The following is a 288,358-nucleotide window of genomic DNA, read 5'->3' on the forward strand; positions in this document are numbered from 1 at the left end:
TTTCACATGAAGAAGCAGGAAAAACCTATTACAATGGAAGGAAAGATGGGAGGTGGGTGATAAACATCTCATTCTCATCAGTATTGGCTCAAAGAACAAATAACATATACAATCAATTGAATACAGAAATCTATCTTACCCAACAGTAAAGTAGTAGGGGAGGAGGTTAAGTAAAAACTGCAGTGGTAGGGAGAGGGACGTTAGATGACACAAGAGGCAGACCAGAAGAGGCAGTCAAAAGAAGGAAAACACTGCTGAGGAGGGAAAGGATGAAAGGAGTGAGAGGACAAAGAGGAGGAAAAATAGGATGGAGGAAAACACAAGTGTGAGTGTGAATGGGATGAACTCTCTCATAAAACAGAAGCAGATAGCAGAGTGGATCGAAAATCAGAATCCTGCAATATGCTGTTTACAAGAAATACATTTGAGGGGCAGCTAGGTGGTGCAGTGGATAGAGCACCGGACCTGGATTCAGGAGGACTTGAGTTCAAATCCGGCCTCAGACACATAACACTAACTAGCTGTGTGACCCTGGGCAAGTCACTTAACCCCAATTACCTAGCCAAAAAAAAAAATAACAACACATTTGAAGCAGAGAGACACACACAGAAAAATAGACCCAATTAAAAGAGATGAGGAAAGAAACTACATCTTGCTAAAAGGTACCATAGACAATGAAGTAATATCAATACTAAATATGTAGGAACCAAGTGGTATAGCATTTAAATTCTTAGAGGGGAAGCTAAGTGAGTTACAAGTTTATGACCAAACAAGAGATAGAGAGCCTTATAAAGTATAAAATAGATAATTTTTATTATATTAAATTAAAAAGCTTTTGTAAAAATGAAACAAATGCAACCATGATTAAAAGGAGAGAAGAAAGCTAGGAAACAATCTTTACGGCAAGAATCCTTGATAAAGGCCACATTTCTCAAGTATATAAGGAACTGAGTCAAATTTATAAGAATATAAGCCATTCCCCAATTGATAAATGGTCAAAGGATATGAACACGTGGTTTTCAGATGAAGAAATCAAAGCTATCTATAGGCATATGAAGAAGTGCTCTGAATCACTTTTGAGTTGAGAAATCCAAGTAAAATCAACTCTGAGACACCACCTAATGCCTATTAGATTGGCTAATATGACAAAAAAAGGAAAATGATCAATATTGAAGAAGATATAGGAAAATTAGGACACTAATACATCGTTGGTGTAATTGTAAACTGAACCAACCATTCTGGAGAACAATTTGGAACTAAGCCCAAATGCAACCAAACTGTGCATACTCTTTGATCTAGCAATACTGCTACTGGATATGTAGACCAAAGAGATCATAAAAAAGAGAAAAGGACCCATGTGTACAAAAATATTTATAGCAACCCTCTTTGTGATGACAAAGAATTTGAAATTGAGGGGATGCCCATCAATTGGTGAATGGCTGAACAAGTTGTGGTACATGAATGAAATGGAATACTGTTGTTCTATAAGAAATGATGAGCAGGTAGACTTCAGAAAAACCTGGAAAGACTTGCATAAACTGGTGCCGAGTGAAGTGAGGAGAACCAGGACAACACTGTTCTTGTTACACAGTAACAGCAACATAATGTGATGACCAACTTTGACAGACTTAGCTCTTCTCAGCATAACAATGATCTAAGACAGTTCCAAAAGACTCTCCAGAGAAAGAAATATGGAGTCTGAATGCAGATGGAAACATACTATTTTTTTCTTTCTTATGATTTTTTCCCTTTTGTTCTGATTCTCATTCGCAAAATGACTAATGTGGAATATGTTTAATAAAATTGTACATGTATAGCCTGTATCAGATTGCATGCCATATTGGGGGAGGGAAGGGAAAGAGGGAGAAAAAAATGGAACTCAAAATCTTATAAAAATAAATGTTGAAAATTCATAAACAAACAAACAGACAAACAAAATACACACACACACACACACACACACACACACACACACACATATATATATATATATATGTATGTATGTATATGTATATGAAATCTCCACACGGTTGCCCTCTGGTGAGCCCATGCCATTTTACAAAAACAGAAGCCAGTTATGATGAAGAAAGAAGCAAACCCGTCCACCAAAGAGAATCTAAGTTGTGGTTAGTAAAATAAATTGTCTGGCCTGGGAGGGAGAGGAAAAGGGAGAGGGAAAGCTACCCATGAGACCCTAATCTTATAAATAGACCAGGAATGTAAAATGAAGAAAAATACACAACACAATCTATAAAGCTCCAAATGAGAAAGGCACATGCAAACTTATAATTTAAAAACTCTGCAACAAGATGAACTCTTTTGTGAAATATAGCTTAAAATTGCGCTTGTTTTTATACATAATATGTGTACATGTTTGTATCAATGTTTCTGAAAAGTTGGGTGGTTGATTACAAATTCCAGATGCATCAGTCAAACTATTCGTTTATTCTTTTGGGAGTTAAATTAATTTCGTAAATCATATTTTCCATGCATTAGAAGAATGAACTATTTAAAAGAACAGGGCACAAAACAAGCTATAGAACAAGGTACAGAATTCCTTTATAAAGGGAACAATTTTTTTTAAAGCATGAATAACTCATGTTCTGATTTTGCAAATTTTTGTTTTCAATATTGGCCCCCTTTAAAAGAACTTCCTGTTACATAGGATTTTATAAATTTCATTGTCATTGCAGAATTTTCAAATGTGTAAGACAAAAATACTTATTTTATATAATGACTGCAAAATACATTATGTAAATAACACATTTATAAAATATTATTTGCATAACATCCAATTTATATGGCTTGTCTTTCAATTTTAGAAAAATTAAATGGAGTATCTAAACTAGTGGCAAAACCTTTGACATGTAAATTAAAAAGTAATATATACCTTTTCTAATGATGAGATTACTTATTATTAGTCCGTGTGGAATGTATATAGGATTTAAAAGGCACAACTATTTTATATCTGATCAAAGAGATTTGATATAAAAATTGTAAAGGGATTAGCCTACTAAATACGTAGTCCTTATTTGCATATCAGAAATATATTACCTGGCCACCAGACAATGAGTTATCCCATATCTTAAAAAAAAAACTTAAATTAAAAGGTTAATTAATACTACAATTCTGAGTTTTATGTTCTAAATTGGAATTGTTAGCTGACTTATTTATTTATTTGGTTGATTGGTTCGCTACTTTTTCATTTATCTACTTAATCATTATTTCATTTGTTTAAAATGCTTAAATAATGAGCTATTTCTCTCTCCAGTGATAGAAGCGAAAGTGAATCACAGTCAATCCTCAAATTTGTGGGGATAACATTCCTAGAAAATGGCACAAAGGTACCATACAAACAAACAAAGAAAACAACACATGAATGTTGACAACTTGAACCTATGGGAAATAGGGGATTAGTTTCCCACAACCACCAAAACTGTAATCTTTCACTAGAGATTGCTGAAAACACGTTTTTACGCACACAATTCTTTAAAACAAAATATTAATTCTGGCAGCGTGTACTTTTCCTAACACAGTAACCATGAAATAATCTATAAAATGTCATACACAAAATAAAACTGGTAACATACAAAACATTTTCTCCCAAGTAAATTTCTAGGATTCTGGGACCATTTGTGCTGTCACAAAAACAAATAAAAAGTATTAATTTCAGGGGGCAGCTAGGTGGCAGTGGATAGAGCACCGGCCCTGGATTCAGAAGGAGCTGAGTTCAAATCTGGCCTCAGACACATAACACTTGCTAGCTGTGTGACCCTGGGCAAGTCACTTAACCCCATTGCCTAACTAAAAAAAAAAATTAATTTCAGAATAATTTCAATACATTTCAATAATTTCAAATAAATTCAAAAATAAATTTCAATAATTTCAAAAATGATTTCAAATATTAAAAATTTCAAATATTAAAATAATTAAAATATTAATTTCAAACAATAGTCACTTTTTATCACATGAAATCCATAATGCCACAAATACTGTGCAGCAAATAAAATGCTTAATACTGAAACCTTTTTTAACCTGAATCTTACCTTCCACTGTATCAGATGGTGGTGTGAGTGTGTCATACTGTATACTGTACTGTTGTAAATCTCTCTAAGCCACTGTCAAACCCAGAAAATAAATGACCAAAGAGCCTCAGAGGTTATACAACAACTGTTAAGTATGAAAATACCAAAGGGTTCACAGAGGTTTTTAGACTCTATATAACTATTCTATATAATGACTACAAACTATAATGAGCCTCTATACCTAGGAAATTGGCAACTATTAGACTCTGAAAAACTAAATTAAATTAAAGCAGAGAGCTAACAATGGTTATAAGCAAAAAAGTTTTCTTTATTCCATTAGAAAAGGGAAACTAGACACATGTTCCAGGGTCTGCTCTGGTATTCAGAAGACCTATTGCAGCAAAGCTAGGCCTTGATACATGTAGTAGTGGCTAGACAAAGAAATACACAGTGAGCTGTAGCCATTGCAATGAGAGGGTAACAGCAACAACGAGGTAAGTTTGCTTCATAGAAGAGCTTTATGACCAGACCTTGATTTCTGTGGGTTCTTGTCCAAACTCAGGGACCACCTGGGGCTGGTGTGAAACAATTCTGCAGCTTAGCTGTAGCAGTTTATCCAGAGAGTAAGCACAAAGGATTGTTGTTATGTCAAGCTCAAGGCCCAACTTGCTTGCTGGACCTTAGCTCTGGAAAATGGAGTGTCTCCTTATAGTAAAAAGAGAGGTGTAAAAAGAAGAGTGGTCTTGGCACGGACATCCTGACAGCCACTGCCTGAAAACCAAGGGAAAGGTTGCTGGCACTTTAGTCATTGCAGTCAGAAGATGTAGACTGTAAGGGCCTCAATTTTACCTCCAACATTTTGTCTTTCATGTCTGGTAAATGGTGTTGGAGATCATGAAAGATACAACAACTTTGTCAGTGAAACACTGAATATCAGACAGTCGATAGAATTGCATATATCATACCTCTCATTTTTTTTTTCTCCACTACACAAAGCCACAAATGTGTGTGGCTGCCAATGTGAAAGTGAAAATAAGGTTACTAATAAAATCACAAGAATGCTTAAAGTCAGAAAGTTAAACCTGCAAATGTTAAGTACTGACTGCATTTTTTCTTAGAAATGTCAAATGTGCTTTTGGAGAGAAAAAAATAAAGTTATTATTCTATATCAAGTTTAAACAGAGGAAAGCATCCTCATCAATCTCAACAAGCAAACCTATAGCACTAAGCCCAGCAGCCTAAAGGATAGAAGTTACAATAGACTGATTCAGCAGAACACTATGGGTATTGAACCAACAACTGATTACAATGGTGGTGAAATGAAGGGCAAATGAAAGTTATATCTCAGAGGAAGAAACATAGGTGTTTGAAGAATACATTTGAAAAAGAAATTTGTACCAACCATGCATAACAGGAAAAAAAATAACAAATATCTCAAGGAAATCATGAGTAAAATTTTTAAAACCTTGAGATCATAGATTTAGACAGGAGAATCATAGTCTTAGCATTAAAAATTAGCTTTCAAATTGTCTAATTCAACTTCCTACCTCTTTCAGGTCTCTCAGCTATAGCATTCCTGAGATGCTATTATAGTAACATATAAGAAAAAATAGTAGACCATTGCATTATAGATTCTGAGTTGGTGAGAGGCCATCAAATCCAGTCCCCTCATTGTATAGATGTGGTGCTGAGTCCCAAAGAAGTAACTAACTCAATGTCACATAGCTAGTCAGTATCTGATTTTATGGTTAGCATTTTGTCTGCTATTTGTAATGAAATCACAACTTAGAAGCAAAAATATTAAAATTTAAAGTTGTTTAATCTTAACAAATATATTTAAATTTTAAAATTTTAACTTAAAATTGATTTTAAAATTATAATTAAAATTCATTTAAATTTTAATATTTTATTTAAAACATATTTCCATGTGCAAAATATGAATGATTTCATAGGAAAAATCAGCACAATTATAGGATAGTGTGGGTGGTTGTCACAGAATAAAGCAGGTACCTCTTTTGCACCAACAATTTAAAAAAGAGAATAACATTTCCATATCTTCCAATCTGGTGTGACTGTTTCACTAAAAGAAAGAGTCAAATTTAGATGCTCTGGTAAATTTTAACAATTGGTTCTGTGAAAGATACACTTTTTCAGTTTAAACCACATTATTAATATTTTCTCCATCACTTTTTAAAGTCTAGACAACCAAGAAAACAATAAACCAAGCCCTGATTTATAGTGTATGCCAATTTCCTAGGTGTAAATGCTCATGCCGAAAATTAAACAAATTGGATTTACTGAGCCTCATGGGAACTAACTCCAATATATCCCCAAAACAGATCTTATCATTCCAAAGTAGCAAACTCATATTTCAAGTTGTAGAAAAATGAGTAATAGTAAGGCCTTAGAGTCAGAAAGACCTGAATTCATATTCTACTTCAGATGTTTATTATCTATGTAACCATCGGCAAGTGACAACAGCCTTAGCAACTTTGTAGTACTCTCTAATTTTACAAAGAATTGTTGATTTGCATCAGTTGACTTCTACACCAGAGGTTTTTTTTTTATTGTATTTCAGCCAATGTGTAATGAAAAGAACAGATTAATAAATTGAGTATGCAACTAAGAATAAGTCAGATAATCAACATTAAAAAACTGATTACAAACCAAAATTTTATTTTAATGATTTAAGCAAAATAATTAAAGTAAAAAAGAGACTAATCCATCATCTTGCTATTTACATGATACCTTAATGTTTTTTCGAGGACAAGACTTTAATCCAGGTCTTCTTTACACCAATGGAAAACTTGGATACATCATGCCATTTAACCTCTTACTCAAGGATATTACAAAAGACTATCACATGCCTCACTAAAATCCAAGGAAGATCTATGGCCTTTCTCTGATTCACCAATTTAGCAATTCAATCAAAACAGGAAATTTGCCAGTGAATCATTAAGCATTTAGTAAGCAGCGTTCTGTGCCAGGCATTTTGCTAAGCATTGGCAATACAAAAAGGGACAAATGACAGTCTCTGCCCTCTAGAAGGTCACAATCCAAAAGACAACTACCAGATCTACAGATCTACTTACCAAAGAAATCCAAGGAAAAGGAAAAAGTGTGTGTGTGTATACCACCACACACACACACACACACACACACACATACACACACACACACATACTTTTTTCTTTTTCATTGATTGTATTTTATTTTGTGTATACATATGTGTGTGTATACCAAATATTTATAGCGGCTTTTTTTGCCTAGCCTTATTTTTCCTTATTAAACTTATTCTTAGTGACCACAGCTTCCCTTTTTAAGTGCTCTCAAACCACCTCCTTAATAATCCAACATAAACTCACTGATCTATACTTTTTTTTGGTTTGTTTATGTAAGACTGAATTTCCCTATCCTGTCCAGTATGGAGTAGAGAGGCCACTAATAGGCCTGATTCCAATACTGATTGGCATAGAAGCTTTAATTTTCTCTGTTTTTCTGACCTAGACCAATTCTCCCCCTTAGGTAGTCTGATGGTCATTTGCTCCAGGGATTAGCATATTCTGGACTTTTTGTAGACAATCAATCAGCTTTATCCATACTAGAACTCAAAACTATACTCAAAAAGTCCACCCGCCTCATCCTCCTCCAATAGCAAAGATAATAGGCAACTGACATCAAGCCTGCTTCACTGACCTTTTTACTTTGAAGAGTATTTTATTTTTGAATGAAAGAATGAGTAAATGAATGAATGAATGAAAGCATTTCTTAAGCACTTATTATAGTCTAAATATTAGAGTAAAAACTGAAAATACAAATGCAAAAATAAAATAGCCCCAGAATTCAAGGAGGTTAAGTCTTAATTGAGGAAACAACATACTGAAGGAAATATTGAGCAGTTAGGGGGAAAAGAGTTTTAGATTATGAGTCACAGAGATGCTGTGTTAATCCATAAAACACCTGCCTGATATCTTTTTAAAAGCAATAGTAGTATTCATTTGATTACTGCATCCAGAGTAGGAAAGAGAAAGCAAGAGGGCAGGGGGTGAGTATATGCTCAGCAGCTGGGAATATAGTAGAAAGGCCAAATGGATGGGATTTGAAACATGGCATGATGTGAGACCAGCTAGATATGGTAGTCCAAGTGAGTTTGTACTTTTTTCTTCACCAATCAGGGCACCTCTTCCAAATATATGAAGGACATAATTTCTGGAAGACTAGTGTGGTGAGTATAATTCTGATTGAAGAGAAACAAGATAGTAGCAGGGCAGATTGAAAAGTAGTCCAAATTGTTAGATGGCATGTGAAGCATCCTATTATTTATCAATTCATTGATTTACTTTCTTATTTATATCTATTCATTTATGCATTTATTTATTCATTTATGTATATACCTATTCACTATTTGTTTATTTTTTTCAATCAGTTTTATATCTTTTCCATCATGAACCAGGCTTCCATCATGTATTCTACTCCCCACAGTTCCTTCAAGTTAAGTGCTATTTTGGCATCTCATTTTCCTTGGATGTTAGTTTTCCACTAAATAATTTTGTTCACATCTTTTTGGTAGCAACATCATGCTACTTAATAGGAAAAACACAAACAAAATAGAATTATTCTGCCCTCTCCTCGGGATCTATTATCATTGTATCATTCTCTTTCAGTACTGGCCAACTCCTATTTGTTCCTTCTGTTGCTCCTGCTTCTGAAAATAAAGTTTGCTGATTTTTCCTTTGGATTTATTATATGCCTGAGCTCATACTGGGGTTTCTCCCTGATAACTATTCTTACAGTAGTTCTTCATTTCTATTTATTCTTCCTCATTTCCATCTCTTGCACATGTCATTTTAAGGCCTGAGCTCATCACTAAAGCTGCTTATTAATAATAATAATAATTAATATTTATATAGTGCTTTAAAACTAGCAAAGCCGTTTACAAATATCTCATTTGATCTTCACAGCAGCCTGGGAGGTAGATGCTATTATTCCTCTTTTACACATAAAGAAACCAAGGTAGACCATGATTAAAACTTACTCAGGGACCCACAATTAGTAAGTTTCTGAAGCAGGATTTGAATTCTGGTGTTTTTAACTCTAGGTCCTGTGCTCTATCTTCTATACTACCTAACTGTATGAGCCTGCATTTATCTCATTAGGTATCACTTACTATTCTTCCTAAATAAGAATAATTTCCACCTAAGTCTGTAGAATTTTGTGCCATTCCTCTTCAGCCAACTTCACTTCTCAGATTATGAGGTTCTATCTATATTTTCTTTAAATTCTCTGAAATACCTCCTAAAATCTTAGGTACACATTAGGCTATAACTAATATTTCCTTGCTTATATCTTTGAATTGCTCAGTTTATCCTAAGTAGCACCCATTATATCTGTTATACCTGTGAAGATCATCATTTATCTTTAAGATCTGAAGTTTCAAAAACCATATTTAATATCAAAACATATCTGCCTTTCTTTTCTATCACAAAATTTAAGATATCATGATTACCTCATACCAAAGTACTTGTAATTTCTATGTTGTAAACGGTTCCTCTGTATTAGTCAGATTAAGGTACAGAATACAGTCTTCTCATTGCTTTCCGTATCTTCTAAAAGATACAATCTAAGAGATGATAAGTTATTGGGAATTATCAAGGCATAAATTTATCATTTGCTACATTTTTTTATAAAAGGAAATATTTGAAGAGATATCCAGGTACTTAAAAGACTTCTATGACAATTGTTTTTTCATCTATTCCAAATGTGTAATCTATATCAATACTTCATCTTCTCTTTCCTCTATCTAGCTGCCAAATCTGTAATATAGGATGAGGGACTGGACCTACAATTTCACTGGTATATAGAACTCTCAGAGAAGGGAAATTCCTTCTATCAATAAAGGTTGGCACCTTCTCTGTAACTTATACTCTAAAAGGTTTGTCTAGAGCAGAGAGGGAAAATTCCAGACACAAAACTCTGATATGGTGGGAAAAAGAACAAAATATAATTAGGAGTGGAGCCAAGCTGGCAGAAGAGAGGCAGCTAATCATCTGAACTCTCCCAACATTCTCCTCCAAACAACTTTAAAATAATGCCTCAAATCAAATTCTGGAGCAGCAGAGCTAACAAAAGGTCAAGGTGAGACATTTTTCCAGACTAAGACAAGTTGGAGTTTGGCAGGAGAGGTCTGAGTGGGGTGAAAGTTGCTCCAGAGCACACAGATTAGCACCAGCTGCATTGCCTGGAGGCAGCAGTGGCAGCAACTTTGTGTGGTCTCAGCCTAGAGACAGTAAAGGTATCAGAAAACTGGTCCGAGAGAGATTAAAGGGGACCATTGTTGGCATTGAGTGCAGTTAGTGCTGATCATCAACGCTATTGCCCAAATGCATTTCTGGGTCTCAGTCCAAGGTTATAGAGGAGCACTTGTGTTTGATCATAATGGAACAGGAGCACTAGTTGTAGTTCCAAGGCAGAGATCATTAGGGCTTGCTACTATAGGAAAACAGTGAAACTGGTCATAGTCCCAGAGTTGAAAGGATTTGAAATCTGCCTTTGTTATTTATTAATTTTGTTTCTGAGCAAGTCACTTCATTTTATGAGCCCCACTTTCATCTGTAAAAAGAAGAGATTGGACTTGATGGCTTCTAAGGCCCCTTCCAGCTAAATTTATTATCATATATTATTATGATCTGTATTCTCTTCCGAATGAATAGAAAGGCCTGAGAAACTTTCGCTGCATGACATAGACTAAGATTGAGCCATTAGTCTTGATCAACTGTCCATATGGAAAATAGAGAATAGTCCCTCAGTTTCTGGTGGGGACTATTAGCTTGTTTCTATTTTTGCATCATTTCCCACAAGCATTGGCCAAATGTTATAGTAGTATTGGCCTAACGGGGTGTGACAAAAAGCCCTACAAAGAAAAGCAAATCTTTTGTTTGAACACAGCAATATGTGATGTGGGATTTGAGAGTAAACCTTATTCATTTTTGGCAAATCAACAAGTGAAGCAGGGAAAAGAACCCAAGGAACAATATTTTCTCTATATTTACTGGTTTTTTTCTTTACTGTTAAAACTATTTTAAAGTTATTTTGTAAGGAAAACTTTGGGAAAGAAAGAAAAACCAAGTCAGATTAAAACATTTTGTAATACAGGGAGCTAGTTCTGTTTTGAAACACTATTTCTTTCTCTGTTTTTTGTAGTTTTCCATACCCTCCATATTTTCTTTTTTAAGCTTAGATGAAAAATGTTAAAGTCTTCATCTGTCAATATGCCAAAACAATACAAATGACTCATATAAAACTTTCAAGTACAATCTCAAAGGCCTACATGAAAGTGTTTTAACTAAAGGGCATGTGTATGTAAGGTCAACAAGTGTATATGTGTGTATACATATGTGTGTATGTGTGTATGTAAATAGATAGTTTTGATTAAATCATCATAAAAATTCAGATGGCTATAAAAATTACACGTATTTTGTTGTCTTAAGTGCAGTAGTCCTGTGCACACTCATAAAGCAAATGGTTCTCAATGAGAAAATTAAAGTAACCTCTCTCAATCATTTGACCTTCTAGTGTTTTTGTATTACACCTCTCTGCCCCTTTCTTTCAACAGCACCTTCATTATTTGTAGGGCTTTTCACAAAGACTCTCAAAGTGCTTCATATCATGACACTAAAAACATTAAAAAGAGGAAACAAATCAATAAAAAAGGTTAAGAACAAAGGATAACCTTTTCTGAGTACATGAAACAAATGAACCAAGAAAAAAAGCAGAACAAATTTAAGCATGACTTTAATTCAACATATATATGCCAGATAATCATACTTAAAAAAAACCAAATCAATAATGTATATGAAGAATAAGATTGTATGGGGGCAATAAAAAAATGACATAAATTTGGATTGAAATGACTTTTGCATTGAAATGACTTGTCCTCTGTCATTTACTACCTGGGCAAGCTGAGGAAAGTCACTTATCTAGACCTCAGTTTCCACATCTGCAAAAAGATGGCATTGAAACAAGGCAATATAATCTTTAACCTCTTAATCTATAATCACATGCAATATATACTTTGCTTTCCTACTGATCTTGTAGGAAATGCCTCTAGTCTTTGATCATTATAGAAAATGTTATTTATTAAATTTATGTAGACCATATTAAGGATATTCATTTACTCCTACACACCGTATTACTACACACCATATTGAGGATATTCATTTACTCCTAATTTTTCAAGAGTTTTTATTTTAATAGAAATAGGCATTGCATTTTTTTATAAGTCTTTTTTAATATCTATTGATATAATCATGTGTTTATTTTGTTATCTGTTTGATCTATTAGGGAAGGGGAAATATTTATATAGCACCTACTATGTGCAAGGCATTGTGCTAGGTGTTACTTTGCAAATATTATCTCACTTGATAATTGGACGCTATCCTTACAACTTCCCTTCTAGTGAATCAACCATTTATTCTTGGTATAAATCCAAGCTGTTTATGATTCATAATTATTTCATATATTGTTATAACTTCTTTGCTCATATTTCACTGAATATTTTTCCATAAAAATTGTTAAGGGTATTTGTTTATTTTTTCTTTTCTTTGCCTTTCCATGGTTTAAACATCTAGATCATATGTGTGTCATAGAAATAATTTGGAAGAATTTTAATTTTTTTTTTACTCTGGCAAAAAAATAGAATTCACTTATAAATCCATCTGGCACTATAATACCCCCCTGCCCCTGCAACTAATACCTGTTTGGATTATAGTATGTCAATTATAGTATGTCAAATTTCTTCACTTATAGGTCATTATTTAATATGAATATTTTACATTTTTGTAAATATTCATCTATTTAGTCTGCTATGAGTTTCAATTACAGATAATTTGGATAAAATTGTTTTTGAAATTCTTTTTTATTCCATTTCCACTGCTGCAAAGTCTTTGTTTTGCTTTTTTAAAAATAAAAGGAAAGCAGGAAAATATATGCTTTATTAAATTTTTTAAAAGTACAAAAAAAAATCTCCTAGTTTTATGTATCATTTCAACGAATGCTTTTTGTCTTCAATTTTTTCCTTTGATTTTTGTGATTTCTGTTCTGGTGTTTAATTGTGCTTTTTCGGATTTGCTGTTTTCTAGGATTTTTTGTTACGCTCTCAATTTGTTTATCTGTTCTGTTTTCTTTTCTTTTTTGAGGTTTCAATATTTATTCAAGTTGTATTTTTAAGTGGTGGTAAATACGGCATTTGGAGGAGAAGGCATCTAATTCCACACAATATGAAAGACTCTATGAAAGACTCTAAAATGTATACATTGATTGCTAAAAACAATTGCATGAAAATACAAGAAAAGTCCAATTTTGATTCCAAGTGATGTTATGTGAGTACAGTTGCATATACTCTTCCCTGCTTATGGGTCTGTGTCCTAGCAGCCTCTTTTTATGTAACAGCCAAATTGAATGGAACCACAATGACAGAATTAAGTGCTGCATTACTGACTTAATCACATCAAACTAGCTCCACAACAAAATGGTACAAAGTGGACACCTAAAGGACTCTATAGACAACTTTTGGCAGAGGCAACTAATCAAGGACAGAACAATTCATCAGTATTTGACTTAAAAAGGGTCCCCTTTTTGGGAAAGTTTTTGCTCCATCAAGGAATGAGCCTCTTTCTACCCACTTAGGATAGATATGTAGCCAAGTTGACTGCAATGGACCATGCACTCTCAGTAATCTCAGGAAATCAAAACGTCATTCATTTAATCACTCCACATTTACTAACTGCCTACATATCATTGCCTTCCACTAGCAGCTATCTCTAGATAAAAAGGTGGCTCAATGTACCCTTTTAATTCTTAGAGAATTCTGAAACCTGTTGGGGGAATCATCACACATCCCCTCAAAAGCCTGGACCTTAAAGGACTTTTCTCTGAGTCAGGTTTCTTCTGTATCTCTGAGAGGATAACATTTAAAGCTGTGTCATCTTTAACCTAGAGGTCTAATGTGATTGATATAGAGCAATACTTGCATCTCAGACATACAACATGAAAAGATACACTAATTTCTGAAAGTAGCTATCCTGAAATATTTTTTTTAATTAAATGATTGTACAATTTTTTTATGCTTGATATTCCAGTCCTAGACCAAACTTGTGGCCACCAGCATAGACATTCTTACCATCCAGAGAAGCTGATAATGTCAGTTTGATACCTCCTTTTAGAGTCTGGGTGTATGTAACCTAATCCTACCAGGCTATAACTTTTCAGTTTAGCAGAAAAAGAGGCATCAGGATCAATCTCATATTTGGCTGCTATCCCAAAATGAGTGTTGCTATTTCCAGCTGTCTAGGCTAGGTTGACAGCAGCGTCCAACTTCTTGTTCACCTTCTGATAAATAGAGCACCCAAACTCTGTGCCATCATTCACCTTCATGTGCAACTGGAATTTATCAGTCTAGCCAACAGGAAAGTTGCTCTGGATCACGCAAGATTTAGAAGTTTCAAAATTCATCTGGTAGCCTGCCAACCAGCCATCAAGGCCAACTACCACAGCAACTCATGTTGAAGGTCTAGAAATATTGAAATCCACCTCACAGCCAAGATCGGTATGTTCCTGTTTATATCCTCACTTAATCTTAACATTTTTTCCCTGAGTTAGGTGAGAATGATGAACCAAAGGTCAGCTTCAGTCCACGTACAAGCTGATCCTCAGCAGTAACTTCCTTGTCCAATGTATTGTCTGTTACATTTTTCCATGAATGTCAAGCCATATTCAGACCATTTGTATTTTGTTTCCAAACTGCCCAAAACTTTTCTGGTCTCAGTGAACTTGTAAATTCCAGTCCATTCTTAAGTTTTGTTTTCAGAACCAATTTTATTAAGCCAAATCCATAGCCTTTAGTTAACACATCCCTAGCAGATTTTCCAAGGTCAGCATAAGTAGGTGGCACACCCATTTTCTTCCTCTCCCAGTAGACACAGTGGGAACAGTAGCAGGTGGCAGACACAGAGGCAGCCTCTTTTTCTCTTTTCTTGGTGAATGTGTTTAAAGAAATAAATTTTCTCCTAAAATTTGTTTAACCACATCACTGTAGGTTTGGTATATTGTCTCCCTTATTGTAATTTTTCATGGTTTCTATTATGTGTTATAGGTTATCTTTATTATTAAATTATTTAATCTTCAATGATTTTAATCACTTATTCATATAACCATTATCATATATGGTTTTATTTCATGGTAGGCAACAAAGGGTATGTTTAATTTTTCTTCTTTTCTTCATTTGTTTGTGAGATTTTTGTGCCAAGAAAGTTAATTTTTTTAAAAAAAATTCCATACGCAGAAGAGAAATATGTAATCTGCTATCTTTTCTAATTCATTAATTATCAAATATCCATAATAGATAACTTTTCTAAATTTCTATTCAGATCCCAGACTCCTGCATTGGTACCCTTCTGTTTACATTCTGTTTTCAACCTACACTGACTCATTTCCACTAAAATTCTCCATAGGATTCCAGTAATATTTTTCAGCCAGTTTTGACCTGATAGCTTTTCTTTTCTTTGGTTTTCTTTTACATTTCTTCTGGTTCACTTTTAGAACTTTAATGTAATGTTTATGGATAATCCAGACTCTCCTAGGCACTAACATGCCCTTATCTTCCCACAATACTGTAACTTATGTTTCCAATTTTGTTGTATGTTATTTCCCTTCTTATACTCTGAAATTCAGAATTTATTTCTGTTTTCTTTATGCCACTTCATCTCCTCTCTACAAGCCTTTGCACGAGTTATTCCCATACCTGGAATGTACTTCCTCCTCACCTCCATTTAGTAAAATATTTCTCTTCCTTCAAGATGCAGCTCAAATATGTATTTATAGGGCACATTTCCTGATCCATCAAATGTTGGCCCCACTCTCTCTAACTACATTGTATTTATTTGTATTTATTCTGCATATATCTATATATGTCCTTGTATCCCTCATAAGGATTGTTTCATTCTTTGCATTTGTATTTCAAACACTGAACATGGTGCTTGGCACACAGAAGTTATTAATTTCTTGTTGATTATTTATTAATTTTTGAAAAGAAGATGATAATATACCTTTCCTTAGCTAGACTGAGCTTACCTTGGCACAAGATCACAGAGATTTCCCAAATCTCCTACTAGAGAGAAGAGAAAAGAAAGAAAAAAGAAAAAAAATACTTTTAGCTTGCTTAGGTGCTCATTTGCATTAATATAGATTCATTCATTAGTCAAAACTGGGGGCTCAGAAAATTCTGATGTCTTTAGAACTTAATTTAACAACAACAACAACTTACCAAGCTCAGCCTGTTATCCATATTGGATGGGAGAGAGGGTAGCAACATTAATACAATGAAATGCCAAGTAGAAAGAAAATTTTTGTTCCTTGAGGCCATTATCATAATTAAGATACGGAAGGAATACAGAAATGTTAACTAATTAGGCTCTGAGAAAACCATAAATGAGACTAGAACCTCAAATATGAATGTACTGTCTCTACAAATATGAGAAATAGTGCAGGGTAGGGTTGCAAAGCCATCTTGATGATCAGAATGGCATGGGAAACAGTGAAATGAATGGATCTGTTTTGTTTTGTTTTGTTTTGTTTTCAGTGTAACAATAAGGTAGGATGCATCAGAAAAAAAACAGAAGTATCCTTACCCCAAACACTGGAAATAAGTCAGTACAGATGACACTACCCAGTAATGTTGGGAAACCAAAAGTGTATAGGAAATAGGCACACATATGTATACACAGACAAAAAAAATCTTAAGGAAACAATATATTGCAATGCATTGCCTATGTAGTAAAAAGGCTACACAACAATTCCACTGGCATAACAATCAACTTATTATATACATAGTCATTATTAACCAAGCTTCCCCCAAATACTGTAATGTTAATACTGCCTAGGCTGATTGTCAGAAAGCCTGTAACTCAGTTCCATACCCAAGACTTACTTTTATATTTATTTTATTTTTAATTTATAAAATAAAGCAAGCATTTTCATATCATAATAGAAAAATACTGCACATGAAACTGCAAATTTATTATGTATAACTTGCTATTCCTTTCAAAATATTATGAAGTTATTATATAAATTTCTTTTTTTCTTTTTTCCTCCACCCTACAGATGACTACTATTAAAAATAAATATGTATATAGATGTAAAATAAAAATAAAATAAAATAAAGGAATTTGAGTTTAAAGCAAAAGTTCTGCAGAAATCTAAAGACAGTCTTCAAACACCAAAGAACCACAATTCAGATCACACAAGACTATGCCTCAATTATTACACAGTACAGAAAATCTTGGCATATATCTCAAAACACAAAAGAAAAAGGCTTGCAACCAACCTTAAGTTATGCAGTAAGACTAAGTAAAACCTCATAAAGACAAAAATGAAACAATGATAGAGCATTCAAACACTCTCAATAAAAAGATCAGAGATTAGTCAAATCTGAGAAATGAAAACAAAAGATAACTAGAAATATAAATGCAAAAGAGATATGACACATGAGTTTAAAGGAGGTAGCCATACATGGATACTAAGATAAAGAAATACGAAACAAAAGAAAATCAGAATAGAAACCAGATTAAAAATAAAACCAAACTACAGGCAACAAGAGAACCTAAATTCGATAAAGAGGAAACCAAATTGTATTTCCAATGGGGAGAAAAACACAATAAAAATTATAAAACTTAAGAAATAACTTTCTCAATAGTATCAAAACTTTGATATGTATTCAAATTCAAACCCAAAGTGGCAAAAAAAAAAGTGAAATATATAGAATGTTAAAATTATTCTTTTAAATCAAAACTTAAATTTCTGTAATAGAGGTATCTCCAATAATTTTATCAAGAATCCTAGTTAAAAGAACCAGGAAGAAAGAAAGAAAAGTTCAAACATTAAAAAAGAATATTCCCAATCTAACTCTCACTTGAAGCAGTAATTAATGATTGAAGTGTTTGCTGAGTAGGAACACTAACTTGTGCTTTGTCCTCTTTCCACTTTTGTCTTAGCTTTTCCTTTCTGGTTTCCACATTGACATAAATTCCTCATAAGCCAATGGCCTCACTCTGCCATTCAGGGGATGAAAGTTTTTTTTAAAAACCTTCTGTGGGAAAGAAAATGAGAAGTTGCCTGAGTCAACTGCTCCAGACAGGGCTGATTTCTACTCACTTACAAACCTCCTCACACCAGAAATTGCTGGTTTATCCTACGATCAGAATGATCAGAATTCACTTACTTTTTTTTTTTTGCTTTGTGGGAGCAGTAACATTATGTATCAGTATAATCTCTTTTATTCAATTCAAACCCCAAGCCAACATTTTCAGCAATTTGAAAGACAATCTATTTCTCTCTCCTTCTTATGTACTGGTCATCTGTAATCTTCCTCTCATTTGTACCTAATCCCCTACCCTATCCCACCCTATCCCACCCTATCCCACCCCACCTCACAATGAATGACATGTCAGATAAACAAGTTTGTTTTGAAAACGTATGACAAATACAGAAAGTGAGCAAACTCTCAAATAAATAACAGCTGGGAACATAGGATTTGTGTAGGAGACAGATTAATGTAAAGGCCAGGGAAATGGGAATGTCACCTTGCTAGACAAGAGAGGCAAATATGGTCAACTCCTGTAGATATCGCTTCTGCAGAGGTAAGCTATAAGTTGTTTTATAGACTCTCACTCTCTAATAGGGAAGCAGCACAGCAGCAGCAAGATGTAGCAGCAGCATTGGAAGAGATGGCAACACTAAAAGACCTTTTTGCATGGTAGTATTTGCGCTCCCCCCCCTTTCTGGTTATACCTCTGAAGAAATAATCTCTTCCCTTCAGGGCACTTACTTACTTCTTGACTTTAGGGAAATTTCAGCTCTACCCTTCCTTTAGGATGAAAAGAGAGAAACATTGTTTTCAGATGTAGCCAAAACCCCTATCATAAGTGAATTAAGATACTCTGAGGAATTCTATGAAGTCCTGCAGGCATACATATCAGCTGTAATCTAATTCCTTGGGTGAAAGGGTGCAACACTACCCAAGTTAATGTACATATTAAGTACTATATTGATCAATGTGCCAAGGAGATACTTTAGAACACTTGGCCAAACGATCACAAAATTCATTTGGAAGTACATAACATCTACAACCTCAAGGGAAATGATGGGGGAACATGTAGTAATGAAAGGGGAATAGGACTTCCAGGCTTCAAATTATACCCCCCAAAAAAGCACTAATCATAAAGAAAAACTACTTGATACTAGTTTTTAAAAAATAGAAAAGTAAAACAATAGAACAGATTAGATAAGGAGGAATCAAAAGTAATTGAACTCATAAGTAAGTGTTAAATAAGCCTGAGAACACAAATTACTAAGGTGGAAAACTATTTATTTCACAAGAATTATTGGAAAAACTTGAAAGCTAAGGCAGAAATTAATTTAAAATAACATCTTACATCAGATACTCAACATTGTCAAAATGGATATGAGACCTGAATATTAAAGGTGACACCATTAGAACAAATAGAAGAGAAACAGATCAGATTCTTTTCAAACTATTAGCAGTAGGGAAACAACAAACCAATAAATATGGGATGAAGGCATTCAAAAAAAAAGTAAAGGAATATTTTGATTTTATCAAATTGAAAAGATTTTCTGAAAACTAAGTTAATACAACTATGATAAGAAGGTAATAGGTCTATTGGGGAAATTCTCTTTCTCTCTGTACGTGTGTGTGTGTGTGTGTGTGTGTGTGTGTATTCGATTATCTCTGACTAGGGATATTCACAATATTGGCACTAGTACAAATAGATTAAGAGACATTCTGAAATAGTCAAAGGATAACAAACCATTTTCAGAATACAAATTGCAAAGTATTAATAATTATATTGAAGCTTGGTCCAAATTATATATGAGAAACGCAAAGCAAAACAAATCTGAAGTTTTATCTCATACTTGGAAAATTGGAAAAGATCACAAAAATTGGAACTGTCATTTTGGAGAAGTTAGATAAAACAGTCAAACTAATGGTGAAGTTGTGAATTGATATAAACATGAAAAGCTAGAAAAAAATAGTAAATTAAGTAGTTGTACAATGACCAAACAAATAGTATTACAGGAAGGTAATGAAATTGAATTTTACTGAATTATAAGAAATTATAAATATGACTAGTATAGGTAAACAAGGGAAGATTTGGATGAATTGATGCAAAGTGAAATGAAAAGGACCGATAAAAATTATTTTTATAATGACTATGATAATGAAAATAGAAACAAGAAAATCACACTGAGTCCTATAGAAGTATAATGACTGCTGTTGCTGTTTGTCATTCATTTTTGAAGATTACCAGTGACATCACAGGTGGTATCTTGGCTGTAGCAAGAATATTTAAGTGAGGCAATTTCACAAGGTCTTCTGTCTCATTCAATTTTCTTGAGTCATTGAAGTTTAATGGCATGACAAAAGTCAAAAAAAAAGCTAGGGGTGATCTGGGATGCAGTGGATAACCTTGGCACCTTCAGCGTCTGACCAAGCTTTACTCACTGCACAGTGCCTGCTTCAGCTGCCATCATGGCCATTGGAACAAATTGTTCTTGTCTGCCCATTATGGCATGAAAGTTTTCACATGCTTGAGGCAGACATCCCCCTAACTCACTAACAGGGTTACATTCATCCTATTTTAGCCCATCTGCTAAGATGGTTTTACTGGGGTGTAACCACTATGCATGAAAAATAGCATGCTTCAGTCCGCATCAAGCAATATATTTTTTTTTCTCTTGAGGGAGATAATATGTTTCATCATTAGTCCTTTGGGATAGTCTTAGATCATTGTATTGCTGAGAATAGCTAAGTCATTAACAATTCTTCCTCAAACAATAATGTTGTTACACTGTTCTGGTTCTGCTCGTTTCACTATGCATCAATTTATGTAAGTCTTTCCAGCTTTTTCTGAAATCATCTTGTCTTTTTTTTAGCATAATAATATTATATTACAATCATATTCCACAAATTGTTTATTCTCCAATTGATCAGCATCCCTTTGATTTCCAGTTCTTAGCCACCACAAAAAGAGCTGCTATATTTTTGTACAAATATCTTCTTTTATATTTTTTAGATGTCTTTGGGATATAGACCTAGAAATGGTATTGCTGGATCAAAGAGTATACAGAGTCTTGAAGCCCTTTGGGCAGAATTCCAAATTGTTCTCCAAAATGGTTGGACCAGTTCACAACTCCACAAACACTGCATTATTATCCCAATTTTCCCACATTCCCTCTAATATCCAACATTTTTCTTTTTTGTCACATTAACCAATCTAATTTGTGTTATGTGGTACTTCAAAGTTATTTTAATTTGTATTTCTCTAATAAATAGCAACAGATCATTTTTACATGACTATAGATAGCTTGATTTCTTTGTCTGAAAACTGGCTGTTCATATCCTTTGGCTATTTATCAATTGGAGAATGAACCATATTTTTTTTAATAAATTTGACTCCATTTTCTATATATTTGAGAAAGGAGGCCTTTATCAGAAATGCTTATTGCAAATTTTTTCCCCCAGTTTTCTGTTTTCCTTATGGTTTTGATTGCATAGCTTTTGTTTGTGCAAAATCTTTTTAATTTCATAAAATCAAAATTATCTATTTTCCATTTTGTAATGCTCTCTATATCTTCTTTGGTTTTAAATTTTTCCCTAATACATAAATCTGACAGATAAACTATTCCATGCTCTGCTAATTTGCTTATGGTATCACCTTTTATGCATAATTATTGAACCTATTTTGATCTTATCTTGGTATATGGTGTGAGATGTTGGTCTATACCTTGTTTATGCCTTACTGTTTTCCAATTTTCCCAGCAGTTTGTTTTTTCAAATAATGATTTTTTTATTCCAAAAGCTTGGATCTTTGGGTTTATCATATACTAGATTACTATAGTCATATACTATAATGTAATTTGTACCTGATCTATTCCACTTATCCACCACTATAATTCTTAACAAGTACAAGATTGTTTTTATAATTACCACTTTATAATACAGTTTGAGATGTGGTATGACTAGACCACTTTCTTTCACACTTTTTCATTGATTTCCTTGATATCCTTGATCTTTTGTTCTTCTGAATGAATTTTGTTATTTTTTTCTAGCTCTATAAAATAAAGGTCCACTTTTTAAAACTACAATATTCTTCAGCTAATACTAAATGGCTGCAAGTCATGAAATATGGCAATTTCTAAAGAATTAAAATGGGGTGATACAATGGGAAATGGAGATGGATATAATGGGCCTGAATAGGCTGTGATATTTTATCAATGAAAATGTGAACTCAAGTAGAGGAATGAAAAGATGAACAACTTGACAAAAGGTTAGCTGATCAGGTAGTATGAATGCAGCATGATGGATAATTCCCACGCACAAATGTTACTCGTGGTCCTTAGAAGAATACTCCCAATATGTTGAATGGGCCCATCTGTGGCAGATTTACAAGAAGCCATAAACAAGAGACATCTATGAAGTGAAGGTATGGATGGGATGTGATCTATATGATCAAAGAGAATATTCATTTTGATGAGAAACTGCATCCAGATACCAGATGGTATAGTAGATAGAATATTAGGCTTGAAGTAAGGATAGTAAGAGTTCAAATTCTTCCTTACAAATTTGTTAAAGTCACTAAATCTCTTCTAGCCTAAGTTTCCTCATTCCCTCATTCCTCAAAAAGGAGATAATACCATCTACCTAACAGGGTTCTCATTATGATCAAATGAGATAACAGTAATAATATATGGAAAACACTTTTAAACCTCAAAGTCACATAAATGCTAGTTATTATTGTTAATATTATATGAACACAAATCCATTGGATATCAAAGGCAAGTGACTGAGGTTACATACAAAATAGTAGCATGTATCTTGAGAATATTTAAGCATACTAAGTCAACAAAAATGGGAGCTGTTTCTCCCCCTCCCACCCATATGTTGGGGTATAGAAAAGAATCTATTCTTGGGATGGATTGTGATAATTATAATAGAAGGTGGTACCAAGATTGATCTACTTAACCTGCATTTTGATTTTGTTTTCTAAGAAGAAGTGGTATTCCTATTTTAATTTAAAAGACAAAATACAAATATCCAGCAAAAACTGACTAGTCAAGGTAAGTGAGCAGATGAGTAAATAAGGTAGCATCCAACTGGTCTCAACAACTTCAAGTCAACCAACCCAGGTGGACTTCATCCTAGGGAAATGAAAAGGCTGGTAGATTTCATCACTGAGCTATTGTGTATATTCTTTGAAAGATGTTAGAGAATGGGAGAAGAGCTAAAGGTCTAGAGAAAGGTCAATAGTGTCTCAGTTTTTTTTTTAAGTGAACCTGATGAATAGAGTCTGAAAACTGTAGGTCAGTGAGTTTAACTTCTATTTCTTTTCCTTCAAAATTACACATGAATTTGATGCAAATCAAAACAATTGACCAGTAAAACAGCATACATAGAAATAGCTTAAAGACTATGTCTCCTACAACATAATGGCAAATTAAAAAAACACAAAAAACAAAAAAAAAACCCCACCATTTTATCCATTAATATAAGAAAAATACCCAGTAGGTTGAATAAAGAAAGCCAAGTACTGATCTACCAAATTCAAAAATTGCCCTAAGAGGAAAAATCCCATACAATTGTTTCTGTCAAGTAGGGGTTACATTTTACAGTTTCAATATCAAATAACAATTTATTAATGTCAAAAAAGATGCTTTCAGCCAATTTAATAACCTAAATTTCAATAGCTCAGGATTATTCTGTAGTCATGAGAAATCAAAGAAGAGAATGAAATAGTACAAACCAAAAAACAAAAGAATCACACTACAATTGAAAACAGCATCTTTCAAAGCCAAATTTAGTTTAATCTTGAACCAAAGAGAGAAGTTTGAGGCATTTCTATTTTTTCAAAAGCAAAGAAGCAAATCAGAGGTGAGCAGAATATTCTACTTGCAAAGATTCCAAGCAAGAGAATACAAGAAATTTAAATGAGTAAATTATTAAGAAAAGACTACATAATTTAATCTCTTTTTTCATGGGTAGGTACCTCAGGGCAACTATCTTACTACATAATCACATAGAATGGGTGAGTTGTTACTCTAGGGGTCTAGATGTATGGATTTTATCTATTATCTTTACAACTCGTGAGTCTCCATTAGCCTATTTCCCATTAGCAGTCAGGTAGTAAATAAAATTGGCTCAAAGCAATGGCATTTACCTAAATATTGTAATAAGAGTAGTAGTTCTAGAATACCACCACCAATTAAAAAAAAAATACCTGTATACAACAGACCAAAAATATACCCAACATTCTTTGGGAAAGTAAACTTAGAGTACAATTGCAGTGAGATGAACATATAGAGAATAAATATAATTAAAGAAACTCATATCTGGTACAATGGGATTTCAAAGTGTTTTCTCCACTTACAAGCAAATCAAATAAGGAATCACAAAAGCAATTAATAACTATATGGAAGAGAATGACAATAATGAGTCAATATACCAAAATTCTGGAATGTATCTAAAATTGTCCTCATATCATTGAAAACATGCATTAAAAATAGAAAAGGTGGCTAATGAAATAGGAAAGAGGTTCAATATTTCAATTATAATTACTGAAAAATTAAAAGTAGGCAAATAAAATAAATAGAACAAAGGAAATATTGAAAATTAGGTAAGAAATAATTAAGATGAGTTGGACATGGAATTTGAAGAGTGATCTAAAAAGTAGATTTAATAGGAACTCAATCAAATAAAAGGAGAAAGGAGAGTACACTGTGACAAAAACTCAGAAGGAGATACTATCTGGAAAGAGAGGGTACTCAACACTGTAGGGAGATTTTTAAAAAAGGACTAAGAAAAAGCCACAAGATTTAGCAATTTAGAAAACTTAGGCAAGTTTGAAAAGAGTAGTCTCAATTGAATAGTAAGAGCAGAAGTTACACTGCAAAGTTTTTAGAATAATGAGAAGAAAGACAATAAGGACAATGAGAATAGACAGGTTGTATGTTTGTTTCTTCCTAGGCCCTTGTCTGAGAAAGGAAGAAGAGATTTCTTTGTAGGAAGCAGGTAGGGAACTTTGAGGATGAGGGAGAAAGAGGGTAGGATTATGGGAGCAATTTTCTGGGGAAGATAGGGGTAGAGGAGATCAAAGGTACATTTAGAGGAATTGGCTTTGGTAAGGGAAAAGGCTGTTACTATAGGAGATGAGTAAAAGTGGAAAGATTGTGGAACGATTTGAATGGGGTTATGTGACGAGAAAGATATTAGCAAATTGATTCTTTACTTTATATAGTACAAAGCTAGGTCCTCCGAGATTAGGGAATTGAGCACAGAAGCTAAGATTTAGAACAGCTTCTATGGAGAGTGGGATAGAAAATCAATTAAAGAGGAATAAAAGGATACTATAAATATTTAGTACACTTTGTCACCAAGGTTGTGAGACTTTCTTACTTCTTTGCCACAGAATATAAGGAGGGGGCTAAAGAAGAAAAAGTTGTGAATGATGCAGGATTTGGATTTAGCAAGGCATGACAGATCATAGGACAGCAGAGAAAGTGATTTGAGAAAAAAAGAAAAAAATGTACAATTGAATTGATTGTTTAGAGATTCAAGAATGGAAAGGATAGAACAAAAACCTAGACATAAGGCCTTAGAAAGGACTAAGCGACAGGAGAATTGGAGGTCACTCTGAAAACTAATAATAAATTTAGGAGGAATAAGACTTCAGTTGAGATAAAAATGATAGGAGATTATTTTTGGATAAGGGAATTTTAAAACTTGATCCTAGAAGTCAAACAGGTGCAGGAGATGGCAAAACAAATTATGTTACTAGCCTTCTGTATAGGTGTCTTGGGGTGAAGTAAGTCAGTTGAGGAAGTGGGAGACTAGAACATGTAAGGGGACGTTAACATTCATTTTAATGTTTTCTAGCATAAGAACAGAGAGAAAGATCATAAACCATATCCTGGATTCCTTGAAAAAGGAGAGCTAAATATATAATAGCCACTACGATTTTGAAAAAAAATTCCCTGATTTTTTTCTTTTTTTAAATTTTATTAATTTATTTTGATTTATCAACAATCACTTCCCTATGCTTTTGAGTTGAGAATTTTTCTCCCCCTTCATCCCACCCACCTTCCCCAAGACAGCCCACAATCTGATATAGCCTTTACATTTACATACCCATTAAACATATTTTCACATTAGTGAAGTTGTAAGTCAAAATTAAAACCAATGGGAGGAACCATGAGAAAGATGAAACAAAACTCAACAGAAGGTAAAAAAAAGTGATACCTATTTGATTTCCATAGTTCTTTCTTTGGATTTGGACAGCATTTTCCATCCTGAGGCTTCTGGAGATATCTTAGATCCTTGTAATGCTGAGAAGGGTTTAGTTTACAGTATCAGTCATTGCATAACGTAGCTGTTGTGTACAAAGTCCTCTTGGTTCTGCTCACTTCAACATATACCTCTTTCCAGGTTTTTCGGAAGTCAGCCTGTTCTTCATGTCTTATAGCACAATAGTATTCCATTACATTCATATACCACAACTTGCTCAGCCAGTCCCCAATTGATGGGCATCCTCTCAATTTCCAATTATTTGCCACCACAAAAAGAGCTGCTATGAATATTTTTATACATGTGGGTCCTTTTCCCACTTGTTTGATCTCTTTGGGATATAGCCCTAGAAGTGCTATTGCTGAGTCAAAGGGTATGCACATTTTTGTACCCCTTTGGGAATAGTTCCAAATTGTTCTCCAAAAGGGTTGGATCAATTCCCAAGTCCACCAACAATGCACTAGTGTCCAAATTTTTCCACATCTTCTCCAACATTTATCATTTTCCTGTTTTGTCATGTTGGCCAATCTGATAGGTGTGATGTGGTACCTCAGAGTTGTTTTGATTTGCATTTCTCTAATCAATAGTGATTTAGAGCATTTTTTCATAAGACTATAGATGGCTTTAATTTCTTCATCTGAGAACTGTCTGTTCATATCCTTTGACCATTTATCAATTGGGGAATGGCTTGTGTTCTTATAAATTTGTCTTAATTCTCTATATATTTTAGAAATGAGGCCTTTATCAGAGAGACTGGTTGTAAAAATTCTTTCCCATTTTTCTACCTTCCTTCTAATCTTAGTTGCATTGGCTTTGTTTGTGCAAAACATTTTCAATTTAATGTAATCAAAATTAACCATTTTGCTTTTCATAATGTTCTCTATCTCCTGTTTGGTCATGAATTCTTCTGTTCTCCATAGATCTGATAGGTAAACTATTCCTTGTTCTCCCAGTTTACTTATGGTATCAGCCTTTATATCTAAGTCCTGAACCCATTTTGACTTTATTTTGGTATATGGTGTGAGATTTGGGTCTATGCCTAGTTTCTGCCATACTCTTTTCCAGTTTTCCCAGCAGTTTTTTTCAAAGAGTGGGTTCTTATCCCAGAAGCTGGGGTCTTTGGGTTTATCAAATAATAGATTACTATAGTCATTGACTACTGTGTCTTGCATATTTAACCTATTCCACTGATCCACCTCCCTATTTCTTAGCCAGTACCAAGCAGTTTTGATGATTGCTGCTTTATAATACAATTTAAGATCTGGAATTGCTAGGCCACCTTCCCCTGCATTTCTTTTCATTAGTTCCTTTGATATTCTGGACCTTTTGTTTTTCCAAATGAATCTTGTTATTATTTTTTCTAACTCTATAAAATACTTTCTTGGTAGTTTCATGGGTATGGCACTGAATAAGTAAATTAGCTTAGGTAGGATTGTCATTTTTATTATATTAGCTCAGCCTACCCATGAGCAACTGATATTTTTCCAGATCTGATTTTATTTGTGCGAAAAGTGTTTTGTAATTGTGTTCATAAAATTTCTGGGTTTCTTTCAGGAAGTAGACTTCTAAATCTTTTATAATATCTATAGTAAGTTTAAATGGGGTTTCTTTTTCAATCTCTTGCTTTTGGGCTTTGTTGGTAATATATAGAAATGCTGATGATTTATGTGGGTTTATTTTATAGCCTGCAACTTTGCTAACGTCATTTATTATTTCAAGTAGTTTTTTACTTGATTCTCTAGGATTCTCTAAGCATATCATTATGTCATCTACAAAGAGTGATAGCTTTGTTTCTTCTTTGCCTATTCTAATGTCTTCTATTTCTTTTTCTTCTCTTATTGCTAAAGCTAAGGTTTCCAGTATGATATGCTCAATTATGCTGATAGTTTTCCTAATATTGAAGCAACCATGCATTCCTGGTATAAATCCTACCTGGTCATAGTGTGTTATTCTTGTGATAAGTTGCTGTAATCTATTTGCTAGTGTTTTGTTTAAAATTTGTGCATCTAAATTCTTTAGATAAATTAGTCTATAATTTTCTTTCTGTGTTTTGACTCTTCCAGTTTGGGTATCAGCACCATATTTGTATCATAAAAAGAATTTGGTAAGACTCCTTCTTCACCTATTTTCCCAAACAGTCTACATACTATTGCAATTAACTGTTCTTTAAATGTTTGATAGAATTTGCATGTAAATCCATCTGGCCCAGGAGATTTTTTCCTAGGGAGTTCATCAATGGCTTCTTCAATTTCTTTTTCTGAGATGGGGTTATTTAAGTATTTTACTTCCTCTTTGGTTAATCTGGGCAATTTATATTTTTGTAGCTATGTATCCATTTCACTAAGATTGTCAAATTTGTTGGCATATAGTTGGGCAAAATAATTCCTAATTATTGTTTTAATTTCCTCTTCCTTGGTGGCAGCTTCACCTTTTCATTCTTGATACTAGTAATTTGGTTTTCTTCTTTCTTTTTTTTAATTAAATTAACCAAAGGTTTATCTATTTTATTGTTTTTTTCATAAAACCAGCTCTTAGTTTTATTTATTAGTTCAATAGTTTTCTTAATTTCAATTTTCTTAATTTTTCCTTTGGTTTTCAATATTTCTAATTTGGTGTTTAGTTGAGAATTTTTAATTGTTCTTTTTCTAGTTTTTTTAGTTGTATGCCCAATTCATTAATCTCCTCTTTTTCTATTTTATTTATGTAAGCATTTAGAGATATAAAACTTCCCCTAAGAACTGCTTTCACTGCATCCCATAGGTTTTGGTATGTTGTCTCATTATTGTCATTCTCTTGAATGAAATTATTGATTGTTTCTATGATTTGTTGTTTGACCCAATCATTTTTTAGGATTAGATTATTTAGTTTCCAATTATTTTTTAGTCTATCTTTCCATGGCCCTTTATTACATATAATTTTTATTGTCATGATCTGAAAAGGATGCATTTAATATTTCTGCCTTTCTGCATTGGATTGTGAGGTTTTTATGCCCTAGTACATGGTCAATTTTTGTGTATGTGCCATGTACTGCGAGAAAAAAGTATATTCCTTTCTATCCCCATTCAGTTTTCTCCAGAGGTCTATCATACCTAACTTTTCTAATGTTCTATTCACCTCCTTAACTTCTTTCTTGTTTATTTTGTGGTTAGATTTATCTAGTGCCAAGAGGGGAGGTTCAGGTCCCCCAATAGTATAGTTTTGCTGTCTATTTCTTCCTGTAACTCCCTGAACTTCTCCTCTAAGAATTTGGATGCTATACCATTTGGTGCATATATGTTTAGTAATGATATTACTTCATTGTCTATGGTGCCTTTTAGCAGGATGTAGTTTCCTTCCTTATCTCTTTTGATTAGATCTATTTTTTCTTTTGCTTTGTCTGAGATCAGGATTGCTACCCCTGCTTTTTTTACTTCAGCTGACGCATAATATATTCTGCTCCAGCCTTTTACCTTTACCCTGTATGTGTCACTCTTTTTCAAATGTGTTTCCTGTAAACAACATATTGTAGGATTATGGTTTTTAATCCATTCTGCAATCCATTTCCATTTTATGGGAGAGTTCATCCCATTCACATTCACAGTTATGATTACTATCTGTGTGTTTTTCTCCATCCTTTTTCCCCCATTTATGCTTTTCTTTCTCCTTTTTCCTTCCCCCCTTCACTAGTGTTTTGCTTTTGACCACCACCTCCTTCAGTCCCTCCCCCCTTTTATTATCCCTTTCCCTTTTCTTCCCCTTTACTCTTACTGCTTCTTCCCTCCCTTCTTCCCCCCCTTCCTTTCCTCCCTCCCTTTTCTTTCCCCTTTTCCCTCCTACTGCCTATAGGGCAAGTTAGATTTCTATACCTAACTGATTATGTTATGCCCTTCTTGAGCCAAATCTGATGAGAGTAAGGTTCAAACAATGCTCCCCCCTCCCTTCTTTCCCTCTGCTGTAATAGGATTTTGTATCTTTTCCTGTAATGTAATTTACCCTTGTCTGCCTCCTCCTTTTTCAGTACATTTTGTAAGATCAGATTGATCCACTTATTTGAATCCATTTAACCCACTTGATTAGATTTTTTTTCATTACATCAAAGTCAACTAATATCCACCCTCTTTATGTATACTCCTTTAACATGGTGTAATAACAATACAGTTCTCAAGGGCTGCAAGTGTCATATTCCCTTGTAGAGGTTTAAACAGCTCCCCCCTTATTAACAACTTGTATCTTTCTTTCCCATTCACCTTTTTAAGTCCTTCTGGAGTCCTGTACTTGGTCTTTTTATCAGGAAAGTTTGGAAGTCTCCTATTTCATTGAATATCCACCTCCTGCCTTGAAAAATGATGCTCATTTTTGCTGGATAATTGACCCTTGGCTGCATTCCAATCTCCTTTACCTTACACAATATCATGTTCCATGCCCTGCGGTCTTTTAATGTAGAAGCTGCAAGGTCCCGTGTAATCCTGACTCTGGTTCCATGATATTTAAATTGTTTCTTTCTGGCTGCTTGCAGCACCTTCTCTTTCATCTGGTAATTTTGGAATTTTGCTATTATATTCCTTAGTGTTGTCAATTTGGGATCTCTTTTAGGTGGTGAGCAGTGGATTCTTTCTATAGTTATTTTCCCTTCTGGTTCTAGGACTTCCGGGCAGTTTTTTCTTTACGATTTCCTGAAAGATACTGTCCAGGCTCTTTTTTTTCATCATGATTGTCGGGTAGTCCAATAACTTTTATGAAATTTCCAATATCTTCTTATCTAGACGTCTCATTGTTAGCGGTAGCCCCCAAGAAGTTCTAAGAGAGATAAGATCTCACCCAATACATAAACAAATTAATTTTAGCACTTTTTATAGTGGTAAGTACTACAATTGGAAAATGGATAAACAAACTACAGTACATGAATAAAGTAAAATATTACCATAGCAGATGATGAAGGAAGTACAGAGGAAAATGGATGCAGATGACATATGAATTGGTACAATAATCAGAATCAGATATGTCTGTAGGAGGAGAGGGAGAGGGAGAGGGAAATGGAGAAGGAGAGGAAGAGGGGGAGAGAGAGAGAGAGAGAAAGAGAGAGAGAGAGAGAGAAGAGAGAGAGAGAGAGAGAGAGAGAGAGAGAAAGAGAGAGAGAGAGAGAGAGAAATTGAAAAATAAATCACAAAACAATTTTTAAAAACCCTGTATGATTATAATGACCAAGCTTGGTTCCAGGGAAGAACTAAAAAAAATTGTCTATGTCTTCTACCCTTCCTTTATTTCAGAGGACATGGATGTGAAATATTTCATCTACTTCAGACACAAATGTTATGTCCTTTGTCTTGGCTGAACTTATTTTCTTTTATTTCCTCTTAAAATTTTTGTTACAAATAAAAGACTTAAAGGACAGTATGAGGGGAGAGATTTACTCAGAAATGAGTGTTACATAAAAATAAAAGAAATAAACAAAAGTATTTTTAAAAAGAAAAAAATAGAGGGTTTTAGATGTCCTTGATCAAGATGAGACAATTGTGTAACACAGTAGCCCTAAATGATAATATGATAGTGTGGTATTAGAATTATGTCCAGAATGAAGGATAGATGTTGTGGTCTAAGATCACATCTGAAGTACTCTGTGCAGCTTTGGGCACTAAATTCAGGAAAGAGAGAAAAATGGAAATGATTTCAGTCTTGTGAAACCAGGATTGTGAGAGGCATGGAGAGCATACCATACAAAAATTGATTAAAGAAATTGGGAATGCTTAGCCTAGTGATGAGATTACTTAGGGGAAATGAAATAGTCATCTTAAAAATTTTTATATGCTATAATGTGGAAGAAGGTCTGGACTTTTTCTACTTGGCCCTTCAGGGCAGAGTAGTGGGTAAAGATTGCAAAGAGAAATACTTAGGCTTAATATAATTTTAAAAAATTTCCAATTATTAGAGTTTGCCTTAATATAGACTTAGGAAGATTTGGAATACTGAAGTAGAAAGCACTGCAAGCCAACTTTACTAAGGGGAAATGTTAAAACAAAAGCAAGAATGATGAAAATAGAACTAATCAGCTCCTGTTAGGAATTGAGCACCCTGCTGTGACTCTGAGGGCAACCTCTTCCAAACCTGTAAAATCTGGTAGGTCCTTTTCTGTATCTAACAGAACCAAACATTCAGGGAAGGGTATAAGAGTCTATAACTACAAACTGGTGCCAATTCATGCTAGTAGGAGAAATGCAGTAGGACCCTGGTGACTAGATGATATTCAAACTCTCTACTAGTGGGAAAAGGGCTTTAGGCCCATATATTCTGGTCTTACTTTGAATCATGGCTGAACTTACTTGTCAGGAGATTTTGATCTTCCATAGGGCTTCTTTGTTTAGCAGATCAGGAAGGTTGCAGAGCTGTACAAAAATGGCTGCCTATAGAGATATTCGTATGTCCATAATGAGAGGCATTCAAACTGACATCTGAGGATCATTTATTAAGCATGTTGTAGAAAGGATTCTTGCTCAGATATGGATTGAACTTATGCTCTCTGCAATCCATTCCAACTTTTGGATTCTATTCTTTTGAGACATAAATATCAAAAACATTAAAAATCCAGATATAAAAGACTCCAGTTTCTAAGGAATATAACTCTACTAGTTAACTAAATATTACTTTTCTACTAAAGATTACATCAACAAAACTGTGAAGAATGATTATATTTCACATCTTCAAAAATTTTAATTTTAAGTGTAAAATGAATTCAGTTAACGAGAGGAAAAGATGAAAATTATAATATTATGATAACACATTAAATATTCATAAATATGTATCAATTTAGGTCAGAAAAGCATTTCCCACTCAGTCAATATAGCTGGGGTCAATTGTACTTCTACTATTGGAATGAGAACAACAAAAACTCACTAACCAGTAAATATTATAAGATTACCACCTGGATTCACAGAAGTCAGAGTATCAGGCTTAGCAAAAGCAGTGGTCAGAAAATGAGGTCAGAAACTTAGAATGATTTAATCAGGTTGGAAAGCCAAGGTTAGGAACATAAAATTACAGAACCAGAAATAGGTGTCAGGGGAGGTACAAAGCTTCTTGCCTTGCTTTGGTCTGAAATATGATAAGGATCAAAAGGAAGACCATCACAAAAAGAGAAAATTTGAGAACTTTAGCTAACTAACTACAAGCAGTGTTGTTTTCTCTGGTTGTTAGGCCTAGCCCACTTAATTTAGGACAATGTGATTTAATCTTTAATTGTCAAGAAGTACTGCTATCAAAGGAGAGCCAAGATGGTAGAGTAGAGGGAGAATTTTAACTGAACTCTCCCAAATTTACCTCCAAACAACTTTAAAATAGTGTGCCAAATCAAATTCTAAAGGTTGGGGAGATACATTTTTTTGAACACAGGACAACTTAGTATGTCAAGAGGAGAGGTACATAGCACTAGGGTGGGTACTGGCTAGATGTGCAATACAGTGGTGAAACCAGTTTATGGGCCTTGGCAGTAACCGCAACAGCAGTAAAATACCAGAAGCTCTCACTACCCGGAGATGGTAACTGGATTGGACACTCAGTCAGAAAGGGATTAAAGGGCACCCCAGTGCTGGAACTGGGCACAGAACCAGATGCCATTTGGCAACTCCACTTTCAATTACTCAGATTCAGGTCATGATCCAGGGAAGGGAGGAGCATTTGTGGTCACAGAGGAGTGAGGACCTAGTTCCTGTTAAAGATCCAAGAAAGAAAGGAGCACTAGCACTTGCGGTTGTAAGAGAGCCGGGGCTCTACTTGGGTAAGGAGCAGAACACAGACAAGGAGAGCAGTAACCACACATATCCCTAGATCACACACCTTTGTTGTTAAAACAAGGCAACACAGCCTGAAGTTTCAAGAAATAGGATGGAAAAAAAAAAAGAAAACAAAGAAGAACCTGAACATGAAAATCTGCTATAGTGACACAGAAGCTCAAGACATGAACTCAGAAGACAATGACTTGAAAACAGCTCAAATAAAACCCTTAAAGAATAATGCAGATTGAACATAAGCCAAATAATGGTTTCAAGGAGACCTACAGAAAGAGATCAAATGTAATTTTTTTTCAAAATTAAATAAGCATAATAGAGGAAAAATTGTAAACAAAAATGAGAGTAACACAAGAAAATTATGAAAAATGAATTACTATTAGCTTGGTGAAAGAGGCATAAAAATGCTAAAGAAAAAATACTCCTTAAAAATTTGTCAAATGGTAAAAGAGTACAAAACCTAACTAAAGAAAATAATTCCTAAAATGTTAGAATTGGTTAAAAAGAAGTTAAGAACTCCATAAGACATGAAGAAAAAAAATAAAAACTAAATGAAGAGAATGCAAAAGAATGGAAGAAAGATGTGAAATTTCTCTTTGGAAAAACAATTGACCTGAAAGGTAGATTGAGATGTGATCATTTCAGTGTTATTTGAATACCTGAAAACAGTGATAAAAAAAAAAACCACAATACAACATATTTCAGGAGAAAATACAGGAGGGGGGAGTCGAAGATGGTATGTTAAGGCATCAAAAAGCCAAACTCTCCCAACATTCTCCTTCAAACAACATTAAAATAATATTTTAAATAAAATTTTGGAGCAGTAAAGAAAAAAAGTTCATGATAGATGATACTTTTTTTTTTCCAGACTAAGATAACTTAAAATGTAGGCAAGCTATGTCTGTGACACTAAGGTTAGGGCAAACATGGAACACTTACCACAAGCCATGACAGCAACAGCAACTATGGGAGCTCTCAGCCCAGAACTTGTAAGGGTGTCAGACAAGTGATCAGAAAGATAATATACTTTTTTGCCCTATTTTCACCTGTACATGGCACTTTCACAAAAATTTATCATATATTAGGGAATAAAAACCTAACAATTACAGAAAAGCAAAATAATACATGCACTCTTTTTGGATAATAATGCAACAAAAATTACATTCAATAAAAAGCTTTTAAAGTATAAATTTATATTTAACTAGAAACTAAATAATCTTAAAGAATGAATCAAAAAACAAATTGTAGAAACAATAAATAATTCTGTTAAAGATAATGACAGCAAAAAGACAACATGACAAAATTTGTAAGATGAAAACAAAGTAGCACTTAGGGGAAATTTTATGTATTTAGACACATATCAATAAAAGAAAGAGGAGATCTGTGAATTGGGCATGCAACTAAAACAAGAAACTATAAAAAAAGGACAAATTTTAAATCTACATTTAAAATACAAAATAGAAAAGCTTAAAATCAAAGGAGAGATTAATAAAATTTAAAATTAAAAAGACTGGCTTTATTAAAAAGGCAATAAAATAGGCAAACTATTGGTTAATTATATGTAAAAAAAGGAAACCAAATTATCAAATGAAAAGGGTTAATGCATCACCAATAAAAAGAAATTAAAGTTATTTTAGAAATTATATGTTAATAAAGCCAAAAATTTAAATAAAATGGACAAATATTCAGAAAAACTAAATTACTCAGATTTACAGAATATGAAAGGAATATTTAAATAAACATATATTAGGGGAAAAAATTGAACAAACTCCCTAATTTTAAAGAATGAGCTTCCTAAAAAAAATTTCCCAGTACCAAATTAATTTGCAAGTAAATACTGTCAAATATTTAAAGAACAATGAATTCTGATACAATATAAACTATTTGGAAAAAGTGGATAAAGAAACATTCTTATCAAATTAATTTTAGGATGCAAATGTCATTGTGATACTTAAACCAGGGAGAACAAAAACAAAGAAAATAATATTCAAATTTCCTTAATAAATATCAATAAAATTTTTTAAAAATAAAATACTAGCAAGGAGACAATAGCAATATATGACAAAGATCATACTGTATGACTAGGTAGGATATATATCAGGAATGCAGAGCTGGCTAGTTATTCAGAAAACTCAAAGCATAATTGACCATATCAATATAAAAACAACAAAAATCACACAATTGTATCAATAGATGAAGAAAATCTTTTGACAAAGTATAATGCCCATTCCTTTAATAACACTAGAAGGCACAGGACTAAATATTGCTTTCCTTAAAATGATAAATAGTATCTATCTAAAATCAAGACCATGCATTATGTGTAATGGAGATAAACTGCCAGCCTTCCCAATCAGTTGTGAAACAAAGAAATTCATTATCACAATTGTTATTCAACATTATACTAGAAATGTTAGCTGAAATAATAAGAGATGAAAAAGGAATTGAAGGAAGAAGAATAGGCAATGAGGAAATAAAACATCACTCTTTGCAGATGATATGATGGTATACATAAAGAACAGGGAATTAATAAAAAAAAATCTAATTGAAGTAGTTAAAAATTTTGCCAAAGGTGTAGAATATAAAATGAACTCATATGAATCATTAACATTTCTATATATTACCAAGAAAACCCAGCAGGAGAAGATAGAAAGAGAAATTTCATTTAAAATAGTTGCAAAGTGTATAACATAATTTGTAGTCTACTTGCCAAAACAGACTCAAGAACAATATGAACACAATTACAAGAATATTTCTCACAAAAGAGATAGATTTAAATAATTAGCACTTTAGATATAAAGAGTGTAATCAGTTGGATCAACTTCCAGGAGCCAAGATAGCAAAGCAAGAATTAAATCACCATAACTCTTTCATATTCATCTCCTAACAACCTTAAAATAGTGTACCAAAACAAATCCTGGAAGAGCAGAAGCAGAAAAGAGATGTGGTAAAACATCTTTGAGCCCAAGAAACTTGGAAGATCAGCAAGAAAGGTCTGTCTCACTTTGGTAAAGGGGGAACACAGTCCAGGATAGAAAGCATCTCAGCAAGACAGCAACAAGAAACATCTCAGCAAACCAATGATAGAGCCTGAGCCCCAGTGCAGTAGAACAGGCAAACACCAACACCAGGACCCCCACATATGCCTCAGCATATCAAAGGGAATGGCAAACTCCAGCAATGAGAACTAGCAAGTGCTTCAGCAGAGCCATGGGTAGACAGGTAGATGCCAAACTACCAGTGCTTTAGCTAACAGGCAGCCATCAGCAGCCAGATTTCCAAGTGCTTCAGCATAGCCCAGGGAAATGCAGAAACACCCCACTAGCCTCAACACATCCCCAGAAACCAGGACTAGGACCTAGGCTCAGCACCAGGAAAACTGCTAGACCCCTACAGCCTCCAGCAATACAAGCCACAGCCCACCTCACCCCCTCAGTGCAGCTCCAAACATGAGGGTCCCCCATGGGCCTCAGAGCAAACTAAATGTAGCACCAGATAAATAACCAGAGGCTATCGCCCCTGACACAAGAAGCCTGAGACAGTACCCTTTCCATCTCCTGAGCAGAGCTCAAATTTAAAAGAATGGAAAAGGGGGAGTGGGGAAGGATGAGCAAAAAACAAACAAACAACAACAAAAACAGAATCTAACCATAGAAAGTTAATATAATGGCAGGGAGGATCAAGACACAAACTCAGAAGAGGACAACAATGGCAAAACACTTCTAAGCAAACCCCCCCCCCAAAAAAAACCCCAAACAAACATGAAGTGGTCTCAAATCAGAAAGAACTCATGGAACAGCTCAAAAAGGAGCTTAAAATCATGTAAGAAAGATAGAAGAAAAATTTGGGAAAAAATGAGTGATGCAAGAGAGTTATACATAGACAGAGTGTATGATATAAAATGAATTGGAGGGAATGACAAAATAATTAAGGGATGAGAAAAAAGAGTACAATGGATGCAGGAGAAGTAGGTAGAATGGGGTAAATTATTTCACATGAAGATGTGTGAAAAAAGACCTATTATAGTTGGCAGGAAAAGGGAGGGTGGGCGATGGGCATCACTTGAACCTTACTTTCATCAGTCTTGACTCAAAGACGGAATAATATACACAATCAGTTTAACATTGAAATCTATCTTACCTGACAGAAAAGTAGGAGGGAAGGAAAGTAATTAAATAAAGGGAGCTGGGATGACAGAAGAGAGAGGGCAGACCTAGGAGATAGTTGACAGAAGCAAAACACTGTTGACTAGGGAAAAGGTGAAAGGAGAGAGAGAGGACAAACAGGAGGGAAAATGGGATGGAGGGAAATACACAGTTAGTACTCATAACTGTGAATATTAATGGGATTGGACTCTCCCATAAAACGTTAAGTAGATAGCAGAGTGAATCAAAAACCAGAAGTAACATATCTGAAGCAGAAAGACATACAGAGAATAAAGGTAAGGGGCTGAAGCAGAATTTATTACACTTCAGCTGAAGCAGAAAAAAAAATAAAGCAGGAGGAGCAATCCCCATCTCAAACAAAGAAAAAGCAAGAACAGACCCAATTAAAAGAGATAAGAAAGAAAACTACATCTTGCTAAAAGGTACCATAGACTATGAAGTAATATCAGCACTGAACATATATACACTAATGCTATAATATCCAAATTCTTGAGGGAAAAGTAAAGTGATTTATAGGTTCATGACCAACTTAGAGATAGAGAGCATTACAAAATGCAAAATAGATATTTTGATGATATTAAATTAAAAAGCTTTTACAAAAACAACACTGATGAAGCCAAGATTACAAGGAAAGCGGAAAGCTGGGAAACAATTTTTACAACCAGTGTTTCTGGTAAAGCCTTCATTTCTGAAATATATAGAAACTGAATCAAATTTATAAGAATGCAAGTCATTCTCCAATTGATAAATAGTCAAAGGCTATGAATAGGTAGTTTTCAGATGAAGATATCAAAGCTTTCTACAGGCATATGAAGAAGTGCTCTAAATCACTTTAGAGAAAAGCAAATTAAAACAACTCTGAGCTACCACCTCACACCAATCAACTCTGCTAATATGACAAAAAAATAAAAGGATAATAATAAATGTTGGAGGGGATGTGGAAAAATTGGGACACTAAGCACTGTTGTTGAAGTTGTGAACTGATCTAACCATTCTGGAGAGTAATTTAAAACCAAAGGGCAACCAAACTGTGCACTCCCTTAAATCCACCAGTACCACTACTAGATCTGTATTCCAAAGTGATCAATAAAAAGGAGAAAGGACCTACATGTGAAAAAAAATTAATAGCAGCCCTTTTCATGATAGCAAAATATTGGAAATTGAGGAATGTTCATCAGTTTGGGAATGGTATGGTATATGAATATAATGGAATACTATTGAGCAATAAGAAATAATGAATGAGCAGATTTCAGAAAAACCTTGAAAGACTTTTATGAAGTGATGCAAAGTGAAATGAGCAGAATCAGGAAAACACTGTACACAGGAAAAGCAACACTGTGTGATAATCAACTATGAATGGCTCAGCTCTTCTGAGCAACACAATGATCCAAGATAAGTACAAAGGACTCACAAAAGAAAATGCTATCCACATCCAGATAAAGAACTGATGGACTCTGAATACAGATTGAAGTATATTTTCTTTTTCACTTTGTTCTTATTCATGATTTTTTTTTCTTTTGATCTGTTTCTTCTTTCACAACTGTGACTAATATAGAAATATGTTTTACATGATAGCACATGTATAACTTATATTGAAATGCCTACCGTTTTTGGAAGAGGGGAAGTAAGAGAGGAAGGGAAAAAATTGGGAATCAAAATTTTGTAAAAAATGAATGCTAAAACTTACCTTGACATGTAATTGGGGAAAAATACTATTAAAAACAGTTAACTTAATCCAGTAAATTATTTATCCCATCTCCAACTATTACATCTCTTCTGTTGTGTGAGAATTACATATTTAACATTAGAAAGAGAACTATGAAAGTCTGAAATGCTTATTGCAGAAACTCATTCTGCAGGCGTAAAATTTTAATTTATTTAAGTCTTTATTTTTACCACTTGATATGGATGCATTCAAAGTCAACAGACAGTCACATGGAATACAAATTTATTTAATTTAATTTCAACATCATGTTATTAAGTACTTTCTATATGCCAGGCACTGTCCTAGACACTAACAGTTCTCAAAAAGCCTGATTCCATGTAATTAAAATAATTGTTATGCTAATATCTTTTGAATCATAAACCTACCTTATCGATGATGTGACCAAGAAACAATGACTGTGAACAATTTCCAAGTCATATTTTGAGTTATCATACCTATGAATATCTTTATAGAACAAAACACACAGAAAGGATATAAGTAAATATGGCAATTGAGGGTATAGATCAAATTAAAAATAGACTTATCCACTTTTATTATGTAGGAGAAAAAAAAAACTAAGTAGCTAGCAAATGGTCCATTAACACCAAAGAATGTTTGTGACTAAAAATAGAGTAGTATAAAATTCCTACACGCCTTTGAATTATCTTACATCGTTATTTGCTTTTTGGATTTGAACAGACTTCTCATTGTTCTGCTGCTGAAGGCTTTTTAAATGAATTCAAATAAATTCCATGATTTTCATAGACAATCCATCAGCACTGTTTTAATTAAAAACTATTATCTTTTTATTTGTTTTGCAATGAAAACTTTACTTCTAATAAAGATGAAGAAGGTCCATAGAAAATCATCTAGGGAGTTATTTGAACATAATTACCAATATGTAATTGAAATTTTTGTTAACTTTAAACAAAATCTCATATGATAGTAAAATGCAAAACACTACCACTCTTCCTAAACCCATCTCTATACCCAAGTTCACTATTGCTCTTGAAGGCATTGCCATCCTTCCAGTCACTCAGGTTCATAATCTCAGAATCATTCAATTCAGAAATTCTCGTGGTTCAGTGGATAGGGAACTGGATTTGGAGTAAGAAAAATCTGGGTTGAGATCCTACCTCAGGCAGTTACTGTGTAATCATGGGCAAGTAACTTAGCTTCTCTATGCTTGTTTTCCTCATCTATAAAATGAGAGTTGCCTAATGTCCCTTTCAGCTGTAAATCTCTATAGGATCCTATTAACCTACTCTATGACAGGCACAGTGATAGATACTGAGGATTTAAGGACAAAAATCATACCATCCATGCTCTCATGGAGTTTATATCTTACTCCCTTTCTCTCACTCACCATAACCAATCAGTTGCAAAATGTTCCATTTCCACCATATCTTTGGCATCTAATTGCCCCTTTCTCTCTACTTACACAGACAGAATCCTAATTCAAACTGTTTTTACTTATTGTCTGGACTATTGTAGTAGTCTAGTTTTTCTCTAGTTTTTCACACAATTGCCAAACTAATATTCTGAAACCATGTCTAACTGACCTCATTCCTGGTTCAAAAACTTTAGTGCACCCTGTTGATGCTAGGATAAAATACAAATCCTCTGTTATTTATTAAGCATTTTGCAGTTTTCCTTCATTTTCTAAGAAATCAATGGCATCACAGGATGATGTCTTGACTTGCATATGAATTATATTTGTGAGGCAGAGTTTCACAAAGTCATCAGCTTCACTCTCTCTTCCAGAGTCATTGAAGTCCAGTGGCAAGACAAAAGTTAAGATGACTGGTGATTACCTGGGATTCAATGGATGACCTTGGTTTCTTTGCTATCTGACCAAGCTCTAAGCATTCCACAACACCTGCTTCATCAGCCTTTATGGCTGTTGAAACACATTATTCTCCTCTATCCATTTCACAAGGAGAAGTCTTCACATGCCTGGGGTAGACATCCATCTAACTCACCAATAGGTTTGAGGTCTGTTTGTTACCCTCATCCTGGTTGAGCCTGTCTAATGAGAAGATTTTTACTAGGGCATGGTCACTGTGCATGCTACACCTTCTTGGAGCTATAAGTGACAGTTAAGCACCTACTACAGTATTAAAAACCCTCCACAATCTTGTTCCTAACTACCTGTCCAGAAATTTCATATTACTTCTCTTAAATTACTCTATATTCCAGCCAAACTGACCCACTGGCCGATTCCTGAACTTTACATTTCATTTCCTATCTCTATGACTTTGCTTATATCCTCTGACCCAAGCCTGGAATACCTTCCATCATCTCCTCATCCTCTTGGAATCCATAACTTTATTCATGGCTCGGCTCAAACACCATCTTCTTCTTGAAGTCTTTCCTTAAATCCAACAGTTGTATTTAAATCTCTCCCTCTTTGAATTTGCTTATCTGCATGGTATTATCGTGGACTCTCCAACCATCACAGACACAGGACAGCGTTTTCAGATAGGTGTTCTATCAGAGACGTAGCCTAAATTATCTCAGGAAATTTATATCATCACAAAGTTATATGATTTCAAAGACTTGATCTCCCTTCTCCTCCAGTCAGCATGGAGGAACAAAATGGAGTCACATTATGCAAAACCCTTATAAGGAGAGAAAACACGCATGGCCATTTCTACAAAGATTGGAATTCTAGGAGAGAAACACAAAGACATGCCTATATATAGTAAGGCTCTGGAGATTGCATCATCTTCCCCGCAAAACCTCTAAAACCGTTAGAGTCTCAAATGAGACTGAGTTCCTCTTTCAGAAAAACTAAAGCTGCTATAAGACTCCATAATAGTTACTAGCCTATTGCTACTTGATTAACATCTACTCTTCTTTCTCCTTATATGCTCTATAACACATCCTCCATTCATTCACAATAATAGAGGTTCTACAGTAGTGGAACAATAGTCAATTCCACAGTAGATGGCCTGACATTGTTTTTTAAAAGTGTCAGCTTAACACACTGTGTTCAGATTTATAGTTGCTCGTGACCATCAGGTTGATAGTGTTGCTCTTGAGCAAGTTATTCAAGCTCTTGAAACCTTTTTCTTCATCTATAGATTAAAAGTCAACTGCATAGTCTAGTCAACCCAGTCTAATTACCACCCTCATGGTGATTTTGTGATTATAAATGTAACAGAAGCATGAAGTATATTCAAATGTGTTCTCCCTAGAGGAATATACAAAGCATGGTTAGACATTTTAGATATTCTCTGCCTGATTTCAGTCTAGCATGTAGATGGGGAGGGCAACAGAAAGTTCAGGTCTACTACTGACTGTCTATGACTGAGGGGTTTTGCTCTTAGGAATTACTGATCTGGAACTAAAAAAAAACATGTGTTCATTCCTCATTCACTTTGCTCTTCTAGGACTACTAGGAACTGGTCTGAAGAACTGAATGAATGGATAACTTTGATTACATTAAATTGAAAAGTTTTTGCACAAACAAAGCCAATGCAACCAAGATTAGAAGGAAAGTAAAAAAAATTGGAAGGAACTTTTACAACCAGAGTCTCTGATAAAGGCCTCATTTCTAAAATATATAGAGAATTAAGTCAAATTTCTAAGAATACAAGTCATTCCCCAATTGATAAATTGTCAAAGGATATGAACAGGCAGTTCTTAGATGAAGAAATTAAAGCCATCTATAGTCATATGAAAAAGTGTTCTAAATCACTATTGATTAGAGAAATGCAAATCACAACAACTCTAGATACCACATCACACGTATCAGATTGGCCAACATGACAAAAAAGGAAAATGATAAATATTGGAGAAGATGCGGGAAATTTGGAACACTGATACATTGTTGGTGGAGTTGTGAAATGATCCAACCATTTTGGAGAAGAATTTGCAACTATGCCCAAGGGGCTACAAAAATGTGCATACCTTTTGACCCAGTAATAGCACTTCTAGGGCTGTACCCCAAAGAGATCATACAAATGGGAAAAGGACTCATATGTACAAAAGTGTGTACAGCAGGTCTTTTCATGGTGGCAAAGAATTGGAAATTGAGAGGATGCCCATAAACTGGGGAATGGCTGAAGAAGTTGTGGTATATGAATATAATGGAATACTATGGTACTATAAGAAGTGATGAACAGGCAGACTTCAGAAAAACCTGGAAAGACTTGTATGGTCTGATGCTGAGTGAAGTGAGCAGAACCAGGAGAAGGTTATGCACAGTAGCAGCCACATTTTGTAATAGCTAATATTGATAGACTTAACCCTTCTCAGCAATACAAGGATCTAAGACATCTCTAAAGGCCTCATGATGAAAAATGCTATCCACATCCAAAGAAAGAACTATAGAGTTTGAATGCAGATCAAAGCATACTATTTGCTTTTTTTCCCTTCTGTTGTGTTTTGTTTCCTCTTTCTGGTGGTTCCTCCTATTAGTTCTAATTCTTACTTACAACATCACTAATATGAAAATATGTTTATTGGGAATATATATATGTATAACCGATATCAGATTGTGTGCCATTTTGGGGGAGGAAGGGGTTGAGGGAGGGGAAGAAAAATTTTAAACTCAAAAGCTTATGGAAGTGATTGTTGATAAATCAAAATAAATTAATAAAAAAAAATAACTGGATGGAGGAAGAGTAGCAGCCAAGTCTTTTATCTGTTCATGTCAACTATGAGCATAAGGCTACCATTTCCTCTTTGTGTTTATTCTTTCTGAATCTCAGGGGAAAGACTATTTTGAAATGGCAATCTTTAGCCAGCCATGGGAGTTCAAGAGATCCAAAGGTCCTACCAGAGGTCACATTTGTGGTGGAAACTGAATGATTACATTCAACAATAACATTGGACACACCAGATCATTAGTGCCTATCTCAAGGGTGGAGAAAATTATGGAAGACAAAAGAATACAAACTGATATTAATTTCTTGTGGTGGAAGTGATTTCTGGCTATGGATTCTAGAAAGACATGGATTCTGGGAGACTGAGTGAATAGCTTACTCAGCAGAAAACTACAAGTAAGGGGAATCTCATCAGTATTCCACCATACCTTCTCAGCAAAAACCTTTTTCATAAAAGCTAATTGAATATAAATGCATGGTTTTTAAAGAAGAATACACTAGTGGAGGGTCATAAGTAACAATAGTAGAAACTCAGTGTCTTGTGGTTACCCCTTGAACTCTAAGATAAATGATGGCCAACTGCTCTGAATTCCCCCAAACTGTGAGTGCAAGTTCAAATTATGCAGACATGCTGGATAAGGGATTTAAACCAGTGAATTCTGTAAGCTATATTGTGGTATATGCATTATAAGGAATACGTAATGGCATGGAGACATCAAATTCTCTCTACCATAGAGGTTGTCCCAAAATCTTAGTGCAATTTTAGCTATCAAAATTAAAATTGCATTAAGATTTTTTGAGACATCCCATATAATTTAGAAGGAAGTACTGATGGGAAGATTTGAAGGTATTACTAAAATACTTGAAGTTATAATATCCCTCCCAGATTGTAGTATCCATGAAGAGAGGTAGCATGAAAACCATAAATGCCAGGTAGGACAAAAAAAAAATGAGCTGGTGCCTACCTTAGAGATAAGTTCTTTTGAATGAGAAATAAAATGGGATTTCCTGCACTAGGGATGACATTCTGTGGGAAACACAGTGCTAGAAAGGAAGGGACATCACATAGAAAGTCCCACTGGACCAAATCTCTTCTGTATTGCAAAGAATTATATGTAGAATCACAGAATGTAAGAAAAGGAAGAATCTTTATAGGCTATCTTCTCCGACCTATGCCTATACTGAATTCCCTCTACAGTATCCCCAACAAATGGCTATTCTTTCTTAATAATAATAGTTCCTGCACACTTTCCCTCAAAGGTGTGTTTCAAGTTCGAATGAGATGATGTATGTAAAATGCTTTATAAATTGCTACTACAATGTGATTATTAAGGTCTTTATTTTTTGTAAAGCAGTAATTAAAAAAAAAACTGACAGCTAAACCATCTACACAAACATTGCGAAAGTTGTCTTCCTAGAAATGTTCCCAGTCCCTAGAGAATCTTCTTTTGATTCTTCATTGACTTAGAAAGAAAGTATTTCTGGGAAATGCACAATAAAAAATCAACTTCAGGACTTCTACAACTTGAAAAATAACTCCACACTTTGACAGGTTTGTGATCTCAGTAATGTTAACATTCCTTCCACTGAAGCAACTTGCAAGTTTTCCACATATGATCATGCTACTTGGTTCTTAACTAGATTTTTGGGAAAAAAAAATTATTATAGGAGATCTATTGAATTTACTGAACTTGGGTGTAGAGGTTGTCTCTTAATTATCTTTTGATCACAGAGATTTTGCAAATAATAAATGTTTAAGCATTTGATGGTTGAAAAAATGAGTGAATGAGTAAAATGATAAATGGATAGGCAAAAGGAAGGATATTGAATTATTAAAAAAAAAAAGGAAAAGATCATGTCCTCTAGCCTAACTTGTGGCCTTTAGATTAAACTATATAAATGATTTCCTTCACCTAACTTCATGTTAACATTTGATGACATTTTTTCTGAACTCACATAAATAAGAATATGTGTCTTATTTTTATATTATTCTCCTAAAAGACCATATCTGTTTCTTTGAATTTTATTAAATATATCATATTGCTTAATACAAACTTCCTTTTCTCCTCTTCATCTCTCATTCAATGCATCTTTGTCTAAAGAATACCACAGAAGAAACCTGCCCATGTTTCTAAGTTCTGGAAATAAGGATACACTTTCTGCTTCCTCATGTATATTTTCCTTTAGATCTATGCATATTTTGATGAACTGCAGTGGGATATTGGGCTTTCACACTGAGGTAAGACACTAGTCTTAAAGATTCCTTGCATCTTTCTGTTTTCTGTGACAGTGACACATTCTTTTCAGGGATAGTAAAGGAAGAAAAAAATTGGAATTATTTCATAAAGCAACTTTTGCTAGTGATAACTGGGTTAATGAGGGGCAAATAAAAAGTCACAGACTTTCTCTCTAAGCTCTAGAAACCTTTTATACTTCTCGCAAGTAAAACTTGGGCTAGTTACCTTGCTTTGGGGCCATAAATTGCTTGAGTTCCTGGGAATTATAGTTCTTTCCAGCTAGGAAAGAGAGAGAGCTAAAGAAGACTAGCACTGGAAGGTAGAATTTTTCTCCTACATCTGAAGTTTTAAGGATCATATAAGACAGAGGAAAAACATATAAAGAGGAGAAAGTTGTTAAGATTTTCCCCACACATTCATAGATGGCACATTCGTAGATTCCTCTTCTTGAGAGACTAGAGAGCCAAAAACAAAGTTGGAGGAATATTAAGCTGTGTTTGTTTGGGGTTTTATTTTTGATTATTGCAAAAAAAAATGAGGGAGAGGAAAAAACAGATTTTTAGGAACCTGTGATTCTTATTCTCCTTCCCTGGTTTTTCTTTAGGTGGGTGCAACTAGGTATGTTCTATAGATCATCTAAGCAGCACAGTGGATCAAGTGCTGGATGGACCCGGAGTCGGGAAGTTCTAATCCAGCCTAAGATACTAAGCAGTGTGAAATTGGGCAATTCACTTAACCTCTACCTCAGTTTCCTCAGTGGTAAAATGACGACATACATAGCAGCTACCTTCCAGCTTTGTTATGGAGACAAGATATTTGTAAAAATCCTAGTGTTATATAAAATCTAGCTATCGTCATCATCATCATCATCATCATCATCATCATTATTAGTGTTTAAAACTATATCTAACTGATCTAAACTTATTTCCCATAAACACCTGTGCTTTGCATTTCCTCGTGTCTCTTTGTTCACCTCATGACAGATACTGCAGGGCAGCTCTCAGAGTCACACAAGGTAGTGAGAGCTTTCCTACTTCAGGCCTGGGATCCCAATCCCCAAACCACTGTTAGAAAAAAAAAAATTCTTTCTAAGTGGGAGTGCCATTGCAAGTCATTCATACGTGTCCTAACTAGCTTATCAGACTACAAGACTAACCTCTTGCAATTCTCAAGTTATTCTATATAGAATATAGGACTGAGGATATACCTTAAATAATTTCTTATTCTTCTTGTTATATGTGTGTCAGGAAGAGATTATCCAATTCCAGAATCCAGTTGCACTTAAGATCAGGAATTCTCAACAAGAGCTCTCAGTATAAAAGAAAAAAATGTGAAGTAGGCTTTGTCGCCCAAGCTGCCCTTTCCATAATTTAGTATTATATGTGAACGGTCCTTTGCAAGTAACAAGTAACCTCATTTTCTTCCTCTTCCCTCAATTCCAAAAAATTACTTTTATACATAATCTGTCATATTAAGGATATATATTAAACCATTGTATTACCCTTCCATGGTGGATATATACTGCATGCATTATATAGCTATGCATATATATTTGAATTACCTGATCATCATGACCAAAATAAGAGCCAAGTAAATCTTCAAAAAAAAAATCTTAAAAGAAAACTCTCCAGATCTCTTAGAACAAGGAAATTAAAATGTAATCTTTAAATTTTTCATTTAAATGTTTAAAGCAATTCTTGCTTTAGGAGAAGGTTTTATGATGAGATCATTCTCTGGCCATCTCTCTGCTTTTCTGTTCTACTTCATTCTCTTAATTCTAGTTCCTTAAGTCAGTCAGAAATGAGAGCTATGGAAGAAACCAGAAGATGGAAGAGTCTAAGTCAGTTGTTTTGTTATAAGATACTTTATACTTTCTCCTATTTTTTATCCTTTTGATTTATTTTAATATATATTGTATCATGGAGTCATCAAATTTCATGGTTTAATGCTTGGGCAAGGTTTTATATCTCATGTGCCAACCTATTCATCCTGTTTCTAATTTCTTCTTGTAAAGCTCTCATTTCTTTTTCAATGGTTTTCTTTTAATAATCTCATTTCTTTTATTTTAAAAAAATAACTCTTTAAAATATCCTTGCTTCATTTCTTCTAGAAATTCAAGCTTTTTCGTATATGTAGATGTTTTAAAGTCATTCTGCCTCTTGTCCTTTGCCACCAACTCAGGAGAGTTCTGACCTCTCCAAAGTCCTGACCTGGGTTTGGGTCTGAGCAACAGTAGACAGATGCTTGCCTCAGTCATTGTCAGCCAGCTCTGAAGCTTGGTTGGTTCACAGTGACAGCACTCTAAACTTCCTTTCAGTCTGGGATTTAATCCTTATTCTTCTACAAGGCTTCAGACTGAGCCAGAAGTTGAAAATAAAACTGTTTTGCTCCTGAGACTTTAGCCACACAACCAGCAGACAGCTGACATTTGTTTCTTCACCCTCTACTTGGTTCTACCATGTGAGTTTGGTACTTTCATTTAACCTAATTCATAGGCTCTCCATGGCTGTTGGAGTACTCCATATGTTCTAGGATCATTGCCAAACACTGTCTTTGGTGTCCACAGACCTCTCAGTCTATATGCCTATACTGACCTGGCCCGGATAATGAATTATTGTGACTTCTTGAATTTCCCCGTAAGGATCCGGTCAAGAGCACTTTCTAGATCTCTTTAGGGAAGCTTATTGGTAAGTGTAGGGGAGAAAAGGGGAAAATCGGGAGATTGCCAAACTTCTTCCTGCTACTCTATCATTTTGCCCACCAATACACATGGCATGCTGTTAACAACATTTGCAACAGCTATTTTGTGCAGCAATATTTAATTTTTATTATATTAGAAAGTCTGCTAAGATACATTTCGCCCTCAATGACCTTATAAGCAAGTGCATATAGTGAGATGAAAAATTAATCTATTCTAATATTGATGGATGTATAGATAGATATATTTTGCTACTATTGTGTTACATGTTAAATTGTAATCATTGACATGGTGTCTTCTTATTAGACTAAAATGAACTGTTATTTTAAGTTCGTGTCATACTTCAAAATATATACCAAAGAACATAGAATATTAGAGGTGGAAGGGACCTTTGAGATCATCTAGTCCAATTCCATTCAGAAAAACAGTATAACACAGTAGATAGAATGCTACACTTTAATCAGGAGAAACTTGAGTTCCAGTCCTATCTTAGAACCCTACACGTTATGTGACCCTGAGGAAATCACGTAAAGTTTCCAAGCTATTTCCCTATCCGTTAAATGGTGATGGCACTATCTGTAGCACTTACAAGTTTATTAAGATCAAGTATAATATATGTGAAGCACTCTGGAAACCTTAAGTCATTATATAAATGTGAATTATTTTTATTTTATAAGTGAGGAACACATTAATAAAGGCTATACCACATAGTTAACAATATGATTGTGTTATGCTCTTAATGAAAAGCATTTTCTTTTCGTTTTTAAACATAGCTTTTCATTCTCAATGCTAAGCTTGAATTTTTGTTATGAAACTCAAAACAGTTCAGAGCTTGTGTGGTTTCTATTTTGTGGGTCACCAAGGAATCATAATGGCAGTTGTGAATACTTAAGAAAAATTCATCGTGAATTTTGCCACAACACTATAATTCTCTCTCAACCCAGAGGAAATTACCAAAGGAAAAGCAAAATTAGCTGATGCCTTTTTCCCCCTTCTAGTAGAGCAGTTGTTGACAGGTCTCTAAGGTAATTGTTTCTGGCACTTTTCCCTGTTTCACCATATGCACTAGTAGAGGGAAGAGATTGAAGAGTAGGAGGAGAGACAGGATGGAGTATAATTCTGGAAAAGATGAAGGGGCATTGGGATCAGGGGCACATGAAGAGAGGTTGTCCTTGGCAAGAAGAAAGGTTATGTTATTCTCAGAGACTGGGTTTAAATACTAGACGGTGAGGGATAATATCAAGGTATCTTAAAATAAAGAGAAAGGAATAAAAAGAACTTCACTGAAAATGGTCTTACTTTTCTCAGTAAAGTATAAAGCAAGATTCTTAGCTGAGTTGGTAGGAGTAAGGGAGAATTGAAAAAAGAAAATAAGGTTTCAGATAGTTTCTGTATGGAGTGGGAGAAAGAATCAATTAAGGAAATGGAAAAAAAAAAGATTGCTTTACTATAGTGAGGGCCCAGTTGAGAGAAGGTAACATAAGTTTATAGTATATGCCATTAGTTCTGAATGACTTCCTCCAGCTCTTTCTAGCAGCAAATGAGTTGGAGGACAATGATCATTGGAATGATCCAGGGTTGGGACTTGATCAGTGATAAGGGACGATAGGATAAAATGGTAAAAAATTTGATAGTACAAAACAGTATAGGGTGGAATTGGTTAATTTTAAAGGTAATATTGGGAGAAAATTGAAGTCAGAGTAGGGGTAAGGTCTGTAACATACTGAGGGATGGAGAGATTGAAAGTTATAAAATAAAATAAAAATAGATAGGCAGGGAGGCATGAGACAAAGGGAGAAATAGAATAATAGGTGAGAATGATCAAGGAAAGTCAGAGATTTTGATAAGGGAAGTGGAAAATTTATGGCTAATAGGGAGATCAAAGATTTGATCTTTTTTATGCATGGCTGAGATAGAGTGGATGAGAAGGCCATGGGATTTGAGGAAATTGAGGAACTGGGACAGCATGTTATTTGAGGGAGCATTAATAAGAATGCTGAAATCCCCTAAGATATGGGGAGCAGTTGATGAGGTGAGGAAAACAAAGTAATTCTGAATTCCTTGAAAAACAAAGGAGTTTAGAGGGTCCCAGTAGAAAATTGTAGCCAGGATGTGTACAGAATGAAAAAAAAATAGAAGTGTGAACTTCAAAGTAGGAGAGTGATGGGGCAAAGGGAGAATCAAGGAAATGACCATGGGAAGGAAAAAGTATTCTTATAAAATGGGAACTTTAAAGGTCATAGTATATTTCTGGGAGCAAAGTAAAGGTGACAAAGTACAGAATTACTCAGCCAAGCTCTCCAAACATTCCTCTCCAAACAACTTTAAAATGATGTTTCAAATCTAGTTCTGGAGTAGCAGAGTCAGCAAAAGGGCAGAGTGAGACATTCTTCCAGTCCAAGATGACATATGAATTTGGAAAGAGATCTATGACATGGGGAGAAAAGCAAGCTCAGAACCCAGTGAATGGAACACAAATGGTGGGACTAGGTGGTGGTGAAAGAAGCAGCAGTAGTTTTGGAAACTCTCAAGCCAGACGTGATCACACCACCTTGGATGCGCTGAAATCTTGCAAAATCCCTTGCAAAAACTTGCAAAAAAAAATTAAGAGAATTAGCTCTTAAAACAGCAGTGTGAAAAACATAAAGCTTGAAGCAGAGCTCCTTTACACACATGCGCATGCACACACACACACACACACACACACACACACACACCAACATTAACATAAAGTTCAAAATCAAGAAATAGAGTGGAAAAATGAGAAAACAACAACAAAAGAATGTGACTATAAGAAAAGCTATCATAGTGACAGGAAAGATCAAGACACAAATACAGAAAACAATGAAATCAAAACAGATAAAATCAAAGCCTCAAAGAAAATTATGAGTTGGAAGCAAGCTCAAAAGCATTCCTGAAAGACCTTAAAAATATTTTCAAAAGCAAATAAGAGTCATAGAGGAAAAAATAGGTAAAGAAACAAAAGGAAAGGAAGGAATACAATTGAAAATGAAAAGAAATTAGCTTGGTAAAAGAGGCACAAAAATATTGAAGAAAATAAGATCTTTAAAAAATGGCCAAATAAAATATTTACTGGACCAGAATCTCTTATGCTTCAGCTGAAATAAAAAGGCAGGGGTAGCAATCAAGATCTTGGACAAAGAAAAAGCAAGGAAAAAGAGAGAGAGAGAGAGAGAGAGAGAGAGAGAGAGAGAGAGAGAGAGAGAGAGAGAGCTAATTAAAAGGAATAAGGAGGGAAACTAAATGTTGCTAAAAGGAGCACTAGACAATGAAGTATTAGCAGTTCTAGCAGTACTAAACATATATGCAACAAAATGCATAGCATTCAAATTCTTAAAAGAAAAGTTAAGTGAATTACAGGAGGATATAGATAGCAAAAGCAGTAAATTAGTGGGGTACCTCAATTTTCCCCTATGAGAGTTAGATAAATCTCACAGAAAAATAGATAAGAAGGAAGTTAATGAGATGAATGGAATCTTAGAAAAGCTAGATATGATAGACCTCTCAAGAAAATCGAATCAGAATAGAAAGGAATATACCTTTTCTCAACTTTACATAGCACCTTCACAATAATTGACCATGTATTAAGGCATTAAAAACTTCAAAAGCAAATGTAGAAAAAACACAAATATTGAAAGCATCCTTTTTAGACCATAATGTAATAGAAATCACATTTAATAAAGATCAATAAAAGCATATATTAACAGCTAATTAAAAACTAAATAACAAAAGATAGAAACAATCAATATCATTAAAAAGAATGACAACAATAAGATAATATTTCAAATTTTATGAGATGCACCCAAAGTAGTACTTGGGGAAAATGTATATCTGTAAATATATACATTAATAAAAGAGAAAAAGAGAAGATCAATGTATTGGGCCTGCAATCAAAAAAAAAAACAGAGAAGAACAAATTAAAACTCATCAATTAAACACCCAAACAGAAATTCTAAAGTCTAAAGAGAGGTTAATAATATTGAAAGTTTTTTTATAATTAATACATAAAACTAGGAGCTGGTGGTATAAAACAACAGCAACAAAATAGATAAACCATTGGTTAATTTTATTTAAAAATAAAGAAAAAAAACAAAATTACTAATATCAAAAATTAAAAGTGTGAATGCACCACCAATTAAATATAACTAATGCAGTTAATAGTCAACATTTAGCCAATTTATATGCCAGTAAAGCTGATAATCTAAGTCAAACAGATAAATATTTGCAAATATATAAACTGCTCAGATTAACAGAGGTGGAAATAGAATACTTAAGTAATACTGTTTTAGAAAATGCAATTGAATAAGCCATCAATGAGCTCCGTAAGAAAAAATTCCCAAGATAAGATGGCATCACAACTGAACTCTACCAAGCACTCAAGGAAAAATTGATCTCAATACCCTATGAACTACTGAAAAATTAGGCAAAAAAAGGAGTCCTATCAGATTATTTGTGTGACTCAAATATGTTTTTGATATCAAAACCAGTCAGATCAAAAAGAGAAAGAAAACAATAGGCCAATTTCTTTAATGAATATCAATGCAATTTTTTAAAAATAAAATACTAGCAAGAAGACTATGGCAATATATAAAAAATGATCATATGTTATGACCAGGTAGGACTTATGCCAGGAATGCAAAATTGGTCCAATATTAGGAAAACTATCAACATAATTGACCATATCAATAACAATAACAATAAAAAACCACATGACTATACCAACAGATGCAAAAAAGGCATATATCATTTGTTACCAAAAATTTCTTCCTTAAAATAAGTAGTATCTATCTAAAACCAAGAGCAAGCATTATGTGAAAGACATATAAACTTGAAACTTTCCAATAAAATCAAGAGTGAAGCAAGTATGTCGATTTTCACCAGTGTTATTGAATAACTTAATAGAAATGCTACTATAGCATTAAGACAAGAAAAAAAAATTGAAAAAGGAATATTAGGCAATGAGGAAACAAAACTATCACTCTTTGTAGATGATGTGATTATAGAGTTAGAAAACCCAGAGATTCAACTAAAAAATAAGTTTAAACAATTTCAGCAAAGTTACAGGATATAAAATAAATCCACAGAATTTTCCCCATTTCTATAATTAGCAAAAAAAATCTAGCATGAAGAGGTAGAAGGAGAAATTCAATTTAAAATAACTGCAAAGTATGTGAAACAGGGGTTCTATCTGCCAAGAGAAATCCAGAAAAAAACACAATTACAAAACATTTCACACAAATGAATACGAATCTAAACAACTAGACAACTATTCATTGCTCATGGGTATGCTCTTTGAACACAATGACAATGATAGTTCTCTCTAACATAATTTACTTATTCAAGGCCATACTGATCAAACTAAGAAAGATTTATTTTGTAGAGCTAAAAAATTGTAAAAAAAAAATCTGAAAGAACAAAAGGTCAAGAATATCAAGGGAATCAATGGAAAAAATGTAAAGGAAGGTAGCATAGAGTTCCAGATTTCAAACTATATTACAAGTGATAATCATCAAAACCATAGTAATCTAGTGTTTGATAAGCCCAAAGATTCAGCCTTTAGGGTAAGAACTCAACACCTGATAAAAATTGACAGGAAAACTGGAAAGCAGTTTGGCAGATACATATATTTCATACTGCATACAAAGATAAGATCAAAACAGATTAAAGGTGATATTCCTAAGAAAACTAGGGGAGCACTGAAAAATGTATCTCCCTGATTTATGGATAAGAAAAGAATATATATAATCAAACAAAGGATAGATGAGATTATGGGAAGTAAAAAAATATAATTTTGATCACCTGAAATTAAAAATGCTTGCAAAAATAGAACTAATTCAGCCAAAATTTGAAGAAAAACAGGAAAGTATGGGAAAATTTTTATAAAAAGTGTCTCTGATAAAAGCTTCATTTCTCAGATATGTAAACAACTGAGTCAAATCTATCAGAATAGGGATAATTCCTCAATTGATAAGTGGTCAACAGAGATGAACAGTCAACTATTCAGTATTTTCTGTGCATGCTAATGTATGAAGTCTTTCAGCACTAAGCCAGCATACCTTGACCAATGGAAATGATCAGGACAAATGTTTCACTGGAGACAAACCAGCTCTAGGCAATCTACTAGGAACATATCCTTGACAGAGCTCATGGGTATATGTGTTGGAGTGGCAATGGGCATGACTTTTCTTATTTTTTTAAAATTTCTTTTAGCTTTCATTTAGTATTTTATTTTCCCCAGTTACATGTAAAAACATTTTTGACATTTGTTTTTTAAGACTTTGAGTTCCAAATTCTTTCCCTTCCTCCCTCCCACAGCTCTTCATTTAGAAGTTATTCAATTCAGTAAAGGTTATACATGTGTAGTCATGCAAAACAGATTCATAATACTGATGCTGTGAAAGAAAACATAGACAAAATAAAAACTCAGGAAAAATAAAAAAGTTTAAAAAGCATGCTTCAATCTATATTTAGACACTATCAGTTCTTTCCCTGGGGATGGATAACATTTTTCATCTTAAGTCCTACAGAGTTGTCTTGGATTTTGTGTTACTGAGAAAACCTAAGTCACGCATAGTTATTCATCTTACAATATTGCTGTTACTTTGTATACAGCACATTTCACTTTGCATTAGTCCATGCAAGTCTTTGAAGGTTTTTCTGAGAGCATCCTGCTCATCATTTCTTATAGTAGAATAGTATTCCATCACATAATCACATACCACAATTTGTTCAGCCATTCCCCAATTGATGAGTATTCCCTCAACTTCTAATTCTTTACCACCAGAAAAGAGTTGTTATAAATATTTTGTACATATAGGTCCTTTTCCTTTTTTGTTTTTTATCTCTTTTGGGATACAGACCTAGTAGGGGTATTGCTAGGTCAAAGGATATGTATGATTTTATATCCTTTGGACATGGTTCCAAATTGCTGAAGAATAGCTGAATCAGTTCACAACTCTACCAACAGCGCATTAAAGTCTCATTTTTCTCACATCCCTTCCAACACTTATCATATATCATTTCTGTCCTATTAGCCAATCTAATACGTATAATGTAGTAGCTCAAATTATTTTAATTTACGTGTCTTCAATGAAAAGTGAATGAGCATTCTTTCATATAGATATAGACAGCTTTGATTACTTCATCTGAATATTGAGATATCTTTTGATCATTTATCAATTGGGCAATGGCTTATTTTTAGAAATTTGACTCAGTTCTCCATACGTTTGAGAAAGGAGGACTTTATGAGCTTCATTTTTTTTAAATCATAAGTCCCTTATGATATGCCTTCCCTGTTTCCCTTTTTATGCTTCTCTTGAGTCTTGTATTTGAAAGTCAAATTTTCTATTCAGCTCTGGTCTTTTCATGAGGAATGCTTGAAAGTCTTCTATCTTATTGAATATCCATTTTTTCCCCCTTAAAGGATTATACTTAATTTTGCTGGGTAGGTGATTCTTGCTTATAAACCTATCTCCCTCACCCACTAGAATATCATATTCCACGCCCTCCAATCCTTTAATATAGAAGCTGCTAAATCTTGTGGTTCCATCATACTTGAATTTTTTTTTTCTGGCTGCTTGCAATATTTTCTAGGCTTTGGATTTTGACTTTGTTGTCTTCTTCTGTGAGTGTGTCTTGATCTTCCTTGTTTTTATCCGTTGTCCGCTCATTTTCCCAGCCTATTAGTTTCCTTTTGACTCTGTTAAAGTAGGCCTCTGCTTCCAGAGTTCAGGGTGCCTCATGGGTTTTATGCAGCTGTTTTCAAAGATACTTCTAAGGACTTGTAGATTCACTTCTTCCAAGGTAGTATGATCTAAGGAGGGGTGTTTACTACTCTCCTGGCCTTTGCTCTGTTCTTTGAGTGACCACAAGCACTCTTTTCTGTCCTGGAAACACGAGAATGGTACCTCTCCACTGTGGCTGCAAGCTTTCCTATGCTGGTGCTCTTCCTGTAGCACCAGGACTATAAATCCAGATCAGAGTATGAGCAAAACAATAAAGTCCTGCTTCAGTGCTTGCAAAAAGATCCCTGTATTCTCCTTCTGATCAGTTGTTGACCCCATTAGCATGTATGGACTAAGGGCTCTGGAAGCAGCTGCTGCTGCTACTGATTCAGTCACTCCCAAGGCCTGCTCCTGGTTTGCTCAGGCCGGAAGGTTGTGTTGGTGTGCACCCCACTCTCACCCATGTCCAACAGACCTTTCCTGCTGACCTTCTAAATTGTCTTTGGTATCTGTGGCAATAGCCACTGTTGCCACTGATTCATTTGTCCTGAGGCCTGCTCCTAGTTTGCTGTAGTAGGGTCTACACTGGCCCGTCTTTGATGGACTGTGCTCTTCACTCACCTTAGTGCAACAGACCTTTCTTGCCAACCTTCCAAGTTGCCTTGGGCTGGAAATTGGTTTCACTCCATCTTTTTGTGGGTTCTGCTACCCTATAATTTGTTTAGAGTCATTTTTAAAGGTATTTAGAAGAGTTAGCTGGCAAGCTCAGGTGAGTCCCTACCTTTACTCAGCCATCTTGGTTCCACCCCCAGAACTTCTGGGAGTGAGTTCTCTTGAGCACAATTCATTTATACTTGAACTATATGTAATCTTAATATTATATTAAAATATTGTTAACCAGCTCAGATTCTTACAATCTAGCCAAGGGCTCAGATTCTTAAGATCTTGCCCACTTGCATTAATGATACAAATGCTTAGATTCCTTAAGAGTCTCCCCTATATGGAGGATTCTTTAGATCTCGCCCACCCCTGATCAATGTTCTAATAAACTTTGTCTTTTGCTGGGCTGAAAGAAGTCTTGGGTCAAATTCATTCAGGCAGGTCCCATATGTCATGATTTTGGGATCCCAACACCCCTAAACTTCTGAACTTTAGCATTTTGACTCCTTGAGACCAGGAAAAACTGCCTAATCCCAAATTCTTCTCCAGCCAAGACTGGATGGTATCTAAGCCCTCCCCCCTTTTCTTGTCCTACACTTGGGGTCACTCTCCAAGCACTTAAGAAGGCTTAGAAATGCTTTTTGGGCAGGCAGTTACTAGTCTGTCTTGTACTTGGACTGACACTCTCAGGCTCTTGGTCCACTGGTTCAATTCGAGTTCATGGACCTGGGTACATCTTCCACAGCATGGATGACAAGTACAGGCTCCCTATCCAGAAGCATATGTCCAATTCTGTCAATTCTCTCAGCATTAGGGAATGGGGAAAACTGCAGGACTCTTTTTGGTTCCCCTGAGAATTATTTATTCCCTTCCCTTTCCACCTCTGGATCTTCCTTCACGTAGGCTACAAAGAAAAGTTAGAACAGTTAAAAATATCTTAAGAGATTCTGGAGGTTTTTGTGATCAATCATTTAAGGTTTTTGAAATACCTCCTTACAACCCTGGTCACTCCCTTCTCCCACTCCTTTCCTTTGAGTCAAGAGGGTATTTTTGTTAACCCCTCTCATAGGAGAAGAGAGTTTCACCCTTTGCCCCTCACCTTTAAATTCACCCTCCCACACCTGAGGACAAAAAGGAAAAGAGAGGGGCAGCAGCTACACCAAAGGCCCCACTGACAATGGCTTTGGGCCCTGGGGAAACTGTAGCCTGGAAACACTACCCAGGTTGGGCACATCCCTTTCACCCCCACCCCCACCTCAACTCCCAGCAGCCATGGGGAGAAAGGGAATGGGGATGAGTCAAGGTGAAAAAGCAAACCTCCAAACTTGAGTAAGCACACTCTTTTAAAGTTGTAGTCTTAATTGTTTATGACAAGATACTGATTCTGTGTACAGTAATTTGGAAATGCATTAACAAAATTGAAGTAACCTAATTGGTAATGGATTTGTTTCAAGTTTCAAATTGGTGAACGTTTTGTATCAGTTTTGTCAAGCAACTTTTCATAATTTGCTTATAGCTAAAAACAATTTGGCTATTGTTGGTTATTGTTTTAATGTGTAAACTTGCCAAAAAGCTTGTTTGGGTTATGGCTTGCTGATAATTTGCAAACATACAGAAATAATCTCTAACAATTGGCTTTTATACCAGACAAATTAAAATTTGAGATGTAAATCCTGGAAAAGTTTTTTTTTTTCCCCCTAAACTGTGATTAGTGAAACTGGCTGTTTGGGGTAAAAGCTCACAGTACCATAAATTATTTTATTTTGAGTTGTCTGATGGATCATAATAATCCATCAATAATTAATAATCCACCATCTCTGAAAGAAATGCCACAAGCTACTTAGAGAGTATGTGATACTGGTGGGAAGTCTACTCAGGAAAAGTTGAGAGGACAGTTTTAGCCTCTGTCTAAGACAGAATCCTCCTAATTCAGTTTCCCCTTCATGTTCCTTTAAAAAGGAATGTTGCCCAACTAGCTATTCTTGAGACTGGTTATGAGGTGGATTTGATACTGCATAGTTTGAAAATGTGAGTTATCTGAATCCAAACAGAGCTAAGGATATTTTATCCTGCCATATTTGGGCGTAAATCTTGTCCCTGTTTTATTCTTTTATAGCAAAATTCTATAATCAGAACAAATGATCAGTGAAAGATCATTGCAAGTGTGTGAGACCTTGCTGTTTTGACCTGAATGTGTAGTCATTCCATATCCCCAAACAACTGAAATTAAATAAAAAACATCTTAAGTTTGGTTTGGGTAGGAAAATTTCAGTGATAATTGAAGTGAAAGTTAGTCTCTTAGCAAATTCAATTGTGTAACTATTGAACCCAGGGTGGAAAACTTCTGCCTTCAAAAGTGTTACTTAAACTTTTGAAAAAGTAACAACATCAGATAATACTGCAGGTCAAATGTAAATGATTTTAATGGGACTCTTATACTTTTACTTCTCTCTATATCTGGGACCTGCAGTCTTTTCTGTCAGATTTGTGTCTTCCAGACTACAGGCCATTCACCTACAGTTAACAGCGAATACGGGGGTACCAGCCAATGTCATCCATTCCTCCCTTGGATGCAGCCTGTGCTCCATTCCAGCAAACCTCCTCTTTGGGAACTACTTGAGGCAGGGACGGCTCTATAACCCTTGCCAGCAGGAAGCAGTTTCAGGAGCCAGGACCTTTGCCCTTTACCCCAAAGAATTTGTGTCCATTTCTTTGAGGGGGAATGATAAGGATGGGATCCAAATCTCTAAAAGGAAAAGACCATGTCTTTTGGATCTGAACCCCAAAAAAGAAAATCCCTGGACTTTTCCCAAATCTCTGGCATTTGCCTGAGGCCATAATCCACTCAACTGGCCTTTCATTGTGGCTATGCTCAATCTCTCAATTTTTTTCTGTTACCTCCTGGCTACTTCCCACCCCTAATACTATCTAGACTCCATTCTCACTTAGACACATGGTGCAGAGACGTGGTGTTCACCCCAGTTTAATGGCCACTCCCATTCAGATCCTCCTTAGACCCCTCCTCCAGTCACCCCAAACTAATTGTCCACTCCTAGGTCCCTCCCACAGTCTTTCTGTATATAGGGTTCTTCTGCTCTCCATTAAGGTACTCAGATTCTTATAATCTAGCTTTTTTTTAATAGGTGAAGCATAATTTTAATAGGTTTTAATAGGTGAAGAATAAGTCACATTTGCCCCATGTAATTAAAAAATGGGTACTTTTAAGGCCACTCAAATATAATAATGCAGTCACCCATTCTAACAAGACACAAGTAAAAGCATTGAGGTCATAAAATGCTTAACTGTAACTGAGACTAATATTAAAATAATGAAGAAATAAACTCACACAAATTCCTGATGGAATACAACCTCCCCCTATCTCTATCCTATTCTTTTTTTAAATTTTATTAATTTATTTTTATTTATCAACAATGACTTCCATATGCTTTTAAGTTGAAAATTTTTCTCCCCCTTCCTCCCCCCCATCCCCAAAATGGCACATAATCTGATATAGGCTTTACATTTACATTCCTATTAAACATATTCTCACATTAGTGAAGTTGTAAGTAAAAATTAAAACCAATAGGAGGAACCATCAGAAAGATGAAACAAAACTCAACAGAAGGTAAAAATAAGTGATAGCGATTCGACTTCCATAGTCCTTTCCTTGGATGTGGACAGCATTTTCCATCCTGAGGCCTCTGTAGATGTCTTAGATGCTTGTAATGCTGAGAAGGGTTCAGCTTAACAATATTAGTCATCAAGTAACATGGCTGTTATTGTGTACAAAGTCCTCTTGATTCTACTCACTTCACTCAGCATCAGACCATATAAGTCTTTCCAGGTTTTTCTGAAGTCAGCCTGTTCATCATTTCTTATGGCACAATAGTATTCTATTACGTTCATGTACCACAACTTGCTCAGTCATTCCCCAAATGATGGGCATCCTCTCAATTTCCAATTCTTTGCCATCACAAAAAGAGCTGCTATGAATATTTTTTGTACCTGTGGGTCCTTTTCCCATTTGTTTGATCTCTTTGGGATATAGCCCTAGAAGTGCTATTGCTGGATCAAAGGATATGCACATTTTTGTACTGCTTTGGGCATAGTTCCAAATTGTTCTCCAGAATGGTTGGATCATTTGACAATTCCACAAACAATGTATCAGTGTTAAAATTTTCCCACATCTTCTCCAATATTTATCATTTTCCTGTTTTGTCATGTTGGCCAATCTGATAGGTGTGATGTGGTACTCAGAGTTGTTTTGATTTGCATTTCTCTAATCAATAACGATTTAGAGCATTTTTTCATATGACTATAGATGGCTTTAATTTCTTCATCTGAGAACTATCTGTTCATATCCTTTGACCATTTATCAATTGGGGAATGGCTTGTGTTCTTATAAATTTGTCTTAATTCTCTATATATTTTAGAAATGAGGCCTTTATCAGAAAAACTGGTTGTAAAATTTTTTCTCAATTTTCTACCTTTCTTCTAATCTTAGTTACATTGGCTTTGTTTGTGCAAAAACTTTTCAATTTAATGTAATCAAAATGATCCATTTTGCTTTCATAATGTTCTCTATCTCCTGTTTGGTCATGAATTCTTCTGTTCTCCATAGATCTGATAGGTAAACTATTCCTTGTTCTCCCAGTTTACTTATGGTATCAGCCTTTATATCTAAGTCCTGAACCCATTTTGACTTTATTTTGGTATATGGTGTGAGATTTGGGTCTATGCCTAGTTTCTGCCATACTCTTTTCCAGTTTTCCCAGCAGTTTTTTTTTTTTGAAAGAGTCAGTTCTTATCCCAGAAGCTGGGATCTTTGGGTTTATAAAATAATAGATGACTATAATCACTGACTACTGTGTCTTGCATATTTAACCTATTCCACTGATCCACCTCCTATTTCTTAGCCAGTACCAAGCAGTTCTGATGATTGCTGCTTTATAATGCAATTTAAGAACTGGAATTGCTAGGCCACCTTCCCTTGCATTTCTTTTCATTAGTTCCTTTGATATTCTGGACCTTTTGTTTCTCCAAATGAATCTTGTTATTATTTTTTCTAACTCTATAAAATAATTTTTTGGTAGTTTGATTGGTATGGCACTGAATAAGTAAATTAGCTTGGGTAGGATTGTCATTTTTATTATATTAGCTCGGCCTTCCCGTGAGCAACTGATGTTTTTCCAGATCTGATTTTATTTGTGCGAAAAGTGTTTTGTAATTGTGTTCATAGAGTTCCTGGGTTTTTCAGGAAGTAGACTCCTAAATATTTTATAATATCTATAGTAAGTTTAAATGGGGTTTCTTTTTCAATCTCTTGCTTTTGGGCTTTGTTGGTAATATATAGAAATGCTGATGTATGTGGGTTTATTTTATAGCCTGCAACTTTGCTAAAGCTGTTTATTATTTCAAGTAGTTTTTTACTTGATTCTCTAGGATTCTCTAAGTATATCATCATGTCATCTGCAAAGAGTGATAGCTTTGTTTCTTCTTTGCCTATTCTAATGCCTTCAATTTCTTTTTCTTCTCTTATTGCTAAAGCTAAGGTTTCCAGTACAATATTGAATAACAGTGGTGATAATGGACATCCTTGTTTCACCCCTATCTTATTGGAAATGCTTCTAGCCTGTCCCATTACATATAATGCTTGCTGAAGGTTTTAGATAGATGCTATTCATTATTTTAAGGAACTCCATTTATACCTATGTTTCTAGTGTTTTTAATAGGAATGGGTGTTGTATTTTATCAAAAGTTTTTTCTGCATCTATTGAGATGATCATGTGGTTTCTCTTGGTTTTGGTGTTGATATGCTCAATATGCTGATAGTTTTCCTAATATGAACCAACCCTGCATTCCTGTATAAACCTACCTGGTCATAGTGTATTATTCTTGTGATAAGTTGCTGCAATCTTTTGCTAGTATTTTGTTTAAAATTTTTGCATCTATATTCATTAGAGAAATTGGTCTATAATTTTCTTTCTCTATTTTGACTCTTCCTGGTTTAGGTATCAACACCATATTTGTCATAAAAAGAATTTGAAACTCCTTCACCTATTTTCAAAGTCTATATAGTATTGGAATTAATTGTTCTTTAAATGTTTGATAGAATTGCATGTAAATCCATCTGGCCCTGGAGATTTTTTCCTAGAGTTCATCAATGGCTTGTTCAATTTCTTTTTCTGAGATGGGGTTATTTAAGTATTTTACTTCTTTTCGGTTAATCTGGGCAATTTATATTTTTGTAAATATGTATCCATTTCACTAAGATTGTCAAATTTGTTGGCATATAGTTGGGCAAAATAATTCCTAATTATTGTTTTAATTTCCTCTTCCTTGGTGGTAGCTTCACCCTTTTCATTCTTGATACTAGTAATTTGGTTTTCTTCTTTCTTTTTTTAAATTAAATTAACCAAAGGTTTATCTATTTTATTGGTTTTTTTCATAAAACCAGCTCTTAGTTTTATTTATTAGTTCAATAGTTTTCTTAATTTCAATTTTATTAATTTTTCCTTTGGTTTTCAATATTTCTAATTTAGTGTTTAGTTGAGGATTTTTAAGTTGTTCTTTTTCTAGTTTTTTTTAGTTGTATGCCCAATTCATTAATCTCCTCTTTTTCTATTTTATTTATGTAAGCATTTAGAGATATAAAACTTCCCTAAGAACTGCTTTTGCTGCATCCCATAGTTTTGGTATGTTGTCTCATTATTGTCATTCTCTGAATGAAATTATTGATTGTTTCTATGATTTGTTGTTTGACCCAATCATTTTTTAGGATTAGATTATTTAGTTTCCAATTATTTTTTAATCTATCTTTCCACGGCCCTTTATTGCATATTTTTTATTGCATCATGATCTGAAACGGATGTATTTAATATTTCTGCCTTTCTGCATTGGATTGTGAGGTTTTTATGCCCTAGTACATGGTCAATTTTTTGTATGTGCCATGTACTGCTGAGAAAAAAGTATATTCCTTTCTATCCCCATTCAGTTTTCTCCAGAGGTCTATCATACCTAACTTTTCTAACGTTCTATTCACCTCCTTAGCTTCTTTCTTGTTTATTTTGTGGTTAGATTTATCTAGTGCAGACAGGGGGAGGTTCAGGTCCCGTACTAGTACAGTTTTGCTGTCTATTTCTTCCTGTAACTCCCTGAACTTCTCCTCTAAGAATTTGGGTGCTATATCATTTGTTGCATATGTGATTAGTAGTGATATTACTGCATTGTCTATGGTGCCTTTATAAGAATGTAGTTTCCGTCCTTATCTCTTTTGATTACATCTATTTTTTCTTTTGCTTTGTCTGAGATCAGGATTGCTACTACTGCTTTATTTACTTCAGCTGATGCATAATATATTCTGCTTTAGCCTTTTACCTTTACACTGTATGTGTCACTCTTTTTCAAATGTGTTTCCTGTAAACGACATATTGTAGGATTATGTTTTTTTAATTTCTGCAATCCATTTCCATTTTATCGGAGAGTTCATCTCATTCACGTGCACAGTTACGATTACTGGCTGTGTGTTTTTCTCCATCCTTTCCCCACTGTATTTATGCTTTTCTTTCTCCTTTTTCCTTTCCCCCCTTCACTAGATTTTTGCTTTTGACCACCGCCTCCTTCAGTCATTCCTCCCTTTTATTATCCCTTTCCCTTGTCTTCCCCTTTACTCTTACTCCTTCTTCTCTCCCTTCTTTCCACCCCTCCCTTTTCTTCCCCCCCAACCTTTTCTTTCCCCTGTTCCCTCCTACTGCCTGAAGGGCAAGTTAGATTTCTATACCTAACTGATTAAGTTATGCCCTTTTTGAGCCAAATCTGTTGAGAGTAAGGTTCAAAAATGCTCCCCGCTCCCTTCCTTCTCTGTGCTGTAATAGGATTTTCTGTCTTTTCCTGTAATGTAATTTACCCTTGTCTACCTCTTCCTTTCTCAGTACATTTTCTAAGATCAGATTGATCCACTTATTTGGATCCATTTAACCCACTTGATTAGATTTTTTTTATCATTACAACAAAGTCAATTAATATCCACCCTCTTTACGTATGCTCCTTTCTTTTAAATATAAATTTATTTATTTTTAATTTTCAACATTCATTTCCACAAGTTTTTGAGTTCCAAATTTTTGCCCTATCTCACCCCTCCCCCCACCCCATGATGGCATGCATTCTGAATATCCCTTCCCCTAGTCTGTCCTCTCTTCTACCTCCCCCCCTTTCTCTTATCCCTTTCCCCTTCTATTTTTCTTTAGGGCAGGATACACTTCTATACCCCATCTCCTGTATGTCTTATTTCCCAGTAGCATGTGAAAACACTTTTTTAAACGTGTTTTTAAAACTTTAGGTTTCAAATTTTACCTCTTCCTCCCTCCCCACCCACCCTCCTTGAAAAGGCAGACAACTCAATATAGGTGATACATGTGCAGTTATGCAAAATACTTCCATAGTATACATGTTGTGAAAAACTAACTCTATTTCCCTTAATCCTATCCTGCCCTCCCATTTATTCTATTCTTTCTTTGACCCTGTCCCTGCTCAGAATAATTTCTTTCTGATTACCCACTTTCCCAATCTGCCCTCCTCTCTATCATCCCACTGCTCTCTTGTCTCCTTCTCCCCCTATTTTCCTGTAGGGTAAGACAGATTTCCATAACCAATTGAAAGTGTATGTTATTCCCTCCTTAAGCCAAATCCTATGAGAATAAGATTCACTCATTCCCTCTCACCTTCCCCTGTTTCCCCTCCATTGTACGAGCTATTTCATTTCTGTTTTTTTTTTTTGGGGGAGATAATTTACCCCATTCTACCCTTCCCTTTCTTCTTCTCTGAATATCATCCTCTCTCATCCTTAAATACTATTCTCCAGACATGACCCCTTAATCTTCAACTCGCCCTGTGCCCTCTATCTATCTATCTATATATACATACATATAATTTTTTCCTCCAACTACCCTAATACTGACAAAGGTCTCATGAGTTACAAATAGCATCTTTCCATGCAGGAATATAAACATCAATATATAAATATATAATAAATCTCTTATGATTTCTCTTTCCTGTTTACCTCTTCATGTTCCACTTGAGTTGTGTATTTGAAAGTCAAATTTTCTATTCAGCTCTGGTCTTTTCATCAGGAATGCTTGAAAGTCCTCTATTTCACTGAATGACCATTTTTTCCCCTGAAGGATTATACTCACTTTTGCTGGGTAGGTGATTCTTGGTTGTAATCCTATCTCCTTTGCCCTCAGAATATAATATTCCATGCCCTGCAGTCCTTTAATGTAGAAGCTACTTAATCTTGTGTTATCCTGATTCTGTTTCCAGGGTACTTGAATTGTTTCTTTCTGGCAGCTTGTAATATTTTCTCCTTGACCCGGGAACTCTGGGATTTGGCTACAATATTCCTAGGAGTTTTCCTTTGGGGATCTCTTTCAGGAGGAGATCTGTGGATTCTTTCAATTTCTATTTTGCCCTCTGATTCTACTATATCAGGGCAGTTTTCCTTGATAATTTCTTGCAAGATAATGTCTAGGCTCTTTTTTTGATCATGGCTTTCAGATAGTCCAATAATTTTTAAATTCTCTCTCCCGGATCTATTTTCCAGGTCAGTTTTTTTTCCAATGAGATATTTCACATTGTTTTCTAATTTTTCATTCTTTTGGATTTGTTTTACAGTGTCTTGATTTCTCAATAAGTCACTAGCTTCCAATTACTCTATTCTAATTTTTAAGGAAGTATTTTCTTCAGTAATCTTTTGGACTTCCTCTTCCATTTGGCCAATTTTTCTTTTTAGGGTGTTTTTCTCCTCATTGGCTTTTTGTACCTCTTTTGCCATTTGGGTTAGTCTATTTTTTAAGGTGTTATTTTCTTCAGCATTTTTCTGGGTCTCCTTTAGCAAGCTGTTGACTTGTATTTTCTTGCATCACTCTCATTTCTCTTCTCAGTTTTTCCTCAACTTGTCTAACTTGCTTCTCAAAATCCCTTTTGAGCTCTTCCAAGACCTGAGACCGATTTATATTTTTCTTGGAGGCTTTAGATGTAGGAGCTTTGACTTTGTTGTCTTCTTCTAGTTGTATATTTTGATCTTATTTTTCACCAAAGTAAGATAATATAGTCTGACTCTTTGTGCTGCTTGCTCATGATCCTGGCCAATTACTTGAGTTTTAAACTCTTCTTAAGGTAAGATACTGCTTCCAGTGTGGAGAGTGTACTGTCCCAAGCTTCAGGGATTTGTATAGCTGTTTTCAGAGATACTTGTAGGGACCTGTAAATTTTCATTTCTTCCAAGGTGGTATGGTAAGGGGCGAGGTGTTTACTCCTTTCCATCCTGTAACTGTGAGGAGGGGCTCCTCTCCACAGCCACTACAAGCTCCTCCACATCAGCGCTCCTCCTCACCCCAGCATTGCTGCCCACAACTGTGACCCAGATCCAAACACCAGCAAAGTAAGAGATTCCTGCCTCAGCACTGCAAAGAGATCCTTGCAATACCTCTCTCATCAGTCACTGGATTACACCTCAGTCTGTGGGCCAGAAGCTCTGGAAGCAGCTGCCCCCCCAAGGCCATACTCTTGGGGAATGGAGATGAAACCCTGCCTTCCTCTCTGAGCACCACAGAAACAGTCTTTTCCCACTGACTTTCTAAGTTGTCTTTGGCATTTGTGGATTGGGAGTCTGGAAACTGCCACAGCTGCCCGTGATTCATTCCTCTTAGTTCTACTCCAGGTTTGCTGTGTCCTGCGTGCCCACACTACACTGTGCTGCGCTCCCAGCCCAGCGTGATACACCTTTCTGATTAATCATCCAGGTTGTCTTGGGCTGGAAATTTGTTTCACTCTGTCTTTTTGTGTGTTCTGCTGCTTCAGAGTTTGTTTAGAGGATTTTTTGTGAGTATTTGGTGGGGTTTGGGGGAGAGCTCAAGCAAGTCACTGCTTTCACTCTACCATCTTGGCTCCCATGTATACTCCTTTAACATGGTGTAATAACAATACAGTTCTCAAGGGTTGCAAGTGTCATATTCCCTTGTAAGGGTTTAAACCACCTCCCCCATTAACAACATATTGTATCTTTCTGTCACATTTACCTTTTTAAGTCCTTCTTGAGTCCCGTACTTGAAGATAAAATTTTTTGTTGAGCTCTGGTCTTTTTATCAGGAAAGTTTGAAGTCTCCTATTTTGTTGAATATCTATCTCCTCCCTTGAAAAATGATGCTCATTTTTGCTGGGTAATTGATCATTGGCTGCATTCTAAGCTGCTTTGCCTTATAGAATGTCATGTTCCATGCTCTGCAGTCTTTTAATGTAGAAGCTGCAAGGTCCTGTGTAATGGTGGCTGTGGTTCCATGATATTTAAATTGTTTCTTTCTGGCTGCTTGCTGCACCTTCTCCTTCATCTGGTAATTTTGGAATTTTGCTATCATATTCCTTGGCATTGTCAATTTGGGATCTCTTTCAGGTGGCGACTGGTGGATTCTTTCTGTAGTTATTTTACCTTCTGGTTCTAGGACTTCTGGGCAGTTTTCCTTTATGATTTCCTGAAAGATACTGTCTAAGCTCTTTTCTTCATTATAATTTTCAGGTAGTCCAATAATTTTTAAATTGTCTCTCCTGAATAGCTTTTCCAGGTAGGTTGTTCTACCAATGAGTTATTGTACATTTTCATCTATTTTTTCATTTTTTTGTTTCTGTTTGACTGATTTCTTGCTCTCTCATAGAGACATTAGTTTCCATTTGTCCAATTCTAGTTTTTAACAGATTGTTTTCTTCTGTTAGCTTTTGTACTTCCTTCTTCAATTGGCCAATTGTGTTTTTAAGGCCTTGTTTTCTTTAGTGTACCCTTCTTTTAGTTTTTGTCCTTCCTTCTTCAATTGGCCAATTGTGTTTTTTTAGGGACTTGTTTTCTTCAGTGTATTTTTTTTCCAATTGGTCAATTGTATTTTTGAAGGACTCTTCTACCTCTCTCATTTGACTATTAAAATCCTTCTTGAGCTCTTCTAAGAAGGCTTTTTGGGCTTCAGACCAGTTCATATTCCCTTTTGTTGTTGCAGATGTGGGTTTGTTGACAATGTTGTCCTCTTCAGAATTTCTGTCATGATCTTCACTCTTCTGTAATATGAATCTGTGGTACGTTTCTTTTTACTTATGGTGTTTCTTTATTCCCTGGCTTTTAAAGAGATTGAGCTCTTCTGCTGGGGAACAGAGGGCACTGACCCAAGCTTCTGGTGGGAGCCTAGGTCTTGGTCACTGGCTTTGTGTGCTGGGGCTTCTTATGTTGGCAATTGTAGGCTGTATGTTTGTGGCAGCTTATCTTGTGTTGGGCTGAAATCAGCAAGACTGGAACTTTCAGGCAATTCTAGGTTGCCTGTTTTTTTTCCTTTAGCTTTCTTCAGTCCTTTTAGATGGGTGCTGCAGGATGTTTATCTGCCTGGGGCTGCCTGCAATGTTGTCTCCCTTGTTTCTGCTAATGCACTGGTCGTTTTCTGAGCTGGTTTCCACCGGTTCCCACCCTCACTGAGTCACTGGGAGGTCCAGGTGCTGGTGTTTACCTGTTCTACCCCCTGGGCTTCAGGATTTCTTCACAATTGGAGACTGCAGGGCTCTGACAGCTCACCTGGTGTTGGGCTGGAACCAGCAAGGCTTGCACTTTAGGAAGCCTTTAGGTTGCTTTCTTCATCTCCTTTTAGCTGTCTGACACATGGTACTTATCAGCCTGGGGCCCCATGTAGTTCTGCCTCCCTTATTTTTGCTGGGTTACTAGGAGACCCATTTGCTGGGCTGCTGCACTGCTGCTCCCCATCTTTCTTCTAGTTCAGCTGTTCCATGGTTTTTTTCTGGGGTGATATTTTCCGGGTTTTCAGAGGTTGATAGGGGAGAGTGAGAGAACTACCTTTTAACTCCACCATCTTTACCTCTGGAAGTGTCTCAGGGCTCGTATTCTTAAGTTCTAGCCAGCTTGAATTAATGATACAAATGCTTAGATTCTTTAAGGGTCTGGTCTATATGGCAGATTCTTTAAATGTCACCCATCCCCACTCAATGTTCTAATAAACCTTGTCTTTGACTGGGAAAAAAAAAAGAATACTGTTAACCATTTTAACTTGGACCTCTAATATATAACTAAATCATGTCTGGTTTCATTCTTCCAAACAACTTTCTAAGAGGTTATTTGCAGTCAGGAATTTCAAATGAAAAATGATAACAGGTGCGCAATGCTATTTCTGTGTGTTTTTCCCAAATTTTCTAAACTAAAACAAAACAATTACATCTAGGACATTTTAGTTAAATGAATGAAGATCATTCAAGATTCTGACACATATTAGATGGCAGACAAAAATTTAGATCTGTTGCTTTCATGGTAGGCCTTCACCAAAAAAAAAAAAAAGATGGGAAAGTGTCTGTCACAGAAAAAGGTTATTTTGTATTCTTCATATCAAACACTTCTTGGAGGGATGATACTAACCACAAGCCATTTGGATCCCTATCTGAATGCTTTTTGAGAAGACACGTCCAAAACATTCATCATCCAGCAGCCAACTTTTAGAGAATGAGACCATCCCTGCCTGACTAGACTGGTTTTTGGCCAAAAGGCTCTCACTGGGACTATATTCAGAAACCTTCCAGCTTGATCAGGTTTGCCAGAGGTTGCAGATTACTAACACGATCTTCCAGAAACTGAGATCATTTGGATGCTATGATGAAGCCGAGTAGTAGCATTGTATGTGTTTGTGTGTGTGTGCGTGTGTGTGTGTGTGCATGTGTATTTGTGTGTAGATTATCTTGGAAATATTGGGGGAAACTTACTTAGCTATCTTTGATAGAAATGTTGAGTGAAAGAATTGTTACTTTGTATGTAATGTTTAAAAATAGTTGAAGAATACATTAGGTACTCAAGGAAATTTTTTTTTTTGGGGGGGAGCTTCTTTGTTTTATACATAACATGTCCTTTTTCTGTCCAGAAAATAGGCATGTGAAAGATTGGAATTTGCCGGCATTTTATAGAGAAAACTGTGATGTCTTATGTGGAAATATATCATACAGTTTCTTAACCTCTGGAAACACACACATACGCGCGCACACACACACACACACACACACACACACACACACACACACACGCATGCACACACATACATACATACAGTAGAGCCAGATTTTTTTTTTTGCCAGAACTGGTAGCATTTCTAGAAATAATGAAAATTGTCTACTGCCAGGGATAGAAATGACACTGATCATAATTTCTAAGATTCCATGAACTTTCCTGAACTTCCCTATTTTCAATTGGGAGCTCCAAAAAAGCCATTTGTCAATTGAAAGTCAGATAATGACTAGACTAAAAGCTGTAAAAAAAGGTCACTAGTGTTTCTGTCAAAGAGGGATCAGACTGGATTGGGATCTGGACATTTTGTCTTACTAACACTAGGGACTGAATTTTTATTGCCATTTTTTTATTTTCACATTTTAAGTGAATTTAGCCTTCACTAATAGCATTGAATTGACAACCTTAGAGACTGGTGACCTCTATTAATCCACAAAATAAATCTGTTGCTGAAATCTGAAGAAGAAAGTTTCATTCATGTCCCCTTCCCTGTCCATTCACCCTCCTGTCACACCAAACTATCTACAATGTACCCTATCTTCTTGCCTTTGGTACCCACCAAACTTTGTGAAATGAGAAATATAGCTATGACATAGCGTCTAATTATTATCTTACCCCAAAGTACAGAGTGAAAAGTGCCAAATGGGCTGATAGTGCCAGTTCATGTGGGAGATTATCACAGATAATTATTCCCTGTGCATATATAAAACCAAGAGATAAATGTGAAAGCTGATTTTTTTAAAAAAAGAGAATAGAAAGGGCACAGAAGGCCTAAAGGCTGGCCAAAAATCAAGAATCAAAGAAGTGTTAAATAGCTATTTTGAAAGAATTTCTGACTTTATTTCTATGATATGATGTTAGAAATGTTTCAAAATGGTTCTTGAGGTGTCTCAATGCCATTGGATGCACAGTAGGCAGTTTGAACATTTAATTTTAGTTGCAATTTTTTGAAGTCAAACATAGAATATAGGATGGAAATATAAACCTTTGAGACAGTTTTGAATAATTATTTAGAGACAACAGTAAAGGACTGAAAAAAAAGCAATACTGAATGAATAGTTACATTGTTTCACTTGGAGGCCATATTCCTATCTTCTTGAAAATAATAGATAGACCCCAAGAGACGTTTACACAAACCATGCTCCTGAGTGATAGGTTTTATTCATTTTAGAACCAAAGAGTTGTGGGGCCACAGGAAGAAATTTTAGAACATATGATTGATGACATTGTACTATGTTTGGAGTACATGTCTATATCCCTTGACTACCCAAAAACCCCAGCTAAATACTTTTGTAAATGAGAGTTTTAAAAAGAAATGTTTAGGTGAACTGAAGGAAAAATTTGTCTGGAATGAAAATATTGGCAAATTTGTGAAAATAATTCATGTGAAATGACAATGTTTTGGGGTAGCTAGGTAGTGCAGTGGATAGAGCACCGGCCCTGGATTCAGGAGGACCTGACTTCAAATCCAGCCTCAGACACATGTGTGACCCTGGGCAAGTCACTTAACCCCATTGCCTAGCAAAAACAAAAAAACAAACAAACAAAAAAGAAATGACAATGTTTTATAATGGCTACTGTATATTTAATGTGTAAACACTGGCCCTATCAGATAGTAAGTACTTAATATGAAGAAGAAACTGTAAATTTAAGCTCTGAGTTATAATTATGAAAAGCATTTTAAAATAGTTGGACATTTGGAGGACAGCTATGGCCTTTAGAGAAAAAAGTAATCTTCATCAGAAGGGGCTATAAAGTAAATTATCATATTAATTTTAACACCATAATCTGGCAGGTATTAACCATGTGGGAAAAATTTGTTTTCTTCTATCAGTTTATTTGCATTACTGTTAATAATAATTTAAGTGTTCATTTTAAAAATATTTCAAAATACTTATGCTTCAAATCCATCAGCTAATTAACATGCCTTCCTACATGGAATGCAGATGAAGACTCTTTACTGATTAATTATTGGCTAAGTTTTTAGGGTCTATTTCTGCACATTCTGCATTCTTTTACCTCAAAGATTTGTGATGAATTGGTTTTATTTTATATCGTTTTAATGACCCTCTTTTTTTACTTCCATCACTTTCAATTCCAATTCTTGGCATAGATACTGGAGTACTTTATTATTTCCTTCTCCAGGAAGAGCCTGGGACAAACAGAGTTAAGTGAGTTGCCCAGGGTCACACACTAGTAAAGATTATGGGGCCAGTTTTGAACTCAGGAAGATGAGTTCTCCTGACTCCAGGCCCAGCATTTTACCCACCATGTGACCTAGCTTCCCTAACAAACATTATATTATACAAAGAACACAAAAAGAGGGTTGAATATAAAACCATATGAAAGCATGAATTTCCATTTTTAGCATACTTTGTTTAAAAAAAACTTATAGTTATGCAGTAACATGGTGGTAACAAAATTGCCTTATTTTTATCCCTACTGAATTGTTTTTAAATTTTTTCTTTTGTCTACTTATAATGTTTTATTCAGCTGCTTTCTTTCTTTTTCTATCTTTATTGCCATCCCCTAATTCACTCTCCTTCTCCCCACCAGCTAGAAAACCTACCTCATTACAAAGAAGTACAAAGAAATACATCAATATATTAAATGTGTCTGAAAATGAATTTTCCCATTCTGCAACTCTAGTCCATCTGTTAAGAAGGGGCAACCATGGTTCATCATCTGTCCTCTGAAGTCATGATTGGTCATTGCATTGATTAGAGTTTTGGCGTCTTCCAAATTTATTTTCCTCTACTTTGTGATTTTCCTGCATCAGATCAATTCACTCCAGACCATTTCACACAAATCCTTCCCAGATTTCCCAGAAAGTCACATTTTTCATTTCTTATGAAAAGATAATATGCCATTACATTCATATAACAGAAAGTATTGAGCTATTTCCCAGTTGATCAACAATTGTTTGGTTTCCAATTCTGTGCTACAATAATAACAAAAATAGTGTCATGAATATGTCCCCCTATTTGGGTCCTATTGGTATCTGCTCTGTTTTTGTTTTTTTATCTTTATTCTAAGTTCCAAGCAATCTCCTTCCTGCCAGCCCCACCCACCCACCCATTGAGAAAGTAAGCAATATGATACCTGACATAAAAATGAAGTCATGGCAAACATATTTTCCTATTAAGCAAGTTGCAAATAAGAAAGAAAGAGAAAGAGAGAGAGAGAGAGAGAGAGAGAGAGAGAGAGAGAGAGAGAGAGAGAGAGAGAAGAGAGGAGGGAGGAGAGAGGAAGAAGGAGGGAGGAGGAGGAGGAAGGAAGAGGAAGGAAGGAAGGAAGGAAGGAAGGAAGGAAGGAAGGAAGGAATAAAGGAAGGAAGGAAGGAAGGAAGATACGAAGGAAGGAAGGAAGACAGAAGGAAGGAAAGAAGGAAGATTTTTTTCCAATTTAGGTAACTGCTGATAACGTTAGAATATATTCTACTGCTGTTGAACCTAAGGAGAAAGAATGAATAAAGATTAAGAAATGAATCAGTAGTGGAAAAGAGTTGACTTTGGTTTGGTTGAACCTACAAGAAATAAAGACTGTGTCAAATACCTACACCTCACAAAAGCTAGTAATCAACTAAACTTCCTATAAGTAATGATAATTGTCTAATGTCAGTGTCTGTTTTTTTAAGTTGTGTGACACAGTGGATGGAATGCTGGTCACACAACCAGAAAGACTTGTGTTTGAATTCTGCCTCTTATATAGACTAGCTTCATGACCTTGGGAATTAATTTAAACTCTAAGAGACTCACTTTCCACATTTTTAAAATGAGATTTTTGGATAAGATAGCTTTTAAGTAACCTTACAGTTCTAAATCTATCACCTGATGATCCCTTTCCCTTTTCCAGTGTCTAATCCAATCTCATCTAATAAGAATTAATTAATCACAAGAGGTAGGATGATATAGAGGTTAGGAAGCTGGCTTTGGATTGGAAGATTTGATTTTCAGTCTTGCCTCTAACACATTCAAATGATGTGACCAAGAGCAATTCATTTAACATACACACATGCTATCATAATGAAATCAGGAAAGAATTCACTAAGGAAAAAACAAATGAGCTAAAACTTGGAGGAAACTAGAGATTCTAGGTTGTCAATTCTAAGGGAAAAAAAGTACATTTTAGGCTTGGTGAATAATGAGGGCTGAGTTCAGAAAATATCAAGGAGACTAATTTAAACAGAACATAGAATATGTGAGAGAGAAAAATGTAAAATAAGACTTGAAAGAAGGTTTATAGATTGCAAATGACTTTAAATGTGAAATTAAGGAATTTGTATTTTACTTGAAAAGAAATAGCTAGTCACTGAAGTATCTTGAGTAAAATGACATGGTCAGGTTGCTGCTTTAGGAAAACTATTTTTTTCAGCTGTGGAAAGGATGAATTGAAGAAGATAGAAACTGGAAGCTTAAAATCTGATTAGAAGGTTATTGCAATAGACCAGAGATAATAATGGTCTGGAATACAATGGCAACATGTGAAAATTAAGAAGAGCACACATGTAAAGAGGTTGTCGAGGTAGAATTAACAAGACTTGGCAGCTGAGTGGATATAAAAGCCAAGGGAAGAGTAGAGGATGACTAAGCTTGTGAATTTGTGTGACTGCTAGGATTATAAAAAATGTCTATAGAAATGGGGAAGTTTAGAGGAAGGGCATGTTTAAGTGAGAAAAGTAGTTCAAGCAAAAGAACACTATAGAAGAAGTTACTGGATTTCAATTCAAGCCCCAGCTCTTCAACTTACTATATACATGACTTTGGATAAGACACAGAAATTCTCTGGCCCCAATTTCCTTATCTGTAAAATGAAGGTTAGGCTAGATGATCTCTAAGATCCCATCCAGTTCTACATAAGGAGTCTTGCTGGAGACATTTATTAGGCTATGAGGACGTGGGACTGATGCTCAGGAGAGAGAATGGTGGTGGATATACTGGTTTGGGTGTATGCTCATAAATGTGGTATTGAAATGCTGGAAAGTGATGCAAACATGAAGTGTATAGAGGAAAGAATTCTCAAAACAGAGGCTTAGAGTATATTTACAACTGGAGAGTGAGACTGGATGATGATACAACAGAGGAACTGAAAAAACAGACAAAAAAGGAAGGGAACAATGTCACAAAACTCATGTAAAAAGAGAAGAGGACCCAGGATTGAGCTCCAGGTTATGGCCATGCATGACAGGAGGGCATGATAGATGTAGGAGCATATCATCAAGAGAAAGGTTATTATTATTATTATTATTATTATTATTATTATTATTATTATTTATTATTATTATTTAGTAAAGGGGGAGTTCTGATCACATTTCTGGTCATGAATATACAGTAGACTGGGTAAAAGTAGGGACTGGAAAGAGAACATTATTCAAGGGTAAGTTGCTTATTAAACTAAGTCAGTTTGAATAATTTTAATTGTACAACATGTCATTTTTTCATTTATATCCTATCTGTAGCCATGATCCATGCATGATATATTTTTTATTTGAATTGTTGTTATTTGCACCTTGAGTCTAGTGGAGAGTAAAAATGATTTAGTGAACAAATAGCAAAGTAGGCTCTGAAGAATTCTAAACTCGCTCCACTGACCTCCAAATCAGTCCAGTGTCTGACTTCCATCTCTTCATTTCATTGTCTCTGAGGTAAGCCATGGGGAAAAACAAGGCAAAAAGTGGGGTGTATGAAATGGTGTAACAGTGGGCAATAGAACTCTGGAGGAGACAGAATCCTGAACCTAACATATGGCTATCCTAATTGAATTTGTTTGTTTCTCCTCTCTGACCTCTAGATTTAAATCCTTCCTGAGGTATCTAGTCATGTGGAAAGTGCATTGGTTGCTTTCTTTGTGGGGTTTTAGATCACACATATACACACATACTTACAAACTATGCAGCTTTTTGGCTCATTTTTTTTTGCAAGCTTTTGTGTATGATCAGAACATGTGTGCACTACCAAAAAATTGTTATTCATAGGAAAAACTCTTTCATTGGCTTTGCCCACACATACACACACACAACCTACACTAAGAAAACAAACCTCTTCCTGTTGAGTTTGTGTATTCCTAGTCAAACAAACATTTCAAAATTAGCAACTCCAAACAGCATAGAAGCAAGAATAAGCAATTAAAGGAATACAATTTCCAAATGCTAACTGCTTTAACTGTAACTAAGAGGAGATAAATGGCTTTCCCTACATACAGACCCAGGGGTGTGGTAGAGCTGGTTTGGGACAGCAAATTGTTAAATTTTCAGTATTAAGCAATTACACTTCAGAAATCAGCCAATCCTACAAATCAGCACTTGACTTTTTGTTTTGTTGATTGTCTAGAGTTAAGAAAGTAGTGAAGAGGATTGACTTCTAGTAGCCAAGATGGCAGAGTCAGCAGTACATCACTGTAGCTGTTCCATATTCACCTCAAACAACCATAAAATAGCACCCCTGAACAAATCCTAGAACAGTAGAGCCAGTGGAAAGACAAGGTGGAGCAGTCTTTTAGCCTAGGACACTTGGAGGATCAGTAAGAAAGGTCCATTTCACTCAAGTAAAAGGGGAACACATTCCAGGACAGGAAGCATCCCAGAAAGCCAAAAGCAAGCCCAACCTCAGCAAACCAGAAGGAGATCCTGAGCCTCAGTGTGGTAGAGCAGGCAAACACCAACACCAGGACCTCCTAGATATCTTAGCATAGACAAGGAAACCAGCAGATTCCAGCTCCAAGAATCACCATGTGTTTCAGTGTAGCACAGGACAAGCAGGCTTCCTGTGGCCATGGGACCTCCATGTACTTCAATACAGTTCAAAGTGGATGGGCATCCTCCAGGAGCAAGACCTCTATGTGCTTCAATGTAGCCCTAGAGCAATGCAGAAAAAAACCCACCTGACTTCAGGACATGCTCAGTACCAGGTAAACTGTCAGACCCTTCCAGTCTCCAGCAGCACAAGCCACAGATACCCCACCCTCAATACAGAACCAGACATGAGGGCCCCCATGGATCTCAGGGAAACATCAGCGTGGCACCAGGTAAACAGCCAGGGCTAAAGTCCCTGGTATGAGAATCCTGAGATACAGCCTCTTTCACCCTGGGAGCAGCAATCAAATCTGAAAGAAAGGAAAAAAAGTCCCTCACAAAAAAAGATGAACAAAAACAAAAGCAACAACAAAAAGAAACTGACCATAGCACATTATTATGATAACAGGGAAAACCAAGACAAAAACTCAGAAGAAGACAACAATGTTAAGGCGCCTATGGGAAAAGCCCCAAAGAAAAATGGGAAATGGTCTCAGGCCCAGGAAAAAAAGCATGGAAGAGCTCAAAATGGAGCTTAAAAATCATATGAGAGAGGTAGAAGAAAAGGTGGTAAAGAAAGGAGAGTGATGCAAGAGAATTTTGAAAAAAGACTCAACAGTTTGGAAAAGTGCTTAAAAAGTAGAATTGGCCAAATGGAAAAGGAAATACAAAAATCCACTGAAGAAAACAACTTCTTAGAAAGTACAATTGGACATATGGAAAAGGAAGTACCAAAACTAATTGAGGGAAGCAACACCTTAAAAGTTAGAATTGGGCAAGTGGAAGCTAATGACCCTGCAAGACGTCATGAATCAAACAATTGATTGTATAGAAATCTATCTTACCTGTCAGGGAAGTAGGAGAGGAGGAGATTAAGTAAAGGAGGTGGTAAAGGAAGCAAAACACAGGTAGATGGGTGAGAGTGAAGAGAACAAACAGGAGGAAGAACAGGATGGAGGTAAATAAACAGGTAGTAATCACTGCTGCGAATGTAAATGGAATGAAATCTACCATAAAACTTAATTGGATAGCAGAGTAGATTCTACAACATTTTGTTTACAAGAAACACACTTGAAGCAGAGAGACACAAACAGAGTAAAGGTAAGGGGCTGGAGCAGGATCTATTATGCTTCAGTTGAAGTTAGGGAAAAAAGCAGAGGTAGCAATCCAGATCTTACACAAAGCTAAAAGCTAAAATAGACCTAATTAAAAGATATAAGGAAAGAAACTACATCTTGCTAAAAGATGCCATATACAATGAAGCAATGAAATTAGAAGAGCAAGCAATAGTCTACCTATCATTTATATGGGGAACTGTGAGGAAGAATTCATGACCAAACAAGAGACAGAGAGTATTATGAAATATAAAGTAGATAATTTTGATTATATTAAATTGAAAAGCTTTTGTACAAGCAAAACCAATGCAATCACAAATAAGAGGAAAGCAGAAATTTTCAGCAAGTGTGTCTGATAACGTCCTCATTTCTCAAATATGTAAAGAACTGAGTGAAATTTACAAGAAGACAAGTCATTCCCCAATTGATAGGTGGTCAAAGGCTGTGAACAGGCAGTTTTCAGATGAAGAAAGACATATGAAGAAGTGGGCTAAATCACTTTTCACTAGAGAAATGCAAATTAAAACAATTCTCAAATACCAATTCATACCAATCAGATTGACTAATATGACTAAAAAGGAAAATGATAAATATTGGAGAGAATATGGGAAAATCAGACACATGTATTGTTGGTGGAGTCAAGAACTGAACCAACCATTCTGGAGAGCAATTTGGAACTATGCCCAAAGTACAACAAAATTGTGCGTGCCCTTTGATCCAGCAATACCACTACTAGCTCTGTATCCCAAAGAGATATTTAAAAAGAGAAAAGGGCCTAGATGTGCAAAAATATTTATAGCATCCCTATTCATGGTGGCAAAATATTAGAAACTGAGCAAATGCCCATCAATTGGGGGATGGCTGAACAAGCTGTGGTATATGAATGTGATGGAATACTGTCATGGAATAAGAAATGATGAACAGACAGATTTCAGAAAAACCTGGAAAGATTTGTACAAACTGATACACAGTGAAATGAGCTGAACTGGGAAAACACTGTACAACATATCAGCAACATTATATGATAACCAACTATGAATGACTCAGATTTTCTCAGTGAGACAATGACCCAAGACAAGTACAAAAGATTCACAAAGGAAAATACTATCCATATCCAGATAAAGAACTTATGGAATCTGAATGCAGATCAAAGTACATTTTTTCACTTACTTTATTCTTTCTCATGTTATTTTCCTTTTGATCTGTTTTTTTCTTCCACAACTTTCTTCCACAGAAATGGAAATGTGTTATATGATAGCATATGTATAAACTATATCAAATTGCCTACCATTTTCAGAACAGGGGAGAGGAAGAAAAGAGAGAGAAAAACTTGGAATTCAAAATCTTGCAAAAATGGATGCTTAAAATTTTCTTGATACTTAATTACGGGAAAATAAAATACTATTTAAAGCAAAAATAAAAGAAATTAATGAAGAAAATGTTAATAATATAGATTAAATTAAAATATATTGTGAATTTTTTTACAAGGAGCGAATTGTTAAACATTTATCAGCACATATCTGTCTACATATCTCCTCTTACCAGGTTAGAGGAGAAACATGTAATGTGTAGGGAACAGGTAGGCATGAAGTAGAAGCCTTACTCTAAGGTCAAAGGGGAAAGTAAGATGCTATGAATTGTATTTGTGCACTTCATCTGCCCTGTGTATTTATGACTGATATGCTCTTAATCCCTTGCTCTGGCTCATCTCAGTCTTCTTATCTCAGTCCAATCTGTCCTCCATTCATCTCTTCAATGTAAGTGTTAACTTCCAGGCATTATTCAGCTATGTGCTTGGATGTCCAAAATTTAACCCCCCTCCCCAAAGCATTCTCTACTCTTCTTTCATCAACCACATGTGACATCTCCAACTTCATGCTTCTCTGTTCCATTTCTTTGTGAAAGTGTCTCAGAGATAAATATACACAGGAACTTCTGTCTGACCAACAACAGGCAGATAGTCCCACTTCATTACCGCTCCATTGAACATCTCTAAGGAATGGGTCATGTATTCTGAGTCAAGAGCAATAGTTCTCCCTGTGGCCCAAATTTTTTCATTACTTTACAAAATCTGTAGAGTTAAATCTTAAATCTGCAAATATATGTAACAGGCATGTGATAAACATGAAAATATCAAGGATATAGTATCCTAACATCACAGAGAATAATTCTATGTTACTATTTACATGAAATCCACATTATTTCATGCAATAAACATAACACTATATCAAAGCATTGACATGGGTTCTTTCAGTGGACAAAAATTTAATTTACTTCTAGAACATATTGTATATTGCAATGTAAGATCTTTGAGAAGAGATAATATTTCATTCTTTGTATTTGTATTCCCAGTCTCAAGCACAGTGCCTAGCATATATTAGGCACTTAATAGATGTTTATTTATGATTCTTTTCTTGCATATATCATGATAATACATGTGTTGTCATAGCATACAATCACAAATAGCAAAATAAAATCAACCAATCAACTTGTATTTATTAAGCTTCTATGATGGGTCAGGATTGTGCATAGTTCTGGGGACAAAAGACAAAAAAAGAAGCCAAGGTTCCTTATAAATTTGTATTCTTATTGGGGAAAATATGTCATATACAAGTATATGTAAAGTAAAAACAAAATGGATATGTGGAATTTATGGAAAGAAAGCAGGAAATAATGAAGAATGAAATAAGCAGAACCAAGAGAACATTGTATACAGTAACAGCAATATGTTTTAAGAACTTTGAATAAATAAGTTATTTTGACTATTATAAATACCCCCAGGACATATGAAGGACAATGCTATCTGCACCCAGAGAAAGAACTGTTAAATAGAAATATGCATTGAATGATTTCACACACATATATGTATGTATTCATATGTGTATATGTGTATGTATGTATATATATACACATATGCATATACATTTACATGTGTGTGTGTGTGTGTGTGTCTAATGGTAATCTGTAAGGCAGGGGTAGGGAAGAAGAAAAAAGTTACATGAGAATTTTATTATATATTTGAAAGGAATAGCAAGTAGTGCATAGCAGATTTGTAGCTTCATGTGCAATCACTTTTGTGTTGTACAATGTTATGGAAATTCTTGTTTTATGTTACACATTAAAAATAAAATTTTTAAAAAATGAAAGAAAGCCCTAGCAAATAGGAGAATAAGAAAATGCTTTGAGTGAAAGGTGGGAATAGTCAATGCAAAGAACAAAGGAAAATTGGTTTGGATCATGGATTGAAAGAAAATGAGAAACACATAACGAGGACGAAATGATAAGTTGAAATCAAGCTATGAAGGCCTTCAAAAACAACAGTGTTCTAACTTTAACCTATAGACAATAGAGAGCCACTAGAATTTATTGATTAGGGGAATGGCATGGTCAGGTCTATACTTAAATCTAGCAGCAACGATGTTAGCAATTGTAAATAGTAACACATTTGCAAAAAAAATGCAAAAAATGCAAAAAATTACAGATAAGCAAGCTAAACAATTAATTACTATCAGATACAGCCATAGTAAATGTGTGCACTAGCACATACACAAATAGAGTAAGATATTAGCACATTTCCCCACTTTATAGATAAGCATTAAGTTATAGAGGGATAATGGAGCTTATAAGGAGCTTATAAGAAATCAATGAACTTGTAGCAGTTCTGTTAAACTTGAATGACTTTGATGCCTTCATGATATCCAACTACTTCTTCAAAACCATTTTCTTCTTTTTTTTAATAGTATGACTTTTAAAATTTAGATCACCAATCAATTTAAAATTAAAGTATAATCTATAAATAGTGACTAAAGTTATTTGTTCCCAAACTGTTTTCCATTTTTCCCATCAGTTAATATTGAATAAGTCCACCCTAAGTAGATTGGTTTTCTTATGCAAAATGTCTGACTGATTAACTTTTTAATTTTTATTCAATACCAGATAATATTTGATAAGTTCTGATTTCTAGTATAATTTGAGATCAGGCAGTACCAAAGCTTTATTTTCCTTACATTTTGAAATCTTACTAGTGACTTTTGGTATTAGTTGGTTTAATTCTATAAAGTACTATTTCACTTGATACCATACCAAATATTCAAAGTAGTTAGGTTCTATCATCATTTTTTTTTATTATACTGGGATAAGCCAGGCAATTAATTGGAATTTCTCTTCAGTAGTTTATATTTTCTTTATTTGCATAAAAAATGTTTCATACTTGTAGTTAGAGAAGACCTGCCTCTCCTTGTTGGTGAAGATTGAGATATTTAATGACTTTTATTGTTATCTTAAATGTATTTCTCTTTCTATATCTGATTCCTAATTTTTGTTAGTATTATTATAGAAAATCAGATAATTTTATGGATTTATTTCATATTCTATATTTGTTTCTGTTTGCTTAGATCTCTTGATTCCTGCTTTGTTAATCTAGGTATGCAATCTTTTTATAAGTAAATGTCCATTTCATGGGAGTTTTCTGTTGTAATAGCATATAAATTGCATAGAAAAGATCTTGAAAAATACTAATTGTCTTATGGATTCTTCACATTTTTATTATTATTTTTTCTTTAAGGGGATCAGATTAATGATTAATTTTACTGATCTTCAAAAACAACTTTTAGTTCTGTTTCTCAGCTCATTACCTTTTTTGTTTTTCTCTTTTCTGATGTTAAAAATTCTTATTTTCATATATGTTTGGGGTTATTAATGTGTCAGTTTTCTAGGCTTTTTTTCAGTTTCATGTTTAATTCATTGGTCTCATTTTCTTCTGTTAATTAGTTCAGAGTTATCAAATTTCTTTTAGAATTACTTTAGCTAAATCCCGTTTTTGTGTGTTTTCATATTATTGTTTATTGTATGTAATTATTTGAAAGTTAAATGAGGCTTATTTCTTTTTAACAATTTTTTTTTCAGCAAAGATCCTCCTTCTCATTTTCCTATAACCAATATTGAGAACTAAAGTAAAACAAAACCCATTACAATCATATGTAGTCAGTAAAAGTGAATTTCCTCATTGACCTTGTCCCCCCTCCCAAAAAGAAAAAAGTTTCATTCTGCATTCTGAGTCCTTTACTTCTCAATCAGGAGGTCAGGAACATATTTCATCATTAATTCTCTGGAATCCTGGTTCAAAATAATGCTCATTAAGTATTTAGCACAATACCATTTGATCCAGCGATACTACTACTAGTTCTATATCCCAAAGAGATCATAAAAAAGAGAAAAGGACTTGCATGTACAAAAATATTTATAGAAGCTCTTTTGTGGTACCAATGAATTGGAAACTGAGGGGATGCCCATCAATTGGATAATGGCTGAACAAGTTATGGTATATGAATGTAAGGAATGCCATTGCTCCATAAGAAATATTTCAGAAGAACCTAGAAAGACTTGCATGAACTGATGCTGAGTGAAGTGAGCAGAACCAGGAGACACTGTACACTGTAACAGCAACATTGTGCAGTGATTGACTCTGCTAGACTTAGCTCTTCTGAGCAATACAATGATCTAAGACAAATCCAAAAGACTTATGATGGAAAATGCTATCCACATTCAAAGAAAGAACTAATGGAGTCTGAATGCAGAATGAAGCATATTATTTTCCCTTTCTTTTGTTATTTTTTTGTTTTTCATTCTTCATGGTTTTTCCTTTTTGTTCTGATTCTTCTTTAGGAGCATGACTAATGTGCAAATATAATCACGCATGGATAGCCTATATCAGATTACGTACTGTCCTGGGAAGGGGGGACTGGAGGAGGGGGGAAAGTTTAGAACTCGAAATTTTATGAAATGAATGTTGAAAACTAAAAATAAATAAATAAAATTTTAAAATGTTGAATAATAAAATTAAAAATAAAAATATTTTGGTACAAAAGTATTCCATCACCTTTATGTATCATAACTTATTCATCCGTTCCACAATTTATGGGCACTTCCTCAAATTCCCATTCTTTGCCACCTTAAAAAGTGCTACAAATCATTTTCATACAGTCTTAGAGTTTGTTTTGCTTATGACTAACCCCTCTACTAATCTTTCCTCTCACTACTTTCTCTAGCCCCTCTTTCTCATTTCTCCCCATTACCCTATTGAGTGAAATGTATTTCTGTACCCAACTGTGTGTATGTATTCTTCTTTTTTTAGCTATCTCAGATGAGAGGGAAGTTCAAATGTCAGACACTGCCTTTACCCCTTCATCCTTCTTTATGTACATATCTATTTGTGTACCCTGCTTATGTGAGATAATTTTCCTTATCTTTCCTTTTCCTTCCCTCCCAGTGTATTTCTCTTCCTTTTTCACTTCTATCAAGATGTTTGTTTCACTGTTGCCATATTTTACTCTATTATTTCTTGTTTTATCATTGAAGGTTAGAGGTAAGTTAACAACCATTCTTCTTCTTCCTCCAGGGTATTTACTGTTTTTCTAAGGTTTTCTAGTCTCCATTAAAAGTCATATACTCTCAGGGGCAGCTAGGTGCCTCAGGCCCTGGATTCAGAAGGACCTGAGTTCAAATTCGGCCTCAGACACGTAACACTTACTAGCTGTGTGACCCCGGGCAACTCACTTAACCCTATTGCCTAGCCCCCCCCCCAAAAAAAGTCATGTACTCTCAAGATTTCCATTAAAAACAATTGAATTTTGATCTTCATGTTTTTCATTTCTTTCAGGTATTTCTGACTTTCTCATTACCATTCCTTTCTTTTGCTTCCCCTTTCTTCTGAATTCTAGTTATAGTTATTACAGGATTATCCTTTCATTTTTACTAACCAGAATCAAATGAAATAATGTTTGTAACTCATTTAATACTGTGCATGGCACAGTAGTGAATGTTTAATGAATGCTTACTACCTTCTCCTCTTTTCTTCTGCCATTCTCTTATTCAGTACTAGTTTTCATTATAACTAGAGCTTGTTTTTGCTTGCTCAATTCTTCAGTGTCTGTGCTATTTCCCTTTCTCCTCCTCTCCTCTGATAGAGGTTCTCATAGTGGATTTCTTTCATTTCCTACTTTTAAGTTGTTATTGGTGATTTCTTTGGTCCAATTCTAGTAGTTTCCAGGTAATGGGTGAGCTCAGTTCTACAGTCATATTCAGAACCTCTCATTCCACCATCTTGATGAGATTAAACTTCTTTTGTCTTCCATAAAGATTGCTGGAAGAGAGGACAGAAGGGGGAATTCATAAAATTTTTATTAAGGGAAGAAGATTGCAGGAAAACTTTTTTGAGGGGAAGATTTGTGATAAGATACACTTCACAAAGGATTAGAGTACTTACTTCCAAAGAAATTATGTGTTAAGAACTGTGATTTTAATTCATTTAGGATTATCTCAAATGACACATTCAGATCTCAATAGGTGAAGTGTTGTATTTTGGTTTCAATTTAAGAGAGAAAATGGATTTATTTTAGAGTCTGTACAAAGAGATAAAATATCAGGAGCACTCTGAGAGCCTTGTGGTTATTAGACTTAAGGTAAAACTAATGTCTTTTTAAAAAAATCTTTGTAATTAAAAAAAAGACAATGGATATAGATATGGTGACATGTTAACAATTCTAATAAAAGGAATAGATTGGTTTGGGTTGAAGAAATCAAGTATTTGACATTTAGCTCCTACCATGTCCTTTTCCTTTCAGGCAAAAGAAGGGTTATAACTGGTATATAGGACAATAAAAAACTTGTACATGTTTTTTTTAATTATTAGATATAATACAACACATATGTTTTACCTATAACCCATATATGTATATAGTGTTTTATATAACTATATACATATACATATGGCTCAAGGATGTATCCAAGTGCAATGCATCAGTAGGAAACATAATGGTTTTAGAAAGAGAAAATAAGGACAGAGTACTGACTATCAAAAGTGAATTGAATATAATTTTTAGGTTGAAAAATAACATGTTTCTCAAACTGTACCAGAACATGTTATATTGAAACTGACTTAGTTGTTTCCATGCTTTAAAGACTTAGAATTAAAGGGAAAGAATGATTATATTGTTGATGTTGGCCCAAGCTAATAAAGAAAGGTAAAGAGACACCTTCTGAAGGAGATGGAGGGGGAAGGGGAAGAAATGAAAATAAAATGAAAAAAAGTTTCAGTTTTTATTTGATAGAAAATTGGTATGAAAGACAGCAAAATTTGCTGATAAATAAACAAGTGCTACATTAGCAAAGAAGAAATCAACGTGTCTTTTTAAATATAGTAAGTCCTACTAAATGTTTGTGGAAATGAATGAGCCCATGACTATGAGTCTAGTCATTTCAGAAAACATAACTTTGACATGTACACAGAATACAAACAAAGGGAGAACATTTGAAAAAAAATAAATAAAAAAAGATGTTTTAAAATAGGATAAAGCTCGGAAGTTCTAGGGAAAGAGAAGTACCATTTACCCAAGAGAAGGAAATGAGATAGGAGACAACTGCAACTTAGCCAAAGACTTTTGAAACTAGCCCAAATTTATCAAACAATAAACAGTCAGGTAAGTCTGATTTACAAAAACAACAGAGCCTTTGAGATCAGTCATTGAAAAGGAAAAGATTATGTAGAAGAACAATGAACTGTGATTGCAGGCTGAAGACTTTGGGATAGTAGAAATATACATGCCAAAAAAATGAGCAGAAAAGCAGAGAAGACGGCCAGAAGAGATGTGTTATAGAAAAGATAAGAAGAAATAACAAAAATTTAAGAGCTTTGAATATCAAAAGAAGTAATATGAAATATATGTGAAGATGCTGTTTCCTTTGGGTTGAGGAGAGGGTGGCAAATACATAAATGTATGCCATAAGAACACTTTTTTGTGACAGTGTAGTCCGGACTTGGAGTGTACAGAGCATGCAGGGAAAACTGGCATCTCTGGGGTGATGGCTTGTTGAGCCATTTCCAGGGCTGTTCATCCACCACTGATTTCCACCTTTCACCCAACCCTCACCTGTGGCTCTAAGAAGATATAGCATGCACAGTGGCCACACTCCAGTAGAACTGTCTCAGCAGATGGGCTAAATCAGGTTAAGGGTAACCAAGAGGCCTCAAGCCTTTGGCAAGTTAGAGAGATGTCTATGCCAAGCATATGAAGACTTCCTCTGACAAAAATGGGCAAATGAGAATAGTTTGTTCCAGTGGCCATGAAGGTGGCTGAAGCAGGCACTATGGAGCACTTAGAGCTTGGGCAGACATCAAAGACACTAAGGTCATCCACTGAATCTTAGGACAACAGCAGTTGTCTCGACTTTTGTCTCACCACTGGACTTCCACGATTCTGGAAGAGAGAGTGAGGCTGATGACTTTGTGCAATTCTGCCTTACTTAAATCCAATTCACACACAAGTCAGGATATCATCCTGATATCAGGATATCATTGGTCCTCTTCAAAAACAAAAAAATGAAAAACAGACAAACAACAATAACTAGTTCAGACTCCAATGTCATTGGTGTAAGGACCTACCAGTGAGAAAACCACTAATGTAGATGAAAGCTCATCTACAATTTCTAAAGACTTAGAGCTACTTTATGCACCTGGGGCATTGAGTGATTAACTTACTTACACAGGGTCACATAACTTATATGTATCAGAGGAATTATGCCAAGGTCTTCTTGATTCCAAGGCCAGCTGTCTAGACACCACAGTGCTTCTCCAACAAAACATATGGGGAATAAATTTTAAAATGTAAAGTCATTATGGAAATTATAGAGTAAATGGGAAAAGGATTGGTACCATCCCTATTGCCATAGTTATTGAAACTCAGAAGATATGAGGAAAAGTTCCCTAAAAATTAGAATCATGAAAAAACTGAATCAGTTGCCTAAGGAGACAATGTGTGCTCCTTTCCTCTCCTCATCCCATCCCCATCATTAAACAAAAGCTGTATGACCACTTGTTGGTGATGCTGAAGAAGGTATCCATGAAGAGATAATTCTTGAACTAAATGACTTTTAAGGGGCTTTTAATTTTACAAATATTTGATTCTAAGACAACCTTTCTTGGAAGTAGAATTTACATTAGAGACAAATAAGATTTAATTCTGGGGCAGGAAATAATATTTGGAGGTGTAAAAAAAGGCAATGTTTAAAAGTCATGATGAAGGGGCTTTAACTTATGAATGTAACTAGAATATAGTTTTCTTCTAACTTAAAGGAGACCAAAGAAATCCAAATGACTATATGCTATGGAACAGAGGTGGGCATTAATGGAATAAAATACAAAAAGGAGTGGTGGTGGCAGTGTGTGACAGTACCTTTGTCAAGTTATCTCCCATTTAAAGTAATCGTATAAGTGAAAACAATCTTTGAAACAAAGAAGGAATGGAACATCTCTCTAATCCTCAGAACTTCGCATATCATACCAGTGCTAGTCATCTTTCAGAAACAAAGCCTTGACAAGCCTTGATAGGGGATAAATGAGAGCCAGTTCTACAATGAGGCTTTCTGCTAAGTCATCCCGCAATTTTAAAGAAACAATCCTTCAATTGTTCTGAAGCTGGCATAATCCTTTTGAAGTTTCAATCTACCCTCCATCAGACTGACAGCTCTTTGCAAAAGGAGAAAATTCAAAATATATGGGAATAAAACGTGGGCTGGTAAGACAAACAGGGCTATTAATAATGGCTATAACATATTCAGAGAAAAAACATCTGTTGCAAAGAACTTATGTTAAAAAATTTTAGAATTCATTAATAATATTTCAAGTTTAACACTTTATATTAGAGTCTTACAAATACTCTGAGTATTAGTTAAACTTCTCTGCCTCCCAACACGTCATATCTCTCCATTTTCTTCCTAAAACACTGTGGAAGGTAACACAAATTGCACCAACAATCTACAAGTAATCAGTGGGCCTATACATATTCTGTTAGATCTATATGATTTGTATGCATTTCCTGAGACCACTCTTCTATAATTCTGAATCACTCTTTCATCTATTATCCCTTATAATCCCTAGCCAGAGAAATTACCAGATTTCTTTTCCATCAGAAAATGCATTCAAAGTTTCCAACCAAACTTTAGATTAAAAAATGACCCCAAAAAATGGTAAAACCTAGAAAGAATTGAGAGAATGCTTTAGATTTTCATTTAGCCACAAATGGATTATCTAGAGGTGTAGTTTCACAACAATGAGAAACATTTTCATTTATAAAAAAAAGGAAATGATAATGGTAAGCAAGGGGATAGAGACAAGGAGAAAATTCTACATTTCTAAAAGAACTTTCTTCTCTCCACCTACCCCTCATCCTTTTGTCTTTCATTATGCTACAAAAAGGATTGGAGATTAATATTTGGAAACAGAGGGATTGCTTAGTTTATTTAACAAAAACCTTCAGAAATGAGGTTACCTACAAGAAGATTGATTATGAACTGACATTCCCATTCCACAATTAAGTGACAAGTCAAGGTCTCACAAGGGAATATCATTAGTGATGAGCTCCAGCCTCATTTTTCAAGAAGCTTGTGTTCCTATAAGTCATTGAAAAATCATGGAGAGGTATGTTGTAAAAATATTAGTATTTGACACTTCTATAATACCATTCATATGCAGGCCTTCAAGTAATTTTGCATGATTAATTTTTACTGCTGCTAATTCATTCATCCATCACTCTTTCTAGGGCATACACACACAAAATACCAATGCAGTAAACATTATATATATATACATATATATGTATATATGTGTGTGTGTGTGTGTGCGAATACACATATATATAGTCAGAATAATACATCCAAGAAACCAAAAGCTAAAATTCATAAATATTTATACAGAGGAAGATTCTCTATCAGGCCCTTCCCCTCCATTCATTCATTACTTAACAACAATTTATTGGGTGTATAATATATGATAGTCACTGTGCTAGGCCCTCAGGGAACTAAAAACAAAAAAATAGACCCTGTCCTCTACTAGGAGAAAATTTCATGGTCACAAAAGAAGCTAATACAAAATGTTTATGAAGTAACGGTATGTGTATTATGTGTGTGTTGGAGTAGGGGGGTTGATAAGACAAGTCAAACATTTCAAGTTAATTTTCATTTTTTTTTAATTTTAAACTATTGTTTATGTATTTTTAACAAATTTTTTTGAAATGTTGAGTTCCAATTATCTCCCTCACTCTAGCCCCTCCCATACCCACTGAGAAGACAAACCATATGTTATCAATTATACACAGGAAATCATATGAAATATATTTCCATATTAACTATATCACAAAAAAGCAAAAAAAAAAACTTCAAAAAATTTTACTTCAATTTGCACTGAGTTCATTAGTTCTCTTACTACTGAGGAACCCACTGAAATTGATGAGACATAGGAACTGGCCTGATGCAAATACAATGCTGTTGGCTAGGATGGTCCTCAGATGGGAATTTACCTTTTGAGATTTACTAAAGCAATCACTAATTCAATGAAATAAATGATACTACCGGGAGATCACTGACCAGCATATAAAGGGAAGTACTTTGGGTGTAGTCCCAGAAAAAAGCTGAGGACTTTGAGTTTACTTGCACAAAGTTTTGGACTTGCAGCTTTCATTATCATGAATCTCAGAGGATGATGATATCTACCTAGAAAGAGAGGAAGAATAGCATTTCTTTTTTCAATTTATTTATTTTTAGTTTTCAACATTGACTTCCATAAGATTTTGAATGTTAAATTTTCTACCCCTCCTATTCCTTTCCCTCCATCCCCAGCAAGACAGTGTATAATCTGATATAAAAATAGTATTTTTCTTTTGCTTTGACCTGCTGTTACTGTTTAAATAAACTTGGTTTTGTTTAATGTTTTCATAAGCTTCACTGCCAGCAAGATTAGCAGACAAACAGGAGGAAAGTATCATTAGAGAGAGAGGAGTCAAAATTTTATGTTATGGATTTACCTTGGGTGGAAGTTATATAATGAGGAATAGGAATTTGTGTGAAATTTGTTTGAAGTCAGAGGTGACTTCTTAAGCCATGGTTTGCATTTATCTTGATGCTCCAACACCACATGATATTCAGAATCAATTAAAACTACAGAACGAATGACTGAAGTTACATTAGTGAAATATCTCCTTGCTAAATGTTAATTGCACTGGGGAAGATTTGATATTGAAAGAGGAAAAAAGTTAAACCATCTCAAACAATAACTATGGGTCTTAACTGTTAGCTTTATTCAACAATAACAACAACAAAAAATCAACCCTCAAAAAATACAGGGAGAGTAAAGGATTAGAAGTGGTCTTTATTATAATTCCCTCCAGACTATATACTCATACATGGCAAAATACATCTTGTACACAAAATGCTTTTGTATTGTATGCCAAGATATTTCTGAATCCATCACTGAAAAACTGTTTTATTCACCACAGGCCTGTCATACAGTCTCCTCTCCCCCTTGCCACAATAGGTGCAGAGAAAGCAATTGATTCTCATTTAGCTTTCTGTATTCTCTCTCCTTTCAAGAGACCTCAACATCATAAATTGGGATGACTGTATGCTGTGGGGAGAGGGGAGGAGGATGCTCCTAATTCTTTGTTGATTTGGATACTCTATGAGTACTTTGCATTTCTTTTTTTTTTTTGAGGTTACACAAAATTTTTTTATCTACAACTGTGCAGAAGTCTATCAAATGGTGAGGCACTATGGGTAAGGGGAAAACACAGTCAGAGGACTAGAGGTTTGAATTGTGGCTCAGTGATTTACTAGCTATGTTGCCTTAGAGAAGTCACCTCACTTTTCTGGGCTTCAGTTTCCTCACGTGTGATGCTAGACTAGATGACCTCAGACATTTATTCCAGATCTAAACCTGAGTTTATTTCCTGAGTTAATTCTTAGGAGACAGATGGAGGATGAAAAAGTTTATCTACTGGAGATGAAAGAAGTTAAATTGCAGGAAAAAATCCATATTTAGGAAGCAAATTTATCAAAAAATAAAAGGGTAATCATGAAATCTCTTACTGGATAAACTGGGATTTAAAAAAAAAAACTCATTCTAGAAATATATTTTGCTCCAGTGTGGAAGCAATGGTGGTAAGTAATGAATACTTAATAATTCTTGGTTGGTTAGTCATGGAATCCATTAGATTCTATAAATAATAATGCCTCTTTTGATACTGGCCAGTGCTTGTGAATGGGCTAGTTGATGGACAATTCAAATGGAGACTTTTTTTCCCTGAAGTTTCTGGTGGGGTTTCAAGCCAATAAGAGTTTGATACTACTAAAGGGTAACCCAGTCCTTTGTTTCATCAGTGTCTCTGATATTAAAGTTCCCTCTATGTCAAACTGTTTTCATCATCAAGCCACATTAATTGAGTGTTTTGCCATATGCCAAAGAGGGGTAGCATGCATAGTGGTTAAATAGAGTGCTGGACAGGAAAACCAAGTTTCGAATCTTACTTCTGACATTAGATGTCCATGGGCAAGTCACTTAAACTCCCTCAACCATAGTTTCCTCATCTTTAAAATGGTTATAATTTATGCACACTTATTTTATGGTTTGTTATGAAACTTCAATGAAATAACATATTTAATGAATTTAAAAGTACTCTGTCTTTAAAGTGATTTGTAAATGCCAGTTATTATAATATGCCTAGCACTGCTATAAAGTTGTTGTTCAGTTGTTTCAGTTGCATCTAACTCTTTGTGACCCCATTTGGGTTTTCTTGATAAAGATACCAGAGTGGTTTTGACAAGGTGCAAGGTCACCAAAATGTTGAGGTATGCAAGGTATGTGTGTGTCTTGGTAGTGTCTCAAAAGAATTCGATCCATCTGTCTCCAAATCAAGTAAAGATATTCATTCTGGGTAACACACCAAGCATGCTCCTCCTTAACATAGGTAGCCCTCAAGCCAGAATAAGCTAGAGAGTTTATAGAGGAAAACCTGCTGTGAGTGGGGAGATTAGTAATCAGGGAAAGAAAGGTGGGATAATCAAGGACAGGAAGGTGAGGTAACCATGGGCATGTAGGCAAAGGAGTAGTAGCTCAGAGTTTTGCACATATCTAGGCACATCAGTATTCTATTTTTCAACCCATTTTTTCTCTTTTTTTAATATAAATCTGTTTATTTTTAGTTTTCAACATTTACTTCCACAAGATTTTGAATTCCAAATTTTCATCCCATCTTGCCCCTCTCCCCACCCCAAGATGGCATGCATTCTGAATACCCCTTCCCCTAGTCTGCCCTCTCTATGATCTCTCCCTCCCTTCTCTTATCCCCTTCCGCTTCTATTTTCCTGTAGGGCAGGATAGATTTCTGTACCGCATTTCCTGTATTTCTTATTTCCCAGTTGCATGTGAAAACTTTTTTTAAACATGTGTTTTTAAAACTTTAGGTTCCAAATTTTCTCCCTTCCTTCCTCCCTCCCCACCCACCTTCACTGAAAAGGAAAGCAACTCAATATAGGTTATACATGTGCAGTTATGCAAAACACTTCCTTAGTAGACATGTTGTGAAAAACTAACTCTATTTCCCTCAATCCTACCCCCCCCCATTTATTCTATTTTCCTTTTGACCCTGGCCCTCTTCAGAAGTATTTGCTTCTGATTACCCCCTTTCCCAATCTGTCCTCCTCTCTATCATCCCCCTGATCTCTTGTCCCCTTCCCCTCTATTTTCCTGTAGGGTAGGACAGATTTCCATACCCAGTTGAATGTGTATATTATTCCCTTATTAAGCCAAATCCTATGAGAATAAGATTCACTCATTCCCTCTCACCTTCCCTTGTTTCCCCTCCACTGTAAGAGCCATTTCTTTTCTGGTTTTTTTGTGAGATAATTTACCCTGTTCTACCTCTCCCTTTCTTCTTCTTCTAGTATAATCTTCTCTCATCCCTTAATTTTATTCCCCACATATGACCCCTTAATCTCAACTCACCCTGTGCCCTCTATCTATCTATCTCTCTCTATCTCTATCTATCTATTTACATACATATAATTTTCCCCCCTCCAACTATCCTAATACTGACAAAGGTCTCATGGGTTATAAATATCATCTTTCCATGCAGGAATGTGAGCAGTTCAACCTTACTAAGTCTCTTATGATTTCTCTTTCTTGTTTACCTCTTCATGTTCCACTTGAGTCTTGGGTTTGAAAGTCAAATTTTCTATTCAGCTCTGGTCTTTTCATCAGGAATGCTTGAAAGTCCTCTGTTTCACTGAATGACCATTTTTCCCCCTGAAGTATTATACTCAGTTTTGCTGACTAGGTGATTTTGGTTGTAATCCTATGTCCTTTGCCCACCAGAATATTATATTCCATTCCCTGTGGTCCTTTAACGTAGAAGCTGCTAAATCTTGTGTTATCCTGATTCTGTTTCCACAGTGCTTGAATTGTTTCTTTCTGGCAGCTTGTAATATTTTCTCCTTGACCTGGGAACTCTGGAATTTGGCTACAGTATTCCTAGGAGTTTTCCTTTGGGGATCTCTTTCAGGAGGAGATCTGTGAATTTTTTCAATTTCTATTTTGCCCTCTGGTTCTAAAATATCAGGGCACTTTTCCTTGATAATTTCTTGAAAGATGATGTCTAGGCTCTTTTTTTGATCATGGCTTTCAGATAGTCCAATAATTTTAAAATTCTCTCTCCTGGATCCATTTTCCAGATCAGTTGTTTTTCCAATGAGGTATTTCACATTCTCTTCTATTTTTTCATTCTTTTGGATTTGTTTTACAGTGTCTTGACTTCTCATAAAGTCACTAGCTTCCAATTGCTCTATTCTAATTTTTAAGGAAGTAGTTTCTTCAGTAATCTTTTGGACTTCCTCTTCCATTTGGCCAATTCTGCTTTTGAAGGCACTCTTCTCCTCATTTCCTTTTTGGACCTCTTTTGCCATTTCGGTTAGGTTATTTTTTAAGGTGTTATTTTCTTCAGCATTTTTTTGGGTCTCCTTTAGTAAGCTATTGACTTGTTTTTCATGATTTTCTTGCATCACTCTCATTTCTCTTCTCAGTTTTTCCTCTACTTCTCTAACTTGCTTCTCAAAATCCCTTTTAAACTCTTCCAAGGCCTGGGACTGATTCATATTTTTCTTGGAGGCTTTGGATGTAGGAGATTTGACTTTGTTGTCTTCTTTTGGTTGTATGTTTTGATCTTCTTTTTCACCAAAGTAAGATAGTATAGTCTGACTCTTTTTGCACTGCTTGCTTGTGATCCCAGCCAATTACTTGAGTTTTAAACTCTTTGTTAAGTTAAGAGTCTGCTTCTAATGTGGAGAATGTACTTTCCCAATCTTTGGGGTTTTATACAGCTGTTTTCAGAGATACTTGTAGGGACCTGTAAATTTTCAGTTCTTGCAAGGTGGTATGATAAGGGGCGAGGTGTTTACTCCTTTCCTGGCCTGTGCTCTGGTCTATTAGTGACCACAAGCACTACTTTCTGTCCTGGCACTGTGAAGAATGTTTTCTCTGCGCTGCCATTACAAGCTCCACCCACCAGCACTCCTCCTAGCCCCAGGACTGCCACCCTGAATTGTGACCCAGATCCAAGCATGAGTAAAGCAAGAGATTCGTGCCTCAGCACTGGCAAATTGATCCCAGAAATCCCCCTCTGATCAGCAACTCGATTCCCCCCTTAGTCTGTGGTCCGGAGGCTCAGAATCAACCACCACCCGGGCGCCCACACTCTGGAGCTAGCTCTGACCTAGCTCCTCTCTCAACACAGAAACAGACTTTTTCCACTGACCTTCTAAGTTGTCTTTGGTGTTTGTGGATTCAGAGGTCTGGAAGCTGTCACAGCTGCCTGAGATTCAGTCCTCTGAGGCTTGCTCCAGGTTCGCTGCAGACTGCGCGCCCATACTACAGTGAGCTCCACTACCCGCCCAGCAAGATATACCTTTCTGGTCAGCCCTCCAGGTTGTCTTGGGCTGGAAATTTGCTTCACTCTGTCTTTTTGTGGGTTCTGCTCCTTTCGAATTTGTTTAGAGCTACTTTTTATAGGTATTTGGAGGGGTTTGGGGGAGAGCTCAAGCAAGTCACTGCTTTCACTCTGCCGTCTTGGCTCCGCCCAGTGCTTTGCATTTCTGTAAGATTAAATAATGTCTGCAAAAGGTGCACTGTTATAATGCATTCGTGGCAGCTGAAGGTCGTATTCCTTTTGTTGTAGAGCTCTATGCATGACCTAAATTCTAGCGTTTCCCCTAGAGAAGAAAAGCTAAGGGGGGCCAGAATGGATTAGAAATCAGAATCCAGCAATACGCTATTTACAAAAGTTACACTTGTGGGGCAGCTAGGTGGCATAGTGAATAGAGCTCCGGTCTTAGAATCAGGAGGACCTGAGTTCAAATCCAGCCTCAGACACTTAACACTTATTAGCTGTGTGACTCTGAGCAAGTCACTTAACCCTGATTGCCTCACCAAAAAGAAAAGCAAAAAAAAAAAAGTTGCACTTGAAGAGGAAAGAGATCCAGAGTAAAATAAGGGTCTGGAACAGAATCTATTATGCATAGCAATCATGATTTCAGACAAAGCAAAAGCAAAATTTGACTTAATTAAAAGTAATAACCAAGGAAACTACATTTTCCTAAAACATACCATACACAGTGAAGTAATATAAACATTTTTACAGAAAGTTTGTCTAATAAAGGTATCGTTTCTCAAATAAATAGGAAACAGTAATTTTAATAAAAATAACCATTCCACAATGAAGTAATGGTCAAAAGATGTGAACACACAGTTTTCAGAAAAGAAATCAAAGCTATCTATAGTCATATGAAAAATTTCTCTAAATCATTATTGATTAGAGAAATACTAATTAAAACAACTGAGATATCACCTTGCACCAAGCAGAAATGATACACGTTGAAGGGGATGAGAAAAAATAGATACACCAATGCACTATTGGTGTAGCTGTCAACTGGTCTGACCAGACTGGAAAACAATTTGCAACTATGCCAAAAGGCCTACAAAACTGCATAACCTTTTGATCAAGCAATCAGCACTAAGTCTACCCCAAAGAGATCAAATGAAAAGGAACAGGACGTATGCGTATAAAAGCATTCATAGCAGTTTTTATGGCAGCAAAGTGTTAAAAATTGAGGGGATGTTAATCCATTGGGGAATGACTGAGTAAGTTGTGGAATGTGTGTAACGGAGTAGTGTTGTGCTATAAGAAATGGAAGGGTAGTTTTAGAAAAAAAAAACATGGCAAGAGCCATATTAAGTTATTCAAAGTGAAGTGAGATTATTGTGGGACTGAAGTGAAGGGAGACTATAAGGGGGAGGCTATTGTGATAGTAATAGCAATGATGTAATGATGATCAACTCTGAAAGATTTGGCTCTTTTGGTCAATATAATGATCCACGATAGTTCCAAAAGACTTATATTTTAAAAACTGCTTTACACCTCCAGAGAGAGAACTGAGGAACTCAGAGTACAAACTGAAGTATAATTTTCTCACTTAATTAATTAGCTTATTTATTTATTGCAATATGACTAATATGGAAATATTTTTGCATGGTTTCACATATACAGTTATATACTTTGTATCATTTCGTTTACCTTAGTGGGTGTGGGAGGGCTCAGAGGTAGGGAGAGAATTTGGAATTCAAAATTTCAGAAGAAATTAATGTTGAAAATGAATTATAAATTTTAAAATAAACAGTATCGGAAATAGAGAATTATCAAAGATAGAGTTGAGGCACACAATCTCCCAGGTGGATGAGTACAGGGGGAAGGGAGAGAAAAGGATGATAAGGTGATAGATTTAGAATTTGAAAGACGTAAAGTCCATATGAGAACATGAAGGAACAAAGATATTGAGACTTTTCCAGAATCACAGTTACTGTGTGAGATAGGATTTCAAAAAGAGGTCCTTCTGCCTCCAAACCCAATGCCCTATCCACTATGCCATACTCTCTCTCAAACATAACATTGATCTTGAGAAATTTGATAAAATATTTTAAAATTAATACCACCATATCAAATACTTAAAATTTCTAAGTTGTGTACAATGAAATGTTTCAACAATATTGATGCAGAGGAAGAAACGAAAATCATATAGGAACAGTTTGAGAATGCATGCCATCCACATTTTCCTGTCTAGTAATGGAATTGTCCCAAACATGTATTCAGTAAGCCTATAGAAAATGAGTCAACACTCTGAAACTTTTACAAAAGGTATTATTTTATCCACTTTTACAGTAGTCTATAGAATAATAAATGGAAAAGTTATAGAAGGAAAGTGATTTATCCCAGAATCACCTCTATTTGAATTCCATCAAAAAGATAGTGATATTAATGTTGATGCATGACATTTATGTAGCACTTTGTTTTAAAATAGTCTTATTGTACAGATATAATATGTGGAAGGAGTGGAATGGATCAGTAATTAATTTATAGAACACTGACTAATTAGGTACACCTTCCTTGAGGCAAGTTTCTCATTGGAATTTGTCTTATAGTTTTATCCCACAATTATGCTTCTTTATAGAGGGAAAGAAAAAGTGGCTGACCACCTAAAGAAGATGAGTCAAGATAAAATATATGCATAAATTTGCAAATATATGAATATGTATGTATTTATATGTATGTGCACACAAACATAAATTAGCTGCATAACATGCAAAATAGTTCATGTCCTTTAACAAAATCATATTTTCATATTTTTGTGTACTGATGGGTATAAATCAAGCACTGGCATATATGAAGAAGGCTTATTAAAAAGTGAATGGAAATATCCCTTTGACTCTGCAAGGTAAATACATGTATTAGACATAACTGTGCTGGGCCCATCCTGAATTTTACATTAAAATGTACACCATAGTTCATAAGGTAACTAGATTCTTCTCATCTTAAATGGGCTCAGAATGAATTTTAGGAATCAGTCAAGCTTCTGAAGTCATCCTGAGAATGAGTTTAAAATTACTTCTCCATTTTAATAAAATCATTTATGATTCCATTTTGTCTAGGGAACTCCTAGTGTAACATTTCTTCTAACAGTATTTTCTCCACACAACACTATATTCCATTTGAGGTTTTTTTTTTCCCCTCTTCCTTACACCCTTGTTTTCTTTTATACTAAATTTAGAAGTATTTACTAAGTGCTAGCCATGTGATGATATGCTTCTGGTTTCTGGGGATACAAGATAAAAATAAAATGATCCCAACTCTAAAGAAGCTTAGATTGTATTGACTGTGACAACATATACACATATGTATACAAAATATATGCCAAATAAATACAGATAATTTAGTTAAGGCTGACACTATCAATTGAGTGCTTCAGGAGAGGCTTTATGTAGTTGGTGGTTATTGAGTGAGTTTTGAAAAAAGTGGGGAATTCAACAAGGCAGAACTGAGGTACAAATATATGCCAGAAATGGAAGATTGAACAGTACAAAGGCATGGGTAGAAAGAGGAGATGGAGTTCTATCTGAGAAAAATGAAAGGTGGTTTGGTTAGTCTTTAGAGTAAAGGAAGGGGAGTAATGAATAATGAGGCTGAAAAGATTTATTTGAGTGTGACTATGAAGAACTTTAAAAGTCAAACAGAGAAGTTTATGCTTTGTTCTAGAGATAAAAGGGAGCCACTGTAGTTTACTGAATAGGAGAGCTTCTTGTTGATTCCTCACTTACTGAAAATATCTCCAGTAGCTATGTGGATGAAGGATTGAGGGGGATGCTCTGAAGTAAATATCTAACATAGTTGCCATGGGAATGACTTGACCGATTACAATTTCTAATCAACATTCATTTAAGAGGTTACATTTCTTTAAAAATAATATTTTATAACTTTTTAAGTTATATTAAGTTATGGATTTTTAATCCACATTTTTACATGAAGAATTTGACCCTTTTGTGTACATGTCATTTTTTAATTAGTTTTTCATTTTCATATGCCTTCTTTACATTATGTGATTGGCTTTGAAAACCTATTGTTTTCCAAAGTAAAAATTAGATTATGGGCTGAATAGTTGCTATCATAGTATGTTGTTCATTTTATTTCAAATTTTTAAACATGTTTTATTTATAGAAAAGAACTGATAAAACATGGGTAAATAAAATTACTTGAATATAGCATCATTTAGTATTTGCTCCAAGTATAGAATTCAGTTTTATACTGAAAGTCAAAAATAACTCAATGTCTTGATATTATAAACATAGTTTGTATTTCCAAGGTAAAGTTGGCATAAGAATACACTGAAATCAATTTTAATAAATACTAATGCCTTACATATGCACTGATATATGGTTCAGTATCATGTTCAAATATATCTTAATAAACAATTACTATTTATTCAGAAAATATTCAGTATTTGAAGATACCTAGAATAGCACAATGAAAAAATATTTCAAAGTAAAATTATATTTGTGCATATTTACATGTATTTAAAGTACATTTGCCCAGATAAAAGTTACAGTAAAATTATTTATCAAAAACTTTTAAATCCTTATATTTATTGACATAATTGATGCTCCTGGCCCTTCCAGTATTAACCTGTGTAAGACTCTAGAAGATAGAGAGTGAAAAATCAAGAATTTTGAATTCTACAAACACTACAAAATTGCTATGAACAATCACGTATAGTACACTGACACTTTCAGGTTTTAATAACAGGATAAAATATAAAATTGGTCCTAGTGAATTATTCATGACAGGATTATATTTGCTTGCCATTGCCATTGTAAAAGGTATTTTTAACATAGTTGCCATTTTTAATACATTGATAACTGAAAGGGGAAAATGATAAAAAAAAATCCTAACCCTGTTCTGTAAAACCACTTTTTCTTATGCCACTTCTCTGGTGCTGTTTTAGGAAAAACACAACTGTCATTAAAAGAACTGACACAGACTCACATATTAATTCTACTTCCAATTAAATGTATGCACACTTTAACCTAAGGGCAAAAGCATTCTCATTTTCATTGGTAAGAGTTGCTGAGGGAAAAAAAAGTCCACAATTAATTAACTCTGTTATTTAATCCCATTTATTTCCCCCCCCGCCCCGATTTGCTGCTTTGGGTGCCTTTAGAGTGGAGGAAAAGCATCTTGCACATATTAAAGGGAGAGAAGGAAGTGTTGGAGGTTGCTACTAGCCAATCTGACTGTCAGGCTACGTTTGACCTGTTTCCAAAACCATTTCTAATTAGAATTGTTTAACAAATGAAACTTGTGTAAATACTTTTGTGAGGTTAGGTATATACAACCAAAGCCAAGTCTCTCTGGAACCATTCCCCTCTCAAGCAAGTTGTTGCTCATCCGGATTTTTCTGGAATGCTCTACTGTGGAAAGTTGCAAGCCCAGTCACAAAGACCACTAACATAGGATTATCTTCTCTTGGGGGAAATGAATGCCCTGCCCTATGTAAGGGAACAAGGCAGAGTTGGTGACATTGGTAGCAATCCCACTTTATTCAGTCTTCTTTGAATTCTCATAGAGCTTCCAGTTACTTCTGGCTCTGCAATCACTCTGAATGTTTCTGACTTGCAAGCTTCTAGAGGGAAGATCAATGAGGCCAACACAAATTCAAGTTGTTGAAGGAAAAATTTCTGGGAATACATGAGAGGAGCTGCTGGTGACCATAATGTCTTTATTCTTAGCTTGTTACACTAGAGATCTCAGGGATCTTGAGATCTCTCTCTCTCTCTCTCTCTCTCTCTCTCTCTCTCTCTCTCTCTCTCTCTCTCTTTCTCTCTCCCTCTCTCCCCCTACCCTCTTTCTTTTTCTGTTGAGCTACATGACCTCCCTCTCACTCCCAATGGGAGAGCTCCTCCACTCTGCTATATTTCCCCATGAATATTTTCTCTGATATATATTAACTGTGACTTGGATAAAAGGGTATCTTGGCTAAGTGTTATACATGTTCAGTGTGGAACTGGTAATTGGAGGGAAATGCATCAAGCCTTCAATATAAAGCTTGTGATACTCCTCCCTAATAATTATATAGAAATAAAAAGTTAGCTTGTACCTGATCACGTCTCCTATATTAACATTTAAAAGAGCAAATATATTTTTATTCCAGTACTCCCTCTCTATGAGGATAGCAGAGTGACCAAATTTCTGACTCCAATCTCTTATTGCACTTCTGAGCAGGACATGAAATCTTCCTTGAAAGTAAGGGGGGGGGGGGAAGAGTCTACCTTCTACCTTCATTCAAGCCACACATTGATACCCACATGAGATATACAGAAGGATGATCCTATGGTACACACAGGGCATTGCCACACAAAGCAAAATAGTATAGAATGAAAAGAGAGGAGATCCCAAGAAAGAGCTTTAGGAGACACCTACAACCAATAGACATAGCACGGATAGAGATTCAGTAAGGGAAATAGAGGACTAGCACAGTAGTTAAGAGAAGTACCAAAAAGGAACAATATCACAAAAACCTAGATGGTAAAAAGTATTCACGAGGGGATGATTAACAGTATCAAATGCTACAGAGAGATTAATAAGGATGAGAATTGGGAGAAGCCTATTTAGATTTGTTAATTAGAAAACCATTTGTTAACTTCGAAAAAGGTAGTTTCAGTTAAATAATGAGGTCAGCAACCAGATTGCAGAGAATAAAAGAGAGAGTAAGAGAAGAAGAAATGAAGGCATCTGGTGTAGACAGCTTTCTCAAAGTAAGCCAAGAAGAGGAACTGTGATGTAGGATGATGTATCCTACATCAGGAGTAGGGATGAGTGAGAGCAAACTATCAGAGAAGAAAGGAGGGTATCTAATCAAAGACAAAGGTAATGGAATTATCCTTTGCAAGGAAAAGGGCTAAAATAATTATCTATGGTAAAATATGAACTCATTTATGTTTAGCAACACAGGCTAACTCATTTTTTCAATAATAAAAGTAAAATAGTTATGGAAAAAGAATTATGTCTTTCCATTTACATGAATATATGAATAGCAAAAACAAAACTATCCTTAGACTACTTGTCAGGATTCATTTAACAATCTAGTATGAACATTATGCACAAACCCGAGGATAAGAATCATTTGCCCAAAGGAGGTATATTTAATAATTTTATGGAGCCAGAGTATGGCTTGTGAACAAGGAAACATTTTGAGAAATGTTGCTTTCTTTAAAGACAAAAAAGTAAAAAAAAAAAGAAATAATCTAAAAGATGCTGCTCTGATTAAGAAAAGTAAAATACATCTTCAGCTAAAACCTGGGTTAATTGCTTGGGGAAATTAATACTCATTATGCAGAGCTAAAGAGAAGGAAACAAAGGACTGAATAATTCAGATTAGTAGACAGCTGCAAACTTTAAGTGTTTATTAGCTTTGCGAAGATGTTAATATTTACTCACATTTCTATTGATTAAATTTGCCTAAAATTTAAATTAGTTGTGTTAGAATACTTAGGAATGATGCAAAGAAACTATATGCAAATACCATTAAAAAGTAATGGATTCATAGTGTCATGTCTCGAAAAATAAAGGCTCTCTCTGAAATCCAATTGTGGAGCTTCACAGTGGGGATTAAATGATAAACTATCCCAAATGGAAGAATGTATTTGGAAAATTTTTGTACTTTGCATCCAAAATAATCACCACCTTTGTTAATTTTAGGAGGAAATTATTCATTGTTCATGTATGGACTACCATTCACTGATACATAATAAATGATGTGTACCTTAGAATGCAATTTTGGAATGCTAGTGTAAATTATACATAAAAACAGTTGTAACTAGATTTGGTTAAAATGTTTTTTCCTTCAACCTATCCTTAAGCATGTTAGTTTGTATAAATTCTAATTATTAATGGGCATTTCAGCTTAGCTTTCAAGGGTTTTTTTTTTAAATTCTTGTTTATTTTTTGCTGAAGATTATTCTTTCTGATGATCATTTAGAACTCAAATGTCTATTTCTTTCTATCTTCCCTCAACCTTTGCTTTCCTAGCAGACAAATAAGTAGACTCCAAGAAAGTATTTTATAAGTACTTCAGATATCAATGAATTTCATTAAATTAGACAGTAAGCCTTTGAATCAAAATGTTGATTAAGGCTATATATCATAAAATGAAAAACATCACATTCAGTATAAGTTTTGCTCATAAGTTCACTTTTTAAACAAAAGTTGCATATTAACAACACAGAAACCTCCAAACAAAAAATACAATAAAAATATAAAAAGTACATTTCCAGAAAAACAATTTTGGAAAATAACCTTAGTGATGATTATGTTATAATAGAATACCTTTTATTTTTTTAAATTTATTATCCCAATTGACCAATTCATATCTTTCTTGGAGGCTTTGAACGTAGGAGCTTTGACTTTGTTGTCTTGATATGGTTGTATGTTTTGATCTTCTTTGTCACCAAAGAAAGATTCTATGGTCTGACTTTTTTTGCATAGTTTGTTCATGATCCTAGCCAATTAGTTGAGTTATAAACTCTTTGTTAGGGTAGAAGTCTGCTTCCAGTGTAGAAAATGTACTGTCCCAAGCTTCAGGGGTTTTGTGCAGCTGTTTTCAGAGATACTTCTAGGGACCTAGAGAAGGACTTTTCCATTCTTCCAAGGTGGTGTGGAAAGGGGTGAGGTGTTTATTCCATTCCTTGCCTGTGTTCTGGTCTATGAGTGACCACAAGCACTCTTTTCTGCCTTGGAGCTAAGAGGAAGATTCTCTCTTCACCACCATGACAAGCTCCACCATGCCAGCACTCCTCCTTGTCCCAGGATCACCACCCAGAACTGTGGCCCAGATCCAAACATGGGCAAAGGAAGAGATTCCTGCCTCAGCACCAGCAAAGAGATCCCTGCAATCCCCCTCTGATCAGCCACTTGATTCTCATTCAATTTGTGGGCTGAAAGCTCCAGAAAGCAGCTTCCTCCCTGGGGCTCTGCCAGGACTGGGGCTGGGACAGAGCTTCTCTCTCACCACAGTCACAAAGTTTTCCTACTGACCTAAATTGTCTTTGGCATTCGTGGATTAAGAAGTCTGGAAACCACCACAGCTGCCCCTGATTCGGTGCTCTGAGGGCTTCTCCAGGTTTGCTGAGGCTTGTTTTGCCTGTGTGCCCAGGCTGAACTCTGTTCCTCTGCCCTTCCAGCATGATATACCTTTCTGATCAACCATCGAGGTTGTCATGGGCTGGAAATTTGTTTCCCTCTGTCTTTTTGTGGGTTCTGCTGCTTTAGAATTTGTTTAGAGTCATTTTATAGGCATTTGGAGGGGTTTGGGGGAAAGCTTCAGCAAGTCACCACTTTTACTCTGCCGTCTTGGCTCTGCCCCCGTATATTTCCCATTATTTGCTGAGCAAAAATTGTCCATTATATTCATATAGCACAATGTCCAATTTTGTGACTATTTTATAGAAAAACTTTTAATGTTCATATTGTGTGTGTGTGTGTGTGTGTGTGTGTGTGTGTGTGTGTGTGTGTGTGTGGTGGGAAGGAGTATAGCAAAAGGTACTGGTCTTAAATCATGTTTACCAAAGTGCTTTCCAGTTTCACTTAATTCTTCATGAGCATAAAGCATTTGAATTTCTTATTGAGTTTAAACTAGTTGAGCATTGTTATCTCATTACCTTTGTAGATCTTACCCTATCCTCTCTATTTTCAGCTGGTCCTCATTCTTAGAATGATCAATTCTTGCACTTTCCTCTTCCTTAACAGAAATAGGTAGTGAGTGATTAATATAGAATAATGGATATAAGTTGGATAGTTAAAGTGTTGATATGTTTTGCTGAACTTAATTACCCTTTTTAAAAATAAAAAAATTATTTGTTATAAGAAATGGTTTTATGAAAGCAGAGATATATTGGCAAAGGTAGGAGATGAAAAAACATAAAATACTTTAAAAATAAGTATCAATTTTTGAAGTAAGTGATGTTAATTGGAAACAGTGCTGTATAATGGGAGTCATTTTGTTTCTCAAGTCACAAGGCCCAGTTTTACCTACCTCCTTCATACCTTTACTATGATGTCTGCATTTAGGTCACATTATGTTATATTTGGCTCTATTTCTCTCCATTATTTTGGTATATTAGATTTCCTTGGTGAATCACGCGTTCCCACTCCAAGGTGGGGAGTGGTTGAGGTCCTAAGGGCTTACCATGCTTTTTAAGAGAAAATGCATTCCCAGTGTGAAAATGCCACACACCTGTAATAGCAATGATGATGATGATGATGATGATATTAAATCTCTATCTCTTTTCTTAGACATAGACACTTTGAACCATGGGGATTTTCTTTAGTGTCACCTTTTCCTTGCCCTTTTGTAATGGTATACATCCTCCCCAATTGTAGGTAGCTAGAAATTGGGGAATACACAAATAAACTGTGGCATACTAATGTAATAGATCGTTGCTGATTTGTAGAAAAATTTAACTTGAATTCAGTGTAAAATGGGAAGACAGATGAAATGATGCATAGTGAATTAGGTATGACCTGAAAATACCATCCACAATGAATCCTACAATATTAATATGAAGAACAATTTAAACAGTGAAATAATTATCAAACTTGCTGCTGGAGGAGAATTGGGAAAAAAACTCACCTTCTTCCCTTCTTTTCAGAGGTGCATTATTATGGGTATGGAATTGGCCTATATTATCAGACATAGATGATATTTATGGTGCTTTGGCAGAATTGTTTTTAACCTTTTTTTTTCTTCTTGATATGAGGGATTCCTTTGTGATTTGAGAAGGGGAATGGATGTGTTTTTAAATAAATGTAATAAAAAAATTAGTTATATCAACAAAATATTAAAAATAATAAACTGAAGTCCATTAGCCTTTAGGAATGCAAACATTCTATCCTTATTAAGTCCCTTATGATTCCTCTTTCCTGTTTATCTTGTTATATTTCTCTTGAGCCTTGTATTTGAAACTCAAATTTTCTATTCAGCTCTGGTCTTTTCATCAAGAATCCTTCAAAGTCCTCTATTTCATTAAATATCCATTTTCCTCTAGAATACTATATTTCTCTGTGATACTATATTTCAGGCCCTCCAATCCTTCAGTGTAGAAGCTGCTAAATCTTGTGTTATCCTGACTGTGGCTCCACCATACTTGAATTGTTTCTTTCTGGCTGCTTGAATATTTTCTAGGCTTTGGATATAGTGGCTTTAACTTTGTTGTTTTCTTCTGAGAGTGTGTCTTGATCTTCCTTGTTTTCATCCATTGTTTGCACATTTTCTACTCTGCTTCCAGGGTGTAGGGCACACCATCCCAAGCTTCATGAGTTTTGTGCAGTTGCTTCCAGAGATATTTCTAGGGAACTGTAAGTTTTCAGTTCTTCTAAGGTGGTACAATCTAAGGAGAGGTGTTTACTACTCTCCTAACCTGTGCTCTGATTTGTGAGTGACCACAAGCACTCTTTTGTACCCTGGAACTGTGAAGAGGGTTCCCCATCCACTGTGGCCACAAGCTCTGCTATGGTAGCTCTCTTCTTCACCCCAGAACTGCCACCCAGGACTGTGACCCAGATCCAGTTATGGACAAAGCAACAGAGTCATGTCTCAGTGCTAACAAAAACACCCCTGTAATCTTTTTCTGACCAGTTGTTTGACTCCCTTACCATTTGTGGATTGAGAGTTCTATAAGCAGCCACTGCCACTCCCAAGGCCTGCCCCTGGTTTGCTACGGCTAGGGCTGTGCAGGTGCAGCCTGTACTGGACTATGCTCCACTCTCACCTCGGTGCATCAGACCTTTGCTGCTGACCTTCCAAGTGGTCTTTGGAATCTGTGGGCTGAGAGGTCTGGAAACCACCACTGCTGCCACTGATTGAGTCACCCCAAGGCCTGCTCCTTGTTCACGTGGGCCTGATCTGAGCTGGTGTGGCCTATGCTGGACTGCATTTCTCTCTTATTCTGGTGTAACAGACCTTTCCTGCTGACCTTCTAAATTGTCTTTGGCTGGAAAATTGTTTCTCTCTATCTTTTTTGTGGGCTCTGCTGATCTAGAATTGTTTAGAGTCATTATTAAAAGGTGTTTGGAAGGATTTGGGGGACAGCTCAGGCAAATCCCTTCCTTTACTCTGCCGTCCTATCTCTACCTCTTTACTAGTCTTTTCTTTCGTGTCTAATCACTGTTATGCAATTCTACTTCATTTGAATTTGTGATTCTTATCAAATTAACTTCCTTCTGCTATCTGCTTTAAGACATTCTTTGATAACAAAGCTCCAGAGCTTGGTTACTTACAGTTTGGTTTCCTTTCTCTCCTCCCAATAATATTTTATCAGTCTGTATCTTTCCTTCTTTCTGGGTTATATTCTTACAAGGACAGGGAATGGATCTATGGTTTCATTTTTATGAGAAATGCTCAATAGGAAGCTTTCTGCACTGGTACAGAATATCTCTTCTGCTATTTCAGTCTTAGAATTGCCTAGAATACTGAAAAGTTAAGTGACATGCCCAAAGTCACAGAAACAGGATTTTTGCCAGTGTCTTCCATTTTCCAAGGCTAGTTCTCTATCTCTTCACTATTTACCATTGCTTTATTCTTAAATGATTTATTGGAATATTATACTTGGGCTTTATGTTTTATCTTTTTTTTTCTGGTAAATTTCTTTGCCAAACGCTGTCTTCATTGCCAATTACTTTGGCTTCTGGAAGCCTAAAGCTTTGTTCTATTTTTGCTGACTTGGTTTTTTGGGGGTTTTTTGCATTTATATCACCTTGTCTTTAATGTCCACTATTCTATTAAGATATCATATTCAATTTTATTTGCTAGATCTTCTTATGTCACTGAGCAGTTTATGTTTTTTGTTCCATTTCATACATGATAAAACACAACCTTGGGAAATGAAATCACTTGAGATTTTACAAGTAATCAATAGTTGTATTTATTAGACACTTCCTAGCTCCATGTTAACTTGACTATTGACAATGTGAATTAGAAGTTGTCTGTACCTTTTGTGGTCCTAGGGAACATCTAAGAATTTTTTGAATAAAGCATCTTTAGAACCAGTTGTCACATGATAAAAAAAAATTTCTCTACTTTCATTTTAAGTTGGCATAGTTACTAACTTTGCCTTAGCAAAAGGCAAGTGTGAGAAGGAAGAAATAACTGAGATTATATCTATACACATAATTCTTTTAATTTGTAGAATGTTCTTCCAAAAAGAAACATTCCTTTGCAATTTCAAATGAATTTTAGTTTCAAAGTTATATTTTCAGCCTGCTCACTCAGGTAGACTAACTCAATCACTTGAAATATTCACATACACAATTTTGATTTTTCAATTAATGCAGCAGCCCTGCATTGCTACAATATTCACTCAACAATTTATCTATATCTTTGCCTAAAAATCTTTAAGAGATGCATCTCCAGGGGTCTATTCCCTGAGGAACCATCTCACAGCAAAAGTTTTTTTTTTTTTCCTACAGGTCCATTAAAATGATTTTACCATGAAGCTTCTTGGTTTCAATCAGCTATTCATGGCCACAGAAAAAGATAATAATTTGGCCTATTGTTTCCAGAAGACATTATTTTGCTTTCTTTCTGTTAAAAAAAATACCTCAGTGACTTTTAAGAATCACAAAACAAGTGACCTAATCTAACTAAGGGCATGGAAGCTCACAATATATATCGACTTAGCTCCTAAGAAGCATCTTATGTTAAACTCAAGGTCTGTGATGACTTTTCTACAATAATACCTATTCCCCTTCACAAAATACCTTGTTTCTATGCCAGTTCAGAATAGTAAATTAAAAGAGGGAGAGGGAAAAAACATCTTTGAGGTTTTGTCTCTGCTAATATTTATGACATTGTATGTTAGATAATGAAGATTAAAACTAAACAAGAAAAGACCCCTTCTCTTAAGGAAATTATAATCTAGTAGGAGAGGTAAAACCAATGCATAAACGAGCACATAACACTATTATAAAATTCCATTGAAAAATTTTCCAACTGATAGAGGCCAACCCAACTTTTAGCTCAACCTAGCCCAGTGAGTACCTCCCTGCTGCCCCAAACCTTCCAGTTACCCTTCCCAGGTCAGCATTGCCATATGTTTACTGCCTGCTTATCTCCTTACTCAATTTAGACTTAGGAGTTGGAAAATTCTATTTAAAACTCTAATAGTTGGATTTTCTGACCACCAGCCATTTGTTAAATGAGACAAAATATATAAAGTATGTTGCAAAACATAAGTACTACATGTAAGTTAGTAGTTATTATGCTTTTTGTTAATTCTCATTTGTATTGGATGTTGATAGAAAAAAAGTGCTGAGAGAAGTGACTATCCTATCATTAGTCCTTTTTATTCAGTCTTATAAGGAATATTTCAAAAGTGGATAGTTGCCATTCTTCAGTCATGTTTAACTCTTAATGACCCTCATTTGTGGTTTTCTTGGCAAAAATAATGGAGTGATTTTTCATTCCCTTCTCCAGCTCATTTTACAGATGAGGAGACCGAGGCAAACAGGGTTACGTGACTTTCCTAGGGTCACACAGCTAGTAAATATCTGAGGCCAGATTTGAACACAGGTTTTCCTTGTTCCAGGCCCAGCAATCCATTCACTGTGCCACCTAGGTGCCCCAATAAGACAACTGATTTTTGCCTGGTAAATAATAATCTCAAAATAAATGTTTGTTGACTTGAATTGACTCACTGAAAACAACTTCAGTATGATTCTTATGGTAGACAGAACAAGAGATAATGTGTAGTACATCTTGTTCTCATACAATTTAAAATCAAAAAGGAATTTTGAAAGTCCAGTTTAAGTTTGTCTATTTCCTTTTCAAAATATTTTGAAACTTTTGTTATCATTTCATTACTAGTAATTATTGGAGTTAGGGTTAAATGAAAATTTCAATGGCCTTGGAGTCTTCAACTTTTCTCTCAGAGTTTAGAAATGAAGTTTTTTTTTTTTTAATGTCTTCATTGAACAGCAATACAATGTGTGATTTGAAGCTAAAGATACTATTTATTTTAAAAATAATATAAAGTCTCTATAAACAATGAGATTTCTTTACAACTTTCTTAATGATAATATATGGATGTATAATGAAAGTATTCATATCTTCACTTTATATGTATGCTGAGTCTGCATACTACAGTGGTCAGTGCTACCTGAATTGAAGCGTTTCTAATAGGTAAGGTATGAGTATTTCTGTTTTGTTCCAATATATCTTGCTTTCTTATAGTATGAATCTCAGACTTCCACTTGCTCCACTGTTCTCCATACCCAATTGACTATCAATCTATGACTAAAATAAGTTTCTATTAAGAAATTAAAATGCATCAAGAACTCCTCTTATTGATAGAGATGCAAATACAATGAATAAAACAAGCTCTACTCAAAGTAACTTTATATTCTAATAGGAGAGATAAGTATTTTTTAAAATGTGCAATATGAAGTTAACAAATACAAATACATAAAAGTAGTTAATTTCCAGCAGTTAAAGGGGTTCAGAGTAGGTTTTGTGCAGAAAACTATGCCTGAGATGTATTTTAAAGGAATAGAGAGACTCTATTAAAGCAGAGTTAAGCAGAAATTCCTTCTGGGCAAGTGCAAAGCCTTAGAAATGGAAGGTGCCATGTTATGTGTGAGGAAGAAAGAGAAGGCCAGCTTGATCATTGTGATTGGAAAGACAGGTTGTATTCAGGTTGTGTAGGACTTTAAAATAGTAAAAAAAAAATAGCTTTACATTTTATCTTATAGGCAATGGGAGGCTATTAGAATTGGTTTATGGAATTGGTGTACATATGGAATTGTGACAGTTCATGCAAGATCAGTTTTCATATGTATGCCATACTTTAATTTTTTAGATTCAGGTGTAGTTTTATCACAGTTCTAAGGGTAAAATATCAATGAGCGGTTTAAGGGCTCCTTCTGGACCTTCAGAGATATGATAGTGGTCAGAAAAAGCCCTTGCTGTACATCAGCCAGGAGGCTACTACTTTATTTTGCCATTGTCTTTCTTCCTCTCCCCAACATAGATGATGAGTTGAGCTTTGAGATGTCCATTATTACTGTAGTTACTATTGCTTATAACATTGTTTCTTTACAGTTAGTTGGCCCTGTTATTTTGTTTCATATAACATTATATTTCTCTAAAATAAATGAATGATTTTAGTCAAAATATGCCTGTTGGGAAAAGAATATTCTTACTGTTATAGGTGATATTCAAACAAATTCCATACTGGAGAGATAATTTATTATTAGCTGGGAAGGATAAAGGAAGGATCCAGGGAGTGTTGTCATTTCAACTAGACCTTGAAAGATTGGCAGGGCTTTAACAAGCAGAGATGGGAGGGAGCATGGGGAGTGCATTCCATGTACAGAAAGCAAATCAGAATTACAAAGTAGGTTCACAAAACAGGAAATTGTCTTTTTTTTCCAGAAAACAAGATACATGAAAGGGAATTGTGAGAAATAGCATCCAAAATGTAGATTTGTGGTAGAAGATAAAACAGTCAATACAGTCCTTGAAGTGCAAGTAACAGTGCGACATGATTAGATCTATTTCAAGGAAAGATAGTAAGGCAAAATATATAGAATGGAATGGAGATCAGTGACATGGATGCCAACTAGGAAACCATTTTCCAGCTGAGAGGAAGTGAAGAGACTGAACTAGGATAGTGAAAATGGAGATGGGAAGGGAAGAGTGGTTCAAGAGATGTTTGGATGGAAAATGATGATTTGGCAATTTAAAAAAAAGACACAGTCAGGCACTGAGACTTATTTTCTGGTCTCTTCTAAATATCAAAAGTTTAAATACAGTGAAACAAGTTATTTCTAGTTAATTTATTACTGCTGAGATTTTTTTTATATTTGGTCCATCACTATCATTTTATAAAGTTTAAGGTGTATTGTTCAATAGAATTTTTTAAAACAGTACTCATTACCAAAAGACTTCATTGTCCACATATTGTGTAGAGTGTGCATTTTTAAAGGAAAGCATACAAAGACATATACGTTTTCTAGACATACATAACTAGTTTTTAATTATGTATGAAATTCACACTTTTGGGTTCAAGTTTATGACTAGGAAGGAAAATGTTCACCAGATTCCTTACCTCATGTAAACAATTTGGGGGGGATTTTGAAAAGCTTCATCTATTTCACCTAAAATTTTTATATCCTGCTAGTTCATATACCATAAAATATTGGTCCCATTAATCATCAATTAAATTTATGTGCAGATACTATGCTTCAAAATAACTTTAAAGTAGAGGTGTTTTCTATGAAATCATATGTGCTGCCTGTGTTTTAGAATATTCAGAGAATTAGTCACTAATTGACAGTGGGATTGCTTCTATTCATTCTTTCAAGAAATTCTGAAAGGGGTGGGGAATGAATAATGACTTAGGCACCTTTGCAGTAAGGAAATAGTAAAATCATTTTTTTTCCTGTAGGCAAAATCCTCAGTTACTACTTGATTTTAGCCCAAAGAACTACAGGGAAAAGCCTCCATGCTTCATTACCCATTAGTGAGTCATCTTGGGCCCCCAGTTACATGTCACTATATTATTGCTTTTCTATTTATATTCTCAGTGATATATCTTTGTAGTTATCCTGTAACAGAAATTATGCTATTTGGACTGAAGACAAGGAATGCATGGTAAAGAAGAGGGTATTTTTCAATGTTCCAGCCAATTTTAAAATTACCTTTAGAAGAAAAGGAATGAAATATTTTATAACACTAGAGTAAGAAGGAAGAACTGTCACCTATCCTATACTCTAAACATATAGTATCAGGCTTTTATCTTATATAATTTTTATTTGTACACTGCCTCATATCAAACTGGAAATAATAAACTGAACTTCCCTGTAAACAGTTCTCTTTCCAAATAACTCAGTCATCTAAAGCTTTCAAACTTGTATCATCCTCCCAATTTACAATGCTCATAACTTTAATATCGACCTTAACTACTTTTTCTTCTTCTCCTTGTACATCTATGCAGTCACCATATTCTATCATATCACCTTCTCAATGATTCCTGATTCTTCCTTTTCTTTTTTATTACCAGCATCAGATCATAATTTAGATAATCATGCTACCTACACTATTGCTATAATTTTTAACCTGCATTCTCTGTAGATTCTCTATCAATCCATCTTTCTAAAACACCACTTTGACCATTTGACCATTTTATACCCCTGCCACAAATTATTAATGACTTTATATTGTCTACACGTATACACACATGTAAAGACACATAAGGCTACAAAGCACAGCCTTACGTTTCATTAATACATAGAAGAATCAATCATAATGCAAAGCAGTGTGATCTACATGATTAATCAATGAAATAGATAATAGGTACTACAGGAGTTCAGAGGAGGTAGTGATAAGTCAGGGTTGAGATGGTCAAATAAATCTTCAGAGAAGAAATAAAGCTTCAACTGGAACTTGGATGTATAGAATTTCAAAACATAGAGATGACTAGGGGTAACACTCCATGAGTAGAGAGAAGAAGCATAACAAGGACAAGGAGTTGGGAAATTATAGGTTGTGACTTACATATCAGTGTATTATCAAAATTGACTGGAACATAGCATAGAAATAAGAGAGTAATAGGAAATGGGTTGAAAAATTATGCACAGGCTAAATTATGTACACTCTTTAATGTTAGACATAAATATATATATATATGTATATATATATATGTGTGTGTGTGTGTGTACACACATTATATATACATATACATATATATGTGTGTGTGTGTAGTATGTTTATATATAAACAACAAATGTTTATATGGCTATGGGACACTCTAAACTTTGAGACTTTGGTCAAATATTACTCCCTGTGCATATTTCCTCATCGGTAAAATGAAATGAAGTGAATGACCAGTATTGGCCTTTCCCTTTTCAAAAGTGTGTCATATATACTAGTTAAAGTTTTTGAACCAATGGGCATTCCTAGATAATGAGCTTTCCTCCCTGGATACTCAAGTTGAAGCTATAGAACTATACCTCAAAGATGTGCAGAAAGAGTGCTTGCAAGAAGAATGAAGTTAGAATAACTCTATAATCCCTCATATTTGCAAATTTATATAAAAGAATACAGTCACCATGAAAACCTGAGTACATATACAATTTCTTCTGTACGTGTACTTCCTTCATTGATACATATTTCAGCTCCTCCACAACTTATAAGTCTTTCTGATTTTCTATGGTCAGAGTTCCATCACTAGTGAGCAGTAAGGGGATAAGCCTAATGAAATTTAGCTATGTTGGACCTTCAATGACAAACTATAAAAAAAAAAATTACTTTGTGTATCCTGTGAATTCTTTTAAGCTGGTAAGGACCTATCAACAGAGTGTTTGAGACTCCACAGTAATCTCTATGATATGATATGATGAAAAATCAAAAATATAGTGAAAATTATATATGCATATATTATATATTTGTATATATGCTTTGTATTTGTTATATATGAATTATCCTAAGTTATCTTGGGCTTAAAAAATGTCTAACTCCAATCTTTTGTTGGATTTTCCACTCCAGAATTTGACTTGAAGTGCTCTTTTAAAGTTTTTTGGAGGATAATCATGGTAGAGATAGACGTAGTGCTTCCTCTATTCTGCCATCTTGCTCCACACAGTTCCCAATGTGATCAAGATTTGCTGCAAAATCTTGATGTTGATGGGGCACACAATTATTTTTAGGCAGTTGGGGTTAAGTGACTTGTCCAGGGTCACACAGCTAGTAAGTGTCAAGTGTTTGGTCTGAGGCCGGATTCGAACTCAGGTACTCAGAGAGTGGCAGGGCCTCATAAAGACATTTTGTAAGGGCCAGTATTTGCTTATAGGATTCCCATGAGATTTTTAATTTCATTATTTGAAAAAGGAAAGCATATTTTCTTTTATTTATAGGATTATCCTTAGTTATATTTTATTTTATTTATTTACTTATTTTTAGGCAATTGGGGTTAAGTGACTTGCCCAGGGTCACACAGCTAGTAAGTATCAAGTGTTTGGTCTGAGGCCAGATTTGAACTCAGGTCCTCCTCACTTCAAGGCCGGTGCTCTAACCACTGTGCAAACTAGCTGCCCCAGATTATCCTTATTTAATTATTTTAATCTGAAATATTTTTCCTAGTAAATTAATAGGAAAAATATTGTCAGAGAAACATACTTATGATATGGAGCAATTATGTTTTTTTTGTTTTTAAACTAAAAGTTGTTGCTAACACTATTTTTGGTGTTCTCAACCTTATAATAGGTTAGTGGGCTATTAAGACTATCTCCTGCTTTATTTTTGTCCAGAGAAAAAATGAATCATATAAAGGTCATACATTACCCAAGGCAACAGAGAAAGTCACCATAATAGGTAGCCTAACTTAAGTTCATTGTTCCCCTCTCTTAGACAGATGCCCAAATGTATTGTATTGTTGAAAATGTCACCGTGAGAGTTTTTAGGAACTAAACTCTTTGTATAAAGCATCTTTATCTCCTCTTTCTTAAATTTCCAAATATATAGGAAAAGCTCATTGCACAGTACTTTGTATAGTAAGCACTTAATAATGTTAGCTAAATGTAATTGCTAAAGTGAAGCACAATGCATTTCATAGTTTCTTAAACAAAGTTGAACTTACAAATTGTTAGGCCTAGGTCAATAGTGAAATAGGAGTCCTGCTGGCAAAGGAGCCATATAAATGGTTGTTGGGGAAAGAACTGTAAAATCTAGTGTTCACCAGAAAAGATGCATACAATGGGCTGGAAGCTTTCTTTGCTTTCTACAAACATGATAAGAGTTCCAGTATAGCACTGTAGTTATTCATCTGCCATTCATCAGTCTTACTATATGATCAGTTCATCTTTTTCTGTCATAAAGTTCTCTGATGACATCCTTCACTATTGTTTCTCCTCTGCCTTATTGTTTATATATTACAACCTCCTTGTACACATTATATGCCTTTCCATTGCCTTTTGCGTGAAGCTCATTGTTCTCTAATGACAGTGGTGTTACAGGTCTCACTAATACACCAGAGGACCAGTAAAATTATTGATTATAAATGAGACCTTTTGTTTTATGGGAAGATTGGGATTAGTAAAAGTGCTTTGCAGTACTTCAAAAGCAAGTGATCCTATTCTCTTCCTCCTTTCAAACTCTGGGCAGAATTCATTGTCTATCTGTATTGTCCATTCCAGGTACATTCTCGTTAATCAATTTTTATAGTGTATTCATTCAAATACATGTTAAAATTTAGACAATGGTATTGATCATATATTTGGCCTTTCTTATGTGGAAAGATAGGACAAACTCCTCTAACTGATCACTGATCTCTTCCAGGAGGCTTCACAATATTTTGGAATTTGATGCAATCAGTATGATGTCCAATAAAAAGGAGCACCTGGAGGATCTTCCTGAATTGAACTCTAAGTGGATCTTCTCCATCACAGTGGCAACACTTTTAGTGAACATAAACCTACTTGTTTTATGCTTTGTTTAGTATTTACAATCAGATAATCATAGCAAAGGGTTATTTCTGCTGTATCTTCTAAGGAATCTTGAATGATTAGTATGGTGGACAAATTGTTGTAAAAAAAATTTGAGACATTATTTGGTTCCACAGTATTTAATGTTTTTTTTTTTTGCATAGGTAACAAACAGTAAGCATGATGACATCATATATTCTTTATACCTTTCACCGAATTATGAAGTGGTAAAAATGTGGTTCATTACTGAATATCAGTTGGAAAAGCTTCTTCATTCTTTATTTTTATTATCATTGTTATTATTTTTAACATTTTTTCCTTTTTTTAAATTTTGATTTCCAACTTATTTTCCTTCCTTCAATCCCTCCTAAAATTGCAGAGGAGGCAAGCAGTATATCAATTATACATGTGAAGTAATTCAAAATATATTTTTGGACTAGCCTTGTCTCAAAAAATCAAGATAAAACAAATAAATATACTTCAAATTGTACTCAGAATTCATTAATTCTCTCTCTGATAAGTGTGATGTGATACCTCAGAGTTATTTTAATTTGCATTTCTCTAATCAATATTGATTTAGAGCATTGTTTCATGTGATTATAGATTGAATATTATATATTTCCCTATATCTTGTTTTTTTCTGTTTATCCGTTCTCTTTTGAACTCTACTTCTCTTTAAAAGTATATCTTGCTTTTGACCACTGCTTTCTTTAATCCATCTTCCCTTTTATCAACTACATCTCTTTCTCTTAAATACACACACACACACACACACACACACACAAACACACACACACACACGATCCCTTTTTCTAACAATTCAGATGAGAATGATGTTCAAGCATTACCCTACCACCACCATATCATTTTCTCTCTAATTTAAAAGGGTTTTTTTTTTATGTTTTGCACGATTTCACAAGTGTATTTGATATATTGGTTGTCTTCCCAGTGTGTGGGGGAGGGACTGGAGAGAGGAAGAGAAGTTGGAAATCAAAATTAAAAGCTTTTCCTTCCTTGCCCTTTCATGTGAGATTATTTTCCCCATTTTCCTCTCCCTTCCCCCTTCTCCCAGTGTATCCTTTTTCTCATTCCTTCATTTTTTGAGATGATCCCAACATAATCAGTTCACACGTATACCCTTTGTCTATTTAGCCTCCTAACTGTTCTAGTAGTGATAAAGTTCTTAGGAGTTACAAATATTGTATTCCCATATAAGAATGTAAAGAGTTTAACCTTATTTAGTCCCTTATGATTTCCCTTTCATGTTTATCTTTTTATGCTTCTCTTGCGTCTTATTTTTGAATGTCATGTTTTTTATTCAACTTTGGTCTTTTTATCAGGAAGTCTTGAAAATCCTCTATTTCATCAAATAATCTATTGGGGTTTTTTTTCCAAATGAAGGATTATATTCAGCTTTTCTGGGTAGGTTATTCTTGATTGTAGTTCTACCTTCTTTCCCTTCTGAAATATCATTTTCACAGCTCTCAATTAATTTTACATGGAAGTTGCTAAATCCTGAGTTATTCTAACTGTGGCATTATGATATTTGAATTTTTTCTTTTTGATTGTTTACATTGTTTTCAACTTGACCTGGTTGTTTACTAATTTAGCTAAAATATTTCTGGGAGTTTTCATTTTGGAATCCTTTTCAGCAAATGATTAAGTGGATTCTTTTAATTTCTATTTGACCCTCTAGATCTAGTATATCAGGGCAGCTTACATGGATAATTTCTTGAAATATGATGTCTAGGCCTTTTTTTTTTAATCATGGCTTTTAGGTAGTCCAAATAATTTTTACATTATCTCTCCTTGATCTATTTTCCACATCAGGTGTTTTTCCAATGAGATATCACACATATTCTTTTTTTTATTTCCAATTCTTTTGACTTTGTTTTATTGTTTCATGATGTTTCATGGAGTCATTAGCATCCATTTACCCAATTCTAATTTTTAAGGAATAATTTTTTTCAGTGAAATTTTATACCTCTTTGTTTAAAGAGTAAATTCTGCTTTTTAAAGAGTCACTTACATCAGTCAATTTCTGTGCCTTTTTACCATTTGGCAAATTCTATTTTTGAGGTGTTGTTTCGTTCAATATTTTGAATTTAGCTCTTTTGCCAAACTGTTAATTCTCTTTTTGTAATTTTCTTGCATCACTCTCATTTCTTTTCCCATTTTTCTCTACCACTGTCATCTCTTTCTTTTTTATTAATTAATTTATTTTTAGTTTTCAACATTTACTTCCACAAGATTTTGAGTTCCAAATTTTGCCCCATCTTGCACCTCCCCCACCCCAAGACAATGTGCATTCTGAATACCCGTTACCCCAATCTGACCTCCCTTCTATCACTTTCTTCCCATTGCTTATCCCCTTCCCCTTCTTTTTTCCTATATGGCAGGATAGAGTTCTATATACCATTGCTTGTATATCTTATTTCCTAGTTGCACATAAAAACAATTTTTGATATTTGTTTTTGAAAATTTGAGTTCCAAATTTTCTCCCTTCTTCCCTCCCCACCCACCCTCATTGAGAAGACAAGCAATTTGATATGGGTTATACATGTGTAGTCATGCAAAACTCTTCCATAATAGCCATGTTGCGAAAGACAATTTTTCTCCATCTTTTCCTATCCCCACATTTATTCTGTTCTCTCCTTTGACCCTGTTACTCTCCTAAGATTTTGCTTCTGTTTACCCTCTCCCCCAATCTGTCCTCCCTATCATCCCCTCTTCTTACCCCCTTTCTCCCTATTTCCCTATAGAGTAAGATGGATTTCCATACCCAATTGAATGGGTATGTTATTCCCTCCTTGGGCCAAATCCAATGAGAGTAAGATTGACTCATTCCCTCTCACCTCCTCCTATTCCCCTCCATTGTAAAAGTTTTTTCTTTCTTCTTTTATGTGAGATAATTCACCCCATTCTACCTCTCCATTTCTCCTCCCAGTACAATCCTCTCTCACACTCCTTAATTTCATTTTGTAGATATCATCCATTCACATTCAACTCATTCTGTCTATATGTGTATACATGTATATATGCATGTGTGTATATATGTATATATACATATGTATGTATGTGTGATTGTGTATGTATGTATGTATATATATATATATATATATATATATATATATATATATTCCTTCCAAATATCCTAATTCTGAGAAAGGTCTCATATCATCTTTCCATGTAGGAATGTAAGCAGTTCAACTTTAATAAGTCCCTTGTTATTTCTCTCTCCTGTTTACCTTTTCACGCTTCCCTTGACTCTTGTATTTGAAAGTCATTTTCTATTCAGCTCTGATCTTTTCATCAAGAATGCTTTAAAGTACTCTATTTCATTGAATATTCATTTTTCCCCTGAAGGATTATACTCAGTTTTGCTGGGGAGGTGAGTTTTGGTTTTAATCCTAGCTCCTCTGAGCTCCAGAATATCATATTCCAAGCCCTATGATCCCTTAATGTAGAAACCACTAAATCTTGTATTATCTTGATTGTGTTTCCACAATACTTGAATTGTTTCTTTCTGGTTGCTTGTACTATTTTCTCCTTGACCTGGGAACTCTGGACTTTGGATATGATATTCCTGAAAGATTTCCTTTTGGGATCTCTTTCAGAAGGTGATCAGAGGATTCTTTCAATTTCTATTTTATCCTATGATTTTGGAATATCAGGGCAATTTTCCTTGATGATTTTTTGAAAGATGATATCTAGGCTCTCTTTTTGATCATGGCTTTCAGGTAGTCCAATAATTTTTAAATTATCTTTCCTGGATCTGTTTTCCAAGTCAGTTGTTTCTCCAATGAGATATTTCACATTGTCTTCTATTTTTTTTTCATTGTTTTGGTTTTGTTTTACAATTTCTTGATTTCTCATAGAGTCATTAGCTTCCATTTGCTCCATTCTAATTTTTAAGAAATTATTTTCTTCAGTGAGCTTTTGGACCTCCTTTTCCATTTAGCCAATTTTCCAGGCATTCTTCTCCTCATTGGCTTTTTGGGCCTCTTTTGTCATTGAAGTTAGGCTATTTTTAAGGTGTTATTTTCTTCAATATTTTGGGGTCTCCTTTAGCAAGATGTTGACTTATTTTTCATTATTTTCTTGCATCACTCTCATTTCTCTTCCTAACTTTTCCTCTAGCAAGATGTTGACTTATTTTTCATTATTTTCTTGCATCACTCTCATTTCTCTTCCTAACTTTTCCTCTACTTTTCTTACTTGCTTTTCAAAATCCTTTTTGAGCTCTTCCATGGTCTGGAACCAATTCATATTTTTCTTGGAGGCTTTGAATGTAGGAGCCTTGACTTTGTTGTCTTCTTCTGGTTGTATGTTTTGCTCTTTGTCACCAAAGTAATATTCTATAGTGAGTATTTTTTCCACTTTTTGCTCATGTTCCCAGCCAATTACTTGACTTTTTAACTCTTTGTGAAGGTAGGACTTTGTTTCCAGTGTGGATGGTGTACTGTCCTGAGCTTCAGGGGTTTTGTGCAGCTGCTTTCAGAGATACTTCTGGGGAGCTGTAAATTTTCAGTTCTTCCAAAGTGGTATGATCAAAGGAGAGGTGTTTACTTCTTTCCTGACCTGTGACCTGGTCTATGAGAGACCACAGGCACTCTTTTCTACTTGGAACTGTGAGGAAGATTCCTTCTCCACCACTACCACAATCTCTGCCATGCCAGAACTCCTCCTCTCCCTGGGACTGCCACCTAGACTGCAACCCAGATCCAAGCACAAAGTAAAGGAATCCTGCCTCAGCACCAGCGAAAAGATCTCTCTAATCCCCCTCTGATCAGATGCTCAATCCTCCCACTGTCTATGTCTTTCCTTCACTCTTCCAAGAATTGTTGTTGGGCTTTTCTATAATTAATTTTTGTTTGTGTTTTTTCCTTAGAGATTTTGCTTGTTTCTATTTTCATGTTGTTGTCTTCTTCTGAGTTTGTACCTTGTTCTTCCCAGTTACCATAGTGGCTTTCTACACTCAAGTTCTTTTTATTCTTATTCTTTGCTCATTTTTCCAGTTTATTTCTTGACTTTGAACTGTTTGTTTAAGTTGGGCCCTCAATACCTGTGCCTGTGGAAGCATTGTCCCAAGCTTTAGATTTTGTTTTGTTTTGTTTTTTCACGCTGCTATTTTCAGAGTCAGTTTTGGAAGTCTGTTAGTTTTCAGTAATTCCAAGGTGAGATGATTCAGAGAGAGTTATGTTCATTGTTCTCCTTGTCTATGCTCTGGTATTTAACAGGAAGGGGAAAACTACTTCACTGTTCCCATGCAGCTGCAAATACAAATGCTCCTCTTGGGCATGAAACTTTTTTCCAGTTCCCTTGCTCTCCTGCAGGCATAATCATTAGTGTAAATCTTGAGCATGGAACTGTGACCAGTTCCTATGCTCTCTTGCTGCCACAAATACTAGTGCTCCTCTCTGCCTTGGCACTGTGACAAGGACCTTTTTGACTGACCACAACATAAGTGTTTCTCTCCACTCTGCAGCTATGACCCAGAACTGTGGATGTGCAATAGAGTTGAGAATCAGTGCCAGGTTTGGCACCCAGTGACAGCAAATGTTCCTCTGTAATTTCTTTCTGATCAATTTTTCAACCCACCTTATCATACCTGGGGTAAGGGTTCCTAAAGCTGTTGTTGCTGCCACAGCAGTCTTCAAAGAGCACAACTACTGTTCCTGCATGTGCATTCCAGGTTGGGCCCCACCCAATGTCACAGACTTCTCCTACCACCCTTAATTGTCCTAGGGTGGAAAAATTTCTCAGCCTGACCTTTGTTGACACTACCAATCCTCAATTAGATTTGGGATGGGGTTTTTTTAATTGCTTGTAGGGAAACTGGCAGAGTTCAACTGAGTTGCTACCTCTACTCTGCCACCTTGTCTTTGTTTCTTGCATGTGACTTTCCCAAAAGAATCTACCAATGACTCATGGGGAAGGGGAAGTACTCTTACTCCAGATTCAACTCTGCTCTTAGCTCTTCTAGGCTCTCAGAAATACTTCAGAAGTAAGACAAAAGGAGAAAAAAGTCAAAGAAGACTATTTTTTCCCTTTAATAATCCAGTGAGAGGTATAGCCAAAATACTGGAATAAAGGCAGGGACTCACTGCAGCTATCCCCCAAACCCCTCCAAATACCATTAAAAATGACTCTAAACAAATTCTAGAGCAGCAGAAAACACAAAAAAAAGGCAGAGTGGAACAAATTTCCAGCCCAAGACAACTTGGAAGATCAGCAGGCAAGGTCTGTTGGACCAGGGTGAGCAAGAAGCTCAGCACACACCAGGACCTGGAGCAAGCCTTGAGGTGATTGAATCACTGGCAGTCATGGCCGTTTCCAGACTTCTCAGCCCTCAGATGCCAGATACAACTTAGAAAGTCAACAGGAAAGGTCTGTCAGACCTGGGTGAGAGTGGAGCACAGTACAGTGTGGGATATCCCAGTTCCAGCAAACCAAGAGCAGACCTGAGAGTGGCTGAATCAGCAGTGGCTCCTTTCTGAACTCTCAGTCCACAGACAATAAGAGGGTCAAATAATTGCTCAGAAGAAGATAACAAAAGTTTTTGTTTGTTTGTTTGATTTTTGCTAGCACTGAGGCAGGACTCTGTTACTGTGCCCATACCTCCTGAGTAGCAATCCAGGGAGAGGAGGAGCACTTAGCACACCACAGCTTGTGGCCACAGTGGAGGGGGAACCCTCCTCACAGTTCTAGGGCAGAAAAGACTGCTTATGGTCACTCACAGATGAGAGCACAGGCCAGGAGAGTAGTAAACACCTCTCCTTAGATCATACCTCCTTGGAAGAACAAAAACTTACAGTTACATAGAAATATCTCTGGAAACAGCTGTTAAAAAAAAAACCCTTGAAGTATAGTGTACTCCATACCCTGGAAAAAGAGACCTACTTTAACAATGAGTTAAAAGTCGGATAACAGGCTAGAAAAACGAACAAACAATAGGAAAAAACTCGACTATAGAAAGTTGCTATTGTGACGAGAAAGATCAAAACACACACTCAGAAGAAGACAACAAAGTCAAATTTCCTATATCCAAAGCCTCCACAAAAAAATAGGAGTTGGTCTCAACCATGGAAGAGCTCAAAAAATGATTTTAAAAAGCAAGTAAGAGGGGTAGAGGAAAAAATTGGGAAAAGAAATAAGTGATGCAAGAAAATCATGGGAAATGAGTTAACAGCTTGTAAAACAGGCACACACACAAAAAAATACTGAAGAAAATAACCCCTTAAAAACAGACTTGTCCAAATGGTAAAGGAGGTCCGAAAAGCCAATAAGCAGAAGGCTGCCTTTAAAAGCATATTTTTTGCTTGTTTGTTTTTTAACATATGTTTTTAAAACTTTGGGTTACAAATTTTCTTCCTTCCTCCCTCCCCAATCACCCTCATTGAAACGGCAAGCATCTTGATACAGGTTATAGACGTGTAGTCATGCAAAATACTTCCATAGTAGTCCTGTCATGAAAAACTAAGTATATTTCCCTTCATCCTATCCTACCCCCCCCATTTATTCTATTCTCTCTTTTGACCCTGTCCCTCCTCAGAAGTGTATGCTTTTGATTATTCCCTCCCCCAATCTGTCCTCCCCTCTATCAACCACCTGCTCTCTTGCCCCCTTCCCTCCTTATTTTCCTGTAGGGTAAGATAGATTTACATAACCCATTGTGTATGTTATTCCCTCCTTAAGCCAAATCCTATGAGAATAAGATTCACCCATTCCCTCTCACCTTCCCCATTTCCCCTCCTCTTTTCTCATCTGTTTCATGTGAGATAATTTACCTCATTCTACTTCTACCTTTTTCCTTCTCCCAGTATAATCCCGTCTCACCCTTTAATTTTATTTTCTGGACATCACCCCTTCATCTTCAACTAACCCTCTGCCCTCTATCTATCTATATATACATACATATCTTTTTTCCCTTCCACTACTCTAATCCTGAAAAAGGACTCATGAGTTATAAATATCATCTTTCCCTGCAGGAATATAAACAGTTCAACTTTAATAAGTCTCTGATGATTTCTCTTTCCTGTTTACCTCTTCCATGTTTCATTTGAGTCTAGTATTTGAAAGTCCAATTTTATATTCATCTCTGGTCTTTTCCTCAGGAATGCTTTGAAAGTCCCCTATTTCACTGAATAACCATTTTTTACCCTAAATGATTATGCTCAGTTTTGCTGGGTAGGTGATTCTTTGCTGTAGTCCTGTCTCCTTTGCCCTCCGGAATATCATACTCCATGCCCTCTGGACCTTAATGTAGAAGCTGCTAAATCTAGCATTATCGTGACTGTGTTTCCACAATAATTGAATCGTTTCTTTCTGGATGCTTGCAATATTTTCTCCTTGACCTGGGAATTCTGGAATTTAGCTACAATATTCCTAGGAGTTTTCCTTTGGGGATCTCTCCCAAGAGGCGATTGGTAGATTCTCTCAATTTTTATTTTGCACTCTGGTTCTAAAATATGAGGGCAGTTTTCCTTGATAATTTCTTGAAAAAATGATGTCTAGGCTCTTTTTTTGATCATGGCTTTCCAATAGTCCAAGAATTTTTATGTGATCTCTCCTGGATCTATTTTCCAGGTCAGTTGTTTTTCCAATGAGACATTTTACATTCTCTTCTATTTTTTTTTTCATTCTTTTGGAGTAGTATTACAGAACCTTGATTTCTCAAATTGTTGCTAGATTCCAATTTCTCTATTCTAATTTTTAAGGAAGCATTTTCTTCAGTAAGCTTTTGGACTTCCTTTTCCATTTGGCCAATTTTTCTTTGTAGGGAATTTTTCTCCTCATTGGCTTTTTGGACCTCTTTTCCCATTTGGGTTAGGTTATTTATTAAGGGGTTATTTTCTTCAGCATTTTTGGGGGTCTGTTATAGCATCACTCTCAATTTTTCCTCTACTTCTCTTACTTGCTTCTCAAAATCCTTTTTGAGCTCTTCCATGGCCTGGGACCAATTCATATTTTTCTTGGAGGTTTTGGTTGTAGAAGCTTTGGCTTTGCTGTCTTCTTCTGGTTGCATGTTTTGATCTTCTTTGTCATCAAAGTAAGATAATATAGTCTGACTCTTTTTGCGCTGCTTGCTCATGGTCCCAGCCAATTACTTGAGTTACAAACTCTTTGTTAAGGTAGGAGTCTGTTTCCAGTGTGGAGAATTTACTGTCCCAAGCTTCAGGGCTTTTGTGCAGCTGTTTTCAGAGATAATTCTAGAGACCTATAAATTTTCAGTTCTTCCAAGGTGCTATGATCAAGGGTGAGGTGTTACTCCTTGCCTGTGCTCTGGTCTATGAGCACTCTTTTCTTTCTTGGAACTGTGAGGTGTTTTCTCTCTACAGCCACTACAAGCTCTATCATGCCAACACTCCTCCTTACTCCAGGACCACCACTCAGAATTGTGACCCAGATCCAAGCATTGGCAAAGCAAGAGAATCCTTAACCAGCAGAGAGATCCCTGTGATTCTCCTCTGATCAGCCACTAGATTCCCCCTCAGTCTGTGGCCCAGAAGCTCAGGAGGCAGCTGCCACACAGGGGCCAAGCTCAGGGTATGGAGCTGAGACCACCATGCTTCTCTCTCAGCCCTGCAGAAATAGACTTTTCCCACTCACCTTCTAAGTTGTCTTTGGCATTCGTGGATTGAGAAGTCTGGAAACCACCACAGCTGCCTGTGATTCAGTCCTCTGAGCCTGCTCCAGGTTTGCTGCGACCTGCGTGCCCATGCCACACTGTGCTCCTCTTCCAGCCAGTGTGATATACCTTTCTGATTAACCATTCAGGTTGTCTTGGGCTATAAATTTGTTTCACTCTGTCTTTTGTGGGTTCTGCTGCTTTAGAATTTGTTTAGAGCTGCTTTTTAATAGGTATTTGGAGGGGTTTGGGGGAGAGCTCAAGCAAGTCACTGCTTTTACTCTGCCATCTTGGCTCCACCAAAAAAGCTTATTTGGCCAAATGGAAAAGGAAGTCAAAAGTTCACTGAAAATGATAACTTTTTAAAAAGTGGAATCAAGCAAATGGAAATTAATGACTTTATAATAAATCAAGAAACAATAAAACAAAACCAAAAGAATGAAAAAATAGAAGACAATGTGAAATGTCTCATTGAAAAAAAAATGGACCTGGAAAATAGATCCAAGAGAGAAATTATTTGACTACCTGAAAGCCATGATGAAAAACAGCCTAGACATCATATTTGAAGACATTATAAAGGAAAATTGCTCTGATATTCTAGAACCAGAGTGTAAAATAGAAATTAAAAAAGAATCCACTGATTACCTCCTGAAAGAGATCCCAAAGTGAAAACTTTCAGGAATATTATAGCCAAAGTCCAGAGTTCTCAGGTCAAGGAAAAAATAGTGCAATCAGCCAGAAAGAAACAATTCAAGTATTGTGGAAACACAATCAAGATAACACAAGATTGAGCGGCTTCTACATGAAGAGACCATTGAGCTTAGCATATGATATTCTGGAGCTCAAAGGAGCTAAGATTAAAACCAAAACTCATCTACCCAGCAAAACTGAGTGTAACCTTTCAAGGTAAAAATTATCATTCAACAAGGTAGAGAACTTTTAAGCATTTTTGATGAAAAGACCAGAGATGAATAGAAATTTTGACTTTCAAATACAAGATTGAAGAGAAGCATAAAAAGGTAAACAGGAAAAAGAAACCATAAAGGCTTGAGAAGTTTTAAATGTTTACATTCCTACATGGGAAGATAATAATTGTAACTCATAAGACCTCAGTCATTATTAGCGTAGTTAGAAGGAGTATATGTAAAGAGAGGGCACTGGTGTGAGTTGAATATAAAGAGATGATATCTAAAAAATAAAATTAAGGGGTGAGAGAGAATGTACTGGGAGAAAGACAAAGGGAGAGATAGAATGGGGTAAATTCCCTCACATAAAAGAGGCAAGAAGGAAGCAGAGCCAAGATGGTGGAGTAAAAGCAGTGACATTCTTGAGCTCTCTCCCCAAACCCCTCCAAATACCTATAAAAATGTCTCTAAACAAATTCTAAAGCAGCAGAACCCACAAAAAGACAGTGAAACAAATTTACAGCCCAAAATAGGCTGGATGGTTGATCAGAAATGTATACTGCATCAAGCAGGGAGAGGAGTGCAGTTCGGCATGGGCACGTAGGCAATGTAGATCTCAGCAAACCTGGAGCAGGCCTCAGGGTACTGAATTGCAGGCAGTTGTGGTGGATTCCAGACTTCTCAACTCACTAATGCCAAAGATAACTTAGAAGGTCAGTGGGAAAAGTCTGTGACTGTGGTGAGAGGGAGAAGCACAGAGCTAGCCCCAGTACCTGAGAGTGGCCCTAGGGCACCAGCTGCCTTGTGAGCTTCAGGCCCACAGAGTGAAGGGAATTGAGTGGCTGATGAGAGGTGGATTGCAGGGATATCTTTGCTGGTGCAGGATTCTCTTGCTTTGCCCATGCTTGGATCTGGTCACAGTTCTGGGTGGTGGAACTGAGGTGAGGAGGAGTGCTGGCATGGTGGAGCTTGTAGTGGCAGTGAGGAGGAAATCCTCCTCATGGTTCCAAGACAGAAAAGAATGCTTTTGGTGACTCATAGACCAGAACACAGGCCAGGAAAAGAGTAAACACCTCACCCTTGATCATAGCACCTTGGAAGAACTGAAAATTTACAGGTCTTTAGAAGTATCTCTGAAAACAGCTGCATAAAACCCCTGAAGCTTGGGACAGTACATTCTCCACACTGGAAGCAGACACCTACCTTAACAAAGACTTTATAACTCAAGTGATTGGCTGGGATCATGAGCAAGCAGCACAAAAAAAGTCAGACAATAAAATCTTACTTTGATGACAAGGAAGATCAAAACATACAACCAGAAGAAGACAACAAAGTCAAAGCACCTATGTCCAAACCCTCCAAGAAAAATATGAATTGATCCCAGGCCATAGAAGAGCGCAAAAAAGATTTTGAGAAGCAAGTAAGAGAAGTAGAAGAAAAACTGAGAGTGATGCAAGAAAATCAGGAAAAATAAATCAATAGCTTGCTAAAGGAGACCCCAAAAATGCTGAAGAAAATAACACCTTCAAAAATAGACTAACCCACAGGACAAAAGAGGTCCAAAAAGCCAATGAGGAGAAGAATGTCTTTAAAAGCATAATTGGCATAGTGGAAAAGGAAGTCCAAAAGCTCATTGAAGAAAGTACTTCCTTGAAAATTAGAATGGAGCAGTTGGAAGCTGGTGCCTTCATGAGAAATAAAGACACTGTAAAACAAATTCAAAAGAATGAAAAAATAGAAAACAATGTGACAAACAACTGACTTGGAAAATAGATCCAGGAGAGATAATTTTAAAAGTATTGGACTATCTGAAAGCCATGATCAAAGAAAGAGCCTAGACATCATCTTTGAAGAAATTATGAAGGAAACCTGACCTGATATTTTAGAATGAGAGGGCAAAATAAAAATTGAAAGAATCCACCAATCTCCTCCTGAAAGAGATCCCCAAGGAAAACTCCTAGGAATATTGTAGCTAAATTCCTGAGTTCCTAGGTCAAGGAGAAAATATTGCAAGGAGCCAGAAAGAAACAGTTCGAGTATTGTGGAAAGCTAATCAGGATAACACAAGATTTAGTAGCTTTTACACTAAGGGACCACAGGGCTTGGAATATAATATTCTTGAGGTCAAAGGAGATATGATTACAACCTAGAATCACCTACTTAGCAAAACTGAGTATAATCCTTCAGGGGGGGAAATGGATATTCAGTGCAATAGAGGACATTCAAGCATTCTTGATGAAAAGACCAGAACTGAATAAAAAATTTGACTTTCAGATAAAAGAGTCAAGAGAAACAGGAAGAGGTAAACAGGAAAGAAAAATCATAGATTTATTAATGTTGAAATGTTTACATTCTGCGTGGAAAGATGATATTTGAAACACATGAGTCCTTTGTCAGTATTAGGGTAGTGGGAGGGAAAAAATGATGTGTATGTATATATAGAGAGATATCTGGAAAATAAAATTAAGGGGTGAGAGAGAATCCTTTGTCAGTGTTAGAGTAGTTGGAGGGAAAAAATGATATGTCTGTGTGTGTGTGTGTGTGTGTGTGTGTGTGTATAGATAGATAGATAATTAGACAGATTGATTGAAGGCACCGGGTGTGTTGAAGATGAAGGGGTGATATCTGGAGAATAAAATTAAGGGATGAGAGAGGATTACATGGAGAGAAGGAGAAAAGAAAGGTAGAATAGGGTAAATTATCTTACAAAACAGAGAAGTAAAGGCTTTTGAAGTGAAGGGGAAATGGGAGAATTTGAGAGGGAATGAGTGAATCTTATTCTCATCAGATTTGGCTTAAAGAAAGAATTATATACACACTCAATTGGGTATGGAAATCTATCCTACCCTACAGGAAAATAGGGAAGGAAGGGGACAAGACAGTAGGAGGATGATACAGGGGAGGGCAGATTGAGGGAGGGGTAATCAGAAGCCAACACTTCTAAGGAGGGACAGGGTCAAAAGAGAGAATAGAATAAATGGGGGATGGGATAGGATTAAGGGAAATGTACTTAGTTTTTCACAACATGATTACTATGGAAGTATTTTGCATGACTACACATGTATATCCTGTGTCAAGTTGCTTGCCTTCTCAGCGAGGGTGGGTGGGGAGGGAGGAAGGGAGAAAATTTGGAACCCAAAATTTTTAAAATACATGTTAAAAAATTGTTTTCACATGCAACTGGGAAATTAGAAATATAAGAAATGGGGTATACAAATCTATCCTGCCCTATAGGAATATAGAAGTAGAAGGGGATAAGAGAAGGGGGGGAGAGATAGAAGGGAGGGCAGATTAGGGGAAGGGGTATACAGAATGCATGCCATCTTGGGGTGGGGAAAGGGATGAGATGGGGAGAAAATTTGGAACTAAAAATCTTGTGGAAGTGAATGTTGAAAACTAAAAATATTTAAAAGAAAAAGGTGGCAAGAAAAAGCTTTTACAGTGGAGGGGAAGTGGGGATGTAAATAAAGGAGAGTGTGTGAACCTTACTATAATCAGAGTTAGCTTAAAGTGGAAATAACATATACACTCAATTGGGCATCAGAATCTATCTTACCCTGCAGGAAAATAGGAAGGAAGGAGTTAAGAGAAAAGGAGGGTGATAGAAGGAAGGGGAGATAGGGGGAGGGAGTAGTCAGAAGGCAAACACTTTTGAGGGAATACAGGGTGAAAAGAGAGAGAATAGAATAAATGGGGAAGGAGGAATAGGATGGAGAGACATACAGTTAGCAATAGTAACTGTGAAAAGAATTTTGAAACAAGTTTCTCTGATAAAGACCTCATTTCTCAAACATATAGAGAACTGCTTCACATTTATAAAAATGAAAGCCATTCCTCACCTGATAAAATGATCAAAATATATCATCAGTCTTCAGATGAAGTAATCAAAGCTATCTGTAGCCATATTGAAAAAAAAATACTCTAACTCACTATTGATTGGAGAAATTCTGAGGTGCTACCTCATACCTATTAGATTGGCTAATAGGACAGAAAAGAAGAATAACAAATGTTGGAGGGAATGTGGGAAAAAAGGAGACATTGATGTTGGTGATGTGAACTAATTCAACTATTCTGTAGTGAAATTTGGAACTTTGCCCACAGGGCTATAAAGCCATGTGTGCCCTTTGAGCTAGCCATACCACTACTAGTTCTGTATCCCAAAAGAGACAAAAAACAAAAAGGAAAAGGACCTTTATGTACAAAAATATTTATAGCAGCTCTTTTCTGGTGGTGAAGAATTGGCAATTGAGTGGATGCCCATCAACTGCGGAATGGCTGAGCAACTTGTGGTATGCAATTATCATGGAATGCTATTGTACTTCAAGAAATGATGAGTACGATGCTCTCAGAAAAACATGGAAAGACTTGCATGGGCTGATGTAAAGTGAAGGTTATTGTGTACAAAGTAACAGTAATACTGTAAAATGATCAGCTGTGAGTGACTTAGCTATTGTCAGCAATACAACGATCCAAGAAAACTCCGAAGTACTGTAGATGAAATACGCTTTCCATCCCCAGAGAAAGAACTGATAGTGTCTGAACAGACTGAAACAGTCTTTTTTAAACTTTCTTTATTTTTCTTGAATTTTTGTTTGTCTATATTTTCATTCACAACATGACTATTATGGATATGTTTTGCATGACTACACATGTATAATCTATGGCAAATTGCTTGCCTTCTCAATGAGGGTGTGTGGGAAGGGAAGAGGGAAGAGAATTTGGAACTCAATGTTTTATAAATCAATATTAAAATACTAAAAATAATTTTTACATATAACCTGGGAATGTAAAATACTAAAAAAAAAAAAATTCAGCAAAAAGATGTTGACCCCTTTCATAAGAGTTTGTCCCACAATAATAGCAGCCAAGTTAATTTCATTTTGTTCTCAGCCCCTAAGACTCATCAAACATGAGGTGCCACAGGATATGGCCATATCTGCCACTGGAAGATATAATAAAATAACCCTGAAAAATGTCACAATTCTTTTAAATTATCTCTTACCCTTTATATATTCTTTATATTTACTTGTTGATATGCTGTAACCCTCTTCTCCCAGTAAAATTTTTATTCCTTGACATTTGTTGTTTGTCAGTCATGTGTGACTCTGTGACCTCTTGGACCATACTGCCCATAGTATTTTCCTGCCAAAGATCCTGGAGTGTTTTGTCACTTCCTCCTCCAGTAATTTAAGGCAAAGAGGGGTTAAATGATTTTTCCAGGGTCACACAGCTAAGAAAGTGTCTGAGGCTGGATTTGAACTCAGGTCTTCCTAACTCCAGGTCCACTTCTCTGTTCACTGAGCCATCTAACTGCCCTATCCTTGAGAGTAGGGAAGTTTAACTTTTGCACTTGTATCCTCAGGACTTAGCTCAAAGGAGTTTATTGAATTTAATATGATAGTAAAGGTAAGTGATGAGATTTGGACTCCAGTCTTCCTAACTTAAATAGTAAGAAAATGCAGCCTGTTACTAACCATGTAGGGAATTCTAGTAATACAGATAGGCTGTAGGGAATTATAACACTTTACCTCATAAACAGAGCAATGAAGTTGGAGTCAGTGATAACCAGAGTTTAAATATCTTTTTTTTACACTTACTAACTGTGTGACTCTGCCATAGAGATATTCTGAAAGGGTCCTATATTTAAGCCTTTTCTCCTCCCTTCCAAGGCCTCTTTTCTTTTTTTCTTTTTTTTAAATTAATTTATTTTGAGTTATCAACATACTTCCACAAGCTTCTGAGCTTCAAATTTTTCTCCCTTCCCAACACGGCACATAATCTGATATAGGCTATACATATACATTCCTTTAAACATACTTTCACATCAGTGATGTTGTAAGTAAGAATTAGAGCCAATAGGAGGAGCCACCAGAAAGAGGAAACAAAACACAACAACAAAAGAAAAAAAATAGCAAATAGTATGCTTCGATCTGCATTCAAACTCCATAGTTCTTTCTTCTTTGTGGATAGCATTTTCCATCATGAGGCCTTTGGTGATGTCTTAGATCCTTGCATTGCTGAGAAAGGTTAAGTTTATCAATATTAGTCATCACACAACATGGGTGTTATTGTGTACGATGTTCTCCTGGTTCTGCTCACTTCACTCAGCATCATACCACACAAGACTTTCCAAGTTTTTCTGAAACTGGCTTGTTCATCATTTATGTCACAATAGTATTCCATTACATTCATATACCATAGTTTGTTCAGCCATTCCCCAATTGATGGGCATCCTCTCAAATTCCAATTCTTTGCCACCACAAAAAGAGCTGCTATAAATATTTTTGTACATGTGTGTCCTTTTCCCATTTGTATAATCTCTCTGGGATAGGAGTGCTGTTTCTAGGTGAAAGGTTATGCACATTTTTATAACCCTTTGGGCATAAAAATTGGTCTCCAAAATGGTTTGATCATTTCACAACTCCACCAACAATGCAGTAGTGTTCCAATTTTCCCACATCTTCTCCAACACTTATCATTTCCAGACCTCTTTCCTGACATCTGTGATTTCTGTGTTCTTTTTCTTTTGTTTGTTGGTTTTGTTTTGTTTAACATGCAAATCAAGTCCTACCTACTTCAATAAACTTTTCCTCATATCCTCTCCTGTAAACACCATCCAGATCCTTTCTCCTCAGTTGTTTTATATACACTTTTTAAAGTCTATTTTGTACCAAGAAATATTTTATAGAGCTATAAAAAAACAACAAAATTATTCTGGAAGAACAAAAAATCCAGACTATCAAGGGAACTAATGAAAAGAAATGCAAGGTAAAGTGGCCTAGCTGTACCAGATCTTAAATTGCATTATAAAGCAGCAATCATCAAAACTACTAGCTAAGAAACAGAGTGTGGATCAGTGGAATAGGTTAGTACACAAGACACGGTAATCAATGATTATTGCAATCAACTGTTTGGTACACCCAAAGACTTCAGCTTCTGGGATAAGAAATCACTATTTAACAAAAACTGCTGGGAAAACTGGAAAAATGTATGGCAGACCACCATCTTATCCTATACCAAGATAAAGTAAAAATGGGTACAGGATTTAGATGTAAAGACTGATATTATAAGCAAGCTAGAAGAGCAAGGAACAGTTTATCTTTCAGATCTAAGGAGAAGGGAATAATTTATGGCCAAACAAGAGATAAAGAACATTATGAAATGCAAAATGGATATTTTGATTACATTAAACTGAAAAAAAAAATTTGCACAAAGCCAATGCATCCAAGGTTAGGAGGGAAGCAAAAAACTGGAAAAGAATTTTTATAACCAGTCTCTCTGTTAAAGGTCTCATCTCTAAAATATATAGAGAATTAAGTCAAATTTATAAGAATACAAGTCATTCCCCAATTGATAAATGACAGTTTTCAAAGGAAGAAACTAAAGCTATCTATAGTCATATAAAAATATTCTTACTCACTATTGATTAGACAAAAGCAAATCAAAACAACTCTATGGGGCACGGCTCAACTACATGATCTCTGTAAGGCTACCTTACAGAGATCATGTAATTGAGCCATGCCCCATAGTCATGGACCAGATGCCAGGTTTCCTCAGGCTGTTCTGACTGTTGAGACCAAGTTTATTTATTCTTACTTTCTTCCTCTTTCTCCCTGACTCTGTTTTTGGAAGGGACCTATCTGTCCTCTGAATCTCTTTTTATTAAATTTACTTTTTGTTTCTCTTCATTTTTGTTTTTTTTTTTAAATCATTTTTTAAGATAAATACTGCTAGTCATTGCATTACTGATATACATATTTCATTACTAAAATTTGGCAATAAAAATTGTAATAGAAGGGGAACACCTAACATCAAGACAGAAATTGATTGAACAACTGCAATATACATTTTCTAGGACAATTTTCTACATTGGGGACTTGAGTCGAATAAAAGAGAATTGTTGATTTTTTTTTTATTTCCCAGAGAAAGGAGAGAAAACTTGGATCTACACCAGGGGTGGGGAACTTGTGGCCCTCTACTCAAGTGCTGCCCTTGAACTGAATTCAAACTTCACAGAACAAATCCTCTTAATAAAAAGATTTATTCTGTAAAACTGGGACTCAGTTAAAAGACCACACCCAAATATCTAGAAGGCCACATTGTGTGTCGTAATAGTTATGTCTGTAAATCTATGCACACAGATACATATACATATGAGTAAATACATGTATATGTATATGTAATTCTACAACTGGAATCAATAATCTCTGGACTTGGGCAGCATGCCAAATTTTCTGAATAAGAAAACAGTCATTGCATTGATCAAATTTTTTAAATCCTTCAAAGTTTTGTTGTTTTTTCTTTTAAAATATTGTAATCAATGTAAAAAGTGTTCTATTTATACTCATTGCTCTTAGAATCAGTTCATACAAGTCTTCCCAAGTCTCTCTAAATCTGTACATTTCTTCATTTTATGAAACACAATAATACAGAACATTCATAAAGTATAATCTATTCATTCATCCTCCAATTTAAGGGCATCCTCTTTCATTCCAGTTATTTGCTACAATAAAAATGTTTTGTATTTACAATATTCATATCTACATACAGACATATATGTATATATATATATATATAATGTACATATACATGTATGTATCTATACACGTACATGTATATGTGTGTGTATACCAGAGAAAGAGATACAGAGAGACAGAGAGAGAAAGAAGGAAACCGCGTGTATTTTGGCTGTAAAGAACATAACAGCTCATTGGTTTGACCCCTTGTCAAGAGACTGTGATGAAGCAAGTCTTAAAATGTAATAAGGATGGCTGAGTAGTTGTATGCCATTTTCCTGTTTGGTTAATTTGTTGTCTGGAGGCTAAAGGATCAAGAAGGCAAAGCTTTGGAATGATGACCTTTTTAATATTCACCTTTCAGACTGGCTTTCTAGTATACCTCTCCCTAACAAGTTGTTGAAACTGTAAACAAAAACAGATTAGAAAACAGTCAGTGAATCAAATTAGGGAATTTCAAAAAAAAAAGTCACAGGAGCTAAGTTTGACATTATAGAATGTGATTGTTGTACCAGTCTCTAGACAGAAATTCTCAAGGGAAAAGAAATATTCAGAATGTTAATCTTAACACACAGTTTTGGGTCTCTTCCATAGATATATCAAATATCTGTGCAGGGAGGGATATTATTTAGTTCAAACATCTCATTTTTAAGATAAAGAGGAAATTGACACCAAGGAAGGCTAAGGGGATTTGCCCTTAATCTAATAATAGCTAATTAGTGGAAGAGTCAATAAAAGAGCTTATTATTCTTTCACCAAATCATAATGGCTATTGTAACTTTTAAATATCAAGCTTTCTATGTTCTAACCTGATTAGATGGTTAGGCGCACACTGAACTGGCACAAAAGTTCATTCTTTGCAATGCTAGTCCTGGATATTTGCTTAGACACTGCTTTTATTGCTGGATGGGATATCTGAAATGGCCTCTCTTTCATCCTTCCTTGATTAGTTATACTGACTCAATTCAATTCAATCCAATAAACATTTATTAAATGCCTACTATGTGCCAGAGACTTTGCTAATCTGAGAATACAAATCATTTTTAAAAAGTCTATACTTTCAAGGAGCTTATGGTCTACTGGGGTAAGACAACACAAAAAAGGAAGCTAGAACAGAAAGGGGAATACCAGGATCTGTCCTGTGTGGAGACATTTTATTGCATGAAGTTAAAACGGAGCAAAGCTGCTGATGGAAAGTGGAGTGAACTCAAACTCCAGCTTCTGCCCTCTACAAAAGAAGGCTTCAAGCAGAGTTTAGTATTTCACCCTGTAGCCCTCCAATCAGAAGGTAGAGGAAGCTGAGTGAGATGATAGGAAGACTTTAGCTAGCAAGATGGTAATGAGATTAGAAGTGATCAGCTTATCCTGGGAGAGGCATCTTGTCCTCTGGAATTTAAATCAGATCAAGCTACAGATGGAAAGAGTCCTCTCTCTAATTTTCCCTCTAGGATAGCTTATATAGTTTTCTTTGCTAAATAATGGGGGTAGAAAGGCAAAAGGAGCTCTTATTCTAACAGAGGAGACAACATGAAAGCAACTATGAACATACAACATATTTGCACATATATTTGTATACATGCGTGTACATATATGTAAATATGTTAGCATATGTATGTGCATGTATGCATGCATGTATACACAGAGCTTAGGTGGATGTTAATAGGAAAGGTAATAGCAGTTGGGAATATGGAAAAGCCTTCTGAAGAAAGTGGAATCTGAAATGTTTTGAAGTAATTCAGAGAAGGCAGTAGGCAGGGGTAAGGAGAGAGAACATTCCAAGCATGATTAACAGCCATTAAAACTGTAGAGTTTTTAGATGGAGTGTTTTGTGTGAAGAACAGCAAGAAGTCAGGTGTTGCTATATAGACAAGTGTCTGGGGTAGAAGGGGGTAGTAAAGTATAAGAAAAGTGAAAAAATAGGAAGGGCCAAGATTATAAAGGTCTTTCAATGCCAAAAGAATATTTTACATGTGATCCTGGATGTAATAAGTAGCAATTGAGGTTCATTGAGTGAAGGTGTGATGTGATCAGATCCGCACTTCAGGAAAATCACTTTCTCAGCCAATTGATATGATTATTGATGTCTGCTTACTTAGATATTTCAAGTGGATGTTCCCTCAAATGCACACTGTGTAGTGTCAGGTGTTCAGCAAGGTCATCTCTCTATTTTCTGTAGTAGCAGGGACAAAACCTGAAGGGATCCAAGAGGAGGCAGAAATGTTTAGATATAAATTCATCTAGAAATGTTAGCAGTGAAACACTACCTGTCAAACCGAGACAACCATGCAGATTTCCCCAGGACAAAGTAGTGGAAATGGGAGAGAGCAATGAGAATATAGGATGAAGCAAAGGCGGAAATGAGGTACTGTCAGATATTCCAGTCAGGAGTGAGAAGTATATAAGCATCATCCCAGAGCCATCATGCAAAAGAATGAACTTATTTTCCAATTCAGTCTGGGAATAGCCATTTGGTCAGACAACTATAACAAGCTTGATACTCTGAAAGTTTCATTAGGCATTATAGTGTAGCAGAAAAAGAATGAAATTAGGAGACAGAGTACCTGAGTTAATTTCTTGGCTTTTCCTTAATTGGATATTCTATCATGTCCTACATATTCAACTATTACTTCTCAGAAAATGGCTCCTAGATTTATATACCTAGCCATCATGTGTTTCCTGAGCTCCACTCTCTCTACTTGTCATTTGAACATTTCCACCTAGATGTTCCATAGACATCTCATCTCAACTAATAATATCTAAAACAGAACTATCTTTTCTCCTAAACCTGCTTCTTTCCTCATCATTCTTCCAGTGAGTCAGATTAAAACCTAGGAGTCATATTCAATTCTTCACTTGCCCTCAATCTCACATATAATCATTTGCCAAGTTTTGCCAATTCTATCCCTGAAACATTTGACACATCATTTCCATGTTCTCATTCACATAGACATTAACCTAGTCATGCCAACATTACCATTCTACTTGCCTATTCCAATCGATTCCTAAATGAGCTACCTGCCACCAACAAGCCTCTTCTCTTGCCAATCCATCCACCATACAGATGTCAAAGTGAAGTTCAAAATTGATATTCATAAAGTACATGCCTGATCAAGTTATCCCCTTACTCAGGAAGATCTGATATCAATGGATATAGCCAAGATGGCACAATATGAGGGGGCAATACAGCCCAGCTCCCTCCACACCAATTCAAACAATGATCTAAGACAAACACTGTTCTAAGTAGTGAACAGAATTAGAAGGAAAAACTATACTAAGTCATCTTTCCAACTAAAGACCACAAATATACATATATGTGTATATATTATATATCATATAAGCAATCTATCTATATATGATTACAGAAGATAAAATATCCAAATAAGTATTACATATATATTTATGTGTGTGTATATATGTATAAACATATATATACATATATATAATGTGCTTATGTGTACATATGTATGTGTATTTGTGATTTTTAGATGGAAAAGTCTCCTGAAGAAAGTGGGATTTGAGCTGTCTTGAAGTAATTCAAGGAAAACAGTAAGCAGACATGAGGATGGAAAATATTCCAGGCACAGCAGACAGTCATTAAAAAGGTATAAAATTGTGAGATGGAGTGTTTTATGTGAGGAATAGCAAGAACCTAGGTGTTTCTAGATATACATATACCTTGGGTGGAAGAGAGTATTAAAGTATAAGAAAACTGAAAAAATAGGAAGGGGCAAGATTATAAAGTATTTTAAATGCCAAAAGAATATTGTACATGTGATCCTGGAGGTAATAAGTAGCAATTGGAGTTTTGTGATCTTTAGATCAATTATATATATATATATATATATATATATATTATATATATATATATATAATATATATATATATATATATATATATATATTATATATATATATATATATATATAGAAATAGAGATAGATATATACATATATTTATGGATAGATAAAGATCAAATGAGACAAAGTATGTAAGATATTTTATAAACCTTGACATACTATAGAAAGTCATCTATTTTTATTAGGACAGTTTTTTTAAAGTATATTAAATAGAATCCATTGTTTTGCTTTTTTAAAGTATTTCCAGACACCAACAGGTAATAGAGCTAACAATTTCAATTAAACGTACATGGTGCCTATAAGGTACTTTTAAAAGTTCTTTCTATATCTTAAAGACAACGAGAACATGAATGTGTAAAAATGGATTATTCACGATGGGGAAAATCTTTGCAGAAGACAAAATAAAAGTCACTGTGAGTGTTAGGTTTATGTATTCCCTGTATTATTTCACCTAGAAAAAGGAAAAGCAGCAAGTGACCAATGTCTTCTTTATTTCACTTTTGGTACAGTAAAGTTTGGTCCCTCTTTCAGATGTTCCAAGTTAAACTATATGAATAAACTCAAGTAGAAAATAAATTAACCTTTCTTCCAGTCTTCCAGCAATAAGCAGGAAGGAAGAGTTTTTAGTAAAAATTAAATAGTATAGTACAAAGAAAATTGACTAGACTGGGAATAAGTAAACCCAGGTCCTAGACCTGAGTTTTCCACTGACTTTCAATGTGTCCTTGGATAATTGACCTCAGTTCTCTCAGCCTCAGGTTTCCCTATTGGAAAAAAGAATGAATTGCACTTACTCTTTGATCTCTCAATGTCCTTTCTGGCTCTACCATTCTGTAATTCTAAATAAAAAACATAAAATTTGGAATATACACTGGTTTCAGATTATAGGAAACAGAAATGGAGTACCTAAAAGGCAGAGATTACTTTTTCATCTTGGGCCACTAAAATCCTTCCTTTCAAGTCTGCCAATATTCTTCACTGTCATTAGAGAATAAAAAAGAAGAAAAGTAGGCCACAACTTACAGGCAACTGGCACTTTGAGGATAAGGTTAAACAAAAGCATCACCAATGACTAGTTTATGAAGAACAAATTTATTTTGATTTAAGCTTTAACATGAAAATAAGGGGATAGGCTCTCTGTTCAAAACTGTTATCAGTGTTACCAGCCACATTGCTTCTTTGCATAGTTTGGCATAGAATTAAAGGGATTGAACATGCAAATATCCACATAACAATCAGTATATTCTTTGAAACTGGCTGTACCTGCCAAAAATCAGTGATGTGTCAGGTGTTCTTTATGTACTTTTTTCCCCTTATACTCCAAAACCAAGACCTGTTTCACAAAAGTAAGCTTTTGTTTTACATCACTGAATTGAGAAAGTCAAACATCCCAAATGCACAGCCTGGACAGATTGTTTTTATTAAAATGTCCAAAACAAAATGGGAGAGGAGATTGCTACTGTACTAGGGATTTAGTTTATATAAAGATGGAAACTGTACTTAAATACAGAGAGAAGAAAACTCCAAAGAGAAAAAACATCCAATAACCACCCTTCTATGTAAATTACAAAATTCCTTAATTCTCTTGTAGGCAAATAACTTAGTAGAGGTGCTTAAGAATAGCTGATATACAAGACAGACATCCTGAATAATCAATTTTTGTTTCTAAACACTGATTGTGTTCTAGTGAATGAGCTTAGAGTCAGCAGAGCTCAGTTCTGGTCCCAGCTTACAAGCTCTCCATTACATCATTGTATAAATAGGGATAATAAAACTTACAGGATCTACCTCGCAGAGCTGTTGAGAAGAAAGAAAACACTTTTTAAAAAAACCTAAATGTATTTTATTAGAGAGGCAATGTGGCATAGTAGATAAAGAGCTGGCCTTGGAGCCAGGAATACCTAAGTTCAAGCCCTGTCTCTAGCAAATTACTGGCTGTGTGACCCAGAGCAAATCATTTAATTTTTTCATGTTCTGAGTAAGTCAGACTTTAAGATTGTGCCAATCTGCATTGCTAAGGGGAGTTTCCTCGTCTAAGAGTTTCCAAGGTCAATGAAATCACAGATCCAATTCTTATACCTTCTCAATCTAATGTGTTTCATTATTGTACTATTATTAACTTTTACATTGTTTAGTTCATAAATAAAAATGGTGGAGTGAGGACCTGTTATTTCATTTAATTTTGATATCTCAATGAGGAAATTTCCCTACCAATATAGATCAATTTCATTCTAAAGAGATTCCTGGGGCACTGAGTGGTTGAGTAACTTATTCAGATTCACACAATTAGTGTATGTCCTAGATAGGACTTGAGCTTAATTCCTTTTTTTTTTTTACTCTGAAACTTGTTATATATTCACAATAACATACTGCAGAGATTGTTATTGTTGTTGTTTTCTATTGAATTGAATTTAGACATAAACAGTCCTGAAACAATTAATTTTCCTAACATTTTTCTTTTTATTTAATGACCCACCGACAAATGCAAAGGTGAATAACCTGAAATGGAATGGAATAAGTGTGAAGATGTAAACTTATCTTCTATGGGATCGCTTAAAACATGTTGGGGCCAATTCAGGGAGTAGACTGAACAACAGGTGTATATACTCTCATCCTTTTCTCATATGAGTTTGATTCTTACTTAGTCTCTAAATTAATTATTTTCACTAGCAACATCAACAATAGCTAGTATTTACATGGCCCCCACTATCTACAAAGTGCTATGCTAAGCCCTTTATACATGTTATCTCATTGGATCCTCACAACAGCCTTAGGAGGTAGATGCCATTATTACCCTCACTTTTACACTTACAGAAACTAAGTGAAAGAGGTTAAGTGACTTGCCCAAGGTCACATAGCTAGTAAGCATCTGAGGAGAGATTTGAACTCAGGTATTCCTGACTCCAGGCCCAGCATTCTATGCACTGCATCACCTAAGTAGGTTATGAGTGTTTGGCATACCAAAATCTTAAAGTATTATTCCTAATATTCTATTGATCAAAGTTATGTCCAGGTGATTGTGGCCAACAGTTTCACCTATGATAATGGGTCAGTGGCATTCCAGTGTATCTGTTGAATCCATAAGAATATTTGAAAGTGTATTACTTTCAATATGGGAATTGTAATCTTTTTATGAAAGATTATACATGTCTGAATTATAATTCTGGACACCATGTTATAGTGTCACTTGCATATCACAAAGACATTTCACAGAGTAGGACTATAGAGCTGCAATGTATCGATAACTTAGGGTGTTAGAAAGTTTCCTGGATTACTGAGAGGTTAAGTATCTTGTCAATAATGATGTAGGAGGTATGTCAAAAACAGAACTTGAATCACTGTCTTCTTTACTCCAACACCAACTCTCTAAGTACCAGAACGTCCTTTCTGTCTACTAACAACAACAACAAAAAATATTATCTTAAATACATAGGCTAGATCAGGGATGGGGGACCTGCAGCATCAAGGCAATACATGGCCTTCTAGGTCCTTGGGTCCTGCCTTTTGACTGAGTCCAGTTTTACAGAACAAATCCTTTTATTAAGAAAATTTGTTCTGTAAAACTTGGACTCAGTCAAAGGGCTGCACTTGAGGACCTAGAGGGCTACATGTGGCGTTAAGACTGTAGTTTTCCCATCCCTGGGCTAGACAAAAACAGCATATTAAGAGAGATCAAAGAAAAAAAGAGGATTCTTATCCTTGCAGGGATGAGGACAAACACCAGGGAAGGACTGGAACTGGAAGTGGGCCAAGGATAGGATTTCAGTTGATAGAGATGAGAGGTATAATTCCTTCTGAGCACAGGAAACAACCAGAGGCACCAGGAAGAATTTGAAACCTCCTGACTAGTGCAGCTTACCAAATTGTAGAATGTCTGAAAGAAAGTAGATTGAGATAAGGCCTGCAGGTGGAGGCTAGTCATTTGCGAGTCATTAGGAAAGTTTTAATATTGCTCCTTCTGTGTGTTAATGTCAACTCTAGACTAAATAGAAAGAACAAGAACAGAACAATTGAAACTAAATATCATAAAATTAAAATGACCAAGCTTCACTGCAAAGAAGAGCTATGAGAAGGTACTTCTCACCTTCCTTAGAGTAGTGAGGAATTCTGAGCGGGAAACATTGCATAAAATATTAAACTTTTTTCCTGGTCTTAATTTTACTGAACAGTTTTATTATAAGGGAGGGTTCTGTGGGGAAGGACATACTGGAAAATGTAGGTCATGTAAAAACTAAAAAAAAGATGTCTATACAACTTATTTTAAAATGAAATTTTGCATATTTGTAAAAAATAATATTAAAGAATGACCTTTGGCTCTGATTCTTATAATCCAGCCACTGCTCAGATTTTTACAATCTAGCCAATAGCTCACAGGTGCTCAGATTCCTTAAGAGTCTGGCCAATATGGCAGATCTTTAATAAATCTTGATTTTGGCTAAAAAAAAAAAGAATGACCTTCATTGCACATACCTCTTTCAGATAACATGCTAAGAAGTTACTTATCTTGCTTACAGGTAGTCTTGATGCTTCTGGTAAGGCAAATTGGATATAGCTGGGAGGGCTTTGAATGAAAAGCAGGATAGTAGAGTGGAATAAACACTAAACTTGATTTAAATTTCATCCCTGACAGTCAAGTCGGTCAATAAACATTTATTAAGTGTATGTTTTGTTCCAGGCTCTGTGCTAAATGGTAAGCACTGACTATCCATATGACCCACAATAAATTACTGAGTGCCACAGGTTCATTGTAAAGAAAGTATTTTGCAACACTTAAAGCACTACATTAAAGTAAGTTATTAAAATATATTTTGGTCTTTATCAGATGCAATCTAACCCTGGCTAAGAGAATATAATTTCTATATTTTGAGCTGTGTTCAAGAAATCTAAATTCCATTGTCACACAACATCTTTTTAACCAGCTTTCTCTTTTGAAAATTCTTGACACATGGGGCAGCTAAGTGGCACAGTGGATAGAGCACGGCCCTGAAGTCAGGAGGACTCAGGAGCATCACGCCAGTTATCTGAGACATATATTTCTTGAACTGTCTTTTGTTTAATTGTTGCATTTTATGATTGTAAATTATTAGGCTATTTCAAATTCTGATGGTATACAATAATCAGGGCATAAGTCATATATGCTCTTGTATGTATAGATTATACTTAAAAAGTAACAGACATTGGGACATCTAGTAAGACAGAGTCATAGTATCTTTACCACATATATTCATTCAATTGTCATATCTTCTAATTTATACCTTTACAATATCTCTAGAATCCTTTTGGACTTCAGTACCTTTCTCCTTAACTTCAATCTACTTCTATTTGGTCTACTCTCTGTATCAAATCTTTACTCATTCAAATCCATTTTGCACACAGCTGCTAAAATTATTTTTCTTAAAAGCTGTTCTGACTCTGTCACTTCGCTACTCAATAAATTTCAAATGTGCCCTATTATAGGAGATTAGAAAAATGTGCTTTTCACAGCTATGAATAGGAGAGGTTTTTTTTTTATCAAATAAGAAACAGATGAGATCACAAGAGAAAGAATGAGCAGATTATGATTAAGTTACAAAAAATTAAGTTTTTGTACAAACAAAATCAATGCATTTAGAATTAAATTGGAAGATTATATGGAAGATATGTATTTTGTAATAACTCTCTCTGATAAAATTTTAATATTGGGGGCAGCTAGGTGGCACAGTGGATAGAGCACCGGCCCTGGATTCAGGAGGACCTGAGTTCAAATCCAGCCTCAGCCACATAGCACTTGCTAGTTGTGTGACCATGGGCAAGTCACTTAACCCCATTGCCTAGGCAAAAAAATAAAAATTGATATCTAAGATATATAGAGAATTGCTGTAAGTACATATGAACAAGACATATTCCCCATCAAATTAATAGTCAAGGGACATACACAGGTAGTTCTCAAAAAGAGGAAAAAGCAATTTATTATGTACAACCCTGTGAGAAAATGATCAAAATTACTGCTTATAATTGAAGTACAAATTAAAATAACACTAAAGTTCCAAATCATACTCATCAGACTGGCAAAAATGAACCAAAAAAAATGGAAAATGGTAATTATCAGAGTGGGCCCTGGGAGCCCTAATCATCTATCTTGTAGATTTCTCAGCTTCAAGAAGTCCAGCGTGGAAGTCAACGTTCTCCTGCAAACACTCCCCTCTTCCCAACTTTACTATTACTGTAGAGATAACCTTCCCAGTCTCTCAAGGTTGTGCTCTCAGTGGCGTCTTTGACTTCATATTCTCACACAACCTAATCCTTCGGTGAATCTTTTCATTTTTATTTTCCTAGCATCTCTCGGGTATATCTCACTCTCCACATTCACATAACCACTACCTCATACGAGGCCCTCATCGCCTTTCCTAGACAATTTCAGTAGCTTTCCAACAATATTTTTGGTCACACGTCTGTCCCTATTGCAATGCTTCTATCATTCCAATCTCTCTGCCGTTCAGCTTCCAAAGTTATTTTTCTAAAGCTTGGACTCGCCATTGACACCCGACTGCTTGATGAACTGCAGTGACCCCTTTTTAACTCCAGGATCAAATATAAACTCCGCTCTTCAGCCCTTTCAAATCTCCAGGCTTCTCATACTTTACAACCCTTCATATACTCTATAATCTTGCTCTAATGGCCTACTTTTAGTTTTTTTTGTCTCTGTGACTTCGTGGTGTCTCTCCTCTATTCCCAGAATGCTCTCTCTAATTACTTCTTACTCCTAGGTTCCATGGCTTCTTACAAGATTCAGTTCAAATGTTACCTTCTGCAGGAGACCTTTCCTAGTACCTCTACATGCTAGTGCCTCCTTCCTTAAGATGGCCTTCCATCTATTCTGTGTATGTATCTAGTGGCGTATATATGTTAAATCCCACACTAGAATGATGCTCCTTGAGATCATAAACTATTTTGCCTTTCTTTTATATCTCTAGAACTTAGTGCAATGTCTGGCAGATGACAGGTGCTTAATAAACTGACTGAGAATTCTTTCACTGTTATTTTCTTTTACCTAGTTGTCCTAATGGTGCAATGATTATCCTGATTCTGCCGACTGTTTTCCATCTGTCCACATTTTCCCAAGTTTCTCTGAATTTGACATAATTTTTTTTTGATTAAGTAATTAAAGGGATTCCAGGGGGATCACAGATAGGTCAGAAATTGTCAGGCTCTCCAGATTTCTTCCACAAACAGACAGAAAATTGCCACAAAATGAACATAGAACAGTAAAAATAAAGGGATAAAGCAGTTGTCCTCCTAAGACAATTTGAAAGGACCTCAGAAAAGACAAGGCCTCCAGTGGCTGAGGTTTGGCTGAGTGAAGTATAGACACCTCCAGGCCAGTCTCTACTGAATCAACTAACAGCAGGCCTAGAGAAGCTTTGTCAGGAGGTACACTAAGCCTCAAGAAGTTTCACCTCAACTTTCACCTCACTCAAGGCTTCAAGAAATTTCACCTCAGGAACATTGACCTCACAGCCTCAGGAACTTTCACCTCATGAACTTCTACCTCATGAAATTTCATTTAAGGAACAGCAGACAGCTGAGTGGGGGAAAATTGAAGGACTCCTGCTCCTTCCAGAAAGCAGGCCTAGCAGTACTGACGAGACATGACCCCAGCCTATAACTGGGCTAGTAGAGGCAAGCATGAGTGAGGTATTACAGGAAGGAAAATTTTGGGGGGAACAGTCATGGGGCCCTAATTGTGGCTTAGGGCAGGAGAGGAGTCCCTGAGATTGAGCATTCCTGGACAGAATTCAGAAAATAACAGTGAGGAGGACCTGAGGCCAACATTACATACAACTCAGAATTAAAACCTGATTAATAATAACCTACTACAAATAAAATAAAATTTAAAATGAGTAAGCAAAGGATAAAGAACCCAGCTACAGACAACAGATAGCTACTTTGGTGTAAAAGATATGGGTTCATATTCAGAAAAAAAAATAATGAGGTAAAAAACAAGCCACTCTTACCTCAAAGAGTAATGTCAAATGGTCACAAGCCCAGAAAGAACTCTTGGAAGAACTTTAAAAAATAAAAAAAAATCAAATAAGAGAGATCAAGGAAAAGTTAGGAAAAAAAAAGCCATCCAAGAAAACTGTGAAAAGAAAGTTAGTCAACTAGAAAGAGGTCCAAAATCTTAAGGAAGAAAATAACTCCTTCAAAACTAGGGCGAGCAGAATCAAATGGCATAAGATATCAAGATATCAAGAAATAATAAAACTAGAAAAAATAGAGAATCTGAAATATCTCATTAGAAAAACAACTGATCTGGAGGAGAGACAATATAAGAATGCTCTGACTACCTGAAAGTTATGATCAAAAACAAAAGAATCTGGATACAATATTACAAGAAATTAAGGAAAATTGTCTTGAAGTTCTAGAACAAGAGGGTGAAGTAGAAATAGGAAAAAAAAAATCTAGTCTTCACCACCTGAAAGAGATCCCAGGAGGAAAACTTAGAGGAGTGTCATAGCCAAGTTTCAAAATTTCAAGTTAAAGAAAAATACTGCAAGCAATGAGAAAAAAATATGGCAGAAATACAGTCAGAATTTCATAAGACCTAGCAACTTCTAGATAAAATACCACAGTTCTTGGAACATTACATTTCAAAGAGCAAAAGAATTGTCCAAGAATAACTTACCCAGTAAAGTTGAGTATAATCCTGAATTGGAAAAAAAAATGGACATTTGACCAGCTTAAAGACCTTCAGGTATTTATAACAAAAAGACCAGAACCCAATGGAAAATCTAGTATAAAAGATTCAGAAGAAATATAAGGAAAACATTAAAGACTAATTAGAAGACACTCACTAAGGTCAAACTGTTTATAAACACACACATACACATATATACATGTATATTGTATATAGAGAGAGATTTATACATACCTATAAATATAGATATAGATATGGAGAGGAAATTGGAGTGGAAAAGGTAAAAGAGAGTAGTCATACAAAAATGGAGCATGAAAGGAAGAACTAATATAGAGGAAGCCGGTAGGGGTGGAGGAAGGGCTGGTAATGTTGGAACCTTACTCTCATCTGGGTTAAAGAGGAAACAATGTGTGTATCTGGAAGGGTATAGAAGTCTTCTGAACAGGTGAGAAAATGAAGAGACAGAGTAGGAGGAAAAAAAAACTTTTAGAGGGGTGTGTGGAATGTGATTTAGGAGAGTGGGGAGAATATAGTGGACTTTTGGGGGGTGAAGTGGGGAGGTGGGAGAGTGCAAGGAGAAGATAAGGTAACAGGGATAAGGTAAAAAGATAGTCTGAGAAAGAAAATAGTGAGTACAGTAGTATTCCATCACAACCACACACCACGACTTGTTCAGTCATTTTCCAATTGGTGGTGATCCCTGCCATCTCCAATTCTTTGCCACCACAAAGAGAACTTCAATAAACATCTAATTCACATTCAAAGTTAGAATTATTATTTATGAATTTCCCTCCATCTTATTTTTACTCTGCTTGCCAGTGTGGCAAATATACTGTCCCAAACTTCAGGGGTTTTGTGCAGCTGTTTTCAAAGATACTTCTAGGGATCTATAAGTTTTCAGTTCTTCCAAGGTGGTATGATAAGGGAAGAGGTGTTTACTCCTTTCCAGGCCTGGGCTCTGGTCTATGAGTGACCATAAGTACTCTTTTGTGCCTTGGAACTGTGAGGACGATTCTCTCTTCACCACAGCCACAAGCTCCTCCTTGCCAGCACTGCCCCTCACCCCAGGACCACTACCCAGAACTGTGCCCCAGATCCAAGCACAGGCAAAGCAAGGGAATCCTGCCTCAGCACAAGCAAAGAGATCCCTACAGTCCCCCTCTGACCAGCCACCTCATCCCACCACCATCTTTGGGCTGAGACTTCCTGGAAGTAGCCGCTGCACCAGGGCTGTGCCAGGACTGGGACTGGACCTGGACCAAGCTCCTCTCTCACTGTGGTCTGACAGATCTTTCCTACTAACCTTCTAAGCTGTCTTTCGTGTTTGCAGGTTGACAAGTCTGGAAACTACCACAGCTCTGCTTGATTCAATCCCCTGATGCCTGCTCCAGGTTTACTGAGGCCTGGTCTTTAACTGCTTGGGCCATGCTGAACTGTGCTCCTCTCCAGCCTGGTGCAACAGACCTTTCCAATCAACCACCTAGGTTATCTCGGGCTGGAAATGTGTTTCACTGTCTTTTTGTGAGTTCTGCTGTTTAGAAAACTGTTTAGACCCATTTTTACAGGTATTTGGAGGGGTTTAGGGGAAAGCTCAAGCAAGTCACTGCTTTTACTCTACCATCTTGGCTTTGCCCCCTAGAATATATTTTTTTAAAAAGTGTACTTCAATATGCATTCAGAGTTCATCAGTTCTCTTTCTGGAAGTGGATAGCATTTTTCATAATGGGTCTTTTGGAATTGTGTTGGGTTTTTTTTTATCATTATCTTGATCAGAGTAGCTAAGTCTTTCACAATTGATCATCCTTACAAATATTGCTTTTACTGAGTACAGTGCTCTCTTGATTTTGCTCAATTAAATATGCATGAGTACATGTAAGTCTTCCAAGTTTTTCTGAAACCATCCTGCTTATCATTTCTTATAGCAAACTAGTATTCCATCACAATCATATAGCACAACTTGATGAGCAATTCTCCAATTTATGGATATCCCCTCAACTTCTAATTCCTTGCCACCACAATAAAAGCTATTATAAATATTTTTGTGCAAAAAGGTTTTTCTCCCTTTTCTTTAATCTCTTTGGGATCCAGACGAAATGCTGGTCTTGCTAGGTCAAAGTGTATGTGAAGTTTTACAGCTGTTTGTGTGTACTTTCAAAATGTTCTTCAGAATGGTTACACTAATTCACAACTTCACCAATAATACATTAGTGTCCCAATTTTTTCACATCCCCCTAGCATTTCTCATTTTCCTTTTCTATAATTTTAGCCAATCCAATAGGTGTGAGGTCATATTGCAGAGTTGTTTTAATTTACATTTCCCTAATCAGTAGTGATTGGGAGGATTTTTTGATGTGATTATAGATAGCTTTTATTTTTTTTCTGAAAACTATTCATATCTTTTGACTATTTATCAACTGAAGAATGGCTCTTTTTTTCTTTATAAATTTGGCTTAGTTCCCTATATGTTTGAGAAATGAGACGCTTATCAGGGAAAATTGTACCAAATTTTTCCCCAATTCCTTGTTTTCCGCCTAATTTTGGCTACATTAGATTTTGTGTGTGTATGTCTATATGCAAAAGCTTTTTAATTTTGTATAATCAAAATTATTAGCATTACTTACCATAATCTCTACTTCGTTAGGTCAGAAGTTGTTGCCATATCCATATATCTAAAAAGTATTTTTCCATATTCTCCTAAATTAATTATATCAGATTTTCTGTGCAAATCATTCATCCATTTTGACTTTATCTTGGTACGAGGTGTAAGATGTTGGTCTATGTTTAGCTTCTGCCAAACTGCTTTCCAGTTTTCCCAGAAACTATATCAATATATGCCTAAAAACCTTTGACAAAATACATCTGCATCTATTTATATAATCATATGACCTTTTTTTGTTATTGTTATTGATAGTGCAATGGTTACAGTACTGGGCTTGAAATCAGGAAGACTGACTTCATGAGTTCAAATCCAGCCTCAGACACTTACTAGCTGTGTGACCCTGGCCAAGTCACTTAACTCTGTTTGCCTTAGTAACTCATTTGTAAAATAAACTGGAGAATGAAATGGCAAACCATTCCAGTATCTTTGCCAAGAAAAACCTAAGTGGAGTCAGGAAAAGCCAGACATAACTGAAATGACTGAACAATAACAAAACTGATATGGTAAATTATACTGATAGTTTTCCTAATATTGAACCAGTCCTGCATTCCTCAAATAAACCCCACCTTGTCATAGTCTATGATCTTCATGATTTATTGCTGTAATCTCCTTGATAGCATTCCATTTAAAATTTTTGCATCAATATTTATTAAGGAAATTGGCCTATAATTTTATTTCTCTGTTTTTGTTCTTCCTTGTTTGTGTATCAACACCGTATTTGTGTCATAAAAAGAATTTGCTAAGACTTCTTGGCTTATTTTTTTCAAATGGTTTATATAGTATGTGGGATAACCTCTCCTTAAAAATTTGGTAGAATTCATCTGGTCCTGGGAATATTTTCTTAAGGAGCTCATTAATGGCTTGTGTAATAACTTTTTCTAATATAGAACTGTTTAAGAATTTTATTTCCTCTTCTGTTATTCTAGGCAGTATACACACACATATTAAATATTCATCCATTTAACTTAGATTGTCAGTTTTACTGTCATATAAATGGACAAACTACCTTGTAATAATTGTTTTAATTTCATCTTTGCTGGTGGTCTATTCGATCTTTCCATTTTTAGTACTGTTAATTTGGATTTCTTCTTTTTTAAAAATCAAGTTAACCAATATTTTATCCATTTTTTTAATAAAACCAGCTCCTGATTTTATTTATTAATTTAATATTTCTTTTTCTTTTTGCTTTAAATTTTATTTATCTCTGTTTTGATTTTCAGGATTTCCATTTTGGTGTTTAATTGAAAAGAATTTTTTTAGCTTATCCAGGAATTCTTGTTGGGCTTGTGTCCAATTTATAATTTTTCTTTGAGGCCTTGCCTATAGCTATTTTTATTTCATTTCTTCTGAGTTTGTGTCTTATCTTCCCTGCCACCATAGTAACTTTTTTATATTCAGGTTCTTTTTTTTTGTCCATTTTTCCATCCTATTTCTTGATTTGGAACTTTATGCCAATGTTGGACTCTTTTCCAGGCATGGATGTTGGAAGAGCTCTATCTCAAGCTTCAGGCTTTATTCACACTGCTCTTTTCAGTGCTCATTCTGATGGTTTGTAAGTTTTCAATGTTTCCCAGGTGGTGTAATTTATGGAAAGTTGTGGTCACTCTTCTCTTGGTCTGTATTCTAGTCCTTAACTTGGAAGAGCCATGACCTCTCGGGATTGTAAATGATATTGTTCTTCAGGTTTCCTGATCTCTTGTTGCAGGAAGCAATACTGCCCCTCAAGGTTTCCACTCCCTTTTGACTGAAAATATTCTTCTCTATCTTTGAACTTTGACCCAGAAGTGGGTATAAGCAATGGAGCTGCCAAATAATGTTTGGATAACCCAGAACATCTTTCTACACAGTTGCCAGGTCCCCTTACTGTCTCTGCCTTGGTAGCTTCCAAAGCTACTGCTGCTTATGTCTTCACCACATAGTTCTACCATTGGTATTTCATCTATGTGTACTCTGGGTTAGCCTCCTCCACCATGTCACAGATCTCACTTTCTAATCTGCTATGTTGTCCTGGGAGGGAAGAATGTCTCACTCTGACCTTTTGTTGGCTCAGCCCCTCCAGAATTTGATTTGAGCCATTATTTTAGTTTTTTGAAATTGTTTGGAGGGGAATGTTAGGAGAGATCAGCTGAATGATTCTTCACTTTGTCATCTTCAAATATGATGTAATTCATTGTTTTTTGCAACATAACAATATTCAGTTACAAAAATAGATTACAAGTGGTTCAGTCATTCCTCAATTGATAAATATGCATGTCACTTCTAGGTCTTTGTTGCTACTAAAAGTGCTACTATAAGCAATTTTGTATGCATCTGACTTATGTGTCTTTTCCAAGGTTGCACAGGTAAAGTGGTTAAACTGGGATTAGAATCTATATCTTGTTCCACCAAAGTTATTGTAGTTCCCACTGCACTATACTGATTCTCTAAAGCCTTTTAAAAACTCTATTTTATTGCTTTCTTTTATTTCATTCTTAGTTTTTATTATTCATGTATTCTCTATCTAATGCTCTCTAGAGACTGTACATTTTCTCTTTCCAGTTGTCTGTAGCAAGGCAATTCAACCTGCTCTTTTTCATTCCATTTATTTAGTAAGTACTTTTTTTCAACAGGGCTGGCTTTATAAAGAGTAAGCATTTGCTACCCCAAAATTCCATTCCCATTTGTCTCTTTATCCTCAAAATTCCCTTTGTGCATTTTAATTAGGGAATTGCTTTCTATTAAAATGGAAATAACCCAGAGGAGGACAAAATTATAAACTGTGTATTCCATCATTTAATGTCTTAAAGAGTCCCAGTCTTAGTATGTTTGGATTTTTCTTCCTCCTTTCTATTAAAATTGTATTTATATACAGTAGATGTTGAGTATCTAATTAATAAGAAATATGTATTTCCTTTTAGAATCTTCTTTCTGAAGTACAGTATAAAGAGAGAATACTGAATTTGGAATCAGAGGACTTGGATGTATATATCACCTCTACTGTTTACTCTTTGTATGATCTTGGATAAGTTGCTTCACCTATCTGGGTCTCAGTTTCCTCATTTTTAAAATCATGGCACTGGACTAGATGATCTCTAAGGTCCCTTTCAGCTCTAACATTTTATGTCTAAGAAAGTCAATTGCTTCAGATTTTAGTGCTGCCTCAATCTATAATAGTCTAAACCCTTGCATTGTAACTTCAGTTAATCTGTGACCTATGAATAAAGTAAATTGACTTCATCTGGAAGAAATAATCACACCATTCTTGGCAAAGTTGCAGTTCATTTGTTAACCTGCCTTGAGAAGCAATATTAGGTTTGGTTTTTTGTTTGTTTGTTTCTGAGTTTTTTGTTGTTATTTTGTTTGGCTTTTAAAGTGGCAAATGGGCAGGTTTACACATGCCCAGACTGTCTGAGTTAAATTTGATGAAATCAGTTCAGTTTAGTCCTCATTGAAAAGTGCAATTTCTCCATTGAGAAAATGTGACTTGTCTTACATTACCAAGGTAGAGATAAAAGCATTCTACATTTATCTCTCTATTTGCAATCAACTTCTTTTCTGATTGTTGAGAATATATATTATGTACCTGCAGGAGATACAGGGCTTTAAATGCATGAATGCAATTTCTTCAAAGCTTAGTAATAGCAGAGAAGGAATAAAGGAAAATGAGAAAACAAGGTGGATCACATGAGGACTGAAAATAAGATAGCATAGGGGAGGGTCATTTAAGAAGGAAAATGGAAAGTGGGGGAGAGATAAACCCAACAATAGATGACTATTTAGTGTCAAACAATGACTGCTTTCATATGTATAACCACGTATACCTTGAGTGCAGATTGAATTTTTTTCTCAAATATTTGGTTTAGTTCAGTTTAGTCTCGCTGGAAGATAAGCTGTGTTCATAATTTGTTCCTTTCCATCTGTCTTAAAACAGAATGCTATCTCAAGAACAGGAAGTTGAGTGCAATGAAATTCATTTCCATGCCAGGACAATAGAAGACTGGACTAAAGAGATATTGGATCAGAGTTTGAGATGAGTAAGTTTAATGGCAACCAACTGGTTGTTTACAGCACCTATCCAGCACTTTTGTATGCTAAGCCTTATATTGAGGGGAGATGCTATAGAAATAGAGAATAGCTCCTGTACCCTCAACAAGTTTATAGTCTGACTAGAAAATTAACATGAGAATGGACATAAAGCAACATATCCACAACTGGGAAGAATCATGGGAAAACTTTATAAACTGAATGTAAGACATTAGAGAACAACATGGCATAGTGAAAAGAAAGTTGTATTTGGGCATTGGCCTCTCATGACTCTGAACAAGTTACTTAAACTCTCTAAGCCTTTATTTAATTATCTGTCAAGGGGGTGTAAGTATACTTGTACTTCACAATGTTGCAAGTCAAATGTATATTGCAATGGGTAAAAATTATTTTTTTCTTTTTTCTTTCCTACCTCCTGCCTTAGAGATTGCTACCATTATACACAAATAATTCTATATATGTAATTTTTTTCTATACAAACTTCTATTTATCAGTTCTTTCTTTTGATGCAGATAGCATCTTTCTTTATATGTCCTTTATAGTTAATTTGGGTATTTGTAATAGTCAAAATAACTTATTCACTCAAAGTCATTCTTAAAATAATATTTCTGTTCCCATATACAATGTTCTCTTGGTTCTACCCATTTTGCTCTTCATTATTCTGTGGAAGTCTTTCTATGTTTTTCTAATAACATTAAGCTCATCATTTCTTGTAGCAGAGTAGTATTCCATCACAAGTATACACCACCATAACTCTTGGAGTCTATATCAACCAAGTGAAAGACCTATTTGAAGAGGCCCAGAGACAGAATGCATGTCTATCCTTTCAAGGTCAGGCTGGTGAGAAGTGAAAAGGCTCAATGCTAAAATGCTGACCACTGGGTGATTGAGATTTTTCAATCACAATATCTCATAAAAGGGTTTTTGTCAATTGCCAATGAATAGAGTACCCAGAGTAATAGAATTCCTCTATGTTTGAAGTCTAGCTAACAGTTTTTTTTAATAGGTTTTCTGCATTTGCCTTTTTTCTATTGACATGATGAAATTCTTAAGCAAGCATGATAATCTATGCTTCATCACATCTTACAATAGGTTAGCATGTTTTGTTTCATTTTGTTTTTATCTTTCCCACATGAACACATTTTCATATACCTATCTTCTCCTCTGTTAACAGATTATAAGCTCTATGGTTATTCATTTCTTATTATGTCTCTCACTATCATTATCTTGCTATCAACAGTATAATTTTCCCATTTTCCCATATTTACATCTCTTGTTTTCCATCATTTCTTCAGTCTTTCTATTTTCCTGTATATTTACCCCTCAAACCACCCTCCCTGCTTTTCGGCTACTTTTTTATGCATTGTCTTCCCTAATTATAATGTAAGTTCCTAGAGAGTAGAAAAAGGGTGTTTTTTGCTTGTATTTTATTCCCAGTTTTTATTACACTGCCTCATACATAATAAGCATTTAATAAATACTTATTGCCTGCTTGCCTACCATAGAAACAGACCCAATTAACCAATAAATAAAACAAAAAGCATTTGTTAAGTACCTACTTGATGCTGGTGTTATGCTAAGTTCTGGGGGTACTACAACAACAACAAAAACATTCAAGTTGTGAGTATCCTAATATGAAAGATGATATTCACATAGCATGATATTCACATGTTAGATGTGTGTGTGCTTGTTTAAGATATGTAAATCCACACAGCTTGCCTAAATGTACACATATGCAGCCCAAAGAAAGTATGGAGAGTCTGGCCCATTCCTATCCAAGAAAGATTTTAGTTTCACTTTAAAGGAAGGCAGAGAAACATGATGGCTATATTCTTCTCCTTGCCTTAAAACATACAAAAGCAATACAAGACTAAAATTATTTGTACACTCAATATTGCATACCTGTGGATTATGATTAGTTTTAGAGTTTCAAAACAAAAGCTACTTCCATGGTTTCCAGCCCTTAAGGAAAAAAGGTAGCCTCAAATTTATATCTGCCAGCTTGGCCCCTTCCCACCAAATATTGGTTACCCAAAATGCCATCACAAGTAACAAGAAGCAATAAATCCATTTATCTAAGCAAATAAAAATTGTAAAAGTCATAAAGATTAGGATTAGCAGAAAATATGCAAATTGAATGAATTTTCCATTTGGGAGTAAGATATCTCACTTCTAAGTAAGAGAGGCCAAATCTCATTCAAGGTGAAATTTGCTGAAGTGTTTAGGTAGATTAGCTGGAGATCAAAGTTTGTTGAGGATCTAACTTCTTCTGCATGTTTCAATATACAGAGTCTATCTCTCTCTCTTCCTAGGAGTCTGTGCTCACATGTATCAGTCTCCCAAAGAGCTCTCGCAGCAACTATGGCCTTCATGCTGGTACTCAAAAGTTAAATAAGCATTTTTTCCACCAATTAAAAATTCCATTAGGAGTTACTTCTCTCTCCACACATGTAGCAGCACACAATATGCCCATGTTGGGTAAAACTTGTTTATATAATTATAACAAAACTCAGTTTGATAAAGGAGGGTACTGGCAACAAGACTGGACTTGAGCTAGGTTTTGAAGGAGACCTTGAATTCCAAGAAGAGAAGATTAAGAAAGAAAGTATTCCAGGGAAAGGCCAAAATCAGCCCTAGGCATCAAGATAGTAGATGGAGTTCTGTTCAATATATCTGATTTCTAGTTATATATGGAGGAGAGTAATATGTAGGAAGACTGAAAAAGTAGGAAGGGCTAAGTTGTGAAGAGCTTTAAATGCAAAATGGAGAAATTTATGCTTGGTACAAGAGGTAACATGGAGCCACTGGAGTTTATTGAAAGGGAAGATGGTGAGGTCACATGCACTCTAAATAAGTTAACTTCATGGCTATCTGAAGTAGATATTAAAGTGGGTAGAATATTTGAGGCAGGGATACCAAACAAGAGACTATAGCAATGGTCTAGGCAATAGGGAACCTAAACTATAGTGTAGATACATGAGTAGCAGAGAGAGATAGGTGAATGCAAGTGATGATGTTGAAATAGAAAAAATAAGATTTGTTGACATATTCAATGTGCTACAGAGAAAGAGTGATGAGTTGAGAATTATGCCAGTGTTGAAAAACTTTATGACTAGAAGTATGATAGTGCTTTGAACACTGAGAATGGTGTGGACTGGGGGAAAGATAAGAAATTCTGGTTTGAATTCATTGATTTTGGGTCAGTTAGTCATTCAATTTGAAATGGTTAATAGCCAGTTCCTAATGTGGGCCTGGAGCTCAAGAGAGAGATGAGGATTAAATACCTAATATAAGAATCATCAAGAATAATAAGTGAACCTATGGAACCTAAGATTACCAAATAAGAGAAAAGAGATGAAAAAGAGATGAAAATTAAGAAAAGAGCATCAAGGTACACACACAGTTAGTAAGTGACATGGATGAAGATCCAACAAAGGAGAGTAAGTTGTAATGAGAATGGGTTAAGAAACCTACCCAAGGCTACATGATAAGTACTCATGAAAGGAATATAATTCAAGTCTTTTGGACTTTCAATATGCGCTTTTTCTTTTTTTCTGTTTTTATTAATTTATTTTGATTTATCAACAATCACTTCCATAAGCTTTTGAGTTTAAAATTTTTCTCCCTCTCCCTCTCCCTCTCCCCCTCACTCCCCAGGATGGCCTACAATATGATATAGGCTTTACATATGCATTCCTATTAAATATATTTTCACATTAGTCATGTTGCAAGGAAGACTTGGAACCAATAGGAGAAACCAAAATAAAAAGGAAAGGAAACAAAATAGAAAAAATAAAGAGCAAATACTATGCTTTGATCTGCATTCAAACTCATGGTTCTTTCTTTGGATGTGGCTAGCATTTTCCTTCATGAGATTTTTGGAGATGTCTTAGATCCTTGCATTACTGAGAAGGGCTTAATCTATTAAAGTTAGTCATAATACAATGTGGCTATTACTGTATACAATGTTCTCCTGGTTCTGCTCGCTTCACTCAGCATCAGTCCATACAAATCTTTCCAAGTTTTTCTGAAGTCTGCCTGCTCCTCATTGCTTATAGCACAATAGTATTCGTTACGTTCGCATACCACAACTTGTTCAGCCATTACCTAATTGATGGGCATCTTCCTGATTTCCAATTCTTTGCCATCACATAAAGAGCTGCTATAAATATTGTTGTACACATGGGTCCTTTTCTGATTTGTATGATCTCTTTGTGATACAGCCCTAGAAGTGCTATTGCTGGGTCAAAGGGTATGCACATTTTTATAGCCCTTTGGGCATAGTTCCAAATTGCTCTCCAAAATGGTTGGATCACTTCACAACTCCACCAACAATGCATTAGTGTTCCAATTTTCCATATCTCCAACACTGATCATTTTCCTGTTTTGTCAGGTTGGCCAGTCTGATAGGTGTGATATGGTACCTCAGAGCTGTTTTGATTTCTATTTCTCTAATCAATAGTGATTTAGAGCATTTTTTTCATATGACTACAGCTGGATTTAATTTCTTCATCTGAGAACTCCTTGTTCATATCCTTTGACCATTTAACAGTTGGGGAATGACTTGTGTTCTTATAAATTTCACTTAATTCTCTATATATTTTAGAAATGATGACCTTATTAGAGACACTGGTTGTGGAAACTCTTTCCCAATATTCTAATCTTGATTGCATTGGCTTTGTTTGTGCAAAAAACTTTTCAATTTAATTTAATCAAAATTATCCATTTTGCATTTCCTAATGTTCTCTATCTCCTTTTTGGTCATGAATTCTCCTATTCTCCATAAATCTGATAGGTAAACTATTCTTCACTCTCCCACTTTGCTTATACTATCAACCTTTATATCTAAATCATGAAACCATTTTGACTTTATTTTGGTATATGGTGTGAGATTTTGGTCTATGCCTAGTTTCTGCCATATTCTTTTCTAGTTTTCCCAGCAGTTTTTTTTTTTTTATCAAATAGTGAGTTCTTATCCCAGAAGCTGGAGTCTTTAGGTTTATCAAATAGCATATTACTATAGTCATCGACTACTATGTTTTGCTTGCTTAACCTATTCCACTGACAAACCACTCTGTTTCTTAGCCAGTACTAAGTAGTTTTAATGCTTGCTGCTTTATAATGAAATTTAACATCTGGAATGGCTAGGGCACTTTTTCCTGCATTTCTTTTCATTGGTTCCCTTAATATTCTGGACCTTTTGTTCTTCCAAATGAATCTTGTTATTATTTTTTCTAGCTCCATAAAATATTTCTGGTAGTTGGGTTTGTATGGCACTGAATAAGTAAATTAGTTTAGGTAGAATTATCATTTTTATTATATTAGTTTGGCCTACCCTTGAGTAACTGATGTTTTTCCAATTATTTAGATCTGACTTTATTTGTGTGAAAATTGTTTTGTAATTGTGTTCACATAGTTCCTGGATTTGTTTCAGTAGATAAACTTCTAAATATTTTTATAATGTCTACAGTAACTTTAAAAGGCATTTCTCTTTCTATCTCTTACTGTTGGACTTTGTTGGTAACATATAGAAATGCCGTGATTCATGTGAGTTTATTTTATAGCTTGCAACTTTGCTAAAGTTGTTTATTATTTCCAGTATTTTAAACCTGATTCTCCAAGATTCTCTGAGTATATCATCATATCATCTGCAGAGAGTGATAGCTTTGTTTCCTCTTTGCCTATTCTAGTACCTTCAATTTCTTTTTCTTCTCTTATTGCTAAAGCTAACATTTCCAGTATGATATTGAACAACAGTGGTGATGATGGACATCCTTGTTTCACCCCCAATCTTATTGGAAATGCTTCTGGCTTGTCCCCATTATATATGATGCTTGCTGAACATTTTAGGTAGATGATACTTTTTTTATTTTAAGTAAGAATCCATTTATTCCCATACTTTCTAGTATTTTTTAACAGGAATGAGTGTTGTATTTTGTCACAAGCTTTTTTTGCATCTATTGAGATGATCATGTGGTTTCTGATAGTTTTGGTGTTGATATGATCAATTTTCCTGATAGTTTTCCTAAAATTGAACCAGCTCTGCATTCCTGGTATAAATCCTACCTGGTCGTAGTGTATTATTCTTGTTATAAGTTGTTGCAATTAATTTGCTATTATTTTATTTAAAATTCATTAGGGAAATTGGTCTATAATTATCTTTCTGTTTTGACTTTTCCTGGTTTAGGTATCAGCACCATATATTTATCATAAAATCATTTGGTAAGACTCCTTCTTCACCTATTTTCCCAAATAGTCTATATAGCATTGGAATTAATTGTTCTTTAAATGTTTGATAGAATTCATATGTAAATCCATCTGGCCCTGGAGATTTTTTTCCTAGAGAGTTCATCAATGGCTTGTTCAATTTCTTTTTCTGAGATGGGGTTATTTAAGTATTTTACTTCCTTTTCTGTTAATCTTGGCAATTTACATTGTTGTAAATATTCATCCCTTTCACTAAGATTGTCAAATTTATTGGCATACAGTTGAAAAAAAAAGTTCCTAATTACTATTTTAATTTCTTCTTCCTTGGTGGTCGATTCACCCTTTTCATTTTTGATATTGGTAATTAGGTTTTCTTCTTTCTTTTTTTAAAATTAAATTAACCAAAGGTTTATCTATTTTATTGGGTTTTTTTTTCTATAAAGCCAACTCTTCATTTTATTTATTAGTTCAAGAATTTTCTTAATTTCAATTTTATTAATTTCTCCTTTGGTTTTCAATATTCCTAATTTTGTGTTTAATTGAGGATTTTTAATTTGTTCTTTTTCTAGTTCTTTTTAGTTTTATGCCCGATTCATTGACCTCCTCTTATTCTATTTTATTCATGTATATAAAGATATAAAGAGATACAAAGCTTTCCCTAAGAACTACTTTTGCTGCATCCCATAAAGTTTTTGTACATTGTTTCATTATTGTCATTCTCTTGAGTGATGTTATTTATTGTTTCTATGATTTGTTATTTGACCCATTCATTTTTTAGGATCAATTATTTAGTTTCCAATTATTTTTAGTCTATCTTGGAATTGAACTTTATTACATATAATTTTATTGCATCATGATCTGAAAGGCATGTATTTAATATTTCTGCCTTTTTGCACTGGATTGTGAGGTTTTTATGCCCTAGTACACGGTCAATTTTTGTGTATATGCCATCTACCACTGAGAAAAAAGTATATTCCTTTCTATCTCCACTCAATTTTCTCCAGAGGTCTTCCATACCTAACTTTTCTAATATTCAATTCACCTCTTTAACTTCTTTCTTGTTTATTTTGTCATCAGATTTATCTAGTTCAGAGAGGGGAGGTTGAGGTCCCCCAGTAGTATAGTTTTGTTCTCTATTCCTACCTCTAACTCCCTGAACTTCAATAAGAATTTGGATGCTACACCACTTGGTACATATATCTTTAGTAATAATACTACTTCATTGTCTATGGTGCCTTTTAGCAGGATGTAATTTCCTTCCTTATCTCTTTTAATTAGATTTATTTTTCCTTTTTTCTTTGTCTGAGATCAGGACTGCTACCCTTGTTTTGTTTTGGTTTTGCTTCAGCTTAAGTATAATATATTCTACTCCAGCCTTTTACCTTTACCCTGTGTGTGTACCTCTGTTGTAAATGTGTTTCTTGTAAACAACATATTGTAGGATTATGGTTTTTAATCTATTCTACTCCCCATTTCTGTTTTATGGGAGAGTGCATCCCATTCACATTCACCATTATGATTACTATCTGTGCCTTTCTCTCCATTCTGTTTCCCCCGTTTATGCTTTTCTTTCTCTTTTCTCCATTTCCCTTCTCGCTAGTGGTTTGTTTTTGGCCACGGCCTCCCTTCTATTAGCCCCCTCCTTTTTCTTCCCCCTTACCCTTACTACCTTTTCCCTACCCTCTATTCCCCCTTCCTTTTCTTCCCCCTTTCCCTTCTTCTGCTTGTAGGGCAAGTTAGATTTCTATACCTAACTGATTATGTTATTCACTCCTTGAGCCAAATCTGATGAGACTAAGGTTCAAAAAATGCTCATCTCCCTCCCTTCTTTCCCTCTACTGTAATTTTTTTTGTGCCTTTTCCCGTAAAGTAATTTACCCTTGCCTGCCTCCTCCTTTCTTTTTCTCTTAGTACATTGCCTTAGCTAGATCAGATTACTTACTTACTTAGGTCCATTTAATGCACTTGATTAGACTTTTTTTTATCATTACATCAAAGTCAAATTATACCCACCCCCTCTCTGTATACCCCTTTAAAATTGTGTAATAACAATACAATTCTCAAGAGTTGCAAGTGTCATCTTCCCTTGTAGACATGTAAACAGTTTGCCATTATTGATAACATGCTGTTTCTTTCTGTCCTGTTTACCTTTTTATGTCTCTCTTGTGTCTTGTATTTGAAGATCAAATTTTCTGTTGAGTTCTGGTATTTTTATCAGGAAGGTTTGGAAGTCTTTTATTTCATTGAATGTCCACCTCCTTCCCTTAAATATTATACTTATTTTTGCTGGGTAGTTGATCCTTGATTATAATCCAAACTCCTTGCCTTACAGAATATTATATTCCATGCCTTACAATCTTTTAATGTAAAGCTGCAAGGTCCTGCCTATTCCTGATTGTGATTCCATGATATTTAAATTGTTTCCTTCTGGCTGCTGGTAGTATTTTCTCTTTGACCTGGTAATTTTGGAATTTGGCAACTATATTCCTTGGCATTTTCAATTTGGGATCTCTTTCAGGAGGTGATCAGTGGATTCTTTTTGTGGATATTTTTTCCTGTGATCCTAGTCCTCAGAACAGTTTTCTTTGATGATTTCTTGAAAGATGCTGACCAGGTTCTTTTTTTCATTATGGTTTTCAGGAAGACCCATAATTTTAAAATCATCTCTCCTATATCTATTTTCCAGGCCAGTTGTTTTACCAATGATGCATTTTATGTTTTCATCTATTTTTTCATTTGTTTGTTTCTGTTTGACTGATTCTTGCTCTCTCACAGAGTCATTAGCTTCCCCTTGGCCAATTATAATTTTTAACAAATTGTTATCTTCTATTAGATTTTGTACCTCCTTCTCCATTTGGCCCATTTTACTTTGTAAGCCATTCTTCTCCTCAGTGAGTTTTTCTGCCTCCTTTTCTGTTTGGCCAATTCTGCTTTTTAAGGAATTGTTTTCTTCAGCATACTTTTTTTTTCCTAGTTGGCCAATTGTATTTTAAGGACTTGTTTGCTACAGTTAACTTTTGTCCTTCCTTTTCCAAGCTATTGACTCTCTCTTGCATACCTCTCATTTCTTTTCCCAATTTTTCTTCTACCTCTCTCATTTGACTTTTAAAATCCTTCTTGAGCTCTTCTAAGAAGGCTTTTCAGGCTTCACACTAGTTCATATTTCCTTTTGAGGTTCTAGATGTGGGTTTGTTGACAACGTTGTCATCTTCATAATTTCTGCCTTGATCTTCACTGTCCCCATGATAAGAATCTATGGTACATTTCTTTTTTTTCTCATGGTGTTTGCCTATTTCCTGGCCTTTAAAGAGATTGAGCTCTACTGCTGGGGAGCAAGGGGCACTGACCCAAGCTTCTTTTGCTGGGATCTCAGGGCCTGGCCATTGGCTTTGTGTGCTGGGGCCTCAGATTCTGGCAGTTGGAGGCTGTAGGGTTCTGTTAGCTTACCTGATGTTGGGCTGGAATAAGCAACACTGGAGCTCTAGGAATAGGGGGTGGGTAATCTTGCCCCAGAAGATTGCCTTCTCAATCAGGCCTTTTGCTTTCTTTGGCTCCTTTGGATGTTTTCCTACTGCAGGATGTCTCTCCTCAAAAGGCTTTCCCCTTTGGAGCCTTAATTCCCAGAGATTTGCTGAAGCACCAGGAGTCTTGGCTGCAGGAGAATGTCATTTTATGTGATGGTTTTCTGAGCATGTGGTGGTTTCCTTTCTCCTACTGGTGGTCCTGGTGTTGGTGCTTGCCTGCTGTACCACCTGGGGTTCAGGATTTCCCCCTGGTATGCTCAGATGGGACTTTTCACTAGCTTGCTGGTATGTCTGCTGTTCTATACTGCTCCCCCTCCACAAGGGCAAGAAGGGCTTTTCCCATTTATCCCTCAAGCTTCCTTGACTACAGGACTGCTGTACTCCATCTTTCTACTGGTTCAACTGTTCCAGCATTTTTCCTGTGGTGATATTTTCTGGGCTTTCAGAGGTTAATAAAGGACAGTAAAAGCAATTTACTTTTTACTCGCCATCTTGTGTCCCGGAAGTGGAAATCACAGTGCTGTTTTTTCTAATGGTCATTTCTGTCCATAGAAAGAATGAGAAGGATAAAGTGATATGAAGCCACTTTTAAAAATCTGGGAAAGCCCATATATTGGTAATATGTTGTTTTCTTTTTATTGGAATAGCTTCTAAGATTCTTGGAAGAAAGAAAGCAAAGAATGCTTTTTATTTTTGTTTTTTGTGTGTAGGTGATTCCCGTTAAGAGAAAGCTAATAGCATACTCCTTCTCTTTCCCAGAATGATTAGTAAATGAAATTGAGTCCCCATGAAATAATTCTTCTAAAGGATTCATTGATTATGTTGTCAATCTCTAATATACTAGAGAATCTGGCGACTGAAGTAGCAATTGTTAGTCTCTGGGATGCAATGAAAACTCTAATTTTCAATACCAGATTTTCATTTTACTGCAACTCTTTGCAATCAGTGTAGGGCAGAAAGGACAGATTGCTGTAATGAGTTTTAAATGAAATGGTTAAAATTTACCTTTGTTTCATCATGTGCTGTGGCTCTGCTTGGAGTTCAACAAGTGCATATGGGGAGAAATATAAATGAGGACATCTGAATATAGATTTACTCTTTCATATGTGATACATTTTCAGAGTCACCATGTTTAATCTTGTTTCCAGAAGCGTTCTCAGTAGACTTTTCATGATTGACTTGCAAGAAGTCATTTTGACACTAGCTAGTAAATGCTACTATTGAAGACAAAGTGGATTCACTACAAATACTTATGAGGAAAATGGTATTGGTTTCCAAGAAAAGGATTACTTCTCTCAGAAAAACAAAATGCTTTTTTTTCTTTGCAATTATTGAGGCAAGACAAACACTCACTGCCATTATGGTATCTCAAATATTAGTGTAAAGGAGTGATCAAGGTAGTCAGTGACCAATTTTAGGAGTACTTCTGTTAACCTGAGTAGATTATAAAGATTGTTTGGAGGAAACTGAAGGGCCCTTCATCATGGTTTGTGAAAATAAACACTGGTTACTAAACTATATGGGTTTCAGAGTCTGAGGCTGGTTCCCAATTAACTGAGAATAACCGACCATCCTTATTGTCTATAAAAATGATTTGAGAAGTAGCTCACATCTATTCTTCTTTCTTATTGTTCAGGATTCTCCTCTATACTTTTTTCCTTGTTCTCTTTTTTTCTGGAATGCAACAATATGCTTATGTGTATGTATGTGTGTGCTTTTGTGTATGTATCTATATGTTGCCCCTACATCCCATGAACAGTAATGTTGACTTTGAGATACATGTGGCAGTGGTAGATATATGGGGTATGGGGACTGAGAAAGTGGTTCATGTTTTTAAACCACATGACTTAGGGGAAATTTCAGATGTAGAGTGTTCCTTAGAGAAAGAAGTGTGTGATGATATATTCAGCAACTCCCAAATTGTGTGAACCACCAATTGGGAGTCTAATCTGCAGGATAGCATTATATGCCTTCTTGAAACTGTGTAGGACTCTGTAGGGTAAAATAAAAATTTCTCGAACTACAAAGGTTGCCTCTGTAGCTACCCCAAGTTCATTCCCCTTCCAGGGAAATTGCTGGTAATTTGAGAACTATATTTCTTAATCTACTCATGGGCTTCTGTGAATCCTTTCTATCTTGTTCACTTTCTGTGGAATGAAATGAAAGATTGAATTATATGTAATGCCCACATTATACACTAAATGCATGAAAGTTTTAGGAACCTTTGACATGAGTTATATGTAAATTATAATGTGTAGTTTTTCCTACAACAATACTCAGGGATGGAAGCAATGAACAAAGAAAGAATTGCTCTCATACATTCAATACTCAGGATATAAAATGTAAGCAACTTCACTCTTTGAAATTTAATCAATATGGTAACAATGGACATGAGTATATTCCATGAGGAAATCTTTTTCTGTTTCCTACACACAGTGGCCCATATTTGATTAAGGAATTTTTCAAATTGATCAGTGAATCCACTATTTACTCCCTCACACATACCTTGCTTTAGCAAATAAGCTGGAATGGATATTTCTTTAATTTTTTATTACTATATATAGTTTCTGCATCAGATATATTTATGTATATATATATGTGTGTGTGTATATATGTATACATATATAGTGTATATATATATATACACACATATATGTGTGTGTGTATATATATATATATATATATATATATATATATATATATATACATATATATATATCAGTTCATCTTTCTTATTTCCCCTTTCAGAGAGCAACATCCTTTAACAAGACATAGGAAAAAAAGTCCATAAAAATCAAAAAATATGTGACATCATGTGCACTGTCCCATGCCCATGATATTGCACTTATTTCACTAAAGGCAGAGGATATCTTTTCATATCTTTTCTTTGGGACTAAGCTTGGTTATTATAATTTCAAAGCATTCAGTTTCAAATATTATGTTTTTGTTATTCTTTATATTGTTGAGTTTCTGTGCATATTGTTTTCATAGTTCTGTTTACATTTGCTTTCTCATTGCACATTAGTTAATATGTCTTCCCAAAGTTCTCTATATTCATCACTTTAATCATTTCTTCCAACACAATAATATTCAGATGCATTAATGTACCACAACTTGTTTATCTATTTTCCAATTTATGTGAACACACTTTATTTCTAATTCTTTCCTGCTTTGAAATGATGATTATAAATATTTTGGTATATATGCAACTGCCTATTGAATATCTTGAACTACATGTGTCACAGAGATCCCAAACTTAATGTGTCCAAAATGGGACTCATTATCTTTCCCTCAAAACTCTCCCTTTTCTGAACTTCCCTATTACCATTGAGGGCATCATCTTCCTCCAAGTCATCCAGGCTTGGAACCTGATTATCATATTCAAATTCTAACTTTCTTTCACCATCCTACTTCCCTACTACAACCATTCAATTGCCAAGGCCTAATGGTTTTACCTATATAAGAAATGAGGCAAAAAAAAAAAATGGCCTCTTTTACCTTGTCAAAAAAAAAATCAATCTGGGAGGGGAAGACCCTCAGGGTTTCTGGCCAAAACAGAAACAATTGCTCACTCTAAGCCGCCATACAGGAAGTATGCCTAAGTGAGGGTTGGGCTGGGATCTATTATCGGCCAATCAATGAGATCCAGAGTGATTTGGGTTTTAATATGGCTGTCCATTGATAGTATGTCTTCATTTTAGAACTTCCTATTCACATGCTTTGGCTACTAAAATAATGGGAAATGGTTCTTGTTTTCAAATAATTGTATCAGTTCTTCAAAAATCTTGCACATGAGACTGATCATTAAAATGTGTCATTATTTTTTCCCAAATAAACTGTTTCAGTGTACCTATTTTAAAACCATACTTCTAATATTTACTATTCTCAATTTTCTGGATGTGCAAAAAAAGCTCAGAATTTTTTTATTTCCATTTTTCATTTTATTAGTGAATTGGAACATTTTTCTTTTTTTCCCTTCCTTAACAGTATTTTTTAAATTACAAATATAGTTTTCAACACTAATTTTTGTAAAATTTTGAGTTCCACATTTTTTCCCTCATTTCCTCCCCTTCCTCATCCCCAAGACAGAAAGCAATCTGATACAGATTATATCTGTGCAATTATGTTAAGCGTATTTCCACATTAGTCATGTTGTGAAAGAAAAATCAGAGCAAAAGGGGAAAACCTCAAGAAATAAAAACAAACAAAAAAGTGAAAATAGTGTGCTTCAATCTGCATTCTGACTCCATAGTTCTTTCTCTGGATATGGATGGCTTTTTCTAATCATGAGTCTTTTGGAATTGTCTTGGATCATTGTATTGCTGAGAAGAGCTAAGTCTGTCATAGTTAATCATCTCACAATGTTGCTGTTGTTCTGTCCAATGTTCTCCTGGTTCTGCTCACTTCACTCAGCATCAGTTAATATAATTCTTTCCAGGTTTTTCTGAAATCTGTTAGATCATCATTTCTTACAGCACAATAGCATTCCATTATATTCATATACCACAGTTTGTTCAGCCATTCCCCAGTTGATGTACATTCTCTCAATTTCCAATTCTTTGCCATCACAAAAAGAGCTGCTATAAATTTTTATGTACACGTGGGTACTTTTCACTTTTTTATTATCTTTTTGGGATGCAGACCTAATAGTGGTATAGTTGATCAATGGGCATGCATATTGGTTGCCCTTTAGCCATAGTTCCAAATTGCTCTTCAAAATGGTTAGATCTCTTCACAACTCCACCAACAATGCTGTAGTGTTTCAATTTTCCATGTCCTCTCTGACATTTATCATTTTCCTTTTCTGTCATATTAGACAAATAGATAGGTGTGAGGTGGTACCTCAAAGTTGTTTTAATTTGCATTTCTCTAATTAATAGCGACTTAAAGCATTTTTCATATGATTATAGTTAGCTTTAATTTCTTCCTCTGAAAATTGCCTATTCATTTTTTTGGTCATTTATCAATTGAGGAATCGAACATTTTTTTTCATTCAGTTATTGATTATTTGAATTTTTTTTGTATTAAAGCTATTCATTTCCTTTTGACCCCTTACCAGTTGGAGATATGACTTCTACTTATATATCTCTATTAGTTGTCTATATATCTTGGAAATTAGAAGTTAAAAAGATATTTAATACAGTGAGTTGGCCTTTTCTTATCCCAGTTGCATTAACATGTCAATTAACATTGTAATTTTGTTGGGATATTTATTCTAATGACTTTAAAAATTCTATTAGATTTGATGTTCCTGAATTCTTTTATATTGCTTTTTGCTTTTTTAAAAATTTTTTCTTTTAATTGAATAATTTGTTTCTGTGATTCTTGTTGTTGTTGTTGTTGTTGTTTTTTCTTTGCTCTCAAAGAGGGCCATGTCATTAGGAAGGCAATGTCATGATTTGGAATTGGAGGAGCTGAATCCAATTCTGTAATTAATTTTGCTTTAATGCCACTTTGATCATCCCTAATTCCATCCTCGGTTCCTATTTGCCCACTCTTTAGTTCTTGCTTATTTTTTAAATTATCAATTTTTTTTCTTTACTTGATTTTCTATTTATTCTCCCTTTTATTCCTTCTCATTCTCCTCTTGGTAAAGTGGTTATTTCTAAATATCCCTCTGCTCCTTCCACTCAACATTTTATACTTATTAGTTTTTATTTACTGCATTTTTTCTCAGAAGTTTTGATTTGCATTATTCTTTTGTCTTCACTTCCTATTTATTCTGAAATCTTATCCTCTTATTTTTAAGCTATGCATATTTATTTTCATTGTTTTGTGAAGTTAAAGCTTTTTAAAAACTACATTTAATTTCTCTTGTATTGATTTTCTAGATCTTCCCCATTCTCCCTTTTTCTGCTCTGCCTTAATCTTCAAGAATCATTTTGTTATGGAAGTGTTGTTTAACAGAAGTGACACTACATGGTAGAATTCAATCTGAGGCTACAGTTGATAAAGTTCTCATTCAGTTCTCTTCTATTTTTTAAAATGTTAAGACTGTTAACATCCTAATAACATCAATTTTAGTTTGTTATGGCATATGTTATAAGGTGATGTTCTATACTTTGATTCTGCCATCCTACTTTCTATTTTTTCCAGCCACAATTTGAAGAGGATATGACTAATCATGTTCACTTTTCCCAATATTGAAACATTCTTGAATGTGGCAGAGGAACTATAATCTCCACCTTCAACACCATCTCCCCTCAGATCCCAATGGATACAGTCTAGGACATTGAACCCAAAGGCCATTGAAATAGCTATGCTTCCAGTACAGACATCACAGACATCATTTTGGGCAGCAGCTCCTGCACAGATGCAGACTGGTAAGTGTTCCTTTAGCTACCAGAGCCAGAGCTAGTAAAGTCCTAGAAAAGAAAGTTCTTGCCACAAAAGTCCTTGGTACTTTCAATTGATTCAAAATCAGAAATTGATAAGATTTCATCCAAGGAAATGACATTAAAGAAGGGGCAATGCTATATGTTTTGCTGTTTCACTCTAGGGACCATGAGACCTCTCCATCTCACTTGAAGCTCAAATCTTTCCACATATACAGTTTTCCTCATCAGAATATAAAAGTATTAAGAAATGTCTCACTTTACTATTTGCAGCCCCAGCACTTGGCACAGTTCTTCAAACATAATAAGTGTATAAAATGTTTTTAAATTAACTCATTTACTTATCAAGATGATTAACTGTTAATTACTATTGATAATTTTGTCAGAATTTTATTAAAAATACTAAAGAAGAACTCAACTTTGGTGAGAATTTCAGAGATAAACAGAAAGCAACCCATAAGGAATTAAAGCTAATGCTACATACCATGATAAATTCAAAATTTTTATATAACCTGGACCTTAAATATCATATTATTAAAAACAAAAGAGAATATAATGATAAATGGTTGTGGTAATCTATAATTGTAGAAGTAATTATAAAGGACTAATAGATAATTTTGAACATATTAAATTTAAATATTATTGCATGAACAAACTTAATGCAACTAAGGTTAGAAAAAAAGTGTTCAACTGGGGAAAAGGGCTTTGAATCCAATATCCTTGATAAGGGTCTAATATATGAAATATTTAAAGTAATGGGAGAAATATATAAGAATATGTCATTCTCCAATAGATCAAATTATATGAACAAATAATATTCAAAAGAAGAATTACCAGCTATTAACTAGCATCTGAAATATTATTTCGAATCAATAATAAATGAAATGAAAATCAAAACCATATTTAGATTTTTTCTCATGTCAAACAAATTACAAAGATGACCAAAAAATGGAAGTAGCCAACTATAAGTGAGTTGTGGAAAGGTAGGTTAACTATTGGATTGTTGATGGAGTCGTGAATAAGCCGGCCATTCTGGAAAGCAATTTGAAACTGTATGAAGAAAGTAACTAAAATACATATATGCTGTAACTCAAAGATCTCATTGCTATTTTAATACCTTTATAGATCAATGACAAAAATCACTTTCCTTTAGGGTGAAGACTAGACCTATGATTTCATTGATCATGGAACTCCTGGAGGAAAAGACTCTCACTAATAATTTCTTAGCTAATGATTGAGTACCTCTATGTAGCTTAGAATCTTAAAGAGTTGACCAGGGTACTGAGAGTTTAAGTCACTTGGCCAGGGATGTGTAGCCAGTATTTTCAGAGGTGGGACTTTAATACTTCCTCACGAGGCTCCAATGGACAGCAAAAATATTTGGAGTAGAACTTTATGATAGTAAGGAACTTGTAAAAAAAAACAGTAGACACCATTCATTGTGAATGACTAAAAAATTTCAGCACATGAATATAAATGTCCTATCAGAAACAATGACTATGATGAATACATAGAAGTGGAAGATTTTTATTACCTGTTGCAAAATGAAGCAAGAGAAACTCAGAAAACAATGTACACAATGACTAGTCACTAGAAAAATGTATAGGTAAAGAAAATTACAAATAATATGATAATGGAAACTGAACACTGTAAAAATTATAGTGACCAAACATGGCCCCAAGGAATAAGATCATCTCCTCCTTCTTCTTAGCATAAAAAATGGACCACAGATGTGGAATAGTGCATTGAATCATATTTTTAAATATGTTGGTTACTTTTGCTGAACATTTTCTTTTTTTTTATGATTCTTGTGAAAGGGAAAGGGAAATAATACCTTTTAAAAAATATCATTGGGCAGCTAGATGCCACAGTGGATAGAACACCAGCCCTGGATTCAGGAGTACCTGAGTTCAAATCTGACCTCAGACACATAATACTTGCTAGTACTTTCTAGCTGTGTGACCCTGGGCAAGTCACTTAACCCCATTGACTAACCAAAAGATACATATATACATACATACATATGTACATGCATACATACATACATACATATGTGTGTATACATAGATACACACATATATGTGCATATATGTGTATGTGTGTGTGTGTGTGTGTGTGTAATTAAGGATTTTACCATGTGTAGTTTCTATCTTCTTTCTCTTATGCATTTAGCTATGATACTATTTAAAACTCTATTTTTGGAGTGTTGAAGTAGTTCACAGATTTTTTTTCTATAATTTTTTTCTGGTTACATTGATATTTGTATATTCACATATATGTACTTTTACAAATGCAGTGTGAAAAATGCATATATATATATGTGTGTGTGTGTGTGTGTGTGTGTATTTCAAACTGCATTTATACTTTTGGCTGAACATCAAGTAATACAATAAAATTTTATTAATATTTTTATATTTATTACTGATAAAATTCAAAAAACTTATAAAGCATTTGTCACAATGGAGAAGTCACAAGAACACAAGCTCAAAGCAGCAAAATATTTACATGATCTTCTTGCCAAGAAAATAGTTATGGTACCTAAGGGCTTAGTTAACAAATTTATTTATAAAAAATTATGGGATCATCTCACGCCATGCAAATTGGCAAAAAAGACAAAAGATGGAAATAATGTTTAAGGAATCATGGTAAGATAGGCACACTAGTACATTGTTGGTGGAGGTGTCAATAAATGCAACCATTTTGGAAAGCAACTTGAATTATGCAAATAAATTTATTATAATATCTATAAATTTTGACTCAGAGATTTCACAATTAATCATATATCCCAAAAGATCTTTTGATAATAAGTCCTCACATAAATAAATATATCTACAGTAACTCTTTTTGTAATAGAAACTAATTGGAAACAAAGTAGATGCCTATTGAATGGCTAAAAAATTATAATACATGAATCTAATATAATGTTATTATGCTTTAAAAAATGACAAATGTGATGCATGGAAAGATCTTCATAAACTGACGAAGAGTGAATTAGAGGGGAAAATACTATATGAAATAATTTCAGCAATGCAAATGAAAAGAATCATTAAAAATCAAATTTCAATTCTTTAAAATATGAGGAATATCTGTCTCAAAGGAAGAAATATTAGAAGATATTCCTATTCTGTGCAAAGTTAGAAGGTCCACAAGTTTTGTGCATAGTACATGTTTTCCAAATTTTTGAGGAATTGATCAGTTATGCTATTTCTTATTCTTTCATTTTCTTTTGCTTTCTTTAATTTTTTTATCTTTAAAATATACAATTTGTTATATGGGGTTACATTCTGGGAGAAGGAGGGAGAGCGATATTGGGGAAATTGTAGTGATGCAAAAGTTAAAAGACATCACTAAAAATATGTGTCTGTAGAGGCAGTATAAATGTAGAATGAAGAGAATAATATAGGAAATTAACAATTTCGTTCAAAATTGTCCAACTCATAGAGACTGGTTTGGGATTAGATTATTTTTGTTTGAATTATATAAATGGAAATTATCATCCTTAAATTCTATCTGTACATATAGATAAGGACTTTATTGCTTCAGGTTTCCAACTTTTAATGTAGGTAGCTTTCTGCAATGGTTATTGTCTTATTATCCCCCTCAATATTTGTTTTCCAGGAAGAAGAAAATAAAAATAATGTTTTTCTTCTAGTCTCAAATAAAATGTTCTATGATACCCAGTGAGTAAAGGCCTTTATTACACCTTATTCACACCCCCTTCTGCACCCATTATTCAAATATTGCATCAAATTAATACTACAATATGTGATAGAATTCTCAGCATTTGAAACACACACTGTTTTAAGAAGGATATTGTCATTTAGGCCACATATCTCCCATTAGATTTAATTAGAGTTCTGCATCAAAAACCTCATGCATTGAAATGAGCATATGCCCCTTTGAGTCATGAATCAAACACATAATTGAATTCTCTTTTGTTGTCCTTTTTATCCATGAAACATTAATATTGTATCTCTCCATAGAGCAAGAGAGTTCTGCTATGCCCAATCACATATTCCTTATGTTCTCCTAGAAAGGGATTCATGAATCTCTGTAATCCTGGTCAGAGAATAGAATATGGCTACATTAATTACTTATTGTTAGGAAAACACAGAGATGCTACAGCATATAAGTACTATTATTATTACTATATGTGTTACAGTTAGACTCCCAACAGAATTGAAATTAGCAGAGCTGAAGAGCTTTGCTTTATTTTCTATCTGATCTTGCAATATTAAAAAAAAGTGTTCTAAGGATCCTTCTTAAAGTATAGAGAGCAAAATTCTAATCTCATACTAAAGAATAAAAACAAAAGAGCAAAACTGAACTGAAATGCTTATTTATTGATTAGAAAAACAAAAGTTTTCACTATACAAGGATATTTTTGAAACTTTTTTCTTGATGAATCCCAAATATCAGTGATATTCAACTTTTGATAAGATTATACTGTGTTAAATCTATTTAAAGTGTATATACAATAACAACAGAGTCACTTGTCTTCACATACATTTTGGCCTTAGAGTTATGAAAAGAGAAAAAAAAACCCTTCGTGTTCTTCATTGTTAAATCCTCAAGTTTATTCTTATTATTTATACTGTCTTTTCCCCTTTATATCTAATTTCTGCCTATACTGTCAAATGACTTAAGCAGTAAAAGGGGAGTTCTGAATAATAACTACAACTATTACCACTCCTCCTCCTCCTAATACCACTGTGGCTTATGCTCCTTTTAACATGTTCAGTTTGGCTAAGATGGAGCCCACTGTTTTCTCTACCATCTGAATTGAGGTACTTTTCTTGATTCCTTACCTGTGTCTTTAAAAGTAGTGATAATAAGCTGGTTGTCCCCCTTCTTCCACCTTTTAGAGTACCCTCTTTTCTGCCTCTCCCAGTTGCACCGTGAACTGAACCAATGAGAGAGGAATTCCTTTTTCTGCTTACCTCCATTTTACCACCCCACTCCATCAGAGAAATGGGCCTAGGGGTATTTGTTTCTGCTTTGTGTTATTTGTCCACAGTTTCAGTTGCAGAAGGTGATTCAGCACTGCCCGGAAGTTAAAGCCATGATCATCTTGAAGCCAGGATTGCAGGAAGGGTGATACAGCCAGTACAACCAGCACAACCAGCATGGAAACTCTGAGAAGCCAGGATTCATAAAACTCTAGCCAGAGATGGTTTCTGGACTTGTAACTTAGACTGTGCATTATGGAAACCATGGCAAGCTATGAATATAATCATCTGGACATTAAGGTGGTATGGGAAGGAAGGGAGATAATACCTCCTACCTGTTGGAGGAATAAGTTCATATGTTTTGAGTATACTTTCTGAAGTAAATATTGCTTTGTAAAAAGCTCCACAATATTACAGTGTGTAACATCTGTATAACGCTTTGGGGTTTACAAAGCACTGCATACATATATACATACACATATACATACATGCATATATGTGTGTATATACATATGTGTATATGTATAGTGAATATATATACATATACATATATACATACACATATGTATATATGTATACAGACACACATACATAGTGTGTATTTACAGTCTCCCTCTCTTATCTTCACAAATGTCCTGGGAAGTAAGTATATTATCATCCCTCTCTTACAGATGAGAAACTGAGGCAAGCAAAATGACACACATCTTCCAAACTGTCACATGAAAAGGTGTAAAGGAACCGAGCTCTTTCAGAAATTCCCCAATTCTCTAAAAAGATCAATAGATTAAAATACGATCGAGAGAAATATTTTTGCAGTTCTGGAATGTATGAGGGAGATTACTAAATATGTCTAGAAGCTGCAAGCCCTAGAAAAGGATCTCCCCCAGGAAATCAGAACTAGCTCAAGTGAATAGTACAAAATTAAAGTGTAGAACCTTCATCAAGAATACACAAAGGAGTTTGGAGATCTAAAAAAGTTCCTTCCCTGGAGATGCCAAGAAGGGGAGGGGATGTGGTGTCAAAGGCTTATGGCAGTGCCCCAACTAACAAAGCTAGAGGGGAGAAAAAATATTGTGAAAGAATCCTGATTAGAGACAATTAACTGAAGAGCTTTGAAAAGGAATGCTGATGTTGGCCAGAATTCTGAGACCAGATGCATCAAGAGAAATGAACAGTAATAGGCACCCAAGAAATGGAGGCCAAAACTAAGCAAGGTCTCATCTTCTTGTTCAAGGCTGAAGGAACCTAACCCTGGCACAAAGTCCCAGATCAGAAACCGAGATTGGGAATATAAGCAAACATAAGACCTTGAAAAATAAAAAGAAAAATCATCCTCATGTGATCGTAAAGAAATATGAAGAGAAGACCCCAGGGAAAATCCAGAAGAGAGTAGCTCCACATTAAATAAAATCTAGTCCCCAGGGGAAAAATGGCTTTACCACAAGAACTAGTCAGTGCCTTGAATAAATTAATCAAGAGTTTTTGTTTTTTAATTAAACATAACCTCAAGAGGGGAAAAAGAAGAATAATACGTAGCTTGAAAGAGAATTTGAAAACTCTTACACAAGTAGCAGACTCCATAAAAATTGGACTAGAACAAACTGAATTCAATGATTCTGTGAGGCAACAAGAAATATTAAACAAAATAAAAAGGTTGAAAAATATGAGAAAATTGAAGTAAAATAATGACTATCAAAAATAACTGACCTACCACATCACAACTATCAGATTAGCTAACATGACAAAACAGGAAAATGATAAATACTGGAGAAGATGTGGGAAAATTGGAACACTAATGCATTGTTGGTGGAGTTGTGAACTGATGCAATCGTTCTGGACAGCAATTTGAAACTATGCACAGAGGGCTATAAAATTGTGCATGCCCTTTGACCCAGCAATACTACTTCTAGGTCTGTATCCCAAAGAGATCATACAAATGGGAAAAGGATCCACATGTACAAAAATACTTATAACAGCTCTTTTCATGATGGCAAAGAATTATAAATTGAGAGAATGACCATCAGTTGAGGAATGGCTGAGCAAGTTGTGGTACACAAATATAATGGTATTGTTCTATAAGAAATGATGAGCAGGCAGACTTTGGAAAAACCTGGAAAGACTTATATGAACTGATGTTGAGTGAAGTGAGCAGAACTAGGAGAATATTGTACACAGTAACAGCCACATTGTGTGATGATTAACTTTGATAGACATCTCTTCTTAGCAATGCAAGGATCAAAGATAACTCCAAAAGATTCATGATGGAAAATGCTATCCATATCCAGAAAAAGGACTGTGGAATCTGAATACATATTGAGGCATATTATTGGCTTTCTCTTTTTCTGTTTTTTCTTCTTTCTAGTTATTCCTTTCACTGGTTCTAATTCTTCTTTACAACATGACTAATGTGAAAATAGGCTTAATATGGATGTATATGTAAAGCATATATCAAATTGCATGCCATCTTGGGGTAGGGGTAGGGGAGAGATGGGGAGAAAATTAAAAACCCAAAATCTTATGGAAGTGAATGTTGAAAGCTAAAAAATAAATAAATGAAAACTGACCTGGAAATAGTTCAAAGAGAGAATTTTTTTTAAAAAATTGGATGTTAACAATATAAGTGAAATGGAAGAATACTTACAAAAATATAAACTGCCCAGGTTAACCAAAAAGGAAATGAAATATCTAAATAAACTTATTTTGGAAAAATATATTGAACAGGACATAAATGAACTTCCTAATAAAAAGCATCGGGATCAGATACATTCAGAAGTGAATTCTATTAAACATGTAAAGAGCAATTAATTCCAGTATCAAATTATTTGGAATAATAGGAAAAGAAAAAAGTCCTACTAAACTCTTTTTATAAAATAAATATAGTGATGATACCTAAACCACAAAGAGCAAAATCAGAGAAAGAAAATTATAGACAGATTTCACTAAAAAGAACCCTAAACTCTGCTTCAAGAACTAAAAAAAAAAATGAAAAATAAAAATTGCCCCGATATATTAGAATCAATAGGTAAAGTGAAAATAGAAAGAATTCATTGGCTTCAGAAAGCAACTCCAAAATGTAAACTCTCAGCATAATGAAGCCATGTATGTTACCTTTACAAAAAAACAAAGATTTTTTTTATAATATCCAAACCTAATAAACAAATGAAGAAAAGCAGATTGTTACTGTTCAGTTGTTTTCAGTCATGTCCAACACTTTGTGAGACCATTTGGAATTTTCATGGGAAAGGTAAGCGTCTTGTCATTTTCTTCTCCAGCACATTTTATAGATGAAGAAACTGAGGCAAACAAGGTTAAATGACTTGTACAGGGTCATATAGCTAGTAAGTGCATGAGGCCAGAATTTGCATTCAGGAGGACTCCAGGCCTGAAACTCTACTGTGTCACTTAGCTGTCCTAAAGAGAAGCATATATGACTTATTAAACATATCCTTTTCTGACCACAATACAGTGAAAATTAGTATGAATTAAAGATTTTAAATAGAAATAATGAAAATTACTATGAAGACTAAATAATTTTATCCCAATTGGTGGTCAATAAAACTAATCAAAGAAAAAGATAATTTAATCAAATAAAATGACAAAAAAGACAAAATACCTCCAACTTTGAGACATAGCCTAAGGGGAAATTATATCTCTAAGCCTTTTGTCAACAAAAGAATAAAAGAACTATTCAATGAATTGAGCAAAAAGCTAGAAACAAAAATGAAACCTACACAAATAACAAATAGAAATTGACACAAAAATTAAAGAAAAAATTAACAAAGTTGAAGACAAAAAGAAAACATTGAATTAATAATTAAAACAATGGACAGGTTTTCCAGAGGTAGAAAAGAAAAGAAAACTAATAATAAACACAAACCATAATCTAATCTGATAAGATAAGTAGAGGAAAATCAAATTGTCAACATAACAAATGGAAAATGGAGAATTCACAATAAATTAAGAGGAAACGGTGAAACTTAATAGAAATTTGTACCTAATTAAATGAAAACTGATAATTCAAATGAAATGGATAATGGTTCAGAAGAATATATAATACCCAGTTTAATGTTTAGTTTAAAGTTAACAAGCATTCATTAAACACAATTTTACATGGATAACCTATATGAAATTGCTCACTTTTTTTTCAGGAGTGGGGAAAAAATTGAGGAAGGAAGAGAATTTGGAACTCAATTTTTAAAAAATATTGCTTGGAATACTATTGTGCTATAAGAAATGATGAACAGGCTGACTTCAGAAAAACCTGGAAAGACTTATATGGTCTGATGCTGAGTGAAGTGAGCAGAACCAAGAGGACTTTGTACATAACAACAGCCACATTATACAATGACTAATGTTAAACTGAACCCTTCTCAACATTACAAGGATCTAAAACATCTCCAGAGGCCTCGGGATGGAAAATGCTGTCCACATCCAAAGAAAGAACTACGGAAGTAGAATCACTATCACTTATTTTTACCTTCTGTTGAGTTTTGTTTCATCTTTCTGATGGTTCCTCCTATTGGTTTTAATTTTTAATTACAACTTCATTAATGTGAAAATATGTTTAATGGATATGTAAATGTAAAGCCTATATCAGAGTGTACGCCATCTTGGGGAGGGCTGGGGGGAGGAAGGGGGAGAAAAATTTTCAACTCAAAGGCATGTGGAAGTAATTGTTGACATATCAAAATAAATTAATAAAATTTTTAAAAAATTAAAAATAAAATGAAATAAAAAATAAAAATAAAAAATAAAAATATTGCTAAATGCTTTCTTATGTGTAATTAAGAAAAATAAAATAATATTTAAAAATGCTTGTGCATTTCTATTTCAAGTGTGTCTCTTATAAACAACATATTATTGGATTCTGGTTATAAAACCTCATGCTGTTTCCATTTTGTGGGTGTTTATAACATTCACATTCAGTTATGATTACTAACTGCATTTCCCTCCATCCTATTTTCTTCTGTTTCTTTTCTGTCCTTTTTACCCTGTTGCTCCTCAAAAGTTTATTTTATTTTGGGGCAGCTAGGTGGCACAGTGGGTAGAGCACCGGCCCTGAAGTCAGGAGGACCTGAGTTCAAATCCGGCCTCAGACCAAAAACTTGACACCTATTAGCTGTATGACCCCGAGCAAGTTACTTACCCACAATTGCCTAAAAAAAAAAAAGTTTACTTTATTTCTAACCTCTGCCTCCTTTAATTGGCCCAGTCTTTTATCCCCTGCCCTTTTTCTTATCCACTTTCCCCTCTTTTTTTTCCATATTGGCTAAGTTATATACAACTGAATGTGTACATATTCATTCTTTTTTGAACCAATTCTGAAGAGAGTGAAGTCCAAGCATTGCCTGCTACCACTACCTTCATTTTCCCTTCTATTTTAAGCTCTTTTTTGCACACTTCTTTTAGGTGAGAAACTGTTTCCCCTTCTACCTCTCCATTCCCACTTCTTCCAGGGCATGTCTTTTTCTCACTCCTTCATTATTTTTTGGAGACTATTCTAACATAATTGACTCACACCCATGCCCCAGTGTTAACTCCTTTTAACTGCCCTAATAATGATAAAGCTCTAAGCAGTTACATTTATCATCTTCCCATGTAGGAGTATAAATAATTTTTAGTGAGATCCTTCTGATTATTTATCATTTTTACTTTTTATGCTTTTTCTTGAGTCTTATATTTGAAAGTCAATTTTTCTATAAAGCTCTGTTTTTTTTTAATTGTGAAAGTCCTCTGTTTCATTAATTATGCATTTTCTCCTGAATGGTTATCCTTGGTTTTGCTGGGTAGGTGATCCTCCACCCCCACTGGTAAGATTTATTTTAAATATTCATTGGTAATTCCAAATAATTATTAAAGCATAATGATCCAACAGAAAGCCTAGAATTGAGATGTTTTCCAATTATTTTCAATTATCCTGTAAATGACTCCAACTCCCCACAAAAAGTAAAGCAAACTATAACCAAATGTAGTAAAATGGAATAAAATTTATAAACTATTTATTTGCCCACGATAAGACACAAGAGACACATGGTCTCTAATCCCTTCATAGTAGCATGTCTATTGGGAAATGCTGTAAAGTAGCTTTCTTTTTTTGAGGGGAAGAGATTAAAATTTCAATTTCTTTGGAATCTGAGTTATATTTAGTTTTCTCAGCTGTATGATCCCTGTCAATGTGGGCAGTGATTCTTGGTTGTAATACTAGTTCCTTTGCCTTATGAAATATCATATTCCAATTCTTCCTCTATTATAGAAACCACTAAATCTTCTGTGATTATGACTGTGGCTGCATGATATTTAAATTGTTTCTTATGGCTGCTTGAAATATTTTCTCTTTTACCTGGGAGTTCTGGAATTTGGCTATAATATTCCCTAGAGTTTTCATTTTTGGATCTCTTTTAGGAGGCGATCAGTAGATTTTTTCTATTTGTATTTTACCCTCTGGATCTAAGATATCATTGCAGTTTTCCTAGATAATTTATTGAAATATGATGCTTAGGCTCTTGTTTTGATCAAGGTCTTCAGACAGTTGATTCATTTTTAAGTTATTTCCCCTTCATCTCTTTTCTGGGTCAATTTTTTTCTCAATGAGGCATTTTACATTTTTTTCTATTTTTTTGAATGTATTTTATTATTTCTTCATATCCCACAAAGTCATTTGATTCCACTTTCCCAGTTCTAATTTTCAAGGAATTAATTTCTTCAGTGAGATTTTGTACCTCTTTTTCCATTTAGACAATTCTGCTTTTGAAGAAATTCTTCTTTTCAGTAAATTTCTGTGCCTCCTTTACCATTTGTCCAATTCTGTTTTTTAAGGTGTTATTTTCTTCAGTATTTATTTGTGCCTCTTTCACCAAGCTGTTAATTCTCTTTTCAAAAGTTTCTTGCAGAAATCTCATTTCCCAATTTTTCCTCTACCACTCTTATCCTTTTCTTTAACTCCTCCAAGAATTCATATTGGGTTTTTGTTTAATTAACATTTTTCTTTGAGACTTTTTTAATAGCTGTTTACACATTGCTTTCTTCTTCTGAATTTATTTCTTGATCTTCCATACCACTGTAGTAGGGTTTTGCTTTTATGTTCAAGTGGGTTTTTTTTTTATTGTTTGCCCATTTTTCCAGCCTATTCCCTAACCTTGACTGCGTGTTAAAGTTGAGTTCTGCTCACCTAAAGGTCAGGGGACGTGGTCCTAAGCTTCAGGCTTTTTTTCCTGATGTTGTTTTTGCAGTTCTGGGTGTCTGCAAATTTTTGGTGCTTCGAAGGTGGTGTGATTCTGGGAAAGGTATGATCACTGATCTCCTTGTCTGCACTCTGGTCTTTACCCAAGAAGGACCTTTAGTCCCATATAGTCAGAAGCACTAGTGCTCTCTTTGCCCTGGAACTGTGACCAGACCCCCTTCTTCCTTTTGACTGACCACCAGCTCTCCTCTTTGACCTGAAACTGCAACCCAGAAATGTTTATGGGCTATAGAGATGCCAATCAGTGCCAGCTGTATCCAGTGCCAGCAAAGAGTATCCTGTAATCTCTTTCTGACCAGTTTCCTTATTCCCTTACTATCTCTGGGTTTAACTTTCTTGAAGCTCCTTCTGCAGCTGCTATTGCTTTTTATGCCACTGTTGCCATCACCAAGTGTGGGTTCCAGGCAGGTCTCCACATCAGTTTCACAGTCTTCTCTTGAGTATCTCTTATGTTTTATTAGATGGGAAAAATGTCTTATCCTGCTCTCATGTTGGCTCTTCCACTCTAGAATTTTATTTCAGTCATTATTTTAAAGTTATTTAGAGGGGAATATTGGGAGACTTCAGCTGGTTGTCTGCCTCTAATGCTCTATCTTGGTATTACCTCAAAGTATACTTTTTAAAAATAGTATTTTATTTTTTCCCCAGTTACATGTCAAGAAAAATTTTAGCATACATTTTACAGGAATTCAAGTTTCACATTTTCTACCTCCCTCTATCCTTTACTTTCTACTGAAAAATGGTAGGCACTTTGTTATAGTTTATAGATGTATTATCATGTAAAAACATTTCCACATTGGTCACAGTTGTAAAAGAGGACAGATAAAAGAAAAATTAACACATACAAAAAAAAAGATAAAGTGGAAAAAATATGCTTTGATATGCATTCAGAGTCCATCATTTCTTTATTTTGATATGGATAGCATTTTCCTTTGTGAGTCTTTTGTACTTGTCTTGGACCATTGTGTTGCTGAGAAGAGCTGAATCGTTCATAGTTGATCATCATACAATGTTGCTGATGTTGTGTACAATGTTTTCCTGGTTCTACTTCTTTCACTTTGTAACAGTTTGTGCAAGTCTTCCCAGGTTTTTCTGAAATCTGCCTGTTTCATCATTGCTTGTTGTGCAATTCCATGTCATTCATATGTAATTCTATTACATTCATATACCATAGCTTGTTCAGCCATTCCCCAATTGATGGGCATTCCCTCAATTTCCAATATTTTGCCACCACAAAAAGGGCTGCTATAAATATTTTTGCATATTCACGTCCTTTTCCCTGTTTTATGATGTCCTTGGGATACATACCTAGTAGTTGTATTGCTGGATCAAAGGGTATGCACAGTTTTATTAGCCCTTTGGGCATTCCCAATTGCTCTCCCAAATGGTTGGGTCTACCAATAATGCATTAGTGTCCCAATTTTCCCACATCTTATCCAGAATGTATCACTTTCCTTTCTCTCATATTAGCCAATCTGATAGGTGTGAGGTGGTACCTCAGAGTTTTTTCAATATACATTCCTCTAATCAAAAATGATTTAGAGCACTTCATCATATGTCTATAGATAGATTTTATTTCTTCATATGAAAACAGGCTGTTCATTTCCTTTGACCATTTACCAATTGGGGAATCGGCTGTATTTTTGTAAACTTCACTCAGTTCTCGATATTTTTTCAGAAATGAGGCCTTTATCAGAGATACTTGCTATAAAGATTGTTCCCTAGCTTTCTGTTTTTCTTCTAATCTTGGTTGCATTGGTTTAGTTTGTGCAAAAGCTTTTTTTTTAATTTTAATATAATCAAAATTATTTGGATTAATTAATTAATGCTCCCTATCTCTTGTTTGGTCATGAATTCTTCACCTCCCCATAGATATGACAGGTAGACTATTCTTTGCTCTTCTGAATTGCATATGACATCACCCCTTATGTCTAAATCATGCCAAAGGTCTGTCACATCTAACTTTTCTAATATTCTATTTACCTCTTTAATTTCTTTCTGGTTTATTTTTGGTTTGATTTATGGAGTTCTGAGAGAGGACAGTTGAGGGCCCCACTATTATACTTTTGCTATCTATTTCTTCTTGTAATTCACTTAACTTTTTTTTTTTTTTACAAATTTGGATGCTATACCACTTGTCCATTTCTTTCTTAAAGCTGGAAGCCTGACCCAAACCACCTTGAAACTCAAAGAAATTGAAGAATCCCAAAGAAGGATAATGAATCCTAAAACTCTCCCACTCTTAACAATTCTGTCCCATCCCTCTGTGAGGGGTACACCAATGAGGAGATAATACCATAACAATGGACTTTGGGACAGGAGCTACATAAAAAAATAATAAATTTGTGAAAAGAAAGAGTATGTCCTTCAGTACTGAGATTAAATGGGAATATATGTGGAAAATCCCTTTCTAGTAAATCACCCTCTATTACACATGGATTGTGATCAGGGTACATGTAACCACAAAAGTAATCTCTGAGTTCCAACTTACTAACTTGCCAGTACATCTTCCCTAAGCTTGGTAAATGAGAACCTGGCTTGCTATGTTACAGCCAACAACATCAACATCTAGGACAATCTCTCTAGTGTTGTCATTGAATGGTGCACATATAACATTTTCAGGGTTCTGTTGGAACAGCATATCCTCTAAGTTTCTGTTACTAGTATTTTCATGGTCCTTGTCAATATAGCCTCTATTCATCAGGAAAATCTATGAGATTAAAAGAATAGTTATTAGGATATTTTATCTCAAGAATATGAACCAACACTTTTGAAAAGTACTTAGGACAATGCCTGACATAACTGCTTAATAAATTTTTGTTGACTTGATAAGATTAATATCCTTATCTTAATAGAATATTGCACAAATGAAATGGAGTTTTGCAGTGTAATTCATGCCATAGGATGTAGTTTAACTGGGGTACCCTGCTTGAGTTCTGGAAATTTCAGAGAACATATTTTTAGTTTTCACCTTAATGAATAGTGAGTTGTTCATTGTTGAGGATCTGGTAGACATCTTTCTTCATTTTTTCTGATATTACAATACTTGGACTCATTGATGGACACTATATTACATCAGAAAGTATGATGCATGATATTCTCCCACCCCCATTTTCTGTTCCATCAAGGCAAATTTCAAGTCAATTTCCAGAGATTATAGGGATCGCCAAGTGTCACCAATAAATCCTGGTTCATTCCATTTCATTCACCTTGCCTTTTTCCCCATGCTTTTTAGAGACACTGAGTGAAATAAATTTATCATATCAGAAGCTTTCACCATTAGTGTCATTGCCATTCTGTGCCATTCTGATTTGTGAGAGACATGGTAATCAGTCAGATTAGCTTATATCTGTCTTTCTCCCCCCCCCTTTTTTTTAGCAGCACAGCCCTAATGGGTGAGCAGCTAAAAGGCTGAAGCTCTGTAGGTCTTCTATGTGTGACAGTGTCTGCAAGAACATCTCCCTTGATTCTAATTAAAATGTTTCACGATGCTCTGTTATGATTGTATTATGCTTTTCTTCAGATGTTTTATAGGTGAAAGGGGTTATTATCCCCCAGAACTGATTTAGTCAAAGAAAAAGAAAAGTAAATAATTGTAATGTCAACAAGATACTTGCACTTCTTAAAGGTATCATCAGGTGTTAACAAAACACATTAACACCTCAATACCTCTGTTATCTATGTTTTGTATTCTGTAACTACATCAACTATGGTGTAAGAGTAGGAAACCAAATTCCTTCTCAACATGTGTACTAGTTTTTCTGCTTTGAAGTCCATCAGTACACTTCAAGAAAATCAATACATTAATAGACATTCAAATGATGAATTTGATTGCCTTTCATTATTTTCAGGGAGTCGAAATAATACATTTACTGGAGAAATTGAGTGATTTCTGCCTTCTGTAAATAATATATGATAGGCCTTGGCATCAGAAAGACATAAGTCTAAGTCTTACCTTTGACACAACCCAGTTGTATGGTTATGAGCAAGCCACTCAATGTCTCAGAGGCCCCATATAATGCTGTAAGACAATGAGTTCAAGAATCTGCATCCTTATTAGGAATTTCCTCGCTGGAAATTACACAAACTGATGAAATCATAGGTGTGGGGGCCTCCAGTCACCTCACTTCCTAAGAGTAATCTTTGCATCTCTATTATGCAAATGAATGATTTATGCCAATGTCTCAAAATACTGAAATGGATAAGTAAGCTCTTTTATTTGCAGGCTTATCCAGTGAAACACCTTTCAACCCATCGGGGCCTGCTCAATTTATCTGGCCCCTATTCATGTCTTCTCATAAGTTCATCACAGGATGAGAAGGGGAGGGAGCATCCAATATGTTATAGTCTTTCCTTAATACTTATCCTGACACTGTAAGGGTACCATTGGCAGACCTTGGTCTGTCTACCTGCCTTCTCTTACCTTAGGCATATGACCAGCCCATCTTCTCTTCCTATAATATAATTACTTGTTGACATATTTTATTCCCATAATTAATCATTGTCTAGAGATAGCCTGACCACCCTTCCATGTCTTCCATGTGATATTCATTTTTAATTCTTAAGAGGCTGTCATTATCACATTCTCAGCTGTCATAACTGCTATACCAACATTATTAAAAAGATGAGACCTTGCCTTCAAGAGAACTTTAGGGACATTAAAGCAGCTCTGAAGTTTCCTGATGATACTATCCTTCTCCCCCAGGTCTATTTTGGCACAATCCATTATTTATATGTACTCTTTGTGATAAATAATGAGCTCTATAACTTGTCCATCCAAGTAATGAGTGAAGCATTTATTAAGGATTAAGTACGTACAAAGCAGTGCACTAAGCACTAGGCATACAAATAGAAATATAATACAAATCTGCTCTAAAAGAGCTCATCTTCTAATGGGGGGAGAAAACAGATATGGAACATTTCACCTGAACACATTAGAAGGAAAGACTTCATGGGCCTTAAGCAGCAGCAGCAAAGTAGGTGGTACTGCTTCTTCTTAATTCAATTTCCAGTAATAGAATCATATAATTTTCTGATGTTGAACCATTTGGCACTGTCAATGATTTTGGTTTCAAGAACTTTCTTTTCTAATCCTTCAATAGATGTGACTGTAATACTTGCAGGAATAGATACTAGTCTTTGTTTCCACAGGGGTTGCTTCCTAGAATGATGGCTACAGATATTGAACTGGAAGCATTGCTATTCTAAAGGTCCTTGAGTTTAAGGTCCTGGGATGTCTAAAAGTGGTGTGAGGAGAAATGATAGTCAAGGTAATTGTGGTGGTTTGACTTATCTGGCACATACTACTTCCTGTTCCTCCACCACCATCCCTCAGGTGCCATGCTGCTTCACTTATGCTAGCTCCTATGCCCCATGATTGGCAGTTGGTCTGTAGCTGGTAGACGTTATTAGACCAGACTCAATGGGAGTTACTTCCCTGGATGATGATGGCCATAAAGATTGGGCTAGAAGCTGAACTGGTGGTCTGAGTTCTTCCATTCCCAGTGTTCTTGTACCTATCTGCCTGTTGATGGCAAATAGTCATCAGTTGTTGCTGTTAGTAATGAAAAGGTGGATCCCTTCTCCATAATTATTTATTACCTCAATTATGGCTGTAAACACTGGATTGGGAACATACCTGGTGCTTTTAGGGACACTGCTATTTCCAAAACTCTGAGGTTCGGGGCCCTAGGCTGCCAAGGGTACATGGTGGCCAAGGTACTGATGGTGCCTGCTACATGTTGCTTCTTATCATTCCCTCAGCGTACCCAACTATTTCAACTAGAATGGATTGCCAAATGAATGTTGTGATCAGAGTAAGAAATGTTCCTCATCTACTTGGTCTTTTCCTATGTATGTGGTCAGGCCACAATCCCTTGAGAGATTTCATATCTCTTCTGGGAAACATCTGAGTGTTTCAAGGTTTGATATAATCAGCACAGTGTCATCTGTAAGGAGGATCATCTGGAGGACCACAAAGAATACCTCAAGCTAGGATTCCAAGCTAGATGTCTTCCATCATGGTGTGAGCAAAATTGACAAGTATACAACTTGCTATCTTATGTCTCATCAATGTTTATGATCAGAGGGTGTTTGAAAAGGGTAATTTTGCCTGCTACATATTTTACGTAATTTTTAATGTTTTCATCTATGACTGGAATATACCTTGTGGAAAAAGAGCCTTAAGGAGATGGTTTGCTCTACCAAATCAATTTATTTTTCATAAACAACAAACAAGCCCGATGAGATCTTATATTCTCTCATTTAGTCATGGTAAAGTTGTGATCTGTTATCATTTATGACATGTGAAAACCTGTTTATTTCCAACTAATAGACACAACAAGGATATGGTTGACTTTTATATTGGTCACTCATAATGATTTTGTATATGTGTGAAAGTATGTATATAGGCAAGTATTTATTAATATGCTCTCAGATAACTTTTTTCATTATGAATGAAATCCAATTTTTTGTATACCTTTAATATCTTCCCTTTCTTCAGATACCTTGTATACCATGAATTAATGCTCTGACAATTCTGCCACTTCTAGAAAATCTCTGCTATATATATTTAGACAACATAAGGATATGAATGCTATGATGATAATAATTTAATATGAATGCTTAAGCAATATAAATTAATTAGAAGGCCAAAAACCACAAGAAGTATCTTAGCCAAAGTTTCAGTTACTTGCCAAATAGAGAGAAATGGCTGCCAAAGGCAAAATCATATTACAATATAACCTAATTTGTAAAAATCTTATGACAAAAGTTGGTGGACAATTATTATGAACATCTTTAATAATGCAAAGTGAAGTAGTAAAAAGTAAAATTAGTTTTTAAAAAAGCCTTGAAAGACATCCAACTAAGCAAAGTTATCCCAAGTCCAATTAAGGATGAATATTTGATTATATAAACAAAAGGAAGAAAAATGGAAAGGATTCATAATAATCATTATAACATTTTTTGTCTATCAAGAAATGTGGAAACATCCCATTTTAACACAACATCACAGTCCTGGATTTCCTTATAGGGATACAGAAATAATGCTATAGAGAACAAAACAGCTGGATTAAACTTAAAATTATACATTCAAAATCTAATATAATGAAATAAAAGGCATACAAATTAAACCAGACTGACGGTGTATTTGAAGGCAGTAAATTTTGGAGATCAAAATAGCAAGCAGTAACATGTAAGACATGAAGGGGGGGAAAGGATCTATTAACCACATTGGGAACTATAGGAATTCATTTAATCCAACTTCCACATTTTACAGGTGAGAAAACTGAAACCTCAAGAAGCGAAGTGATTTCTCTAGCATCACACAGATAGTAAGTTCCAGGGGCAGGAATTATCTTGGTTTCTCTGACTGTAAACCCAATACTCGCTGCACAAAGCTACATTCAAATGAAGATATCTAAGCTGCTTGTATGGAATACTACACAGAAACTAAAAAAAAAAAGACATGAAACAAAATTCTTAGAAAAGAAACTTTGGGGAAGAATATCAAGAGTTATTAGGGCTGTTTGAGACTTTTTGGACAGCAAAATGTAAGCTTCTCAAGGCCAGGCACAGTAATTTTTTGTCATAGTTTGATGATACAATAAGTTACTAATTAATAGAGTGCTTTAAGATTTGTGAGAGCCTGAATGGTACAGTGGATAGATACCTGGACTTGGAACCAGAAGGAACTAGCTTCAAGTACTGTTTCTGTCTTGCAGTGGCTTGGTAACTGTAGTCAAATTATGTAACTTTTCTGTGCCCTAAGAAATTATTTTCTCATCAGAATGATAAAAACCTAACCTGGAAAACAGATCAAGGAAAGAAAATTTAAGAATATTGGACTACCTGAAAATCATATGCAAAATAAAGATCCTAGATATATTTCAAGAAATTATTAAGAGGGGCAGCTAGGTGGCACAGCGAATAAAGCACTGGCCCTGAATTCAGGAGGACCTGAGTTCAAATCCAGCCTTAGACGCATAACACTTACTAGCTGTGTGACCCTGGGCAAGTCACTTAAGCCCTTTGTCTAGCCCCCCCAAAAAAAGAAATTATTAAGGAAAATGGTCCCAATATCTTAGATATAGAATGTAAAATACAAATGGAAAGAATCCACTCACAACTTCCTGAGAGAACCCCAAAGGAAATCTTCTTGGAATATTATAGGCAAATTTCCAGAGCTCCCAGTTCAAGGAGAAAATATTGCAAGCAGCCAGAAAGAAACCAATTCAATGTTGTGGAACCATAGTCAGGATCACATAAGAATTAGCAGCCTCCACTCTAAAGGAACAGAGAGGCTTGAAATATGATATTCCAGAAGGCAAAGGAGCTAGGATTATAACCAACAATAATTTACCTAGGAAAAGAGAATAATCCTTCTAGGGGAAAATGACTAGTTAATGAAATAGAGGATTTTCAAGCATTTGTGATGAAAAGACCAGAGCAGAATAGAAAATCTGACGTTCATTCAAAAACAAGACTTAAGTATAAAAAGTTAAATTTGAAAGAGTATTCATAAAAGATTCAATAAAGTTAAACTGTCTACATTCCTATATGGGAAAATGATATATGTAACTCTTAAGAACTTTATCATTATTAGGGCAGTTAGAAGGAGTATGCATAGACAGAGGGCATGACTATAAGTCAATTATGTTGGGATGATCCCCAAATAAAAATAAAAATGAAGGGGTGAGAAAGGCAGATGCACTGGGAAAAGGGGGATAAGAGGGGTAGAATGGGGAAGATTTTCTCACTTAAAAGAAGTGCATAAGGGAGAGTTTTTATAGTGGAGGGGGAAACTGTGGGATGGCAGGCAATGCTTAAACCTCAGTATTGTTGGAATTGGTTCAAAGAGGGAAGAATATATATCCATGAAATACTGAGTAGGGATAAGTAAGGTTATCGTGGAGAAGGCTGGGTTTAGGAGAAGTGAGGCGTTAGAAAAGATACAATGGAGAAAAAAAGGTTATGATCTGAAACTATCATTTGTGCTGGTGACAATGATAATCTGGTGCCACTGGAAAACACTTAGCACTCTAATGATCACTTTTGTAGCACTACTGTGTGCAAAATGGGGTTCTTGATAGTGCTATAAAGAACTCATAAGATGTAGGTGATATTTAATATAATACATTTTGCTTTTAAAAAAAGTGCACATTCTGAATTGACTATTTTCTGGAAAAGGTTTTTACATTTGTGACATTAACACTGACTTTTCAACTTGAGCTATACTCAAAGTCGAGGAATCATCAAAAACATACAATACTTGGCATTCATTGATTACTCATCCAAATCCAAATTTTTTTTCACTAAAATTTTGTGCAGGAATCAAAATTAAAAAAAAGAAGGAAAGAATCAGTATAATTATTTGCTACATGTGGGTTAAATATGGTCATTACATTGGCATTTTGGTCTTTATTATGCATATTAATATTACATGACCAATGTAATCATTTTTTTATTATTGGTCTTCAACTAATAGTTAGCTCACTGATTATTTTAGCATTAACACCAAGCTGTGAGCTACTTAGTTTTCTATCAAAGCCCTTTGGCAGTCTTCAAGTTTCTACCTCATTACCAGTGGTTAAGGAGGCTTTTGTTTTATTCTAATTTTGGATGCTGGAGAGAACTGATACCGTATATTGCCATAGTAACTGCAAACAATAAGTATTATCATTTTGGCAAATGAATTCCCAACAATTAAAATAACTCACCCATTCAGTTCTCTACTTTTATTCAGTCCCTGTAGAAATAGAGATTTTCAATCATCAAAGACATGTTTACATTCCTTTATCATAACTTTAAAATATCTGTATGATTTGAACTGCTCAGAATATTTCAATCAATGTCAGGGGGCCAGAATTACATGCTCTTATTTTTGTGAATTATATTTATTAAAAATATAAATATGGTCATTAATAAGTAATATAAAGAAGACAAATTATATTTCAATGTCATAATTTTGTGGCAGACAAGAAAATGGGCTCCATCCATTCCAGTTTTAAACATGTTATATAGGCTTACTACAAGTTGTTTTATTATTTGTATGGGAAGCATCAGAAAGATAATGTGGCACAGCAGATAGAGTGTTAACCTCAGAGCTAAGAAGACATGAGCTCTACTACTGCCTCTGTACTAGCTTTGTGATCATGGATTTCTCTTCACCTGTCAAAAGGCCCAAGAAACTTTAAAAATATGTTAGTTGTTTATCTGCCTTAGACTAGGAATTCCTACATTAGGATTTCCCTATACCAATGTAATTGCAAGCTAGCATGCAGGAGAGAGACAGACAGACATACAGACACAGAGAGATAGAGGCAGAGAGAAACAAAGAGATAGCATCAGAAAACCTGGGTTCTAATCATGGATCTTAGATATAAACTCTGCAGTTTAGTTTGTTCAGATATAAAGTAGGGTTAATCATACTGGCATTATTAGCTATGTCAGAGGATTTTTGTAAAGAAAGTGCTTTATAATCCTGAAAGAGTATAGCAATATGAATTATCATTATCCTAGTCACTGTGCTTTGATTATCACAGAAAATGATGATTCACTATTTGCCAAATATAATATTATATGTGTGACTTTCCTTAAATTGATTGAAACTTTAAGCTATTAAATTATAAGCCTTTTTTTAAAAATGAAATCTTGGAACTTGTTGAAAACGTGTTCAATGTTAAGTTGTAACAGGAGTGAAAAAAATGTTCCTTGTGATATCACCAAGGCTCATAAAGATTACAAGGACAAAAGGCTCTCCCTAGTAAAACTCTTCCTGCTTATGTCTGTTTCCTGGCGTGTTGGTCATTTTTTGAATCACAAACAGAGTGTCAGGCTGATAATCAGGATTAATCACAACACATTGATTTTACTGTTGCTTAGAGGAGCAGCTGCTCTGATTGTGAGCAAGGCTTTGAATCACTGCAAATGTGAAGTGATGATAAACTTGTCACCAGAACTGGTGTCTTTTGATGCATTGCAGGAGACTAACCCCAATGAATTATATAAGTATTCACCTGGAACGTTGAATGAATTCCAATATTCAGATTCACAATGAGGGGAATCCTAGAAAATTAGAAGTTAAAGACTTGATATTTTGAAAGGGCCAGTGACATCTTTAAGAAGAATTGTAATTCTTTCCTTACAACGGTTTTCCAGTATCATGCTGATCAAAACCATTGCCTCTTTAGAAGAATAAGTTGTAATAGATAACATTTGTATTATCCAGTTTGATAAATTGAAAAAGGTAAGAGAGTTGTCTTCTCTGAACATTGGAGCTCATATTCACTGGCTAGAGTCCTGATAATAGTCCAGAAAAGAGCACTTGAACCAGCTCACACACATACATGATTTTTTTGACTTCTTGATTACATGATAAGCCTTCACATTATATATATGCATTTCTATAACTGCTCTTGATCAAGTTTCCATCTCTTATAAACCAAACTGATACACTCTTAACTATTCTATTCCAATAAACTCTTAACTAATTTATTCTTTGCCAGCCACTGTGAAAAGTACTAGGGATACAAAGAAAAAGAAAATGTATAAGTCTCTGACCTCAAGGACCTTACATTCTAACGAAGAAGACAATATATATAAATCATCACATACATGAAAATGCAAAGCAAATTCCTTTGAAGGGATGGTACTAGCAGTTAGGTGTCAAAGAAAGGAGTCATGAAGGAGTTCATGAAGGACATTAAGGGGAAGACCTAGGGCAAAGGCAACAAAAGCACAGATAGGAAATGGAACATCGTGTGTAAACAATAGTAAGCTATTATGGATATTCCAGAGTGGTGTGTTAGACTAAATGAAAAGAAGGGGCTAAGTTTTGAAGAGCTTTTAATGCCAAATAGGGGAGTTTATATTTGATGAATATTAGGAAGTCATTAGAGTTTATTGAGAATGGTAGTGAGAAGGTTAAATGTGTGCCTTAGGTGAATCATTTGGGCAGTAGTGTGGTAAATGTATTAGACAGGGGAAAGACTTGAGGTAAGAAGTCCAGTTAGAAAGCTGTGGCAAATCTCTAGGCAAAAGGTGATGGGACCATGAACTAGGGTGGTGGCCATGTAAATGGAGAGAAACAGGTAAATATAAGCAGTTGTAGAGAAAGAAGTTATAAGATTTGACAACTGATTGGATATGTGGGGTAAGTTCAGGAGTATAGAAGGGCACTGATACACAATTTGAGTGACTAGATGAGTGGTGGTGCTTTTGACAGTAATAGCAAAATTTCTATGAGCTTTGGTTTAAAGGGAAAGACAAAGAATTCTGTTTTGGACATGTTGAGTTTGTTATGACCATAGAACATTTTCTTGAAATGTCTAGTAGCCAGTGGTGATACAGACCAGGAGCTCAGGAAAGAGGCTAAGAAAAATAGATATGGGAATCATCTGCATAAAGATGGTAATTGAACAAATGAGAACTGATAATGTCAACTATCATCTCTATACTGATGATTATTGTATGCATGTGTTTGGTTTTCACATTTTATTATGAAGTGTGAAAGTAGCTTTTCACTTTGGAAATATTTATTTTGCTGTTGCTATATTCAAAGCTGCTGACATTGGTGGAGTTGCTATCTTCCTAGAACAGATATTTCTCTTTTGGTCTTATAGTAGAGGAATGCCTGACATCCACGGTGGCTGTAGGTCTTTTCCCCTTGCACTCCAGGAACTCTTGTAGGAATGGCACAATACACTATTTTGTGAGGATTAGATTTTTGAATTAGACAGTCATTTGTTCTCAAGGCAGAAAGATCTAGGAAAATTCTAGAGGTATTAATGCAGGTCCCTAGAAAAGGGATTATTAGCAGCTTCACAAACACCTCTGCCCCAGAGAGAAAATGCTTTGAAAAGCTATGGGACTCTCTTCATGAGCCCCACTGAAAACGTAGCCAATCACATTATAGATGTACAGGGATATTGACAATGGCAACAAACACAGCATATGATTAGGAAACCAAATAATCTTCTGTTTGAACTGAGATCCTTTAATAGAATTTCTTCAGGTTAATGCTTTCCTAATTTTATATTGAATATTTTATTTAATGATACTTCAAACACCCAGTGTTTCTAGAAGTCATTAGACTAAAGTAATCATGGTATTATCTACAACTTTGAAAGACTTAAAGATTCTGATCAATGCAATGACTGATCATGTTTACAGATGGCCATTTTGGTTATTTTTGTTTGTTTGGCTATGATTAGTTTTGCTTTTTCCTTTGTCTAGATATTTAATTGAGATTAAGTTAGGGAGCTGTTAATGATAATGATACCCAAAGAGAGGATTGTTAAAACATTTTTCAAAGTGCACAGGAAGGATCAGAAGAAAGTTCAAAAAGAGGTTTAGACAAGCAGAATAGTTTTGAAAGTAACATGTAGAATTACCATATGCTTTTTAAAAGCAACTTTTATGAAATGGAGGTTCACAATTACATATAGAATACAACCAAAAATAAAGCAATTAAGCAACTGTTTGGAGAGAGAGAGAGAGAGAGAGAGAGAGAGAGAGAGAAAATCTAATTTTTGAGATGTTTTCCTAGCTAGGTACTCAAGTTGTATAATGAGAGTATGCTAGAAGCTTCTCTCCACTAACTTCATCTCCATCAGGATGTTGTTCCCAGTGTCCTGATTCACATTTAGATTATAGGAAGAGATATAGCAGATACAGCAGCCACCAACCAAACATCATGGTAGTGAGTGTGTTAGTCACAGTCTGGCTATCCTTAATACATCATGTCCAGCACCTTGTCAATTATTTTCTCAAATAAAGTTTCATGGTATGTAAACATACTGAGATTTCCGTGAAGGCTTCAAATCTTTGGCTTCTCTTAGGCAGAGAGATGATATATTAAATAGAGAGCTAGACTTGGAGTTAGGAAAACCTGTGTTCAAATCCTACATGGGACAGTTAGTAGCTGTGTGACCATGGGAAGTTACTGCCTTTTCATTTCCTTCACATATTCTCATACCGATCCATCTGAGACAGTAAACCTTTGTGATGTCTGATTTCTGATCAATGTCACACACACACACACACACACACACACACACACACACACACACACACACACACACACACACACACCTGCCCCACTTTACTCAATAAACAAACACAAACTCTTCTGTTTTGGCATTTGGCTCTTTATAACCTAGCCCCCTCTTACATTTCCAGTTTTCTTCCACCTTATTCCCTGTCATTTACTCTTTGATCCAGTGAAACTAGCCTCCTTACTAGTATACCAAAAGACACTCCATCTCCTGTCTTCAGATTTTTTTTGGCTCTCTGGCATTCCTGGAATGTTATCCCTTTTCATGTCTGCCATTGACTTCCCTGGCTTCCTTAAAGTTACATGCTAAAATAGCAGCTTCTACAGGAACCCCTCACTTTAAAAAAAAAAAATTCTAGCACTTTCCTCCTCTTATTTCTTATTAATTCATATATAGTTTGTATATGCTAGTCTGTTTGTTGTCTCTCTAATTAAATGGTGAGCTCCTAGAGAGCAGGGACTGTCTTTTGCCTCTTTTTACATCCCCATTGCTTAGCACAGTGTCTTATGCATAATAGGCATTTATTTAATAAATACTGACTGAAAGAATAATTGACTGATTGACTTGTGGGCACTCAAATCAAGACACACCTGTCCTGTCACTTTTTTTGGCTACAAAGACTACCCATGAATAAATTTCACTAGAGGATTCACAACTTTTATGAATGGGACTTCTTTCTTTCTCCACTAGTATGGTAGTTAATTTAACACAAATCATTCATTTAGAGGGAATTTGCCAGTAAAGGTAGGAAACAATGTGAAAAAGAGAGATCTGATCAATTTTTACTATATTTTACTTTTTTTTAGTTTATGAACTTACTAATCAACAAACACAAACATTTAATAAACAAATAAGAACAAAAATTATACAAAAAAATTCGCTGTCATATAGAGTTTAGGTGCATAATGAAATTAATAAAGTAGCAATAAAACTAACATGTTTGTTTGTGTCCCTTTATGATTTTTTGCTTTCTTCTGTGCATGATAATTTTTATATATTTTTTTCTTTTAAAATATCTTTGCATTGACTCTCCTATTTTCTTGGCAAAATAGCAGTTCAAACAGAAAATAACAGTTTTCTGTTTTCTTCATCTTAAAAGGCCTAGATGAGGCATTCAGTGCTGAAAGGACTGGTACCCTTTATTGGTCATGATATAGCTAAATCCAAGTCTGGAAGCAAGAGGTAACACATGAAAAGAAAGGAAAACTTCTAATGTGGTATTCCCTTTCTAATATAGGAGAAGAGCTAACACCTCCAAAACAGAGTGGGAAAAGAATGAGAATTACAACCAAATATATTCTGTTAGAGAAGGAAATCCACATTAATCCTTAATTGTGACATCCCTTGGACTTGGAATATTGTTATGCCAAACTCTTGTTACTCCAATAATCTGGGTAGTTGAAGAATGCTGGAGTGGCCAAAGTATTTTAAAGAGAGTGATGTGATGTCTCTCAGGTTCATCCAATTGGTTTCCCATCTCTGAGGTCACAGGCAAAAAGCTATCAATAATGAAATGTGAAAGATATTTGGTGTCACAGGGCTTCAATTTGAATCTCATCTCTGATACTTACTTACTCATACTTAGCTTGAGCAAGTCATTTCCATTGAAGTATCAGTTTCTTACTCCATAAAATGAGGGGGTTGAATTAGAGGTTATAATCTCTAAATTCCTTCAGCTCTAAATTTATGATCCTAGGATCCAAAGTAACAATTCTTAAAGTTGCATGGGAGGTGAAAATTTCTTGCATGAAACTTATCTACGTTTTGCAGAAGAGGGAGAAGGTAGCAAGCATGAGAAGTAAGCACAGGTGATCTCTCACAGAAAGACTGATGTGAAAAAGGAGGTTTTTCTGGACCATGAACAAAGACTTCCCAAGCTAGAATACAATTGTTATGACCACTGTAATGATTTCATCAAACTGTAAAAAACTGCAAATTGATATTGTAGGCAGCCCTTTGTTTCTCCCCCCACCATTGTGAAATGCCCATGTTCTCAATTAAGGACAGACTTCTGCCCTTTGGTGATAATCCAATGAAAGACAACATTCTTTTATGCATTAGTGTCTAGGCAGAAATTTCCAAATTGCTCTGTAAGTGATAACATTTTGTGAACCTGATATTGATTTCATACCTTAATTTACCTTCCTAGACAAAGTCTTAAAGATTTTTACAGTTATCTTTCCTGGCTCACTTGGCATGTGACTATATAATGAAAATTGAAGGTGGATTTCCTACATCCATACTAATGTGAAGTTTTTGAACTGTCTTCTCTAATGCTATAAACCATACTGTGTTATATATTCAGCTGGAATCTCATATTAAAATTGATTTACACAAGAGATTGGTTTGAACGCTTCTGATGCATCAAGTTTCCCTGTAGTAATAGCAAAGGTCAAGAGAAGTAGAAATAATTGGCACCTTTCATAAATATTTTGCTGGACACTTTGCAAATATCTGTCTGCTAATAGTTGCTCTTTCTGACTATTCAGTTTTTATTTGCGCTACTCATCGTAATTTCTGAGTATACAAGTGAGGAAAACATACACGTTATGCCAAAAGAAAAGAAATATTGTTGGTGGGTGTGTTTAATAGTTGGAGCATAAAGAAAAAAGGGAGAATGTATTGGAGACCCAAACTGTTTTAATTGATTAAACTATCCAATTCAGAAGGAAAGTTTCAGAATCTTGAAAAAAATAATAAAAAGCTAATTATAATCATGCTATTGTGAAACAAGAGTATGGCATAGTCGACAGTATTAGACTTGTGGTCAGGAAGCTCTGGATTCAAAACTACCTCTGTACTTTCCTACCTAGGTGACCCTAGGTAAGTCATTTTAACCTGTGAGCATCTCAGTCAACTGCTTAGAACTTCTATGCTAAGTAACAGACATGTTGTGTTAGGGGGCAGATAGGTGATGGACTAGATAGAGTGCTAGGTTTGGATTTAAGAAGACCTGAGTTCAAATCCACCCTCAAACACTTAACTGCTATTTGCCTCAGTTTCCTCACATGACAAATGGGGATAATCATAGGATCGAAGTGAGGATCAAACTAGTTTGTAATTTTATAACACGGTGCCTGCTACACGAAAGGTGCTATATAACTGTTAGTTATTATTATCATTTTCATTGGCTTAAGGAGTTCTCATGCCAAGAATCTCCCCACACTTCACATATGGACACATTACTACAAAACAATAGATCTTACTGGGCCCTTCTCCTATAAGGGGGTAGTAAATCTGGTCTCACACATAGACTAGAGTCAATCTTGAGGTATCCTGATTGGTAATGGGAGACACACACACAACACAACACACACACACACACACACACACATTCTATACCTTACAATTCCACTATGGAAAGCCCTGTGAAAAATTGCTTAAAGGTTAGGTTTTCCTAGAAAGAGATGGAAAGATACTCAATTTACAATACATATCAGCTAAAGCTCCCATATTTATTCCTTCCACAATTGAAAAGAAATTCTAAAAACATAGAAGTCTTTGATGGACTTTGAATATATATATATTGTCCATGTCCTCTTATAAGTTCACAACAAAGAGACCACCAATTTTCTCCAATCTATACAGGTAGTAAGTAGAAAACCAGAATTCAAATCCAGCTCCCCTGCTTCTTAGATCTAATGCACTTTCCATCCCATAATAGCTCTCACCTTATTACTGTTTACTTTCTAAACAGATCTATTGTCTCAATTTAGAGACAGTGGCACCACTGAAGGGAAATGATAAGAATTCAGAGATTGATCAAATAAAGAAAATTGGAGCCAGAAATGACAATCACATACAAACTTAAGTTGAGAAAAGGTTCATTCCCTTCAACCAATCACATGTACACAAACACATATACAGAAGGTGACTAAAACCTAATTCTACTTAAAATATCATCTGCATTGTACCCTAGCAAGCTTATAGAGCACAGATCAAAAAGCCATGATTTAGAGAACCATCCTGATATATTATACATAGGAAGTGTGATTATGACATTTAAACTATCATTAACTTACTGCAACAACTAGGCATATAACTTTACTAATCCATAATGGAATGACACTGCTTATCCTTTCCTAAACTCTCTACAATGCAGTAAAGATCATGCAGCAAATGGTATATATTAAATATTTGAGCTTCCATTTTAGTGAGAGGAGTAGTAATGTGGTCATTACACTGGCCATCCCCAAAGTACCTAGAAACTGCTAATTTTCACTTTCTTTTACTAGTTGTTTGGCAGTCTCATAATTGGATTTCGATTCCTATAAGGAGCCACCCATTTATGACAGCAAATTCTCTCCCAGAAGAATAGGAGGAAAGAAAAATACCAGAAGTCAATAGAAGTCTTTGGAGGAAAGGAAGGAAGTCAGTCATCATGAAGGTAGTTCATAGTTTCAAAGTATAATGATGTCTGAGGCCTTCCTTCTCTATTTTCACCTGCTACTCTGGCCACTCTTTCAGAATAGTAACTGCCAACAAACATGGAAAGCCTCAGATGCTGTCAGTACTACTCCTATAAAAGATTCTAATTTAAGGGGAATTAATCAGAAGAACCACTGATCAATATAATATGTCCCATGATCAATCAGATAAGCTTACATTGTGTTGGTTATTGTTAATCCTTGAACAAAATGAAAAGGTTACCAGTCAAACTCAGAAGATCAGAGAATGTGCCACAGTCAATCAATTAGTAAAATTACAATGATAGGCTAATATGATTAGCTAGCTCTTCTTTGGTTTATATAAGCAAATTGGTCAAACCCTCAGGGCCACTTAAAGATTTTCTGTTTGTCTTTTCCCTGTGCCTTCTTCCAGAGAGCAACAATGTTAGAAAGGGGAAAGTTTTCTCTTTTCCTTCCCTCCTAAAGGGGCAAGTGTGGTGGTTTATTACAAAAGTGGGTGGTGCAAATGCAACCTAGATCAGAAGAAAACAGAAAATTGAGGGGAAATTTGTAGATGATTTCTCATATAAAGGTTTCATATCTCAAATATATAAAGAACTTTGTCAAATATGTAAAAATATGCACATTCTACAATTGATGAATGGTCAAATGACACGAATAGACAGTTTTCCAATGAAGAAATAAAAACAATTTATAGTCCTATAAAAATGTCCAGATCCTTGTTTATTAGGGAAATGCAAATTAAAATGATCCTGAGATATCACTTTATACCTACCAGACTGGATAAAATGTTTGATGGAGAAAGTGACAAATGTTGGAGGGGATGGGAAAAACTTGAGGCACTAATTAATTGTTAGTTGAATTGTGAATTACTACAGTCATTTTGGGGAAAAATCTGGAATTATGCCCAAAAAGTTATTAAACTATCTATACCCTTTTCACTCAGCAATACCACAGGTAAGGTCTATTTCCAAAGATGATCAGGGAAAAAGGAAAAGAACCCATATGCTCTAAAATGTTTATAGCAGCTCTTTTTGTGGTGGCAAAGAACTTGAAATTGCAGGAATGCCCATCAGTTGGGGAATGGCTGAACAATTTGTTGTTTATGATTGTGATGGAATACCATTGTGCTATAAGAAATGATGAGCTCAATGATTTTAGAAAAACATGAAAAGACTTTGCACTAAATAATGACGAGTAAAATGAGCAGAACCAAGAGAACATTGCATACAGTAATAGCAATATTGTTTTAAGAATGACTTTGAATGAATGTCATTTTGACTATTATAAATACCAAAATTAACTATAAAAGCCATATGAAGAATGTCATTATCTGAATCCTGAGAAAGACCTGATAATTAGAAGTATGTATAGATTTATTTTACAAATATATATATATATATATATACATATATATATATATATATATATATATATATATATAAGAGAGAGAGAGAGAGAGAGAGAGAGAGAGAGAGAGAGAGAGAGAGAGTCTAATGGTAACCATCTCTAGAATGGAAGGAAGAAAATAAAGGAAAAAAGAAATTTTCATGGTAACTTTAATATATATTTTAAAGGAATAGCAAGTTGTACATAATAGATTTGCAGTTTCATGTGCAATCATCTTTTCATTACACTATGCTATGGAAATGCTTGTTTTATTCCATAAATTAAAAACAAAATAAAATTTTAAAAGTGCATGGGAGAGGGCAATATGTGTATATACATGGCATGAGAAAGTAAGATAATTTTCCAGAACCTCAACCTTCTGTGCAGATAAGTAGGAAAGATCTTGAATTTTCATCGTAATCCTGTGATCTAGCCTTCTAAGACTTCTAGGAAATGAGATTTCCTGAGTAGTACCAGCTTTGTGAAATGATTTATGAATAACTCCAAGTTAAAGAGTTTTAGGCTTGTTTGGTTTTTGTTGTGTTTGAGAGAAAAGTATTGAATCTTCTATAGAATGAATATTTCCTTCAAGAAAACAAAACATACACACATGCAAACAAACAAACAACAACAGAACAAGACATTACGTGGTGCTTCCTGTGAGTTGTCTAACTTGGGAAACAAAGCCAGTGAGTTACTCAGATAAGAAGGGATTTGTTAGTTTATCAAACTACACAGCTTGTTGAATCTAATCCATAGAGAGATACTTTGAGTCTTAAGTGCATATATAGTAGGCAGCTAGGTGTTATAGAGAAGAGCACTGGGTTTGAAGCTAGGAAGACTCATCACCATGATTTCAAATCCGGCCTTAGAAACTTACTAACTGTGTAGCCCTAGGCATGTCATTTAACCCTGTTTACCTCAGGTCCTCCTCTGTAAAAAATTAAGAGAAGAAACTGACAAAACACTCTAGTATCTTTGCTAAGAAAACCCCTAATGGGGTCATGAAGACTCAGACCTGACTGAAATGACTAAGGGAATTGTATGCTCATTGGAATGATTTTTTTTAAAGTTGATCTGACAGTAATTTTAAAATCAGTTCCCTTCTGAAGGGGAGATGATGCATTACCTGAGGAGTTTGCATTCGTGGCTCATGGGTTCATGGGCTCCTCTGAGTAATTAGGATCCTTTGCGTTTCCAATGGCATATGTAGCAGCCACACTGTTCTTTGGACACCTTTGCATTTATAGAGAGCCATCCACACACATTTGGGACATCTTAGACAAGAGCTATAAAAATATTTTGTTTTAGACACTTTCCTCAATTAATCTAGGTGGGATCAATGAGTCAAAGGAAGAGAAATTAGGAAGTTTAATTTCCAGTTTCCAGAATTTCATAGGAATCAATGCCAAAATCAAAATGCAGCATCTACACAGAAATCAATAAACTATTAAAAATGGAAACACTGATTTCTTAATGTTACTAGGGTAAGTCTATCATTTTTGTATGCTTAGTAGAATCTTTTCAACTTGGCATGATTACTGAACCAAGCCTTCTGTTAAGTCAGCGCTACTGATAAAATACGATCCATGTAATTACTTTAATGTATTTTTTTTAAGAATCAGGGTTTCTATGGGGGTTTTTATCTCTCAATGGAATGACATTAATTTGATAGCAAATTTATATATTTCTCCTATATAAAAAATTCCAAAGAAGTGATTTGTTCACTTTGTTCTAGTTTTGACCTTTTCTTTTTAAATATCAGTTCCTATTGCTGGCAAAAAAAAAATGTTCCAACAGCCTTAAACTGTTTCTGTTAGTATCAATGTTCAGTATTCTCCAACTGTTGAATTTTAAAACATTCAAAATGTCTCTTACAATCCATCATATAAAATAAATATCTCTGTCTCGTGAAAGAGAAATAATAAATTAGTGAATAAAGTCTTTTAAGTGTGTTTTTAGTAACTTTAGCAATATTTGCTTTCTTATAAGGTAAAGCTTTCAAAACTTTCTGAATATGAAAAAGTAGTTATAAGTACATATTTGAAAGGACATTTTAAAGTTTGGGATGTTTTCTTTAATAACAAAAAATAGTATAAGGGGGCAGCTAGATGGCACAGTGGATATAGCACCAGCCCTGAAGTCAGGAGGACCTGAGTTCAAATCCAGCCTCAGACCAAACACTTGACACTTACTAGCTGTGTGACCCTGGGCAAGTTACTTAACCCCAAATGCCTCAAAAAAGTAAAAAAAAAATAGTATAAGGCACAGAAAGGACACTATTATAATACTAGTAAGTTCTTTTACCTAAGTTACTGAGTGACCCATTCATAGGTATGGTAGGACAAACCTTCCCATAAACTGATCTTTGGCAAAACTCAAAGATCTTTACAGAGAGGAATACACACACAAACACACACACACACACACACACACACAAAATATATATACACACATACTTATACACACATACATATACATGTTTGTTGTTTTGTATTTAAATTTTTTTTAATTATTGTAGATTTTCAAATTTTAAGTTCCAAATTCTCTCCCTCCCTCCAGCCCCTCACCCACTGAAATAGTACCCATTATACATGTGAAATCATGCAAAACGTATATTTATTTTATCCATGTCACATAAAAACAAGAAAAGTATAACAAAAGTAAGAACATTGTATTTCAACTTGCATCAGTTTCATTGGTTCTCTCTCACTGGAAGTGTGTAACAATTTTTATCATTAATATTTTCAAATTATCGTGTATCATTATATTGATCAGAGTAGCTAAGTGTTTCACAATTGATCATTATTACAATATTGCTTTTACTGTGTACAATGATATCTTGGTTCTGCTCATTTTATTATGCATAAGTTCACACAGGTCTTCCCAGGTTATGTGAGACTATTGTCCCTTATCATTTCTTATAGCAAATTAGTTTTCCATAAAAATCACATATCAGAACTTGTCCAGCCATCCCCCAATTAATGGACATCCCCTCAATTTCCAATGCTTTGCCACCAAAAAAGAGCTATGGTAATTTTTTGTGTGTGTGCATACAGAGCCTTTTCATTTTTCTTTGATCTCTTTGGGATAAAGATCTAATAGTGGTATTGCTGAGTGAAAGGGTATGTATGTATGGTTTTATATCCCTTTGGTCAGAGTTCCAAATTGTTGTCCAGAAAGGTTGGAGTAGTTCACAACTCTACCAACAGTTTACTAGTGTACCTTTTCCCCCACATACCCTTCCTTATTTGCCATTTCTCTGATTAATAGTGATTTAAAGCATTTTCTCATATGAATAGAGATACATTGGATTTCTTTTTTGAAAACTACTGTTCATATCCCTTGATTATTTATCAATGGCTCTTTTTTATAAATTTGATTCAGTTCCATGCATATTGGAGAAACAAGTCCCTTATTAGAGAAACTTGGTATAATTTTTTTTTTGATATTACATTGTGGTACTTTTTAGAAAAATGTAGCTTCCCTAATTATCAGTTTTAATTAGGTCTCTTTTTGCTTTTGCTTTGCCTAAGATCATGACTGCTGCCCTTGTATTTTTACTTCAGCTGAAGCATAGTAGATTTTGAGCAGTTAACTTCATAGAGTTAATTATTCAAGGATATTCATGGCATAGCTATACACTAGTTCATGTAAAACTTTTTGTTTGTTTCATAGAGAAGGAGGGAAAAAAATAGGAGAAATGGCTTAGAAGAATCCCCACATTACCTTCACAAGGACTGCCTCTCCCACCTTTCCATCCATTTATATTCATATGGAGCTGGATTAAAATTGTGTGCAACCCGTTGGCATACCAGCTTGAACCTATAACATGATGAGCTGTTTATCCATCAGAATTAAGACTTTTGCCTAGGTCAAAGCAATATATGGATAATTAACCAGTTAAACTTATAATCTAAAAAGATATTATTTTGTGCATTAATTTCCAGTACTGAATGTTTAAAACAGGATGAACTTATTAGAGAGTTTACAATAGTAACACAAGACATTTGAATTGGTTACAGCTATAGTACAGTACAAATTACAAAGCAACTATCTTTTGTGTCCACTGAACAAGACTTTTTAAATACTTTAAATTCCTTTCCTTACATCCTAATGCTCTACTTTGCATGCATATATTACAGTTCATTCACAATATATTTCAGTGCATATATTAGGGGTGGGAAATTTACAAACACAAAGGTTTAACTGTTTTTTGACATTATGAGAGTTTACATAGAAGGAAGAGGAACTCTCTCAGAATTGCAACAGAACTTATTAAGATTAGCCAAAGTAGCTTAATGTCTCTGAGGATGTGTGGTCTGGATTGTGTTCTTATGTTCTTGGACAAGCTAGAGACTAGCAGCAAAAATTTTGGTACCAAATTTTAGGGAAGGCAAGAGTCTTTTAAAGTGGTATCCATAGATCAAGGGTTGAAGATTTCCACAGAACCTGGAGAGATTTCTTTCCACAAGCTTATTTAATAGGCTTGAGGTAAATATTCTAGGCCCTGGGAATGGAAGATCTTCTGTCATATTATTAATCTATAACATTAATGTGCTGCAACAATTGAAAAACTTATTATGTACAAAGATATAAAGGTGATTGTTTTATTATTTTGATTTATTTCATAACATAATATGATTGGTAGATGGGCAACTAGTAAGTATGGCAATATTGATCATACTGTTGGGTTTCTGAAAGAGAATTTAGAACTTATCCCATGGTTTACAATGTGTGCCTAAGTACAAGGGAAATAATTATCTATAAAGCAAAATAAATATTGAATAATTATTCAATTATACAATCCAACAGTAACACAAAATAAGTGAGGAAATGTTCAATAATTAATTGTTATTTTATATGCACATTATTATATACTATATATTACTATATACTATGTATTACTGTATATACTATATATTATGTACACTTTAATTCATCTACTAGATGATAGATAGATAGATAGATAGATAGATAGATAGATAGATAGATAGATAGATATAAAATACTATATATTATATACACTTTAGTTAAGTGTATGTGGAACAGGGGGCAAGTAAGAATGTGTTGGATCACAAAGCTGTTGTTTAGGATCCCTAGGTGAGTGCTTGATGTTATAAATGTCATACATACTAAAGTGTAAGTAGCATTTCAAATCTTAACATACCTAAGGTCCATAATTTCCATGACTTCACATTCATTATCTTAATAATTGTGGGATTTGTGATATATTTTTCCTATAATATGGAGTAAAAGATCTTGACATTTGGTTCACAGTCATTAATATACATTAATATACAAAGGACATTAATATACAAATTTCAAGGAGTATGTATAGCAAGTGGTATAATCATTCTGTATGCAATAGAGAAACCAAGGGCTCAAAAATAGACTCCAAAGATCTCAAAATAAAAATAAACCAACTCTCAAATCCCATTATGTATCTTTATTGAGTTAGATTAACTCTCCCCCACCCTAATATTACACAATTTAATGCACAATTTATTCCAGCAATTATGGTCTGATTTATTTGCAGTTCCTCATCTGATGTTTAAAAAATAATACTGAATGCAAACTCAACCTATTGTAACTTCAATTTAGGCTCTTAACTAGGTAAAATTCAGAAATGCAGGCACAATTTTTTCTGTAGCATTAGTTATATTAAGGAGAGCACTTTTAGTTTCACTTTATGAATTCATTTAGTCTTACAGAAAAATTTGGTTTTTGTAGGTTTATTTTCATATTGAGATGGGAGACTGAGTTCTCATTTAGCAACTTCAATGTATACTAATTTTAAGTACTATTCTCAAATATATTTTAGCCAACATTTCATAGTGACTTGTATTTTATAGTTCAAACAGATTCCAAAACTTCAAATAGTTAAGGCAATCAATAAAATAGAGGGTTCATACAATTGACTTTTTTTTAAATATTTTTGAAAGCTATGCCTTTAATGGTCAAATAAAACTTAATGAAATAAGTGTGTCCCAAAGTTCTTAGCTTTAACATTAAGGCTTTAATATTAAAGCTTAAATAGTTTTAAAATGGTATTGAGATTCTTAAGATACCCTGTGTAGATAAAGCTAAATAAGGCTCAAAAGACCAAACCACTCAGCAATTTTAATGGGATTTTTTAAAGAGGCAAAACAAATCAACATTGGACATTTCTGAAAATATAAATCTTCTGCATCTCTACCTGATTGCCTTTCAGTCACAAGATAGGAGACATATTTCATCATCAGTTTTCTGAAATCATACTTATTTATTCCTCTGATCAGAGTTCTTAAGACTTTCAAAGCTATTTTATTTTACAGTATTATAGTCACTGTACAAATTGTCTTATTTCCCCCCTTTTACTCCGCATCTGTTCATTCAAATCTCCCTAGGATTCTCTGCCTCTGAACCTTTTATACTTCTTACAAAGAAATAATAGTTAACTACACTAATATGCCATACTTTTTTATCCATTACCCAATTTATGAACACTCCCTTACTTTTCAGTTTTTTTGTTTGTTTGTTGGTTTGTTTGTTTGGCTACAAACAAATTTATTGCTTTAAATATTTGAACATATATGTTCCCTATGTTGCATATTGCCAAGTAGAACAAAGAAACTCATTGACTTCAGATGGATACAGGAACAAGGATTGTTTTATCTGTAGATGGCCTCAGGAGTACAAGATGAGTCATAAGATAGGAAAGTTCAAGTCCTAAAAGTGTAAATTACTGCTCACTTTGAATGAAACAGAGGCACTCATACTAAGGAGAGAGAGAAGGCCTTTTCTCTGGGATATCATTGGTTTTCTCTCTGAACTTTGTAATTTATTTTGAAGATAACTTTGTATCTATTAGTTTCTCTGTCAGGCTTGCAACAGCTTTTGACCAAAAGCAATGAAATTCTTCCTCTAACAAGAATGGTCAAAAGTTCATTTGTTTACTAAACAAGAAGTTCATTTCTATATTTTCACACTGAGAAAACCCGTTGTGAAGACATAATCAATTTGGTTTGTATCTTCTCGCTATGTTGAACAAGACAGCATTTTCCCCACAAACCTGAGCAAACATTTCTCTGATTAAAAAGTATTTGTGATTATCTTACTTCATTTTTTGAACTTTCTTTAGTCCTTTTCTGGAGCACTATTTTCTTTGTTAATTATTTGTTAACTTTTACAGCTAGAGTAGAGAAGCAAGGTGTTTTTCTTTAGGAGGTGAGTCAATAAAAGAGAGTGATCTAGCATCTACAACAGGTGCTCTTAACCTCGGGGCCATGAATCTATAGGTTTACTTGCTTTTTAAAATGATATTTGAATATAATTGGTTCCTTTCATAATATATATATATGTATATGTATATATATATATATATATATATATATATATATATATATATATTTACTTTATATATTTAAAAATACATTCTGATAAAAGATACATAGGCTTCACCAGACTGCTAAAAGAGTTCATGACACAAAGAGGTAAGAATTTCTGATCTAGAACAAATGAATCCCGAAGGTATGTATGTATCATAATCCCAAGAATTTGTAAAATGATTCACTGAGTTGCAGAATAATATTATAACTTGTCAAAATATAAGAAATACATTTCCTATAAAATAAAACACAGATTGAAGATAATGCTAATAAGATCATAAGTGAAAAGCAAGAAAATGGGATACCTTTCATTTCACCTCCTCCTAGTATAAGCTCTTTATCAGCCATATTACAAGTTAAAAACAATAACAATATAACTACAAGATCAGACCAAAACATTAAAGATTATCAAGACAAAAATTTGAAACAGATTTGTATCCAGTTGTCCTAAGTATATGACATGCTTTGCAATATTAAATAAAGAATAATATAAAGCCATCATAGTTAGTAAGATATTTAAAGGCTAACTTTTTGTTGCCAAAATTTACATGTTTGTCACCTATAAGTAGTTTTACATATGCACATATAATATTCTTAGAAATAGAATGTTCTACACTCTTTAAAAATCTTCCAAATGAAGAAAGTCCCAAATGGATTTAGAATCTATGTATTAAAAATATAAATCAACAAACTTTCCAATTAGTTTGCAATAACAACTGATTAATATCAGGGAAGATGAAATTTGCTAGCTCAATTTTAACCAAAACCTTAGCATAATTGGTGAATGAGGTTGAAAAATGAGCATTATGATTGAGTAAGCACGACTAATGATGCATATCTTCCATTTGGATCTGTATATCTTTATGAGAAATCTTTTCATTCATGCCAATCATTAAGGCCAAATATCAAAATAAACCAAAATCAGAACTATATCTTTGTGTCATTGAGTAACAAGGTACATAATGCCAAGATTTCCAAAAATGATCATATTGTTATCATTACAAAAGGTTATTTGTATTATTAATTTATCAAATAAATTAAATTTTAAAAGTCTTTATCTGTATTACATCAGCCTCTTAGAATTTCTAATTTGGTATATGTTTTATAAGGTACATTATGTTTTCTAAGATTACATTTATAAATATATAAACATGCAAAATTGGAGAGAGTATGCTATTTTTTCCTGATTTTCATAATTTTTTAAAAGTCCACAGAGCATGGATCTAGATGCCTAGATTATGTTCCTATATCACTAGATCCACATCTTATTCCTGTATCACTTATTTAATGAATGAGCATTATCTATGCTTTCATTCCCTGTTATCTCAAAGGCAATAGCATTACAAACTTCCCACCTTACTCTTGATTATACTCCAAACAGACATAAAATGTGAAGTGATATTCTATGGTGTGCTTTGAATTAATCAAATCTCTGAAGTTTTATTAATATTGAGATGATCTTTATATTCTAGAATTATAATTGCATTGGATTTACAAAGAAGATCTAATCACAGACTGTGGTTTTATTAAAAGCTTTTCGAAAAAGTGAAACTTCATCATTTATTAACCCTGTATTTTCTTGCCAAGAGCGTCACCACCTTAGTATCTCTGTCAAGACCCTAACAATTAGTCTCAGGCATTTTAATGAAGAAAGAGCATGGCAATGAGTGAGGGAAAACCATTTAGCTTCATAATGAGTGCAGATTTGGGGACAAAAAAAATTGTCATTTCATAGTGATTAATGCATTAGTCTTTGCCTCTGTTGGAGGTCTTTCTAATTTGGCTGACTTTATGATGTGAATGAGTTGTCCCTGGCTGATAGTAATGACTTACATTAGTGTCACCATGCACCTGGCACTTAGATATTCACAGGAGTCTTACCGCAGGTAGAATGTAATATAACAGACCAGGACAATATGCCTTATTTTCTTTCTTTTTTTATTTAATGAAAACTTTTAACTCTGATAAAAATATCACAAATACAAGATCATGTTGTACAGATTGTGAGAGGTTTCAAGAGGGGGCTGAGACTGAGTACCTGTGTCATCTCAAATACTAGGACTTGAGCACAGAAAGTGAATTGAATTATTCTTCTCCTCACAATAATGCTAATGGGGGGATGGAGCACTGTTTAGTGTTCTTGACTAGGAGACAGAATGGAGAGTAGAATTAGAAAGGCAGAAGAAGCCACTAATCTCACCTCATAAAAGTTCTAGAGTTTACTAAATGAATGTCCAAATGCCCCACAACATCAGCTAGCTATAAATACCATTTGGTTCACAGGACTATGATCCATGACAGGAGATGCAGCTGAAGGCATCTGCATCTGTTTCCCTTTTGAACAAGGACTCATTTTCCCTTTTCCCTTTCATTTCTTGATGGTACCTCATTGCCATAAAAAGGAGAAGCCATTGCTCCTCAGATCAGGCTAACACCTTGTGCCTTCCATCTCTTTCATGCTGGGTGCTGCATGGCCCCTGAGGGGAGGCTACAAAGAGCCATCCAGGCATCTTCTGTCTGCCCCAAAAGACTTCCCCCTGCACAGGAAGTCTACCACTTCCAGCTGCCACATCATTGCCGGTTTCTTCAATTAATAAAACCACTTTCACATCCTACTGCTAATCTAATCTCCCTACTGGCTATGGAGAACCTTCAGCACAAAGAAGACCATCCTTCCCTTTGACTTCAGACCTTCAATATCTGCTGTACCTGTCTTTTGAGAGAAGAGCAAAGCTGGTGGGGAACCGGACATCTTTCTCCTGTTGTGCAGGTTTAACTTCCAACTCCAGTTGCACCCTTTTCTTGCCTAATCTCCAGCCTTGGGAGGGGTAAGGAGTTATGAAGCAGGGCCTCCCCCTGATCATCTGACCATATGCCTCTCTTCTCATATTGTACTTGCATCTAGCCTTATCACCAACCTCCATTAGAAAGAGGAGTGATACACTCCTCTCGATGATGGACATTCTCACACCTGTTCATACTCTTCACATCCCAGTGACTCTAAACTTTTATAGATAATCATCCAAATCCCATTCCACACCCCATCACCTGATCCTTTCTTCTCATCCCTCTCAACTCTTTTACCCCAAAGTCTTATCCTAATTCCATCCAGCCCTTCCACAGTAACCTCTAGAATGCCTGTTTTATAACAAACTTCCCTTCATCTTAAAAATTTTCCTCTCCCACTCCTTCCATCTGTTACCTCTTATTGAAACCTAGTTTCTCCCTGATAACAGTCATCCTGGCTATCCTTTCAGGAAGTACTGGCCATGCCAGAAGGAAGGAATCTGTAGCCTCAAGGCCACATGTGGCCTTCTAGGTCCTCAAGTGTGGTCCTTTGACTGAATTTAAACTTCACAGAACAAAAGGAACAAATCTTTTTATTAAGGGAATTCCCTGCTCCTGTGCTGAACCTTCACTCATTCTTTTTGAATCACTGATCAAAGGGAGAGAGTTGGAATGTTCCTTTCTCCTCATTGCCATTTCCAGTTTCTCCCCTTATATCCAACACTGAGTAACCTCACTTCCTTTGAGGTTCATTCTATTCACATGTACATCCAATTAAAGTCCTGATAGCTCTTGTCTAAACCAACACCACCAACCCCATGTCACTCCTCTTTATTCCTTAACGAGTTCAATACCTGAGCTGCAACTTTTTTCTTCTCCCTAACCTCTGCCTTCATACTAGGGTACTTTAATATAGATATATTTTTTTTAATTTTTATTAATTTATTTTGATTTATCAATAATCACTTCCATATACTTTTGAGTTTAAAATTTTTCTCCTTCTTTCTCCCCATGACAGTGCACAATCTGATATAGGCTATACATATACTTTCCTATTAAACATATTTTCACATTATTGATATTGTAAGTAAGAATTAGAACCAATAGGAGGAACCATCAGAAAGAGGAAACAAAACTCAACAGAAGAGGAAAAAAAATACCAAATAGTATGCTTTGATCTGCATTCAAATTCCATAGTTCTTTCTTTGGATGTGGACAGCATTTTCCATCACGAGGCCTTTGGAGATGTCTTAGCTTCTTGTATTGCTGAGAAAGGTTAAGTTTATCAATATTAATCATAGCACAATGTGGCTGTTATTGTGTACGATGTTTTCTTGGTTCTGCTCACTTCACTCAGCATCATACCATGCAAGTCTTTCCAGGTTTTTCTGAAGTCAGCCTGTTCATCATTTCTTACATCACAATAATATTCCATTGCATTCATATGTCACAACTTGTTCAGCCATTCCCCAACTGATGGGCATCCTCTCAATTTCCAATTCTTGGCCACCACAAAAAGAGCAGCTGTAAATATTTTTGTACATGTGGGTCCTTTTCCCATTTGTATGATCTCTTTGGGATATAGCCCTAGAAGTGCTATTGCTGGGTCCAAGGGTATACACATTTTTATACCTTTGGGCATAGTTCCAAATTTCTCTCCAAAATGGTTAGATCATTTCACAACTCCACCAACAATGCATTAGTGTTCCAATTTTCCCACATCTTCTCCTACATTGATCGTTTTCTTGTTTTGTCATCTTGGCCAATCTGATAGGTATGATGTGGTACCTCAGAGTTGTTTTGATTTGCATTTCTCTAATCAATAGTGATTTAGAGCATTTTTCATATGACTATAGATGGTTTTAACTTCTTCATCTGAGAACTGCCTGTTCATATCCTTTGACCATTTATCAATTGAGAAATGACTTGTATTCCTATAAATTTGACTTAATTCTCCATATATTTTAGAAATGAGGCCTTTATCAGAGAGACTGGTTGTAAAAATTCTTTCCCAATTTTCTACCTTCCTTCTAATCTTAGCTTTGTGTGTGCAAAAACTTTTCAACTTAATGTAATCAAAGTTATCCATTTTGCTTTTCATAATGTTCTCTGTCTTGTTTGGTCAAGAATTCTTCTGTTCTCCATAAATCTGATAGGTAAACTATTCCTTGCACTCCCAGTTTTCTTATAGTATCAGCCTTTACATCTAAATCATGAACTCATTTTGACTTAATTTTGGTATATGGTGTGAGATTTTGATCAATGCCTAGTTTTTGCCATACTCTTTTCCAGTTTTCCCAGCAGTTTTTGTCAAAGAGTGGGTTCTTATCCCAGAAGCTGGGGTCTTTGAGTTTATCAAATAATAGATTACTATAGTCCTTGACTACTGTGTCTTGCATACTTAACCTATTCCATTGATCCACCACTCTATTTTTTGGCCCATACCAAGCAGTTTTGATTGCTGCTTTATAATACAACATCAGATCTGGAATGTTTAGGTCTAACATAGATATTGATTCTCCTTCAAATACCCTTACCACTAAGTTCCTCAAACTACTCACCTCCCATGAGCTACTCTTTTACTTAACTTCAGCCACACACAAAGAGGTTTCTACCCTTGATCTTGCCATCACTTACAAATATACCTCTTCTGTGTTCAGGAATTCTGAAATCCCCTTATCTGACCATAATATATAGGTTTTTCACCTCTCTCTCTCCCTTCCTTTATATAAATCTACTCCATATGCACCACAACCTCCAATCCCTTCACCCCTCAATTCTCTTCTAGACCATCACCCCGGCACTAGGCATATTCTCCTCTTCTCTAAACTTGACTCCAGTTCTATAATATCCTACTCTCTTAACACCCTAACCCCCTTAGCATATTGCTAATTGTGCCCAGCCAAACATCAGTCTTGGATCACTTTTACCGTTTTTTGCCTTTGCTCCTACACATGTGCTGCTGAATAAAAATGGAGAAAATCATCAAAATATTCAACTTCTGAGTCCACTACAAATGTACATTACATAACTTCAAATGGGCCCTCATTGCTGCTGGGCAAACCTACTATACTACCCTTATCAACTCACTATCTTACTTCCACAGTGTCTCTTCCAAACCTTTTCATCTCTCCTCAAACCTCCCATATCTTCCCTTTTCCCCACTCTTTCAACTGAGAACCTTGCCTTATATTGTGCAGAAGAAACAGGTGAGGCCATTGGCCATGAACTCCTTCTTCTCCCATATTCCTCATCTCGTAACACACAGATGCTTTTTGCTACTTTCTCCTCCTTTACTCCTGTTTCACATGATGAAGAGCCTTACTCCTTGTCAAACCGAACCCCTCTACTTGTTCAAGCAATCTCATTCCATCCTATTTCTGCCAACAGATTGCTTCCTCTGTCATCGCCCCTCCTTCATTTATTCTCTCTCTCTCTCTCTCTCTCTCTCTCTCTCTCTCTCTCTCTCTCTCTCTTTCTCTCTCTCTCTCTCTCTCTGTGTGTGTGTGTCTCTTTCTGTGTTTCTCTCTCTATCTCTGTCTCTGTCTGTGTCTCTCTGTCTCTCTGTCTCTGTCTCTCTTTCTTTACCACCTACCAACATGACCATGTTTCCCCATCTTGAAAAAAAAACCTTATTTTAGCCTTCCCTGATCTCTAACTATCATCCTTTAATCTCTTCTGCCTTTGGTAGCTAAACTCTTGGAAAAGGTCATTTACAATGGGTGCCTCCACTTTCCACTCACTCTCTTCTTAACCTTTTACAAATCTGGCTTTCAACATTATCATTCCACTGAAATGATTCTCTACCAAGTTACTAATGATCTCTTAGTTTCCAAATCCAATGGCATTTTTTCAAGCCTCTTTCTCCTTGACTTCTCTGCAACCTTTGAGGTTGTTGATCACTCTCACCTTCTTGATACTCTTTTCTCTCCAGGTTTTTGGAACATCACTCTCACCTGGTTCTCCTCCTACCTATTTGACCACTCCTCCATATCCTTTGCTGGCTCCGGCTCCAGATCATACTCTGTAACTGCAGGTGAGCTTCAGCATTCTGTCCTGGGTCCTCTTCTCATTTTTTTCTATATTACTTTGCTTGCTAATCTCGTCAGTGTCCATGTAGTTAAAGACCATCTCAAGGCTGATGATTCTTCAATTTGTGTATTAGATTTAATACATATCTGTTGACTCCAATCTCACCACTTCAACTATCTTTCAGATGTCACAAAACTAAATGTCCAATAAGCATTTTGCAATAAACATGTCCAAAATGGAAGTTTTTATCTTTCCTGCTAAACTCTCCTACCTTTCCTATTGCCGTAAATGGCAATTCCACCCTTCTAGTCCCTCAGGATAGCAACCTAGGAGACTCCTATCCTTCACAATCCTTTCATATCCACGCTGTTGCCAAGTCCTCTATATTTTACTTTTTCATCATCTCTCAAATATGCCCCCTTTCATCCTCTGACACTGACACCATTCTATGGCAGGCCATCTTCACCTCATACCTGAGCTATTGCAATAGCCTGCTGGTGTGTCTGCGTGCCTCAAGCTTCTTACTGTAATCCATCTTCTATTCAGCTGCTAAAAGGATTTTCATAAAGTGCAGGTTTAATCAGTCACATATGTGCATCCATCATGCACACATATACACAATGCATACATCGTCAATAAACAGCAGTGGCTCCCTAGTGGCTCCAGGATCAAATATGAAATGCTCTGTTTGCTATCAAAAACATTCATAGCCTAACCCTCTCCTACCTTTTCAATTATCTTACACCTTACATTTTACAGACATCTTACGCATCTTTCCCCACCATATCTCTTTCCATCCAGTGACTCTGGTATCCTGGTGTTTGCACATCTGGCTATCCTCCATTGCTGGAATGCTCTCCTTCCTCCTCTGTCACTACTGACCTGCCTGACTTCCTTTACTTCCTAAATGAAATTTTACATTCTACAGGAAGCCTTTCCCAACCTCTCTTAATTCTAGTACCTTCCCTCTATTAATCATTTCCTATTTATCCTGTATGTCACTTGCTTTGTATATATTTGTTTGCAATTTGTTTCCCTTAGTAGATTTTGTTCCTTGAGGGCAAGGATTATCTTTTGCCTCCTTTTATAACCTTAGTGTTTGGTACAATGCTTGATACCTCATAGGCACTTAGTAAATGTTTATTGATTAATCTTAGTACCTATACTTCAAGGGAGAACAATCTCTAGAAGACTCCAATAATTTTATTTTTCATTTTCATCTCATTTTCATTACATTTTCACTCATTTCTCCTACAATCAGCACATCTCATTTTAGGAGTCAAAACCATTTAGAAGACCATTGCCAAGCCAGGAAAATGGATAGACTGTTTACTACTTTCCTAGAAAGTGCCACCCTACACCTCCACTTGCAATTACTAGTCTTCTTGATTCCAAATCCAATTGTACTAATGCCCAATTCAGATCTCTCCATTTTTTCCACAAGAATAGTATGAGATACTTAATGATTTGTTTTTGCTAAAATCTAAGTGAATTACTTCTATAGCATTCTTCTTACATGCTACTTTAGTAACCATGTCTAAAAAGGAAATAAAGGTTAGTCTAGCATGACATTCTTGATGAAACCACACTGTCTCTTTGTAATCATTGTTTCTTTTCCTATATGTTCACTAATCATTCCTGTAATGACCCATTCAGGATTTCCCCTGGAAATCGAGGTCAAGCTCCTTGGCTTTCAGACTCTGTTCTCCACTATGCAGCTCATGGATATTTGCCTATGTGTGTATTGAGATGTGTGTATGTGGCTGCTTGTGTATATTTAATCAGGATAACTCCTTTCTCTCCTCCAGGTCTTCGAAATATCACTGACAGTAGCCCAGCAATCACAGTCACCCCAGTTCTTTGATTACCCAAGCATATAGTTGATCTGGGTCAGGTGACTTGAATCAAACAAGGCCAACTAGGGACTTACTTATTATCATGTTATTTATCTTGGTTAGCAGTTTCTGATAAGCAATATTTATTTTGTCATTTTGATTATGTACTCTGCTCACATAGATATGGATTCAGCCAAAGGGACCTGACATCCAAAAACTGATCAGATTGATGGCTGCTTATTCGCCGTCCTGGGTGTCTTCTCTGCCTGCCAGGGCATCTTCTGGACATTGCCCGGCCGGGGTGGCGCTCAGAGCCTGAGGCCGAGGGCAGCGTTCAAGGCCACCCCAGAGGAAGACTCCAGAGAACTCCTGAAATCAAAACTGGGTTATGGTTGAGCCTTTTTTCCATTGTCAGTTGTCATTGTCTCACCCACTATAAGCATTCTTATTTTCCTTTGTATGATATTTCTCTTTTCACCAATGCAGCTTAAAAATGAAACAAAACAAATAAAAAATGCCTTTTTTGTTGTCTTAAGCTTTCATCACCAGCCTCAGTTTAGTCAGAGCTTTAGCACACCTGACACTATTTTTACAGGATTCTTATGTAGTTAATAGTATTTGCTCTCCCTGGAGCTCCATGTATTTCTAATAGCTACACATGCTGCTTGTGTTCAGCTATTCTTTTATCTGTCACAAAGAACTCCATCTTTATGTTGGATTGTTCTCCTATATACCTTATTTTTCTTGCCAATTTACTGTTGTTTTTAATAAACTGGTCATTTGCATTAGTTCTATTATAATAAGTGAAAAAGCCTCAATATTAGAAATAAAGGGGTAAAAATCTACTAGAGTCTCCTGTATCCTCTTGGACTCTTTTAGCTAGCTTAAATTGCCATTTTTTTTTACTTTAATGTTAACACAGTGTTTATGGGACTAAGGAGAAGCATAAAATTTAATGAGACAAACAAGTCTGAAAGTTTTGAACACCACATAAAAATTCACCTTTGGTGAGTATCTCAAAGACTAAAGGAATCCTTCCGATAGGATTTCTTCCTATTGTAATTAGGTGTCACTGGACACTGATGGAGGCAACTAGCTAGATGTGTATTAAGAATTTGAAAACTACTCATTTATAAGTGGCAATCATAGTGGGGGGAAAATCATATCAAATGTGTATGAGCTATTGATATGGAAGAGACTTCCTCTCAATAAAGTCATACATAGTTGCTTCAAAGAGAGAGGGAAGGGAATATTCTTATATTCTCAGATAAAAGATAACAGTGTTTCTGCTTATTTTTATTACAATTTGTATGTTTAAAAGATTGTGAATTTTAAAAAAATCTTTTTTTCTTCTCTGAAAACAAACTGAAGTGCCTTGAAATAACTGTTTAAGGAAGCGGCGAGTGCCATGGCCGGGCTGGCGGGGCTGGTACGGGCTGTGGGCCGCCTCGGGCCGCCTCGGGCCGCCTGGGGCCGCCAGGGGCCACCTGGGGCCACCTGGGGCCACCTGGGCCCGGGCCACGCCGCACGAGGGGGCCCCGGCGCGGGACGTGCTGCTTTTCGAGCACGAGCGCGGCTGCTTCTTCGCCTTTCTGGGTCTCTTATGCACTGGCCAGTGCGTCTTCTGGACGTCGCTGGCCGCGGCAGCGCGTGCTGGGTCCCGGGTCGGTGCTCAGAGCCCTGAGGCCGAGGGCTGCGTTCAAGGCCCCAAGCGCCACCCCAGCCAGGGCTAGGCATTCTGGAGCTAAGGACTGGCCGCCTGTTGCGCCTCCTTGGGCTTGCTGGTGCTGGCTGCCGGGCTGCTCTTCTCCCAGCACTCCGCACGCTGCGTGATGCTCAGGAAAGGGGGACAGCAGGTGACCCTGACGACTCACGCACCCTTTGGCCTGGGTGCCCAGTTCACTGTGCCCCCGCGTCAGGTGTTCTGTCTGGCTCATTGAGGGGAGGTGCCAGCCGTGCTCCCTCTCAAGGTCAAAGGCCGCCGCTTCTATTTTCTTTTGGATGAAGCTGGACGTTTCCCCAACTTGAAGCTGTTTGCCATCACCATGGGTGCCTACCGGAGCTTGTGAACTCCCAGAATAGAGAACCAGGAACAAATAAAGAGACATGAAAGCCCTCCTCCCCCCAAGAAAAAGAAATAACTGTTTAAGCAAGGTAAATACTTCCCCCCCCTTCTTTATCAAGATTGTTAGTAAAAAACAATGTCTATGTCTCCACTTTACAGGGGTTGATATTGATTACAGAGGGGAAAATATTCATGTATTACACTGTTACAAACATCACATTACATTTTACTGACACTTATTGGAATAAAGGATTTGATCTAACACGTTCAGCACTTTTGCATTTATAAATGTAACACCTCTTTGAAAAGCCTCCCTTCCAAAAGTGATTGTTGCTGTTACTGTACCTTTAAGAGACAAATGGAATATTTAGTATTTGGCAGTTGGACATATCAACTTGGAGGAAGTGAAAAGAAACAATGGCATTGTTTTGAGAGAAACTACAAAGACAGAAGTAAAGAGGATAAGGAGAAAAGAAAATTTCTCTCTTGGGAAAACTGCTCTAACTCTTGTTTTAAGAAGAAATATTATAAAGAGAATTTAACCAGAAGTCTCTCTTGAGAGATAATAAAAAGAGTGATGTCATGAAAGAAAAAAATTATTCCTCTGTCAAAGCTGTAGAAAATACAGAGAAAAGAGATTGGGTATTTTTTTTAATGAAACTATCATGATCTTCGCCTGGTGGCATAGATGAAGAGGATTCTGATGAGCAAACTTTATTTGGTATTCTAAATTAGCTATGTTTTCAGAACTGAAGAGGTCATTTTCAGTTACAGTGATGGTTTGAAGTGATTCTGGCTATAATTTCTGTCACAACTAAAATACTGTAAATAATAAATTGTATATTTGTTACTGATGTGATTATTAACAATATTCAATAAGAATATTATTTATTTAATCCAAGAAGATGAAGGCATTAAATATAAAATGAGAAACGAGTGACTACTTATGGTAAAGGAGGTTTCTACAGTAAATGTTATTTCATGCATTTGGGTGGAAGCATTGAGCTTAGTTGATAAATTGAGAAATACCATCTAATTTAAGGAAATATTCACACATATCCTATATATTACTTTAGAGCTTGGGATGATGAAATTCAAAGTGAAAATGAGTCCAATAACAGACTAAAAAGTCACCTACAAGAAAGGTGGCTTGCCTGTGTAATCCTGTTATAAATGGGAGGTCTACCCCATTATAACCCTTTAATTTTCATTCACTTTTAGCATTAAGCAACTTTCCTAGAAACCAGACCTGTGGTTCCTTATGAATAAGTAACTCCCAATGAGGAAACCCATCTACCAATGCAATTCAACATTTGCTCTGCAACTTATACTATAGTCTTAGAGAGCTGCCTGTTTCATTGAAAGTTAATTGTCTCCCAGGTCACAGAGCCAATATGTGTCAGAGATGGAATTTAAATGCAGGTCTTCTCAAATTTAAAATTCTGTAATGATTACCCCAATCTGCATCTCTCCTTAGAATTGGATAAAACATAAGGAAAGTATTTTGAAGCTAATCTCAGTTCAAAGTTTGGAAAAGGAAAAAACAGGGGCACTTGTTTTACCCTAGGACATGAATATTCTATCCAGGTCAGAAATGAAATAGCTTAGAGCACTCAAGTTCATGGCATGCAAGTGCCCTGCAATCTACAACGTTCTCAAGTGTAGCCTGAAACAAATTAAAATCTAACTAGGGTTAGTCTTCTGGTAGGCAAAATGGCAGAGTAAACAGTAAATCTCCATAACTCTCACATATTCACCTCCAAGCATCCATAAAATAGTGCCCCAAAACAAATCCTAGAATAGCAGAATGAGGAAAATGGTTGACGGGACAACAATCTTTGAGCCCAAGAAAACTGGAATATCAGAAAGAAAGGTCTGTCTCACTCAGGTAAAAGGGGAGCACATTCCAGCAAGCCAGCATCAAGCCCCACCTCAGCAAACCAGAGGGGGAGCCTGAGCCCCAGTATGGTAGAACAGGCAAACACCAACACCAGAAACCCTCTCCCTGCCCCCACCACGTGCCTCAGCATAGCCAAGGAAACCAGCAGACTCCAGTTCTGAGATCCAACCACTTGCTTCAGCATAGCCCCAGGAAAGCAGGTAAATGCTAACCCTGTGAGTCCCTAAGCAAACAAGCCACCATCAGTGCCAGGCCCCTGCCATATGCTTCAGAATAGCCCTGAGCAAACAGGCAGCCTCCAGAAACCAGATCACTGAATGCTTCATTGTTGCTCTGGGAAAATGCAGAAATACCCCACTGGCCAAAGCACATACCAGAAACCACCAAAACACACAAAAATAAGTGTGAAAGATCTATTATAGTGCAGGGGAAGACGGGAGGGTAGGCAAAGAGCATCACTCGAACCTTACTGTCACCAGTTTCAAAGAGGGAATCATATACACAGTCAGTCAGATATAGAAATCTGTCTTACCCAAAAGAGAAGCAGGAGAGGAGGAGATCAAGTTGGGGTGGGGCACTGACAGAAGGGAGGGCAGATCAGAGGAGGTGATAGATAGAAGAAAAATATTGGTGAGATGGGAAAGAGTGAAAGGAGAGAGAGCAAAAACAGGAGGAAGAATAGGATGGAGGAAAATACATAGGTAGTAATCACAACCGTGAATGTGAATGGGATGAAGTCTCCCATGAAACAGAACCAGACAGCAGAGTGGAGCTAAAGCCAGAATCCTACAATATGTTGTTTACAAGAAAAACAGGAAAGAGACACAAATAGAATAAAAGTTAGGGGTGGAGCAGAATCTATTATACTTCAGCTGAAGTAAAAAAAAAAAAAGGGGGGGGTAGCAATCCTGATCTCAGACAAAGCAAAATTAAAAATAGACCAAATTGAAAGAGATATGGAAGGAAACTACATCTTTCTAAATGGTACCATAGATAATGAAGCAATATCAACACTAAACATATATGCACCAAGTGGTATAGCATCCAAATTCTTAAAAGAGAAGTTAAGTGATTTACAGGAAGAAAGAGCAAAACTATACCAGTGGGGGACCTCAACTGTCCCCTCTTAGAACTCAATAAATCCAAACAAAAAGTGAACAAGAAAGAAACTAAGAAGGTAAAGAGAATATTAGAAAAATTAGATATGACAGACCAGTAGAAAAAAGTGAATGGGAACAGAAATGAATATATGTTTTTCTCAACAGCACATGGCACCTACACAAAAATGGAATGTGTAATAGAGCATAAAAATCTGAAAATCAAATATAAAATGGCAGAAGTATTCAATGAATTCTTTTCATATAACAATGCAATAAAAGCACATTTAACAAAGGGCAATGGAAAGATAGATTAAAATTAATTGGGAACCAAATAACACACTCCTAAAGAATAAGTGTGTCAACAAACAAATCAGAGTAACAATCAATAATTTCATTAAAGGTAATGATAACAATGGGACAACCTACCAACAATTATCGGACACAGCAAATGCAGCACTTAGGAGGATGCACATTATCACCACTATTATTCAATATAGTACTCGAAATGTTAGCTATAACAATAAGAGGAAACAAAGAAATTGAAGGAACTAGAAGAGGCAATGAGGAAAAAAAACTATTACTCTTTTTTTTGTAGGCAATGGAGTTAAGTGATTTGCCCAAGGTCACGCACCTAGTAAGTGTCAGGCATCTGAGGCTGAATTTGAACTCAAATCCTCCTGACTCCAGGGCTGGTGCTCTATCCACCATGCCACCTCGCTGCCCCAAAACTATTACTCTTAGCAGATGATATGATGTATATTTTGAAAACGTTAGAGCACTAACTAAAAAATTATTTGAAAAAATAAACTACTTTAGCAAAGTTGCAGTATATAAGATAAACCCACATAAACTATCAGCATTTCTTTGTTACCAATAAAGTTCAGCAGCAAGAGATAAAAAGAGAAATTCAAATTAAAATACATGGGTAGTCCAAGCCAATATAATAGAAATGACAATTATGCCTAAACTAATTTACTTATTCAGTGCCATACCAATCAAACTACCAAAAATCATTTGATCAAGCTAGAAAAAATCATGACAAAATTCATCTGGAAGAACTAAAGGTCAAGAATATCAAGGAAATTAATGGGGAAAAAATACAAAGAAAGGTGGCCTAGCAATACCAGATCTCAAACTATATTACAAAGCAATAATCATCAAAACTATCTGGTACTGGCTAAGAAATAGATTGGTGGATCAGCGGAATAAATTAGATGCACAAAACACAGCAGTCAATGACCTTAGTAACTTAGTGTTTGATAAACACAAACACCTCGGCTTTGGGGATAAGACCTCACTATTTGACAAAAACTGCTGCGAAAACTAGAAAAAAAAAAGATCAGAAACAAACTAGGTGTAGACCAATATCTCACACTATTTACCAAGATAAAGTCAAAATTGGTGCATGATTTAGACATAAGGGGTTGTGGACACCTTAAGCAAATTGGAAGAGCAATGAATAGTCTTCCTATCAGATCTATGGGGAAGGGTAAGACCTCATGACCAAACAAGAGATAGAGAGCTTGCAAAATGCAAAACAGATAACTTTGTTTATATTAAATTAAAAAGCTGTTGTACAAACAATGCCAATGCACCCAAGATTAGAAGGAAAGCAGAAAGCTGGCAAACAATCTTAATAGCAAGTGTCTCTGATAAAGCCCTCATTTCTCAAATATATGGAGAACTGAGTCAAATTTATAAGCCATTCCTCAATTGATAAGTTGTCAAAGGATATGAACAGGCAGTTTTCAGATGAAGAAATCAAAGCTTTCTATAGGCATATGAAGAAGTGCTCTAAATCATTTTTGATTAAAGAAATGCAAACCAAAACAACTCTGAGGTACCACCTCACACCTATCAGATTGGCTAATGTGGCGAAAAAAAAAAAAGGAAAATAGTAGATGTTGGAGACAATGTGGGAAAATTGGGATGCTAATGCACTGTTGGTTGAGTTGTGAATGGATCCAACCATTCTAGAGAGCAATTTACAAATATGCCCAAAGGGCTACCAAACTATGCATACCCTTCAATCCAGCAATGCCACTACTAGATCTGTAGCCTGAAGAGACCATAAAAAAGTGAAAAGGACCCACATGTGCAAAAAATACTTATAGCAGCCTTTTTCATGGTAGCCAAATATTGGAAATTCAGAGGATGCCCATCACTTTGGGAACAGCTGAACAAATTGTGTGCAATAAGAAATGGTGAACAGGCAGATTTCAGAAAAACCTGGAAAGATTTGAATGAACTGATGCAAAGTGAAATGAGCATAAACAGGAAAACATTGTATACAGTATCTGCAACATTGTATGATGATTAACTCAGTTCTTCTCAGCCACATAATGGATTCAAGACAAACACAAAGGAGTCATGAAGGAAAATGCTATCCATATCCAGACAAAGAACTGCTGGGTTCTGAGTGCAATTTCAAGCATTTTTTTTTCACTTACTTTATTCTTTTTCATGTTTCTTGTTTTCATTTTGATCTGTTTCTTCTTTCACAAATGTGACTCATTTGGAAATATGTTTTAAATGATAGCACATACAAAACCTATATCAAATTGACTACTATTTTCAGAAGAGGGGAGGGAGGGAGGAAAAATTGGAACTCAAAATCTTGTAAAAATGAATGCTTAAAAAATCTCTTGACCTGCAATTGGGAAAAATATATATTTTTAATTGTTTATTATTAATTTATTTGGAATTATCCCCATCCCTCCTCATCTCGTTCCCCAAAACAGTGTGCAATCTTATATAGGCTGTATATATATATACGTAATATATATATATATATATATATATATATATATATATATATATACGTATATATATATATACGTATATATACATATATACATATATACGTATGTATATACATATACATACGTATGTATATACATATATATACGTATGTATATACATATATATACGTATATATACATATGTATATATACATGCCTATTAAACATATTTTCTTATTAGTGATGGTGGAAGTAAGAATTAGAACTGATAGGAGGAACCATCAGAAAGACGAAACAAAACACAACAGAAGAAAAACATAGTAAATAGTATGTTCTGATCTGCATTCAAACTCCGTAGTTTTCTTTGGACATGCATAACATTTTCTATCACAAGGCCTTTGGAGATGTCTTAGATCCTTGTATTGCTGAGAAGGGCCAAGTCTATGAATATTAGTCATTGCACAATATGGCTGTTACTGTGTACAACGTTCTCCTGGTTCTGCTCATTTCACTCAGCATCAGAGCATACAAGACTTTCCAAGTTTTTCTGAAGTCAGCCTGCTCATCATTTCTTATAGCACAATAGTATTCCATTACATTCATGTACCACAACTTCTTCAGCCATTCCCCAACTGATGGGAATCCTCTTAACTTCCAATTCTTTGCCACCACAAAAAGAGCTGCTATAAATATTTTTGTACATGTGGGTCCTTTTCCCATTAGTATGACCTCTTTGGGATATAGCCCTATAAGTGCTATTGCTGGATCAAAGGGTATGCACATTTTTATAGCCCTTTAGGCATAGTTCCAAATTGCTCTCCAAATTCTTGGATCAGAAAAAAAGAAATATTATAAAAATAAAAATAATAAAATGTAACTGTAAAGTATTTACTCAAATAAATTAAAATAAAATAAAACATACTACATACATGGTGTCTTAAGTCAATCTGTAGGCCACAGTGATCCTTATGTTTGATTTAGTGGACCTGTTTCTATTTGAGTTTGACCCACTGGCTTAGAAAATCACTTGAGATGATTATGTTTCATCTGGATACTGTAAAATAAGTACTTGATTTGGAGTCAGAGGATTTGGTTTCTAAATTTACCTCTATCATTAATTTCTTCTGGTAGGTTGGGCCTAGAAAAAATGTTAAATAATCATTTTCCAACCATCTTTGCATGGTGCCCTTCTACCTCCACATCAAAATACTTTCCCAAATGTCCCAGATATACCTAACAATCTTATGACAGTAGTAAAATAAAAGGATATGATTTTTAATTTCTACTTAAAATAATTGAAAATTTTTGAATACTAAAAATAAATTAATAAAATAAAAAAGGTGAAAGGACCTACATGTGCAAAAATATTTATATCAGCCCTTTTCATGGTGCCAAAGCATTAGAAATTAAGGGGATACCCATCAATTGGGGAATGGCTAAACAAGCTGTGATATATGAATATAATGGAATACTATTATGCAATAAGAAATGATGAACAGGCACATTTCAGAAAAACCTGGAAAAGCTTGTACAAACTGATGCAAAGTAAAATGAGAAAAACCAAGAAAACATTGCTCACAGTATCAGTAACATCATATGATGATTAACTATGGATGACTTAGACTTTCTCAGTAACATAAAGATCCAAGACAAGTCCAAAGGATTCATGAAGGAAAATGTTATCCATAACCAGATAAAGAGCTGATGGACTCAGAATGAAAATTGAAGCATTTTTTTCTCTTACTCTATTCTTTCTCTTGGTTTTATTTACTTTTGATCTGCTTCTTCTGCCACAACTGTGACGAATATGGAAATACACTTTACGTGATAGCACATGTAAAAACTATGTCAAACTGCCTACCAGTTTCAAAGGGGAGGGGAACAAGGAAGAAAAATCTGGAAATCAAATCATGTAAAAATGAATGCAAAAATGTTTTTCTTGGTATGTAATTGGGGAAAAATAAAATGCTATTTAAATAGAAAATATCATTGAAAAATAGAACTGCAATGTAGCACAACCCCTTTGATATATCATATACACACACATACATATATCTTGCATATCTGATTTATAAAAATTCAATGCTTTTTTAAATACTATAGTCATTTCAAAAAATCTTGCTGTGTTGACTTTCTGCAAGGCTTTTTTAAATTTTACACAATAGTACTTATCTATTTTATTTCATTTTATCATAAATATGAAGTTGAAATAGGAACTTTAGATGTCATCTGGGCTAATCCCTTTATATTACAGATGATGCAACTGAGGCTCAGAGTAATTAAATGACTTATATAAGGTCATACAAGTAATAAGTATTAACACCAGGAGTTAAACTCAGGTCAGGAACTAGGTCACTTGGTTTCATTGCACCATGCTGCCTATTTATCTTTCATGATCATTTGATACCCCTTGTTTGGTTAAAAATTCTCCCTGACTCCCTCACCCCACTCAGTCATGATTTTGAAAGTTATCTCCTCTCTCTCTTCTTTCCTTTCCTCTTCTCTCTCTCTCTCTCTCTCTCTCTCTCTCTCTCTCTCTCTCTCTCTCTCTCTCTCTCTCTCTCTCTCTCTCTCTCTCTCTCTCTCTCTCTCTCTCTCTCTCTCTCTCTCTCTCTCTCTCTCTTTCTCTCTCTCACAATGAATCGCTTATTGGATAGTAAAGAGGAAAGGATATATTTAGACATGAATGTGACATGATGACAAAAGGCATACGATGGGAAAGTATACCACTACTACCAAGAATCATCTTCTAAATAGCTGGATCCTAGATATGATCATCAGGATAATGCTTTTCCATATTTTGTCTTACCGTATCCATCCTGGCCAGTCTTAAAATGATCAGTAGACTTGAGGAGTTCCCAGTATGGTCATATTTCCAATCATTCTCCCATTTGTAAAATTAGTAGCAGCTTAATTGCCTGCCAGGTTGGTTGTATCTCTTGAGTTTGACACATGCACTCTTCATTATATTAATCTAAATATTAAAATGAGAGAGTCAGAATAGCTCTTCACACTGTCTCCTGTTTTTTTTTTCCTGCCATGGCACAGTTATATGACTTTTCTAGTTTTGTTGTATTGGTTATACTGATGCCTAAAAGATTTATTTTCAATTACTTAATCTCCTGTCTAATGTTTATTTTCTCATCAATTCAATTGAACAAACACTTATTTAGTACCCACTGCTTTTAAGGCACCATGCTAGTGGCTGTGGATACTAAGGAAGAAAAAAAATGCCATTCTATTCCCTCAAGGATTTCACATTTGGGTGTTAGGAATAGGATTAGATAAGCACACAGATAAATATGGGGTAGGGTGTGATGAGGGAAAAAAAGAGATGTAATAGAAAAATTCCAGTAAAACTCAGGAGGGGATAACATCATGATAGCTGCCTTCAAATATTTGAAAGGCTCACTTGCTGAAGAGGAATTTGATTTCTTCCACATAGCACCAGAGGTTAGAACAAGGGTCGTATATGAAAGCTGCAAAGAGAAAAATTAAGTAGACTTGATTTAAGGAAATAAAGAGACAGTATGATGTAATAGAGTGCTGAGGCTGGAGTCAAGATTCTAATTGTGCTTCTGATAATGAGTTGTGTGACTCTGGACAAGTCACTTTACCTGTGCTCTGTATGCCTCAGGCAACTTCATAAGTTTTTTGTTTTGTTTGTTTGTTTGTTTTTCCCAAGCAAGTTATAGAGTAACTCTGAACCAATAGAGGGAGTTCCTACACCAATTCTTCCATAGGCTGACAAAATCACAGATACTACTTACATCTGTGTATAAAAAGCACTTTTTAACAATAAGAACTATACAAAAGTAGAACGAGACTTCTCAAAGAATAATGGGTTCCTCCTGACTAGAAATCTTTAAGCAAAATTGAGATCCCCACCTGACAGTTATATTGTAAAGGGGATTTTAGTCAAGTGTTGTTGAAAGGTAATGTGGCCAAGAGATGGACACTTGACCGCCAATTCATAAAGATGTGGGTTCAAGTCCTAATTCTGAGACAAATTGACTTTTTTGACCCTGAACAAATCACTTAAACTCTCAGTAACCCTAGCAACTCTCTTAAGCTATAATTTGTAGAGAAGATTTTAATTGGAATTTGTAAAGGAATTTTCTTACTGGGAGCTTTCATTTATCAATGAAATCAATGGTTTAGTTAAAAAAAGTTGAGATCTTTTCAAATTTGAGATTCATTTCTTCTTTGACTTTATCCTACTTACTAGGTCCATTAACTACATCTGTTTTTCTTTTCTTTTTTTTTTGATTAGAGGAAAAGAATCTCTTTAAGGCTATTTGTTTATGGTAAATTAAGCAAGATATATCCAACAAAAGAACAAAAGTGCTATAAGGGAATAGAAGGCTGGGGTGTTTCCATTTCCCTTTCAAATAAGTAATCTCAGCTTTGGGATCATGAAGTCATACCATATGTAATTCTGGAGGGAACCTGAATTTGAAAGGTAGTGGTCAGAGCATGTCTAGGGTCTCCCCAAAAGGGAGGAATAGAAACATATAGATTTTACAATGTAAATTATGTACAGGGTATCTATTTATTTGCTCTACACAAAAGAAATGCACAACAGAAAAGATTTACTATCTCATATTGACACTAAAGCATACAGTAACATAACAATTTCATTCTCCAAAGAGACTAATACTAAAACATTAAAACATGACAGATTTTTGTGGAACCACTGAATTGACATTTCATTTTCAACTTTGCTCTGCAGCATTGAAAAAATTCCATCTGGGGCCATGTCTTTTGGCAAGTCAGGCCAAGGAATTGGATTTAACTTCCTGTGGACAGCGATTTTCTCAAAGAATCACTGTAGTAGTTTCTAGAAGCTTCTTCAAAGGCACAGATAGCACCAAGCAAGAGATGTTGGAACTTAAGACCCTTTGAGCTCACTATATTGCCTCCAAGTCTGGAATGTCTACCTTAGATATTACAAGTCAGATATCTATGCTCAAGAAAGAAGCACAAAACTGGAAGAAAAAAAAACCAACAACAACAACTAAGATTGGCTTTCAAGCTCACATATGTCAGTGCATATGCATTAGAATACCAATAGTTCACCACTTCCCCTTGGACAACAAGCTGTGTCTTCCCCACTATTCATTGGAGCAACTCATAGAGTTCTAATATGCTTGCTTATGGGAAGAGAAAGAAAGAACCAGGAGGAGGAGTCACTCTATTTATGCTCCACTAAGGGGTTACTTCTCTTGGCACAGTGACCAATATTTTTTTTGTGTATATTCCTGGTTACCATCATCTTACCAATAATCTTTGACATTGAACCAAATGTGGGTAATGGGGAAGCAACCAGGATGGCTTTGTACATACTCCATGGGACAGCTTCCATGGGCCTAACACATAGAAGGACTAAAACAATGAAAACTCTGAAATAATTTCTGAAAATCTACTTTTCCACAAATGAATATCTTATGATTATGTTTTGGACATTGAATTTTTTTGAATAATTTTGCATAAGTGTTTCAGTTCTGCTTATTTTCAACATTATATTAATTGAATATCCTTTATATGTTGAAAAACAAGTTGTAGACTTCTGCTTCTGGGAGCCAAGATGGCACAGTAAAAAAGTAGTTGCTCTCACCCTCCCCTGTCAACCTCTGAAAACCCAGAAAATATCACCCCATAAAAAAACCTGGAACAGCTGAACCAGAAGAAAGACAGGGAGCAGCAGAGCAGTAGCCCAGCCTCACTTTAGTACACCAGAGGGAGATCCTGGTGACTTGGAATTCTAGAGAAAATTGGTTTCCCAGTGCCTCAGCAAAAATAAGGGGAGCAGCACTACAAAGGGCCCCAGGTGGATAAGCACCCTGCAGCATTCATTTGAAAGGAGCTGAAGAAAGCAACCTAGAGTCCTACTGAAGTTCCAGCCTTGCTGATTCCAGTACAACACCAGGTAAGCTGTCAGAACCCTACAGCCTCCAACTGCCAACAAGGTGGAGATCCTGAAGCCCAGGTGGTAGAGCAGGCAAACACCAACACCTGGACCTCCAAGTGCCTCAGTGAGGGCAGGGGAACTGGTGGAAATCAGCTCAGAAAACACCTCATGCCTTGGCATTCTGCAGCAAAGGAGTCTCCCAGTGCCTCAGCAGATCTAAGGGAGGCTGCACAGCAAGGGGAACCAGGCAGATAAACACCCTGCAGCACCCATCTAAAAGGAGCTGAAGAAAGCTAAAGGAAAGGAAAATCAGGCAAACTAGAATTTCCTGAAAGTTCCAGCCTTGCTGATTCCAGCACAGCACCAGGTAAGCTGCCACAACCCTACAGCCTCCAACTGCCAACATAAGAGGCCCCAGCACACAAAGCCAATGACCAAGACTTAGGTTCCCAACACAAGAAACTTGGGTGAGTGCCATTTGCTCCCCAACAGGAAAGCTCAATATCTTTAAAGGCTAAGGAATAAAGAAACACTATGAGTAAAAAGAAATGCACCATAGATTTATATTATGAGAAAAGTGAAGATCAAGTCCTCTGAAGAAATCAACATTGTCAACAAACCCACATCTGCAACATCAAAAGGGACTATGAACTGGTCTGAAGCTCAAAAAGCCTTCTTAGAAGAGATCAAGAAGGATTTTAGAAGTCAAATGAGAGAGGTAGAAGAGTCCTTGAAAAATACAACTGGCCAGTTGGAAAAAAAGTACACTGAAGAAAACAAATCCCTCAAAAATACAATTGGCCAATTGGAGAAGGAAGTAAAAAAACTAACAGAAGAAAACAATCTGTTAAAAATTAGAATTGGACAAATGGAAACTAATGACTCTATGAGAGAGCAAGAATCAGTCAAAAAGAAACAAAAAAAAATGAAAAATAGATGAAAACATAAAATACCTCATTGGTAAAACAACTGACCTGGAAAATCAATCCAGCAGAGACAACTTAAAAATTATTGGATTACTTGAAAATCATGATGAAAAAAGGAGTCTGGACAGTATCTTTCAGGAAATCATAAAGCAATATTGCCCTGAAGTCCTAGAACCAGAAGGTAAAATAACCTTAGAGAGAATCCACCACACACTGCCTGAAAGAGTTCCCAAATTGAAAATGCCAAGAAATATAATTGCTGAATTCCAAAATTACCAGATGAAAGAGAAAATACTGCAAGCAGCCAGAAAAAAAGCAATTTAAATGCCATGTAACTGCAGTCAGGATTACACAGGACCTTGCAGGTTCTACCTTAAAAGATTGTAGGGCGTGGAATATGATATTCCGTGAGGCAAAGGAGCTTGGACTGCAGCCAAGGATCAACTACCCAGCAAAAATGAGTGTGATATTTCAAGGGAGAAGATGGATATTCAATGAAATAGGGGACTTCTAAACCTTCCTGATAAGTACAAGATTCAAGAAAGACATAAAAAGGTAAATGGGGCAGAAAGATACAATATGTTGTTAATAAGGGCAAACTGTCTACATCCCTACAAGAGAAGATGACAGCTCTTGAGGACTGTATTGTTATTACACCATGTTAAAGGAGTATAGATTAAAGGGGTAGATATTAGTTGACTTAGTTGTGATGATAAAAAAAAATCTAATCATGTGGGTTAAATGGATCCAAGTAAGTGGATTAGTTTGCTCTAAGAAAACTGAGAAAGGAGGAGGCAGACAAGGGTAAATTACATTACAGGAAAAGACACAAAAACCTATTGCAGCAGAGGGAAAGAAGGGAGGGGGTGAGCACAGGCCACAGCAAACCCGGAGCAGGCCTCAGAGGAGTGAATCACGGGCAGCTGTGAAGGTTTCCAGACTCCTCAACCCACTAATGCCAAAGACAACTTAAAAGGTCAGTGGGAAAATTCTGTTTCTATAGGTACTGAGAAAGGAAGGCAGGGTCTCAGCTTCATTCCCCAAGAGCATGGTCCTGGGCGGGACAGCTGCTTCCTGAGCTTCCTGCCCACAGACTGAGGGGGAATCCAGTGGCTGATCAGAGAAGGATTGCAGGGATCTCTTTGCCAGTGATATGGCAGGATTCTCTTGTTTTGCCCGTGTTTGGATCTGGGTCACAGTTCTGGTTGGCGGTGCTGGGGTGAGGAGGAACACTGGCATGGTGGAGCCTGTAGTGGCTGTGGAGAGAAACCCCACCTCACAGTTACAGAACAGAAAGGAATACTTGTGGTCACAGGCCAGGAAAGGAGTAAACACCTCACCCTTATCATAACCACCATGCAAGAACTGAAAATTTACAGGTACCTACAAGTATCTCTGAAAAGAGCTATACAAACCCCTGAAGCTTGGGACAGTACATTCTCCAAATTGGAAGCAGACTCTTACCTTAACAAAGAGTATAAAACTCAAGTAATTGGCTGGGATCATGAGCAAGCAGCACAAAAAGAGTCAGACTATATTACCTTACTTTGGTGACAAAGAAGATCAAAATATACAACCAGAAGAAGACAACAAAGTCAAAGCTCCTACATCCAAAGCCTCCAAGAAAAATATGAATCAGTCCCAGGCCTTGGAAGAGCTCAAAAGGGATTTTGAGAAGCAAGTAAGGGAAGCAGAGGAAAAACTGGGAAGAGAAATGAGAGTGATGCAAGAAAATCATGAAAAACAAGTCAACAGCTTGCTAAAGGAGACCCAAAAAAAACTGAAGAAATAACACCTTAAAAAAAGCCTAACCCAAATGGCAAAAGAGGTCCAAAAAGCCAATGAGGAGAAGAAATGCCCTAAAAAGCAAAATTGGCCAAATGGAAAAGGAAGTCCAAAAGATTACTGAAGAAAATACTTCCTTAAAAATTAGAATAGAGCAATTGGAAGCTAGTGACTTTATGAGAAATCAAGACACTGTAAAACAAATCCAAAAGAATGAAAAATTAGAAAACAATGTGAAATATCTCATTGGAAAAACAACTGACCTGGAAAATAGATCCAGGAGAGAGAATTTAAAAATTATTGGACTATCTGAAAGCCATGATCAAAAAAAAGCCTAGACATCATCTTTCAAGAAATTATCAAGGAAAACTGCCCTGATATATTAGAACCAGAGGGCAAAATAGAAATTGAAAGAATCCACAGATCTCCTCCTGAAAGAGATCCCCAAAGGAAAACTCCTAGGAATATATAGCCAAATTCCAGAGTTCCCAGGTCAAGGAGAAAATCAAGCTGCCAGAAGGAAAAATTCAAGTACTGTGGAAACACAATCAGGATAACACAAGATTTAGCAGCTTCTACATTAAAGGACCACAGGGCATGGAATATAATATTCCGGAGGGCAAAGGAGATAGGATTACAACCAAGAATCACCTACCCAGCAAAACTGAGTATAATCCTTCAGGGGAAAAAATGGTCATTCAGTGAAATAGAGGACTTTCAAGCATTCCTGATGAAAAGACCAGAGCTGAATAGAAAATTTGACTTTCAAATACAGGACTCAAGTGGAACATGAAGAGGTAAACAGGAAAGAGAAATCATAAGAGACTTATTAAGATTGAACTGTTTACATTCCTGCATGGAAAGATGATATTTATAACTCATGAGACCTTTGTCAGTATTAGGGTAGTTGGAGGAAAAAAATTATATGTATGTATGCAGATAGATAGATAGATAGATAGATAGATAGATAGATAGATAGATAGAGGCACAGGGTGAGTTGAAGATTAAGGGGTCATATCTGGAGAATAAAATTAAGGGATGAGGAGGATTATACTGGAGAAGAAGAAAGGGAGAGGTAGAATGGGGTAAATTAACTCACCAAAAAAAAAAAAACACAGAAAAGTCTCTTGCAGTGGAGGGGAATCAGGGGAAGGTGAGAGGGAATGAGTAAATCTTACTGTCATAGCATTTGACTTAAGGTGGGAATAACATACACATTCAATTGGGTATGGAAATTTGTCTTACCCTACAAGAAAATTGGGGGAGAAGGGGACAAGAGAGCAGGGATGATAGAGAGGAGGGCAGATTGGAAAAGGGTAATCAGAAATAAATACTTCTGAAGAGGAACAGGGTCAAAAGAAAGAATAGAATAAATGGGAGGGCAGAATAGGATTAAGGGAAATTGGGTTAGTTTTTCACAACATGTCTACTATGGAAGTGTTTTGCATAACTGCACACATAAATCTATATTGAGTTGCTTGCCTTTTCAGTGAAGGTGGGTGGGGAGGGAGGAAGAGAGAAAATTTGAAACCTAAAGTTTTAAAAACATATGTCTAAAAAAAAGTTTTCACATGCTATCGAGAAATAAGAAATACAGGAAATGGGGTACAGAAGTCTATCCTGACCTACAGGAAATTAGAAGGGGAGGGGGATAAGAGAAGGGGGGAGAGAAGGAAAAGAGGACAGACTAGGGGAAGGGATATTCAGAATGCATTCCATCTTGGGGTGGGGGGAGGGTGAGACAGAGTGAAAATTTGGAACTCAAAAACTTGTGGAAATGAATGTTGAAAACTACAAATAAATAAATTTATATTAAAAAACAAATTAAAAAAAAGAAAATAGGTGAAGAAGGTGTCTTACCAATTCTTTTTATGATGCAAATATGGTGCTGATACCTAAAACAGGAAGAGTCAAAACAGAGAAAGAAAATTATAAACCAATTTCTCTAATGAATATAGATGCAACAATTTTAAACAAAATATTAGGAAATAGATTAGAGCAACTTTTCCCAAGAATAATACACTATAACCAGATAGGATTTATACCAGGAATGCATGGCTGATTCAGTATTAGGAAAACTATCAGTATAATTGCGCATGTCAACAACAAAACCAACAGAAACCACATGATCATCTCGGTAGATGTAGAAAAAGCTTTTGACAAAATACAACACCCATTCCTATTAAAAATGCCAGAAAGCATAGTTATAAATGGAGTCTTCCTTAAAATAATAAATAGAATCTATCTAAAATCTTCAACAAGCATAATATGTAATGGGAACAAACTAGAAGCATTTCCACTAAGATCAGGGGTGAAACAAGGATGTCCATTATCACCACTGTTATTCAATATTACGGTGGAAATGGTAGCTTTAGCAATAAGAAAAGAAAAAGAAACTGATGATATTAGAACAGGCAAAGAAGAAACAAAGCTATCACTCTTTGCTGATATACTTAGATGAATATATCATATGATGATATGCTTAGAGAATCGTAGAGAATCAAGTAAAAAACTACTTGAAATAATAAAAAAACTTTAGCAAAGTTGCAGGCTAGAAAATAAACCCATGTAAATTATCATCATTTTTATATATTACCAGTAAAGCCCAACAGCAAAAAATAGAAAGAGAAATTCCATTTAAACCTTTTTAAATGTTTGGACCTTTTAAAATATTTGGAAGTCTACCTCCCAGAACAAACCCAGGAACTTTATGAACACAATTACAAAACACTTTTCACACAAACACACTCAGATCTAAATAATTGGAAAAAATCAGTTGCTCATGAGTAGGCCCAGCTAATATAATAAAAATGACAATTCTGCCTAAGCTAATTTACTTATTCAGTGCCATACCAATCAAACTATGAAAAAATTATTTTATAGAGTTAGAAAAAATAATTACAAGATTCATTTGGAAGCACAAAAGGTCCAGAATATCAAAGGAACTAATGAAAAGAAATGCAAGGGAAGGTGGCCTAGCAATTCCAGATTTTAAACTGTATTATAAAACAGAAATCATAAAAACTGCTTGGTACTAAGAAATAGAGTGGTGAATCAGTGGAATAGGTTAAATATGCAAGACACAGTAGTTAACGACTATAGCAATCTATTATTTGATGAACCCAAAGACTCCATATTCTGGGATAAGAACCCAATCTTTGAAAAACACTGCTGAGAAAACTGGAAAAGAGTATGGCAGAAACTAAGCATAGACCAAAATCTCACACCATATACCAAAATAAAGTCAAAATGGGTTCATGATTTAGATATAAAGCTGATACTTTAAGTAAACTGGGAGAGCAAGCAATAGTTTACCTATCAGATCTATGGAGAACAGAAGAATTCATGACCAAACAAGAGATAGAGAACATTACGACAAGCAAAATGAATAATTTTGATTGCGTTAAATTGAAGGGTTTTTGCATTTAAAAAAAAAACAATGCAACTAAAATTAGAAGAAAGGTAGAAAATTGTGAAAGAATTTTTACAACCAGTCTCTCTTATAAGGGCCTCATTTTTAAAATATATAGAGAATTAAGTCAAATTTATAAGAATATAAGCCATTCTCCAATTGATAAATAGTCAAAGGATATGAACAGACAGTTCTCAGATGAAGAAATTAAGGCCATCTATAGTCATATGAAAAAATGCTCTAAATCATTACTGATTAGAGAAATGCAAATCAAAACAACTCTGAGGTACCACATCACACCTATCAGATTGGCCAACATGACAAAATAGGACAATGATAAATGTTGGAGAAGATGTGGGAAAATTAGAACACTAATGCGCTGTTGGTGTTGTGAAATAATTCAACCATTTTGGAGAATAGTTTGGAACTATGCCCAAAGGGCTGTAAAAATGTGCTCACCTTTTGACCCAGCAGTAGCACTTATATGGCTATATCCCAAAGAGATCATACAAATGGGGAAAGGACCCACACGTACAAAAATATTCATAGCAGCTCTTTTTGTGGTGGCAAAGAATTGGAAATTGAGAGGATGCCCATCAATTGGGGAATGGCTGAGCAATTTGTGGTATATGAATGTAATGGAATACTATTGTGCTATAAGAAATGATGAACAGGTGACTTCAGAAAAACCTGGAAAGACTTGTATGGTCTGATGCTAAGTGAAATGAGCAGAACCAAGAGGACTTTGTACACAATAACAGCCACATTATGCTATGATTAACATTGATAAACTTAACCCTTCCCAGCAATACAAGGATCTAAGGCATCTCCAGAGGCCTCATGATGGAAAATGCTATCCACATCGAAAGAAAGAACTATGACAGCTGAATTGTTATTTTTTTTTTCTCTTCTGCTGAGTTTTGCTTCCTCTTCCTGGTGGTTTCTCCTATTGGTTTTAATTTTTACTTACAACACCACTAATATGAAAAGATGTTTAATAAGAATGTAAATGTATAGCTTATATCAGATTGTGCGCCATCTTAGGGAAGGTGGTGGGGAGGAAGGAGGAGAAAAATTTCAAACTCAAAAGCCTATGGAAGTGATTATTGATAAATCTAAATAAATTAATAAAAAAATTTTAAAAAAGAAGTTGTGCATATACAACAGCACACTCTTCTTTTCCCATTCTTAAACACTCACTTTCAAAATCTTTTAATATAAAGGGCAGCTAGGTGGTGCAGTGGATAGAGCACTGGCCCTAGAGTCAGGAGGACCTGAGTTCAAACGTGACCTCAGACACTAGACACTTACTTACCAGCTGAGTGACCCTGGGCAAGTCACTTAACCACAATTGCCTAGAAAATAGATCTTTTAACATAGAGTCAGAGACTATTTGAGCTACAGGATCTTAGACATAATTTAGTCTATCCATATCATTTTCCTTAGAGCAGACACTACACAATTTTCAGCCAAACTAGGGCATTTCTTTTAGTAAATATATGCCATCTCCCCTCCCATTCTGTCCTTAGATCCTTTAAGAAGTCTGCAGTGAATTTGAATAACTCCATCCAGCTGTAATAGGGTGAATTGTAATCATCTGAGAGCCAATTGAAAGGAGAGTATATTATTGTCTAGAGCTTCAAGCCTAATAAGAATCATTAATTTATATGGGAGGCAAATAGTATTCTAAAAGAAGGAGAGTTTCAAAACATGATGTCCAAAAGCCAACATGAAATTCAAGCAAGAGACCCACTTATAAAGCATAGAGTTAGGTGGTGTTTCCTCTAGATCACTAGGAGATCTTGTATACATGAGGCCTGGGGCCAGGAGGCCACAGTACAAAAGAAGGCTTCAAAAATGAAACTACATCTTAAGTTGTAATACAATTAGACAAAGAAAGTAAGCTGGTCCCTCAAGAAAGGGAATTGAAGTCCTTTCAATAAGCAGTTACAAAGCCCTTTATCTGTACAAACACTTCAGCCATGCACAAAGGATAGAAAGGTGAATAAAAAAAAATAGTACCTACCTCTCTGCTTTGAGTAGAATAATACTGAAGGGTAAATGGACTTCAGAGCAACACAGGCTGTCAAAGGACACTTGCAATGGGTAACAGCAAATTGTGATGTCTGCTGGGAGAGGTGGGAAGCATGAGGAGCAGAAAAAAAAAGTATTGCTATGAAAGGGGTCATCAATAAAATGTTCCCTAGGCAGCCTCAGTAGGGCCCTTATCCCTGGCTATTCTATAGATGTCTGAAGCCACAGAAGCCTCTTGAGGACAGGGGGTAACTCATTGCTGGGTAATGTAATTTGCGTAGGTACATATATATGGGAGCGGATGTTCATATAGATTACATCTGCTTCTTCTAAGTTGTAAATAAACCTATTCATGCTTTTAGCTTGGGAATCTATGTCCTTAAGTAGAAAGTATTACTATCTCTCAGGAAGGATGTATTACCTATTAAAATTTCCATATTGCTTGGGTGAGAGCAATGAGTCATGGAAGTGAGAGAATCCAAAGTGTGTCAGAAACTTTGTGACTACTAATGAGAAAACTGAGACTAAAAAAAAAAAAGTGAATTAACTGCCTGAGACTACATGACCTCTAAGAGGCAGAGCTTAGATTTAAATTAAGTGCAATAATCTTTCCACTACACCAAGCTTATATCACAGAATCTGAAATAGCCTAAAGAATGTCAAAAGTTCTTAAGTAATTTAAGAGGAAATTTGTATTATTTTATTGCTTTAAAATATGAAAAAAGATCATATTATTGTTTGCTCTTCCATTTTTTCAGTTGTCTGACTCTCTGTGACCCCATTTGGAATTTTCTTAGCCAAGATACTGGAGTGATTTGCCATTTTCCTCTCCTGCTTGTTTTGCAAATGAGAAGCTGAGGCAAACAGGATAAAATGACTTGCCCAGGGTCACACAACTAATAAGTGTCTGAAGGCAGATTTGAACTAGAGAAAAAGAGTCTTCCTGACTTCAGACCCACTCAGCACTCTATCCACTGTGCTACTTGGCTGCCCTTAGGGACAAAGATTATAGCTTTGTCATATACTCAGTTTAAAATATTTACATGGTTATCAAACACTGCATAGCTCAGTATTATTATTTTAATACTGGAAATAATATGTGATGCGTGGTATGCTATTACTCCTCAAACATTACTCTTAAAACAATGTTTTTCACATTGAATTCTTTCTACAGTGGTATATAAACAAATAAAGACATGCTCAGTGTAGTCATTTAGATGATTCTTTTGTCTAACTGCTGCATAAAGATCATAATTCAAGGTCTAAGTTTAAAAAGCTAAGGATTTCCTGTAGAACCAAGACTATGATTTTGTAAGCGTTTTAAAGAAAAAATGTAAGTACTGATAAATATCTTATTTGAATACATAATTTAGCTTACAATATAAATGATAGCAAATGAATTAAAAAATGATAATACAAGAAAACATATTTTGTGACTTCTCATTTTTTCCTAGGGCTGCTTGGGTTCCTGGAAGCAAATCAAAGTTATTTTGTGTTAAAAGAATTTTCTAATAGAAATGGAAATACTAAAATTCTAAATCTAAAAAATAACATTTCCTTCAATGCCTCAAACAATATAAGATTTCATCATTAAGGCAGTAATAATTCCATTGAAACAAATCAAGTTTTATGAGTTCCAATTACCAAAACAATTCACCACCATCTGGCCATGCTTCAGGTGAGGAGGTTCCCCAAACTTCTTGGATACATATCATCCATCCCTATGACCACATTGGGAATGTTTATGAATTGGAAGGACTTGAATTCTATTGACCTAACCCTCAAAAAAGCAGAGTCAATTAAATATTGGTGAAGTACTTCATATGATACAAATGTGATCTCCATTTTCAATGGGCATAAACATTTTGAACTGAACTTGTGTATAGGGCATTATTTTAGAGATAGTGTATGCCTTTAGTCTTACATTCAGAACACTATAAATGAAATCTTGAGGCCAAGTTGGAGAGTAGAAAAACAAAGTAGAGTAGCCAAATCAATAAGAAAGTGAAATACAAAAATGTTATTTAATGGGGCTGCTAGGTAATGTGATAAGATGTTAGACCTAGAGTTACAAAGACCTGGTTGTAAATTTTACCTTAGATACTTATTGACTATGTAATTCTAATCAAGTCACTTAATCTCTGTTTTGTTTATCTCAATTTCCTCAATTTTAAAATGGGGATAGCAACAGCACCTACCTCCCAGGGTTGGAGTGAGGATCAAACAAGAAAATATTTGTAATATCACCTGGCACAAAGCCTAGAACATAGTGGGCATTTTAAAAATGCTTTTTTTGGGCTTCTTTTCTTTCCTCCCTCCTTTCTTCCTGTAATAAATCTTTTATTTAACAATAACAGTCCATTGTTTTAATAATAAGTCAAATAATTTATTGAAGTTACTCTTGCTATGTATGAGGTGCTGGTACTGTGCAAGGTTACTGGATAAATCATTGCTTATGTAAGCCTTACTTTCCAAGAAAGAAAATCATGAAATCATGGTGCGGAAGGAGATATTCCAGATACTAGTGTGTGTATACACACACACACACACACACACACACACACACACACACACACATATTATATATATATATATATATATATATACACACACACACACACACACACACACACACACATACACACATATATATGCATACATGTATATGTGCGGATATGTGTTTGTGTGTATGCATGTATATGTATACATATGCTTACTATGTGTGTGCATATATATGGATGCACACACACACATATATATAAATGATAATACAAATTTTATTCAATGAAAGAGATGAAGTAGGTTGGTGAATAAAAAGTAAGTTTGTGGAATTTTAGGTTAGTAGAGATGACATCATTCTAATTTATCTTAGACCCAAGAATACTTCAACCCTGTTTATTTTGTTTGTATATGAATAAGATACATGAACATTTTACATACCCCCAAAACCCTCAATACCTTCAGTAAGTAATACAAGAAATTAGAAGACAATTTGATAGTTACATAAAATTATTATAGTTATAATAGTTATTCACACTATTAATATTGGTAGAGGAAGCTCCTTACCAAGTGTTCTCTACACCTGTGAAATTATAGGTCAGATTTGGAATATTATTAACAATGCATTGTACATGCAAAATTCTTTTACATATGTGCTATTTGAACCTTACAGCAGCACTGTCAAGTAAGCAAACTATTATTGTCTCCATTTTGCAGATGACAAAATTGAGGTGTAAAGCAGTTTTATGCTATATGACAGTGTTTCAATTAACATTAACAAAATATTTTAATACCTGCCAAATATCTTAATCTTTTCCCACATAAAAATTGTCCAAATCTAACCTTAACCTACCCCCCCCCGAACCACCTTGAGTAGTGATAGGTGAGCTTTCCTCTTATTGCCCCTGAAATCAAGCCTCCACATCACTTCCCAACCATCAAATCCAACACATGCTACCAGAAATCCTTCTTTCACCACCACCCTCCAGCTCCCCTGTATGTGTGATCTTCTTCCATTAGAACCATAAGAGCTTCAAAGCACAGACTGCCTTGCTTGTGAGTATTTATATCCTCAATGGTGAGCATAATGCCTGGCACATAAGTGTCTAATAAATATTTCAGCTATGTAGCTATCTATGTCACCATAAGTCACAGCAAATATGCATATTTTCCACAGATCAGTAGAATTGATGACTAATGTCAATCAGCTATTGTAGTTAAGATATTGGATTTCGTTTTGTTTTTTTCTTTTGTTTTTTTTTCATAATGAAGGAAATTAAATACACCTTCCCTTCCCCCCCAAAAAAAAGAAACTTGTCCCCTGTGATTCCAGGTGTTTGATTAAAGGAGGTGTAAAACCAAACAGTGGTGTCATAGCACAGGCATGTATAAATGAGAGAGAGAGAGAGAAGAGAGAGAGAAGAGAGAGAGAGAGAGAGAGAGAGAGAGAGAGAGAGAGAAGATAAATTATAAAGTCTTATGAAAAAGATTACCATTATTAAAAAAGTTTATATCTGATGTTAGAACCACCACTGATAATCATTAAGCAAACCTAAAATTTAACTGGGATAATTATACTCACTGGAATAACCCATCAATCAAATAGCAATTTCCTGACCCCTAAGTAGCTGAAAGTGATCTCTTTCCCCTCAAATCTGCTTGCAGCCCTTTGCTTAGATTTGTCCTTTGTCTTCAAATCATATTTATTTGTGTACAAATCTTAATTCTGCTGTAAGATTATAAACTCCTAGAGTTTCTAAACTAGCACAGGGACCATGCTAGTTTTCATCTTTGTATCTTCAGCTTCTCATGTAATGCCTCTTACATAATTACCACATATTAAATGTCTCTTCAACTGAATTGAACTGGCCCCATCTTAATGTGCCCAGAATGAAGAACTAAGATTGCTGAGTAAACTGCAGTAAAATAAAGGAATGAAATTTAAAATTAAAGTGGAGAAAAACTGAATAAGATATAGTTGAGGATTTCAGAAACAGAATTTCAGAATTGGATGGTACTTCAGTGACTACCTAAAGTAACCCCATAAGTACCCCCCCAAAATAACACAACCTAATACTCTAGACAAGTAGATAACCACTTCCTTATTCTCGGAAGCTACACATCTCAATGCAGTCCAATGTCAAATTATTTTTATTGACTGTCGCATCACAGTATTGCTTCAGATTAAGCTTGAAGTTCGCTAAAGCTCCTAGATCTTTTTTCTTCTTTAGAAGAACTAAAAAAATTTAGGCCTGTATTCCCCATATTATATTTATCTACTTGATTTCTAAAACTAAAATTTCTAAAATTATAAGACTTTGCATTTCTCCCTACTGAATTTTATCTTACTAAATTTAGCTTAATACTCTATCTAACTCATCAGTATCTTGTCTGGATCTTGCTTATTTTATCCAGTGGATAATTTATCTTTTCCAGCTTTGAATCATCTGTGAATTTGAGAAACATTCAGTCTATGCCTCTATCCAAAGCATCAACAAAAAATATTAGGTGGGGCCAAGAAGATATCCATTCATCATTCTATTAGAAAGCTCTTTGCAAGGTGATAAGGAACACTTTGAGTTATTCTGAATTCATCTAATTTTACTACCATAAAGCCTTCATCTCTCTCACTTTCCCATAAGAATTGCATTTTACTAAAATCTAAATGAACTATATCCACAGAATTCTTCTGACCTACTACTTTCCTAACCCTCTCCAAAAAACAGGGAAATAAGGTTTTTATAGTATGACCTTTCTTGGTGAAACCATTCTGACTCTTCATAATTATTACTTCCTTGTCTAATCTCTAGCCATGTATTTAATAATATATATTAGAATTTTCCCAAAGATCGAAGTCCAACAACTTTTCAGATTCTATTCCCTTCTCTTTATTGAAACGCACAAAACACTTAACTTTCTTTAGTCTCATGGATCTCTTCTGTTGTCTATGTTCTTTGAAATATCACTGAGAGTGGTTAAGAAATTATGAGTCAGTTCTTTTAGTAGCTGAAGATGTAATTCTTCTGTGCCAGGTAACTTGAACTCATCAAGGACACTTCAATGCTTTCTTATTATCTTCATTCTTAACTTTTATACCAAATTCATATCAGTAAATTTTTGTTTGTTCTCTCCATAGGAATTTAGGTCTTTCACCTTGGCAGAGAAAATAGGAGGAAAAATTAGAATTAAATTTCTTTGCTTCCTTTCTACTGTCACTTATTATTATCAGACCATTCACTCTAAATGTAGGATCAAAAACTTAGAACTGGAAAAAAATATAAAAATGTAATGGGCCCCATTTCCGGAATGATTAAATCCCCTCAATGATATCTGCAGGAGCTGGGTTGAAAGCAAGTGTGGTGACTGGTAGAGGAGGGAAGACATCCCAAGACTTTGGGGTTCAGTTTCTTCTGTCTCTTCTTCAGAGACTGAGGTGACATGGTGGTCAATGTGTTATTGGTGGTTTGACTTACCTGGCATATGCTGCCTCATTTTTCTCCTTCAAAGTCCCTTGCTTTTCCAAGTAGGATGGCTTGGCTGCCCCTGTAGTGTATTCTGTTAATAAAACACATTTTTTTTCTATTATTCTTCACCCAAATGCTATGCTTCTTCCTGGGTTCCCTGGATTTCCATATATGAATATCTATATCTACATACTTATGTGTGTATGCATATGTATTTATGTATATACATATGTGTGTGTATTTTAAATAAGTTTTAATCAATGTCTTTTGGTGTCAACATTATAAGTTTCCTTCAGTATCCACTCTCCCCCACTTAGAGAGTCATGATGTTTTTGTTTGTTATTGTTCAATTGCTTTTCAGTTGTGTCTGATTGTTTCTTACTCCATTTGGGGTTTTCTTGGCAAAGATACTAGACTAGTTTGCCATTTCCTTCTCCAGCTCATTTAATAGATGAGGAAAATATGGCAAACAGAGGTAAGTGTCTAGCCTATGATCATAGAGCTAATAACTGTCTGAGGGCAGATTTAAATTCAGAAAAATGAGCCTTCCTGACTCCAGGTCCAGTACTCTATCAACCTAATAGTCTTTAGGGAATTATCCCACAGAATATATACCATTTTAAAGACAAAAAAGAGAAGAAAATAATATCAATAATATCAATTCACAGGAAAAGTTTGAAAATATGCACAATGTGTAACACTTGTGGCCCTTCCACCTTTGTAATGGCTAAGGAGGTTCTCCTATATCTTCTTCTGAGCCATGCTTGGTTTCCCACAAAAACACTTTTTTTTTGAAATAATTTTTTAACACTCTCTGAGGTTTTTTTTTTCACATGGTTTAAGTTATTCTTTATTTTTTAAAGAATAGTTCATAACTGAATCCAAACAAGTATTTTCTATACTTTAATATATTGATTCTCATACATTTTATGCATTCAGTAACTGCTTGGAATGAAATATCCCTTCTTGTTTTTACCTCTTGGATTTTTGTGATTACATAGAAATATTGTTGATTTTGAGGGACTATTTTGTAACCTGAAGATTTGGTAAAGGGAATAATTTTCTCAATAAGTACTATAATTATGGATTCCTTCATATTTTCTAAGTTAACTATTATATCATCAGCAAATAGCAATAGTTTTATCTCCTCTTTATCTACATTTTTAAGTTTTCTCTTGCTTTACTATTGCTAGCATTTTGAAAACTGTACCAATAATAGTAAGCAAATAGGAACACTAATTTTACTTCCATATTTATTGGGAAAAGTTTTAATGTTTCCTTGTTGCATATGATGCTTGATTTTGGTTTTAGAAACTTTGTTACATTATAAAAAGTTCCTCTATGCTTTTTATTTTATGAAGTTTTATCATCAATGCATGTCATACTATGGCAAAAGACTTTTTCTGTATTCATCAAGATAATTTTAACATTTTGGATCTTTATGTTTTCAACAATAATCATGCTGATTGTTTTCCTAATGTTGAATAATTCTTGCAACCCTGATATAAATCCAAGTTGGTCATAATGAATGATTTCTTGTATGAATCCCTATAGTCTCTTTGACAGGATTTTATTTAAATTTTTTGATTGATATTCATTCATGCTACAATGCTATAATTCTTTTTCTGTGCTTTGTCTTTCCTTGGATTGAATATTAAGATTATATTTGCTTCATAAGAGGAACATGTTAAGATGATTTCTTCCTCAACATTTGAATATTTGTTGTGCAATGTGGGTAATTTGTTTTTTAAGTTTGAAAGAATTGCCCTATGGATTCATCAGAACAGGAATGAGGTGGTTTTTTTTTTCCTCTTTTGTTAGTTCTTTACAGATAGTTCTATTTCCTCTTCTGAGACTTGGGTTATTTACTCAATCTTTTAACTTGGGTATATAATAGTTTTGAAGGTATTCTATTTATGTTTCATTCTCAATTTTGTTAATATATGACTGTGTATACACAATACACATAATTTATAATAGGCTCCATTTTTCCCTTTCTTCTGTCTTTATTGTGATTTTACCTTGTTGATTTGATATTTCATTCATCTGATTTTGTGCAATCTCCTTTTAAATGAGATTGGCTGAAGATATATCAGTTTTATTAGTCTTTTTCAAAGACCGGCTTTTCATTTCATGTATCATTTCTATAGGCTTTCTTTTGGGTTTCAATTAATATATTTCTCCTCTATTTTTAATATCTCTTATTTTCTTACTATTTTAAATTTGTTTATTTGTTGGATTTCTCATTCTTTGAATCATATTCAGTATATTAATCTATTTTTTCTATTTTATTAATGAGTATCTGTTGGTTTTGTTGAGTCATTTTCAGTTATGTCTGACTCTTTGTGACTGCATTTGGGATTTTTCTGACACAGATATTTAAGCGCTTTGCCATTCTTCCCCAGTCCATTTCACAGACAAAGAAACTGAGGCAAACTGAGTTAAGTGAGTAGTCAAGGATCACACAGCTAGTAAGTGTCTGAGGCCAAATTTGAACTCAGGAAGATGAGTCTTCCTAATGCTAGGCCCAACACTCTATCCACTGCACCACCTAGCCACCCAGGTCTGGGTATAAGACTCTCAAAATTGCTGTCCATAGTCTCAGGGGCATTATTTTTCCCCTGAGGAAAGCAGCATACTAAATTTTTTTGTGTGTCATTTCATCATTATCATTTTTTTCAAAGAATGTTTTAATTATTTCTACTTTTTTCTTTGACATAATGTTTATGATTTCATTGCTAATTCTTTATTTGGATCTTTGTCCTACAGTTTTCTTGTATCATTTCTTGCAATATTGTGCTCACTTATTTTTGACTTGTAATGTTCTTCTGGGAGCCCTTAAGTTGTTTTATGAATCTTATTTTCAAGATCAATGTTTGGCTTGTACTGAGATCATGATTTCTTTTAATGTTAATGGGTTTTGCTTCTCTTTCTTCTATATTGTCTTTTACTTCCACGTATTTGCAGTTGTAATCAGTTATTTCTTCTTTTCTTTCTTTGCTAAGACTTGCAACGTACTTGGAAATCCACAGGATGATCAATCTCACCAAGTATTGAATCATTTCACTTAGTCTTGCAATATTTATTCATAGTTATCTGGACTCTTTTACCTTATCTGGAGGACACGTTACTCTTAAGATTGACACTGATGCTCATACTGAAAAAGTGATTTCTGGTTATATAAGTCCTTTTTTTGTACATTATTTCATTTAATCTTCACCTGCTCAAAAACTACATTATAGCAAGGTAAGTAATGTAAGTATTATAATCTCTTTTAATGTTTAATAGGAATGCATATGTACAGCCTATATCAGATTGCATGCCATCTTGGGGAGGGAGATGGAAAGGGATGGGGAGAAAATTTAAAATTCGAAAGCTTATGGAAGTGAATGTTGAAAACTAAAAAAATTAATTAATAAAAAAATCTCTTTCATAGGTTAGTAAACTTAGGATTGTAAGTCAGGAAACCACAACTCAAATCTGCATTTGCTGACTCAACGTACAATGTTCTTTATAAATTATCTTTCTGGTAATGAAATATGAAGTGCTTGAATTTTACTAACAGAACTGAAAAATAAGAACTTTAATAATATATACATGATATGAGGACAGTTGTTTGTCACCATGATGCATTCTAATTTCATAATTGTGGTGTTTAATGATATTCTACAAGTACAGGTTCAAATATGGCATTTAACAAATGGTTTACAATCAAGTAATCAATGAGCATTTAATAAGTGCTAACTATATGACAATCATTGTGCTAAGCAATAGGAATAGAAAGAAAGGGATAAACATAATCTCTGCCTTATAGCACTCACATTCTAATAGGGGAGATAACATTAAAAAAAATGTGTATATGCAAGATGTATAGAATGTAAATAGGATGCAATTTCTGAGAAAAAGCATTTTCAGTTAAAAAGATTGTGAAATTTTTCTTTCAGAAGCTGATCCTTAATGGCATTCAGAAGGTAGAGGTGAGAGAAAGAGCATGTCGGGCATGGGCAATAGCCAGAAAAAAAGATACAGAATCAAAAGATGGAGTATTATATGGGAAGAACAGCAAGGAAGCAGGTGTCATTAGATCATAGAATATGTGGAGGTGAGTGTAAAAAGACTGGAAAGGTAGGAAAGGATTTAAAAGTCTAATAAGATTTTACATTTTATCCATGTATTAATAGGAGGCCAATGAAATTTATTGGTTTGGGGTCGAAAATGCTAAGAACTGTGCTTCAGCAATATCATTTTGGCAGTTTAGCGAAAGATAGCCTGGAGTTGGGAGAGACTGAAGGCAAGGCCAACAACTTCAAGGCTATAAAAATAATTCTAATGAAGCCTGTATCAAGTTGGGAGCCATGATGAAGAGACAGAGACATATACAAGAGCAGTTGCAAAACCAGAAATGACAAGACTTGGCAACAGAGTATATTTATGGGACATATACAGTTCAAGATTACCAATAAGTATTTGGATATGGGAGAGTGGAAGTTGGAAGAGAGGCTGGATAAATAGATCTGAGAATAGTCCACAGACAAGTAATCATTAATCACATGGGAGTTAAATAAGAGTACAAAATGAGACAATATAGAATAAGAAGAGTTGAGGATCCAAGACAAAGTCTTGAGGAACCCTATGGTTAACTAGCTCAGTCCAGATGAAGATCAGCAAAGGTAACTCAGGAGGGGTCAAATTGGTAGGAAAAGAATCAGGACAAAACAACATCATGAAAAGCTGGAGAAAAGAAAGTATCTAGTAGGAGTGGGTCATCAGCAGTGTCAAAAAATTAAGAAAAGTCAAGAAGGATGAAGATTAAGAAAAATTAAATTTGGCAATTAATAACTTTGGAGAGAACAGTTTTGGTTGAATAATAAGGTAAGTTTCTCAGAAGCTAGAGAGAAGAAAGTTTTAAGAAAAGAGTAAGAGAAAAGGAAGTGGAGGCAATGATTGATTGCCTTCTCAAAGAGTACCCAAGAAAAGGAAGAAAAATATAGGATGATAGCCAATGTCTGAACAGACCCTGACCTAACAAATGAGAAGACATGACTTCTGCTGGAAGGATCTATCACAATAGGTTGTAAACTGTTTTTATCCCCCATTTCATTAATTTAATGTACTTTTTTACTTATTAATAATGTCTTGGATCAAACATCTGTGTTTTAATTCCATGAAATGTAAGGCAAAATCTTCAGCTGAGAAGGCAGGGGTGTTAGAGCTATGGGAGGATTAAGGAATGTTGAAAATGTTGGAAGCAGTCACCACATTGAGTGGTACAGTGAATTGCTCAGGGATTTATTAAAGGTAGTTGTTCATACATTTCATTGATAATCTTCATGATCTGGAATCAGAACATATGGGATCTATTGAAATTGAAATGTTCTGAAGTTTTTGCAATGAATAATAGTATATATTCATATTTATATATATTCCATAACATTTCATGGAATATGTAAATGTATAAAAAAAGATCAGGTAAAATGATTAGTCACAAAATCATGGAGTAAAAAGGACACTGCATCAGTAGTCTGAAGGCTCGGCTCTCATTTCATATGTGTCCTTGGGAGAACACTTCAGCTTTTTATACCTCAGTTCTGTCATTGGCAAAAATGAAGAGGTTGGACTAGAACATCTCTAAGCTCCCTTCCAGCTCCAGAATTTTAAATTTTACTTCCCTCCTTCTTTCCCTTTCCTCCCCACTTGAAGCAATAAAGGTGCCAACAGGGAAATATAATATTAGACTATAAAATCCTAAATCAATGTCCTCTGTCCTATGGCAAATCTGATCCTTGCTTTAAAAAATTATGATAGACTATACAGTTGCATCTATTATAAGGCATATGGGTGCAGAAGTCATCTTATCTCCTATTTCCTATCTATCAGAGGTAGAAGAGTCTTCGTTACTTTTAGACCAGGTTAAGACACATCCAAATTATTATAATATAAGGCTAAAAAGCCTTGTATAAGCATTCAAGGCTGATTGTTTTAAAGAACTAGGGTAATATATAGTATCTATATCCTCTTAAGACAAAAAAGAAGTGTCACAATTAATTGATCAATATATCCTATTTTTGCTCTTTTACCAAAGGAGAAATGACAGCTGCAAGATTCCACCATCCTTTGATAAATAATCAAATTGTTTTTTTTTTTCATTTTCCACTGCATTTAAGCAAAAAAAAAAATAAAGTTAACAGGGTACTAATCTATTGATTTGAGTTTGTCTTGATTCATTAGTTTGAGAATCTGAGATTTCATCTTTATGAGTATTTCCTCTATGCTATCAGCAGAACTAGGAGAACAAGTTGCCCAATGCCCAAAATAATCTAAAGGAAACCTTGAAAGGACTCAAAACTCTGATCAATGTAGCCATCACTCATTATATCAGAAGACTAATTACAAAACATAATTCCCACAACTTTGCAGAAGGATGATGGACTAGAAGTACAGAATAAGACATATCTTTTGCAATATTGCCAATATGCTAATAATATGCTTCACTTGACTATGCTTTTTTGTTGCAAGAAAGGGTTTCTATTTGAAAGGAGGTAGGACTTGGTATACAATGACAAGGATGCAAACAAATAAAAGGAATATAACATTTCAACAAAACTTCAAATAATACCAAGATAACAAAATGAAGTTAATAAAAGGATGTTGACAATCGAGGCAGTTTTGTTACTATTACATTAAATATATGTGCATATCTAATAGAAGTTTGTGATTCCATAGGAAATTTTAGTTTTGTAATTATCCAAGATTCTTACAAATTAGTGTCTTCTTCACACTCTGATCCAACCATACCAGCCTATTTTCAGTTGCACAACTTGATGCTCCAACACCAATCCTTGTCTTTGTATGGGTTTTTGTCCGTGTCTGGGATATATTACTTCCTCATATCCACCTGTTCTAATCCTTGATCTCCTTCAAGACTCAGCTCAATGGAAGACCTAATGGGACTGAGAGATTGACACTATAGCAGAAAAAGCTGTAAGCAGGTTAACTTAGCTTATTTAAGACAATTTCCTTAGATGACAACACTTTCTCTTTGGTAGATTTTAAAGGAAAACCATCCTCCCAAGGGGCATGCCAGCTAAGGTTAGTGGCTAAAGAGAAAGACAAGATCTAGGAACAAGCGGCTTTGCTTACATGAGGGTGGGAGGAGGATAAGACCCAGCTAAGAGGAAATATTGCAGCCAAAGATAGAGAAACTCTATGCAGTCAGTTAAAACAAGACATGGAGTCAACTGTGACTAAGATCATGAACTTCTGATTACAAAATTCAGATGTAATTTGAAAGAAGTAGGGAAAACTGCCAGGCCATGTAGGTATGACCTAAATAGCATCCATTATGAATGTGAAGTAGAAGTGATGAATAGATTTAATGGATTAGATCTCACCTTGCCAATAAACATTTATATAGTCAAAGCTTTGGTTTTTCCAGTAGCAACGTATAGCTGTTGGACTATGAGGAAAGAGTTGGGCTATAAGGAAAGCTGAATGCCACTGAATCAGTGCTTTCAAATTGTAGTTTAGGGGCTTTTGATAGTCCCCTGGACAGCAAGGAGGTCAAATCAGTCAATACTTAAATAAATTAATTCTGGCTATTCACTGGAAGGACAAATACTGCAGCTGAGGCTTAAATATTTTGGCCACAAAATGAGAAGGTGGGATTTATTGAAAAAGACATTGATGTTGGGAAAGACTGAAGGCAAATGTAAAAGGGGATGACAGAGAATGAGATGGATAGATAGTGTTATGAAAAAATGAACATGACCTTGGACAGGCTTTGAGTGGTAGTGGAGGATAGAAGGGTCTGGAGCGCTATGGTCCATGGGGTCATGCAGATTTGGATATGAGTGAATGACAACAACAACAACTAGTGGCCTTCTTCCTCAGTTAAGCATCTGATAGTTCAAATATTAGAAAAATAAAAACAAATCTCCTTCCTTCAATGCAGATCATCAATTTGCATATTAACTATAGTATTATACAGTTGCCTAAAGCAAAGCACTGTGAGGTTAAGTAGCCTTACCAGAATCTCACATACACATTATGTGTCAGAGGAAGGACCTGATTCAAATTATTTTGACTCCAAGACTTGATCTACCCTAACATGCTGCCTCTTACACCAATGGCTAAATATGGGATATTTGTATTTGGTTAGACCCTAATATTTTACAAAATGTTTCTATGTCAGTTATCTTATTTTGTCCTCACAACAAAGCTATGAGGCAATAAAAAGAATGAATTTAGCATGAAGGTACCCAAGTGGGAGAGGCCAGAGACCAGCTTCTTGGAGAAGACAATCTGTATTCTTCTATAATATGAATGGTAACCGCTTCTTTTGATTAGTCTCAAGACTCAAGTGCAAGAGGGGTTGGGGATGGGGGCAAAGATGGGATTTGGATTTGGAAGGTAGTGGGTCTGTGCTTGGTGGGAAATTAGTTTAGCCCTTAATTGTCTTTCCCTCCCCAGAGACTAAAGTGGCAGTAGGAATGGAATCATGCCCCCCCCCCCGAGTTGAGAGGTGGTTGTTTTATGTTTGAATTAAATACTTTTTTGTAAAAGTAAAATTAAGGGAACACATTCAGTAAGGTCTGGAGCCAATAACAGAGAGACTAGACATTTTCAAACTCCCATAACAAGAGAATCTTGATTGGAGTGTGAGCTGTAAGACATTTAGCCTGCAGGGTAGACACTTACATGTAATATATACACAGGTGCATGTATATGCATATATACAAATATACGTCAGATATATGTATATGTATTTGCAAATGTACAAATTTACAAATACACACACACTATATGTGTATATATACTGCTTTTTGGTAAGAAACTACTTTTACATACATAAGGTAGGTAATGTAGGCATTATTATCCTCATTTGGTAGTTGAAGAAACCCAGTGTTGCCATCATCCTGTAAAATTCCATCCTCCTTGGTACTCCACCTCATCACTACCCTCTGCCCTTCTGATTGGAGAATGGAATCATGATCTCTAAAACCTTCATTTCAAGCAGTGTAGCCTATACAGTTCCTCATTTCTTAACTGGTTATACTACTCTGGGGCTTCTTTGATTTCCCCTACATAACTACATTCTTCTCTATCTCCCCAGCCCCACTCCCCCACTTGCAGTTTTTTTTTTCTTCACTCATTAGATTAGAAGCTCCTTGAAGGCAGAGACTGCATTTCCTTTTTCATATTTGTATCCCTAGAGCTTAGCACAGCATCTGGCACATAGTAGGTCCTCAAGAAATGTCTATTGACTAAGACTATTACTAGCAGTGGAACTAGGACAAAAATGTAGGTGTGGTGGTAATGTGTTCTGTTCCTTCCAGTTCTTCATATGCTGATGCATAATGAAGTATTAATTTGTTCATGTAAGAAAGAGTTAAACCATGTGAATTTTACCATTGATTGCATACACTTTTAAGGTGACTGTTGAAGTTTTCAATTCATCAGTAATAAAAACAAATCTGCAGTCAAGTTCTAAACTGAAAGGCAGTTAGCATCTTTGGTACTCAGATCAGAAGCTGAGAAGTATGGTACATCATTATAAAAGTTCATCAGAGATAAAGGGCACTGTCTAATAGATTGTTGTCAATACAGTGTGACTCACAGAAATGATGCCTGCATTATATGCAGTTTCTTATTAAGTGATTGTTTAGGATGAGCCACCTGCAGAACCTTTATCAGAAATAACACACAGAATGTCATTGCGCACACAATTGCCTTTCAATCTCTTCAGTGAATCAGTCTTTAGTTAGGAGAGGCTTTGGTTATTCAAATAATAAAAAATGAATAACTGCTCAGAATCAGGAGACTGACCTTTTCATTTCAATAGGGAAAAATGATACTTGAAGACAGTGCTTTACCAAATAGCTGTTGACCAAATATCTCCCGACTGACTTTTTCTCCCTGCCTCTGGCTTTTTTTCTCTACTATGCTGATTCTCTCCACAGACTCACATAGATAAAGGGAGGTGAATAACACTTGACAATTGCATACTCTATTATTTCCCTTCATTTTTATCTAGGCAAAGTATTTATCTTGTTTACATAGGATACTGCTGTCATGAACTTAAGCAGCCATTCAACTTGTTTGCTGAATGTTAACTTTCCTTAAATGAAAATCTACAACTACTTTGCATATGACACTTAGGGCACCCTGTCTTAGATGGGCCCCCTAAAAAGTTTCCCTAGGTTTAATATACTCCATGAGTCAATACCCAAAGACATAGCTCAGGAAAGCTCAATGGTGCATTTGTCTCTTATTAGCCAGCCAAAGGTCATATTATTTTGAAACAGCTAACATAATGTATAAACATCCTTTTCTCTTTATTTGGTCTCTTTAGGGTAAGAATGCAACCAACTTTCTGACAGAGAAAAGATTAATATACAAAATGAACACACTTTTTTAGAATTGTTTGATATGATAATTTGTTTGGCTTGACTGTGTATTTTTTACCATATTTTCTTTTTCTTTCTGGAGTGGAGGAGGGAGTAGAAGGCTCAGAAAATACATGCATATTAATTGATGTTTTTAAAATTAAAAACAAAAAATAGGCATTATATCTAATAGCATAGTAAACAAAATGACAAGAAAGTATTTTTTCCCATGGATACATAGGATATATACAAATAATCAAACTACCAAAGGAAGAGAGTATTCATGCTGACATAATATTCTGTCTAGGGTCCACCAAGCACTGATGAACATGTAGCCTGGAGCAATTATGTTCTCAAGTCTTCCAAGCTCTTGTTCTCTAAAGGAGGTCATGTATTCTGAAAAGAGCACATTTAGATACAGAGCATAATTGAAAAGGTAAATGAGAGAAACTCGTGTGGTTAGGCACAGATGTGGACATGCAGAGCCAGGACACATGATTATCCAGGCTGGCTCACAATTCCAATATTTCTGGGCTGCCAATGTCCTCTGGTGAAATCCTAACACTACTGCTTCCTGTTCTTTGCTGGGTGTTTTGTCTCTCATCTCTACTGAGCATGTAATTTCTGATAGATGTCACTGTGCTGGGCAGCACAGCTTTACATTATACTGAACTTCAACTCATTAAGGCCATCTGCAGGTTTCAGCTTATCAAGGCCATCTATTGGCTTTCTCTGCTTCTATCCTCTACAATCCAGTGACCAGAAAACTTATCCTGACAAGGGAAAACCTTGGCAGCACTTTGTATGTAGGGCACGAGTATTCTTCAACTACATTTCCAATAAGAATTGTGGGAAACAAACCTTGTAAAGAATGCTATCTAAGAGATGAATGACCAAAAAAAGTAAGTGAACTTGTTATGTAGCAATAACAAGGGATAATTGTTTTATGGTTCATACATTCTATTAATATCCAATTCAGTATCAAGCAAAGCATTTATGAGAAGACATGATTCACCTCATATTAATGATATCACAGATCCAATAAAGTATGAAATAGTTTAGTTTTTAATAGAATTTTATAAAGGATAGATGTATTGCTTTAGCTTATAACATCATAAGTCCTTAGGAAAGAGACCTTATAATACATAGAAAGATGTCAATATTTAAGTAGAATGAGGAGCAAGGCAGAGTTTGCTTGACAACTTTCATTTTTATTTAGTGAATGATCATCCCTTACAACTACAGTCATAAATAATGTAACCAGGATGTGATGTTTCAAAACTGAAAAGCCCCACTTATCATTCAATATTCAATTTAATCTGTGATGATTAGTCTATAATTTAATCCAAGGAAATAGTATCAATGGCCAACCTATTGTGTTATGCAAACATAGATGTATAGGTTCAACTTACTCTTTGTTATATAGCCAAGTTGATTAGGCAAAGGACAAAGGCATTTAGATTAAAGGAATTTATAAAGAGATATTCAACATACGAGGTTGTAATGATATGATGGACTACTCTGGCCTTAGAAATGTTTTTCGTCTTTCATCAGTATATTTTGAAAAACCAATTTTGATTTCTGATATAGAATCTGAATACGATATTTTTGCAAAAGTCCAGATATGAAGGAGTTGAGCATATGAATTAAAATAAGAGAGTTGAAAAGTTGTTAAATGGATAAGATCAAGAAATCAACCACCACAAACTAAACAATTCTGACCAAAGGAAAGAAGAGGTCTCTTTCCCAAGAAAAATACCCTCAAAACCACCCAGTTATTTATAGGAAAATGATTTGATTTGCTATTAGAACAACTTCAGAGGAAGTTTTGGCTTCAGGTAGAATTTACTAGAGTTGTGTTCCTCCTGGCTCCTACTGTGATGTTAATACAACTGGACAGTAGTCATCTTTCTGCCTGAGGTGATAAAAACAAATGCTACAAATGAATAAATAACAATACTTCACTTAAAATCTATTTCCTCCTTTCTAAGTCATTGTTCATTCTTTAAATCCTCTTTCAAAATATCACTTTTTCAAAACTGAAGTTCTTTAAATTATCTCAACTAAATTACTCAAATAGATCTTTAATTTCCCCTTCTTGATTTCTTATTCCCAACAAATAATGGTGGTCCGAAACTTCAATCAATCTTATATGTTGGATGCTTTTTCCTTCTGATATTTTGTTACAAATACATTGAAAGCCCACTTGCCAGGAATTGTGTCTCATCTATATTCTGTATAGTCATAAAAAAAGAATTTCATTTCTTAGAAAAGTAACATAAACCTTCATAAATGTTTTAGTTCAAAGTGTTCTTTTATGATGATTTAAATTCCTAGAATGGTTTGTAGTTCACTTATTTTTTATTTCTCATACAATGTTTTCCCATTAGGGGCTTATTTTTTCAGTCAGTAGCTATCCATATATTTATTTTTTTTAGACTGTGTAACAGAAAGGACACTAATTTTGATCAATCAGCAATTAATTCTATGCCCTTGGACAAATCATTTCAACTCTTGGGGATTAAGTTTCTTTGATTATAAAAGTAAAGGATGGGACTAAATGATGTCAAAACATGCCTATGCTAGGAATATATGATTCTGAATTTTGATTTGTTATGGTTTAATCACTTTGAGAACCACTAGGGGATGTATGGCATATGAGAAAAAGAACATATAATTTAGTTAAAAAGATATCACTAATGAATATTAAATAATGAGAGAATAACATTATTCAGGTTATACATGCTAAATTGCACAGTAGAATCTAAGTCTACTTTCAGACTTATAAAAGAGAAATTAATTAGCAATAATGGAGAAGTTGGGATTGGCTTCAGAGGTGGAACTCAAGTGAGGCTTGGATGTTAGATTTGCAAATGTAATACTGCAAAACACTTGTCCCCTTATAAACAGAAATTATTATTATTGTTATTCACCACAAAGGGAAGAATATGAAATCTTCCACTCAAACCCAAGAAGATGGGGAGATTTTACTGGAGTTTTTGGCATAGGCTCTAGTTAAGGCATATTCCCCCATAATAGCCATTCCATTTTTCAGGATTTTGAGTGTTGCATAAGCTCATCTCATGCATGACATGGGTTCATACATCTAATAAAGTGCTGATCTATTATAGAAATTAAGTTAAATTAAAATTTTGAACCAAAATGATTTACTTCTTTAGGCAAGAACTATGTAAAAATTACTACAATAGCTCTACCTCCTATTTGTGTGATTGAAATGGGCCCCCTATGCAAGTCTGTACATAGCCATTGACTAAAATAGAGCAAGACATATTGACTTATCATAGCCAATTCATCATAAGATATAAGCTTTGTTTCTCTTCTAGTCCTGACAAGCATCATAGGCTAAATTTGGAAGATGAAGTAGTTTACCAAGAAATTTCTCCACAAAGAAATTGAATGGTTGCATCTATGATAAGATGTGTTTGTTATTTTGCTATTCTTTGCATTTTGTCTTCACTGAGCTATTCTTTATCCTGTCACATATTATTAGTAGTGATTTGAAGATCTCTAAGTCAGGGTGGCAATGGAACAAGGATACCACTTAGAAAACAAATAGTATTTCCCATATTTATTTCTTTAACATTTTTTCCTGTGTTGGATAGCTTAACATCCTTGACAGATACATTTGATCATGGTCTGACCTTTCCCGACAAAGTGTCTCAGCATATAGTACATACCTACCAATGATATGTTACTAAGGGTTCAGGTCAGAGTATACAAGTTTTCTGTGGGAGTAAAGCAGTTTACCTGTCTCTCCAAAAGAATCATATATTTGTCATCTTTTCTCTTCAAATTTTCCTATATTTTGACAATTTCAAACTGAGAATTAGAACATTTACTAAGCATTTACTCTATGCTAAATACTGTGCAAAGTTGCTAGTGGTACAAAGAAAGGCAATAGTGTTGTCCTTTCCTCAAGGAGCTTACATATCAATGGACAGCATGCGAGTGACTACATACTTATAAAATAAGTAGGTAGGCACGTAGATAGATATAGTAACAGAGATAGATAATAGCTGATGAGAGATAGATATAGGTAAGATAGACATAGAAATAAATACAGAATATGTGCAGAGTAGATAGAAGGTAATTGCAGATAGAAAGCATTAGCCATGGGAGAAGTCTTTTTCATTATGTGGGATTTGAGCTGTCAACTTTTGACTAACTGACTTTTTAGCTTTTTCACGCTGGGTGTGAGAGCTATGGACTACACTTATGAAAATCTGCATTCTACTAAATAATTTTTTCACCATGGGCAGTGTCTGTGGTCCCCAGTGCTTAACGTTACCTTTAAAAACATGCCTTTGACAATTCCAAAAGACTCATGATAGAAAATGCTAACCACATCTAGGCAAAGAACTATGTATGGAGTCTGAATGCAGATTGAAGTATACTATTTTCACTTTTTTTGTTTTTTGTTTGTTTTTTTTCTTTATAATGGTTATTCCCTTTTCTTCTGATTCTTCTTTCACAATATGACTAATGTAGAAATATGTTTAATATTATTGTTTATGTATAATCTTTATAAAATTGCCTTTGGGCAGGGGGAAGAAAAAGAAGAAAGGAGGGAGAAAAGTTTGGAACTCAAATTTTATAAAAATGAATGTTGAAAACTATCTTTACATGTAATTTTTTAAAAAAATATTAAAATACTATCAAGGAAGGGAAAAAACATGCCTTTGTATTTGATGATCTTAGAGTCTCTTTTATTTCCCACAATCTATGTTGTTGTTTTTTGTTTTTTACTTTCAATGAATGAGCAGAGGCCAGTCACTTAATAGTTCCATTTCTATAACATCTTAAAGTTTGAAAAATACTTCACATAGATTGTGTATTTGGTTTTTATTTCATTTTACAGATAAGTAAATTGAGGCTTAGAAAAGTTAAATGATAGTCAATCAATAAGCATTTACTAAGTGCCTAATATATGCCCTGCATTGTGCTGAGTGCTTGAGATACAAAGAAAGCCAAACAAAAGTCCCTGCTTTCAAGGACATCACAATCTAATTGGGGGGGAGTGGTGTCACATAAACAACTATGTAAAAACAAGACAAATTAGAGATTATTTATGGAAAGAAGGCATTTATTTAAAGGGGATCAGGAAAGACATCTTGTAGAAAACAGAATTTTACCTGAGAAATACTTGAAAGCCAGCAGTTTCAGATCAGGAGGATGACTAAACCAGGCATGTGAGACAGCCAGTCAAAATGCTTAGATTCAATAGATGGGGTGCCATATGTGAGTAACAGCAAAAAAAGCCAATATCACAGGATCTCAGAGTACCTGAGGTGAGTAAGGTGTCAGAAGAGTAGAAATATCAGAGAAGGCCAGATTATCAAAGACTTATGAATGCCAAACAGATGATTTCATATTCCATTCTAGAGGTGATAGGAAGCATCTGAAGATTATTAAATAAGGTGGTTGAAAATTTGTACCTGAGCTTTAGGGAGATGCTTTTTTAAATTTTATTTATTTATTTATTTGTTTGTTTGTTTATAATTAATTTATTTTCATCTATCAACAACCACCTCCATAAGCTTCTGAGTTCCAAATCCTCTTCCTCCTCCCTCTCCATCTTCCTCCTCAAGATGGCACTCAATCTGACACAGGCTATACATATGCATCCCTACCAAACATACCCTCTCATCAGCGATGCTGCAAGCAATAACCAGAACCAACAGGAGGAACCACCAGAAAGAGGAAACAAAACACAACAGAAAAAAAAAAAAACAGCAAACAGTATGCTTCGAGCTGCACTCAAACTCCACAGTTCCCTCTTTGGATATGGATAGCATTTTCCACCATAAGGCCCTTGGAGATGTCTTAGATCATTGTGTTGCTGAGACGGGTTAAGTCTATCATCGTGGCTGTCACTATGTATAACGTTCTCTTGGTTCTGCTCACTTCACTCAGCATCAGATCATAGAAGTCTTTCCAGGTTTTTCTGAAGTCTGCCTGTTCATCATTTCTTATAGCACAATAGTATTCCATTACATTCATATGTCACATTCGCAGTTACGATTGTGTCTTTCTCTCCATCCTTCCCCCTCCATTTGTGCTTTTCTTTCTCCTTTCTCCTTTTCCCTCCTCACTAGTGTTTTGTTTTTGACCACATCCTCCCTCAGTCCTGCCTCTCTTCTATTGACCACCTCCCTTTTCTTCCCCTTTACCCTTACTACTTCTTCCCTCCCTTCTACCCACCCTCCCTTTTCTTTCCCCATTTCCTTCCTACTGCTTACAGGGCAAGTTAGATTTCTATACCTAACTGATTATGTTATTCCTTTCTTGAATCAAATCTGATGAGAGTAAGGTTCAAACAGTGCTCCTCTCCCTCCCTTATTTCCCTCTGCTCTAATAGGTTTTGTGCCTTTTCCTATAATGTAATTTACCCTTGTCTGTCTCCTCCTTTCTTTTTCTTTCAGTACATTTTCTTAGATCAGATTAATCCACTTACTTGGATCCATTTAACCCACTTGATAAGATTTTTTTTTATCATTACATCAAAGTCAACTTATATCTACCCCCTCTATGTATACCTTTTTAACATGGTATAATAACAATACAGTTCTCAAGAGTTACAAGCATCATCTTCCCTTGTAGGGATGTAAACAGTTTGCCCTTATTAACAACATATTGTATCTTTCTGTCCCATTTACCTTTTTATGTCTCTCTTGAGTCTTTACTTGAAGATCAAATTTTCTGTTGAGCTCTAGTCTTTTTATCAGGAAGGTTTAGAAGTCCCCTATTTTTATTGAATATCCATCTCCTCCCCTAAAAGATCATGCTCATTTTCACTGGGTAGTTGATCCTTGGTCGTAATCCAAGCTCCTTTTGCCTTACAGAATATCATGTTCCATAGTGTACAGTCTTTAATGTAGAAGCTGTAAGGTCCTGTGTAATCCTAACTGTGGTTCCATGATATTTAAATTGTTTCTTTCTGGCTGTTTGCAGTATTTTCTCTTTGACCTGGTAAATTTGGCTACTATATTCCTTGGCATTTTCAATTTGGGATCTCTTTCAGGAGGTGATTGGTGGATTCTTTCTATGGTAATTTTACCCACTGGCTGTAGGACCTCAGGGCAGTTTTCTTTGATGATTTCCTGAAGATTCTATCCAGGCTTTTTTCTTTTTGTGATTTTCAGGTAGACCAATAATTTTTAAATTGTCTCTCCTGGATTGATTTTCCAGGTCAGTTGTTTTACCAATGAGGTATTTTATGTTTTCATCTATTTTTTTATTCTTTCTGTTTCTGTTTGACTGATTTTTGCTCTCTCATAGAGTCATTAGCTTCCGTTTGCCCAATTCCAATTTTTAGCAAATTGTTTTCTTCTATTAGATTTTGTACTTTCTTCCCCATTTGGCCAATTGTATTTTTTAGGAACTTGTTTTCTAGAGCTAATTTTTGTCCTTCCTTTTCCAAGCTATTGACTCTCTCTTGCATACCTCTCATTTCTTTAACCATTTTTACTTCTTCCTCTCTCATTTGACTTTTAAAATCCTTTTGAGCTCTTCTAAAAAGACTTTTTGGGCTTCAAACCAGTTCATATTCCCTTTTGAAGTTCCAGATCTGGGTTTGTTGACAATTCCTCTTCAGAATTTCTGCCTTGATCTTTACTCTTCTCATAGTAAGAATCTATCATACGTTTCTTTTTGCTCATGGTATTTGTTTATTTCCTGGCCTTTAAAGAGATCAAGCTCTCCTGCTGGGGAGCAGAGGACATCGACTCAAACTTCTTGTGTTGGGAGCCTAGGACCTGGTCACTGGCTTTGTATGCTGGGGACGCCAATGCTGGCAGTTCGAGGCTGTCGGGTTCTGGTAGCTTGCCTGGTGTTGGGCTGGAACTCTAGGGGTAGTATTGGGTAGTGTGGCTTCTGGAGATTTCCTGCTCACCTGGGCCTTTCCTTCCTTTCACTTTCTTCAGCTCCTTTCAGATGGATGTTGCAGGACGTTTATCCACCTGGGGCCCCTTGAAGTGTTGCTTCCCTTAGTTTTGCTGGGGCACTGGCAGAGCTACTTGCTGTAGAACACCGCAGCACCTGGTGGTTTTCCAAGCTTGTTTTCATTGGTTACCCCACCATCACTGAGACACTTGGGAATCCAGGTGTTGGTGTTTGCCTTCTCCATCACCTGGGTTTCAGGATCTCCTTCTGCTATGCTGAGGTGGGGCTTTCCTCTTGCTTACTGGGACACCTCCTGTTCTGTACTGTTTTCCTTCCTGCAGGGCAAGATGGGCCTTTCCCATTAATTCCTCAAACTTCCTGGGCTACTGGACTGCTGCACCCCATCTTTCTTCTGGTTCACCTGTTCCAAGGTTTTTCCTGGGGTTAGGGAGATCAATTTGATAGTTTAGTAGAGGGAAGATGGGCTGGAGTAGGGAGAAACTTGAGTCAGGGAGTCAAACCAGCAGATTGTTGCAATATTCCATCAATTTGAGGTGATAGAGACCTGGCCCAGGATGGTGGTAACATTGGAGAAGAGAACGGTCATGACAGTAGTGAAGCAGTCATAGATAGGAAGAAATTGAAGATAAGTGAGATATGGTAAAGGAGGCAATCTTCTAGACCCCACTACTTTATCCATTATGAATACTTCCTGCCTCTACCTGGAATAACTAGTTATCCTTATACTTTCCGTTCTTATTTCTACTGAGACAAGATTACTTCGATTACTGCATCTTTCTAAAAATCATATTTCAGATTGAAAAAATTATCATAGTTAACAATTTCATTACTTATATGTTATGTTTATAACTGAAAAAATCAAGATATTCTTTGACTAGAATGTGTTGTACCAATTTTACTATGTGTATGTAATGGAATACTGTTCCCCTACAAGAAATTGTGAATGTGAATTATTGATGGAAATAGTGGAAGAAATATGGAGTTGGTGTATTGTTAATAAAGAGCCCCAAACAAATAAAAAAAATAGATCTATGTAAACAATGATAGCAGCAAAAAATTGGATAAAACACAATAAGTTCAAAAACAGGTCAAAGAAAGAAATTAGATTATTTTGTTATACCTTGTTAATGTTATTGTATGCAACTTTTTAAGCATTTATTTTTGTTTCTTTTTGGTTTGCTTTAATAATTTTAAAGTATCAGAAGCTGGAGGCTATATTTTACAATGATTTAAAAATTGTATCTTGTTAATTTTTCTTATTTACATTTCTGAATAATTATATAATCAGAATATATATTTTCAATAGATATTAAAAATGAGCTGCTGCTTCCTACACATAATGGCACATAATAGGTGTATGGCAAATAATAGATGTTTGCTTAATAAATGCTAGTTAACTGACTGACTGATAGACAATATGCTAGGCCCTGAATTGAACAAAATAAGTGGAGTGGGTTGGATAACTTTTGGAAAATGACACTGATTTTTAATGATCCCAAGCTTCTCCTTGAAACAAAGGCCCAAACTTTTTTATTAGCATTATTTTTGCAGTGATGGTGTAGAATGGAAAATCATTAAATACTATAGTCTCTAAAAAATGAAACTGAACATTACCCAAAGTACAACAACAGAGTGTGTGGTGGGAGAAAGCTGATTGCCATCCAGTACAATGAATTGTAAGGGAGGATCAGTTTAAAGGCTATCATCAAAATATATATTATAGCTAAATCACTTTAGAGGGGATAAATGGACTATTTTATGCAACCCTGATGCTAAAAAAAAAAAAGAAAAGAAAAGAAATTATTGACTATGGACAATCCGTCTAATGTTAAATGCACCTGACAATAAAGAAAATGAGCAATCAACTGCTAACTTCAGATTTAGTTTCATGAAATAAGTAGGTAAGGCTGACCTCAAGAAATTGAATTCATGAATTCATTCATGAAGCTGAATATTAACTTGAAGAAAAATAACTTAAATGCATTGTTCCACATTACCTCTGATTTGGCAATCATAGGAAGGAAGCTGATTTCTATTTAAGATACTATTACTTTCTGTTAAGAAAAACTAAAAAAAAATTCCCTGGTCTGTTAAAGAATAGATTTCTTAAAGCAAGTGTAAGGAGGATCAGAGAAGGAAAGGAGAGCTAAAGGAAGGAAATGGACTGAGAGAAAGAAAAATGAAAAAAAAACATAGTAGAAGGTGGCAAAGGAAGGAGGAAGGCAAGGGTGAACAGGAAGAAGATGAAGAGAAAGAAAAAAGTAACTCCATTTAGTAAACACTCATGAATCAACTAATAAGAGGAGTTCTTCATCAGTGGATGATGAGATACAAAAAAATTTTAAAGTGATATGGTCCCTGCCTTCAGAAAGCTTAGATTCAAATGGTAGAGATAAGATATATCAACAATTCACTTGAAAGTAAATTAAAGAATAAGTAAAAAAAAATAGGATCAAACTATCATAGGATCAAAGATTTAGAACTGGAATTAATTTTAAAGGTCCTCTAATTTTCAGAAAGCCCATCTTATAGAATATAGTTCATGGTGCCCTTAGTTCTCATCAATTAAAACCTTTGGTATTTGCTTATGGTCTTTTGTGACTCAGTGATAAAGAGCTTCTGCTTTGAATGATGTGATACAGTGCCCTCTTTTTGGCAGCTGAATAGGAAATGCTTTTGATAACGGATGTTAAAAAAAAAAAGAGTGCCTCTACCTCCAGGATTTCTCCTTTTCCAGGTGCAAAAAATATCATGACTTCTATTCATTGCCCATAATGAAGGGGAAGGGACAGTTTGCCCTACATAGCACCCCAGCATCCATGTAGCTAACCATGAACACAGTATCTAAAGCATATACACTGACTAGGCAAGCATGAGCCTGTCTTTGAGTTGCTTCTTTCATGTTTGGTCTTTCTAGAGTTTTTGTTAATGGAGATGTATATATCCTGAAGATAGACATGTCTAGACTTGTAGGAGACTTTATGAGTCAGAGAGAGTCCAGGGACCTTAGTTCCACTGGATCAGAGCTATTTGGTTACAAGGTAAGGAATCCCTGGAAATTACTTCAATAGTCTTGGAGATGACCACCAACAGGAAGACTGGCCCAAACTTAGCCCATTTTACCATAAGTCAAGAATTGGGAGTTCTTAAATGTAAAATATTAAATTGGCACTCCTTAAAATTGCTTCATATTTACCTAAGGTTTTAGTATCTGATTTCCAGAGTCTTTGGGTAAACAGGTATATAAAGGCACCATTGGTGGAGTTATGAATTGAACCAGTCATTCTGGAAAGTCATTTGGAACGATGCCTAAAAGTTTCTCAACCATCCATACCTTTCAAAAAGTACCTCTACTGGGTCTATACTACCAAAGAAATCAAAGGAAGAGGAAAATAATCCAAAGGTTAGAAAGTATTTTAGCAACATGTTTTGTGGTGGCAAACCTGGAAAATAAGAGTATGCTAACGAATTGGGGAATGGTTCAATAATTATGATTTATGAATGTAGTGGAATATGATTGTTGCCATAAGAAATGATGAAATGGATAGCTTCAGAGAAACCCAGGAAGACTTAAATGAACAGGAATAGGGTGAAGAGAACCTGGAGAACAATTTTTACAGTAGCAACAACAATATAGAGATGACAGTATTTGGAAGATTTAAGAACTCTTATGAATGAAATAAATAACTATGATTCCAGGGTTTTGATGAAGAAACATAGTACTCATCTCCTGACAAAGAGGTGAGTAACTTGAGTTGCAGTTCAAGACATATGCATTTGGGATGTGTACAATACAGGAATTCATTTATCTTAACTATGGTATTTGTTACAAAGGTGTTTTTTTCTTATTTTTAGTGGGGGATGAGGGAGAGAAAATAGATTTTGTTAACTTAAAAAATTAAATTAATTTTTAGAAAGTATTTTCTCAGTAGATTGTAATAATAATCATAAGTTAGTGAATCAAGTTTTATGTTGTTCAATGAGTTCTGTGACTCTTTTGTGTCCTTTAACAGTTCTTTAAGATATAAGAAATAAATACATATCCTATGCCTGATAATTCTTGTACACTGACTACCCTTCTACCCTATAGCCCTTTTGGGAATACCAAGACAAGGACCAACATCTAAGCTTTAAATAATTTGTCTCAGGGTGCTGGGGTTCGTGCTTAACTAGCTAAAGAATATAAGAAAAGGGAGCTTTGAAAACCCAGCTCCTCTTGGACCACTGAACCTGGTTCAGTCTATGTGAATGTCTGAGTCCATCAGGTGCAGTGTCACAATCCCTTGTGCCCAATATATTCATTAAATAATCCACTCATCATTTTGCAGATGAAGAACGTGAGGCCCCAATAGGTTAACTAACTTACAGAAACTAGACTAGTAAGCAGTAGAGCTGTAATTTTAAGCCTAGTCTTAGAATTTCAAAACCAGAGTTCTTTCCACCTCACCATTATACTTTACATCACTCCAAACCTGCTTATTTTCTTTTTTATTGTTAATTTTGAACTTAACAAGTATCAATGAATATAAATATTTCAATAAAAATGACAGAAAAAAAGAATGGTATATGAATCTGTGAAATTCTATTAAGTACAGCTTTAAGAATATCAACTTTATCTTTAAAGGTTATCACAGACATTAAAGTCTGCAATTAGAAGAATGGACTCTGCCTGACTTGTGAATGTAGAGTAGGTAGAGGAAAACATGTTAGATACCCCTTATCAGGTGCCTTTTATGGATTTCTGATTTTCTTTTTTATTCTGAACAGAAACACCAAAAAAGAGAGAATTTTATAACATATTAGAAAAAATGACTAAGAATTCTAAATGAAATCATGAATCTCCATTTCACACAATTTTCTTTTTTAAGCATAAATAACTTCTGAGTGCTACTTTAATAACTTTCTATGATCAGGTTCTTTTTGTTGTTTACTCATTTTTCCAGCTTATGTCTTGATTTTTAACTTTATGTTAAGGTTGGTCTCTGCTCCTAGGGTGGAAGAAGCACTGTTTCAAATTTCAGGTTCTTTATGTTGCTATTTTCAGATCTAGTTCTAGGTGTCTGTAAGTTTTCAGTTCTTCTAACATGGTAAAATCTAATGAAAGGTGTCATCATTGCCCTCCTGGTTTCTGTTCTGGTCTGTGAGTGACCCCAAGCATTCTTTTCCACCCTGCAACTGTAACAGGACCCCTGTTCCCTGTAATCACATGCAACAGTGCTGCTGAGAGCTCCTAAAGCCACTGCTGCCACTGCTGGAGTAGCCCCCAAGGCTTGTCAGGGCGTAGCCTGAACTATACTGCACTCCAGACCTGACCACTGCCCTAGTGACACAGATCTTTCTTGCCAACCTCCTAAATTGTCTTACGCTGGAAAATTGTTTCACCTCCACATTTTGTTGGTTCAGCTGCTCCAGCATTCAATTTGATTTGTTATTTTAAAGTTGTTTGGAGGGGAATTTGAAAGAGCTCAGATGAGTCTATGATGTTACTCTGCCTTCTTGACTCTGCCCTCTCTTTTGATTTTTTTGAATACTATATTTCAAGAACTCCTCTTGTTTGCAGTAGAAACTTCCAGATATTGTGTGATATTGACTGCAATTTCTTGATACTTGAACTTTTTTTTTCCTGGATGTTTGGAGCATTTTATTTGTTTTATACGAGAGCATTGAATTTTAACTATGACATTCCTTGGTGGCAGCTAGGTGGCACAGTGGATAGAGCACTGGCCCCGGATTCAGGAGGACCTGAGTTCAAATCCAGCCTCAGACACATTACACATAGTAGCTGTGTGACCCTGGGCAAGTCACTTAACCCCATTGCCTAAGCAAAAAAACAAACAAAAAGAAAACTGTGACATTCCTGGAACTTTCCCTTTTGGAGTTCATCTTGTTATGATTGGTAGAGGCTTTCTATTATCACTTTGTCCTATTGCTTTAATAGATCTGGACACTATTTATGCTTTTTTTTAAATTATGATTTTCAGGGAGCTGAAATACATATGTGTGTGTGTGTGTGTGTGTGTGTATATGTATGTAGATACATATATAGATGTAGATATAGATAGACAGACATAGACATAGACATAGACATAGACATAGAGACATAGACATAGACATAGACATAGACATAGACATAGACACAGATATAGATATAGATATAGATATAGATATAGATATAGATATAGATATAGATATAGATATAGATATAGATATAGATATAGATATAGATATGTTCATTCCTTTAATTTTGTCATAGTGTTTCTTAGTATCTCATGGCATCACTGATTTTTCTATTGCCTATTCTTATATTCAGAGATCTCACGTCGGGTAAGTTTTATCATTTTCTCTTCTAAGCTACTTTTTACATTTCCCCCTCAAGAGCTTTTTTTTTTTGTCTCTTGGTTCATTTTTTCTAGGTATTCATGTCATATTTGTGGAAAAATCCAGTTATTTTTTCCTTTGAGTCTCTATCTGCATTTATTATGAGGCTAGATTTGTACTAATTTTTTGGGCTGCATGATATTTTCTCTTATTTACTCATCTCCTTGGCTTTCTTTCCTGAACTGAGACTTTGTGACAGAGGTAGATAACTTTTGGGCAGAGTGGTCAGTTATACTTGGTATAGTCCTGTGACCCATGGGTTCTTGTTCTGAACTTCATATCTGAGGCCTACTCCACCTACATACTTTCTTTAAAGTTTAGAATGCTGAAACTTCAGGGCCCTCTCTGGCATTTCACAACACAGTATTAGGAACAGCAGTGCCTCCAGACCTGAGTTATTAGTGTAACTGGTGTGGCCCTGTGCTGCTTATCATCGTGGTGGTTGGCACCCTGAATGATATGGCATCATATTACTTGAAAGCACACTGGTGGCTGCCCCCTATAACGAGCTAGAACTTCCAACATCTTTACCCTGGGGCTTGCTGAGGGGACTCATCTATTCTTACTTCCTCTTGCAAGCTGAATGTATCCATTCTTTTGTTACTCTTTTGTTTTGTTTTTTGCTTCTGGTGATATTTTGTACAGTTCTGGGACAGAAGTCACTGTAGTTTTGCATTATATTTCTTAATTATTTGATCTGGTACAAACTTTAGATGTGTTAGGGAGTTGATCAGCCTGCTTCCCATTCAGAAAGCCTGCTTGGTAGGAATTACTGCGTGTTAAATTTAATATAATAGTAAACAAAACCACCTTGGATGTCATTATATCCTTTTAATGTACCATTGACACTCTTTGCTTCCCATTTTGCAACCCTATAGCTACCTACCAATTCTTCCACCTCAGATATATAAGCCCTCTGTTATAATTAATATGTATAATAAGGCAAAACAAATCAGGACATTGGCCATGTTGGGAAATAGATATCTCAATTCTACGACTCTAGACATCAACCTTCTGCCAAGAGATGGGAAGATGATTCATCATGACATCACATGGAATCATTGATCAGCATTTTGAATTCTTTTAAAATTGTTTTATTTTACTTTATTGTAATGATTTCATATATTTCTTCGCCTAGAGCTGTTTATTTCACACTATATCAGTTCATACAAGTCTTCCTAGGTGTTATAAGAATGGATGTAATGCCAGCACCCTCTTAGTTCACATTCAATATTGGGATGAAATGAGATACTTGAAAGTCATTAGACATTTTAGAAAAGGAGTTTTACCTTGTTCCAACACAGCAAGGATATGGAGCAAGGATATGGGGACACTTCACTTCTCTGGACCCAACCCTTCTTGTCTCCATCTGGAAAGGCATCTGGTCAGTATGTCATCAAGTTTGCATTTAGTCAGCATATCATAATCATTTGGCAAATCCTGTGGTCTTAGGCACTATCCAAGTCTGAGAGGTCCAGATTGCACCCAGCTGAGACTTTTTATATCTCTCAACCAGGAATTCAAATCGAGGAAGTAGGATCAATCAGGCCCTGGGAGCAGCTTTGTCTTCTTTCAGGCAAAATAATGCTATAGGTGGGAAATGCTAATCCTATCACACCAGGTGTCCCTCTAGTGTTTCTGTCTTCCCATAGTCCAAAAAAACTTGCAAATTTCCTTTTTTTTTCATATGTGACAATCTCATGAGTGAACCTCAAAGGTTTCTCTGGTCATTTCTGGTCTTTCTCTGGTCTTTCTGGTCATTTCTCTGATCAGTAGTGATTTGTAACATTTTATGTGATTTTTGATATTTAATTTTATTCTTATAAAGAAAGAACTCTGGTTATTATATATTTGCATCAATTTCTGTATTCATGAATATCAGACCTTTATCAATGAAATTTGCTACAAAGACATTTTTAAGCTATGTTTCCATTTTAATTCTAATTACATTGATTTTGTTTTTGTAAAAGTTTTGGAATCTATCAAAACTATACACTTTACCTTTTGTGTTCATCTCTGCTTCTTTGGTGAAAAATGTTCCTCCTCTCTAAAATGCTGTTTTTCCGTTTTATTTGAAATTTTCATGTATTTACTTACACCTTCATCCTCACTTCCTGAATTAGGATTTTATGCAAGGACTAGGCCATTGCCTCTCCTGCACTCTTGGATGAGCTGTTCATGGTTTGCATGGTCTTTTTTCCTCTGAAATCTGGATGCTACAATCAAAGCATATCTGGATGGGGAGGCTGAGACTGGACCCTCTTTTCTGCTACAGTGCCTACCTTCTCCTTTTGTCTTATGCTAACCTCAATTGGATTCAAGTCAAGTTAACAAGCATTTATAAAATGCCTACCATGTGTCAGGTACTATGCTAAGCACTGGAGATAAAGAGAAAGATTATACAAGGGGAAAAAAAGATTACATTCTCAAGGGGCTCATTTTCTAATGGCAGAGAGACAATGTAGAAACAACTATGGGCAAATAAGACATTGATAAAGAAACTCTAAGATTCTGACTGTTGTCCCATCTCTCTTTTCTCTTTGCACAATCACCAACTAGTAGTTGGTTTCATGCTGCTCTGGGATCTTGATATATGCTGACTTGATGATGGAATTTAGACTGGTTTTTAGCCCTGTTGAGGAAACTTCCTTGCCTATTTTCTGTGTCCTGTTTTGGTTGTAAAAGGAGCACTGACATCAAACATTTCAGAAGAACTCTGGGTGTTTGCACACTGCTCAGCACAAGGACTGAGCCTGTCTGCCCCTGTAATTTTGACAGTCCAGGACCACAATCTTACTGGCCTTAGGAAACCCTGGAATGTCTCCCTTCAAATCAGCTTGAACACTTCTGGCTCTCCCCTTGTGTATTCCTGGCTTGTATGAAGAGTCTTATTGAGATATGTTTATGGTTTTATCATTATTTCCTCCACAGTCTTTTTAAGTGGTTTTTTTCTATGTTATTTATTAGATGGAGAAGAAATTGGCCAGCTAGACATTTCCATCTTCATCTTAACTACCAGACTCTTGTTGCTGCTTTTTCATGTAACATTTTTGAATAGATTTTAAAATAAGAAGTAGAAAAGCTTGTCTCATCTCTTTTGTAGGCAGCAATAATATCTATGAAGCAAAAGGTAATTTTTTTTTTCTATTCTTCCCTGTGACACTGACTTGTAAAATACAATGTCGGTTTAACCTATTATTGTATCCTTATCCAGACAAATGGGAGAACATAAGAAAATGATATCTAAGTGATGATCTGCAATTTCAGAACACTGGGAAGTCTTCTTATATTAGACAGTTTAAGTAAATGCACAATTATCTACACATGGATCATCAGTATTCTTTTTTTGCCCATTTTCTTTTTTTAATATAAATTTATTTATTTATTTATTTTCAACATTTACTTTCACAAGATTTTGAGTTCCAAATTTTCACCCCATCTCGCCCCTCCCCCATCTCAAGATGGCATGCATTCTGAATACCCCTTCCTCTAGTCTGCCCTCTCTTCTATCTCTCCCCTTGCCTTCTCTTATCCCCTTCCCCTTCTATTTTCCTGTAGGGCAGAATAGATTTCTGAACCCCATTTCCTGTATTTCTTAATTCCCAGTTGCATGTGAAAACATTTTTTTAAACATGTGTTTTTAAAACTTTGGGTAACAAATTTTCTCCCTTCCTCCCTTCCCACCCACCTTCATTGAAAAGGCAAGCAACTCAATATGGATTATACATGTGCAGTTATGCAAAACACTTCCATAGTAGATATGTGAAAAACTAACTCTATTTCCCTTAATCCTATCCTGCCCCCCCTTTTATTCTATTCTTTCTTTTGACCCTGTCCCTCCTCAGAAGTATTTGCTTCTGATTACAACCTTTCCCAATCTGCCCTCCTCTCTATCATCCCCCTGCTCTCTTGTCCCCTTCTCTGCCTATTTTCCTGTAGGGTAAGACAGATTTCTATACCCAATTGAGTGTGCATGTTACTCCCAAATCCTGTGAGAATAAGATTCACTCATTCCCTCTCACCTTCCCCCATTTGCCCTCCACTGTAAGAGCCTTTTCTTTTCTGTTTTCTGTGAGATAATTTACCCTGTTCTACCCCTCCCTTTCTTCTTCTCCTAGTACAATCCTCTCTCATCCCTCAATTTTATTCTTCACATATGGCCCCTTAATCTTCACCTCACCCTGTGCCATCTATCTATCTGTCTATCTATCTATCTATCTATCTATCTATCTATCTATCTATCCATATATGTATCTATATTTATCTATATCTACATATACATACATATAATTTTTTCCCTCCAACTACCCTAAAACTGACAATGATCTCATGAGTTATAAATATCATCTTTGCATGCAGGAATGGAAACAGTTCAACCTTAATAAGTCTCTTATTATTTCTCTTTTCTGCTTACCTCTTCATGTTCCACCTGAGTCTTGTATTTCAAAGTCAAATTTTCTATTCAGCTCTGGTTTTTTCATCAAGAATGCTGGAAAGTCCTGTATTTCACTGAAAGACCATTCTTTCCCCTGAAGGATTATACTCAGTTTTGCTGGGTAGGTGATTCTTGGTTGTAATCCTATCTCCTTTGCCCTCTGGAATATTATATTCCACTACCTGCGGTCCTTTAATGTAGAAGCTGCTAAATCTTGTGTTATCCTGATTGTGTTTCCACAATACTTGAATCGTTTCTTTCTGGCAGCTTGTAATATTTTCTCCTTGACCTGGGAACTCTGGAATTTGGCTACAGTATTCCTAGGAGTTTTCCTTTGGGGATCTCTTTCAGGAGGAGATTGGGGGATTCTTTCAATTTCTATTTTGCCTTCTGATTCCTGGGCTGTTTTCCTTGATAATTTCTTGAAAGATGATGTCTAGACTCTTTTTTTTGATCATGGCTTTCATAGTCCAATAATTTTTAAATTCTCTCTCCTGGATCTATTTTCTAGGTCACTTGTTTTTGCAGTGAGATATTTCACATTGTTTTCTAATTTTTCATTCTTTTCAATTTGTTTTACAGTGTCTTGATTTCTCATAAAGTCACTAGCTTCTAATTGCTCTATTCTAATTTTTAAGGAAGTATTTTCTTCAGTAAGCTTTTGGTCTTCCTTTTACATTTGGCCAATTTTGCTTTTTAGGGAATTCTTCTCCTCATTGGCTTTTTGGACCTCTTTTGCCATGTGGGTTATGCTATTTTTTAAGGTGTTATTTTCTTTGGTATTTTTTGGGGTCTCCTTTAGCAAGCTGTTGACTTGTTTTCATGATTTTCTTGCACCACTCTCATTTCTCTTCCCAGTTTTTCCTCTACTTCCCTTACTTGCTTCTCAAAATCCCTTTTGAGCTCTTCCAAGGCCTGGGACTGATTCATATTTTTCTTGGAGGCTTTAGATGTAGGAGCTTTGACTTTGTTGTCTTCTTCTCATTGCATATTTTGATCTTCTTTGTCACCGAAGTAAGATAATATAGTCTGACTCTTTTTGTGAGGTTTGCTCATGATCCCAGCCAATTACTTGAGTTTTAAACTCTTTATTAAGGTATGAGTCTACTTCTAATGTGAAGAATGTACTGTCCCAAGCTTCAGGGGTTTGTAAAGTTGTTTTCAGAGATACTTCTAGGGACCTTAAATTTTCAGTTCTTGCAAGGTAGTATGATAAGGGGAGAATTGTTTACTCCTTTTGTGGCCTGTGCTGTGGTCTATGAGTGACCATAAGCAGTCTTTGCTGTCTTGGAACTGTGAAGACAATTTCCTCTCCCAGCCACTATAAGCTCCACCTTGTCAGTGCTCCTCCTTGCCCCAGGATTGCCACCCAGAACTGTGACCCAGATCCAAGCACAGGCAAAGTAAGAGATTCCTGCCTCAGCACTGGCAAAGAGAACCCTACAATCCCCCTCTGATCAGCCACTGGATTCCCCCTCAGTTTGTGGGCAAGAGGCTCAGGAGGCAGTCGCCGCCCCAAGCTGTGCTTGCTAGAGAACTGAGGCTGAGATCAGCTTCTCTCAGCACCACAGAAACAGACTTTTCCCACTGACCTTCTAAGTTGTCTTTGGCATTCATGGGCTGAGATGCCTGGAAACTGCCACAGCCACTCATGATTCAGTCCTCTGAGGCCTATTCCAGGTTCCCTGTGGCCTGCGTACCCACGCCGAACTGCGCTCCTCTCACTGCCTGATGTGATATACCTTTCTGATCCACCATCCAGGTTGTCTTGGGCTGGAAATTTGCTTCACTCTGTCTTTTTTGAGGGTTCTGCTGCTTTCCAATTTGTTTAGAGTCATTTTTTACAGGTATTTGGTTGGGTTTGGGGGAGAGCTCAAAAAAGTCACTGATTTCTCTCTGCCATCTGGGCATGACACCCTGATCATCAATATTCAAATGAGAAGCACTCTGTAGATCATCTGTATTAAGGCCTGAGGTTCATCCAACCAAAATTGGTATAATACAGAATTTTTATGAAAATCCAATGCTCCCTGTCACTAATGTTGTCATTTGGTTACTACATACTTCTTCCCTGTGATTCCTTCTTACTTTCTTGATATTTTTCTTTTAGCAACATAAGTGCAGTTATTTGAGGCAAAGAAGTATTGTCAATGGCTGCAGCAATTAATCCTAAGGAGGTTCCTACCCTTCCTAAAGGTTAAAAAGGGAATTTACAGCAATCTACTAGAATGCAAACAGTGCCGTGATTTAGTAGAATGTTATTAACCACAAATCTAAGTCTCATTCTGAAAGCTAATAAAAGAATCTTGAATTCCACTATACTATCATTCTCCCAATTTAAGGGGCAATGGTTTATTAAAAAAATAAAAAAGAAAGATATAAACAGGAATTGAATTAGTGGAGGACTGTTTTTCACTGGGTTTGCATCAGCTATGATCTTAGTTTGGAATTTTAAGGAGAACAATACAGCCAACTCCATTTATTCATCTTAAAAATATCATGGTAGTGAGGGCAGGATGGTGGTGCACGTGCGTCCATGCGTGGCCATGGGATGCTTTCACTTCACGCGGGACCCCATCTCCAAGTCCATAGGGAGCAATATGCTGCATTTGAACCAGCTCAGCACGGAGCAGTTTACCACGCTGACCGAAGTGATTTTCTACTTTTTGGTTCAATCCAAGGAGGTTGAAACATTCCTGTCTAAACTGTCTGATTTTGCTGCCACCAATCAAATCAGCCTCAGCCCTTAAAGAATATTGTGAAAAGCCTTCTCCTAGTGCCCAATGGTGCCTTGAAGAAGAATATGACTGCTGAGCAGGTCAGAGCAGATTTCATTACTCTGGGGCTCAGTGAAAAGAAAGCCACTTATTTTTCTGAGAAGTGGAAACAGAAATCTCCCACACTTGCACAATGGGCAGTAGGAGAGACACTGATGATCAACCAGCTTATAGATATGGAATGGAAATTTGGAGTAACATCGGGGAGCAGTGAACTGCAGAAAGTGGGCAGTATTTTTTTACAGTTGAAGTTGGTGGTTAAAAAAGGAAACCAGACTGAAAATGTGTATACAGAGTTAACTCTGCCTCAATTCTATAACTTCCTGAGTGAGATGGAATGTGTCCGAGCCAGCATGGAGTGTTTCTGCTGAAGGTGAAGAAAGAAGGCTCAGAGGTATAACTTGTTTGTCCTTGTGGGCCTGCTTTGTAACAGCTCGAGAGCTGGGGTATCCCACAAAAAGTTCACAGTTCTGTACTAGGGAGCCCAATACAGTTATCACATAAATTCTTGATTCTTGAAATAACCACTCATCACATAGGCCATATCTCAAATATTTAAACCATTCTGAGTGGGAGAAATGGAGCCAGTTTGTGATACTCTGCCTTTCCCTCCTCCAGAACTCCTGTTTTCTCAAACTTCCAAGATCAGCAGTCTAACTACAGAACAGAGTTAAGCTGAAATTTGGCAAGGGAGGGCTTCACTGCCAGCATCCTGAGAGCCAGAATCTGAAACAAACAAAAAAATGCATTTACCGTGTGTAGTAGAGATTCTTTCAGATGAGACCCTATTTTAATGATATATCTATCTGTATGTAAACCCAAGAGCTCCTCTTTCAAAGACTTCTGTTCTTTGGAGGCCTTGACTTAGTCTCTCCTTCTGCGTCTGCCCTGTGAAGGTCATCATCTTCTCAGCCTCCTTAGGAGTCTTTTTCGCTGGCTAAGTAGCCACTGAACAGAGTTCTGCCTTATCTAAGTGTCTAATAAAGAGTTTGAAAAAGAAAAAAAATATCATGGTAGTGCTAATGATAAGTATCATGGCAGCTAATTGATTTTTTAGTCACTTGAATCAAAACCCTGAAGGAAACTAAAGAGATAAAGGTACCTCATAAGAAACTGATAAGGCTTATTCTTTTGAAATTAAGGAATACAAAACCACAGTTAAAGTTTAGCAAGGGTACAATTGTTTACTTGTGGTAGATGAGATGAATTATTTCTAAAAATTACATAGTATCATCTCAAAAGGTGTTACATATGTGCAGTGTTCTATCCCTGGGTTACTGGGCCATCCACCAGGGACATAAGATTCTTGACCAGTGACACTATATAAACACCCAACCTCATGAAATTGTATTATTATGCAAGTGAATTCTTCTTGAAATAAACATCAAGGCCAATGCCAAAGGGAAAAACAAGGTAAGGAAATGTTATCAAAAGGCAATATTCAACCTGAGGAGTCTGGAAACAGGTAGGGGGAAGGATATTGGTGGGGAAGGGAGCCTGACTCAATTTGTCATTACAATAATGCTGAGGAGGGTAGAGAGGAAGTTAGTTGTTTTTATGTATATAAGTAGCAGGCATTCTTAAACAGCAATTGATAGAGTCACAGTGCCATTACTGTACATATGTGTGTGTGCATGTATGTATATATAATACTTGGTTTAACATGCATGGTTTTGAATTTTGAATTAATTTGAATTTAAATTAACACAATAATTGTGTAGTAGAAAAAAGTCTAGATATTGAGTCAAAGGAACTGAATTTAAACTCCAGCTGGACTGCTTTCTGTTTGTCTAATCTTAGGCTAGATACTTAAACTTTCTGAGGTTGTTTCCTCATATGTAAAATGAAGGATATGTAGCATGATCAACATGATGATAAAAAAGATAAGTTCTACCAACCTCTTCAACTCCTAAACTTCAAAATAAAGGAATTAGATCAGTCAGTCACTCATTTAATAATCTTTTTTTTACCACTTACACTGTGCCAGGTACTATGCTAAACAGCAGAGATCCAAAACAAACCCTAGTTTCAAAGGGCTCACAGTTTAATGGGGAATAAAATATAGAGACAATTACATATAAATAAGCTATTCAGGATAAACTGAAAATAATCAACAGAAGTAGGCATCAACATTTAGGAAGATTGGGAAACACTTCCTACAGAAATCAGGATTTTAGATGGGACTTGAAGGAAGACAGGAAAGTCAGAAATACAGCTTGAAGAGGAATAAAGGCTGACCATCCTAGGCCACTTCCCAGAAAGAAGGCAAATGGAGGGATTCAGCAAGGGAGAAAAGGACCAGATGTTCCGAGGTGAAAGGTCATAAGGGCAGATAGATATTCCAGCATCAGAAGGCCCCAAGCATCTCTGAGTTAGCTTAGAATTGAGACATGTTGCTGTTTGCAGTAGAATTCACTAAGACAAGAGAAGGAAATTAAAGGCATAAATATAAACAAGAAAGAGACAAAATTATCCCCATTTGCTATTGACATGATGATTAATTTTAAAAAGTGCAGAGAATCAGCAAAGAAACTTTAACAATGACTAGCTTTAACAAAGTAGAGAAGTTCAAAATAACTTCCCCCCCAAAAAATAATTAAATACCTTTCAATAGCAAAATACAAAAAACAAAAATCTAGGAAGAAACAACATAAAAGCAAATTCCATTGGAAATAACTACAAAATGAATAAACCCTCTGGGTGTCAACTGAGCAAGGTATACCTGAGAAATATAGGTAGTGTAATAGGTGTTAAGGGATGGAATCAATCAGGCTCTGGAAACAGCTTTGTCTTCTTTCAGATAAAATGATGTTATAGGTGGAAAATGCTAATCCTATCACACCAGGTATCCCTCTACTGTGTCTGTCCTCTCATAGTCCAAAAAAAAATGTAAATTTCTTCTTCTGTCATGACAGTATCATGATGAATCTCGTAAGTTTTTGTTTGTTTTGTTTTTGTTTTCGGTCATTCCTCCGATGAGTAGTGATTTATAACATCCAAAAGCTGCTCTGGCTAAAAGACACCCCATAAAACATGCTGTGTACTGGGCATGCTCCATTGCCATATATCCTATCCTTGGAGAAAGGTCCCTTCTAGCGATACATTTGCCTGTGCCCTTTGTAATGGTGATAGGGTTAGTACAGAAATCTTTTGAATTTTCTGACAGCAGCTGGGAGATGAGGTTGCATAGAAGATAATTGATTGTGAACAAATGTGGATAATGGACAATTAAGCAGGAAAAAATAAATATTACCACACTATGAGTAGTGTCTTCAATATCTGAAACTGTCTCTTCTTCCTCTTTTCAGAAAGAGCAATATGAAAATTGTCCTCTGCTACTTCTTATGACGGATGAAGTGACACCCTCACCCAGTCAGCATTTTATTCATTCATTCATTCATTTGCCTGCTAGTTTGTTTAATTATCTATGTTCTATTTTCATTCATTCATTTATTTGTTCATTCATTCATTTTTCAATTTTTCTCTGTATTTACTTGTCTCCAACTCTATTAATTTTTATTGGTTTTCTTGTTTGTTTCCAATCCATTTACTAGCTTATCAAGATCATATCAAGCATGTACACCAAATCTAACATATAGGATGAAGTTAATGGAGCAGGTATACCATAGTGCTTTTAGATTAGGGGAGAAAAAAACTAAATGCCCAAGAATAAGATAAATAAGCATAGAGGAAAAACTTAGAATTTTAGACCTACTAAAATATCTTAGAAGACAGCCAAACCTGATAACTATAAACTCAGAGAAGTGAAGTGACTTGCCTAGGATTAAACAACTAGCTAGTTATGGAGCCAAGAAAAAATCTCAGGGTTTTTTTTGACCCCCTGTTCAATACTCTTTCCATTCCATCACACTCACAAGTTTTACTGAAAAGGCTGTTACCATCCACATCACTTTATTTTTACGAAGGGTCCACTATGCTGAAAACTACTTAATCCTATAAAAAAGCTAATGAATTTAAATAACCCAGTCTGACCAGTTTTAATTGAATTAGCAGCGTGCACACCAATTAATTGCTTGTATTCGTATGATCAGCCACAGCCAGACAAACTATACATTGGTCCCAACATCATGTTGTCATTTTTGTCCTCTTTGAGCACAAAAGACAAACAACAACAAAACAAAAACAATGAAGTATTGTTTTGGGGAAGTTAAGGTTGTCTTATGCAAAATACGTGCCAATTACAAAGAGAGAATGAATAGAAATTTTTAAAGTGCAAAAGAGAACCAAAGATTAAAAATACAAGGCTCTAAACAGCATAGGTCCAATAGCTGCCACACAGTCAATCTTTATTTTAGCAAGACATATATATATATAAATGCTTTGTTTTTGAATTATAAACTCAGTACATAAGCAAAAACAAACAAACAAACAAACATTTTTGGTCAATTCTTTATGCTGCTCTTCAAAGGATCCGTAATAAAAAGCCAATGACACAGGAAAAACTGTCATTCTTATAAATATGTGGTTGTATGGATCCATAATTCAGAAACATTGAGCAGCCATATTAACTCCTTCACCTCTTTGTTATCCAATCACTACTTGACCCACTATTTTGTACCAGTCAAATCCCATTTCTTTTCAATTATTTTTATATTTGCTCACAAAAAATATTTGTGAAAGTAGGCATATCATCTGACTCATACTGAATAGACAGTGATTCTTCCTAGACTGTGGTGTCTATACATTTTTTTTTTCATCATGAAGGGTCAGAACTTTTGTTGAAAGTTAGACTACAGAATATAGGTGTTCTCAGACCCTGTATGACTCATCTTGTCTGGGAGCTGGGAGCTGAAGTATACTCAGATATTGTTGTTCTGCAAGGCTGGTAACCTTGGGGGAGACCCCAGCATCTGACCTGGTGCTGGATGGAAACAATTCTCAGCTAACATTTATGAAGCACCTATTGTATATCAAAACATTGTACTAAATTCATGTTAGTGGGGTACGTGCTACTTAGTGAAGCTTCAATGCAGGATTCAATAATTGTAAGTAATTATATGTCACTTTAAGGTTTACAAACACTTTACAAATATTATGTGATTTTATTCTTGCAATAACCCAGAGAGAAGTGCTATTATTATTATTCTCATTTTAAAGTTAAAAATAAATTTAAATGTGTAATAAAACATATAATGTATAGCACACATTATATATTATATCCCTCATAGTCAAAGCCATGGACTCATTTTCAAGGGGAAAAAATGTATGTATAACATAACATTCTATATTATAGTAACTATAACAGTTATATTAAATATGTATTTGATATAATAGATCACATATGTATGTATATATGTATATATGTGTGTGTAAAACATACATTTTAGCTAAATTCACAGCAAGAAGAAAAAAGAAACCCTATGTATTAGTTAAGGGAAACAAGCAAAACAAATCAAAAGGAAAATGACTTTCAACATGATCATACACATGAACACATGCAAACTCTCCGGAAATAAATCAGGCCTGGGGGACTCAAATGTATTTGTTGGTCATTTCATGGAGGGCAGGGAGAGCACAAAATTTTGAAGCAACATTTTTCTTACTTATCCAGTAAAGGGGAAAGGCATTCCTCCAGGAGCACTTATGTTAAAAGGGTGATTGTTGTACAGTACTAAGTCTTTTCTTTGAACATATTAAGCCAATGTCCTGAACTTATATTAAAACCATAATTTGAGTTTTGAGACTGTAAAAAGTGTTGCAGAGTCAACAAGATTTTCCAATAACAAAAAAACCCATAAAACATTTCACTTTTTTTTCCATTGCTACATTTTGTAAGTAAATGTTTTCATTTGCTTCAGGAAAGTGGCATTGGTTTTGTATAAGAGGGATCACAAAGGTAAAAGAAAATTTTTAAATGATGAGAAAAAATATAACATTGCATTTCAAAAGGCAGATTTATTTTAAAGAAAGAGAGAATTGGAAACATAAGCCAGGGATGTAGCATTTTTTTGTTGGCTGTTTTTAAAAAAATGCCACTTGCATATTGTAATTAAGTTAAAGAACTTCAGATTATGGATAAATGCACATGCAAAACTGGTTCAGTGATTATGAATGAACAAACTGAAAGATCTGGTAAGATCAGTTCAAACAATGTGTTTAAACTAATCATGCATGTAATATTATTATCTAGCCCCTGTCTTCATCTTTGGGCACTTAGGTGGCATAGTGGATAGAATGCCAGGCCTGGAGTGAAGAAGGCTCATCTTCCTGCTTTCAAAGCTGGTTTCAGATTTATTAGCTGTGTGATTCTGGATAAGTCATTTAACCCTGTTTGCCTCAATTTCCTCATCTGTAAAATGAGCTGGAGAAGGAAATGGCAAACAACTCAATATCTTTGCGAAGAAAACTTCAATGCTATCATGAAGAGTCAAATACAACTGAACAACAGATCTTTATCTTTTCAACAAGAATAGCACAAGACTTTATCAATTTGTCAAATATCAATATTTCTTTAAAATCTAGGTAAACTGTAACTGTAGCATTTCACTGATTTACCAGTCCAGTAATTGTGTCAGAAGAACAAGTTTAGTTTATATAATTGGGTTTGTTTTTGTTTTTATGAAGCCATATTGGTTCTTTATGGTCATTGCTTCTTATTCTACTTTTTACCAAATGTACTTCAATATGACATTCTAGAATTTCATAAGCATCAAGTCAAGATCACTTTCATTCTTTACTGTTTTGAAAATTGAGACACTTGTCATTCTCAAATCCTAAAATATCTTTTCAATTCTCTACAATTTTTCAGAGATCACTGATCATGGCTCAGTAACCACATCTGCCATTTCTTTAAATTTCTAAGGCCATAGTTCATCATGGCCTGATCATTTGAATGCATGAGAAAGAGCTAGCGATTCTCATACTATCACCTTGATTATCTTGAGTATCAACTTTCTCTGTCATTTTTGTTCTTGACTTTCCTAACCAAAGATCATTCTCTTTGACAGATAAAACAGAAATAAAATGAGT

The 288,358-nt window shown here is 35.3% G+C and overlaps 3 pseudogenes; 2 read left to right on the forward strand and 1 right to left on the reverse strand.

The window, feature by feature from the left end:
• Positions 1-14,143: 14,143 nt before the first annotated feature.
• LOC110220447 (non-selective voltage-gated ion channel VDAC1 pseudogene) lies at positions 14,144-14,979 on the reverse strand (annotated as a pseudogene).
• A 63,979-nt stretch (positions 14,980-78,958) lies between these two features.
• Positions 78,959-223,702, forward strand: LOC110220514 (transmembrane protein 223 pseudogene; annotated as a pseudogene).
• Positions 223,703-281,137: 57,435 nt separating this feature from the next.
• LOC110220560 (COMM domain-containing protein 7 pseudogene) lies at positions 281,138-281,755 on the forward strand (annotated as a pseudogene).
• The last annotated feature ends 6,603 nt before the right edge of the window (positions 281,756-288,358 follow it).

This window comes from Phascolarctos cinereus, unplaced genomic scaffold (assembly GCF_003287225.1).
Source record: "Phascolarctos cinereus isolate Bilbo 61053 unplaced genomic scaffold, phaCin_HiC Scaffold_4;HRSCAF=312, whole genome shotgun sequence".
Taxonomy (NCBI): Eukaryota; Metazoa; Chordata; class Mammalia; order Diprotodontia; family Phascolarctidae; genus Phascolarctos; species Phascolarctos cinereus.